At 41.5% G+C, this 262,462-nt stretch overlaps 4 protein-coding genes and 1 pseudogene across 12 annotated transcripts; 1 reads left to right on the plus strand and 4 right to left on the minus strand.

The window, feature by feature from the left end:
* Window positions 1-2,136: 2,136 nt before the first annotated feature.
* Window positions 2,137-3,966, minus strand: Lrrc15 (leucine rich repeat containing 15). Its single transcript, XM_027935902.3, has 2 exons — window positions 2,508-3,966; window positions 2,137-2,426 (listed from the first exon to the last, which is right to left on the minus strand). Exons 1-2 carry the CDS (start codon window positions 3,964-3,966, stop codon window positions 2,137-2,139), a joined length of 1,749 nt encoding a protein of 582 aa, XP_027791703.2.
* Window positions 3,967-40,660: 36,694 nt separating this feature from the next.
* On the minus strand, window positions 40,661-43,979 carry Gp5 (glycoprotein V platelet). Its single transcript, XM_027935995.2, has 2 exons — window positions 43,817-43,979; window positions 40,661-42,741 (listed from the first exon to the last, which is right to left on the minus strand). Exons 1-2 carry the CDS (start codon window positions 43,869-43,871, stop codon window positions 41,039-41,041), a joined length of 1,758 nt encoding a protein of 585 aa, XP_027791796.1. The 5' UTR covers window positions 43,872-43,979; the 3' UTR covers window positions 40,661-41,038.
* Window positions 43,980-46,228: 2,249 nt separating this feature from the next.
* Window positions 46,229-124,020, minus strand: Atp13a3 (ATPase 13A3). 3 transcript variants are annotated; one of them, XM_027936045.2, is made up of 34 exons: window positions 123,890-124,019; window positions 123,085-123,128; window positions 101,675-101,771; window positions 99,806-99,979; window positions 98,597-98,779; window positions 98,286-98,356; window positions 94,986-95,066; window positions 93,746-93,815; window positions 92,164-92,298; window positions 91,464-91,536; window positions 89,304-89,435; window positions 87,949-88,128; window positions 87,637-87,794; window positions 86,566-86,754; window positions 83,138-83,199; window positions 80,434-80,584; window positions 78,106-78,222; window positions 77,548-77,565; window positions 77,303-77,456; window positions 77,088-77,208; window positions 74,262-74,386; window positions 72,413-72,588; window positions 71,979-72,101; window positions 71,822-71,901; window positions 70,959-71,001; window positions 70,759-70,868; window positions 70,375-70,471; window positions 69,344-69,416; window positions 67,396-67,573; window positions 65,456-65,643; window positions 60,838-60,926; window positions 57,714-57,794; window positions 56,241-56,330; window positions 46,229-49,654 (listed from the first exon to the last, which is right to left on the minus strand). In XM_027936045.2, the coding sequence occupies exons 3-34, from the start codon at window positions 101,723-101,725 to the stop codon at window positions 49,457-49,459; spliced, it is 3,771 nt and encodes a 1,256-aa protein (XP_027791846.1). In that variant the 5' UTR covers window positions 101,726-101,771; window positions 123,085-123,128; window positions 123,890-124,019; the 3' UTR covers window positions 46,229-49,456. The 3 variants fall into 3 exon arrangements, with proteins under 3 accessions (XP_027791846.1, XP_071471299.1, XP_071471298.1); XM_071615198.1 differs by lacking the exon at window positions 56,241-56,330 and having other exon boundaries at window positions 123,890-124,020; XM_071615197.1 differs by lacking the exon at window positions 123,085-123,128.
* Window positions 124,021-142,979: 18,959 nt separating this feature from the next.
* Window positions 142,980-152,629, plus strand: LOC114093231 (keratin, type I cytoskeletal 18 pseudogene; annotated as a pseudogene).
* A 59,295-nt stretch (window positions 152,630-211,924) lies between these two features.
* Window positions 211,925-259,711, minus strand: Tmem44 (transmembrane protein 44). Of its 7 annotated transcripts, none has more exons than XR_011708334.1 (12): window positions 250,397-250,749; window positions 247,555-247,681; window positions 246,043-246,136; window positions 244,924-245,090; window positions 244,604-244,690; window positions 241,838-242,008; window positions 240,472-240,618; window positions 238,215-238,319; window positions 232,276-232,434; window positions 220,885-220,917; window positions 216,723-217,459; window positions 211,925-212,803 (listed from the first exon to the last, which is right to left on the minus strand). XR_011708334.1 is itself a non-coding variant. In XM_071615199.1 (11 exons), the coding sequence occupies exons 1-11, from the start codon at window positions 250,537-250,539 to the stop codon at window positions 217,349-217,351; spliced, it is 1,341 nt and encodes a 446-aa protein (XP_071471300.1). In that variant the 5' UTR covers window positions 250,540-250,751; the 3' UTR covers window positions 214,146-217,348. The 7 variants fall into 7 exon arrangements, 5 of the variants coding, with proteins under 5 accessions (XP_071471300.1, XP_027791864.2, XP_071471303.1 ...); XR_011708333.1 differs by lacking the exon at window positions 211,925-212,803 and adding an exon at window positions 212,826-214,138; XM_071615199.1 differs by lacking the exon at window positions 211,925-212,803 and having other exon boundaries at window positions 214,146-217,459; window positions 220,885-220,914; window positions 250,397-250,751.
* Between the last annotated feature and the right edge of the window lie 2,751 nt (window positions 259,712-262,462).

Raw genomic sequence — 262,462 nt, forward strand, 5'->3', positions numbered from 1 at the left:
CCAAGCTTGGGGCTCCCTTCCTTTTGGGTCCTGGTGAGCCTTACTTAATACACATGCACTCATTCTGTTAATATTTTGAAAACATTTGTAGACCCAGATTTGCCTTGGGGAAATAATATCTTTTGCCTGGATATCAGATTCTTGGGGACAGTTAAAAGCTACGACATGCACTAGACATTCCTTCTGAGACATTTTGTGTTGGGGGGCCTGGCCATCCTGTCATCATGATGCTGCGGAGGCTTCTTACTCATCTTGAGAGGTAGAGGGACCTAATAAAAGCCAATCAGGATTGGTGGTAGATCCCTGAGACCTACATCCCTGAGATCAACTGAAGTTCTTTCTTGGGCAGATATGGAGACCTGAAATTCTTCAATTTTACTGCTTTTATTTCTGAACTGGTGGATCAGATGTCCAGAAAAAGACATGTGTTGCCTTGAACATAATTTCTTTAACATCTGTGAATATGTGTGTAGCAGGAAAGGCATGAAAGCAAGAATTCAACTATAACTCAAGGAAGAGAAAACCCTGGATCAAATGACTTAACTCATAACCAGATGATAAGTAGGAGGAGCTTCAGAGAGCCACTCCAACCACTGGGACCTGTCAGTGTATCTTGATATCTGCTGTCTGTGAAAATCCTGAAGCCTTGCTGCTAGCTGACTAATGTTGACGAAGAATTTTTCCACAACATTAGAGGGATCCCTGGTTCCCATTACACTTGAATGTTCAATTAAAAGATCTCATCTCAGAGCTATTTCATTTCCCCCAAATGGAAAGTGAATTAAAAACAGATATAGGCATATCATGCCCATAAAAGGGCCCAGACAAGGAACCTCCAATGACCTGCAGCTTATCAGCAGGGAAGACACTGTGGTTGCATGGGCCACTGTAGTTAGGACACTTCTGACCTGGCCAGCCTGGGTCCCTCCAGATCTCAGGGTTTATTAAGATTCCTCTCCAGGCCAGTCTCCTGTGCTGTCCATATCACATCTTTGTCATCCTGGCAGCTGGGCCTTTGCAACAGCTGGCCATGGAGCGGGGGGGCAGCGAGGCCCCTGGTAAGAATCCAGGTAAGTCCGTGTCATCTTCAGATGTCCCAGTCCTTCAGTAAAAGCTTGGGTTTGGGGATACTGGTGATGCTCTGTTCTTGATTTGACACTGATCACATGGATGTACATTATCACGCTCCCACTTTTCTGTACGTATATTATACTTCAATTTTAAAAAATCGAAAAGAAAACCCCTAGGGGTGACTGAAAGGACCCCCAGACACCAGGTTTCTTTCTCCATTCAGTACCAATAAGCTGATTTTACAAATTAAATGGTTTTAGAAGTCAAAAATTCTTCACGATTTTATTCCACAAAGGACTAAAAATTGCCAAGCAAACTTTGTAGTTTGGAATTATCATCCTCTACAAGGCTGAGTTTGTTGCACGTGTGTCTTTCTTTTCTAGACAAAAATCACAAGAGAGATCCGATGGTAAATGTATGTCCAGGAATTGAGCAGTATGGGATTCGTTCTTTCTTTCACAACATCCTCCAAGCCGGGGGGTCTGCAGGTCTTAAGAAACCAGCTAAATGATTTGAAGCCTTCTTTGAGGAGAGAACTCACCCTGCCTTCAGGAGCAGAAAATTAAGGGGAGAACTTCCATCTGAGGGGACAGGGTTAAGCCATGGCACAAACAAGAGAAGCAAAAGAAGGGAAATCAACTTACATAATACTCTGAGGAGAGGGGCTGTCCTGGTGGAGAACTGTTCCCCCAAAGTGAGCAGGTTTTCTCACCACTGAGTCTACAGAGGCCAGGAGGGGGCCTGGGTGCAGGGAAAGTTGTTCTTGAAGGAAAGGTGGTGAGGATTTGGGGGAAGGCCCCTCTGAGCGAAACCCAAGCATATGAATAGGAAATTTTCCAGGGGCTTTTCTACAGCCATGTGATCTCCCTGGTGGTAAGAATGTCCTGTGAGACCTGCTTCTCCACAGAAGAATCAGGCAGGTCAGGACAAGGTGGGGCAACTCTCTCTAAGGCCTGGAAAGAGCCCTGAGAGCCTGGCTCTGTGGACCCAAGGGTAGAGGCAGAATGCTCACATTCCTAGATGCTCCCGTCTCTCCTTTCCTGAGCCCTGCTCCAGCCTGCCTTCCTAACACTCATTGGGTGCCTTCATCTGCATCAGGACTGCTTGGCTTCTTTTCTTGCAGCAGCAGCAGCAGATGCAGGCAGCCAGGGAACAGGCCAGGGCAATAATGCCAATTACAATGGCAGCAATGGCCAACCCACTTTGGGGCTGGGTCATGCCCCAAGTATTGCGGTCATCTGTGGCCCCAATAGTGGTCAGATCAGTGTAGTCATCTACAGAGCTAGTGATCTCAGTTGTAGAGGAGATGGATGTGGTGTCAGGATAGCTGGGTGTGTCAGGATAGCTGGGTGCGTCTGGGTACCGCGGAGCATCTGGGTACGGGGGTGCATCTGGGTACCGTGGTGTGTCTGGGTAACGTGGTGTTTCTGGGTAGCTGGGGTAGCTGGGAACCTCAGGGATGGCTGGGGCCGGAACACTGGGGCCAGGGACATTGATGATGATGATGGATTGTCCTCGAACATTGGCTGGGCTGGAACACACTGGGAGAGTGTCTGTCCCTAACCTACCCTTGTTGATCAGGAGCCAATTGCGGAGCGGAAGGATGCTTGAGTCGCACCTCCAGGGGTTGTCATACAGCCGAAGCTCACACAGGTTCCCCAAGTGATCAAAGATGCCCATGGGCAGGTTCTCCAGCTGGTTGTTCTGCAACTGAATGGTCATGAGACCGTTGACATTGGCGAAGATATTCCCTGGGAGCTGTCGGAGGCGGTTGTTCTGCAGAGAGATGTTCTGCAGGTTGGCCAACATGCGGAAGACATTCCCATCCAGGTCCTGCAGGGCATTGGTGTGGAGGGACAGCTCTCGCAGGTCTGTCAGTCCATTGAAGGCACCCGGGGAGATGAAGCTAATCTGGTTGCGACTAAGGATCAAGACCTGCAACTGGTGGAGGTTGCTGAAGATGTTGTCGGGTAGAGAAGTGATGTGGTTGTCATAGAGCCAGAGCTCCTTCAGGTTGTGCATGGGCCCAAAAATCCCTGGGGAGAGCTCCTTCAGGGAGTTCCCAAAGAGTGTAAGTCGGTTGAGCTGGGGCAGGTGCATGAAGATGCCGGGAGGCAGCTGGGAGATGTGGTTGTTGGACAGATAGAGCCTCTGCAGGTTCCGGTTGTTGTGGAAGAGGCCAGGTGAGAGCATGCCGATCTGGTTCTGCTGGAGGGCCAGCTCCTGGAGGTTGCTAAGCCCATCAAAAGTGCCCATGGGGATGTCCGAGAGCCTATTCTCATATAGCCGGAGCACCTGGAGGTTGCCCAGGTGCTGGAAGACCCTGGGTGAGAGGTGGGTGAGGCTGTTCTTGCCCAGATTGAGCTTGGTGAGTCCCACCAGGTGGTCAAAGACGCCATCGGGGACGTATTCCAGGTGATTGCCATGCAGCTGCAATTCCTTGAGGTTGCTGCACTGGGAGAAATGGGCGGGCTGGATCTGCACCAGCTGGTTACTAGACAGAAGGAGAGACTCCAGGTTGTCCAGTCCCTGGAAGAGGCCTACGGGCAGAACCTGAAGCTTGTTGTTGGCGAGGCTGAGGTAGCGCAGCGAGCCCAGGTTGCGGAAGGCACCAGGCATGATGTGGGACAGCTCATTCTTCTCGATCCTCAGGGCGATGAGGGCCGAGATGTTGAGGAATGGGGACTCACTGAGTTCGGTGATGTGTGTGTTGAGAATCTGCAGGCTCATGGCGTTCCAGGGCAGAGGCGTGGGCACTGCCACGATGCGTGCCCCCGTGCACTCCACCTGAGAGGCCCTGGAGCAGGTGCACTCACTCGGGCAGCCATAGTAGGCCAAGCCTACAGTCCAGGCTTGGCAGCCCACCAGCAAGAGGAGGTAATGTTTCAGCAGCATGGCCTCTGCAAGGAGACAGCACGTGTTAGTCAGGGTCACCTCACTGACACTGTGACTAGTTCTTTTCTTTGTGGGGGGTACTGGGGATTGAACTCATGGGCACTTGACCACTGAGCCACGTCTCCAGCCCTATTTTGTATTTTATTTGGAGACAGGGTCTCACTGAGTTGCTTTGTGCCTGGCCATTGATGAGGCTGGCTTTGAACTTGAGATCCTCCTGCTTCAGCCTCCCAAGCTGCTAGGATTACAGTTATGCACCACCTACCAGGCTTACTACGGCTTGTTTTAAGCCAACACCAACCTTGATATCAGCAGTGGCTTGGCCTCAAGTGCTATCTATCATCATGGACCCAGTTCAGTGCTCCCCTCTGCTCTGGTCAGCAAGCCTCTTGGCCTTCCCCCTGCCTCCCCACTTCCAAGCCTTTGCCCAGGAAGTGCCCCCCACTCAGAGTGCTCTTCATCCTCATCAAATCTCCCCCATGCTTCTAGGTGTAGCTCAAATGCCATCACTTCGAGGAAGCTTTCCCTGTACCATGAATCAGGATTCATTTCCCGCCCATGCAGGTGGTCTTCCCAACCTCCCCATGGTCATTCCACAGCCGGACATTCACTGTGTTTCCAACTATCTCCTTCCCTCATTAATATGCTTTTCAAGGACAAGGGCCACATCTTTCATTCCTACACATTCCTTAAGGTGGGAACTATATCTTATCCAGCTCTGTAGCCCTCATAGCAGCTAAAAGGATATTGGAACATGGCCTTGTCAGGAGGAACAGAGAAGAGATAGGAACAAATAAATAGGTCCTGAACCTGGGAAGATGCCCAGCCTATAAATGTGGTGGCCTGCCTGGAGGAGCAGTAGCAGCCAGCAGAGGGAGGACCACACTGCTGGTGTGCAGAAAGATGGAGGGAGAGCCGAGCTTTTCCCCCCGCTCTGCCTTGCCCCACCCAGCCCATCGCCACCACCAGCAACCTGTCCACATGTGTTTCATGGAGGTTTAATTCAAACCACCTTCCAGTGCAGAGCAACTGTCTGCAGCTGGGGAGGCTGCTGGACCCCAGCCGATGCCTGGGACCTGCCTCCTGGAACTTGAGTCCCAGTTCCCAGATGGCCTGAAGTAGGTTCCAGAAAACTTAGACACACTCAGAGAGGCCATCTGTGACCTCCGCCCAAGGTTTAAAGGGCCCTGTAACTCCTGAAGGGTCGAGGAGTGACTGCTGCTCTTCATTTTATGGGGAAGCAGGGAAACTGAGGATCAAGTATTAAATCCTAGGTGCCCCAACTCCTAGGTGAGTCCTTTGTTTATGCAGTCTCTCTCTCTCTCTCTCTCTCTCTTAATGAGCAAACATCAGCATCAGAGGAAGGAATTGGAAAAGATGGCATATAAGGCATACACGGGCTGCGTGGAGAAGGCCCTTGTCTGGCTTCTCCCTGTGCCCCTGAACTCATGGGGGCCTGAGCCTGGAGCATAACTCAAAATAATGCAGGCTTCCCGCCCTGGCCTCTGCCCCACATGCTGCTTCCCGACCCTCAACAAGGCGTCTGAGGAAAACCCCAAGCTCATCCCCACCTATACAGGCTGAACTCTTCACTTATTCCCAGCCTGTCCAAGCCCTGACCTGTTACGATTTCATTAAGGATTTAGCTAAGTATGCAGCACAATGGTACAAATAAAGGAAAAAGAATAACTTGGCTGACGGAATCTAGACGTGAAAGAATGGGACCAGATGAAGCTGTGGACAGATCTAAAATCATGAACTTGTATAGAAAAAGCCCAAATCCCGAAATTGAAAGCAGAAAACTAACTGCTTAAGCAGGGACCACAGAAAAAGCGGCTCAACCACCACCCTGAGAGAAGCACTTTATATATAAACATGCACATAGAAAGAGGCTGCCCACAGCAACTACCATGACCAGAGACTGCATCAATAGACGTATCAAGCGTGGAACAAAGGAGATGATAGATAGTCTCAACTCCACAGTCCCTGATCAGGCCACACCTGTACTGCCATGCTCAGTTCCACTCTGAATTTCAAAAAGGCCAATGACAAACTGGCTTCTTGAAGAACTTCTCTAGTTGATAGTGAGAAGACCCAGAAACCAGAACATCTGTGCATCCATTGAAGGAGGGGCGGAGGAATGGCCAGAAACAGAGAAGGCGCGGGGAGCCCAGGAGCACTCTCCCCAGTATACGGAAAGGGCCGCCCTGGGATAAAGAAAGCAACCAAACTCAGCAGTTCCAGAGGTCACAGCTAGTGCACAAAAGTTTCAAAGTGCTGGGTTTCAGCTCACCACCAAAGAGAGTCTGTAAAGCCCATGGCTGCAGCATAGAGGCAGTCAGCTCCCCGCTCCTGGAAGTGCTGAAGCAGAGCTGAGCCACCTCCCGATGAGGAAGCTGCAGAGAAGCCTCCACACCTAGTGAGGTATTGGGCAGCCAATGTCCTGTCCATCCCTAAGATTTCAGGATTCTAGGGCCGAGTCCCAGAGGGTGATATAAGATCCATTTATAGGATGACTGTGCCTGTGTCAGGGCTCTGTGCAGAGGTGTGGGTGTCTGTCCTTTCCCTGGGTATGTGTGTGTGACAGCTGACCCCCAGATGGATTTACAAAAGGTGAGGCTCTGATGGTGCCTGGTGTGGGGCTACCCAGTGCTCATGAATTGTCACCACACATTCCTATGCCCAGCACACTCCGAAAACAGTGTCACAGCCCAAATACCCAGATGAATTAAGAGCCCATCACCTGAAAAACATGTGTTGTTTCTTCACAGGTAAATGAGCACGTAGGTGGAGGCTCCTCTGAGGACCCACCTCTCTGAGTCTGCACCCCTTAGCTGGGAGGGGGTGTCAAGTCAGGCCTGTGGAGGGTCCCTCAAGGGCCAGGAGGAGGAATGGAGAGATAATTCCCTGTGGGAAGAGGGCCATTCCCTGTTGTCTAAAATGGACCACACTCAGTGTGACAAAGATTACAAGAATTTGCAGACTGTCTTTTTATAAACCCTCCCGTCTGCAGAGCCCACCCGGCACCACGAGCAGCCAGACGTTTCCTGTTTTCCAGCACTTGTGATTGTCACCGCTCCAACCACCCCCAAAGGGCCCACCTCAGCCCAACGGCAGGGCCCTCAGGGGCACAGGAGCAGGCCAGGGCTGGGCCCCTGGATCCTCAGCCAGTGTGCAGACGTGTGTGGCCCTTGGCCCTCAGGAGCCCAGCACACAGCAGACTAATAGCCCACGCTGTCCAGTGCCGCTTGGCAGCCGAGGGATGGCAGTTAAAGGCCCACGAAGCGCCCTAATTACACCTTTCTCCCTCAGGCGCCGTGCGCGTCCTCAATCACTGTAGAGACTCGGTCCAGCCTCTGTCCAGCCCCTGGAGAAGGGGTCCACCTGGCGTCTGCCGCTGACCCATGAAGTCAGCGAGCCAGGCAGAGAGACAGAAGGACACCCAGACAGCTCACCTGGACACTGACGCGGCCCCTCCCCAGGAGGAGAAGTGATGAAACCAGGCACGCTGGCGGTGGATCTCCAACAGAAACACCCTGTGACTCATGAGTGAACACATAATTAGCCGTGAAGCCTTGGGCTTTGTTGGTTGGTGAGTTGGGACTTTTGGGGTTTAATACCATCATTCACATTCCCTAAACACAAAGCTCCCTGGGAGGACACACCTTCTTATTTCAATGCCACAAAGTAAAACATTCGGAAGGAGCTCGGAAGACCCACGTTCTGCTCTGTTCTGAACACTAAGGTACAGTGTGAGCGGAGGTCAGTGCTCCAGGTCTGTTTCCCCTTCCTTCTGTGAGGACTCTTAAGGCCCGAGCAGCTCTAACACCTTCTGACTGGAGGCAGGAAGGAGACGTGACTGGGACTCGCCTTTCTCCTCTCCTTTCTTTCCACAGGTCACACTGAATCACCAGTAGTGCCACTTGGCCTGGCCTCATCTGCATGCTGAGGCTGAAGGATCCTGTACTCATCTTGTCAGACCCACCTCGTGTTAGAAGTTTCCAAGCAAGCCAACCCACTAGCCAATCTCACGTCTTCACATAAACATGGTCATTTCATGGGACCCAGGGCCTGAGAGGGATCCTGCACTCTCCCAGGCCACCTGGGGAAACCGAGGCCCCGAAAGAGGCTTCCCCAGGTCTGGGCCCTCTCTTTTCAGAGGGCTTCTTAATAGTGGCCTTTTCTGCAATGAGATGGTCCCCAAGCAGCCTGAGGTCTCCCAAGGGAGATGCCAGGCCTGGAGCTGTGCCCCGCTCCCAGCAGCCAGGCTTGTCCTCAGGACAACACTCTTGCTCTTGCTCTTGCTCTTTGGTGCTCAGTGCATTGGGTCCAAAGTCACTGAAAGACTCAGCCTGGGTGTGTGCAGACCTCCCTGTCTCACTGACCTCACCCCAGAGCACCACGTTCAAATGGCCAAGAAAGCTTGTTTAAGAACTGAACTCACAGGTCTTCCACTGGAGTCTTAAATTGAGTTAATACATGGAAAACACCTAGACTCATTCTTGGCATAAAGTGAGTACACAACAAATGTGAGTGATGACTGATGCTATTTCATTGGAGAGTAAAATCAGATCTCTGGAAGCTCCACCCACAGAGATCCTGATTTCTGGATCTCTGGATCTCCACCCACAGAGATCCACAATTAACAAACCCCCAAGCAGCTCCAACACAAGGGTCCACAGACCACACTCAGATACACCTAGTGTGGCCTAGTCGAGCTGGGAACCCACTCCCACCACCTGTACCTCTTACTACCAAGAGCACAGACAGAGAACCAGGATAGGGAGCCGGAAGGTCATGCCACAGGCTGGTCCAGCTCCCGCTGTCAGCTTTTCCTTCAGCGGCCCATTCTGCACCCCGTCAGGAATCCACAGTTTGCCTTAAGTTGAGCCCAAACATAGAAATTGCTTCCAGATACAGCATTTAGAGCACAGGGGGTCAGAGATACAAAGGCCTGTTGAGATGATCTGGTCAAACCATCTGGCTGTTTTGTCGATGAGAAACCTGAGGGGTCTACAGGGTAGAGGGGACTTGCCTAAGGTCATGCAGTCTGTTGAAGAGTCCTGACACCCTGTCAGGGTCCCTAACCTCAGAGCTGGGCAAACCCCTAAACCTTATTACCAGGCATCAGGACCTTGCTTACTACCTGTCTGGTAGGGGCAAAGAGGTGGCTTTACTTCTCCATTTTAAAATCATCTACAGCTGGGGCTGGAGTAGTGGCTCAGTGGTAGAGCACTTGCTTGGCATGTGTGAGGCCCTGGGTTCGATTCTTAGCACCACATATAAATAAATAAAATAAAGGTCCATTGACAATTAAAAAATATTTTAAAAAATTATCTACAGCTCATACACAATTCACTGTCCACCTGTCTGGCATTATCAGCCAAGTTCAAGTGCCTCTTCCTGTTGGGCATGGTGGTGCAGGCCTATAATCCCAGTGGTTTTGGAGGCTGAGACAGGAGGATCACAAATTCAAAGCTAGCCTTAACAAAAGCCAGGTGCCAAGCGACTCAGTGAGACCCTTTCTCAAAATAAAATAAAAAGGGCTGGGGATGTGGAGCAGTGAACTCAAGTGCTCCTGAGTTCAATCCCCAGTACCAAGAAAAAAGCATCTCTCCCAACTCCTGGGCTGCGTGGTTCCAGGGCTTTCTTCTTTAAGGCTACTCTGATGTTTCTGTTTGTTCAGTTTCACCTACGTATCCTGGAGCAGGGGAGCGACGGAACAGAAAGGAGTTGACCCCAGTAATCCAACACCCACAGCCCCATTGGCAGGTCCCTGACTTAGGAATTCTCTGCCCTAAGCATTCTTGAAACTCTAAGGCAAGACTGACTCATCCTCCAACTGTTCCATTGTTGACCCCCATCTCTCACAGCCCCTCAAAACAAAATAATGTTCATTGTTTAAAAAAAAAAACTAATAAAACATTTTTTAAAAGCAATTCCTTTTACAACCCCTCTGTGGGGATCCTCCCAGGGCTGGGGGAGGTTGGCTTCCTATGGAGGCCAGAGCAGGGCTGTAATTAGCTTGGCAAGAGTGGCAGGAACTACTGACACGCTGCCCAGCACAACAGGGAGAACTTCCCAAACAGGACTCTTCCCCAAGAAGCCAGGGTCTATGAACATGTCCTTTCTCAGGGTAGCACCTAGGGGGCCCAAGCAGCTAGAAATGGATCAGTCCCTGATCCAAACACCTTGGAAGTTGTTTCCAACTGCTGTGTCCCAAAGCCGAGAGAGGCAATGAACCCCTGAAGCTGCAGTTGCTCTTTCGTGGTCAGGATTTAGGGAAGCTAATTACCATCTCTAATCACAGCCTACAAGTGTTTCCTGGCAGCACGAAGTTGGGGCAGCTTCTCTCCCATCTCTTATTTCTCCACATCTGGATCTAATTCTACCAGTGCCTCACCACTCTCTCCATTTATGAACAAAACAAGGTAATATCCCCCAACCCTGGGAGAACCTTCCTGCTCTTTCTAGGGTTCTATTCAGAGTTCTCCTCTGACCCTGAACCCTCTCACAGGCCTGCCTCACTGTTGACACTGCTGAGCCTGCCCGGCTGACTCAAGACCACAGGCAAATTGGACTGTCTGGCCCTGAATTTACCCCAGATGGTCACTGGATGCAGAACAAAAGTGGCAGCCGTCAGGAAATTTCTAAGTTAGGGAGCAAGTGGCTTCAACTCATCTGAGTGCTGCCTGTGATTAGGTGATAATCCCAGATAGCCCTGGAGTAGAAGGTGGAGCCTGACACGCAGGCACCCAGCTCCTTCCATCGCATCCTGTGTGTCATCGCAGCGAGGTGCAGCCTGCCCTGAGGTAACACATTTGATCCTGGAGGTAGAAGGGCTCTCCCAAATTTTGGCACAGGTGGGAAGGTCCCAAAAAAGATCTGGTTTTCTACAGTTGGTTCCTCTACATTGGAGCAGATATGCAGGTAAAGGTCCAGCAGGCCAGTTTTATGTTCACAGTACCCTTCCTGCAGGTCCACCTCCAGCCCCGCCTCCCTGTTCAAAGCCTTGGGCTCCCAGGCACTTCTTGACTAGTAAGAAGAGGGGGAAGCTGCCAGAATAGGGTCACCTAAACCACACACACACACACACACAGTTAGGATCCAAACTATGCCTGAGTCCACAGCTGTCTTCCAAATAGGAACTCCCAACCAGGCACCCGCACATCTGCTGAAGTCACATTTGTAGCAATTATCAGTCTGAAAATCAGAGGACAGATATCCCCCCTGGGAAACAAGGTGAAGGAAGCCTAATGTCCTGGAGAGACACAAATTCAGGGAAGGCAACAAGTAGCATATGGAAGAAGGACAACGATTCAAATAACCCTAACTTTAAATAAATAAATAAATAAGCAAGCAACACTTACCCCAATGGCTCTAGTATCCAGAAAGTGGTAGACTGGGTGGGAAAGTGACGCCATGGGATAAAGGAGTCAACTCTCAACCCATCACCAGTCTAAAGCGCCTCTCAGCACCTTCAACAACCCCTGCCCACATCAAAGATGCTAAGGACAAGAGGAACAAGAGGCTGACCAGAATCCCCAGGCGCTGGGGCAGTGGGGGCACAGATTGGCACCCACCCGGAACCCCAGCCCTAGCTCCACTTGGCACTGTCTTGAGCGCATTCCCAGGCACCACGCCAGCCCTGCCCTTTTTGAGGTCGCTCCAGGGGGAGCCCAAGCGGGCTTTTTCCCGCAGAAAAGGGAAGAGGATGGCTGCGGAGGGGTGGGAGGGCGGCTCGCCCACTTACCAGCAGCTCTCGCCCGCCCGCCTCCAAAGTCGACCAGAGGGAGCTCGAGAGGGGGACGCGGGACGGCTCAAGGCTGCAGCATGAGTGCCGCTGGCCGTGCCCTCCCGACATTTAAACGATCCGGGGCGTGAGTCACTGCAGGGGGCAGTGTCTGCGCCGGGCGGGGGCGGGGGCGGGGGTACCGAGGGCCGCGGCACTGCCCCGACGTCCTGGAGTGGCACCGGCAGACGCACGACCTGCGTTCAAGTTTAAGGGGTGTTATTGGAGCGCATTTTAAAACCGGTTTCTTCTTTTCTCCCCCTGGGTTCCTCTTGGGTTCTTTTGCTGCATTGGCGTTGGTTGCTCAGGAGAAGGTAGTTTCCCCCAGCCCCAGCCCCCTGGCCAAGTGACCGCGGACCCTGCTGCCTCTCATCGGCCCAAGGAGCCAGCCCTGCTTTGCTCCTAAGAGCTGTCCCCAGTGCCGCTCGCTGTGGCCCTAGAAAATGTGTTCATTTTTTTTTCTTTTTTAAACTTTTATATAAAAATAGCTTCAAACTTACAGAAAAATTGCAAGAATAATACAAGGAACACTGGTATGCTTAACCCAATTCGCCTGGTGAGAGGATTTGGAGAACATTTATTTTAAATTACAAGGAAAGGCAAAAGTACCCCCACTGAGTCTCTCCTTAAAACAGCCGTTCGGTTTTCTTCCGATGCCACCCTCTGTGCCCGTTCTGCCTGCTCCCAGAGCTGGGTTAGGAACAGCAATCAACGGGGCATGTCTAAGAATGAAACGTGCGTTCTCCTTTGCCCTTTACCTGTGCATTACAGCCCATGACCTGTCTACCCTCTGTCCCTTCCTGGTAGGGGACCAAGACATCACTTCTTTTGGGGGGACTGAGGAAATCACAGTTGGAGAGGCAGGAGGCTGGTAGTCCCCAGGTTCTCCTCCAGGACTAATCCTCAACATGCTATGAGCTGCTTTGGGCTGAAGCCACCCTGCCCTTCCCTGGCTCAGTTTACCCTCTCTACCAAGCAGGGAGAGTGATATTACACTCAGTGCCTCACAGAATGCCAAGAGCCTTAATTAATGTTTGCACAGTGCTTTGAGATCTGCGATGAAAGGCTGACATAAAAGTGCATAGTGTTATTACTGAAATAGTCGTTTGGGTGGCTTGCCATGGTCATGCTCTGCAGCCTGAATCATACTACATTCCTCCTCACCTGGGCACTGTGATTCAGAGCCAGAATCAAAAAGTACTCTGACCATTCAATGACAGGAGCACAAGCAGGATAGACACTGTTAGGAGTGAATCCTACTACCACCCCGTCTACCCCCAGTCTAATCTCTTCAATCCTTAACCTCCCTTGGAAATCACATTCCACATGAAGAACCCATTCTTTCACTGCTGAGGCTGCCACATCCCAAACCAGGGGTAATAACTTCCTGTCCACTGAACCTGTGAGAATAAGAATGACTCCCATTTCTCTTCTTTTCTGAATCCTAACTGCAGCCATTCTGTGCTAGGCCCATGCTGGGAGAGTTATGGACCACACAGGCATGGACTGGATACACTCTAGGATGGACATTCAGCAAGCACTGCTGTGAGACAGAGACCATGAGGGACTTTTTAACATCTATATGTCACTTCATATTTTATGACATTAGGGGCCAGGTGATTGATGTGAGGAAACTTCCCTGTCATAAGAGCTTAGCAACCCACTAGGTACCAGTAACATCCCCTACCCCAAGCTGTGAGAGCCAAAAATGTACTGGACATTTTGCATACACGTGCGCATGCACACATACACACACACACACACACACACTGACTGGAGAATTACTGATCTATTTGAAATTTCTGTGAGCGGAATAACCACTTCCATTTTACAGATAAGGAAACTGAGACTTGGGCCAGTTAACAAATTTCCCTGGGGTCATATGCTGAGAGTCGGAACCAGGATTTAAGACCCAGCTTGCAGATTGTGTGCTAAATTTGCACCACCATTGGATTGAATTCTGGGATACACAACCTACTAGAGATAGAACCATGGTCTGGCTTCAACTGTGCAGAGCAGGGACTGTGAAAGGATGAGGGGAGTGAGGTCATGGCAGAACCTTCCTCATGGTAAGGCTGGGAATGTGCATGCATTTGAGGGGATGGCGCTGGAGTTTCATGTAGAAGGCCACCCTAAAAAATGAACAGGACCCAGACACGTGGGGAAGTGGAAAAGCATCATGTCAGAGAAGGAGAGAGAGCACTTGACCAAATATCACATTTGGCTGGAGCCCAGGTTTGTGGGGGTCCTCTCTGAGGGCTGGGATGCCTCCCTGAAGGGCATGACGACCCTCTGCAGGCAGAAAGGGGCCACCATGGATGTTGCAGGGAAGAACAAGCACACTCAGAGGCAAGTGCAGGAAGTGTAGTATGGCTGGGCTTCAAGGTCTCATGGCAGACCCTCAAAGCACTCAGGGCCAACCTCTCTGGCCCTTATGACAAGACATGGGCTTCAATATAGAAACCAGGCCATGCAGAGGGACCATTTCTCCAGATTGGTGATGCCACAGAGATCCAGCTGCAAGAGCTCTCAGTTTCAGTCCACTGAGACCCCTTCTTCCAGGGGGAGGCCACCCTCTTCTCAGAGAAAAACAAAATGGCACCCAGTTGGCCCCCACAGTTGAGATGGATTAGCCTTATTGACATCACCACAGGAGGTGTAACCTCAGGGCACACTTTGTAGGAGGTGGGGGCTGAGAGCCAAGGTTGCCTCAGGGCTCCAGAAAACTCTGATCTTTCCCACCTTTGTGTCTCTACTCTGGGTAAGAAGCGTAGAATCCAGGGGATTGCAGGTCACAGGTCTGAGCTCCCCTCTGTGGAGGAAATCCTGCACAGGGACTGGATAGGGGCAGTTACCATCCTACTTAGTCCACCTCAGGGTGAGGGGCATTGCCTCACCATGAAGCCCCTGGTAGACTGGCAAAATAAAAAAGGTGGAAAATATGCAAGGATGTGGGTGGTCTCACACGGCTGATGCTGATGGGAATATAGATGGGTAGAGCAATAGCTATGAAAATTCAAGGTATGTAAATGCACTCACCAGTGTCAGGTGTACTTAGGAAGACATGGTGGTGCGTGTTCACAAAGCTGTACTTTCCAGGATGTGCAGTGCAGCACTAAATATAAAATGGATCATTTTAAACAACGTGTCCGTCCATGAGACTGGCCACATATGTCAAGAAAATCCACAACAAATAGACACTTTAAAAAGATAAGATATAGCCAAGCGTAATGGTACATGCCTGTAATCCCAGCAGCTTGGGAGGCTGAGACAGGAGGATTGTGAGTTCAAAGCCAGCCTCAGCAAAAGCAAGGTGCTAAGCAACTCAGTGAGACCCTGTCTCTAAATAAAATACAAAATAGGGCTGGGGATGTGGCTCAGTGGTCGAGTGTTCCTGAGTTCAATCCCCAGTACCAAAAAAAAAAAAAAGTGAGATACGTCTTTATTTGCTGAAAAGAAAAATTTATCAGCAAAAGAAGCAAATCATAGATTATGTAATACGGTTGCATATATTGACTTTAGAAAAAAGACATAAATGTTTTATTATACCTCCACATATAGGAAACAGTAAGGAAAGCCATCTAACTATCTGTTGATCATAATCACACAAAAGGTTAAAAGTTGGGGCAGAACCTATGTCCTCACTGAGTGGCCCTCAGTGCCCACAGAGGCTGCATCAGAGGGCTCTTCAGGGCTCCCATCTCTGCAGGGTCCCTCCCACCTATTTCCTCTCCACAGCCCCTCCATCTACTCCGTTCTGCTCTCCTTGCAGTGGCCCCTCTGTTTTGGAGGCAGAGAAGGCCATGGACCCTCAAGGTCCCAGGGAGTGGCCTGTGGCTCCAGGTTAGCTCCTACGGTCCTGGCTGTTCTGTGAATATTAGATTGTTCCTCAGAGCAGTGAATCCCAGAGACAAACAGGCATCCCCTTTGCTCAGTGGACGCCTTTTTATAAAAGAACTTTAATGGAGTGTTCTGCCACTTCAGTCTTTGTTGATTTACTCAGTTTAATAAGAACTTTTCAATACAAATGAGGAGGAACAAGAAAGAACAGTACAGTGAAGGAAAATGTTATCTACCTCTATGGTATGTATGTGTACACTTATATACACATGTGTGTATAAGTATGTCTTTATCCACTTCTGTACAATTGGGCCTCTGTGTCCATGGGTTCTATAGATACAACCAACCAAGGATTAGAAATATAAGTAGGCCCAGGATGATTGTGTCTGTACCAAACATGTACAGATTTTTCTTCTCATTATTCCCTTAAAAATGCAGTGTAAATATGTGGACAAATGCATTCTACTTTCATGTATAACTAATTGAAACAAATACAAAAAAAAATTTTAAATACAGTGTAACAACTATTTACATAGTATTTATATTAGGTACTGCAAGTAACCTAGAGATTATTTAAAGTGTATAAGAGGCAAGACACAGCGGCACACGCCTAGGATCCCAGTGATTCAGGAAGCTGAGGCAGGAGGATTGCAAATTTGAGGCAGCCTGGGCAATTTATAGAGACTCTGTCTCAAAATAAAAAGAGCTGTGGATATACCTCCATGATAGAGTACCTCTGGGTTCAACCCCCAGGACAACACAGAGGAAGAAATAATGAAATAAAGAAGGAAGGGAGAGAGAGAGAGAGAGAGTAAGGAGAAAAGAAGATAAAGGATGGAAGGAAGGGAGAGAGAAAGAGAAAGGAAGAAAGAAAGAGGAAGGAAGGAAGAGGAGAGGGAAGGAGGGAGATGGGGAAAGGAAAGAAAGGAGGAAGGAAAAAGAAAGAGGCTGTGTGTACGGTAATACTACAGCATTTTATCTAAGGACTGGAGCATCCAAGGATTTGGATACAGGTAGGGGATCCTGGAAGCAGTGCCCCATGGATACAGAGAGACAACCATATACAAATGCACAGGAAAAGATGTACAGGGCTAGGTGCAGCACTACTGCTGCAGTGTGGGCAGGGAGCAGTGGTGAATGACATTTTTAACTCTACATAGTTTTGCATTTCATTGAAATAAATGTGCATTATTGAATAGCATCTAGTAGGTAATTAGGACAACTATTTTTTTTTAAATCTTTAAACTTTGTTTGCAGACTGACAAAATACCTTTATTTATTTATGTGGATTGAACCCAGTGCCTCACACATGCCAGGCAAGCGCTCTGCCACTGAGCCACAACCCCAGCCTCTAGGACAACTATTTTTAAATACAAAAATAAAGTCCTATTTCTAAGAACTCTTGCTTTCTATTAAACTAAATCCTTTCTGGAAGCTCCACCAATGGGTTCTGTTCCACTTTGGGGCCCCCTAGTGCCTGCTCTTGCCCATAAGCCAGCCCTTGGGACCCATGAGCAGTCTCACCATCCTAAAGCCTTCCCCTCTGCTGTGGGCACACGACACCCAGGCCCCCTCCCTCAATCACCCGACTGGCCCTCGTGGCATTCGTTAAGTGGCCCTGGGTTAGGTGCTGGGGTGCAGGAGTGAATCCATTCTGATCACCGGCAGTCAAGTTCAAGTATAAGGCCTGTGTGAGGAGGGGCGACGCAGGGAGCTGCTGAGCCTACCTCAGGAAGGCTTTGCCAGGGAGGTGACAGTTGGGCTTTGGCTGGCGGGAGGAGGAGGAGGAAGAGGAGGCATCTGTGCATTTACACAGAGGATGAAAAGAGCTTTTGCCAAAGCACAAAGGCATGAGGGACCACTGCTTATCAGTGTGTGGGAAACAGCGCAGATCTCACAGAGCAGGGTCACGTGCAGAACAAACAGAAACGTCATCTTGGAAGGCGACGAGAGCCGACAAATGAAGAGTCCACCCACAGGGACTCATTCTGAAGTTCACAGAAGGCCACAGAAGCATTTCTCAGGGGAGACAGATGATGGCTCAGTGTAAGGCAGTGGTTTTCAACCAAGCTGCTGTTGCCCTCTTCCCAGGGATATGCAGCGGGGTCTGGAGACATTTTTGCTGTCACCACTTGGAGAATGTAACTGGCCTCTAGTAGGAAGAGGCCAGAGATACTACAGTCCCACAATGCACAGGACAATCCCCACAACAAAGACTCATCTGGTCCAAGATAATCCAAGATGCCAAGGTCAAGAAATGCTGAGCTAGAGGATGGGAGCTTGGGCAGCAGTATGGGGCATGGATTGCTAGGAAAGGTGGGAGCAGGAATATCTGATGAAAAATGATAGCATAAGCTCTATTGGGAGATGATGAAGGCCCAAACTAAGACAGGCCCATGAGGATGGGACGAGAAGTCGCAACCAGTAAGTTAAACAAGGAGTAAAGCATGGTAAGGCTTGGGGATAGATCCATTATGGTGGCAGGGGGGTGACACAGTGGGCCTGTTAGGATATGGGTTAGGACACCAAAACCAAACAAGCCCAAAGCAACAAGAACATAAAAGGTGTTCATTTCCCATCTAGAGCTGGAATGGTGGCCTAATCGTACTGGGAACAGAGATACCATCTAATTGCTTTGCCATCCTCAATCCATGGTTACCATCTTATCCAAAATGGCTGCTCCAGATCTTGCCTTCTCATTTCATATTCCAGCCAAAGAGAGGAAGAAGAAGCAAAAAGTTTAGTCCTTCCCTCTAAGGGTATGGTGTAGAAACCACACTCATCACTCCTGCTCACATTCCATCGCCCTGATCTTAGTCACATGGTTGCTCCTATCTGCAAGAGAAATGTTGTCTTGAGCTAAACACCAGAAATTTAAACTCTTATAACTGTAGAAGTCAGGGTGAGCAGCTTTTGGGGGGCATCAGCAGTCCAAGTCATAAGTGATAAAAGAGAAAAAATCATGAAGTCCAATTGCCGGGTGACTGCGTGGATGGTTGGTACCATATGAGGGCTGGGGAACACAGGAGGAGGGACAGGTGTGGAGCCACGCTGGGTCTGAGGCTCCGAGGGACCCCAACGTGGCCCATCCAGCAAAATCTGAAACCCAGGCTTGAGCTCAGGGGAAGGCCTGGGTCTGGGACAGAGCTCAGAAGCCACGGAAAGGTAGGAGGTTGCCTCCTTAGTCTGGACCCCGCCAACCCCACCCCTTGACCCACTCTCAGCTGCAGGACTGAGGGCTGCAGTCTAGGAGTTCCTGGACATGTGCGTGCACTTTTCTAGGGAGGCAGCCCAACTCTCTCAGCAGTTTCTTAAGGGGTCTGGGTGCAGAGCGAGGTAAGAAAAGCAACCGAAGACAGAGGGAGAGGAGTCAACCAAAGGAACCAAGAAGCAGCGTTGAGGGAGGGAGTAGGAGCAGCAGGCAGAGCAGGGATCCTGTACTCCCAGGTAGCCCCCAAGATCAGGGTACCAGGAACCCTCGGCTAGACATGTCAGTGTGAGGGAAGCAGAGGGACAGGTGCAGGAGACAGGATCTAGCAGGAGGAACTGGACAGAAAGCCAGCCAGTCTTGGAGGGGACATGGGGCTATAGGGCTTTTTGTCTTTTTTTTTTTTTTCTCTCTCTCTCTCTCTCTTTTTTTTTTTTTTTTTTTACTGAGATTGAACCCAGTGGCATTTTACCACTGAGCTACATCCCAAGCCTTTTTTATTTTTATTTTTTTTTTATTTTGAGACAGGGCTCACTAAGTTGTTGAGGCTGGCCTCAAACTTGCAATCTTCCTGCCTCAGCCTCCCAAGTCTCTGGGATTGTAGGCATATACCACGGAGCCCAGCTTGTCTTTTTTTCTTTTTTAAAAGACTTTATTTTATTTTTTGGTACTGGGGATTAAACTCAGGGATGCTTAACCACTGAGCCCCATTCCCAAGTCATATATATATATATATATATATATATAGTTTGTTTTGTTTTGAGACAGGGTCTTGATAAGTTGCTTAGGGCCTTGCTAGATCGCTGAGGCTAGCCTTCAACTTGCAATCCTCCTGCTTAGCCTCCTGAGTTGCTGGCATGACAGCATGCACCACTGCACCTGGCTAGACTTAATTTTTTAGGGCATTTTTAGGTTCCCACAAGATTAAGTGAAAGATTCAGAGATTTCCCATATCCCTCTGCCCCTGCACCCTCTGCCACACACAGCCCCTGTTATCAACACCCCCCACTAGAGTGGCAGTCTTGTTAGGACCAATGACTCTGCACTGACACATCGTCATCGCCCAGTGTCCATTGTTTCCACCAGGGTTCACCTGTGTTGGACATTCTGTGGGTTTGGACAAACATGTAAGGACATGTGTCCACCATTATAGTCTCCTACAGAGCACAGCACACAGGGATTGTTTTCAAATGACAGAGAATTAAGCACATCCACAGACTGAGTAGAAATGTCTGGTGGAGAGGGAAGGATTGAGAAGAGATGGAGTGAAGGATATTTTCTTCTTGAAACAGGCTGCAAATGCCACTCTAGTGTTCCCTGTCACAGAAAGGGCCCAGGCTCCCAGTGGCTTCCAATTGCAACCCTGCCCAGTTCTGACCTGCCTCTTTGGGCCTTCTTGTCCCCACGTGTGAACTCCATTGACAACCTGCCTCATTGACTGATGCAGAGATTAGAAGAAAAGTCACGTGTGAAATGGCAAGCTCGTGGCCCCCTCTCAGCAGAGGCTATGTGGGTGGGAGTGGCCCCTGGGTGGGAGCAGCCCCTGCCCTCTGCAGCCCTGTCCCATAGAGTCAATGCTATGAGCAACCAGGAACAAAGGAAATGTTCCTTCATCATGGAAAAGGAAATGGCTTTATCATCTCCATTCTCATCCCAAAGGGGCAGAAACAGGTCTCTACAAGGAACAGTCATGCATCTCTTACGACAGGGGTGCCTTCCGAGAGAGGTAGCATCAGGCGATTTCATCATTGTGCGAGCATCACAGAGGCACCTTACACATCCCGGAAGACACTGGGAGATATCATCTTATGGAACCACTGTTGCATATGCGGCCACTTGTGGATCGCAGCATCATTAGATGGCACATGACTATATTAGGCACCATCCTCATGTGGGAAGAATGAAGCCAGAAACACTGAAAATATATAGAATAATAACAACGGGACAAACAAGCAGACAGTCACCTTTTTAAAATCCCTAGTGGCAACTCCCAGACTCATCTCCATCCCTACCCAGTTATTAGTGGTGTTTCTCCAAAGACGAGTTTCATAAGATTGCCCTGGGTCCCCAGCATCTGTTCCTGGTGATGATGATGACTTTTAGAGTCACGAGTGTTTGGTTGGAGTGTCGCGCCTGGAGCAGTGGGTGGAGGAGAGAGTATCCACACGTGAGAAAGCAATACTCAAACACCTCGATGAAACAAATGGGCAAAGGATCTAGATAGACCTCTCTCCAAAGAAGATACACCAATGGCCAACAAGCCCATGGAAAGATGCTCAATGTCAATGTTGTTAGGGAAGTGCAGGCCAAAGCCACAGAGGGATACCACCTCCTACCCTTAGGATGATAGCTGCTATCAAAACAAAACGAAACAAAAACAAAAAACAGAAAATAACGCGTCAGCATGGATGTGGAGAAATTGGAACCCTTGTGCACTGCCTGTAGGGATGTATGACACAGTCACTGCGGAACAGCACGACAATTCCTCCGAAAATTAAAAATAAACCAGGCGTGGTGATGCACACCTGTAATCCCAGCAGCTCAGGAGGCTGAGGCAGGAGAATTGCGAGTTCAAAGCCAGCTTCAGCAAAAGCAAGGCACTAAGCCATTCAGTGAGACCCTGTCTCTAAATAAAATATAAAATAGGACTGGGGATATAGCTCAGTAGTCAGGGACCCCTGAATTCAATACTGGTACCCCTCCAAAAAATTAAACATAAAATCACCATGTGATGCAGGATTCTACCTCTACGCAGAGGAACTGAAAGCAGAACCTGTACACTCGTGCTCACAGCAGCAGCAGTCACAGCAACCACACAAACCATGGAAGCAGCCCCAGTCCATGGACAGATGATAGAATGAGCAAAATGTGGCGCATGCGGGCAAAGGAATACTGTTTAACTTCAGGAAAGGGATTCCTGAAGACACTATGCTAAGTGATACAAGCCAATCTTTAAAGGGCGAATACCAAGTGATTTCACTGATATAAAGTACAGAAAGTAGTCGAGTTCATAGAGACAGAAAGTGGAATGGAGGTTGCCAAGGGGCTGGGAAGCGTGGAATGGAGGTCAATGCTTAATGCATACAGAGCTTCCATTTGGGAAGATAAAAGAGTTCTGGAGATGGATGGTGGCCATCCACTTGATGCCAAAGAACTATACACTTAAAAATGGTTAAGATATGGGGCTGGGGTTGTAGCTCAGTGGTAGAGCACTTACCTAGCATGTGTGAGGTACTGGGTTCGATCCTTAGCATCGAATATAAATAAATAAAGTAAGTAAAAAATAAAGATCCATTGACAACTAAAAAAACTTTTTCAAAAAATGGTAAAGAGGCTGGGTTGTGGCTCAGTGATAGAGCCCTCACCTAGCACATGCAAGGCCCTGGGTTTGATCCTCAGCACCTCATAAAAATATTGTGTCCAACTAAAACTAAAAAATAATTTTTAAAAAATGGTTAAGATAGGCTTGGACTGGTAGTGCATACCTGTAATCCCATCAGCATGGGAGGCTGAGGCAGGAGAATCCTAAGTTCCAAGCCAGCCTCAGAGATTTAGGGAGGCCCTAAGAAACTTACCAAGACTCTGTCTCAAAATAAAAAATGAAAACATGGTGGGGATGTGACTCAGTGGTTAAGCGTCTCTGGGTTCAATACCCTGTGCTAAAAAAAAAAAAAAAGAAGAAGAAGAAAAAATCAGGAGAGTAAATTTGTATGTCTTTTGCCAAAATTAAAATTGGAGAAAATTATAAATGTTATGTTATATATATTTCTAACACACACACAAAGCAAACTTCAGGTGAAATTGTGCTGGATTGAGGATCATTGTTTTACTGGTGAAATGTCATTCTATGAAATTAAAGTTTAGTCCCTTCTTAAAATATTATTTAAAAAATAAAGGCCATGGAAACCCACTCTGGACAAGCTGGTGCCCAGTTCCACAGGGAGAGCAACTGGTCACGAACCCACCCCTCTGCCCTGGCCTGAACCTGCTGCCCTCAGCCTGCAGGTGTGGCGTAGGCCTTCGGGGAAGGCTGGCCTGGCTAGGGGTGACGGGATATGAGCCATCTTTCCTGGCCCTATAATTTTGCCTTTTATATTTTTTCACATTTTTCTGCCATTGACTGATGATTTTTATAATGGAGGAAACATTCCTTGAATTCTCTCTATTTTAAAAACCCCATCCTCCGCGCGTCCCCAGCAATGTTTCTCAAGCGGGCCTGGAAATAGCTCCGGAGTGACTGGTGACATGCTACTTCCGTGGGTGAGTCATGCGGGCAGGCTGGTAAGAACGGGCTAGACTCTGTCTAGATGAACAAAAGTCCTGCACAACTTTGTGGCCATCTGCTGGACCCCAGGCAGGCACAATGCGAGGGGTCCGCAGGGTCCAGCTGAAATAAGCTTGGGGACTGAGATACACACACAAGGAATATGAAGCACCCCAAACTCAAGCCAGTCCTGACCTCCTGTAAGCAATGTTCCCTGATCTGACGGAGGAGGGAGAGATGTGTCCAGCTTGGAGGAATCCAGGAAGGCACAGAGAAGAGGAAAGGTGGCTGCAGGACTGTGGGGAGGGACAGGACTAAGGAGAAGCCATCTAGACAAGAAGCAAAGGCCCTGTGGTAGGGGGAGTGAGCTTTTAGAGCCATTGCATCGGGAGGCCCTATATGCCTGGAGGGAGAAGCAACTTGAACTTTTTCCCCAGGTACCTGGGCATCAGCCCCTGACACTCATGACTGTGGTTTCATTTTTTATGGAGACCTCAGTCCACCTGGACCCACAGACCCGAGGCTGCCTCCTGTCAGCCTCAAGGACCATCTGAACCCAGCCAGGAAGCTTGCCAGATAGATGGCTTGAAAAACTTTGATTTCCAAAGAACCTTCCCATTCCTTTCCCTCAAAAGGATTCAGAGTTTGAAGACAGACAGTTAACAGGTGGGGGCGGGAAGGGGAAGGGAAGGGACGGGGCTGGTCCCAGGGAGAAGAAGGGAAAAGTTCTCTCTGGCCTCAAGCAATTCAAGTTGCATTTAATGGTCCATTTTAATGTGAGACGTCCAAATTTTATGCCACAATAAAACAGAGCAGCCTTTGAAATGATTAAGTGAACAACTCACAGCCCTCACGGCGGGAGCAGTCTCCAGCGTCACCACACCTAATTAAAGGTCAGGGACGGAGCCACAAGGGTGTTTTCCTTCATCGCTGCGTGAATGAACAGGTTCTGCTGAGGGCCCCGCCAGCCCTGTGCCCGCACAGGAGCGGAGCCCCACTCTTCCACTGAGGCTTCCATGGGTGCCTGCTCTTCTCCTGCCCCTGCCACCAATTCCTCTTGGAGAGCGGCCCTCAAAGGAACAGAGGGAAATGCCTTTAGCCAGATAAACAGGCTAATGAATGTGTTCAAGAAGACAGGGGGCGGTTAGGAACCCAGACACGGACATTAGCCAGTCATTTCCCTCTTTGGGTCTCAGTCTTCTCATCTATAAAGTGGGGACGCTATACCAGATAACCATATATGTCAGCCTACTTGTATATGAATAAAATCATCTTTTCACCTAGTCTCGTTTGGTAAAGAAGGAGAAGGGAGGCAGGAACAAGGGAGAGAAAGAGGAGGGGAATTTGTTCACAGTCCACATTTGCATCTTTCTTGGTTCCAGACCCTTTGATGCTTGGTGCTGACCACTACATGTGTGTCAACATGGTCTTCAGCATTTCCAGCCCAAGTGCTAGTTAATACATGCTAAGACAGGACTGAGCCTAGGTTCCACTGTGAGAGCCATCACCTGGAATTTTTTTTTTTTTAAGTTGTTTGTTTTTTGTACCAGGGATGGAAGCCGGGGGCCCTTCACCACTGAGCCACATCCCCTTCTTATTTTTTTACTTTGAGACAGCGTCTTTGCTAAGTTGCTTAAGGCCTCTACGTTGCTGAGGCTGGCTTTGAACTTGGAATCCTCCTGACTCAGCCTCCCGAGCTGTGGAATTACAGGCATGTGCTACCATACCAATCCACAGACTTGGTCCTGGGCTATTTCCTTCCTAGAAAACTAAGGGAAAGGACTTCACCTTGCTTCTTCTAGCACAGAACTCTGAAGACAGGAAAGTCCTGATTGCTTCAGGAACACAGTAACCACGGGTGGACAGTGTGATGGAGACCCGGTTAAGAAGTGATGTGTGGAGACTTTTGGTGTTGGGGCTGACGGTGGATGATCCCTGGGATCTGCCTGGCTCCCCATTGCTCCTAGGAGGCCTCAAGGGCAGAGCCGTGGTTCAGGGTGGGTTCTGGCTGGAGCAGCTTCTGGGTCGTGTCAGAGAACTAGAGACCTCCCCATCTACAGGTTCACCTGCTGTGTCTTCATGGAAGCCCTGGCTCCAGAGAGGATTTAGCATTTACGTAAAATGTGCCAGGATAGGACAAGTTAAAGGTGGGAAAACAGAAGTGAACGGCCAACAGGGAGGGAGGAAAGGGGCTAAGTGAACACCTCAAAATTAAACTTGGGATTGTCCATCCAGCCACATGCATGCGACTTACGTGCTTTTCTGTCTGGATATTAAAAATTTATTTTTCAGTGGATAGACCTGGCTGACATTCAGTTTTGTCCTTATCCTTTCTCCTGCCTGGGATAGAAACACAGGCTGGAGGTGCTGCGGCCATAGACCACAGGTGATGGACAGGTTGCATTGCCCCGGATGTCTGGTCAGCAGGCACAGGAGGACTGCCCTCCCCCACTCAGCAAGGCCAGTGTTTTCCGTGGGTCTGACACATGCAGCCCCAGTGCCATTCGGAAGAGCGCGAATGAAGCCAAGGATGTCACAGAGCAGGGGTTGGGGTGAGAGGAGGGAGTGGCAAATGTCTCCAGGGCTCTCAGCAGGGGAGAGCAGTGAGAGAGGCTGCACCTTCAGGGAACCAGGGGACACTGCCAGAGCAGCAGGACAGAGGGATCACAGAGCAGACATACACTTCCCCCTCAACTTCCAGGCAGACAATAAGGAAAAGGAAACCAAACCCATCCATATGTCCAGACAAGAGGAGTGGCCCAAGAGGAGAGTGACCCTGTGACATCAGCCAAAGGAGCATTTCTCCTAAGGGTCTTTGCAGTGAACACTTTGTCACTTGATCTGAACATTCCGGGAAAGCATTCTAACAACTGAGAGCCATGAGCCCCACGGGGTCTTTTCTTATAATGTCCCTCCACAAAAGCAGATGGCATTGCCTCAGAATAGGAGGGCACCCTACTGAGGACCAGGACCCCTGCTCTCTGCACCTGGAGCTTGTCTAAGGGATGTATTTGTAAACTAGCAGGAGGAGCAGCTGAGCCCGCGTCTCTTCCCAGCAGCTCTTGTAAATATCACTGCTCTCATCTGAACTTTTTTTTTTTGTCTTTATGATATTTATTTTAGGTAGATGATGAAAACACAATTAACGTGGCTCTTTAAATATGTGCCTCAGATGACCATGAGGCTGATCCTGCCCTTCTGGCCAAGTGTCAGACAAAGTATGAGGCTTCCCGTGTCCAGACCTGCCGTACTGGAGTTGACCCCTTTTTTGTGGTGGTGTGTGTGGGGGGGTTCTAGGGATTGATCTCAGGGGCACTCAACCACTGAGCCACACCCCCAGCCCTATTTTGTGTTTTATTTAGAGACAGGGTCTCCCTGAGTTGCTTAATGCCTTGCTTTGCTGAGGTTGGCTTTGAACTCTCAATCCTCCTGCCTCAGTCTCCTGAGCTGCTGGGATTACAGGCGTACACCACCGCACCTAGCTAGAGTTGACCTCTTTTGATGAAGTCAGTTGTATAAAAAGAAAGGGTCCTTAAGTGCCTGACAAAGGAACCACTAGGTCAATCCAAGCACAGGCAGGAATTCCTCAAGAGGAAAAAGAAATATAGGGCTGGATCCAGCAGGCACTGAAGTGACACCCATGGTCATCTATTAGCCAAGTCCAAAGGCCTGGGCCCTATTTGAGAGGGTGACACTGCATTCCATCAGGAGAATGGAATTGTGTCAGGAAATGTGTCAGACCCACACTTGGGAGGCCATGTGGCCCCTGGTGGGGATGGGTCCCTGGCCACCACCCCACCTCCCTAAGCTCTCTATGGTAAGGAGGCCCAAGCAGCAGCCGAACAGGGCCTCACTGCAGGTGGGTTCCCACAGGCAATCTCGGCCTCTCAGCCTGCTCTGCTTTCCCTGATTCCTCAGCCTCAGTGGAGACCAGGAGCTGAGTGACCCAGGGCTCTCAGGGAAGCAGAAAAGGCCCTCGGGTCCACAGGGGCACTCCACTGTGGGATCATGTCGATGACTATGGTGGGGAGATGGACCTTCTTACTCTCCAGGCCAGGGATGGAGTCCAGAGAAGAAGGCCCTCACTCAGCTCGTGCATTGAGGGGACAGCCCAGTCAGGAGGCCACAGTGCCCTCCACTCCCCTCTCTAGCAAGCACCTGAGCTTAAGGCCTCTGCCCCAGTGCAGTGGCACCTGCTGACCTAAAGTGCCCCCCAAATGCCACTGGGGGTGTCCTTGGACCTTCTGAGTGTGGCCATTCTTTACGCAGAGATCTCAGGTCACAAAGTCCCTTCCCAGTCATGTCCTCACTAGGACTGTCCCAAGAATGCCTGTCCCAGACATGGCGGAGTCACAGCGGGGCCAGGGAACTTTGTGTTCTTGTGCTGTGAGGTTCCTGAGAATGCGCTCTCTTACCGACAGAGGTGGGACAGGGAACCACCTGGGAGCCACAGACAGAGCTCCAGGTAGCAGCCATCCTTGGGCTTGGCCACAGCACAGCAGGACCAGGGACCCTCCAGCCAAGAGCCGCCAGGACTACCATCCCAGCACAATTCTGCTGGGTGTGGGAAGGACTGTGGGGATGCACAGGGGACAGAGACACCAAGGTGGACACTTGTACTGATTTTCCAACTGTTCTGAGAATGTGAGGGGATGTGAGCAGGGCCACCATTCAAGTGCAACATGGGGGTGGGGTAGGAACAGGTGACAGGGATGCATCAAGGAAGGGAGGGAGGTAGATTTGCAAGGGAAGGGAGGAGAGGAGTGAGGACACTTAGATTCAGGAGCCGGACTCTGGGTTCCAGAGCGTAGAGTGGGAAGACCTGCTGATCCAGACTCCCATTTTACAGAATGGGGACATTAAAGCCCAGAGAGGAGAAGGGATTCACTCAAAGTCACACGGCCAGTCAGAGTGACCACTTGAATCTCGCTAACATATATGACAGGACTCGTATCTAGAAACCCCTCACATTTTTCTGTCTTCTCTAATTTCATTATCTGAAGTGTGAAGATTGGTATGATCTGCTGGGTCCCCTCCTCCACTGATGAAGGACCACTGACCCACCACTGCATGATCAAGCCTCACCTCACTACAGAGATCACCACACAGACTCCTCCAATAGGACACTTAGCAGGGAAGGAAGAAGATACAGGAAAGTCGAGTTGGGATAAAGGGAGGGAGGAAGGACCGAGGCCTAGCTAGGATGCACCAGGGCGAAGACACAGGAAGGGGGTAGAAAGCCAGACCCACACCTTGGTGCCTGGCAAGGACTCTGTGGGACACTACAATTGAGCTTTTTCAAAAGCAGCTGGGAAGATAAAACCACGCCCCCTCCCCTGGAAAGAGCAAGCTACAAGAAGCCTAGCTTCAGAGCAGCTGGCTTTATGTGCTTGTCTGAGGTTGGACTGTCCCCAGGGCATTAAGCGCCGAAGCCAAAACAACCCCTGAAAATTGTTCTTCCACTCAGCACAGGTCAGCTTAACGAGGTCAAGGCCAGTGTCTCAAGTGACCAGTGTCTGGACAGCAGGTTACACCCATATCCACCCAGTTCAGCCCAGGGCAGGGGTGGCTAATCATGCACTGGGTGAGGTAGAAGGGACCTTAAGGAGCAGTTTGCAGCCCCACACCTGTCTCCGTCCAATGCCCGCATTCCTTCAGGCCTGTGGTTGCTGGGTCTCAGAGGCTGGCGTCTGGGTGTGCATGTTGGGCCCCTGCAACCTGAGAGGATGCTCAAGTCTCTCCTCATTTCAGAGAATACTTTGCGCCCCCCCTTTTTTTTTCCCGCCCATCCACCTCCAATCTGTTCTTGAAACCACAGGGAACAAGTCCCCTCCCTCTGCCTTGTATCCACCCTTTACTGGTGTGACCAGTGCTCTCCGAATCCTCACTTGCAGGCTGAGTGCTCCGGCTCTGCAGTTCCAGCCCGTCGGCGCCTCTCTCCCTCCCCGACACCCCTCCGATTTTCTTCTAAATTCTCTCCACTTGGCTGTGACCTCAGCATGGACCAGAACAGTTAAGTTACAGGCCAGGATTACGAGTCATGCTCCCTTTAGAGTCCTGAGGAGGTGGCTAACACACAAGCCCCTTGTCCTCCCTGCCATCTCGTGTCCCCACACTCTGATCCAAGACAGGAAAGCCACACTTGCTCAGAGACAAAAACTATGGGCCTCTGGGGCTCATAATCATCCACTGGAAAATCAGTGGCAAAAACTGATTTTCCAAAATCTTAGTAAGAACGATTTACCTCTCTGCAGGGTTGTGGGTCCCATGAGGCCTGCCCCTAAGAGCACAGCATGTGTCATCACCGGCCTCTGTCAGGCCCAGGCTGGCTTGTTGCCCATGCGCATCCATTCAGAAGAGCACCCACCATAAATGCCTACTATATGCCAAACCCTGCCCCAGCCCCATGGGAGGAAAATTAGTAAGCAGTTTTTTTTTTTTTTTAAATGCACTTATTTGTTTATTTATTGATTGATTTTTATGTGGTGCTGAGGATCGAACCCAGGGCCTTGCATGTGCTAGGTGAGCGCTCTACCACTGAGCCACAACCCCAGGCTTAGTTAGCAGTTTTTATCACCAGGATCCCAGGGAAGAAAATCCGTCTGTATAGAGTTGTAGTAAGATGTGCCAGTGGCCATGCTTGAGAAAATGGAAAAAGTGGGTTTCCTGTCACCTCTGCGATGAACTATCACAAACCCCAAATGGACCTCATGGGGCTAAACTCAGGGTGTCAGCAGGCCTGCGCTCCTGCCAGAGGCCTAGGGGAGAATGTTATCCTTCCTCTTTCCAACTTCTAGAGGCTGCCGGCGTTCCTGGATTGGTGGCCTCTTTGTCACATCTTCAGTTCTCTACTCCAGCCCCAGCCTCCTTCTATCATTGAGGAGGACTCTAGTGATGGCCTTGGGCTCCGGGAAGAATCTTCCATCTCTGTTTCTGCACCTAATCGTGCGTAAGAAGCTTATTTATTTGCCATTTAAAGTAATATCCACAAAATTCCAGGATTAGGAAGAGGACATTTAGGGGACCATCATTCTGCCTCTCATATTTGAGAAATGGCAAACTCTGACGGTGGGAATGATTTCATCTGGGGGGGATTCTTTAAGGCTGTGCAGGAGATGTATGCAGCAGTCACTGGCATAAATAGGAAAAGAGATTTACAAGGAAGAAGAATGGCCTTTCATAAAGCATGAAGTCACAAGCCACCAGGGCTAGCTTTTGTCCTTTTTTGGATTGGTTGCTTTACTGTTTCAGAAAGGGCCAGCATCTTCCTGATGACCCTCTGGTGTTGAGAGCCTCACTGCCTCATACCTCCGGAGCCCTCTTCTGTGCAGTCCCATGGACAACTCTGAACAGAGAAGAACCTTCCTTAATTAAGCCCTGATATTTTCATCATCTCTGGAAATAGAAAGGCCTCTTGGTACCTAGGAGTAACTGTAGTGGGACCACAAAAGGGTGCTGTGCAGTGGGAGGGTCATGGTGCAATGAAGCGGGGACCTGGCATATCCAAGAGGTTCTCTGGGTCTTGTCCTTGGATAGGCTGTGTTCTCCCTAAATACCTCTGGCCAGGTTTCTAGGCCAATGATTCAGTAGAGCAATGCCATTCTCAAAGCTGGGTGCTCAGCAGAGTTTCACTGACACCATCTTCTCTACTCCTCTACAATCACCTGAAAGGAATTTGAACTGAGGATGAATTTGTACTTGAGCTTGAAAGGGACAGAAACAGAAACACTGGTATTTTCCTCCTCTCTTCAGAGTGAAGAAGGAGGCCCAACTCATTGCCTTCTGCTGAGAGGAGGCTGGGGTTGTAGAGGCCTCCAGTGGTGGCGGTCTCTGTAGTGGAGGTCAGCAGGAGAGGGTGGCAGGGTTGGACTGGGAGTCTGTGGAGAGAGGACAGGCCATGGGAGAGACTTGTCTAGAAGGCCTCCCCCCACACCTGTTCCCCTCTGTAGCTCTGTTGACACCTTGTTCCAGGTCTCCTTTGTGCCAGTGTCGCTGTTCAGGGTCACACTAGGGGTGTGGAGGAATGAGCAGATACCACATTCTCCCACCCGCCAGCCCCCCCCCTCCCTCGTGAGCCAGCAGGGAACCCTCAAGCCCAACAGACCCCCACTTATTGTGCACCTACCTTCCATTACCTTCTTTGACTCAGAAAACCCTGGTGAGGGGAAACTCAATCAATGGCAGAGCTGAGACCAACTCTCTGAATTCCTGCCATACAGGATGCCTCCGGTGGACCCTGAGTGGCTCCTGCCTGGGAAGGGCCGAGCCGTCACCACTGTCAGCAGTGTCTGCGCTCAGGATCCCGCCTCCTTTCTCTCATTTCTTCTCCTCCCATCCACTCTCCCCACACAGCTTTCCTTCTCTATTCCTCTCCTTCCCTCCTCTTTCTCCTTCTCATCAGTGAAGGTCCCCACAAACAATGCTCAGCTCCCAGGGGGTCCCTGATAGACTTGAAGGACTAGAGCTGCTCGGTCAAGAGGTCTATGACCATGAACACGAGTGGTGTCCCCTGGCACTTACCCCTGGCTTGGCAGCTGACCCAGTCCATACCAGGAGATGGGGCTGGGGTGGGGGCCTTAGAATCCCTCCAGGAGCCTAGAGACTTGAGCTCCTGTAACAGCTCTCCCCGTCATAACCTTAGGTATTTCCCACCTCACGGTGGACCTCAGTTTTTCCATCTGTAAAGTGGGACAGTAACACCCACTTCTCAGGGCAGTTAGGAGGGCTAGGCAAACTAACTCCATGGTACCAGATACATATTAGATGTTTTATAAAGGTTATACTGAACATGGGCCCTGAAACACAGAACCCTCCCAGAGGCTGGATTTGGAAATATCAGTGTCTGTGCTGGGGTTATAAAATCCAGGAAGCAGCTCCTGGAAGAGAGGTGGAAGGGGTGGGGTTGTTTTCTCCCCCTGGGCATCTCATCCTCCCCGTACTCTGGGCTCAGCCCGGGAACTCAATGAGTGTTTGTGTTTTTATGATGTTGATAGGATCATCTTGTAACATTCCAGGTGCCTAATGAGGGGGTGCACAGCTCCTGGCAGTGAGTCCTGGCATCTCCCTGACTTTGGCACGCCCTGGGAGTAATGGTGAGTTTTAAAAGCTGGGAAGCCCAGAGTGACTTCTCCCAAAACAGCCTCGGTCAGTTCCAATGTCCACAGAGGTCCAGAGCCCAACCTGCAGAGGCTCTAGGAAGATAAAAGTCCAGTACAACATATAGCAGGGGGGCGGGGTGCAGAGTGCAGGAGGAACCCTGGAGGAGGAAGACCCAAGAGAAGTCAAGGAAACTTCCAGAGCTAGAAACTTAGAGAATAGAAAAGCTCAATTTAGTTCAAATATCAATGTGTGGCCTCTCCTTCAGGGGACCCCACTTGGATGGCAGAACAGGAACTGAAAAAGTTATCAATTCACAATGTCACGGGGAGCAGGAGATAATCATCAATGGATGGAGGTTCAAGCAAGTTTATGAAACAGAACAGTTGAAAGAGTGGAAGGCAAGAAGGAGCATGGCTGGGTGGGTGGCGGATCCCTTCCGAGCAGAACTCAAGAGAAATTCATGGCACCAGGTACAACACAGGCCAGGTAGGTAATGGGGGAATAAAGCCAGGAGTTCATGTAGGTACAGTGTGTCAAAACACACTCTATTGTCATGTGTATCTAAAAAGAACAAATAAAAAAAAAAAGAAGAGAAAGAAAAAAACTAAAAATATGTAAACTATCAAAATAAAAAATATTTTTTAAAAATGTGGAGTTATTTGAAAGCTAGTACGTAACAGTTGCATCTGCTCCCATCCCTAGAAAACAAACCAACAAAAGCTACAAGAGATTACTAGGTCCCGGAGAAGCAACCCTCCACAAGCACTGTGGTTTGTGGAGATTGCCAAGACAGCCCTCAGCTTGACACCCCAGTACCCTAAAGTGAAACTGGCAGTCACCTGTGCGTACAAAGTCACTTACAGTTACCTGTGCGTACAAAGCTCCCAATGTCAGTCATTTTTGTTGCTTCATTTCTAACATATGAGACCACAAGCAGGAGGTTGAGAGGAACAAGCAACAAACAACAAGAAATCCTGGAGAAAAAAAAGACGTAGTTAAGGAAATGTTAAAACTCAACAATGTACCGGGTGCAGTAGTGCACACCGGTAATCCCAGCGCAGCGACTCGGGAGGCTGAGGCAGGAGGATCACAAGTTCAAAGCCAGTCTCAGCAAGGCACTAAGCAACCCAATGAGACCCTGTCTCTAAATAAAATACAAAATAGGGCTGAGGATGTGGCTTTTTAGTGGTTGAGTGCCCCTATGTTTAATCCCTGGTACCCCCACCAAAAAAAAAAAAAAAAAAGCCTCAAAAACACTAACTTCTGTATCCTAAGAAAAATTTTAAAAGAATCTGTGTTTATAAAACAAGAGTAAGAGTCTATTTAAAACAAACAAACACTGTTCTCAATTTAAAAGGTAATTTCAGAAATTAAAATTTCAATTGGGAGACAGAGCTGAGGACTCTTCCAGAAGAGAGAGATTTAAAAAATGAGAGAAAAGTAAGAAGGAAGGAGATTAAAAGAGAAAAAAAAAAAAAACAGAGAATTTCACAAAATGCAAGGACAAAAGTCTCCAGAGGACCCTGGAAGTTCTCATTGTCATCAGTGAAATGAAAGAGCTGTGCCTGGTGAGATCAGAACACAAAGGACTGCAAAGAGCCCGGTGCACGCTTGTAATCCCAGTGGCTCGGGAGGCTGAAGCATGCGGATCACAAGTTCAAAGCCAGCCTCAGCAACATAGTGAGGCCTTCAAGCAACTTAGCAAGATCCTGTCTCAAAATAAAAAAGAGATGTGGCTTAGTGGTTAAGCACCCCTGGGTTCAATGGTACAAAAAAAAAAGTGAAAGAAAAAGAAAGAATAAAGGATCACCTATCCATAATTACAACAAATTCTTACCAGCAATCTTGGTGCAAGATGATTTGAATGTAGAATTCCCAGTTAAAATAGCAGTCAAGTATAGAGATGCCCTCTGTCTCCCGCTTCCCAGGCAGTTATAAAATAAGGAGTAAACAAGGAGGAAGGGGACATGGAATTCAGGAAACTGTGGAAGCAACTAAGGAAGGCTGTAGAGAGAAGCTCCAGGAATCAGCTGGCACAAGGCCCAGAATTTCTAGAAACAGGAAGGAAGTGATAGAACAGACATGGAATGATATTATACTCCTGACACCGAAGTAAACGAGGGTTACACAGAAATAATGGCATTTGCTCCTTTTTATTCATTTTCAAGTTTCTCAACAATTATCAAAATTGATATAAAAGGGATCCAAATTGCCAGAAGGGGGATAGACAATAAAATCCATGCCACGTTTGAGAAAAGAGAAATTTAATACTTTTGAGTTTGTTGGAAATTTTTATCATTAAGTATGTTTTTTAAAAAGATAACCATTAAAAAGAACCTTTAAAAATATGAGGAAAATAATAATCAAACTTTATCAACCTACCAGAGGACATGAAAGGGGGTGGGAGAAGAAGAAAGAAAAAAATGGAAAATAGGAAACACACAGTGACTTTCTAATAATAATACATCAGCAAGCAGGTAACTAAATGTAAACAGATCAATTTCAATTGTTGGCAGAAAGATATTATCTAAATAAAGTTTAGAAAAACACAAACGATGCTGCTTACAAAAGATACACCTAAAGTCAAACCAAAGAGGAAAGGTGAAAATAAGGAATGAAAAACAAAAGTACTATAAAGATGCCGGCCAAAAGAAAACAGGTGACCTACAAAAAAGGGAAAATCAGACAAAACAGATTAAAAAAAAAAATATGGGGATAAACAGTGATACCACATAACTATAAAAGGTTAAATTCATTAGAAATTAAGCTTTTATGTGATTTTAAATTAAAATCAAACCTCTTATGACATCTCAGAATTAAGCCTTTTGGGGACTTACAATAAAATATATGCTAAATTTATAGAATTACCATGGAAAATCAATGAATTCACAATCAACTTTTTCTCAAAAATTAGTTAACAAGAAAACCAAAACTTAGTGACTTTACAGAAGCCTTAAGCACAAAATTAACAAGATTTATCTAATGGATATATAATATCTTGAACCCAATGGGGAAGAGATTATGTATTATTTTTCTCAAGCACATAGAGAACAATTTCAAAAACTGACTATGTACTAAGCCTTAAAACAAGTCCTAAGAATTGGAATCATAGAGACCACAACTGATTTTAAAATCAATAAGAGAAAGATTTTTTTAAAAAATGCATTTAGGCTGGGTGTGGTCAATCACACCTGTAATCCTAGCAACTCTGGGGTCTAGGCAGGAGGATCCCAGATTCAAGGTTAGCCTCAGCAATTTATCGAGGCCCTAAGCAACTTAGTGTCCTAAGCAACTTAGTGAGACCCTGTCTCAAAATAAAAAATAAAAAGGGCTGGAGATGTGGCTCAGTGGCAAAGTGCCCCTGGGTTCATTTCCCAGTTTAAAAAAAAAAAAATAGGAAAGAAAAAAACAAAAATTGACAATGAATGATATAGAAAACAAAACAATGATACAATACAGTGGGTCACCAAAGCTCAAAGTCTTACCTTACTAAAGATCTAATAAAATGAGGGAAAAAATGTTGTAAAAGTGAACAAGATAAAAATGGATATAAATAATAATAGGGATTTTTAAAAAGGAACAACTGAAGATCTGGTGGAGATTTTTAAAGCTAAATAAAAATGCTAGGACAAAATGGACACTTTCAAAATAAAGACTGTAATAAAAGTGAGGGTGTAGAGAATGAATAAATCTGTAACCACTGGGAAAAAAAACTCAATCAGTATTTAAGATAAATTGCACACACACAAGTCATGTATACTGTGGCAATCCGACTCCAATGTGACCGCAGTGATTCTGGCCTCCTGGCGTTCACCTGGTGAGTAAGGCCCTCCCACACTGCACAGACCTGCCTGTGCAAACCAGGAGGCTACTGTGGAAATGATTGTGATCGTCAAAGCTATGCCATAAAACAGCACTGTGGGCTTCTGCCTTGATATCTTGCTCTTAAATCACTTGCTCTGGGGAAGTCAGCTGCCCTCTCATGAAGACATTCAAGCAGCCCCAAAAGAAGTTGCTACAGTTTGGACATGGTTTGTCCCCTAAAGGCTCATGTGCTTGGAAATGCATCTCTAGTGTGGCCGTGCTGGGGGATGATCATACCACCCAGGCCCCACCTTTGGAAGGAATGGATGCCTCTCTCCTTCTCTCACAGGGACATTCCTTCTCTGTAGGTCATTTTTTACAATGAATATTTTCTTGATCCTATTTGCTTTCCTTGAATTTACTTTGTAAATTTGATATATATTCACATATAAGAAAATTTGTTATTTTAAAGTATACAGTTCAGTATTTTTTTTTTCAAATTTTATTTTATTTTTAAAATTTTGTTACCTTTTTAAAAATTTGTTCCTTTTGGTTATACGTGACATCAGATTTTATTTTAAGTTGACCTGATAATAGAATCATGGTTACTGTGGGGGCAAGGGGATGGCAGGAGGGTTGTTGGATATGATCCATGCCTATTGTATAGAGCATGGAAATATCTCATCCAATCCCATTAATATGTACTATAAGTATGGTTAGTTTAAAAAGAACAAAAAGATTTATTGCTTTCTCATGAGGGTCCATTCTTGCTTTCTTGGGAAGTCCTGTGAGAACAGGTCATCAGATCATGAGGATGCTTCATGGGCTTTTCTGCATGTTTCTTCTGCATGTTGCATTTCCAGCTTCTCTACCGTGTTGTGAGTCCGTCAAAGGAGCTCTCACCAGGACACCAGCACCATGCTCTTGGAACTCCAGTACTGTGAGTAAATACACTTTTTTTTTTTTTTTTCAGTACTGGAGATTAAACCCAGGATCTCTCTACCACTGAGCTACATCCCCATATCACCAACCCTTTTTATTTTTTGAGACAGGGTCTTGTTAAGTTGCCCAGGCTGGCCTTGAACTTGGGATCCTCCTGCCTTAGCCCCCAGGGTCACTGAGATTACAGGCATGTGCCACCACATCTGGATACATTTATTTTCTTTATAAAATACCCCAGTCTCCATACCCAGCCTCAGGTATTTTGTCAGAGTAACACAAAACAAACTACTACAGGCGTACATGTGGCAAGGGTCTGAGGCCTCCTGCCATGAACCAGCAAGGAACTACCAACTGTGTGAGAGACTCTGGGAGCAGACTGTCCACCCCTGTTCAGATGATAGCCTCAGCAAAGATTTCGATGAAAAGTCCTTGAGAGACCCTGAGCCAGAACCACCCAATGAAGTTACTGCCAAATTACTGACCTTCAGAAACTGTGAGACAATAAATCATATTGTTTGAAGTCACTAAGATTTGGAGCATTTGTTCTGTAGCAATAGATATGTCACACATATACACATACAACTAGGCCAAGAAGGGTTTTCAGAGGAGCATTACAACAAGATCAAGGAAAAGATGACCCCAGTTTTACAAAGTAGAGTGAGAGAAAAAAATCCCAGTTTGCCGCGTCCGGCCAAGGGAGCAGAGTCTGGTGAGGGACGGCGAGGTTCTTCATCCAGGAGTCAATAATAATCTTTATTGCTAACACACCTTTTTTTATACCCCAAGCAGCAGAAGTGGAAAACTACCCAAAAGCAGGAGGGAGGGGGGAGAAATTTAGTTTCAACATCTATTATTGTCAGGTACCGAAACCTCCCTTAACAATAAGTCCATCAGACCAGAAAAGGTCAAGGCATTCCCGTGGGATACATATGTCTCAGACGGACAAGCAGGAACAGAAAAACCGCAAGTTCGCCATGGCCTTGTGAGCTGGCCACACTGGCATGCAGAACAAACTAGTGGAGGTAGGGCTCCAGGGGCCAGGGTGGACCTGCTGCCAACACCAGTTTATAATCTGGACATCAAAACTACTCAAAGATATTATTTTAAAAAATTCATAAGCAAATCTAACGAATACATATTGAAGTTCAAAACAAAACATTAGCCAACTGAGTCTATTAATATATTTTAAGAATGCATGGCCAGGCTGGGTTTACCTCAGGAAGGCGGATATGAATTTGCTTTTCAAAATCTGTAAATTTATTTACCATTTCAACACCTTGAAGGAGGAAAAAAAAAAAACTGAGCATCTTAATACATGAGGTAAAAATAGCTATGCGCAGTAGGGCGCGCCAGTAATCTCAGCAGCTTGGGACGCTGACGCAGGAGGATCCCAAGTTCACAGCCAGCCTTAGCAATTTATTGAGGCCCTAAGCAACTTAACACACCCTGTCTCAAAATAAATAAATAAAAATAAGGGCTGGGGATGTGGCTGAAGATGCATCAAACCAAAACAAACCACAATGACAACAACAAAATACTCTACCAAAACAGAAGTAGAAATCTAAAAGCATGCACAGGGATGGATGCAAAACACCAAATTTGTTAAGTAGGTGATCTCTCAGGAGAGAAGGAAAGGAATGAAATCAGGGAAGAGATATCTACAGGAGCCTTCAACTTTATCTGTTGTATTTTACTCTGTTAAAAAAATTGTGAAGGGCTAGTGTTATGGCTCAGTGGTACAGCGCTTGCCTAGCACATGTGAGGCCCTGGGTTCAATCTCAGCACCACATAAAAATAAATAAATAAAATAAAGGTATTGTGTCCAACTATAACTAAAAAACAAAAAATTTAATTGTGAAGCAAGCATAGCCAAGTATAAACATTTTATAGTAGCCAATGTGCTCAAAATTGTCCCCCATACTTTTCTGAATATTGGAAGATGGCCAAGAGTTTTGGATCAAAGTTACAGTGGGAAGGGACAGTAGAATGCAAACCCCATGTAAGTGTGCACATTGTTTTATCCATAGCTCTGTCCTTCCATTTAGAAGGGGTACAAAGTAGGTGCTCAAAAAATATCTGCCAAATGAATGAACACATGCTAAGGCCTTGAGAAATGCCTAGAATACAGAGGGGTTCCAGAAATAGCTAATCAGAATTGTTAACTTATTTTGAGCCCCAGGGCACCAGCCACTGACTTTATCTCAAGTGGATTATCTCATTTTATCCTTGCAACAGTAATAGGAATTGTTATCATCTTCATTTGCAGGTGAAGAGACAGAGGCTTGAGAGCTAGGGAGCTTGCCTGAGAGTATAGTGGTTAGAAAGCAGTCAGTATTCCATCAAAAAAAAAAAAAAATCTGGATTTTTAGCTGTAAGTAATTTCAAAATTTGAAAATAAGACTACATCCAGCTAAGAAGTTTACAGTGCAAGAGTCGCATTAAACAGATACCCTAAATCGAAACCCTGAAGTAAAGGGTGTCCAGGACCTAGTGGGAGGGGTGCCCAGTGCCAGATAGAAAGCACCATGGGAACACATGAGTCTACCATGCAAGCAGACATTTGTACTTGTCCTTGAAAGAGAAGTACATCAACAAATGCCAGGATCCAGGTCTTCCTGCTCCACATCCAGTTGGGAGGATCCACAGCTCTGCTGTGAGCACAGAGCCTCACCACACAGCCCTGAGACCACCCACAGGTAAGGATGACGGGTTTGAATAGAACTTCCAGTTTGAGAAAGTTTGCTCTTTCTTTTATATCCAAAGAAAAACACAACTCAAAACTCTTCTTTAGAAATCATGATGCAGCAATCATTGCTCACCCTTGAGTTATAATAACTGCCATTCATTGAGCATTTACTGTATGCAGGGCACTGGGTTAAGTCTTTATATGCTTTATCACCTTTAATCCTCACAGCCGCTCTGTGAGGCAGGTATTATTTTATCCCCTTTCAGGGATGAGGAAACCAAGGCTTAGACAATGTGTGTAGGTGTCTTGCCCAAGGTGCTATGCAGTAAGTTGAGGAGCCAGGACGGAACCCACAGCTGTCAATTTAGCAGCCCTGTGTCAACCAATGCCTCTCACAAGCACAGCCATTCAATTAAAGCAACAAGGGCTTAACTGCTTTCAATTGGAAGAATAAATGAGAATGTGATACAAGCATAATAAACCAGGAACCAAGCTTATCATTACATTCATGAACACCTGTCATATGTTTGCTGCTCCATAAATGCTTATGAAATGATGTGGTGTTTAGTTCCAGGAAATGAAAACCAAATGACATATTTCACTGATGCAAAGCAAGTGGAAACTCCGGGGAGGTGACTAAGCATGCTGAGCAGTTTCCCAGCCTTCACAGTCACGTGCTGGCTCTCTGAATCCACTTAGGGGACCCTCCTCAGTCCACACTGTGGCCTGGTGAGCTCCTATATTCTCGGTCATGGCAGGCTCGATGGCTGCTCTCACTGGGCACTGCACCCCTGAAGGGAAGGTTCAATGTTTTCCTTCTTTCTCAACCTGTCTCAACCTGGCCTACCCTGAAACTATTTGCTGAATGAATGGAGTCCAGTGCTTTCAGAGATATATGAAGGGAGAAGTAAAAGGCAAGGGAAAGAACTGGAAGCTGGGGATATAGTTCAGTCCCAGCACCCACCAAAAACACAAAAACAAAGAACTGGAAGAGTTCTGCTTTTCAAATACAAGTAGATAAGGAGAACAACCCATCCTTTCTCTCAGGAAAAGCCATCATCACTCAGATTTTATTTTATTCGTTCATTTCACAAACATTTACAGGAGGCTTGTCATGTGCGGGAGTCAGGCCCTGGCAGAAAGTGTAGTCTCAAACATTTCAAAACCCTCCCTCTCCCCCAGACACCAAGCAGGGCTAGTGGGACAGTGTGGGCCAATCACAGTCCATGGAGTGTATTAAAGAGGGGAGACAAGAGGCCTGCACAGTGATAGTAACTCACAAATGGAAAGGTTAGTTCTGAGGAGAGGGAAAGAGAAGGGCTGAGGAGGAGAGGGGAGAAAAGGGAGAGGGAAAAGTGGCAGAGAGGAGGAAAGGGAGAACAGCAGCCCCGTCTGGATTCTCCCCAGAGCCACATCTGACAATACCCTGGTCAGGTTTTAATGACGAGGTTTTCCAGTTGACTCACGAGCCCTCTCTCTGATTAATTTTCGAAAGAGCCCGCCTATTTTAATCATAGCAAACACAATGATGCCGGTTATGACGGCCTGAGCAGCTAGAAGCAAAAAATACAGACTCCAGAAGAGGCTGTGATCTTGACGTTCGCTGGTAGCCACCAGCTGGGTGGGGGCCCCAGGTTCTGCGCTGTTAGGAAGCAAGGAGGGGATGGGGGCTTCCAGGGCGTTCCCTGCTAGAGGGCGGGGAGGCGCGCCCCGAGGGCTCGGGCACCAGGGGTCACCCTCCAGGAGGGCCCAGAGCAACATGCCAGCGCGCTCCACGGGGCCGTGGCAGCTCGGGGGCTCTTCTCGACCCACTAGACCCGGGTGCTGCCGCAGCCACTCAAGGAATGGCCACAGGCCACAGTCGCAGAGCCAGGGATTATGCCCCAGCAGGATTTCCGTCAGCTGAGGCAGAGCCCCAAATAGATCGCCAGGCAGAGTCTCCAACTCGTTGTGGTCCAGTTGGACCTTCTCCAGGCTGCTGAGGTTGCGGAAGAGCGCACGGGGCAGGGCCTGCAACCGGTTGTGATGCAGCGACACCTGGCGCAGCCTGCCGAGGCCGCGCAGCAAGGCGTCGGGGAGCGAGGCGAGGCCATTGGAGTGCAGGGCCAGCACGCGGAGCTCAGCCAGACCCTGGAAAGTGCCCTGCGGGAGCGCGCTCAGGCGCGGGCTCACTGTCACCCCTAGGGTGTGCAGGCCGCTCAGGTTGCGGAAGGCGGAGGCGGGCAGAGTGCGTAGCTGGGTGGCGTTCAGCCACAGCTCTTGCAGGCCGGCCATCTCCCCGAAGAGCACGTCGGGGAGCTCTTCCAGCGGGTTCTCGAACAGGGTCAACAGAGTCAAGCTGTGAGAATGAAGAAAGAGTGCGGGGGGCAGAAACCCGAGGTGGTTTCTCGAAAGAGACAAGATCCTCAGGTTCCGGAGACGGTCAAAGGCACCAGCCGCGATGGCACGGAGGTGATTTTTGTCGAGCTGCAGCTCGATCAGGGCGTCCAGGTTGTCCAGCAGCCCCGAATCCAGAGAGACGAGCTGGTTGGAGTGGAGCAGAAGTGTCTCAAGCTTAGCCTGTGTTCCAAACAGTCCCTTGGGCAGGTGGGTCAAATTGTTTCCCGATAAATCCAGCAGTTTCAGGTTCCCCAGATTTGTGAAAAGGTTAGCAGAAAGAAAAGTGAGTTCATTCTGATTCAAAAGGAGCTCCTTCAGGTTAGCCAATTGGTGAAACATGTTTTGGTCAATGTCCCTTAGTGCATTGTGGTCCAAGAACAACTGTTCCAGGAGCACCATCTTATCCAGGAGAGCTTCTGGAAGATGGGTGATTTTGTTGCGCGACAGCCTGAGGGTTTTTAGTTTTATCAAGTCATTGAAGGTACCGGGGGCAATATCAGAGATGTGGCTGTCCCATAGCATCAAGCGCTGCAGGACCGTCATGCCACTGAAGCTATGATTTTGCAAGGCTCCGTGGCCCATTCGGAAGAGCAGGACGTGCGTGAGGTTGGTGGGCAGACCCAGGTCCGCGATGCGCACCACGTTGATGTCGGAGCACCGCGCGGCGTCGCGGAAGACACATTTGCAGGCTTGAGGGCAGGAGAAAGGCTGGGCGCGCAGGAGCCGGAGCAATGCGCACAACAGGATGCTCCTTAGCATATCTGAATAGGCAACAAACATAACCGGCGTTTTTGCTCCTGGCGCCTTTTGTAATCCTACGCAGTTTGCATGGGCACAACCCTTTCACCAAGATTCCCATTGCCTTTCAATTTTGCTTAGATTTAACTAAGTCGTTTCCTTTTCTTAGGAGTGCAGGTGTGCTTGAGTGGTGAAAGACATTCATTCTACACTACCTGGTCTCGCTTTTATTGATTTTCACTGTTTTAAAACATTGAAATGAAAGCGTTTTCAAGCTATAGAATAGCGAATGTTTTAAAATCTTCACATGAAGAGAACTAATTAATCATTCTCATATTCAGGTTCACGGATCTAACAAAGCCAAGCCCATTATGAAAATGGCTGTGTTGTTGACTTCATTATTTAACCAAGGCTGGCTGTAATGTACCCGGGACAGGACTGGCAATGACTACAAGGACAGGAAGTAGGACAGTCTGTGCCCACCCCCATCCGACTTGTTTTCTGTCATTTATTTTCAAAGTACAATTTACTCCACTAAAAAAAAAAAAGGAACAGGGAATACCGTGTTTACAGCCAAGCTAAGAACACAGACTAATACCCATCACTTTATGCCATGCAATTTATGTTCATTTAATCCTTACAATATTTATCATAGGTACTATAATTATCCTCTAGGATTATTAAGACACTGAGGCACCGAAAGGTCAAGTAACTTAACTAGGATAGCACAGTTAAATTTTGTCTACAGTATTTCTGACATAGCCATAAATAAGGGGCTACTATTTCTATGATTTTTAATAAAAATTAACAGTTGAAGAATGAGAAGTTACACTCCTTTTATGTATGATGTAGCAAAATGCATTCTATTGTCATGTATAATTAATCAGGACGAATAAGAAATTTTTTAAAAATAAAAATTAACAGGAAATTGAATTATCTGAAATACAATACCAATCTGAAAAACAATGTTTCCCAAGCAAAATTTTACATAAATTGTTTCTTGTACCAAATTTTATTTCTTATGCATACATTGAGTGAGCCCTGTACTTGCCTATACTAATTAAAAAAAAATATATATATATATATATTTGACCTTACCTGAAATGGATCTGCACCCCAAAGCAACCGAAAGGCTTAGAGCTGTGCATGTCATTCTGTACTTTGCAGAGGAAGAGGGAACATCCTTGCATCCTGAGGATAAAGACTTCCCCAGAATATGGTCAGGGAAAGGACCCTATCACAGAGGGCATATTCTGGTTTTAAATGATAAATATCTTCAGAGACCATATGTAACTTGAATTCTACTGTCTAAATTGAGTGATAGGAGGGAAAGTTTTTCCATAAATGGCACAAGATGACTGTGATGCTAGAAAAGTTTCACTGGATCATCGCAGCAGCCACACCCCTAAACGGGTCACACTTCCTTTGCGTGCCACATTGGGCAATACGGTGCTCCATTTCCCCCTTCTTTTAGGGATGAAGCTAAGGACATTCTAAAATGCTCCACTTTTTTGGGGGGGGAGGGGAAGAAAAACACTGTCAAACTTGTTCAGTGATGGCATTGCTGGTTTGAAGGGAGTTCACATGTTCATTTTAACTCGTCAAGCTGCTTTCCACTTTAAAGTGGTTATGCTGATAAACAATCTGAAAGGATTCCCGAGCGTCACATCTTTGTTCAGTTTTTTTAGAAATTTCATCATTTACAATGATCATGGCTTTCATTTTGTACTTTCCTGTTTAATGATTGACTTTTAACTTTGTATAATATTAAGGGCCCCCTTTTGTTTCATCTTCTGAGAAATTTAATTATTTTTGCCCATTTTTCTATATGCAGCTGTACTGTAGGCATTCTTTATATATATCCTTTGTCAGTTAATGTTACAAATGTCTCCAACTAGTGTGGGGTTTGTCTTTTGGTTGAAATGATACAAGTAAGGTTATTAATCTTTCCTTTCATGACTTGCCTCTGTTAAAGTCCTCCTCCCAAGTCAGAAAATATTCCCCTATATTCCCTTACATTTTAGTTTTGGATCTCTAATCCACCCAGGATTGATTCAATTTTTTGTCTAGCTGCTTACTAACCTAAATATGGAAATCCCTTCTTCCCCCACAGTTGCAATGTTAGCACTGTCAAAATCAGTATCTCATGAATGGTTGTCTCTGGATTCTTTTGTTTTAAATTCTATTTTTGGTAGTACTAGAGTTGGAACCCAGGGCCTCACTCATGCTAGGTAAGTGGCTCAGTGGTTGAGTGTCCCTGAGTTCAATCCCCGGCACCACCCCCCACAAAAGGTGGATGCACAAAAACATTTATTGCAGGTTAAAAAAAAAAAAAACCTAAAATGACATAGTTGTTGAAATTATGGAATATGCATACAATGGGAAGCCTTGCAAACTTAAAAAGTTGAGGTGTTAAGTGTGGACTTATCTAAGATTTACTGAATGACAAAACATGTTTACATGGAATCCTATTTATATAATTTTTAAAAACATACTACATATACAATTTTTTTCCTGTAATGATACAACAAAGATATGTCCAGGAAACAAGTAGACTTCTTTGTATATACCTAAAAGATTGAATAATAATTATATATAATTATTATTTTGTACCAGGGATTGCACTCAGGAGCATTCGACCACTGACCCACATTCCCAGCCCTATTTTGTATTTTATTTAGAAACAGGGTCTGAGTTGCTTAGTGCTTTGCTTTTTGCTGAGGCTGGCTTTGAACTCCTGATCCTCCTGCTCCACCTCCAGAGCCACTGGGATTACAGGCATGCACCCTGCAACATTAATTTTTTTTAAATCCTGTGCTTATATCACTGATTTTAAAGAATTTAACACAAAAATAAAGTGAAGGTCAGTGTTTGAATTGATAAAGAATAAACATTCTTCTCTGGAATTACAGAATGGAGTGGTCAAGCACTTACTTCCTAACTTACTTCATCCAGGTTAGGGAAGAAGTCTCCCAATCAAAGACGTCTGTAGGTGTCATAGAAAAAATACTGGAATTCAATCACTCTTTGACGTAGCCAAGTGCAGGCAGCCAAGAAAATGCTGACCTGACTGAAATCACCTTCTAAGTCACACAGTTGTAAACCACAGAGGAAAGCCACTACCTTCTCTGTTATTTCTGCAATCTATTTAGCTCCAGTTTCTCTTGTCTGTCTTTCCCTGAGTGTTCTTTCTGCACCCAATGGATGCCACTACAGGTTTACCAAGTCTTACATGGCTAGCTTTTGGCTTGACCTTTCTAACTACCAAAGGACTATGGGTCCTTCAGTCTTATATGTTAAGACCCCCTGACACTTAACATTTGACTCTACATTGCATCTGACAGATGAGCTTCTCCAGGATGGGCATAGGCCTGATGTGACATGTGGAATATTGTACTTGTACTTACTGTTTTAAGAATACCCAAAAATTTCAAATAGGGAAATATTAACCACCAAAATTAATCCAGAGAGAGCTCCAATGTAAACAAATGTATAGTGACACAAAAAGAATTATGAAAATATTATTCATTTAAATTTTTATTTTGAATAGCTTCAATCAAAAAGGATTTCATAAGGTTATTTACAATGCTGAATGTACAATTATGAATGTACGTCTTTTTGACAACAGGGTACCATTCTTGAGCAGCAATACAATTTTAAAAATATAAAGATGCAGTATCATTTCCGATATAAAGTTATTTTAAAAAAACCAAGGTCTTAGGGAATTCACAAATCATAACAGAAAGTAACTATTTAATTAATTTCATGTGCACATAATTACCAAATCTTAATACATTAAAAATATGTGTAAATGCCCATAGACTGTACAAAAATTAACATCCCACTTTGTTGAAAGTTCCCAACCACCTCCCACCATAAATATACAAAAACCTATTTCAGATATGTCAAAATTACATGCATGAATTATTAGAATTTTTTCTAAAGCCTGCATTTTGCTCTTCACTGGATGTTGTTATCTATAGCTGCACTTTGGGGACAAACTACATGAACACTGATATATTATTTGCCATGCCTTTGAAACTGTGCAGTACTTTCATCAACATGGGAAACAAAATAAATGAGTAAAAGCTGCAACAGTTGTGTTTAAATGCAAGTGCAATTTGGAAAGCTTTCGAATTTAAGGATTATAAAACTACTATAAAAAGTATTTATTTTTTTGTTGGCTTAGCCACTTTTATTCAAGCATTATTTGCAGCATTGCTTTACAGCAGTTGGTGCTAGAAGATAGAAAACATAGTTACCACTATTTATATTTGAGGGAGAAAGAAAAAAAATTTCAACAACCCTGAGGGAGACACACATTAAAAATCTTGTTATTTATTTAAAAAGTTAAAAAGTTACATATCATTATTTAACAATTACTTTCCTGGACATTTCTGTCCTTTATGTGCATAAATAAAATTTAAATCAGCAATATTTATCAATCTTAATACATCAAAATAATATATGTACAGATTTTTAAATTTAGTTCTGTATACACTCAAATAATTTAATGTAAAATTCAGAACCAAAATTACTATGTAACGGTGACCTACAGAGAGGGCTCAGTCTACCTATGGCACTGAGGAGGACCCACACCTGGATTCAGACATTCTGCAAATACATTCTGAACTTGAATAACCTACCCTGTTTATGTTCACTCTAACTTCCTACAAATGCTTTTCCACCTATCTAAAACCTCATTCCCTGGAAAACAGTATGAACAGATGAGATATAAAACCCTTACTAACTCTAAATATTAAAAGGGGTGTGCGTGGTCAAAAATAGTTCTTTATGATCATGCTCTTAAAGATGTTAAATACAATCTGATAACTGGATTTTTAATCTCCTACTTAGCAATTACTTTGTTTATATGCTTCAGTCTTTAAACCAAAGAATAAAATTTACAATTCTAGAAATCACCAAAGAATAACACTTGAGTATATTTAAAATGAATATGGAAATTATAAAACAATCAAGAGATTTAAGTAACTATAGAAAACAGTGCTAATTCACAGCTCAAGAGGTCTAAGATGCATAGCTTCATAGAATCATTCATGGAACAATTGTTCTTATCATCTAATGTGTATTAATATCTTATTATACATTTTGATGGAAAACTTCGATTATATTTTTTGTAAGAATCATCAGTGGCAACAGCAATAACAGTGATCCTGAGTGTAACTTGCATTTTTCTACAGTTACCAAACACCATTCAGGTCTTTGCAGCATAAAGAATGAGAACCATTTGGTTCTACAGTTCCAGATAACATTTGGTAAATTGGTAAAAATGTACTGGGAAAACAATGATCAGCTAAAAAATGATCAGTGGAAAGCACAAGTATGTGATTAGTTAAGAAAGCACATAGAATATTATATTGTTTTAATAGAGTAGGGTGTGTTTTACAGTTTCCTGTGTCTGTCATAACTGTGGGCATTGCCAAACTGCTGAATCCTACCTATAGATCCATTTTAAAGTTTACTTTAAATTCCTGAAAAATTTGAACATTAATCAAGCAAAACAGAAAGGTGAAAAGTAATTTCCTACATTTCTTACGGCTCAATGAATGTCTATTCTTTATTTCCTCATTTTTTTTCCTCCCAGAAATTGCTACACCAGGTATGTTTATTTACAGCAAAGTAGGTATGCTTTGACCTCTGGCGCCACCTAATGGCATAACAAGCTCTCACCAAGTTTACATCACTTTGGAAAAAAAAAAATAGCAGTCTCTCAAATCCAATACTCATTATTTTTTAAGCCTTATTACTGATAAGAGATACACCTAATCTTAAAAAAAAATCTTTCAAGGTAAAATTCAAACACAAAAAACAAAATTCATTATTATCCTATGTCTTTAGATAATTAAAAAATTGGAGAAAAATTTTTAAAAAATTAAATAATACAGATCCTGAAGGGGGGGAAAAATGTATGTTGAGATGTTAGACAGATCTACATTTACTTCCAAAAGAAATCATCTTTTTCTAGTAAAAAAGGTTTCACAACATTTAAATGAAGCAAAACAATTAGACCACTGACACTAGACAGAGAAAAACATCCACTTAACAGTTTTGAGGGACATCTTAAGAAGGCAGTGAAGCACCTTGCCGATTAGAAAAATAAAACCCAGGCAGTTTGTACAGAAAATATAACACCATACAGAGGAATTACCTGAGTTGTTCTATAAGCAACACTATAAAAACCCACTACTAATTCTAAACTATCAAAGAGAACTGGTGTAGGTTTACACAGAATTCTTTGGGAGAAATATTGGAATAAAATGAAAACAGGCTTTCAACCTGTTTTCACTGGAGGCTAATTAACACCCATTTTATTTTTAATGATCACAAACTTAGGGCCTGTATATAAACATAAACTTTTTCTAATAAGAGGGTTGTGAAAATAAAGAGGCAAACTAGTTCCAAAAGCTAATGTCTAAGTATTTACCAAACGCCAAATTTCTCTTGTACCTAATATAAAGAGTATGACTAAGGGTAACAACCAAAATTCTGGAAATGTATATATTTGGTTACAGAATAAAGATATAGATGGACTGACAGTTAATTTCAACAATGAGGCCAATACCCTTTTTTGTTTTGTTTTAAATAAGGCTCTTGAATCAGATACTTATCAGAAGGGACATAAATTGAAAGAGTGCCACACTAACATACAGGACCAGAAAATCCTAAAACCATTCCTTCAAATACTGCTATTAGCATACCACTGAGACTAAGTCACTGCTATGTTATGGTGATAATCTGACATGATCCATTCTCCTTCACTAAAGCTTTAGCTTCTGTTGTCGTCTGAGGTTTTGGTGGCCATTCTGGATCAAACAATAGCTCCTGTGCCAGATACATGTACTTTGCCTTTGGCATCTTCTTTCTACATCCCTGGGCCCAGGACAAGCAGCATTTTCCCCATCGATCCACTGACTCCTAGGAAAACAAGGGGAGGAAAAAAAGAACACCCTAGTTGATTAAGGGCTTCTTGTTTTGAACAGGCTTGTTAAAGCATACACTGGCACACAAACATAAGAGGACATGACTTCTGGGAACAATAAACAAATTCTAAAAGTCCATGTTAAAAAAAAAAAAGTCAGCTTTCAATTATTTAGGAGCAGATGTTTTATAAGAGTAAATTTTCTGGTTATCAATGTCATTTACTTCACTTTACTTAGTTTCATGTATTATTCTTCTACATACTGATCCAATTTTTAAAATAACTTGGAGATGTGGATTCTGTAACAAAATTTCTAATATATTAAGAACAACTTCAAACTATTCAGAAAAAGAAAATGTTTTTAATACTTAATTTGGAAATCCTTGCATGCTATCCCAAACTATCTGTTGGTACCGATACTCTCAACAACTTAGCTATCTCATCATTTTGGGAAGAAAGCAGTAGAAAATATCACTGTTATTGTTAATATCAGTTTTCAAAACATGAAGCACAAAGGAAATATTGTTAGGTCAAAATTAGGACTTGGAGGACATGTTTAACATCAGTCACCATCTTTTAAAACTACATTTCTCACTAATACAAAAATATTCTCATTTTAAAGGTTTCAACTTGAAGAGATACATGGAAAGGTATAAAGCAAGTACTTGTCTTAGTATTATAAAATCCTACAGATCAATCCTGGTGTTATTAATGAATATGACCTTAGATAAATAACCTTTGCCAATCAACTTATAACCCAGCCAATATATATTAGGCTCTAATCTCCAATTCAAGCAATCCTACACACTCAAAAAAGAAGCACAGCATAACTGAGACACATATTCTAATGTGAATATCCAAAACCTTACGACAAAGAAAGGCAGATCTTCTATAATGTAGATGTGGAACACACTTATAAATTGGCCAGGGAGAGCAGAAAAAAATACTCTTAATTGTAAGCTCTTAAAAATGTTTCATACATTCACTTGAGAGGTCTTTCTCATCTTATTGAGTTGACTACCAGGAACTACAACTCTTTCCCTCTTCTCGAGGATACTACTATGAGCAAGATAAACAAAAACTCAGTGCTCTCACTTTAAAGGTCTTCTAGCTTAATTTGTCAACAAAGTACCCTAAGCTGCACGTCTACCTGTGGTCACAGGTAAGCTATCTAATATTCCTGGGGAAAAAAGATTTAGGAATATTCATCTAGTAGTCTCTTAATTATCATCATAATACAAAGTCATTATGCTACCATTCCCCCCCCCAAAAAAAAAAACGGAAGGAAAATATACAGCATTAGGATAGAGAAGTTACTATGTGTAGGATTCTTCAGGTGATCCAAGTAACAGATGACAGCTCTTTTCCAGTGAAGGAACATAAACACAAACAAACTTGGTGTTTAATCTGAAAGATGTTTCATTACTTGATTTTATTCTTTCCTGAAGTGTTTAAACTCTTCAATCCAAATGTGGAAAAGATCACTGTTCCTAAATCAATGTGAAAGCTGTCATTTTTTATTTTATAACAAGTAGGACTGTTAAAGGGATCACTGAAGAAGGCTCATATTGACTGCTGACTTAAAAAGAAAAAAAAAGATTTTGTCTATCCAGATGAGTTGTTGAAGGGCAATGCACAGATGGCTGAGTTAAAGAAAGCCAAAGCAAAGAGTAATCTAATTTAATATACACCGACAAACACACTAAGTTCATTGTTCCTATCTGTGGAAAGTAAGGCAAGCAATAAAATTAAAACTAATTTAATTGCAAATAATCACAACTGGATAGTATTCTTTTTACATTAAAGTTTTTTTTTTTAATCCTTATTAAAAATAATGTCCAGGGGCTGGGGATATAGCTCAGTTGGTAGAGTGCTTGCCTAGCATGCACAAGGCCCTGGTTCAATCCCCAGTACTACCAAAACACAATGTACATTTGTATTTCTTTCTTTCTTTTTTTTTTTAAGATCAAGTCAAGGAACACTAAGGATTCCCCACCACCACCATAATTAGAAACATTATTTCTGTACCCTTATTGTCCCCCAAATATCATACACAAAAAACACAATATATACAAGCATAGGTTTGTTAGTCTACAAACACGAACATACCACATACATCCTCAAACACTGGAAGAGAAAAATAAAAGGTGCTGCGGGCATGCTGGAATATGAAATCAATCAGGGAAGAAAGGCTGGTGTTAAGGAGGAAGGCAAGTGCTGTACAACATAAAGGTAATGAGGCACAATACTGCAAAAGCTCAGAATCAACACTTAGGTCTCTCCAAAATATCCAAGACCCAAATCCCTGAAGCAGGAGAACACAGTAGCTACACCAGCTAGATTTTTGTTATTTCTGAAAGGAATGTTAAGTGACCAAATTTATCCCCTCACAGAAAAAAGAGGGTTTGGCAGAGAAACCATAAAGAACTTTCCACAGATTTGTAGCTATAATTCTCTTGCTTCTTAGACCATCCCAAGCTGTTCATTCTAGAACTCAAGTTTACTCTTGCCAGTCTTTTAGGAAATGTTTTTATGAGTAGCACATAAAATATAAAGCCATGCTTGAAGAGGGGAAAATGGTCTCATGGTACTGTGGTTTTCATAAAAATCTTCTTCTATACCAATTTTCAATATAAAACAGACCATCAGAATTAGCATCCTATCTAAATAAGTTCAAATAATATCCTAAGTGGCTTAAAGACTATAGTTAGCACTTAGATTTTTCACCAAAAAAAAAAAAAAAAAAAAAGAAGTCAGGCACTTGTCCTTAGCCTCAGTGGGATCAAATTACATGACAAGATGGTCCTAATTCTGTATCTACTTTTAAGTAGCCTCAGTTTTATTAGCCAGACATAGGCACAAATGCTTCTAAAGTGAACAGACTGCACAGGAGTAAAACCTTAAGGCACTTCTGATTAATACCCTTACTTGAAAATCACTGATACAGAAAGAATCTTTTTCTGGAAGAAAGTAAGTATGAATATCTGGAACTGCTAAATAACATTATAGGAAAAATATGTAGCTACATAATAGTGTTAGATTTAATTATTTGCAAATGACTTAACTTAGTTTTCAATTTGATTCAATAGATAGAGTCAAGTGAGCATCAGTAAAAACCACTACAGGAAACAAATTACTATGTAAAAATCTTACTTCCTATAACTAAATGAGGCTAGCTGCATGAGTAATCAGTGAGCGAGGTGGAAGCCTCCAGTAAAATAACACCTCTAAGTTTATCTGGTCTTTAAAGAATAGATGGGGGCTTTGTGGAAAGAAATGTGATGGTCCTGGGTCAAGATTAATCTGAATTTGAATTCCAGTTCTGACACCGTTTCTTCATCTGGGAAAAGTGGAAGACAGGCACTATCCTAAAGATATTCTTGTCTCTTTAAGATTGCTATAACAATTAGTGTTTACAAAATGCTCCACCATAAAGGTACGGTAGTATACCACAGAGAAGGTATACTTAATAATAGTAGCTATTGTTTGTCTCTATTTTGTCATTTGAGTCTTAGATGTCTGCACCTCTACGGCTCTGTAACTGGTGTATTAGAGGCAGCTTGGCAAAATGTTGAAAAATCACTCCTCTTAAAATCAGAAATCCTGGTTTCAACCTCTACCATTCATTGATGCATAACCCTGGCAAGCTGACTGTAGTTTCTTTATGTATGAAATGTAGTTAGATATAAATCTGGGAGGATCTTGGAGGTGTTATATATGGAGCCTTGCAGATCACCAGGTTATTTCAAACTCAGTTATTAGAGATTTCCAGGTGAGTTTCTTTACTTCCCAGTTCAACTACCTGAGGCCTGAAGCCTAGTTTGTGGTTTCTGACTTTGCAAACTTTCAACCCACCTCACTGGTCCCCCAACTATATAAGAAGAATTGCAGCCTCAAAGAAGTCTTTCGGGTGGCTAGTCATTCTCATCTTGACTTCGCTTTTCACCTTATGGCATGGTTTTTCAACCTCAGCTCTACTGACATCTTAGATAGGGTTGTCTTGGGAACTATGCTATTTATTAAGCAGCATCCTGGCTTCTATTCCCTTGATATGCCAGTAGCAACCTCCCTCCCTCAACTGTGAACAACCAAAAATGTCCCCAAACACTGCTGAATGTTCCCCAGGGGGGACAAACACCCCTGACTGAGAACCATAAACTAATATAATTAACTAATTAGCTCTTGCTGGACCACAAATGTAAACAGTGAAACCACATTACCCACAGAACTGTCCAAACATAAAAGTATATCATTCTGTGCTAAGATATTATAAGAATTCTCTTTTCTAAAACCATTTAAAAAGTAATGTCTTAATCATGACCACAGAACTGAAAGGCCAAATCTTGTTTACTTTTGAGTACCCTAAGCATTTTAGAGGGTTCACATAAGACACAAACTCTTAAAAATAAGGAGAGCAGTTGAGTACTGGTGATACATGCCTATAATCCCTGTGACTCAGGAGGATCACAAGTTTAAAACCAGCCTCAGTAGTTTAGCAAGATCCTGTCTCAAAATAAAAAAATAAAATAAATAAAAGCTTAGGGATGTGGTTCAGTGTTGTATAACTCTTCTTTAGAACATGCATCTCTTGTTTAGATTAATGGTCAAAGATCTCTTTGGAGAAGCTGAAAACAACTGAAATGTTTCCCTAGATCCAAGTTTTGCCACAATAAATTTTTCACATTGGAACTGGTGATATGAGCCAAACTTAAATCTCTAAAATAATACAAAATGAAAACATACAGGCACAGAGATTTAGCCCCTATACTCGAGCCCCTATACAGCTCTGGACACATCTACTACTAGGGACAAATGGGTATTATGCTGCTTTGAAGCTAACTACAGACTCATGCCATCACTTAAGAACCATCACTCTTCATCATATAGCACTAGAAAATGAAAATGGCATTCTATAGGATCTCTTATACAGCAATGCTGTGGTACTCTACCTGGGCATCAGGCTTGCTTGATTGCCAAAATACAGCTTAAGTAAGTTAAGTTGCCACCTAAGTAAAAGGTGGTTAAAAACAAGTGAGTAACCAAAGTTAGAACTGGAAGACTAAAATTCTTGTCCGGGAGACCCCTGAACCCTGCAAGGGAGTTCTCATGAGCTCTGCAAACTTCCCTGTGGCTCAAGGATGAGTGAAGATACAACTCACATTTGTAAAGTACACTACCCAAGATAACAGGGGTGAAATTTTATACTTTCAAGTTCTCTATACTCAAAAGGTTGGCTCACAAAGCTTTCATTCAATGATGGCAGTTTGAAAAGTAAGTCTAATCTGTATTTTCTATCAAGAACTATACTTTTAACATTTTGACACTAGGAAATAGGTTTTATTTATCCGGTTCTCTTTATTTGTTGCCACAAAGTTTGTGATACCTTTCAAATAACAAGCCATTTCACTGACCTCAAAAGCCCTAACCATGGCTTGCATAAAAATGAACACATGTTTTCTAAATGATGAGGCACATATGTTGGGGAAAGCCAAAAAGCCAGCCAAAATTAAGGCATTAATAAGATATCAGAAATAGTCCCTTAAAAATTTGGCCTTTGGACTCTGATCCAAGTAGAAACCATTACTATTTCAAACCTTTGTAGCCAGATATGGTGGTACGCACCTATAATCCCAGAGGCTTCGGAGGCTGAGGTAGGAGGCTTGCAAGTTCAAAGCCAGCCTCAGCAAAAGTGAGGCACTAAGCGACTCAGTGAGACCCTGTCTCTAAATAAAATATAAAAATAGGGATCGGGGTGTGGCTCAATGGGCGAGTACCCGAGTTCAATCCCTGGTACCTGCCCCCACAAAAAAACTTTGTTTACATGAATCTCTTTTAGCTTCAAATGGGATTCATATAATCATAAAGTATAGACAGAAATGGAAAAATTAACTCATATTTCCGAGGACAAGACCTTCACGCACAGAAGATTAGGACTGGAATGGAAGAGACATCTTTATCTCTAAAGCCCTGAAAAGCCTATAACAAATGTTTGCCATTAGTTTTCTGCAATGTCCAACAATTTACAATATCCAAGTTATAAAAATGGCATAGGTGCCTATCAATGACAAGTGAATGGACAAAGAAAATGTGATACATACATGTGTGTGTGCACACATGACACATATATGTATAATATTCCACTGATTACATATTTCATATGTATGTGTATGTATATATGTACATATATATATACATACATGCACACGCATGCAACAGAGTATCATTCAGCCACAGAGAAGAATGTGGAATCACATCATTTGCAGGAAAATGGATGCAACTGGAGATCTTAATGTTAAGTGAAACAAGCCAGACACAGAAAGAAAAGAGTCATGCTTTTTCCTAAAATGTTGAATTGGGATGATGGGAATATGACCCAAGTGTTATTTGAATGTTTGAAAAATGCCACAATGTAACCCATTATTCTATATAAGTAAAATGAGAGAGGAGAGAGAAATAAAATGAAATGCCAGGCAAGGGGAAAAGACTGAAGCAGTACACACAGAATACCCTTGAGAACACAGAGTATACACTGGAAGAGCCAAGATATACGTGAAGAATTGATAGTAACTGCTGATTTCCAACCTGTGGTGGCTGTGTGGTGGTGAAGCGATATTCTCCTTGTCTGTCTCGATTGAACACAACTTTCCAAAGGACCATGTCAAGGAAGAAGCTCTGAGAGATATTCCAGTGAGTTAAGAATTAAAAATGACTAAGTCATTCTTTTTTAACATGCACATTTAAAAAACATTCACACAATGCTGCATCATTAGTAAAAACATGATTTGGTTTTCATATAGCAAAATTTAGTTAATACTACAAAATGATAAAGAATAACAGGACTTCTGTAACATACAAACCATAAAATTCTTAATAAAATGGAACTTACAAATTTTCCACAAAGAGTGGTTTTTATGTAACTCCTCAGTGCTTATCCATATTAAAACAATGCTTATTAATTTGAAGCCTTTTTCTTAACAATGCATTTTTACTGAATATCTACTATTATTGTCTATACCTATACACAAGTATGATTTCACTAGCATCCAACACAAATAATATATTAGATATTAATAATAATAAATGAGTGAAAAAATGAAATTATATTCTACAGACAAAGGTACATTTTTAGATACTCTCTCTTAAATGTGCTTTCTAGCATCCTCAGTGGAAAAATGCATTCCACCAGGCAAGCTTAAAAAGATCTACCAGAATATCTATTCTACAAATCATATCTCAAATTCAATACCAACTCATCTTTTGGTGTAATGACTGAAATTGAGCATAATTTCTAAGTCTAGAACTATGATCTCTAAAACACACATTTCCCCACAAAGTATCTTAATTTTCATTCAAAAGCCTATTCCTTAAACTTAAAGATCACAACTTAATTTCCCTCATCTGTTTCTTATATTGCTGTGGTAGGAGTGAATTCTGATCATAGTTCTGAGGGCAGAGCAAAGTTGATTAATAAGCAGCAAGTGAGAACTTGCTAATTCCTTTTAGAGATGCTGACCTAAAGGCAATCATAATAGGAAATAAAATATATACAATGAATCAGAGAGTACTTAAGACTTCTAGAGGTCGCTTAAAAGTAAATATCAAGGAGGAAGTGCCAGTAACCAATGGCAAAATTAGTTAAGTCCACAATGGTCATTATTTTATACTTTCAATAAACTCAGCATAATAGTCACTACATTTCCCAAAGAACCTCCCCACCGACTTAAATCCTTAAATCAGGCATTCTACTTTTCAAGGCCTGCCTGGCCAACAAACTTTTCTCCTTTCTACTCAACATTCACTTTTGCTACCTCACTCTTTACAGTTTCTCATGCACTATCTGCAAGAGTGCAGCTAAGTCAAATCTCTTAATATTATTATTATCATATTTTTCAAGGAAAAAGTCAGGGAAAAAAAAGAAGGCTAAATTAATTTGCCTAAAATGAAACTCACGACTATGGGCTTCTAATGTTACCTGTACTCTTTCACCCATTCACCATTTAATCACCCAAGAACGCAAAACAACAAGATTGCCATTTGACTATCAAAAGTGCTTACCTCCACCATGATAGACACAAGGGCATTGACAAGAACAATGATGAGCATAGTTACACGCCACTGATATGGTACACACACTATCTGTAAGACAAAAAATTTTAAAGTTGTTTTATCTAGTTGACATTATATCATAATTTCTGCATTTACTGAATTTCTATTATGTACCAAACACCTACAAACACATTATCCACTTAACCCTCAACAATGGCACAAAGTTTTTATTGTATCTTTTCAGATGATAATATTTTAAGTAATTCAAAGTTAAAAATAATACCAAGTGGATGAACTTGGCATCAAATCCTATTCACTCAGACTAGAAAGCCCAGATGACAAATTTCTAACAAGTCATTATTTTTAAAAATAAAAACCTGTCTTCTAACACTGAGGCAGACACTAATCTAATATTGAAATAATGGTCAAATCTCACGTTACTATGAAGAAAACTCATAAGGAATGCTACAGATCAATTTAAGAAATACAATAAAGTTCTCACTTTAAAATACAATTCATTTCTATTTCTGGTTTCCTTTTACAGGGGACAGGGTGTGTGTGTTGCTATATAGCTCAGGCTGCTCTTGACTCCTAGGCTGAAGTGATCCTCTTGCCTGAGCCTCCTGAGTAACTGGGAATACAAATGCACACTATTGAACCAGACTAAAACCTGATTAATTTCTAAGATCTAAAAAATAAAAGCAAAAAAAATCCTTCTAATACATCTACCTTTTAGTCAACAAAATTATATTATTGAATACCAAAGATATTATGCTATATGCTAAGTGGCATGATCCAATACACTTAGAAAAATATTGCTCCATTAAGAAGGGCCCGAGGTGAGGAGACTGGTAAAATGACCCAGGTGAGAGACAATTAGAGTTCCGACTAGAGGGGTGGCAAATGGGATTGGAGTAAAGACAGAACTACATTCAGAATAAGGAAACTGAAACTAACAATTGACTGGCTATGAAAACAAGAAAAGACAAGTACAGACAGATAGATACACACAAACTTACTTCCAACTTGGATAAATGGTGATATCAAGAAAAAGGGAAGAAGCAGCGTGGAAGGAGAAGAACATAGTAAGCTTAGTTTTAAAAATGCTGAATTTGGGGAACTGTTGGTTGAAGCATGTAAGTAATAATCGATATATAAATGGCTATGTCTAAAGTTCAATAGTGAGGGATAAGCCCGGGGTATAAAGGTAGGAAGTCTTGCCAGGTGTGGTGGAGGACATCTATAGTCCCAGCAATTCAGGAGGCTGAGGCAGGGGAATCTCAGGCTAAAGGCTAATTCAGCAACTTAGCAAGACCCTGCCTCAAAATAAAAAAACTGCCTCAGATAAAAAGTAAAAAGGCCTGGAAGATGTGACTCAGTGGCAGCGCACACCTGGGTCTAATCTCAAAAAAAAAAAAAAAAACAGGGAGTCTATAACATATGTATGGCAACTGTGGGTAAAGCTATGACTATAAGTGAGATTGAGAGAATTTAGAGTGAAAAGAAGCATAAGATCACCCAGATGAAGACCATTAATGTTTAAGGAATAAATGAAGGGGGTAGAACTAGAACCAAAATGGAAAATCAGAAAAAGGAGTCACAGACGCATGAAAGGGCTTGAAGGGAACACAGTATCACAAAATCCAAGGGGGCAAATGGCTCAAGAATAATGACATGGGTACATAGGTCAACACTGCTGGGGAGGTCAGTGACAGCAGAGGGAAAATGTTAAGGACACAAGTCCATTGGACTTCATCAGTAAGAAGGCTGTTAATAACCTTGGTAAGGGAAAATTCTGTAGACTGGCAGGGGTGGAAGACAGATTAGTTGGCAATGGTGTGAACAACAGGATTTCATACAGCATGGAAGTATAAATTGATCCAATCATTTTGGAAAGCAACTTAGCATACTTTAGAAGGTGGAAGAGTAGGAACTCAAAATTATACCAGAATTCACCAGAGAAACTCTTTTATCTCTAGTGACACTGTAGGAATAGGATACGTAGCAGTAGAAAAAGTATGTATCACTGACACTGTTTGGAATCAACAGTACATGGTAAGATTTAAAAGCAGATAGACTTTTGGTGGGTTTTATTACTGTCTTGAATTCTCTACAAGTACTGTACCATTCCCTTGTTGCTTGTAGCAGCTCTTTGGTACATCATTACTTACCCTAACACAATAAGAGACATAGCAGTACTATTAAATAAGAAAAGACTAAAACAACCCAACTATTTGCCTATAAAGAATGGAAAAGTCAATTACAGTATCCTACAATGGAATACTATATAGTGAAAATAAAATAAACTAATAAATAGGGACAATCTTAGAAACAGTATTTATGATGAAAAGTCACAAAAATACAAAGAGCAAAATATTTTCATAAAGTTGAAAGCAAGTAAAGTTGTTTTTTATGACCTCATACATATATAGTAAATACAAAATAAAAAACAGAATAAGGAGAAAAAAGTAGAATACAGGTTCCCTCACAGTATTTGAAGAAAGATACACAAACACCTTTGATTGGTGATGTTATCTATTTTTAGGCTGAATGATGGTTTTAATTTATTACTAACTTTTTATGATGCTTTACATCTTAAATATGTGTATTTTCTTTTCTATAAAGATATATTTTCATGTCATCATTCATAATTTTAATTAAAAGAAACAACTACATGACCAGCAAGTAAACAAGAGAGAACACATGTAGATCACTCAAGAAATAGTATCAAGGATGAAAAAGTAAGGAAATATTGGGATCAAGGCTTTTTAAAAAGTCTTTAAAGTTCAAGGAACACTTGCTTGACAAAGGGAATGGAACCAGAAACAGACTGAACATGTATAGTCAATAAAAGCTGTTATTTCAGTTATGTTCTGTATTTGTTTCACAGTGTCTTTAGGTTACTCTATTTTAGAAAAAAGGAAAAGAAGAGATCTTGGGAAAATGAAATGGATGCAGTTTAGTCTCTTTTTTAGTAACATAAAAAAAGCAAAGGAGTGGGACACATCTTAAGCCCTTCCATCAAACATCCAAAACTTTCATTTAGTCATTTAGATTCCATGTAATATTTCAGTGTCACTTTCAATTACTATCAACCATGAGACTAGTCACAAATGATGTGCTTAAACCTTACCTGAAGAACCTGGTCAATAGAGGCAACTGGATGCAACATGATGAATAATATGAAAACATACAAAATAATCACAGATACAACAAAAAGATCTGGAAAAGAAAGTAAAACAAATTAGGAAGTTCATAAAAAGGGATCCAACAGTGGCATACTGTCATTTCTAAATTCATTTGAATTTAGCTGATGAAATATATAAAGCATGTGCTGCTGTTATTTCCTACAACAGGAGAGATTGTTCTAGGTCCCCAATAAATTCATGTATGTGATGAGATATACATATTTTAAAGCCATTAACTTAAACTTTAATGATATTTCAGAAAATAATCAATACTTTAAGAATAAAATTCAGATTACTGACATTTATGTCTCCCAGAGAGATAGCTAAACAACAATATTAAAAAAAAACAAACATAATTTACAAATAAGAGACCAGTCAATGTATGGCAAAACAGGATTATCATTTAAAACTAGTATTCAGGGGCTGGGGATGTGGCTCAAGCGGTAGCACGCTCGCCTGGCATGCGTGCAGCCAAGGTTCAATCCTCAGCACCACATACAAACAAAGATGTTGTGTCTGCCAAAAACTAAAAAAAATAAATAAATATTTAAAAAAAAAAAAAAAATAAAACTAGTATTCAATGACAACTACTGATTTTAAAAATGATGAATGACATTTTCAGTATTAGGTATGCCACAATCCTAATCTCTGGCAAGTGAACCCCATTTTCACTAACTTACTCATGAAAAATTCCTTCAGAAGGTGTTAGCCAAAAAGGTGAGAATGAGTTGATCTACTGTTTTTTAAATGAAGGCTAACCTTATGGCTTTCCTATGGAAGCTAGGAATGGCAAAGACCTCCAGTAATACTTGATGTCCATTTCTTAACTCAAAAGTAAAACATACACATATGCACGGTCATTTTGTTCAGCATGTGCATACATATTTGTATGTATGTGTGTATGTATGTATGTGTGTGTGTGTGTATACACACACACACACACACATCCCCGTTTATAGCCATGAAAGGCTCAGAAATGTCCCAATTGTATTTGCAACCCCAAACATTTTCCCTCCTTTTTCTTTGATCTGCATTTTATTTACAAGTTGCTATTTGAAGTCAACTTCAATGTCAAATTTTAACTAAGGCCACATATTACCAAGACCTTATCACAAAGCCTTCAGATAGGGTTAAGGAAGTTAGTGTCCTTCTTAGTGACAGTAAATGAAGGCTCTCAATGCTATTTTTAAATGTAGGAGTAATCTGTGAATAAAAACTTTGTTGATGTCAGTTTAAATCCATAGGCCAATTCTTATTGTTCTATAGAAACTGTTGTACAGAAACTACACTCTGTGAGCATGTGTGTGATATATACAGTAGATATATTATAACAGCTTTGGCTGAAAGTTATACTGACAGTCATTATATATATCTAACAGCTTTGGCTGAAAGTTAAACTGACAGTCATGCCAAAAAGTGGGAAAGCATTGTACTATGAGATATTTTAAAAATTGGGGACCTGTGCTGGATAAAAAGCACTTTTTCTAGATTTGTAATTTTTAAAAAAATTCTACGAAATTGCAATCAGGACATGTCATGTTCCATTCCAAAAATGCAGAAACTAAAGTAATATGTAAGTTAGTCATTGAAGCTTGTACAGTCGATGAAAGTATTTTGAAAGTGCAGGTTGGAAGCACAAACAAAAAAGGATAAAATGAGAAAAGAACTGAAAGACATGATAAGAAAACAAATGCCAGAAAAACATGCAGAGAGTTTCAAATAAAGAATGACCCACACCAAATATTTTTCAAATTTACTGCATTTTGAAAACAATAGAAAAACTAGATCTCTCATCTGACTCCTGACACATGAGTGTTAATTGGAAAGAGAAAATTACTCAGCCTTAGAAATTCTTTACATCTACCTAAAGAGTGCTTCTCAAAAATTCCTCTCTACTCCCAGAGCCAGTCCTTGATTCTGCTCCTAAAAATTTGCCAAGCCTTCTATGTGAAGGGGAAAATAAATAATTGAGTCTATTTTTGTTTAGCCTAGAGAAAAAGAACAGGCACTGCTCAAAAAAGCTATTATGTAATAGGAGAGGCAGATTGTTGGCAGTTTTATATAAATAAACATATAATATTGAACCCTGATATACACCTTTCTACCTTTTAATCTTTCCCATTCCTTCTTCAACAATAACTTGGCCCTTCTGACCTATAACCAGACATCAAGTCTTTTTACTGCTATCCTCTCTTCCTTTACTCAGTTACTTGTCTTTGAAAAACCACCTTATTCTGTAGAGTATATAAAGTATTTGAACTGTTCCCACCAATTAAGACATTGTCAAATGAACAGGAAAACGATACATAAGTCCTGAACAGGAGAGAAATTAGCATTTTAGCAAAAACATCTTTATGACAGAGAAAGGGACTGAATTCAACAAGCAGTAAACTATAAAGACCAAGCAAAACTAGCTGAGTCCTCAGAAATTACACCTGGTTGGAGTAGAAGAATTAAGTGTATATAACTGTAACTGTTGCAATAAAAGCATAGGCAAACATACTACAAAATGTAACTGCATAAGCTAAAATTGAAAACAAATTTCAACTACAGGCTGAAATTAAGTTTTATCTAAAATGAAACTGAAACAGAAAAGGATTAAGAGCTTAGGAAAGAATGCCTTAAACACCTAAGATGGAGATTAATTTTTTAAAAAAAATTCAAAATAAATGTAATGTATTATAATAACTAGATATAACAAGAACCAACATATCCTAGCAAAGAATTGTTACAATGAACTCCAATAACAATGCACTTCAATGACAAAGAGGCTAGAGGTGAAAATTAACAAAAATATACAGTACACTGTACAGTTCCATTTGTAACTTCCAGACACCATTTTTTATACTAGGATGTAGTTATCCTTATTCATTGTCAGAAGTGCACAGCTTCCTATAGTAAGGACAATGGTTTTGTGATTATATTTCCTAAAATTGAATTTTTAATACTCTTCAAAATTAGTCCAGTGGTCAATAATAAAGTATTATCTATGCAATTTGAAATTATACAGGAGTACAAAACTCCTTTGAACTTTTCCAAATCACATAAAAGACACATTTTAAAAATAGGCAACTTGGGACTGGAGGTATGGCTCTGCAGCTCAGTGGTTGAGTACCCAAGGCCCTGGGTTGCACTGTAAAGGGTGGGGAGTGCCACAGGAGTGGGGCCAGGGAGATGGGGAGAGGGAGAGGAAGGGAGGGGAAAAATGACTAATATTCACCTCTAGCTCTTTTCCCAATAACAGATGTATGGATAGAGTACAATTATTTAGATTCCTACAATTAATATTCCTGATAGGGCCACCTTACTTATAAAGTAGTCTGAGTATCAGTTTTCTTCATATTAAAGGGAAAAAAGGCATTGTTGTTTTGTAGATGTTTACAGCTGCCTTTGAACATGCTTAATATTTCCTTGAAATTTAAAAATATTGAACTAAAAATAAGATATGTATATGAGCTTTGATTTTAAGATCATCTTAAAATAACAAATTATCTTTAGTTATAAAGTCCTATTAGAAATAGTGATAAGTCTTTCTTTGATATGGCTTTTATATGACTCTCAGTAACATAGTTACTAGTAATATACGTAACAAATACAATAATATAATAATATAGTTACTTGTTAAATAAGAAACATCAGTTCCAAAAAGAAAAGTCACCCTTAAAAACAAATTTCAATCTTACCCTTCCAAAATAAACTTGCCCTACAAACCACACAGGGTGGAAGATAAATAAATAAATAAATTAATTAATTAAATAAAATAAAATAATATAATATAATATAATATAATATATGTGAAAATGCTTTGTCAACTCTAACTGAAGAGATTCTGATAGTTATTATTCCCATGACATGTGAAAATCTATGAGCTGGCATTTTGCCAAGCAGAACACTGATGTCTCTCCACAACTAGAGCAAAAAATAAATAAATAAAGCATATTATTCACTCTGACATACTGCAAAAGTCTAATGTTGTTCCATACATTAATAATATGTTCTCAATTTTTAAAGACTTCAATTACATAATCAGTGATTTTGTCCATTAATACTAACTTTGATCATTTAAAATTGTATGGGCTATTGCCACAGGCAGATATGTCCAAACAGGCACAAACCTTCATTGTAATGACCCCTTCTGCAGCAGCATGTAAAGGTGACAGAAATGAAGAATTCTAGAGGTGAACACTGGCCATACCAGTGTCAGAGAAAATAAAAAGTTAGTTGGTGCTTAGCAGACCACCCAGAAGGAAGTATAACACCCACTGTCTCCCTTGAGGACATCTGATCCTCCTTGCAATCCTAACTCCCTCTGTAATGGGTTGCCAAAATAAAAGAGCGAAAGGTAACAGAATATGAATACCAGAAATATTTAATATTGGTGGATTCAATTTTAAATTTAGGGTGGCAACTCTCATGAAAGTAAAACAAGACAGTAAGCATTTAAATCATTAAGTTATTTCCATCTGTGATCTATTTTAACTTTGGGGAAGACAATAAAAACTCTTCACCAGTATTTTTAAAGGAGAGGTGCAGGGTGGAAATCACAATAAAAGTCAAACTTACAATTCTTGTAGCAAGGTTGCCTGAAAGGTTTTCCTTTTGAAAAGGCAATTGCTACTATGAGGTACTGAAAACTGGAGATAAAAAACACCGTGGTATTTTCATAATTTTGTATATTGTGTGAATCAGGTTCAGTTTCATTATACATGTGTGAAGAATTCCAATGTGGGTTTCTTGTTGTATTACAAGCACTAGAACACACACACAAAAAAAATCTGTGTTAGTAAACACAACACCCATTTCCCACAAAGAAATAAATTTTACCCTAGATGCCTCGAATCATTACTATAACAAATAGAAATAAGGTTCTGTTAATAGCAAAAGGTGCAACTATATCAATGTAAGATACACAACAGGTAGGACAATAATGAGGAATTTAATGAGGGTTTTCTCAGTAGCCAGACATTACAATGAGTTAAAAATTTGATATCAAATTTGAAAAAATGTTCAATCAACAACAAGGACTTGACTTTAGTTCTGCCCTTTTTTTGTGGGGGTGAGGTACCAGGGATTGAACTCAGGGGTACCCAACCACAAAGCCACGTCCCCAGCCCTATTTTGTATTTTATTTAGAGACACAGTCTGAGTTGCTTAGCACCTCACTTTTTGCTGAGGCTGACTTTCAACTCTTGATCCTCCTGATTCCACATCTAGAGCCACTGGGATTATAGGTGCGCGCCACCGTGCCCAGTTGGTTCTGCCATTATTTAGCAATCTGGGAGTCAACAGCCTCACCTGTGGTTACTACCTGTTCTACGAGAGTTACTGTGAGGACTGAACTAAGAAGACTTTATAAGTGGCTAACAAAAACTGGGGGCCTTCAATATTCTCTACTGATAGCTCACTCTCAATTCTATTTCCAGGTGGGCAGCACTATCAGGCATGCGCGAAATAACTATCAGAAGTCTCGACCCATGATTAAAACATTACCTAAATGTACACAGGTAAGTGGTAACAAAATATTAATCAAGTTTACAAATTAATTCTGGAGAGAGTCTCAAGATGATTCAACAGTGGACAGTGTTAGTATGGACATATAAAAAAATTAAATTTTTAAATTTTTCTGATTTTTTTAATGACAATCTCCCTTATTCAAGGAAACTAAAAAATATTTACATCCAAAAATTTAATCTGATAGTTAATCATGTGTAATGAAAAAAATCATGTTTTCATAATTTGTGAAATGTAGAGTACTCCAAAAAATACATAGAAATACCTAATATCATTTTTTAAGAATGTTCTAAAATGCCATTTCCTAAAAAAGTTTATAAAAGTTAGAAGCACAAACATTCTGGTTTTAGAAGAAACACTAGAGATCAATTTCAACTTTTTCACTGTACAGATAAGAAACTCAAAAGCTAAGTAGCAAATTAAGCAACATTTTTATCTAAGATCTCAGGATTTTGCCTGAATATACTGTTATGGTTTGAATATGGCTTGTCCCCTCAAAGCTCATGCTGAAATTTAATCCCCATTATGAGATATTAGGAACTTCAAGAAGTGATTAGGACCCTATGAATAGATTAATCCACTATGTGATTAATGAATCAATGGGCTATTGAGAGTGGCCTGTTAGAAAAGTCAGTTTGGCTATGTCTCTCTTGAGCTCTTTGTATTTTATCATGTGATGTCCCTCACTGCCTAGGGATACTACTAGCAAGGACCCATCACCAGATATAGCTCCTCCAACCTGGATCAAAAACCATACCCCAAAATCTCTTTTCTTTACAACTTAGTCTGTGGTACTGTGTTATTAGCAACAAAAAGGAGACTAAGACACATCCCTACAGATAGGAGTTACTGTGACAAGAAGGCAAATATAGGCCAAATTACATGTTTGAATCAAGCCACAAGAAAACTTTTATATACATTTCTGGACTCATTTTTATATGCACACATATTGCACATATTACAAAGATTTTTACAGGAAGAAACCAACTTACTCTGAATATGGATGCCATACTTCATACCAAGGCTGCTGCTTAACCCAAAAAAACCCCAGAGATTGAAATCCAATGCAGATGATTATCTGAGATAAAACAGAGAAGAGTAGGGCCCCAGATATAAGGCCTGAAGGTGGTCTTTGTGCCACAAGTTCCTTCCAGGCAGAATTTAAACTCACTATATTGAAAAGAAAAAGAAGAGGTTTGTATCTCAATTAGTCACAATAAAAGATATAATAAAAAACATCTGGAAATTTTGGTACTGGTAATTGAACCAGAAGTGCTTCACCACTGAGCTACATCCCCAGCCCTTTTTTATTCTTCAGTTTGAGATAGGGTCTCCAAAAGCTGCAGAGGATGGCCTTGAACTTGTGATCCTCCTGCCTCAGCCTCCAGAGTCACTGGGATTGCAGGCATATATCACCATGCATGTTTTCATTTGGAAACCTTTGAATTTGTTTTAGTCTAAATTTCTTTAATAAGAAAAATTTCCAAACACCAAGCCAGATATTATACATATTTAAATAATCTCTCAAAGTAAACAATCTAAGTTTTGCAAAAATGCTTGAGGAGCAGTTTTTATATTTCTACTGAAATTCAGAAAAAAAACACTAGTTTCAAAAAAAAAAAAAAACTAAAAGTACAAAAATTATAAAATTAATCACCACCTTTATATAACTAAGAAAGAGTTCATTATTTTCTGAATACTCAATTGCAAAACTACAACTACTCTGGAGAAAAATTAACAAAGATGCGGTGACAAGTGCCTGTAATCCCAGCAACTCTGCAGGCTGAGGGAATAGGATAGGCAAAATTTAGTCTAACTTGGTAGTTCTCAAAGGTGATTTTACACCTCCAGTGAAGATCTGGTAATGCCTGGAGATATTCTGGTTGGCATACTTGGAAAGGGTTACTAGCAGGTAGTGGAGAGAGGAACAAAGATTATATTATACATCCTACAGTGCACAGAAAGCTCCCCATAATGAGCTATCTGCTTAAAATATCAATAAGAACAGGGTCTCACTATGGTCCAAGTCAAACATTTCTTCTATTAGCATTTTCCTTAAACAAGAGCTTTCTCTTATCTCCCAAATATTTATTTGCTTATAGCATAAATGGAACTGTGAATTTTTATTTGATTCAATTGGCCATACTCCATTATCACCATTATTTATTTGGATGTTTGCATCACCCATACTATAACATACTAATACCTTGTGTCTCCTTATGTGATGCAAATAAGACATAGCATCACTTCTTACATTCCCTCCAAAAATTTATAGCTTCCATAAATCAGACAAACCCATATTCATAAATGTCAAAAAAAAAAAAAAAAAAAAAAAAAAACCTGAGGGACTATTCCGGAATAAAAAAACAAGATTAAAAAGATGTAATAACTAAATGAAATCTGGGGGCCTGGATTATATCTGGGTTCTAATCTAAGTGAGAAAATAAGTATAAAGGAAATTACTGGAACAAGTGACAAAACTAAATGTGGAGTTTGGACTAGGTACTCTTACTATCAATGTTAAATTTCTGATCTTTGTAACTACACCTGCTTTTGGAAAATAATCACTAAATACAACCAGAGATATGAAAAATTGTGCTCTATATGTGTAATAAGAATTGTAATGAATTCCACTGTCATATATAAAAAAAAGAATAAGTAAAATAAAAAACAAACAAAAAGGAAAGAATCACTAAAACATTCAGTGGTAAAGGGGCATGCATGATGACTCAAAACTTACAAATATTTTGGAGGGAAAAATGGGAGAACAATAAAACAAATGAGACAAGATATAAACAATTAGCAATAAAAGAGCACATTTACAGGGATTCTGGGAGAGATGAACTATGTTACAGTTGCTGATGTAAATTTACCAAAGATTAATGAATCACATCAGAATTTCATAATACTTTCAAACCAGTAACAAAGCAAGATACTCACTTGTAAATACCACTACCAAAATGATTGCCAGATCAATGAAGAGAAACTGGAAGTCTCCTAGGTTACTTAAGATCTATAGAAGTAATTTTAAAACAGTTACTTTCCAAGAAGTACTTTTACAGCATTGTTCCCAAGTCATAGATTATTTTCCCCCATTATGACAACTTCAAAAGGACCTGCTTAAAAACTCAAATATATTTGCCTTGAAGTTAATCCACATTAACACATTTATAAAAATTTGATTTAAGATATTACTATAAAAGGCATCTCTTAAAATTATTTCAGTAAAAAACCTTAAAAGTTTTTTGGATTTTTTTTTGTGGGTGGAGGGCTGGGGGTGCAAAAACCAAACTTTAAATTATTCAATATACTTGGAAATTAGTATCTTGAAACTTTCTTAATATGCAACACCATCTTTTATGAGACTTTCTACAAATGGTTTGAAGAGGATAGCTCACACAAATTCCTTGGGATATTAACATTCATTAGGAGAAAAATCTACACTAAAATCACTTCAATTATAAACTCTGATACCTAGACATCATTGTTTACTCTCTTTCCTGCAAACGCACAGATCTACAAACTTTTTTTTGTGTGTGTGTGTTTGTGTGTGGCGGCAGTGGCAGGGGGTGGGGCTGGGGAGGGAGTACTGGGGATTGAACTCAGGGGCACTCAACCACTGAGTCATATCCCCAGTCCTATTTTGTATTTTATTTAGAGACAGGGTCTCACTGAGTTGCTTAGCACCTCACTGCTGCTGAGGCTAGCTTTGAACTCTAGATCTTTCTGTCTCAGCATCCCAACCTGCTGGAGTTAACAGGCATGTGCCACTGTGCCTGGCCTCTGCAAACTATTGCTAAAACATCTTTCCTTACTCTGGCCTTTCCTGTGAACATATAATGAACTGTAAAAATATGCCATGGAATTACATTTTGAAGAGTGAAACAAAGCTGTCCAATCTGCATTAATAGCTAATATCTTAAAGTGTCTTAACATAAAGCCCCAACTCTGTGCACACTGTTAGTACTCACAGAATACAGAAGAGTAACACTGAAGTACTGTATGATGCTGTACAATGCCATAAATTTAAACACACAGAAGGAAGTCATTAAAGCAGCACGGCCTTCCCTGTGAAGAGAAACGTCAGCATGTGAATAAGTGCATTTTAAGCTCCTCCTCCAAAACACAAGTGTATCTTGACAGATGAACAACATTTGACAGTTACAACAAAGCACCTGTCTACCAAAAAACCTAATCAAAAGGAGAATTGGAACAAATGAGTAGTAGCAATCTATTAAATAATAAATTACACATCATATGTGCTACTATTTTTAAAAAATTGGCATTACTTTTAATCATAATCTGCCCTTTTTAATCAGTAGTACAAAATAAAAAAAAATTTCAGTTTTTATTACCTTATAAGGTTTGGCACACAGGAAATACTAGGAGTTTTAGAGGTAAACGGAGATGCCACCGAAGCCTCAAGCTCTGATAAGGAAATGCCTCCATGTGCCCTCTTCAAAGCCTAATGGTTTTAAGAAAACTGGTAAGTTTTATGAATGTAATTTAGGCTACAGCAAGAACTACAAAAGTAAGTCAGAAAATCTATACTTACACCACAATCATTTGCACCATCACCACACATCCCAACAAAGTAACTAAGAAGGAAAATAATTTTATAATTTTAATTTCTTAAAATAGAGTGTTTAACTTAATAAGATTTCTCTAATACAGAATTATGAAAAGCTAACAGAAGAAGAGATTTCTGGGATGAAACTAATGAATCTTTTCATTACAGTGAACATGGGCACAATGCTTTGCCAGTAGAATTGGCCTGAAAGTGAAAGGACCTGAGATACAGATTTGTTTGTCATAAAATGGGCTAATATCTCAATTTGCTCATCTTTAGAGCAAAATACTTGTGCCCATATATTCTTTAACAAACTTATTATTAAGGCTACCATTTTTCCTTAAAAAATTAAAACAATTGTTCCCTAAAATTAAAAAGATAGAGCACCTGAATGAATGAATGAACTCTACCTAGATATTACCCAGAGAGGAAGGGTAGATACTATACTTTTAGTGAAACAAATGAGCATGAGTCTTCCTTTAAAAGAGGCACTTAAAGTTCTTACCACCTGTATTACAGGTGACATTTATTTATTTGCATGTAAGTACATACACATACAAAGGTTGAATATACCTTATCTGAAATGCTTGGGATAAGAAGTGTTTCAGATTTCAAGGTTTTTCAGATTTTGGCATATCTGCTTAGATTATTTTAACAGTTGAGCATCCCTCATCTGAAAACACAAAATCTGAGATGTTCCAAATTTTACTGAACCCTCAAAAAGCATTTCAGTTTTGAAGTTTTGGATTCAAAATGCTCAACCTGTTATGTAATAAACATTATTGAAAAAAAAAAATCCACAAGTATCATTTTAAAAATTCCAAAACATAAAATCCACCAATACTTACTCTACATTTTGCAATGCTTCTACCAATTGTGTCTTCTGATCAGGTGCCATACGTGCAAACACAGTGCCATGCAACATCAACTGGAAAAAATTAAAATTTATTAAAAATATTGTTCACATATAATCATGAACATGTCCATAAACTCCTTATCACTTACCTTAGGAACAAGGTCTTGAAAATGCTCCAATATCACTGAAAATGATTTTCCATTCATTGCAAAATGATAACGAGTCAATTGAAGATCTTCTAAGCTATCATGAACCAACTTAATTGGGATAGCCTGTATATGAAACATGCAGAACAATACTTAGACAGCCAAACCAAAAAACATAATCTTATCTTAAATGTATTTCCTCCAAAACTAAATTATTCCATATATTTCATATAAGACACTAAGACTTTAACATTTATTCAAAGAAAAGAAAAATGGGATTCCTCAGTCCTAATGAATCTTTGGGGAGTTAGTTGAGGTTTCTGTTTTTATTTAGATTTTGTTTGTTGTTGTTGTTCTGTTTTGTTTTAATACACCATTTTTCTTTTTTCCAGACTAAATTCAAATAAGCAAGCTTCAAAAGAGAATTTTGACATTACCTCAGAGTCAATTGCTGATGAATTACCGCACTGTGTTAGTGAGTCCGCATAATGCCAATTTATCTTGGCAACTTTCCCATCCTTTGGAGGTAATGCTTCAGCAATAATAACTTTATCTTGAGGTAGAATCATTCCACAGTCTCTGGCCACAGAGACAGCAGTCAACATGTTGTCACCTATTTTTCGAAATATTTTCAATGTATTAAGATTAAAATTACAACATGAATGTGTATCAAACAAGTATTTTCTGAGAATCAAATCGAGTCACTATGACTGGGCTGGGAAGAATGAGGATTACATCCTTGATCCTTGGGAGTCTTTTATTTATTTATTTTTAATTTTGACACAGGTCTGGCTAAATTGCTGAGGGACTCATTAATTTTCTGAGGCTGGCCTTTAATTTGCAATCCTTCTGTTTTAGCCTCTAGAGTCCTTGGGATTATAGACATGTGCCACTGTGCCCAGCTATCCTTGGAAGTTTTAAAATAAGCAAATCAATAGGCACACTTATTAAGGAAGCCTCAAATGATGCAAAGTACATATATGCTAAAATCTTGCTCACAACTTCTAAATACAAATACAATCTTTTCCAGACACTATTTGTGTCCCATAACAAACAACACAATGCAAAATATACAGCAGATGCACAATAAACACTGAAATATCCTAGGAGAAAGAATACTAGTGTGGTATCACAGAAAAAGATTAGATAGAAAATCAAGATTACACAAAACAAAAAGTTAAGACAGGTAATAGGAATAGATGTAATAAGAAGTAAAAAAGAACTTCTCAGTCATGAGAAGGAAAGAACTGAAGAGAAGCAAGGACAGGAGAAGTAGGCAAAGGTTTGGGGATCCCACTGCTACCAGAACTGAAGAGTTAAATATCTTTCTCCATTTCCTATAGACTACTTCCTAGAGTATCTTCCTGTGGCCCTTGAGAAATAGTCACATTCTGTCATGGCGAAGGAGAAGGAGACACAGATGTAAAGTGCCTTGAAGGAGACATTATAATTAAGAATTTTCAGAACACCGATAGATTTAGTTATCTTAAGCCATGCAGTAAGAAGTATGCTATTAGATCTTGGGAGTTAAAGACATAAAAATGTCCTCAGGTTTTTTCTCAAAAAGTCTTACTGATCACACAAATGCCAAAAAGTAAGGTAATTTAAACCTGATTATTTACTATGAAAAGTGCTGGCACAATTTCACACAGCTAAAGAACAGAAATTATGTAACATTTTCAACAGTATAAAAACACCAAAGAAAATCAAATATTGTGTCAAAAAAGCAAAATGAACCTCGAAAGTCATTATGAATTCAAGTAAGGATAATATTTTATATATGTGCACACACACCTATGTATATAAATCTAATTCTAACAAGTATCTATTAATAATTTTCTATATACCTGGCAGGTCTGAAAATTGTAAAGGAGCTCAAAATAGATAAAACGTGCTCTTAACTCAATAATTTTATATTCTAGAGAAAGTAACTAATTAACAAACTAATTTACAAGTAACTAATATACAGCAAGGTATGTTAAGTGCTATACAAATATATGATTTAAAGAAATAATAAAAAGGAAAGTTCGAAATTTTATAGTGTTCATTATTTTATCATACTTTTTTTAATCATACTTTTTATAAACAGAATTTGCAAGACCTCAAGAAGAGTACTCCAAGATTATCTTAAACCTCGGAAAGATATTCAGAGCTGAAGCAGGACAATGTACGATGGAGCCACTACATAATATACTTTAATAACTAACTTATCATTCCTCAGTATTACATAACTTGGACTTTATAGCCACATTCAATTTTCTTCTGTGTTCTTTTACAAAGTCTAACCTGTGACCATGACAGTGCGAATGTTGGCTTTATGCAAATCTTCAAGTACTGCAGGGGTTTCTTGCTTTAATTTGTTCTGCATTATAATTAATCCCATAAAATCCATGTTGTTTTCAATGGCATCTCTGCAGGAAAAAAAAGTGTTAACACATAATGGTTTAGTCACGAGAACAATGTTGTTCTCTTTATGTTAATAAAACATTTTGAAATCTATAAATTATAAAGTAAAACATTTTATATGCTGAATAAATCATGTGTGCATCTAAGTTCAATATTTCAAAAAAATTTAAACCTGGAAAACAATTTCCAAGAACTATACTTTTGAAATATTGAAATAAAATTCCACACTTTGAAACATGAAAAACAAGGAACATTTGGAAATCTATATCTTTGTGAAACAATATCTATTCTAGCACTAGGAATACTAGTCTAGGAATGTTCATTTTATATCCTATCCAAATATAAGCATAAATATATTCTTTACTGTCCTTCATACAATATAACCTAATTTAAATGTCAAGAGAAAAGGGAAAAAAACTGTACCACAAGCACATTTGCTATTATTTTCATTATTATGTCTCAATACTATAAAATTTCTAAGAAATAGAATTCTTAATCCTAGAAAATTTAAGAACCATTAGAAGTACAACAATGAGATCTATTCAAGATCCAGAGATGAGCCTTTGAGAATACAGATAATCAATATAGTTATCAAGATGCTAGTCTTCATATAGCTGAATGCACCAGCACTATGCTAGTCACCACTATGCCAATCACTGGGAGGTGAAAGACAAAAAGGCATAAATGACCACTACTTTTAAGATACTTAGTGAGGGAAATGACATGTAACTAGGGAAATATGCAAAAATAATGTGTACTTCAGCGTTATAATGAAGATGAAGTCTGTTCAATGACAGTCACATTCTCAAGAAATTTCATGCTACCAAAATCATACCATAGAAATGTTTTTCAATAGGGAAAGAGGACTTTCCCTATTTATCAAGTTAGCAACTAGAATTTTAGACTTGCAATTAGCTAAGTAATTTGTCTACATAAAAATTCAATAGTAAAGGAGCTGAGTATACACTTATGCAACCTAAATGTCTTTGAAATATATAATCTATATCAATAAATAGTAAAGATATTAAAGAACAGATAGAAAACAAAGTGAAAGACACTCTGTAGTAAAGGAAGGAGAAAAAGCTTTGAAGCCTGATATTGTCTTAAGTATGAAGTTGTACCAATGTGAAACTATTGGGTCAACAGTACCAGGTTTCCTATAAGGTTCTATTTCCTGGCTTCAGTTGGTTTCCTAACTCACCTGTGAATAATACAAGTTAAGGAAATCATGTCCTCTAATAAACTGTAGTGTTCAAGATATAAAAGATTAAGCTATAAGAGAAAGGCTTATTTCTGTAAGGCAGAATGCAAAAACAGAGGTCTTGGTCACTAAAGGATGAAGAATAAAGGAAATAGAAAGAGACGGTTGATAGGGAGGGATAGAACATTCTGGGCAAAAGAAACAACCTATTGACAGGCTTGGAAGGCTCTGTGAAACATGAAAGGCTAGAGAACTACAGCTAATTCACCAATTAATCTTTAAGAGGAAAACAGCAAAAGGTGAAGTAATAAAGAGAAAAAAGAGACAAATGTGCCCTTTGCAGGAATTAGGAGGTATTATTATACATCTGTGGTTCCTGCCCATGCATGTGCATCAGATCACTAGGTAGAAGTTGTTTTAAACAAAACACATGCTTAGAATACCCCCAAATACATGGAATTACCAGGAAAACCAACATATGCTTAGAATACCCTCAAATATACAGATTACCAGGACAACCAATGGACATTTCTTTCTGTTTGCAAAATATTAGGCACATCATAAGGTTCCTAAACAAAAACTCTATCTTCAAGGGGTAAGACTTAACCAGTTATAATAAAAGTAACAATTCTTTTTTGGGGGGCAGGTATTGAACATTGAACCCAGGGGTGCTTACCCACTGAGCCACATTCCCAGCCCTTTTTATTTATTGAGACAGAGTCACTAAGTTGCTTAGGGCCTCCCTAAGTTGCTGGGGCTGGCTTTGAACTTGCAATCCTCCTGCCTCAGCCTCCTAAGTCACTAGGATTAGAGGCATGTGACACTGCTCATGGGCAAAAAGTAGCAATTCTTGAATGTGAAACCCATATTTATATATAGAAAGAAATGTGATGTTGGTAAAGCCATTTGACCAGAGGCAGAGATAAATGGAGTGGAGGAACGGTATTGGGTACTGTGACTCATGACATTTTTTACCAAATTAGTGTTTAGATCCAAACACTAGGCAAAACAAGATTATCTGGGAAGAAGAAACTTCTGTAGAATTGCTCAATGTTTCAAGAACATGCCTGACACACAGTAAACACTTGATACTTAACAAATTTAAAGTAGTTTCAATCATTTTTAAGGAAAAGCATACAATGTTATAATAGTATAGGCAAAAAGTCAATATAAAATAAAAAGAAAATTAGAGGCTGGGATTGTGGCTCAGCATTAGAGCACCTGGCTAGCATGTATGAGGTACTGGGTTCGATCCTCAGCACCACATAAAAATACAGAAAGAAAAAAAAGAAAGTTTATTAAAAATAAATAAATAAATAAATAATTTGAAAAATAAAAGGAAATTAGATATCGGAAAAAAATGTACTTTTACCTCAGTTGTCTAAAACCATATTGCATTATAAATGGACATGTGCTATATATACTTGCATACATTCAATAAAGATGTGTATTTACTGACATATAAACATATATGATGCATTACTGAGAAAATTGTAGGACCTTACCTACTAATATTCTGTACTTTATGCCATGTCAGTTTTGACTCCAATTTTCGATGTGCAAGAGCAATCACACGGAAGCCTTGTTTAGTATAATCTTCTAAAACTTCCTCAAAATCAATAGGAACTTTTAAAAGAAAAAGTAAATTTCACTGTTAACACTACTAATACAAGCTTACAGAAATACCAGAATTTTATCCAAATCCTAGTTATTTCCTTACCGGTTTCTGGTTTACAAAGACTGGCAATGACCTCAGGGGCTCCTTTCATGTACGCATCCATTTTCTTATCCCCTAGCACCCTTGCAACCACACTCATACGTTGCAAAGCAGAAGAAAATGGGAACTGGCGAACAATTCCTATCTCATAAATAGCCTATATAATTTCAAAAGATGCACAAGCATTTATTATTCTTTAACAATAAAAACAAATGCATTTAGGTAACAAATAAATGTTCTTCACTTACTGGAAGTTCAAACAGCTCCTAAAACCAAAAGAAAAGAGTACAGATTAAGCCAATCAATGTAGTCAAGTTAGAAAAAACTTTAAGCATCCACAGACATTGGGAGAGTATCAAGGATCCCTCATTATTTGAAAGTCAAGACTTGATATTCCTTCTCTACCATTATGTTCTTGAAAATTTTCAAATATTCTAGAATCCTAGAAATATTAAAACATTAAAAGCTACAAGGGAAAATTTTTAAAAATCACTTAAATATTCTTTTCATGAAATTCTAGGTATACAGATGTAATTTTAAAGGATTAATGATCATGTATGTAAGTCATAAGACACTAAAAGCTGCTCACTATACAGGAAAGAAAAGTAATGGCATGAGAATTAAATCTCAACATTTTATAAAGAATGCACATAGCACACCAAAGGTATAGTTTGATAAATCAACTAAAACATAGATGTCTGCATAGGAGAAAGACATCTGACTCCCTCTTCTAGCAATATTTCAAAATGACAATTAAACGTTAAGGATGCATCAACAGTACTATCCAGCATTAAGCAATTTCACACCATTTCTTGGTTTCCTGCAGGTGTAGATTCAGGAAGCAGCTGTTTAGGAGGACGAACCACAGTGGGCATAATTCGATTATGAAGTGCTGTTTCTTCTTCCGTTGCTTCTTCCAGAATCTGGAAGGAAAATATTCACTGTATCACTTCATAAAATTCAGTTCATTGAATTCATTTTTAAATGGAATATAATGGCCATTTTCAGTCAATTAAAAAAAAAAAAAAAAACCCTGCTATCTCACATAAGTAAAACAAAATACAAAGGGAAATAGTTAGATACCTAGCAACACATGATATAAGGGAGACACGAGGTTTGAAGTTGAGAAAAGAAATGAGACAAACATCTCTCATTTTGCTCCTACAACCCTCTGGGTTTAGATAATAGCTCTGTGAAAACAGAGTTCTTGTGGCTCCTAAGGACTCCTTTCCTCCAACAGAAGATTCCACAGTATATGGAGCTCACAGATATAGTTAATAGAACAGGTAGAGAACAGACTAAGGCACCAAAATATGAGTTTAGAGTTTTAGTATGAACATTTCTTGTTAGGCTAGTACTACCTTAATCCCTTGAAATTTACTTTAAAAACATTTTCCTTGGTTAAAAAAAAAAAAATTCAAATGGGGGTATATAGTTCAATGGTAGAATATGTGCTACTATGCTCAAGGCCCTGGATTTGATCCCCGACATCAAATAAATAAATTAACTCAAACAAAACCCTATATTAAACTTGTTTTCAAGAGAAACAACACACTAATTTGACTATAACTGAAGTGATTTATCAGTGAAAAAATGAGGAAAATTGTGACCAATTAACCAATCTTATATAATTCTATATATTTCTCTCTACATGTTAAAGTCTCTGGAATTGGGATGTAACTTTTATGACATTAATTACAAGGATCATTCATGCCTAGTTATATGAAACCATCAACTGATATATAAGATCTTATCAAGTCAAGTATCAAAACATCTCAGGGTCTGCAAAAATGCTATTATGCAAATTTACTTATTTATACAATTTTTTTAAAAGAACAAACATTGAACACTAAATCTACTGAAAACACATTTACTGGAGAAAAGCATTAAAGAACAAAAAAGATAAATCAACCCATTTTGCTTCTCTCTCTATAAATAAAGTGAGGCGCCTCTTCAGGAATTAAATTTGAAGAGTACTTACTGTGAACTTTCAATGATGGCAGACAGAGTATGTATCATCCACCTCCCTCCCTTTCAAAATGTTAACAAAATACAAAAACAACAACAACAAGAAAACAAAGAAGGGGCTAGAGCAGATTTCAAATAGTAAACAAAAGGCAAACTCAAATACTGATTAATAAAAACTGATTTAAAAGAGACATATGGGCAAAAATAAAAATCTGACTGCAACTACCCAGAATTATCAAATCAGACCTTCAAACTTGAATAGCAAAGTAACATCCAGTTGAATAATAAAAACCAAAAACAAACAAGTGGGGAACAGGGGAAATATTCCCAGACAAATTGAATAACTCAGAAGCTAGAAAGGATCTTTAAAAACCTATTATTGCACCTATAAAAGAAGTAGATGCTGTAGCTGAATGCAGTGGTACACGACTATAATCCCAGCAACTTGGAGGCTTCAAAGCCAGCCTCAGCAACTTAGCAAGACCCTTACTTAGCACCTTAGCAAGACTGTGGTTAATTAAACACCCCTGGGTTCAATCCACAGTCCCGCCCCCCTAAAAAAAAAAAAAACAAGAAGTGAATGCTGTCAAAGTGTAACAACCATAAGTACTTATAAATTAAAATTACCAGTGACAAAACAGAAGGAAACTGAAAAATGCCAAGAAATTGAGGTCTGAAGTCATCCTACTGACTCATTTAAGGTCCTCCTTATTGACTTCTAACATATTTGCACCAGCTACAGATACCTGAATTACTTTATAAACATTAAACACAGCCTAAGTGATTAGCATTTTTTAAAGGTATTTAAATGTGTAAATTCAGCTGAAACAGATACTTTTCATTCAATTAGAAATATTTCTCCATCATTAGAAATTTCATAGTTGATTCTTTTTTTTTTTTAAATTTTTTTAATATTTATTTTTTAGTTTTCGGCGGACACAACATCTTTGTTGGTATGTGGTGCTGAGGATTGAACCCGGGCCGCACGCATGCCAGACGAGCGCACTACCGCTTGAGCCACATCTCCAGCCCCATAGTTGATTCTTTTTTACAGTTCTAAGATAGACTGTTATCAAAACTACCAACAGAAATAATCCTACTGTAGAGTAATTTAATTTTAATATAATTTTTTTGAAGTTACTTATATTTTAAAATGTTGAACTTACCCATCCAATGGCTTCAAACATTTTTAAATCAAGTGGATCACCAGAAAGCATTCCTTCAATTTTTGTAAGTGAATGACAGGTAGCCATACAAGCAACAAACTGAGACTTTACCAACATCTCATTGCAAACATTTTCTTCTGGTAAAAGAAATCTAAACAGAAAATACACTGAATTAGGTTCATAAATCCCTAGACTCAAGACAATATTCTAACAGGCAATTTCAGTTTAGTATTACTTTCAAGCCAGGTTAAGGTGGCACATGCCTATAATCTCAGCTACTTGAGAAGCTCAGGCAGGAGGATCACAAATCTGAAATCAGCCTGGTCAACACAGCAAGACTTTATTTAAAAAAACAAAAATAAAAACAAAACCCTTTTAAATCCAAGCTGGGCACAGTGGAACACATCTGTAATCCCAGTGACTCAGGAGGCTGAGGCAGGACAACTGCAAGTTCAAAGCCAGCCTAAGCAACTTAGTGAGACCCTGACTCAAAATTAAAAAAAAAAATATATAAAGGGTTGGGGATACATGAGTTTGAGCCCCAGTGCAGGGGCTGGAGAAACAAAGACAAACTTTTAAATCCAAAACTGATCTCCTAAGAAAGGGAAGCGTTCCAAGTGCCAGAAAAAGAGGGAAAAGAAAAGTGGAAGGTTGTGCACATGAGCTGATGCTGTGGCCAATGAGGGAGGAAGCCATCTCTATACCCCAAGGACTTGGATTTTAATATAATACAGGAATAGGAAACAAAGCTATAGCCACATACAAAACAAAAGTGTCAGGAGAAATGAAGTAACACCTTCAAAATGATGAGAAAACAGAAATGACAACCTAGATACCTGTATAGTTACACCATCATTCATGAGTGACAATGAAATAAAATCCATGAATGTAGTTGCATAAAATGATAACTTAATCCAGAGGAATGGAACTTTTTAAAATGGCAAATCTAAACATGCAGACTTTATAAAATCAAAATCATGAAACACTATTAATAAATATATTTAAGAAAGGAGAGGAATAAGCAGGGTAAAAGTAATCTATAGTCTGGGTTTTCAGAAGGCAGAAATGAAAAAAGAAATTAAGAACCAGCAGTAAAGATAAGGATGCATAAATTCCGAGAAAATGAGAGAGACAGTGAAATAGGAGAAAATAAAAAAATATGCATATAATTTGGGATGAAGGATAGTAGAAATAATTTCAAATATATCTAAATATATTTATATGTAAATCTATAACAATAAGTACATCAAACACAATGACTGAAAAGCGAACAGATGGAGAATGATATACTAGGCAAGTGTTAGGCAAAAGAAAGCTGTGTGTAGCTACATAAATATTAAACAAAATAGAATTTAAGGCAATATGTATTACTGAGATAAACAAGCAAGAAGATACAACTCTTAAAATTACATAACCAAATAATACAGTCTGTCAAAATATATAAACCCAAATCTGGAAGATTTCTAAGGGGATTAAAAAATGATATAAGCACAACTATAGTACTAGAACTTCTAAGCTTCAAAAAAAAGTAAATAGATGAGCCTAAGGGAATGTGCAATGCACAATACTAAAAAAATTTAATATAAAACCCAAAAAATACAAATGACTTCTAACAATAAGGAAAATAACCACACAAAAAGTTATAAATAGGTAACAGAGAGAACGACAAATGACTCTCCTCCCCAAAAATATGAAGATGCTTAACTTTGTAAGTAATGAGAAGAATGTAAATAAAGTAATAATAAATGTCCATTTCATATCTGTTCATTCAGCTAAAATTACAAGTCCAATAAAACTAAATTTAGCAAGGATATGCAGCAATGGGGAGACTGTAATCTTCTTTATTGAGGGAGAGTGTAAATAAGAACTACCATCCACCAGGCAGCAAACAGGCAATATCTGGTAGCACAGCTGAAGCCAAATCCAGGCTATCACTTACAAGGATCTGGCTTATGTAGACTCAGTCACATTTCACAAGCTGTGTCCAAGAATTTTAATTGTAGCATTATGGTTAAAGTGCAAGGAGAAAAAATGATATTGTCTTAGTAGAACAGACATTATGTTTAATTATATATCAGAATAATTTTATTCAAATTAATAAATTAGATCTACATATCAACATGAATAAATATTAAAAACAATCTGAAAGGCAGAAAAAGCTGCAAAAACACATACAGCATTCCACTCATGTATGTTTACTCAGATTATGTAGGTAATAAAAATATAAAATATACAAAAATAAAAATAATTTAAGAATGGTAGTAGCACCAGGGAAAGGGAGAGTGGGACTCTAATTTCTACACAATTTCTGTAATATTTTAATCTTTTAAATGTAAATATAGCCAGGCACACGTGGTGCATGCCTGTAGTCCCCATTGGCTAAGGAGGCTGAGGCAGGAGGATCACAAGTTTAAAGACAGCCTCAGCAAGTTAGCAAGGCCCTTAGCAACTCAGCTAGACCCTTTCTCTAAATAAAACAGGCTAGGATTATGGCTCACTGATTGAGTACCCCTGGGTTCAATCCCTTATACCCACCCCCCCCACAATAAAAGTAAAGATCTAAAGTAAATATGGCAAAATGATTACTGTTCAGTTTGGCAGTAGTTATGCAGTTGTCTCATTTTATTTGTTATATAACTGAATGCTGCATGTGCTAAAATATGAAAAGTTAACTAATAAACTATCAAATCCAGCTAATATTTACCGGGCATTTTCTACTCGTTGAATCCCCCAGAGATCTAAACCATCTTCAGTAAGCGTTCCAGTCTAAAATAAAAAGAGCACATATGCACAAAGTAAGGATTATATCTCAAGAAATAACAAAATGCACACATATATCATTAAAAACTATGCTACATATACACAATGGAGTACTATAAAGAATCTGAAAGAAAGAAAAGAACAGGAAAGATCACCAAGTACTAACAGAGAATGTCTCTAGGACAAAGGGTTAAAATAGGAAGCAAGGTTCAGAACAGTAGTCAGTATATGGCCCTACCATGTAGGAGCAAAGTGGACATATCTGAACAATCGTATGTTTATGTGCTTATATTATAAAAAGAATGCACCAATCAACGTATTAGTCAGTAAACAATACCTATAATGCTGAGATGGCTTAGGGTATAGGGAGTCCAGAGAAGTAAGTTAAATGGTATTGGGGGAAGAAGTTAAGTCCAGATGTAATGACCTGGTTTCTTCAACAAAATGATTAAGGTTGAGGGAGAAAGAAAGGCAAAGATTAGTTATGTAACCAACACAATACAAAAATCCCACCTTTAAATATGAGACATTTTTGAGATAGGCAATGAAATCTGAATATGAATGGATATTAGACAAAACTTAAGAACTGTTAAACTTTAAAAGTGTGATAGAGGTGATGTGGTAGTGATTTTTTCTTTTTAAGTATCTTATTTTCCAGAGACATTCGTAGGTAATTACTGGTGTAGATGTTATGTTACAATGTCTGATGCTGCCTCCTTCACAAGGAGAGAATAGCTGAGGTAAGAGACAAAATGCTGATAACTCTTAATAAGTAGATGAGAGCTTATTATACCTGTATCTTTTCTCCACTTTTGCATCTATTAACTAACTTCTTTAATACAAAAGATTCCAAGAGCTGGGGTACAGCTCAATGGTAGAGCATGTACTTAAACATGCTTGTGAGGGCCTAGGTTTTAATCCCCAGTACTCTTACACACACACACACAGCATAAACAAATTTTTTGAAGAGATAATAAAAGTGATGGGAGTATATAACCTTTTAATTTTTTTCAAAACATACTTTTTTTAATTTTTAAAATTTGTTCTAGTTATACATGACAAACATAGAAAACATGTATGCACTTTTACATAACATACGTAAATGGAGCATAATTTCTCATTATTCTGATTGAACATGTTGTAGAATAACATTAGTCATACAGTACATTATTTGTTCTTATTATAGATGACAGTAGAATATATTTGGCTTATCATACACATAAGGAGTTTAACTTCCCATTCTTCTGGTTATACATGATGTGGAATTACATTCACTGTTATGTATTTATATGAGCACATAGGAAAGTAATGTCTGATTTCTTTCTACTTCCTATTCCCATTCCTTCTTCCTTCCCTTCATTCCCCTTTGTCTAATCCAAAGTAGTTCTATTCTTCCCTACCCTCCCCCACCTTAATGTGATTAGTGTCCACATATCAGAGAAAACATTCAGCCTTTGGTTCTTTGGGATTGATTTATTTCACTTAGCATGATAGTCTCTGTTCCATCTATTTACCAGTAAATGCCATAACTTAATTTTTTTATGGCTGAATAGCATTTGATTATGTAAATGTACCACATTTTCTTTATCCATTCATCTGTTGAAGGGCACCTAGGCTGATTCCATAGTTCAGCTATTGTGAATTGAGCTACTATAAACACGATGTGGCAGCATCACTGTAGTGTGCTGATTTTAAGTCCTTTGGGTATAAAGTGAGGATTGGGATAACTGAGTCAAATAGTGGTTTCATTCAAAGTTTTCTGAGGACTGTCCATACTGCTTTCCAGAGTGGTTGCACCAATCTGCAGTCCCACCAACAATGTATGAATGTACCTTTTTCCCCACATCCTTGCCAGCATTTATTGTTAGTTGCATTCTTCATAATTGCCTGACTGGAATGAGATAGAATCCCAATGTAGTTTAAATTTGCATTTCTCTGTTAGAGATATTAGATATTTTTTCATATATTTGTTGACTAATCACGTTTCTTCTTTCTGTGAAGTGCCTGCTCAGTTCCTTTGCCCATTTATTGATTGGGTTATTTGGTTTTTTGGTGTTAAGCAAAACATGCATTTCTCATGTTTGAAAATAAAGTGCTCAAAAAATCAAATTATTTTATCAGTTACCTAGAACAGTTTGAAGAAAGGTTTTCTAGTTTAATCTTTCAGCAATACCTAACTTCCCTTCAAGAGTGGAGAAATAGGGCAGGCATGGTGGCACACACCTGTAATCCTAGCAGCTAGGTAGGCTGAGGCGGGAGGATTGGGATCGCAAGTTCAAAGCTAGCCTCAGAAACTTACTGAGGCCTGTCTCCAAATATAATATAATACATGTACACGTATAAGTAAATAAGGGCTAGGAATGTGGTTCAGTAGTTAAGCGCCACTGGGTTCAATCCCCAGTACCAAAAAAAAAAAAAAATAGAGAAAACATATATCTCACAAAAGTACACAATTTGTTATTTGCACATAAAATTTCTGACCTTCATAATTTTGAAACATGTACTCAAAATTAGAGCAACATTAAACACATATACTTATAAGCAAATAAAAAAAATCACAGCAAATGTGTCTATAGAGCCTATTCTGTTAAATTAAGACTACCTAAAAATACAAAAGTACACATAATTTTTACACTTATTGCTACTATATTTGAACCTCTTTTGTTATTATTTTTGTTTGAGACAGGTTCTTGCTATGTTGCCAAAGCTGACCTCAAACCTGTGGACTTAAGAGAGCCCTGTCTCAGATGTTGTCCCAAGCACTGGAACTAAAAGTGCATGCCACTGTGGCCAGCTTACTTATTACCACAGAACAAGGCATAATACTGGATGCACTTAATCAATTGCAGATTTGAGCAAATAAGTAACATCCCAAAGCTTTAAAAATTGAGAAAATAAAAAAATATTTAAAAAAATGTATAGGGCTGGAGGTTGTGGCTCATGGAATAGCGCGCTCGCCTGGCATGCGCGGGGTGCTGGGTTCGATCCTCAACACTACATAAAAAATAAGAAAGACAGAAAGGAAGAAAGACAGAAAGGAGGAAAGGAAGGAAGGAAGGAAAGGAGGGAGGGAGGGAGGGAAGGAAGGAAGGAAGGAAAGGAGGGAGGGAGGGAGGGAGGGAGGGAAGGAAGGAAGGAAGGAAGGAAGGAAGGAAGGAAGGAAGGAAGGAAGGAAGGAAGGAATTGTGTCCACCTAAAAACTAAAAAATATTTTTAAAAAAAGATATATAAGTAAACAAACTGAGAAAGAGGAAAATTAGAGAAACATTAAAAAAAATGACTGTAAATTAGCTGACAAAGAAAAATGAAAGCAATCTAAATATTTAAAAGCTACCCAGTAACCTTTGAGAACAATTATGAAACTGAACCAACCTTGTCAAAACAAACAAGATTCAGCTGTCCACATATATTTATCCGTTGGGGACTGATACAGAAAATACCAACTTTTTTCAGTCTTCTCTGAGCATACACAATACCAGCAGTCATTGCAGCAGGAAGTGCAGGTGGCACAGTAATTGTAATGATATCAAGAGACTCTATAATTATTACCCCAACTTCTTCCTACAAATGAAACAAAAACTAAATGTCAAACCATATTAAATATTTACTAAATTAATGTGGGTATTTATTCAATAAGTCTATAAACATTTTTAATTTGATATATAAGCATGTGTATAGCTACATGTGTATATATGTATACTTATACATACATATACACATCTATTATGATATCTAATTTTTCTTCCTTCAGAGATTCTACAAAATAGAAAACTCAATGAATGGTCAAGAGAACTGTAAAATCCCAGCTACAGGAAACTTCTAACAATTATATTTTTATATTCCTACATTTTTCACAAGGCACACTTCTAAAACAAGTTCAACAAACTCTGCCAGATATAGTTCATCTGGTAAGTGCCATACTGTCCCAGTCTCTACCGGGGAAAGAAAAGAGATCTTACAAGGTCCTTTCAATTAAATGTTCAAAAAATAAATTTATTCTGTATATTCTATCCCAAAGATAAAAAATAAAGTTTCTGGTTTGTGTGTTTTTTTCTTTTTTCTTTTTTAAAGTCACAAATAGGCAAGAGGGACTGGGGATATAGTTCATTTGGTAGAGTGCTTGCTTTACATGCACAAAGCTCTGCATTCAATCCCTAGCGCCTCCCCTCCTCCAAAAAAAAAAAAAAAAATGGCAAGTAAAAGCCTATCTAACCCAGAGTCATCAAAAAAAAAAAGAAGGAAAAAAACAAAAACCCCTGAATGCTATGACAGAAATATCCTATATTTGTTCTTTGTAATACAATAATTATTAGTTCATATGTCTTCTTTAAATTAGCTTAAAAATTTAGTTCCTCAGTCTTACTAGTCACATTTCAAAATTCTCAATAATCACATGTGGTAAAATAGTTAAGGATCAACCCTAGTAAGAGCCCTCATACATACCTCATTTAAAATGCTATTGATAATCGTGTAGATGAACCCAATGCCAGCCACTGCCACAAGACACAGCAGAAACAAGTAGGCATCTCTGTAGAGTTTAAAATCAGTTGGTTTGGGATACAATATGGAACGAACAAGCTGTCCTTTGGAAGTACTAAATCCTTTCCCCCACAAAAAAAAAAAAAAAGAAAGAAAGAAATTAAAATTACTTATATTTTTTATACAGAAATAACAATTATCTCCCAGACAGACAATCTTTTTAAACATTCAACAGGTATCAAACGTGCTAAAATATACAAGAGATGTATTTTCTACCTGTTCGAACTACTATGGCTTTGACGAGCTCTCCAGTGTAGAAACGAGTCTGAATAACAGTCGTTCCACAAAACAAAGTGTGTCGTTTATGTGTTTCTGGACTATATATTTCCTCACCCATTCCTTTTATATCCACTGAAGGATTTGGCAAATTAGTCTTTGTCACTGGAACACTTTCTCCTATTTAAAAAATATCATAGATTATATTAAATTAAATGAAAGCACTCACAGAATTAGTACCAAACATAAAAACCTTAAATTGTGAAATACTATAAATACTAGAGTACTGCTTACAATAGTTGTTAAGAATTACAGCTGAATTAATTAGCCTTTTTTCTCTGAACTGTGTCACCTAGAAATAAAGTTTTGTCTCCCATACAAATTCCAGAAAGAGATCTGTGACTAAAAGGTAGTATTCGTCCATATTTGGAAATGATAGTGCTATTGAGTTTCAAATAATTTTGAAAATGACCAGGGTAGTTGCAATACCCCAGCACCTGTTCTTATACCCCTAACAATTGAACTAGAAAGCACTGTTACCTCAAATACCCTATAATATGAATATCCACGGCTAGCCAACCCCTACGCGCACGCGCGCCACACACACGTAAGGAAAAGGCATCTGGGCAAGGGAGATAGAAATGAGGAGTTTGGGGTTTATCCCAAGCCATCACTAACAGCCAAATTCTTTTCAAAATTTAGTTCTCTGTACCATTTATATATTTGGTTCAAAGGAGGCACTGTATATTAAAGCGTATTAAAGGTTATACAGAAACATCTTCTTGTCAAACTGACTACATTCACATATTTAAAAAGATATAAATATCTACCTCCAGATTATGGTCTGGAGGTAGTCTACTTTTACTTTTCCCCAGTTTAGCAAAAATATAAATCATTATGTATTCCCATTTTTTACACAACAAACAGGGAGGCAAATATGTTATGTTTTCTGTAGGCAAAGGACTTTTCTTCTTTCCTTACTATAAACCATTTTCTTATGTCAAAAAATAGCAAGAGATGGGGCTGGGATGTGGCTCAGTGGTACAGTGCTTGCCTAGCATGCATGAGGCACTGGGTTTGATCCTCAGCACCACACAAATGTAAAATAAAGTGTGCACCTAAAACTAAAAAATAAATATTTTAAAAAAATAGCAAGAGACAGGCCAAGACACATAGCCAATACCAGCATGGTTATTTACGATCACAGTTAAGTATTTTGCAGAATTTGGTCTACGCACATTTATGAGTAAAAGATATACATGACAGTTAATTTTAAAAGTTTAAACAGTTAACTATTTAATGTTAGTATCAGTTATAAACAATTGATACAATTTTATTGGTTTAGTTTAACTCACCTGTTAACATGCTTTCATTTACAATGCAAGTGCCATTAATAAGTACTGCATCACAAGGCATGACTGTTCCATTTAAAGGAATGACCATCACATCTCCTGGCACAAGGTCTGTAGAAAATATCTCTTCTATTTCTGAATTTTAAGAAAGAAAAATCTGAAAAGAATATCCTTCAACTTGAAATAAAAGCAGGGCAAACAAATCAATGATCCATTCAAAGGTCTCCTGATCTTAGTGTTAACACAAAAATACTCATAAATCCAATGTTTTGAGAAATAGGATTAAACCAACAAAGCATGGGTGTGTCAGTTTGTCTCCTGACAGGATAAACTGTGTACAGGTGATGACAAGTGCCTGTACACTTTAATATTCACGACACCTGTGAATGATCAATTTTAGCTATAACCTATCCATCCATCCATCTCAGAAAATAAACACAATGCATCTATACAGAAGAGTCACTGAAACAGGTCAAACTCGAATTTCTATTGACATGAAAACATTAAAAATTCAGCATATTTTAAAGAGTATTTTTATAATATTCTTCTATGTGTGGTATGTGTGTGTAAAATATACAGCATTTGAAAATTTGCACATGAAAGATATATCCATAGACTATTTCTGAATACCAGTTCCAGTATTCTTTTTATACTATTTATAACCCTAATGTCTCACAGCCTTCAATATTCTTTAGTCTTTTTACATATTATTTTAAATATGACTAAATTTATTAAATAAATTAAGCATTATAACATTTTACCTAGTGTATTATTTCCTTGAAAACCTAAATTAGCTAAACACTTTTTAAAAAGATCTTCCAAAGGACAAGAGGTTTCTCTTGAGTCACCTAATATTTAAGCATTCTCTCTTCCTCTTATTTCTTCATTTCCCAGCCCCCCAGATTTAATATTGTTTGCAGGAGAGTCACATTAGTTCGAATACAAAGATGGGTGAGGAAAAACACTATTGTTTTGCAATATTAGTCTATATGACAAATACTTCTCTAAAAAAGGATGTAAGTTTAAATTTTGATTAAACAACTTTTAAAGAATGATATTTAATTCATTTTTTATAATAAAAGCCTTATTTTAAAACCATGACCTTTGGCAGGTATGATGGTGCACGCCTGTAATCCCAGCAGCTCAGGAGGCTGAGGAAGGAAAGACTGCAAGTTCAAAGCCAGCCTCAGCAATTTAGAGGCCCTAAGCAACTCAGGGAGACCCTGTCTCCAAATAAAAAAGCAAATGGATTGTGACTCAGTGGTTAACAGTTCGATCCCTGGTACAAAAAAATAAAAATAAGACTTTATTTTTCTTAAAGCTTTAGCACTACTTAAAATTCCGTTCTTTTCAGTGTACCACAAAACATCAGGACCACACAAAGGAGTCTTTCAATGGCTTACTGTTGGATTGAGTTCAAATTCCTTAACATGCCTTGCCCATCATCCACTTACTATATGTGCCACACTGATTTTCTTTCAGCTCTTATAATGACCACACAATTTGCAATTTCTGGCCTTTAGGCACTTAGAATCTTCTTCTCTCCCTCTCTGTCCTTCACTTTACCAATTTCTCATCTTATTTGGCCAATTCAAATAGTCACCACTTAAAATCACTTCCTCAAAGAAGCTATCCCTGATACCTGCAGTATCTAGGTATCATGGCATTTATCACACTGTGTGTTACTTGTGTGTGTATGTTGCTAGGGATCAAACAAAGGGCCTAACACATGCTAGGCAAGCACTCTACATCTGATCTATGCCCCCACTCTTTTTGTTTTGAAACAAGTTCTCACTAAGTTGCCCAAGCTGTCCTCAAACTTGTAATTCTCCTGCCTCAGCCCGAGTCCCTGGGATTACAAGTGTGCACCATTACACCTGGCACACTTATCACAACTTACTGTTACTGTTTAACATCTGTCTTTCCAAGAAGACTAAATCCCTAGAGCGCATAGTGCCTACACTACACTACCTTTTTGTATTGTAGAAAAAGAAAATTTAAATTTTACATAAATGAAGGAATTAGATACAAACTCAGGAATCCAAACACGTATTTTTACCTCTTTTAAAAAACGAATGTATATGTATAATTTGGATTTATTTTATACTTTAGCACTTAATGGTCATTTTAAAAAAATTCTTAATAGTCACCTGAAATACCTACCTTCATTTACTCTACAAACTGAAACTCTCACAGTGCTGTGAGCTGCCACCATGTCATGCAACATAACATATTGCTGAAAGAGGAAAAGAAATTTAAAACAGCCAATATAAATCAACTTGTAAAGACACTAGAAAGAATGCTAAAATATAAGGCACATTAATATGATAAATACGTAGTACTCCACCTTTATAAAAATGTCAAGAATCAGTGATTGAAGGATCATTCACTGTTTTATCTCAAACAAAAAAAAGAAGTACTCTGCAATAGTTCTGAAAATAGTGGTGGGACTGGGGTTGTGGCTCAGTGGTAGAACACTTACCTTACCTTGCACATATGAGGCACTGAGTTCAATCCTCAGCACCACATAAAAATAAAATAAAATAAAGGTATTGTGCTCATCTACAACTATTAAAAAAAAGAAAAAAGAAAGAAAATAGTGGAACCAGCCTTTCAGTATTCCACTCTGTGACAAGCAACTAGATTTCCAATAGTCAAGTGGTAGATAATCTAATTCTAAAACAAATCTAGCTTCCCTAACCTTAAAAAAAAAAAAAAAAAAAAAAAAGCACAAGGGCTTATAAATCCATTAAACTAAAATAATGACTATTGAGTATTCATTTTGTATCAAATACTATTCCATACCTTTATCGGGTTATCATAAAATACAAATATAGTTCTAAAACCATAAATTTTGACTTACCTTTCTAATGGAATATAGGGAGCTGACAATTGATACTATGGACATAATCACAATGGCTAGAGCATAGTAATAGTATTCATCAGTGCTCCACAGTATAACACTGAACAACTGGAAAATGTAAAATGGATTGAGAACCTAAAAAAAAAATTTTTTTGAAAGGTAAATTGAATGACATATTTACAATCATGTAGATTCTCAACCTTAACCAGATATGGGATAAACTCTGTAGTAGCCTAGGACAACATGTATTACTCTAAAGAGTAGGGCAGTATATTAGTATGTTCTTTCTTTCTTTCTGTACAGGGAATTAAACCAACCCAGAGACTCTTTGTACCAGAGATATATTTACAGCCCTTTTTGATTTTCAGATAGGATCTTGCTAAGTTGCCCAGGCTGACTTTGAACTTGCAATTCTCCTGCCTCAGCCTCCTGAGTTGTTGGGATTATAGGTATGCTTATTTACCAAGAAATTACTAGAATTTGGCCTGATTTAAATGATTTGCATAGAAAAAGCTAAAGTATATGAATAGTTGTTCTGCATTCTGCTTCAGTAATAAAATACATTTGTTTTCAATAATTAATATGCTCTGGACTAATAAAAGATAAATAAAGGTATTGTGCCCATCTACAAGTAAAAAACTATTTTTTAAAAAAGAAAATTGTGGAACCAGCCTTTCAGTACTTGTAAAGATACAAAACTTTTATCAAATGTAACAAATCTGCTTATGTCAAAAGGTCAAAGTTCAAAGGGAAAACAAATAGGAGATACTGGTTAAACTATTCTTATTTCTTAAAGGAAATTAAGGATTAAATCCTGAATAAAAATAAGGGAGCCCTGACAATAAAATTCATCTAACCAAATTTCATGGTATTTTATCAATTTCATTAATAACCTCTCTGATGTCTTAACACTGATTCTATACTTTTCAAAGCACTTTCATATATACAGTTCCACTTTACTCAAAACCATGAGATATTTAGAAAGAACTTATTCTAATTTTGTAGATAAAAAAACAGCAGAAAAAATGCTTTCAAAACAAAAAAGCCAGAAAAAAATAGGGCAGGCAAGTCTTCCTCTGCTGGTTAGTCTGTATCCCCGGCCTTGACATGCCCATTATCTTTTATTCATGCTTCTAATGGCACAAACAAACCCTCATCACAATAACCACTAACATGGTTCTTCCCAGAATACAGTGCAAGTTCCTCAAGATCAAGAATCATACATGTCATGTGCTGATTTTCAAAGTTCTGGTACAATGCTTAGTCTCCAATAATGTACCATGAAATACCATGTGAAGAAAACAGACAATTTTTTCTTAAAAAGGAAGAAAGGTATTACATCTGTAACACAGGAAAAGATTTACATGTGCAACTTTTTAAAAATTTAAAAAAACTCAATAAAAACAAAATTAAACAAAATAAAAAATTCATACCCCAAATTCTTCTCTGCCAAGTTTTTTCCATTGTAAAATGGCAAGCAAAGTTAGCAAACAGAAACCAAGAATATTCTATTGCTTAATTGTGACCCTTTCTTAATAGACAAATTCACTGATCACAAATGTTGAGTTCTATACGGTCTTACCTCTTTAATTAGAAGCTTGAAAACAGAAGGCACTTTCACAGTAATTTCATTTACACCATAAAGCAATTTTCTGTAACAGGAAAATAGAATTAATAGTATTACACTGTATCATGAAATAACAGTATAATTTAGGAAAGATTGCATTAGATAAGATTCAAACCACAGACTGTTCTTAAATTTATGTTTTTAAAAAACATGCTTCAATTAAAATTCTCTATGAAAAAAATTCTCTACCTACTGTATTTAAATCAAAGATGTCAATCCTGAATAACTATAGTGTTTCATTTCATTATTCACATCTTACATGTGAGTTGATAATAATCCCACTAGTCAATAATCAATAAGCAAAAGGATCTCTTCTCCATCCTTGAAGGCAACAGATCTTAACAAAGTTTGAATTACAATTAAGTTTTACAAGAGATTAAATAAATTTAAGGAATCCTATATTATTCCTCTAATAAGAATACTGTACTGAGTATATATTTCAAAAGATTGTACATTTGACTTATAAGGAAAAAATATTTTTAAAATGTTCCTTAAATCCTTCTAGATAATTCCTTATAGTACCTTCTATATAATAATTTTGCATTTTATAGGAAAGTGTAAGTCTGATTTTTTTGTTCCAACTCTTTGAAAAAAAAAGCTACACAAATACAATAAAATTTTTATTATAATCTGAAAATGGCATTTATCTAAAATAAGCAATATGCATACTTCACAAATAAGTATAAAATATACAATATGTATATTTCCTGCTTTATCAGAATAACATGAAAGAGTAGGACTCTCATTTTACAAATTTTCCTTGTGTGAATCTGAAAATATATTTCAGAAAATCTAAGATGTTATCCTTTTACAAGATACACCACTATTTTATATATGATCAAGAAAGATAAATCTTCTGTCAAGCAAAGGATGACATTCAAACAGCTAGACGGAATGGCTCAATTTTAGAGATATTAAAATGGGAAAAAATGTGCACCTTAGAATTGAGGAAATACTGTGGAACTTTGGGTACATCAACTTCAACATCAGCTTTAACATTTTTATAATTATTAAAACTGAGACAGTTTTACTCAAATGAAATGTAAGTTCTCAACAACTAGTCTGTAGTATTTAAACACCTGTTAATATGTACCACAAGGCAAAGGACCGAGTGTGTGTATACATACACATACATATATATTTCTAAGTTTAAAAATTTTGAGAACAGATCTAACTTTAGTTGGATAAAAATTACCTGCTGGCATGCATCTCTTTTGTCAGTCCCACACCATGTTTTTCATAAACTGATGTACAAGAAACACCTTCATCCAGCCCCCTAAATAAATCCAAAGTTTTCACTGTAAACAAAGTTTAAAATATCCAAATTTCTTAATGTCTCATTTTTCTACATGGCTGATTTTAAAAGTGTAACTTCCTTATAATCTTCTTAGAAATGCTTAGCATAAATTTAAAAACAAAAATTAAAAATCTCAAAATCTTAACATAAATAATTATGAATGGTCTAAAACATAACAAATAAGTTAATCAATGCATTTCTCACATAAATTCTTGTTTATGTAACACCATTATCCTTTTAAGGCTGTGCAAAAGCTATAAGAGTCAATAATAAAAGTTAAGATTAAGCATAACTGACTTGAGAATTCCAAACTAAAGATTAAATTATTTTTACTTTCTATTTGTAGTTTCTCCTTTATACCTTTAGCATCAAACTAAGAAATCCTATTCATAGACTACCATCTTCAGAAAGGAATCAATTCAAATCCTTCCCTGAGCTAAATAATGCATAGGTTAGAAGTACACAATTTATGAGTCATAGATAATGTCTAAAATCTGTAAAAATCTTAAATGGGACCCAACTAACATTTAATTTTCCCCAAAATGTCTTATTTATCTTTATTTTAACTAAGATATAAGCACAGTACTCCACAGCAAACAGAATCTTACATATATTCAATTTCGATCCATTTCCACTTTCTTAAAAGTTATATGTGCATTTGAGTATGCACACACATATGCTCACTCACATGCTGGGGATGAAACCCAAGGTCTTATACATGCTAGGCAAGTGCTCTATCACTGAACTATACCTATAGTCCCTCCATCATTTCTCAGGAGGTTAAGACAGGAGGATCATTTGAGCTCAAGAATTTGGGGCCAGCCTGGGCAAAAATAAATTTTAAGGTATTACTCCAATGTATGCTACCCAAAGATAACACATCTGACAACATTTCATTCTTTATCCAAATAGTAAAATTAAATTTCTATTTCTGTATATTAGTATGGTCCTCAAGTACAACTGGATGGGACTGTCAACAAATCAGAAATTAATAATTCAGATCCTCTAATTAAATCATAGTGGGCTACATATGCTGCTCAGAGGTAGAATGCCTGCTTAGCAGGTTCAAGACCCTAGGTTCAATTCCCAGCACCACCTACATGAATAAATCTATTTAAAACAAGTTTTAGACATAATTTTTTAAAAAAATCACTTTGAGGAGTAAAGATTTGTTCCCAGGATGTAGGCTCCCTATTTACCTCTCTTATTGTTTCTTTTGCTGAGAAAAAACTTTTTAGTTTGAGTAAGTCCCATTTGTTGATTCTAGTTATTAACTTTTGTGCTATGGGTGTCCTATTGAGGAATTTGGAGCCCGACCCCACAGTATGTAGATCGTAGCCAACTTTTTCTTCTATCAGACGCCGTGTCTCTGATTTGATATCAAGCTCCTTGATCCATTTTGAATTAACTTTTGTGCATGGCGAGAGAAAGGGATTCAGTTTCATTTTGTTGCATATGGATTTCCAGTTTTCCCAGCACCATTTGTTGAAGATGCTATCCTTCCTCCATTGGAGCCTACATCCTGGGAACAAATCTTTACTCCTCACACTTCAGATAGAGCCCTAATATCTAGAGTATACAAAGAACTAAAAAAATTAGACAATAAGATAACAAATAACCCAATCAACAAATGGGCCAAGGACCTGAACAGACACTTCTCAGAGGAGGACATAAAATCAATCAACAAGTACATGAAAAAATGCTCACCATCTCTAGCAGTCAGAGAAATGCAAATCAAAACCACCCTAAGATACCATCTCACTCCAGTAAGATTGGCAGCCATTATGAAGTCAAACAACAACAAGTGCTGGCGAGGATGTGGGGAAAAGGGTACACTTGTACATTGCTTGTGGGACTGCAGATTGGTGCAGCCAATTTGGAAAGCAGTATGGAGATTTCTTGGAAAGCTGGGAATGGAACCACCATTTGACCCAGCTATTCCCCTTCTCGGTCTATTCCCTAAAGACCTAAAAAGAGCATGCTACAGGGACACTGCTACATCGATGTTCATTGCAGCACAATTCACAATAGCAAGACTGTGGAACCAACCTAGATGTCCTTCAATAGACGAATGGATAAAAAAAAATGTGGCATTTATACACAATGGAGTATTACTCTGCATTAAAAAATGACAAAATCACAGAATTTGCAGGGAAATGGATGGCATTAGAGCAGATTATGCTAAGTGAAGCTAGCCAATCCCTAAAAAACAAATGCCAAATGTCTTCTTTGATATAAGGAGAGTAGCTAAGAACAGAGTAGGGACGAAGAGCATGAGAAGAAGATTAACATTAAACAGGGATGAGAGGTGGGAGGGAAAGGGAGAGAGAAGGGAAATTGCATGGAAATGGAAGGAGACCCTCAGGGTTATACAAAATTTCATACAAGAGGAAGTGAGGGGAAAGGGGAAAATAATACAAGGGGGAGAAATGAATGACAGTAGAGGGGGTAGAGAGAGAAGAGGGTAGGGGAGGGGAGGGGGGATAGTAGAGGATAGGAAAGGCAGCAGAATACAACAGACACTAGTATGGCAATATGTAAATCAATGGATGTGTAACTGATGTGATTCTGCAATTTGTATACGGGGTAAAAATGGGAGTTCATAACCCATTGAATCAAAGTGTGAAATATGATATATCAAGAACTATGTAATGTTTTGAACAACCAACAATAAAAAAATTTTTTAAAAAATCACTTTGAGGTGAAAATCAAAAGACCTCAGACTTGGGAATACTTTGGTATCATACTGCTTCTAACTTTTATGTAAATTTTACCCAATACAAGTTACAGGTAGGGATGAAAAAAAAAAATTACTGAGTCTTCAAAAACACTGGGAGGAACTGGGAATGGTGGTGTATGCCCATAATCCCAGTGGCTTAGAAGGCTGAGAAAGGAGGATCTCAAGTTCAAAGCCAGCCTCTGCAACCCAAATGAGGCACTGAGTAACTATGTGAAACCCTGTCTCAAAATAAAATATAAAAGGGCTGGGGATGTGGCTAAGTAGTTAAGCACCCTGGGTTCAATCACTGGTTAAAAAAAAAAAAAAAGAAGAAACTACAGAAGTTGTTAATGAACAAATGAATAAAAGTTATGCAATAAAAATCCCTTCAATTCTATGTAAAATTACAATAGATTCTTTTCTACTTAGAACATTTTCAGAAAATTCTTAATATAGTCCAAAAAAAGAAAGATACTTACTTTAAGAAATCAAAATTGCGAATGGTATCATTCCAGAAATATCTTACACTATGGTGGGTGAAATAACGAATCTGTAGAACATACATAAATGTTACATCAAAGCATATCATCGTTTGTTGTAACATGTAATTTTTTTTAAAGGAACACCTAAACTGTTACATTTAGTGATAGAGATTTTATTTTATATGCATATAAATTTATCTCAAGCAATAACAGTAAACCCAAAATATGTATCCTATAAGTTACATATGATAGCACAAAATATTCACAATTCTAGTTTATAAAGAAATTTGGACACTAGATCACAGTACCTGTTGTGTCTGAGTCTGTGAATATTTACTCATCTCATGACTATTCTCTTCAACAGGATTCTCAGTTAAATGAACTGCATGGCCATTTGAAATCTTATCAGTTACAGATTTTGGATTTGAAAATGGATGATTTTCCAGAGAAAGAAAACGAATTTTTGCACAAAACCACATTCTGAATTCATCCTTAAAAAAAAAGGGGAAAAAGAGTCAATTATGTATATTGTATGACTGCCTGTGTTTTTAATTTCCATTTTGTACATACTTACTCACCTCTAATTAAGAAAGCATAATTTCTCCTCCTGCTTCCCCAACCCAAATGGTCCCAACCCCATGCTGGGGATTGAACCCAGAGCTGTTTCAACATTGAGCAATATCCCCAGGCTTTTTTTTAATCTGTCTGTCTGTTTCTTTCTTTCATTACTTATTATTTATTGGTACTAGGGATAGAACCCAGGGATGTTTTGCTGAGCTATATCCCCAGTTCTTTTTATTTGAGATGGGGGTCTTACTAAGTTTCTGAAAGTCTAACTAAATTCCTGAGGCTGCCCTGAAACTTGCAATCCTCCTGCCTCAGCCTCCCAAGTTGCCAGGATTATGTGTATGCACCATGGTACCTGGCAAAAAAAACATAATTTCCTGTTCACTAAATGTTAAACTACAAGAAGATGAATAAATTCAAACATGAAGTATATTTCATTGCTCACAAATTTTATGACACATTTCACCAGTACAAACATCAATATACTCCATGAAAGATCACAACTAATTCCTTAATCTACTCACGCATCTGTACATGAGCATTAGAAACTAAAACCTTTTTTAAAATGCTTCAAATTAAGATAAAAACAAACAAACCAACCAAAATAGTCTGAGATAAAGCAGCATCACACAGTAGATAAGCAGCTGGCCTACTAAATGAGAAACAGCCCAGAGAGTCCTAAAGGGTCAGACTAGTTTCTAATCTCTTGGGGCATCAAGAGCTATAAAAGAAGGGGAGAAACCTGACCATTTTAAAGATTCCTTTAAATTCTAATCACTCTAATAATATTCACTTTAAACACAGATACTTTAGAAATACCATACTCAAAATTCATTATATTCTGGCACCTCCCCCTAATGTTCCATTCGTGCATGGTTTTGAACAAAGTAAATACAAAACCATTATTTTATTCCTCAAATAAGCAGCTATCAGTCAATATATGGACTTACAGTAGTCCTCAGCAGCACCACTTCACATTCTTTAACTGCAGCTCTTTTACAAGTTGCTTTCACCCGCCACTCAGGCATCCAGTATAGGAGGAGGAGAAGAAACCCACCAGTACAAATCACTCCTAAAGAAACTATGGCAAGCTTCCAGCGACACAAATTATAACCATAAATCTCCTGTATGGACACAATGATCAGATGATTAATTATCAAATTATACAGCAGACAAATGAATTAAAAAATGCTTTTTCATCCCAAGCACATATTTTGTCACATAAATAGTAAATATTTTCTCAATCAATAATTTATATTTTGTTCTTGACAAGTTTATGAATAAAATTAACTAATTTTAAAGTTAAATTGGCTATTTATAATTTATGGTATGGTATTTGATGTTTAATAAGTTCTTTTCCACTGACACAGTATATTCATAGTAAGTATATTTTATTATAATTTTTTTTTCTTTAATTTTTATTGTTGGTTGTTCAAAACATTACATAGTTTTTGACATATCATATTTCACACTTTGATTCAAGTGGGTTATGAACTCCCATTTTTATTATAATTTTTACAAGTCTTAATAATTCTTCAAGAATTCACAGTTATGAGGTAGTTTATTTACAGAAAAGTTACAAAAATGAGAGTTTCTGTGTCAACTTCACCCTAATGTTAACATCTTGATACATTTGTCAAAACCAAAAGATTAACACTGCTACATTACTATTAACTAAACTCAATATTAGAATTTCAAGTTTTTCCACTAACATCTTATTCCTATTCCAGGACATAATCCAGAATATCACACTGCATCTAGATAATGTAGGTTTTAATTTTTTCCCAAGTAATTTGATGTCTCAGTAACACTGTAATTGGATAAACTAGACCCCTGACTAAAATTATTTTAAATATTACCGTTAAAACAGAAACACAAATGCACACATACACAGAGGTTGCCAGGCATAGCAAATTAAAATGCTGAGGACCTATTTACACTTAAAATTTCAAATAAGCAACAAATAACTTTGCTGGTCCCATGCAACATTCTGGGTATATGTAATACTAAAGGTTTATTTCTTGATTATCTGAAATTTACACATAATAGAAAAACTTATATCTTATCTGGCATATTTCCACTTGCACTTCACCAAAGAGTTGAGAAGTTCATTTTTTGTTCTGTTTTGTTTGTGGTGCCGGGATTGAACTTGGGGATAACAGCTCAATTGTAGAGCGCTTGCACATTAAGCAAGAGCTCTACAATTGAGCTGTTATGTCTCCAGCATGAAAAGTTGTTTTGTTTTGGTTTGGGTTTTTTGTTTGTTTGTTTTGGGGTATCAGGGACTGAACCCAAGGGCGCTTAACCACTAAGCCACATTCCCAGACCTTTTTATTTTTTATTTTGAGACAGGGTCTCACTAAGTTACTCAAGGCCTCACTAAATTGCTGAGGCTAGTTTTGAACTCTCGATCCTCCCAAGCCACTGGGATTTTAGGCGTGCACCACCACATGCAGCTAAAGTTGGGTTTTTCTGTTTGTTTTGTTTTTATGAAGTTGATTTTTAAATTTTAAAATCAAAATTACAAATCTTCATTTGGAGTCATATTTAAACATTAGTTAATGTACCAAATCAAATCACCAAATGTAAAAGCATACTTCTTTTCCCAAGTTTGAGCAGCTCACAGGTTAAAAAAAAAAAAGGAATTATACTGAAAACAACAAATATAGATATTACATAATACCAACTGAAGAACATCATGAGGAGAGAAACTCACTGATTTAGATTTGTTTCATAACTGTACTTTTCTACTCCTTAGAATAATAAATGGAAGAGATTACTTCTTCATATTTCACAAGTAAATTATGAAAGGTGGTTACCATTTCATCTTCTTGACCCTGGTTGATAGTCTTCCTTTCTTCTTTGTCCATATCTACAGTGGTTTGAAAGGTCTTATGCTTCACAACAACTGAAGAACTGATGGAAAGAAAGAAAAGAATGTCAGTGAACTATTTTTAATCTTAGTAGACTTTATCAAGTTTCTACTATACCATCAAAGCATTCTATAAAAGCCAGGCACAGTGTGCATGCTTATAATCTGAGTGGCTCAGGCGGCACTGCAAGTTCAAGGCTAGCCGCAGCAATTTATCAAGGCCTTAAGGAAATTAGTGAGACCCTGTCTAAAAATTAAAAAAAAAAAAAAATAATAAGAAAGCGCTAGGGATGTGGCTCAGTGATTAAGCACCCCTGGGTTCAATTTCTGGTACACCTCCCCCCACCCCCCCAAAAAAAAAGTTCTAAAATACTTTGAAAGAATTTAAATACCTCCAAAGCAATGATGAACACCTGCTGATGGGAGATTTCTTGTAATACATGCATTAAAGTTCATCTGATCTCCTAGTCATTAAAATGCTAGCTGGTTCTAATGACAGTTCCAATGGTATTTCAGTTTGTGAACCTGCCTTATTTAACATCATCAAATTCAGTATGTCATTAGTTAATTTATGCTCATGGTACAGAACTAAAATTCAGAGAGCAATTACACAGAATCTTCTTTGTGCAATCCCCAGAAACAGGACTAGGGATGTAGCTCCGTGACAGAGTAAAGTTACCTAGCATGCATTAAACGTTGGATTTAATCCCCAGTAGTGCAAGAAATAAATAAGGAAATAAGTAAATAAATAAAAGCAAAAGTTCATCCCCTAGATTCAGGAAAGTAGCCTACTTTAACCACCTTGAGCTAAAATACTTCACAGAACTAAATTTTATTTCTTAAACTATTGTGAAGTAATGTACCAATTTTAAAACCTACCCAAAACTTTTCACAGGTTATTAATCACCTAACAAATATTTGCTGGGCATCTATTACACAAATGGGAATCACTGGCCAAGAGTCAACTGCTAGGGTAGCCATATTCCTACTGGAAAGCACTCAGTTGACTCCCCTGTCAGAATCCAAGTCTACTAAGCAAACTTGTGATTATTTCTGACTATCCATGAAACTTGTCAGGCAAGAAAACTCACTGAGCCTACTGATACATTTTTCCGTTTATTTACAAATCAAATGTTAGATATACAGCTACACGTTTTCTGTATCCCATGGTTACAAAACCCTCTAGCTATTATTAACATGGCTTACCTATCATTGCTAAAATTACCATTGCTAATTACAACAATAGCATCAAAAATACTTGAGAAAAAAATTGGATCTGTACTGAACATGTACAGACTTTGAATCATTATTCATTAAACAATACAGCATAACAACTATTTATATAACATTTGTACTGTGTTAGCTATTATAAGTGATCTAGACATGATATGAGGTATACAAGAGAATATGCATGGGTTAAATGCAGATACTTTTCCCATTTAATTGATAAAACACTATTTGATATAAGGATTTGAGCATTCTCATATTTTGGTATCTGACAGGAATCCTGGAAGCAAACCCCCACAGAGATCAGTTATATTTAAATATAAGTTTTAACTCATAATATGGTACAAACTGATAAACAGAAACAAAAGCTCTTTAGCATCCAGGCTCATCTTTACAGAACACAGTGGGACTATTTCCCACCCCCACATTTCAGATTCTATATTTGACTACTACTCTATTCATTATAAAGCAGGTTTGACACATGTCAGGAACTCAAAAGCACCTGTCTGAATAAAAGACCTGAGGAAGACATTTGTACTAAGATAACAGAAGTTATTTGTTTCTTATAACAAATTGCCAAATAAAAGCCAAATGCAGAATTTTAAAATAATCCCCTAATACAACTGTTGAAACCTCATTAACCAAATAATAAAAATATCAGACCTGGTGCCACACTAGAAAAGGAGACATTGAAAAAGTCCAACTTCTCCAATAGTAAGTCACATAATTACACAAAACTCTTTTGGCAATTCAGTTAAGAATTTCTTCTCAATCTAGGACACTGTGTGGCCCCTAAAACATACTACTAAAGGTGTTCCACTATGGTAACAGTGACCCATCAAATCAATATGACCTGAAGTGGCAGTTATTCTCAAAGTCTATGCCTGCTGCTGTAGACCATGGAAAGATTAAGTGAGCCCAACTTCTTTTCCCTGTGAAAAAGATCAATAGTCACTATCTAAATGTGTAGGGTATAGTCCAATATCACACATGTCAACCTTCAAAGGATAAGGCAAAAGCCCTCTCTTCCAACACTGTTCTCACTAAAGGATACTGTACTAGGACGGGGTCCTCTTGGGGTCATTTTTGATAGCCAATTTTGATCCTCATTTCCCACTTCCACCACCTTTATATGTTTCCTGAGGAAAGGAATTGAATTTTTTTACATAGAGAGACTTTGGTTTTCAACCAAGATGGAAAGCAAGGATCAGATTTGCCCAGCTGCCTAAAACAGCAACAAGAAAATGGACAAACTATATAATGGTTTTCAATGAACTGGGCACTGGACAATGAAGGGAAATGATAAACAAGGTGAGCTCTACGATTGTTCCAGTTTATTAACTGAGAAGAGTTTATCCACAAAAAGGGAGGACAAGGAAACCAAAGAGAGCAGTGAGATAAAGCTGGGAGTCTGGGGAGGCATCAAAGGAACTCAATTTATAGGTCACATCTCTAAAAAAAGACAGATCTGTACAAAGAAAGAACTCCAAAGGTCGGCAAGATGGTTGATTCCCCCAACTCTAGTCTTCAGCTAAGGACTGTTCAGAGCTTATAAGGAAAACTAACAAAGGCCAGAACAAGAACAACTCAAAGTGACTAAGGGGGGGAAACCACTGCTCATTCAGGGATGGGAATAGTACCCATTCCCACCAACCAGAAAGGAAAACCTCACTGGTCAAAAAGTAAATAAGGGGGCTGCAGTTGTAGCTCAGTGGTAGAGCGCATGCCTAGCATTTGTGAGGCACTGGGTTCAATTCTCAGCACCACATATAAATAAATAACATTAAAGTTCTATCAACAGCTTAAAAAAAAAAAAAAAACAAGTAAATGAGGACAAGTGGTTGTGCCTGCCTGTAATCCCAGAGGCTGGGGAGGCTGAGGCAAGAAGATGTCAAGTTCAAAGCCAGCCTCAACGACTTAGTGAGGCCCTAAGAAACTCAGTGAGACCCTGTCTCTAAATAAAATACAAAAAGAACTGGGGATATGCCTCAGTGGTTAAGTGCCCCTGAGTTCCATCCTCAATAAAAAGAAAAAGTAACCGAGGGAAGAGTATTCAAAGATTTTTGCTACAATACTGGGATAAAATTAGCCCTGAACAAAAACTGCTCTATTCCTGCCTAATAAAGCTTAAAAATAAGACCTGAAATGAAATTTTAAAAAAGAAAATAATAAGCATGAAAGAATAAAACTGTTTCCAAGTTAAACTAACAGAACAAAGTTCAGTAATATTTGCATCATTAATTCATAATGTTTGGCACTGAACTGAAACGCAACTTAAAAGTCATTAGAAAAAAAAAAAGTCAACCAATAATGAGAAATTCAATGACCAAAAAAGGACCCAAAACTGACAAAGTTAGAATCTAAACAAGAATATTAAAACAACTATTGTCACTGTATTCTATATATTCAGAGAAGCAAGGCAGAACATGTAAAGTAGACATCAAAGACATAAAATAAGAACCAAGCAGGTATGGTGATGCGCACCTGTAATTCAGCTACTTGTGAGGTTACAAGAGGGATACAAATTTGAGGCCAGCATACACAACTTAGGAAAACCCTGTTTCAAATTTTAAAATGGCTAGCAATGTAGCTCAGTGGTTAGAGCATTTGCCTATCATGTGCTGGGTTTGATCCCCAGTACTGCCCCCAAAGAATAAAGAAAGAACAAAATTAAACTGCAAATAAAAAAGTTCAATGTTCAAGATGGAAAATGCACTACATGAGATCAACAGCAGATTAGATTACTGCAAAAGGAAAAAAAGAATTAATGAGCTTGAAGACATTATAGTGGAAACTATTCAAAAATAAAAATGAAGAGAAAGAAGATGAGAGGGGAAAATAAACCCCACAGCATTACTAAGCTGTGGGGCAGAAGCATGCTAATATACATGTAAGAAGAGGGGTGGACCCAAAAATGTATAATGTAATGGTCAAATTTTTTCACATTAGATGAAAACTACAAACCAACAGAGCCAAGAAGTTCAACTAATAAAGTACTAAAGAAACATTAAGAAGTAATGTCAAACTTCTCCCAAAAGAGTCATGGGGAAAAAAAATCATCTAATTATAGGAAAATAGACATGTTAATAACAAGACAAATAAGATGTTATCCTTCTTGTCCAAAACAATGCAAATGAAAATTACCACAACAAGACTGTTTTTTTTAAATTGGTACATTATAGTCCTATATAAGATAGAATCTGTCAAAGCAGTAGCTTCCAAATAGTGAAACCACTAAGAGAATGCTATGCCCAGAAAAAATATCTTTCAAAACTGAAGATGAAATAAAGATTTTTCAGACATAAAACTTGGGAGGGGGTGATCATAAGTCACAGACCTACATTAAATAAAGTGTTAAGTCCTTCGAGCAGGAAGGGAAGAAAAGGACAACAAATGAAAACACAGACGACAAAGGAATGAAGAGCATCAGAAACAGGTAACTATGTAGGTAAATAGACATTACAACAGCACAAAGAAGAAGGGGAGAAACAACTATACTATTATAAAATGCTCACAGAATATACCAAAAAGTTTATTATCACTTGAAAGTAGATTGTGGTAAATTAAAAATGTATACTATAAACTCTAAGCTGGGCACTAAAATAAAACAAAGACTCATAGCCAAAAAACCAACAAAGATGATCAAATGGAACCATAAAAAGAAACATGCAATTGAAAGCCAGGGCTCAGAAAATCACGGAAAGAAGGTGTGGCTGAGGGGGGTTGGGGACTGAATACCTTAACGATACAGGGAAGATTGGTAGAGAAGAATGAGAATGAGGGAGGAGCAAAGAAAAAAGGGAAGAAAAATGAAATGAATTTAACAAAATCATGTTATATTCACATATATTTAGAAATTTAGAAGAGAGTAGGATGGGGAAGAGGAAAAGGGGGAAGAATGGGGACTGCAATAAAATTGCTTGCAAGTATGATTTTGTCAAAATAAACCCAAATACTACATATAATCAAAATGTTCAAAAAAAAAAAAACCTCACTTGACCAAACAGCCTTAACCTAACCATATTCTGCCTATAAGAAACCTGGTTTTTTTAATAATAAAATCATGGCATTTGCAGGCAAATGGATGGCATTAGAGCAGATTATGCTAAGTGAAGTTAGCCAATCCCTAAAAAAACAAATGCCAAATGTCTTCTCTGATATAAGGGGGGTGACTCAAAACGGGATAGGGAGGAAGAGCATGAGAAGAAGACTACTACTAAATAGGGAAGAGAGGTAGGTGGGAGGGGAAAAGAGGGAGAAGGGGAGTTGCACAGAAGATGGAAGGAGAACCTCATTGCTATACAGATTACATACATGATGTTGTAATGAGAAAAAGAAAAAAAGTGTCACATTAGATTGGATAGAGAGAAAGGATAGAAGAGGAGGGGAGGAGTAGGGCAGCAGAATAGAATAGACAATATGATTGATGTATGTACATTCCATGTATGAATTATATATCAAAATGCATTCTACTGTCATGTATGACTAAAAAAATAAATAAATAAAAATTAAAATAAACATAGAAGAAAAAAAAAAAAAAAGAAACCTGGTTTTTTTTGTTGTTGTTGTTGGTGGTGGTGGTGGTGGTGGTGCAGTGTTAGATTGAACCCAGGGTCTCACACTTATTAGGCAAATGCCACATCCCCAGTCCTAGAAATGCATTTTAAATATAAAGGCACAAGAAGGTTAAAAGTAAAAGAAAGTAAGATACAATATGCCAATACATTTAAAAACAAATCTGGTGCTGGAGTTGTGGCTCAGTGGTAGAGCACTCACCTAGCACATGTGAGGCACAGGGTTCAATTCTCAGCACCACATAAAATATAAATAAATAAAATAAAAGGTATTCCAGTCATCTACAACTAATTTTTTTTTTAAATCTGGAGTGATTATTGTAGTCTTTTGAAATGAAAAAGGGGTCAATTCATGGAGATAAAATAATGATCCTAAAAATGTATGCACTTAAGACCTTCAAAATATCTGAAGCAAGACCAGATAAAACTGTAAGAAAAGATTCAGAATTATTGTAGATTTTCCTAATACTCCTCTCAATAACTGATAGTAAATTACAAAAACAGAACATATAAGATTTAAACAACAATCAAGTGGACCTGACATTTACATAAAACTCTACACAACTACAGCACAATACACATTCTTTTAACATACACAAAGCATTTACAGAGAAAGGCCACATTCTAGAACATAAAAAAGATTCAAGTCATACAAAGCATGTACTTAACATGATGTAATTAAATTAGAAACCATAACAGGAAAAGACAATTTGAAAATTCTAAAAACCCACAGGCCAAAGAAATTAAAGTAGAAAATACAAAGTATGTTGAACTGAATTAAAATGAAGGTGTAACATGCCAAAATCTGCGGAATGCCACTAAAAGAGTACTTAGAGGAAATTTATAACAACAAATTCCAATGTCTGAAGAAAGGTCATGATCTCGGCCAACAACTACCACCATAATAAACAGTAGAGGAAAGAGAGTAAGTAAGCATTAAAAGGGAAGGATGGTTCAGAGAAGAAATCAATAAAATAAAAACCAAAAATAGAGAAAAGGTGATGAAGTCCAAAGATGATCTTTTTAGATTCATTAAAATTAATAATTTCTAGAAAGACACATCTAAAAGACAAAGAGCTGGGGAAGATCCAAATTTACCCAGGAATATGAAGAGAGACAAATTCTCTAACAGAATCTGCAGATATGAGAAGGCTAATCAAGGAGCTTTGTGAACAACTTTACATTAAATACACCACCTTTTCTGTTGCTTCCAAATAAAAAAAAATTTAAATAAATAAACTCATCTTTAGAGATTAAAGTTGTCATAAAATGACAACTGCTAAATTTGAGTTAAAAACTGAATAGGTACATGAGAGTTCATTATACCAATCTTTCTACATTTTAGCATGTAGAATTTGCCCATAACAAAAGTGCTTTTTTTTTTTTTTTTAATAAGTAAAACAAAAGCTACCTAGTGAAGTTTTCAGGTAGAAAACAAAATTTTTTGAAGACATTTATTCCTGGCATAAGGGGACATAAATCTTGAGAAATCTGCCTATGGAGTCCCAAATCTACTGCTCAATCTGCTACATTCCAGGCATTATCTGTCTTAATTCATTACAATAACCTCCTCACCAGTAGATAAATAAACATGGTTTTCACCATTTTAGAAAATGAAATGCCACTAAAATTCAATGTTTTCATTAAGCTTATGTATTTATATTTTAAAACTTTCTCTAAATATGTTGAATGAGTTCACCTTAGTGCAGCATAACTGTATTCTCATCTTCAATAGTTAAAAAAAAAACCTACCAAGAAATACAATTATTTTAAATGAGCTACCACAATTTACAGCCTTAGCAATCTTATTTTAATACTTTTCTAAATACAATTACTGACCATATTATAATTATCACTCATTTCACGAGTATTATTTCTCCAGAATTCAGTTGCTTTTTAAGACAAAATTCTTAAGTCTTATCAAATTTCGCCAAAGTAAAAGTGCTAAAAAGAATTTAAATATTAAATTTGCTCTAAGAACCAATTATTCACTTTAAGCATATTATACATACCTGATAGGAAATTGTCAAGAATTCACGTTTTACATAATCTTTTAGAAAACTTCAATGAGACAACTGTACCACTACTTATTTAAAACATAGGTATATTATAAATGCATATTAAGATTTTAAAAACATGTACATGTACATAAAAATTATCAATGACTCCATAAAAATAAAGAATTACATAAAATATCCTAAAATATTTTAAACAGTGCTTATCAGGATACACATTAAATACCATTCTATCATATATCTAATTAGATTCTTACTTGAAGAATAGCAAACTTTTAAAATATACTAAACAAAGTATAACTATGGTAGTTTGCTGGTGTATTTTCTAAACAATTCAATTTTTAAATCACAGAAAATAAAGAAATTTTTCTTACCAATAGCATTATATCATCATTTCTCAACTGTTGATATTAATAGGGCTTTCAAAATCTGACTCTTACTGAAAATAAAACTAAGCATAAAAATTCATTCAAATGAGAATTCTACTCCAAATATTTATTTTAATTGTTTTAACTGCTTTCAAAATGATTAAGGCTTTAAAATTTAGAATTAATTTAGAATTAATTCACCAATTTTAAATGGGTTTCAAAAGATCTGTCACTGGTAGAGATCCTATTATTTGAATAAATACTATCTTGCTAGCTCTCTGAAGTTCCAATTCCACAGTGCATGCCTGAGTCTTGATGTTAATAGCAAGGAGCTTATAGGCTATTGTGCTTAACCAAACCCTTCCTTGAATTTATAATGAACTTGACTTGCTGTGTTTAAAAAAAAAAAAAAAAAGGCAATACAGGACAAAGTGAAACTATCAGAATTAATTCTCACGAAATTTAACATAATGATTATGTTTGAAAGTTTATTTATCTTTTCACATTATAAAATTTTTATTAAGGACCATTCAAAAGAATGGTGTTTAATTTAAATTAAAAGGTGGTCAGATCTCATTTCCTATAACAAGATAAGCTGGCTTCAACAGGTTCCAAACCTCCAACCCACCTTTGCTTCAAACCTGAACTTTTCAGAAGTTATATAACAATAATACTGTAATTAGTTAACTGAGTAGTAAGGTTTGAGTTTTTCTAAAAAAGGATAATCTATGTGTGTGCCTAAAACTAAGAAGTAGGTTATTTCACAAGGTGATTTAGAGAATGATCTGTTACCCAAGTAAAACATCAAACAAACAAGTCTAAATAATACATTCAATTTTTAGTAATTCAAAAAAAATTAATTGGTTCATTATGATCATTCACAATAGTATGTTTCATTGTTACATATTTGTACATGCAAAAACTATATCAATATAATTTGGTCAATTTTGTTTTGAATAATGTTGTCATTGTTATTGTTGTTGCTGTTTTGGTAATTTGGTCAATTTTGTTTTCAATAATGTTGTTGTTAATGATATTGTTTTTTTGGTACCAGGGATTGAACCCAGGGGCACTTTACCACTGAACTAATCCCCAGCCCTTATTATATTTTATTTTGAGACAGTCTTGCCAAGTTGCTGAGACTGACCTCAAACTTCTGATCCTCCTGCCTCAGCCTCCCCAGTCCCTGGTATTAAAGGCATGTACCACAGTGCCCAGCTGAATACATTTTTAATTTAATTATTTACTTCATTCTATTTGTCACTTTTAGCAGGATCCAATTAAAAAGCTGAAATTAAAGTATCATTCAGAATTCACAAAAACTAAATAAGAATAGAAGAAATTGAAGCAACTGAACTTTCAATGGTGCTTTCAAACATTTGTAACATATATAACTCTTGAGTTAAAAAACTACACTAAGTCTTCTGGGACACCTCTACTAGAATGAGAGAAGGAACGGTCCCTTTTGTTTCATAGCTATAGTTTTTTTGTTGATAATTAACCAATACTTACCGATGCTAAATAAAGAGACTGATAAACCCATCTTAAGGGCTATAGTGTGCTTCAAAGGCTGTGAAACAGGAACAGAAGAGCTAGCATTCTGAACATTATTTTGTAGCATCCACAACAAAAAGAATGACCTGTGACTCAAAAGCAGTTCTACCTTTTGCAATGAAAATAAAATGTACCCTAATATACATAAAATCCTGACTCTACACACTGAACCACCTCAATTTAATATCCACATAAATATTTACACAAAAAAAAGAATAAAAATATCTAAATCTTTCAACTGCAGTAACCAGAATGTGACAACTCTTTGAATGCAAAACTTAAAACTTCAAGTCAGCTCCTAACAATAAGCATGACATAATATAATTTAATGAATACATGGAAATTTTACAAGGATACCAGCTAAATTTTAACAAAGCTCTACTCAATACCCATTTTATCACTTCCCATCTTAGACTTTCTCTTATAATACATGCTTTTGTTTCTGTGTTTAGGCTTAAGGAAGACCATTGTATCCAATATACACCAAACCAAAACTGTATTTACATTTGTAAAGTGAGGCCTTTGTATAATTACACTTTTTTGTATGTTATAAAACAATGTGATAGCTATAACAAAATAAGTTATAATTAGAAACGATAATAAAAATTACCTGTATTTGGATTAATATGAAGAATTAATGTTGCCTGTACTACACCATTCTTGCATACATCTTTATCACTTTTATTACATACATGACTTTTATTCACAAATACCCTACGTACATGGTAAGATTGTCATCATGAGACAAAATAGTAGCTTTTTGTCTAATTGTATAGTACTTAGCAAAAAATGAATAAAAGATTTGTGAATAAAAGATTTTTCTATTTCAATTAACACTTTCCCTAAGTTGAAGATATATGGACCTTAAAAACATCTCTGCCAGGATCTCACAAGTCATTTTACTTCAGGCAAGAGAAAGTCATTTTAAAGGTTTCTTTAACAAGCCATTTCTATGAAGCTACAGTTGATCAGATTTATTTATCTCCTCTACATTTTGAAAAAGTACTATCTAATAATACAGCATAAGTAGCGGGAAATTCTTACTTTATAAAAATAATTCACTTGTAAGGATTAAGTGAGCATATATGCCATGTTCATTATTATATTAGAAACAGAAAGATATAACTTTGTCCCCACTCCAAAAGAAACAAACAAAAAGATGAAATGAACACAGAAATCGGGTAACAGCTTTAACTCATTCATAAATGACAATTCAATATGAACTATTGTACAAATTATTATACCTCTCTTGGTCTCAATTCCTCCACTCCCATGAAGCAAGAGGGATACGGGTCTATGACAGATTTCAATCATGAATGTTTTGGCCTACAGGACCACTGCCTTTGTGTATAGCCTGATGATGCACTTTTTAATCCCTAGATGGCGATACAACATTGGTAAGGAAAAGGGTTTGACAGTTTTAATAAGCCTTAATAAATGGAGTAGCTGCAATTATTCCAAGTAATCAAAGGAGTAATTAAAGATGAAAAAAATTATATATAAGACTTTTTAGTACCACTGGAGATCATAAGGAAAGAATAAGTTGCCTTTTTAAAAGAGCCACTGTATTCATGTGTCTCCACAGAAAAATAAAGTATGCAATAATCACAAAACAAACGATAATGGGAGAGGAAGACAGGTATATTATTACTCCCTTTATATAGATTACTCCCAAATTTACAATTGTCTGAAACTACAATTCAAGCATCTTACAATGTTATGGAGCAAAGGAGGGAAAACCATAACAATTAGAGAACACAGAAATCTACTGGAGGACAAGATGATATTTAAAGTATAATATGAGCCAGGTGCCATAGCACACACCTATAATACCAACAACTGGAGAAGCTGAGGCAGGAAGATCACAAGTCTGAGGCCAGCCTCATCAACTTAACAACAACTAAAAACTATCTCAACTATCTCAAAACTAAAAATAAAAAAGGCTGGAGATGTAATGCTCAGTGGTAGCATGCCTGCCCAGGTTCAATCCCCAGTACCCCAAAAAATAAAAGTAAATAAATAAAGCATAATAGTATGTGGTAAAACATTACCTTTCCATTAAACAGGCAAAGAAAAAGAAAACAGACAAGAGGCACCCTTATAACACTGCTGTTAAGAGTAACAGTCTTTTCAGAAGATCAATTTATAATATATTTAAATTTAAAATCTATATATACTTTGATCCAACAATTGCAATTTTAAAAATCCATAACACATTACTTATTTATGAGTATGTACGTACAAAATATGTATCTGGCTATCTTTTTTATAATAAAGGAAAACAAAAAAAATCAAAACTAGAACACCTGACTGTCCATTAACAGAATGGATGAATAACTCATGAAATTAAGGAAAATGAGATTTATGAGTAGAATCCAAGACAGTTCCACACAACATATAAAAATGGGGAAAAATTACAAATATACTATTTTTTTAACAACCAAAAAACTGTATAGATTTTTTTTAAAGCAGAGAAAGGTATAAAATACACATAATATTATTAACATTATCTCAAAGGGTATGTGTGTTGTAGGACATAGGTTACCAGTAACAGGTACTTCAAATACCTCTGCACTGTTACACTTATGAAATAGACTTAACAGTTTTGTGCTTTTATTTTTCTTTAGAGGTGAGAGTGGGTACCTGGAGGCAAAATCACCTAGTTGACCAAATGAGAATATTTTTAAATGAGCAAAAGAAATTTGATGATATGGGTAATTAACACAATAAGAATTGACAAATCAAGAGTTCCAGTAACAAAAAAAAAAAAAAAAAAGTTCCAGTAACAGCTTGTGTAAACAAACCAAATTGATAAGTAAGCCTAATTTCCACAAACTAAAAACTACAAAGTTCAGCAATATATAAAAGGAGTTTCTTCCATTTTAACACAAATTATTGACTATTTGAAACTGTAATGACCCAGGATATGGTGGAACACGCGTGTAACTCCAGCAACCTAGCAGGTTGAGGTACTAGGATAGAAATTCCAGTCCAGTCTAAGTGATTTAGCAAAAGCCTGTCATAAATTAAATTAAATTAAATGGCTCAGTTTGTGGCTTCCATGGTAGAGGGCCTGAGATCAATCCTCAGTACCACACACCATGCACACATACATACACACAAAACCTGTAAGGCAATGCTATTAATACCCTAATAACACTTAACATTTCAATTCACAATTTAAAGATGGTCTTTGAAATTTAAATTCTCAGATGAATATTTTTCAGATGCAACTCATTCTAAACCTTACTGTTATGGTCAGCAAGTGACTGCTTGTGACGCAAGGGTCATTGCACATACTTGCGCAAAGTTGGTGTCTCCATTCTTCTTATTGCCATTTAAGTAATGTGCATTGTTGGTAGTACAATGTTGAGTTTAAATTGTTAACTAAAATATTTAAAAGATTACACTACAACTACATCCTGAAACAAAAAATAAGTGTGCGGAGAAGGGGGGGAGGAGGAGAAGGGAGGAGGAAGAGGAAGAGGAGGAGGAGGGAGCAGCAGCAGTGGAGGAGGAAGAGGAAGAGAAAGTAACCTGTTCTAAAGCTAGAGGAAAAACTGGGCAGGGTGTGGTGGCACACACCTATAATCCCTACAACTCAGGAGGCTTAGGCAGGAGGATCATGAGTTCAAAGCCATCCCAGTCACTTAGCAAGGCCCTAAGCAACTCAGTGAGACCCTGTCCCAAAATAAAATATAAAATAAGGGTGGGGATGTGATTCAGTGGTTAAGTGCCCCAGGGTTCAATCTCTGGTACCAAAAAAAAACAAACAAAAAAACTGGCTGCTGGATTTGATGGACCGTGAGCTTCCAACCAACTGTCAACTAGTTAAAAAAAAAAAAAATTTTTTTTGGTACCAGACAGAGGGTCTCACTAAGTTGATAAGGCTGGCCTCAAACTTGTGATACTCTTGTATCAGCCTCCTAAGTTGCTGAGATTCAAACTAGTGACTTTTTACATGACTGTTTTAAAGGGTAATTTTTACTACATAGAATTTTTATCTAAAATGAGAATTTAAGCTCAAAGGCCCCACATAAAAACATGACTTCACTTTATTTAGCTGTTTAGATCAATCACAAATAATTGGGAGCCAAAGCATTTTCATTTTATATTCAAATAAATTAATTACTAAAGTATTTTTCATCCAATTTCATAAATGGGAAAAAACAAAGCATCAGAGATGCTGTAAAAAAAGCCACCTAAGACACATATAGGGGAGCAATTCCATGACTCATTTTAAAACAAACTAAAAATAGTTTAAGAAGTTTGTCAAGCAACCAAACCTTAAAAGTTGGTTCTCAGGCCAGGAACAGTGACACACACCTGTAATCCCAACAACTAGGGAGGCTGAGACAGGAGGATTCCAAGTTCAAAGCTAGCCTCGGCAACTTAGAAAGCCTTTAAGCAACTTAGTGAGACCCTGTCTCAAAATAAAATATAAAAAGGGCTGGGGATGTGGCTAAGTGGCTAAATTCCCTGTATTCAGTCCCCAGTACCAAAAAACAAAATTTAAAAACTTGGTTCTCCCTAAAAAAACATTTTTTGAGTTTTGAGGTGTGCCATCACTACAGAGTACAAAATAAAGGCAAAGGTGAAAAGAATACCCAACTAAGAGAAAGATAGGAATTCTAACCTCGGATTCCTTACTAACATGGTGGCACCTCTCCAGTTTCCTCTTTTATAAGAAGTGGTTAGTCTAAATTATTAGTATTATTATTTTTCTAGCCTTCCCTCTTCATTTCAATGTTCAAGAAAATAAGAAAAACTAAATACAATAGTCAATTAATACAGCTTGCTATTACTTAGGCAGAAATCATCTTTTACCTGACTATCCAACAATATTATATAAGTATTTGTACTTAAAGTTTCTGAGATTCTATAAACATCAGCAAATTCCATAATATGTAATCAAGAAATTCTACTTTATGTAGTAACTCACTTCTCCTAGAAATTTAGTTTCTTTTCTGACTAGTCTCTGAGTGTCACCTGATGATTTCCAATCAAGATCCACAGAGCTAAGTGTAAGAGACAAAATTCTGATTAACAGATTAATTTGGCAATCTTAAAAGTTTGCTATTAGAGTTAATGTTTTACCATCTTTAATCCTAGCAAAAGTCCCAATATGACCTGTGAGTCTAAGATGTTTACAGATCTAGTGTTGGGGTATTTTTCTTAGAGAACTGCTCTATGATACTCTCCAGCAATCTCAATCCTAATATAACTTCTCTCAGTCTCAGACATTTGATTATTTGGATAGCTCTCTCTTTCCTTCATTCTATTTTTCTCCCTTCTTATTTGGTACCATAAAAATATTTTTTAAACTACTGTAACACTGATCATTTTTTTCCAGATACCATTCATTAATGACATTTTATATTACCTTTCCCCCCCACACTTTGTTTTGGTTTTTTGTTATTGCTGTTGGCACTCTTCCACTGAGTTACAAAATGCTACCTGCCCTTTAAATTTTTATTTTGAGACAGGGTCTTACTATGTTGCCCAGGCTGGCCTTGAACCCCAGGAATCAAATGATCCTCCCTCTTCCAGAGTAGTGGGGATAAAAGATACCACTTTTCCTATGCCACATACAACAACATTACCTCTATTTTTAATCATAGTAATGCAAATGATATTAATTCATAACTTACCCTACCACTAGTTATCATTAACTTCAGGACATTCTACCTTACAAAATACCTACTTTTCTCAAGATTAAATAATCTCAGAACACTTTTTTTCAATAAATCTTAACTAAAATGTGCCCCAATTCTCAACTTCTCTTATTTCTTACTCTCAAAATATGAAAATAAATTCAAGTAAGTATCTAAGAATTATTTCCTGGCTTCTTGCACGTTATCTGAACTATCTAGTTAACGCAGGTTAGCTAGAACGGTTTTGATGACTACAGATTTGTTCTCTCTATAAACCAGTTAACTTTAACTCATAAAATTCCAAAATCAAAAGGTAAATCCTGTCAGCTACCTCTAGGTTCAGATTTATTCAGATAAGATGGCATAAAGTTGCTCCTTTACAGCAAGAGACACAGTATAACACCCCCAGTGGATATCTGAAGCAGTTGATATTACTAACCATATATATATACACACACACTGTGTTTTGCTCTCTAAATATGTGTACACACACACGTATACACACACAACTATGATTAAGTGTGAGTTATAAATTAGGCACAGTTAAGATTAACAATAAAATATTATAGCAATATATTGTAATAACATTTATGTAAATTTGGTGTCTCCATTTTTCTGTCTCAAAATACCTTATTGTACTTTCACCTTTTCACTTAAAGGAAGCACTTTTTGGCTTCTCTTTTGATATATGTGAATTGCCAACATCACTATTCTAATGCCCTAGGTCCATTACTAAGTAAAATGTGTCACCTGACCATAAGCACTGACATACCATGATGGTCCATCTCAATAGAGATGGCTACTAAGCAACTAATAGGCAGGTAGCATACACAGTGTGGAAATGAAGAATAAAGGCATGATTCACATCCTGGACAAGGATTAGACAGTTCAAGATTTCATCACACTACTCAGAACAGCAGGAAACTTAAAACATATGAATTATTTCTGAAATTTTCCATTTAATACTTTCAAACCAATACTCTTCATAAACCATAGTTGACTGAAGAATAATTAAAACTGCAAAAAGTGAAATCACGAACAAGTAAGCACAGACTACTGTCAGGTTTGTCACCTTCAGAAATGTCAAGACATTAGATTAACTACCCTACTCCACCCCAGTACTTGGGATTGAACTCAGGGGTGCCTTCTACTAAGCTACATTCCCAGCCTCCCACCCTTTTAAATTTTGAGACAGAGTGGGGAGGGGGGAGGGTGGAGGATGGGAAAGGCAGCGGAGCACAACAGACACTAGTATGGCAATATGTAAATCAATGGATGTGTAACTGATGTGATTCTGCAATCTGTGTATGGGGTGAAGGTGGGAGTTCATAACCCACTTGAATCAAAGTGTGGAATATGATATGTCAAGAAATTTGTAATGTTTTGAACAACCAACAATAAAAAATTTTTAAAAAAAAGTACAAAATTAATAACTATGAGATAAATCTATGTAAAAAAAAAAAAAAAAAATTTTGAGACAGAGTCCCTCTCAGTTGCTTAAGTTTTGTTAAATTGCTAACGCTGGCCTCAAACTTGCAATTCTCCTGCCTCAGCCTTCCAGAGTTGCTGGGATTACAAGCATGTATCCCTAGGCTAGGCTTAGATTATCATCTTTCAGCATACCTCTATAATTAGAGTTTTAAGAGTGTTCTCTTTAAGATGTCATGGTGGCCCACACCTGTAATCCCAGCAGCTTGGAAGGCTGAAGCAGGAGGATGGAGAGTTCGGAGCCAGCCTCAGCAAACTTAGTGAGGCCCTAAGCAACTCAGTGAGACCCTGTGTCAAAAAAATATATAAAAAAGGGCTGGGGATATGGCTCAGTGGTTGAGCGCCCCTAGGTTCAATCCCTAGTACCAAAAAAAAAAGTGTTCTCTTTAATAATGTTCTCCTTAATAAGTGATAAGCTGCTGCTAACTCCTGTTCCATTTATGGTCCATTTATTTATTTAGTTATTTGAGGTCACCACATATACCAGCAGACAGAACCTATTTTAGATAAATCAAGTTTATCAAGATCATTTTGAAATTCTATTTTTGTCTTCCATGTTTTCAGAAATTACAATCATTTTGTTATCATTCACAAGCATAAAGTTCTTATTTCACCAACACCCAGAGTACTAAGAAAAAATAAATTAAAACAAAGTTCTACAGGGTACTTTCATATCACTGTTCATTTTCACTGTTTGACTGCTGAGTAGGTTATAAGTCTATAGTAACATCATCTAGGATATATCTCCTAGGATTACTATTCATTTTAGGAATAAAGCATGTTCACATTTTAAAGTCTCATATTAACAGTGATCACAAAACCACCATGCCACAAAAGCATATGCTGATTCAATATATGAAATGGAAAGGAGAAAGGAACTACTTACTAAGTGCCAATAATAAATAGTACTCAGAACCTATATTATGAGCTAATTCTAAAACCTCTCTGAAGTATATTAATATTCTTTGTGAAAAAAAAAGAAAAAATCTGAGACATTAAGCAACTAATACACATCTGATGTTTCTTAAGAAATGAAATCTGTGTTAAAAGGTTTGAGTATCTGAATTAATATTTTGTTACATTTCTTTCTGTAACATATACATCTGATAACCACTTTAGTTCCATGTGCTTACCATAATCTCACTAGCATTGAATCATTATTTTTGCCTTCATTTTCAGCCATATAAATTTTTCTCAATTGCATTTCTTGACTACATATATGGCTATATTGAACTTGTTATTCGTGGGTACTGACTTCTTATAATCATGCTATTTTATTTTTATCTAGTTTTTGGTAAGTCATTTTATTTCCTGGCTATTACTCAGGATGTCACTTATTTTCAAATACTTATTGAATGTCTATCCTATGTCAGGCATTTTGCCAGATGCTAAGGATCATATTGTTGAACAAAAGTTTCAATTCATGCTTTATCAAATTTACAAGCCAGTGGAGATAACAGACACTGAACAGATGAGTGGAATGAGAAGAGCAGTTGGCCTTAGTGGTGTATAAAAAGACCCATTAAAATCTAGAAGTTTGGCTAGATTTAATCCCAGCCACTTGGGAGGATGAGGCAGGAGGATCACAAATTAAGAGGCCAGCCTCAACAACTTCGGAAGACTCTGTCTCAAAAAAACATAAACACACAGGGACTAAGGGTACAGTATTGATCAGTGGTACAGCACCCCTAGGATCAATCCCAAGTACTGCATCAAAAAAAGAAAAGAAAAATCCAGGTGCCATGATGCACAACTGTAATCCTAATAGCTCAAGAGACTGAGGCAGGAGGATTTCAAGTTCAAAGTCAGCTTCAGCAATTTAGCAAGGCCCTAAGCAACTCAGTTAGACCTTGTCTTAAAAAAAAAAAAAAAAAATTTTTTTTTTTTTAAACAAATGTTCAGGGGGGCACACTGAAAATGTGACTCAGTTGTTAAGTGCCTATGGGTTCAATCCCTCGAACATAAAAGTAAAATTAAAAAAAAAAAGATAAAGAAAAAAAATCTGCAAGTTCAAGAAGGATTTCCCTGAGGAAGAGACTATCATCAAAAAAGATGAATAAAAATCAGTTAGATAGGAGGAAGGCTGGTAACAACACATGAAAGAGCATTAAAGAGAAAATGCCATCTACTGGTTTTAAAAGCTTTTTAGGGTTGTTGTTTTTGTTTTGTTTTGTTTTGCTGCAGTGTTGGGGATTGAATCCAGGGCCTTACACATGCTAGGTAAAGCTCTACCACTGAGCCACATTCCCAGCCCTATGGTTCATTTTCCTTAATAGATATATTAGAATTCATCTTTAATGTCACTTATTATATAAACATCATTTCTCTTTTACATGGTATCTTCACTTGGACAGTCTTCTGCTTTCAAGCAAATTATAATAACAGGCTCTTTTTACATGAACTTTAAAAAAAGAAATAAGCAACTTATGGTCTAAGGGATTCAAAGACAGCCAGAATCTAAGTTCTATATTACTGTCTATGTCCTAGAAGTTTTTATTTCTAGGTTTAATCAAGTTAGCTGTACATAATTGGGTAACAACATTGCTGAGCCTCCGTTTCCTCATCTGGATAATAGGATTTATTAAGTGAGAAAATTCATGTTAAGTGATTTTTTTTTTCAGAACCTATGCACAATAACCTCACTCAATAACTATTAGCACTAGTCAAAGTTAGACTTAAAAAAAATAAGAAATCAAAGTCAGGTCTGATTCACAAGTCCATGCTCTTTCTACTAAAATCTGCTACAGATTATGTGGATAGTTATTAGCCACATAAGAATCAATACATTAAAAAAACGACAGGAAAGGGACAATATCTAAATCTATTAAGAGCTAACTAAACCAACTTAAGTATTTTAGCTCTAATATCTGAAAAGCAAGATCATATAGCTCATTAGAAAATACTGTTTAGACATTCAGAAATACATAATTTGTTCTAATCACTATTACTATTTTCCTACCCATACAGGAATTTACTCTATTTAAAACCACTTGTAGGGGCTGGGGTTGTGGCTCAGTGAGTAGAGCGCTTGTCTAGCATTGTGAGGCATTAGATTCGATCCTTAGCACCACATATAAATAAATAAAAATAAAAAGCCATCAACAACTTAAAAAAAAAAAAAAAAACTTGTAAATTAAAATTTTAATTACCAGGGCTGGGGATGTGGCTCAAGCGGTAGCACGCTCGCCTGGCATGCGTGCGGCCCAGGTTCGATCCTCAGCACCACATACAAACAAAGATGTTGTGTCCACCGAAAACTATGAAATAAATATTAAAAAATTTTCTCCCTCTCTCTCTCTCTCTCTTAAAAAAAAATTAATTACCATAAGTTATCTAAATAAAGCTTACTGGCTGGTCTGGACAAAGAAATCAGTCCTCCTACAACAAAGCACTGCATCAACTTGAAGCCTGATGTTATTTTCAAAATAAACTATTTAATTTTTTATTATACTACTTAACTGAAGCAATCAAATAGTATCACTTCCTGCCCATTCCCCTGACCAAAAACAGGCAGTACTGTTCTAAGAATGTTTAAAAACCTCGCTTAACTATTTAATTTTCTCTCTGCCTGACCTAATGGTATATAATGCCAAAAAAAAAAAAGTTTAAAGTTACATTCTGACACCTTATCTTTCAACATATTACATGACACATGTGCCACCTCAGGACTCCCCCAACAAAACTAGATACAGCCCCTTAACCTTAGAACAGAACCATGAGCCAAAATAAACCTCTTTTCTTTATAACTCAAAAAGGAGAAAAAAAAGTATCTTCTACAACAATCATTAATAATAGGTTTACTGTTTCAAAGAACTTCCAGGAACTATGTGCCTTTAAAAAGAGGTTGTTGAAGCTAGGTTTGGTGTCACATGCCTGTAATCCCAGGGACTCTGGAGGCTGAGGCGAAAGAATCACAAGTTCAAGACATACAGAGTGAGACCCTGCTTCAAAATAAGATTTTTAAAAGGGCTAAGGCTGTAGCTTAGTAACAAAGCATTTGAAACATGATGCCCTGGGTTCAGGTGTGGGATTAAACCAATATGGTATACCCACACACGTATTCTAGCAACTGTAGCCTATTCAGCAAAGCAACATATAAGCCACCAGAACAAAATTAATGCATGTGCCTTAACAAAGAACCTGAGTTTTAACCAAGGGAGAAAGCACAGCACTTTTAATTATGTACTCGCCCTTCAAAAGAATTACAGAACACCTTAATTTTAGCAAAAAACTCTTTTGAAGACAGTGCATTTCTTAAATTTCTTAAATTCTAACTTCCTGCCTCATAGATCTAAAATAGCCATTACATACTCAAGTATGCTCTACTCATTTAGTTCAGAATCATGTGTAGAGGAACACAGGTTTCCGTTTCTAGGTTTACAACTCCATACCCATTCATTTTGCACTAATATAACCACTAAATATAGCTCTAAGACACTGATGATTAGAAGTGGTTAATTACAAGAATGATTCATACCTCCTATGTCCAGACACCAAGATCCTAGGATGTTTCTGACAGATCTATGGGAAGAGGAAACAATAAACACCTGTCACCAGAGCTTTCCAAACTGGGAAGCCCCGAACTGAGTTACTGTCAATTCCCAATCCCATTCCCCGACTCTAAAATCACCCCCAGTCCGCCCCCCAAAACCCAGAGGCATGCTTCCACCAGAATCTGACCCTTTGAAGAAAATGGGAAAGAAATGCCACAGAATGGCCAGGAAAGTACTAAAGTAAATGGCTCTGGGTTTTTCTAGTCCATACTACCAGAGTAGGAAAGGGAGGCCTTAACAAAGTAGTCGTTTTTCCTCTCTGGGGATTAGTTTATACAATGCGGTATAAGGAAGAGACTCTACTAATCCGCGGGTGAAGACGAACTTGGATTCCTATAGTCAGCACCCGCACAAACCCATCAAGAGCCCTGCCAACACTCCATCTTCGACCACGCCATCTCCCGGACTTTCTAGAGGCCCTGGATCACCATCCCGCGCCCCGGCGTCCTCGCACACTTGCCCTCCTCGCAAGCGGCGGGTCCACACCAGGCCATCGCACCCACCACGTGGACCCTTCTTCCTCGCCTCACCTGTCCTAGATTCCGGAGTCTTAGCGCCCCCTCCCCATCACACACACCTTCCCTGACAAGTGATGCCCAATTCCGGCTCGAGGAGACAGCCTGTAAACTCACCTGGCACCCGCCACCCCGACAATATCATTGGCCTGCTCCAGCCTTCCCCATCGCCACCACCCACCCGGCCCGCTCCCCGCTCGCTGGGGACACTCACTCGCCACGCTGCCGCACCGTCTCCTCTGCGGCCTCCCGGCCCGAGCAAACAAGAGGCCGCGGGGGGCCGGGCCACCGCTGTCGCCGCCGCCACCGCCTCGCCTCAGCCCAGTCCCATCGCTCTCGGCCGGCGCCGGCGGCCGCGGGTCGCTCGGGCTCGAGGCACCGCCGCCGCCGCCGCCGCCGCCGCCGCCGCCGAGCGCTGCGGCTCAGACTGAGGAGAGGGAGGCGCCGCGGCGGAGCCCGGGCCGGGCCGGGCGCAGGGGCGTCCGCGCTGTGCTCCTCGGCGCCCGCGGCGGCAGCGTGCAGGCGGACAGGACGAGAACAAGGGAGGGCGGCAGGGGAGGCGCGCAGGGGAGGGGGGCGGTCTGCACTCCGAAACGGCCTCCCGCCGCCGGCGACGTAGCGAACCCCCCTCCCCTCGGCCGCGGCGCCCCGATCACGCTGCGGGGAGAGCCGGCAGGCAAGCGGGGGAACGCGCGCCGCTAGCTCGGGAATCCCGCGCCGGATGTGAAGTCACGTGATTGCCTCTTCCAGCGCCGTGGGCGGAGGGGCGCGGAGGGGACGTCAGGGGGCGGGGCGGGGGCGGGGCGATGGCTCTACCCCGCCCACCACATCATCTTCGGCCGCAAACCTACCTAGGGGAGAACGGCTTAGAAAAAGGTAGTCGCAAAAAGTTGGGTTTCGGGTGAGGATGGATAAAGCAGGGCGGCTCCTTCTGGCGGAATGGAGTGGAAATTCGCCATCCCGGCCGTGCAGAGGCAAGATCACAGGCCAAATCCCCATTTACGAACAGAGAAACTGAGGCCCAGTGACTAGTGCAGACTTGCCCTGAGTCAAGGTCAAAGGAGGAAGCTTGAGCTAGAAGTGGTGAAGAGGAAACCAGGTGCTAGCTCCAAATCCAGGTCTCTCATTCCTTTAGGTCTCCTCCTCTCAAATAAACCAACCAAATACTATAATTAGAATTGGATCAGGGCTCTGCGTCCTTGCCTCGGGCAGAACAGGAGGAGCACGAGAAATCTCCTGCACCTACCCTCTTCCTCCGAGGGGAAGGAATCTTAACGCTGAATGAAAATTGAATGCTTCCCTCCGCAGAAGATTTATCTCTTGGTAGGGCCCAGGCCGGATGTTCAAATCGCGGGTTTGGTTTTCGCCACGGGGAAAGGAGCAGGGAGCGCGCTAAGCCACCTGCTGCCTATAGCTCCCGCCATCTTCCTGCCCTGTGTTTATCTAGCCCGCGCCCTTGACGCCTGGTCATCACAGTTCTTATTCCACCTTGCGGCTAACAGAACTCTTAGATGATTGAGCATCTTAGAAGAAGGAACCGCCTGCGTGCAGCCTCTATTTTCCACACTTGGGAACACCTCACCAGGTGCAAGGAGCTTTCAGCCTGAACACTTATTGGGTCCACAGCTCAGGGTGACATCTCATTTGAGACAATCACTGTGTCAAGTCCATGATGACACCTAATAGAAGGCAAGAAACACAGCGCCCCTTGTCCCCCTCGGTGGGCCTGGAGAATTTTGTGGCATTTCCTCTCAATGGTGGTATAGACTGCCACTGAGCCGAAATGATCCACAGCTGTGCATTATCAACTCCTCAGCTCACAGTTTGTTTCAAACCTCAAGGTGTAGAAATGATTACATGAGATAAGGGGTGTGGATGTGTTAGGCAAACGGTAAAAAAGAAAGCAGTCTGGGTAGGGTGGGGCCAGAAAAACCTCCTCTGAACCTTCCCCAATTCCTTTAGCTCTAAGTTGTTTCCGCCTCATATCTTTCCCAGTCCTAAAAGCAAAACTATCAAGCCAACCGGCCAATCAGAATACCCTCTCTGATTAAATGCCAAGCGCTTCTCTCCCTTTCATGTGGTCTCCCCTGCTGGCCTCCACTTCCTCGCTTCTCAGCACTTAGCAATCTGACTTCTCCCCTCCCCATTCACATCCTTCTTCATCCTGCTCAAGCAAGAGTAACCCAGGGCTTCAGGTTCTCAAACTTGTCAGGCATTCCTCAGTCCCCTCTGCATCTCTGCTATGTGGGACACCTTGGATGCTCTCACCTTCTGGAATATTTGTACTACCTTCATTTCCAGAAGATTGCATACTCCCAATTGTCACATCTCAATAACTAAGCTCACTGCTTCCTTCAGTGGCATCCTAAGTGCCACCAATTGCAAATCTTAAATGCAGGTCTCTGCTCTAAACCCATAGCTCTTCTCACTCCACTCATTTCTGAGGGCTCAACTCCACCCTCGTGCTTTCAACTGCCAAATCAGCAATCTCTAACCCAGACCTCTTCCACAAAATTTAGAATCAAATATCCAACTGCCTGACAAGCAGCTCTATCTAAACTCACAGGGACACCCCAAACATGGTGTGTCCAGAGCAGAACTCATCCTCTTCCTTCATTCCGGCTCCTCCCTCAACTGTTGGCACCAGCATCACACAGTCATCAGACTTAGAAAGTCAGGAATGCGTGAGTCATCCCTGATTAATCATCAAGTCCTATCTATTTCACCTCCTTTATAAGCCTCAAATTCCTTCCTCCCTTCTCACTGGTAGTCATCATTTTTACGTTGCACAGTTGTAGCAGCTTCCTAAGAATTTCTTTCAGGCCAGGGGCAGTGGTGCAAGCCTGTAATCTCAGCAACTCCGGAGGCTCAGGCAGGAGGATCACAAGTTGGAGGCTAGCTTCAGCAGCTTAGTGAGGCCCTAAGCAACTTAGTGAAATCCCATCTTAAATAAAAAATAAAAAAGGCCAAGCGTGTAATTCAATGTAAAGCAAATCTGGGTTCAATCTCCAGTACCCCAAATATAAAAAATAAAAAGGACTGGAGATATAATTCAGTGGTAAAATGCCCTTGGGTTCAATCCCTGGAACACACAAAAAAGAGTCTCCTTTGGAAGAAGTCATCTTCCATCTGGCCTCCAGAGTGAGCTACCTAGAGGTTCCCTGAGTTTCTGAATGCAGTGTGTACATCCAACCTGCCCAGCACAAATCTGGCAATGCATTTAGGCTTTTAAAAGACTAGGAAGAGCCAGGAGAGTGGCACATGCCTGTAATCTCAGCTACTGTGGAGGCTTAGAAAGGAATATCTCAAGTTTGAGACAGCCTGGGCAACTCAGCAAGGTCCTGGGTCAAAGGGGGGAGGAGGCAGGGATGTAGCTCAGTGTTAAAGTGCTTACCTAGCATGTGCACAGCCCTGGGTTTAATCCTCAGTACTGCAAATGACAAACAAACAAATAAAACACCATGAAGAGCCCAACTTCAAGGTGTAGCCAAACTTTCCAAAGTGAGGCAATGCATACAAGGACAAGGAAATAAGAAAAAGAGCAGTTAAGCCTCTAAAGCTTAGCAAGACTCTATCTCAAAAATACAAAATAAGAGCCAGGCAACGTGGCACACGCCTGTAATCCCAGCAGCTTGGGAGGCTGAGGCAGGAAGATTGAGCGTTCAAAGTCAGCCTCAGCAATGGCAAGGCACTAAGCAATTCAGTGACACCCTGTCTCTAAATAAAATAAAATAAAAAATAGGGGATGTGGTTTAGTGGTAGAATGCCCCTGAGTTGGAAGGAAGGAAGGAAGGAAGGAAGGAGAGAGAAAAGAGCTGTTGAATATTTTAAAGTATCCTGCTGTAGATATTTTGGGTATGGAGTAAAAAGTACCTGGCCACTGACTTTGAAGGAGATACTGAAAGACTTGAGCATATTTATAAGCAAACGAAAAAGGATCAACAAAAAGGGAGTGTGGGGCGGCGGAGGGGGCGGGGGAGTCCAAAACAGGAGGAAGGGAAGAGGTGGAGAAGTCTTGAAAGTTATGAAAGGTGTACTGATACTCAAACCCATCAGGATTCTGGACCCTGGATGTGAGGGCTATCTGGCTGCGACATCTGTCACCCCATTGATCGCCAGTGTTGATTCTACTGATCTGGATGGCTATGCGAGTGTCCTCTTCCTCCCTCACCGCTCCTTGTGCGTCCCTCCCGAAGCTGCTCGCTCAGTGGAAGAGGACGACCTTCCCCGATAGAGGAGGACCGTTCTTCAGTCAAGGGTATACGAGTAGCTGCGCTCCCCTGCTAGAACCTCCAAACAACCTCTCAAGGATTCTGGACCCTGCACCCTGATCATGCTGGGCGCAGCCCTTCTGTCTTCTGATGCTCTCTTCAAGACCTAGCCCAGGCTGAGTGAGATGATATGTGCCTATAGTCCCAGCTATTGGAGAGATTGAAACAGGAGGACCCCCTGACCCAGGAGCTGAAGACCAGACTGGACAACATAAAGAGATTCATCTAATAACTACAATCCCAAATAGGTAACAGTCCTACTGGTAAGGATAGAAGTTTTGAGGATGAAGAAATACTTTTTGTGTAAAGTCAGAGCTTTCTGAATTTACACAAAAAGTATTTCTCCATCCTCAAAACTTCTATCCTTATTTAGCCCTTCACCCCCATCTCTTTACCTCTTATTTCACTAGGAAAATGCTAACCCTCCCACAAATTTACACATCATTCCACATCAGTATCCAATGTCCTCTCTTCTTGCTCTTGAGGAGCAAAGCTCCCTCCTGCAGAGTTGACCCTCCACAAATACACTACTTGGCCTTCCAGTGATTACCACCATGGCCAACTCCAGTGGGCACTTTGTGGACCTTGGTTTTCTATCTTTCTGGAAGAATTTTTTTTTTTTTTTTTTTTTTTGTAGCAGGGATTGAACCCAGGGGCACTTTACCACTGAGCCACATCCCCAGCCCTTTTTTTATATTTTATTTAGAGACAGAGTCTCACTGAGTTGCTAAATGTCTGAATCTGCTGAGGCTGGCTTTGAAGCAACCCTTCTGCCTCAGCCTCCCGAGTTGCTGGGATTACAGGCATGTGCCACCGCACCCAGCTATATTCCCTTCTTGAAACACTTTTTCTTCCATTTGATGATGGACTCTTTTTTGTAATTCTTACCTCTTCTCTTTCTTTGTCCACCCCTCAACCTGTTGTGGATGCTTCTTCTATCCTGCCTCTAAAAGTTGCTATTGCCCAGAGCTTGATCCACCATCCATTCTTCTCTCCACAGAAGTTTTTGTTTTTTTTGCTGGAGATGGAACCCGGACTCTGGCACATGCTAAGAATGCATTTTGCCACTGAAATACACCATAACCCTGTTTTGTTGTTGTTGTTGTTTGTTTGTTTTTTGTTTTGTTTTGTTTTGTTAGCAGGGATTGAATCCAGGGGCCCTTAACCACTGAGCCACATCCTCAGCTCTCTTTATTTTTTTATTTTGAGACAGGATCTTCCTAAGTTGCTTAAGGTGTCACTAAATTGCTGAGGCTGGCTTCAAACTTGTGATCCTTCTTCCTCAGCCTTCTGAACCACTGGGATTATAGGCAGGTGCCCCTTCACCAGTCTGCTTTATGTTTTATTTTTTAATTTGACATCTACAGGCTTTTTTAAAGTTGTGGATGGGTAGCAGGGGGTTTATAAATTCCTTAAACTTGAAAGTAAATATTTTAAAAAGGAAGAGTAGGAGCTTTTGTCCCCTTCTCAAAGATAACTGGGAGGGCTGGAGATGTAGTTCAGTGGTAGAGTACTTGCCAGGAATGCATGAGGCCCTGAGTTCTGTCCCTCACACCAGACACACACATACACACACACACACACACACACACAAGCATACACACATGCACACACAGAGTATCAAGGGCCCCCCAAAAAGATAAGAGTTCTGATTCACATGTTCTCCCCCAAGTGACATCACAGTTATAGCTATCATCTGCCCGAACATTAGGAACTGAACTAAGTTGCTTCAGGCCCAGGCATCTTTTCAGACTCGCTGGGTCATACATGCCTACCATTTCCACAGGGGATCTCATAGCATCTCTTAAAGGCACTTATGCCAAAATCACCTCTTCCCTTCTTCCCCAACCAGCTCCTCTCCCAGGCTTCCTGACCTTAGCAAGGATATTTTCAGCCATCCAACTGCTCAGTACTCAAACCCAAAACCTGGGAGGCATTCTTTTTTTTTTTTTAAGGTTACTTAAAGGCTACTTTATTTTTTTATTTTCTACATATCGATAGGGTACAGTACAATAATTCAATATATGTATAATGTCTCCTCAGATACCTACCATGTCACTGTGCTGGCAAACTTTGGACTCTTTTGGTTATTTTGAAATATATCATAAATTGTTATAGACTATAGCCAACCTACTGTGCCACAGAACACTAGAACTAATTCCCCAGATAACCTTATTTTGGTACTTCTTATCTAATCCTCTTTCTTCCTTCCCTTCCTAGTTTCTAGTGACCCTATTTTAATTTCCTCTTCTATGAGATTGACTTTTTAGTTTCTATAAATAAGAATATACAGTATTTGTCTTCCTGTGCCTGGCTTATTTCACTTAAAATGATGGCCTTTTGTTCCATTCATGTTGCTACAAATTATAGGATTTCATCCTTTTTATGGTTGAATAATATTCTATTATATACCCCATTATCTTTATCCTTTTCTCCATTGATGGACACATTGACTGATTCCATATATTGGCTATTGTGAATTGTGCTGCAATAACATGGGAGTGCAGGTGTCTCTTTTACAGGATTCTACTTCCTTCAGAAGTCATTCTTCATACCTTCCTCTCCTTCGTCACCCACATCCAATTCAATACCAAGTCCATTTCAAATCCTTACATATCTCTTCATCTCCATTACCTCCAAAATAATGCAAGCCACGTCCATAACATCTGGGACTATACTGCATTTACCCCAAGTGATTCCCCTACCTTTGTCCCTTCCATCCATTCTCACAAAACAGCACAGTATTGCTGTGCATGACTTGCAGCGTAGCTCCTGATGGCAGCTTTCAACCACTTCCCACTTCACTGAGAATAAAATGTGAACTTCTTTGGCCTAAAGGCCCAGTGTAGGATGCGGCCTGCCTGCCAGTCCCCTTTGCTGGAACTCCTCCACCTCACCATCCTCTCACTGCAGATCCCCTCCCCACCTTACCTCATCCCAACCACAAGGCTTTCTCTCAGTTCCTCCAACACAACAAGCTGTCCCCTGCCTCAAAATTTTTGCACAACCTGTTCTTTCTCTTCCTTCCCTTTTCTCCTGGCCTGGCTAACTCGTATAAACTCAGCTCTTGACTCCAATACATAAGCATAAGTTCTTGAAAAAGGCCTTGCCTGACCACTCATTTTCCCTTTATTTTCTTATGACTTCCTTTTTTCTTTATAACCATTATCACAATTTGAGTTATCTATGTGCTTATGCATATACTCTTTTTAAACCCGTCTCTCTCAAGCTGGGCACAGTGGCCTGCACCTGTAATCCTAGAGACTAGGGAGGCTGAGGCAGGAGGATCTCAAGTTCAAAGCCAGCCTCAGCAACCTAGTGAAGCCCTAAGCAACTCAGTGAGACTCTGTCTCTAAGTAAAGGGGTGGGGGCAGTCTGGTGATGTGGCTCATTGGCTAAGTGCCTTTTTTTATAGTGTTTGAATTAAAAAAAAAAAAAAAAACTGTCTCTCTCATGATACTGGAAACTCTGAAGATGGGAACCAATTGCAGCTCTAGCATTTTTCTAGAAGGGCTTAAGACTGTGTTTTCCTGTAGGATTGAAAAAGTATCAGTTGTCCACTTCATGTAGGATTGAAAAAGTATCAGTTGTCCACCGGGCACGGCAATACACACCTGTAATCCCAGCAGCTGGAAGATCACAAGTTTGAGGTCAACTTTGGCAACTTAGTGAGACTCTGTCTCAAAATAAAATAAAAACAGCAAGGGATGTAACTCAGTGGTAGAGTGCTTGCCTAACGTGTATGAAGCTCTGGGTTTAATTCCCAATACCTCAAGGAAAAGAAAAATATATTGGTTATCCATTTTTGTATACGAGAGAAGGACTTTCGGAATTATGGGAAAGGGCACATAAAACTTCCCCCCTTCCCAAATCATTTCTTGGTGCTCTACTAAAAAGACTAAGTCAGTCAGTGTGGCTTACTGCTGTATGCCCAGCACGAGATAAAGCAATGTTTGTTGTCTGATATGAACTAGCACATAAGTGAGTGAATTTGTAATCTCAAGCATCATCTCCTCCAAATGCCCCCCGCTGACTCCTAGGTTAAAATTAAGAAGCACTTCTCTGAATATCTTTTTTGCTGCATTTACAGCCTTGCCTAAGTATCTAGTTCGAATTTGTGTCTCCATTAGTCTATATCTTATTCTTTTTTGTTGTTTGTTTTGTTTCTAAGGCTCTAGATACTTTCACATATTATCTCATTTAATCTTTATGACAATCCAAAGAAATAGATACTATTATTAACTCTTTTTATGGAAAAAAAACTGAAGAAAGCTTAAAATCCCATTTGATAGAATAGGAAGATAGGCTAAATAACCCATTCGAGGTCACAGAGCTAGTGAACAGCATAGCCAGGATTTAAACCCAAGCAGCTCATGTCTAGAGCCAAACTGTTGACTATCATGACCAAATGAAGTCATAACAATCATCCTCTGGCATCCAAATTTTTTGAATTGTTTGTTTAAGTACCCAGACTCTAACTTCCTCCTGAACAAGAACTTTCCTCACCCACCTCTGGACCTCCACCCCTTCAGAAAACTCAGTACATCACACTCAACACCAAGTCTGCCGAGTTAATGAATAACAAATTGTCTTTGAGCTTCACTTCCAATATGGCAGACAAGTGATAGAATGATTCTCATTTAATAAAGAAGAAAATTGAGTTTTACAAGAGGAACTGATTTTCCCGAGTCTTCTGAGTCTTTTATATTCCACCTGCTGCTTCCACAAAAACTCAGAAGACACACATTTAGATGAGGAAGACTTCACCTTAATAAGGGAGAAAAACAAGCCAGGCACAGTGCCAGCTACTCCGGAGTTTGAGGTAAGAGGACCACAAGTTAAATGCCAGCCTTGCAATTTAGTGAGACTCTGCCTCAAAATACAAAAAAAAAAAAAAAAAAATGGCAGAGGGATGTAGCTCAGTGGTAGTGCATCCCTCGGTTTAACCCCTAGTACTGCAAAAGAAAACAACCACAGCATTCACTGCTTTTCCTAGAAAAGAAGTGGCCATTAAAATTACTTTGAGGGCTGGGGACGCAACTCAGTGATAGAGCGTTTGTCTAGCATGCACAAGGCTCTGGGTTTGATTCAAACACTATAAAAAAAAAAGTACTTTGATTATGATGTTTGTCCAACAAACTCTGTCTCTCTTTTAGTGCCTCCTAAGCCATTCTGTGCCTATTTAGCTTGAACTCCACAGGTCATTATTTGAGCATATCTGTGAGTGTGTTTGTGTGCATGTGCATATGTATGAGTGTGTGTGTGTGTGTGTGTGTGTGCTGGAACAGGTTACAGGGCTAAAAGTCAGATGTCTAGAACTTGGAATCCACTGGCACATTTCTGTGGCTAAACAAAGCATTTTTTGTTTGTTTGCCTCCGACATGAAGCAAAACCCACGGGCCTGATCTGCCTCTGAGGCCATTATGTCCTAGGGCCTGGTGGGTCACATGCCACTGAATATTATTTATGAACTTGTTATTTTAGGATATAGTGCCCTACTGGAGGAGTGCAACACTGTTCACAACTGTGTACTGGAAAACTGGCTCTCCAATAGATAAAAAGCCCTGATTCATAGCACCTGCCAATTTCATAATGTAAATAGTCCCACCACACACAATTTCAAGCCACCAACAGTTTGACTAGTGGTTCATACATTCCCTGAAAATTGAGTGATCAGCTCCAGTGAGCACATACAATCTGCTCCAGCACACTGCTGCTCATAGTAACTCTTCTTCGTGTGGATGGGGACAAGAGAAATACAAGCAGTTCTTTAAATTATGTTTTTTGGATCCAATGCCTGGCACTTCAGCTGTTATAGAGAATGTCTTTGTGTTTCAATGTAGTGATTTGACTTCTGATAAGAAAAGAGCAGTTGTGCTAAAAATGGGGAAACTGAGTCCAAGTCTTCTACTTCTTTTTTCCCCAGGTATTTATTTCTTAATTTAGTCAGAATAGTATCATGCAGTTCGTAGGATGTTTAATTACCTATTACAGTATTTAGTATCTGTTAGGCATTCAGTACTTACACAAATGTAACTCATTTTACATTTTTTATCAACACTGTGGGATGAGTACTAGTATCAGTTTACAGGTGAAAAGACTAAAATCATAGAAAAGATAACCAAGTTCACACAGTTAGCAAGTAAATAGAGTCAGGATTTGAACCTGGCTCTAGAGCCCATGTTAAAAACCTCTGTGGCCCCAAGTCAAAGCTAGGTGCATAGTTTTTCTTTTTATTGTTTTCTGGTGCTGTGGATCAATTCTGGGCCTCACACATGCCTGGTTAGTACTTGGCATACCACTGAGGCACCCCACAAATGCACTAGTTTTCTAAACCGAGTTCTACTGGAACACAGCCTGGCTCATGCATTTACATATTGTCAATGTTACAATGGCAGAGTTGAGGAGTCACAAGAGGACAAATAGCCCAGATAGCCAAAACATTTACTGTCTGGCCCCTTACAGAGAAAGTTCACTCTCCTCTGTTCTATGGCAGCCTGACTTTGTACAGGGGGAGACATTGATTATTATTTGGAGCTTCATAGTCCCCAGGATAAAGCTGGTTTGGAAATTGTGTTGCTGGCCAATAAGACAAGAAAAAATGTTAAGATTGTGACTATGCCCTAACTTTTTGTACTATGACAATTCTGTCCGTGACATTCTTGAGCATAAGGTATGGACTTCAGTAACAATGATCCATAAAAATGTGTATCAATAGAAACATGTCTGACTTCTCATAGGATCCCAACATCTCCCTGTTAGAGTTAATTCAAAGTTTGTTCATCCCTATCCTGACTCTCCTCTTAGGATCACTACACTGAGTTTCGTTTATTTTCTTTGGTACCCCAGGATTAAACCCAGGAATTTTAACCACTGAGTCACATCTCCAGCCCTTTTTATTTTTTATTTAGAGAAAGGGTTTCACTAAGTTGCTTAGGACCTCACTCAATTGCTGAGGCTGACTTTGAACTTGCAATCCTCCTGCCTCAGCCTCCTGAGTTGCTGGGATTACAGGCATGCACCGTTGTGCCTGGCACTACACTGGGTTTCTAAAGTTAATGCTTCATGATCATCCCTTGAGTCCTGCAAGATGATTCCCCATAGGGAGATGGGCTTCTTGCACAGCAGAGCACAGGCAGCTCTTCATGGAGCTGAGATATCAGGCTCATATCTGCACCCCTGTTCTTCTATCTATGAGGCAGATTCTTCAAGTGTCTGTTTCAGATGCCAAGCAGAGAAGCAACTCAAAAACCTGTCATTCACTGGCCTCCTGAATAGTCATTAAAAACTTCCCCTGACCTTTGTACTACTTCCTGTGAGCCGCTCAGGGACTGCCAGTCACTCGTGACCTATTTTCAGAGCTGGCAGCTTTGACTTCTAGAGCAAATGCAGAGCAAGCCCAGGCTACAGGTGGTCTACTGAGTTTCTTTGGGCTCCTGGCCACACAAACAGAATTGCTCAGTGAAAGGATGGTAGGTCAGACTGGCACCTGATTGCCACGTAGATAGTCTCCTGCACTAGAAACCTTGAGTCAGTATCTCAAGAGAGCCAGGAGCTGTTATCTTCTATTTGCTAAAAAGACTGTTGCTTCCTTATGATCATAAAAACAAAGAGCCATTAGCTCTTCTTCAGTTTTTTTTTTTTTTCTGAAAGCAAAGATGCCTTATTAGAATTGGTAAATTAAGGCAACACTGATGTCCAGGTGCAGTGTGGGAGTGCAAAAGTGAATTTCAAAAGTGAGTCAATCCAAAACACGCCTCCACCTGTAACTTAATCCAGTCTAGGAAGCAGAGTCCAAACAGCTCGAGGTTCTGCAAATGGCACAACAGCTGCCACTACAAAATGAAAGTGAACATGGCTTTAGGGTGGAGAAAACCAAAAACATCTTGCTATTTCCACATGCTCATTGTCACTATGCTCCCTGAATACACTTACATGGCTCCTATTACCAGCAAAGATGATCAAAGTGAAACCTCTTTGGATGTTACTAAAATTCTTTGTATAATTTAGGTAAATGTGATTTCTTTAGGGTACCTTTAAATAAAATTATAACCTTAATTTCAGTTTTCAAATACAGATGTTTCTTGACCTAAGTGATGTCTCCATAAATCCATTGTTAATTGAAAATATCATAAATTGAAAATGCATTTAATGTACCTAACATGCTGAAACAACAGCTTAGCAATAGTAGCCTTAGAGCAATGGTTGTTTCCATTGTGATCACCTGGCTGTCTAGGGGCTGTGGTTCACTGCCTCTGCCCAGCTTCATGAAAGAATGTCATACTGCATACTGCTAGCCCAGGAAAATCCATATTCAAAATTCAGAAAATTAAAGTTTCTGCTGAATGTATATCATTTTTGCACTGTTTTAAAAATCACATCAAATCATCTTAGGTCAAGGCTGTGTGTATACCTGCATTTTAAAAAGACTCAAGACCCTAAGATTATTCCTTCAAGAGATGCTGAATAGCTTTTTGGGGTTTCCAAAGTACCTTACTAGCTGGGCACAGTGGCGCATGCCTGTAATCCCAGCGGCTCTGGAGGCTGGGACAGAAGAATCGCAAATTCAAAGTCAACCTCAGCAAAAGCGAGGTGTCTCTAAATGAATAGGGCTGGGGATGTGGCTCAGTGGTCGAGTGCCCCTGAGTTCAATCCCTGGTACAAAAAAAAAAAAAAAAAGGAAGGGAAAAAAAAAAGTACCAGAATATTTGTATATAGTAGTAAGTGGTCAGTACACATTACTGTTGACATGTAACCTCTATGAAGGCAAAAGCTTTGTTTGGCCACTTCTATACCCCAGCAACTAGGACAGTAACCAGCAGGTAGTGACCACTAAAAAAGATTGAATAGGTTAGCCATATCCTTAATAAATGTCAAAGAAGGGGGTTTTAAAATTTTAACTTTCTAGTTAATGTAGTCCTCCTTTTAAGAGTAAGCAGAATTGGTCTGGGCTAAATATTAAGAGATTTACTGCAAGGAATTGGTCTGCAAGATTATGGGGGCTGGCTTGGCAACTCTGAAATTTGTAGGACAAGTTCCAAGGAAAAGCAGACTAAAATTTCTTCTTCTTCTTCTTCTCCTTCTTTTTTCTTTTTCCCCGCTTTGGTAATGGGGATTGACCCCAAAGGTGCTTAACCAATGAGCGGCATCCCCAGGTCTTTTTTATATTTTATTCAGAGACAGGGTCTTGCTGAATTGTTTAGGGCCTCACTAAGTTGCTGAGCCTGGCTTTGAACTTGGCGATCCTCCTGCCTCAGCCTCCTGAGCCACTGAGATTACATGAGTACGGCACTGTACTTAGCTGCAATTTCTTCTTCAAGGAATCCTGGACTCTGCTCCTAAGCCCTTTCAAATGATTCAATCAGGCCCATCCAGATTATCTAGCATAATCTCCCCTATTTTAAAAATAAATTATATAATTGAATCACATATACAAAATGTTTTCATAGCAAAACCTAGTTTAGTGTTTGATTGAATAACTAAGGACATAACCTAGTGAAGTTGAGATATAAAAAATAACCAAACCATCAAGTTCCTCAAAAACCTATGCTAGAGCTTCAGAAATAAATACTTCCATATATAATTTTTCCTTTTCCTTAGACAAATGGTTAGTAGAAAATATTGTTTTGCGTGTCAAATGTTCTTAGAATGTTCACATGCTCTGCCCCAAGTATCTCAATGATACAAAACAATCCCAATAATAACATAACCTGGGTACATAGGAAAGGATTATCATTTCCCCCATCACAGATAAAGAAACCCAAATATGAAAGCTTGTCCAAGGTCACAGCTGGGTAAAGTGAAGGAGCAGGGTGGCATTCCAAAGCCATTTCTTCTAACTACTACCCAATACAGAAACTGAAACAGAAAATGTTGGTCATTTCAACATCATTTATAAAGGGAAAAAAAGGAAGGGAGGAATCTAAAGTTCCAAAGCTATTCAGCAAAATTAGAATGGGATAGATAATAATATAGCCACATCATGGGATATTGTACAAAGTTTTACTAATATATGTATAAAGGAAGGGAATAATATATAATTATAAAGATTAATACTATAAATAATTATATGACAACAAATTAGATAACTCAATAAAATAAGTACCTTACTAGAAAGACAAACTATAAAAACTGACGAAAATACAGCTGGGCATGGTAGTGCATGCCTGTAATCCCAGCTACTTGGAAGGTTGAGACTGGTAATGGCAAGTTGGAGCTCACCCAGGGCAATAAAATGAGATTCTATTAAAAAGAAGGAGGAGGAAGAAGAAGAAGGAAAAGAAAATTTTAAACAGATTTATAAAAGGAATCAATTTAGTTATCAAAATTTTCCAAAGAGAAATCCTTGCCAAATGACTTCCCTGATCAATTGTACAAACTTTATGAAGAATTAATACCAATTCTTTACAAATTTTTCCTCAAAATAGGAGCCTGAATACTCCTCAACTTCTTTCTATGAAGCAATATTAACCTGATAACAAAATCATACAAAAATACCCCAAGAATATAGAACTAGCTAGTCATTGTGATGCATGCCTGCAATCCTGGAAACTCAGGAAGCTGAGGCAAGAGGGTCACGATTTCAACACTCAGCCATTTAGCAAGAGCCTGTCTCAAAATAAAAAGTGAAAATGGCTGGGGATGTAGGTCAGTGGAAGAGTGCTCCTGAAATCAATCCCCAGTACCACTGTGGTGGGAAAAAAACAATGAAAGACCAGCGTTTATGAGGCACTGAGTTCAATTTCTAGCATATAAAAATTAATTACTTAATACAGAAAATTTGAATGTATATTTCTCTCAATAAAATATACCAATAGACAAAAAGCACATGAAAAGCCAAGTGTGGTAGCGCACACCTGTGATCCTCATGCCTTAGCCTCCTGAGATGCATGCTGGGAAAGCACTCTACCACTGAGCAACATTAGCCCTGTCCATTTCTAAATTGAATAATTTTCTTTTTATTGTCCAAAAAAATAGGAATTCTTATAGCTCAACAATAAAAAGAGTACTTACATAGAATGTATCAGCCCCTGGGTTTGATACCCAGAACTACAAATGAAAGGGAGGGAGGGAAGAGAGGAAGGAGGGAGGGAAGGAAGGAAGGAAGGAAGGAAGGAAGGAAAGAAAGAAAGAAAGAAAAGACAGAACAGATTGACAAGGGTGGGGAAAACTGGAATCCTTGTACTTTGCTATTAGAATTATAAATTGTGCAGCCACTTTGGAAAAATCTAGCAATTACAAAAATGCTAGCTGGAGTAACCCTACAGCCCAGTAATTCCACTTCAAGGTATTTATATTCAAGGAAATTAAAGCCGATGTGGTGGTGCATGCCTGTAATCCCTGTAGCTCATGAGGCTGAGACAGGAGAATTGTGATTTCAAAGTTAACCTCAGCAATTTAGTGAAACTGTAAGCAACTTAGCAAGACCCTGTCTCAAAAGAAAAAAAAAAGTGCTGGGGATGTGGCTCAGTGGTTAAGCATCCCTAGATTCGATCTTTTGTACCAAAAAAATTAATTAAAACCTAGGACTACACAAAAATCTGTACACGAATGGTCATTCTGGCACTATTCATAATAACCAAAAAGTGGGAAAACTTCAAATGTCCATCAACTGATGACTAAATAAACAAAATATGGCAAATTCACACAATGAAATATTATTTGGTAATAAAAAGAATGAGGTAGGGTACATGTTACAACATAGACATATGCTGAAAATATGCTAAGTAAAATAAGTCAGTCACAATAAAGATCATATCTTGTTTGATTCCAAATATATGAAATGTCCAGAATAGATAAATCCAGAGACAGAAAGTAGATTAATGCTTGCCAGGGACCTGAAGGGGGTTGAGATAGGGATTGCCTGCTAATGGATTCAGGGTTTCTTTAGGGGTGATGAAAATATTCTGAAACTAGATAGTGATTATGGTTTAACTATTCTGAAGATATTATAAATTCACTGACTTTGTATATGCCAAAAGGGAAATTTTATGGTAGGTGAATATTTCAATAATGCTGTTATTTGTAAAAACAGTATATTTACAGAGTGTTTAAAGTAACATAATAAAGGCTCCCGGCCATGGGTCTGTTGTGATTTTGCTTAAATCTTATGTCCACCTGGGTAATATAATTCAATTATTTGTTCAAATGACACTATCTGAAGTCTCTGTATGCAATCATGTTAATACAATGCCTCACAGAATCACCTTAACAGAGCTTCATCTTAATATTTTCCCTATAGCTTTTATCAAAGTTGCTAAAATAGCCATGAGGAACTTCCTTCTGCATTTTTGCACAAATATTGATGACATCCGTCCACACTATCACCACATCACTCATTGTCTTCATGAAAACTTTGTTACAATTTATCTTAGGAAAAGCAATGCACATTCTGAATCATCTTTTCTAATAATCAAACTGTACACTTGATTCTGGTGTTTTTTGAGCCTTGGAGGAAGTTGAGTTGAACCATAGCAATTCTGTGGGTTGAAATGATTAACATATTTGTACCTCCATTTTTTTCTTTCTGTCTTTCTACTTCTATTCATATTTTACAATTTTATTGCATGGATTTTGGGTGTAAATCACCTCAAATTTTAATATTTGAGTTTATTTGAGTCACTGGTCTAGAATTCTGGTCTAAGAGTCAATATTTAACTGTTTTTTTATGATCATAAATCTTTGCTTAGTTACATATTATATCCCCTCTTTATTTTGAGATCACAGTAATCTTTACAACAAAATTTGATCTTTTAAACACAAAACCAAATGAGCTCAAGTCTAGCCTATTTTGGAGCCATTTTAACATGGAGTAAGGGGAGAAGCAGAGCCTTACCTCAGGTAAGGCAGAGCTCTTCCCAAATAACACAATACAACATTACATCTAAAACATGAATCAAACAAAGGCTAAGAGAGCTTTTAACTTCTTTCTGTGGAATAAGTGGCAAAATGCTTTTATGTTTTACAATGTCACATTTAAACAGATCAGGGTCTCCTTATTACCTTCCAAAAATACATTTAAATTGGGGGCCTGGGGTTGTGGCTCAGCGCTCGCCTAGCACATGCGAGGCCCTGGGTTCAATCCTCAGCACCACATAAAAATAAATGAATAAATAAAAGGTATTGTGTCCAACTAAAACTAAAAAAAAAATGGATGGAGGTTGTCAACCTCTTCCTCTAAAAAAAAAAAAAAAAAAATACATTTAAATTCTAATTCCATTGTGAAGAATAACACAAAATTGTATATATAACTTATTGGCAACAGGATACTTTATCCAGCTATAAAGTATCAAATGATGTGAAAAAATACCAATCAAATATTTTATTTCTATGCTGTCGCAGTCTGGCTGGGCACAATTCACCAGCTACTTATCAAGCAGAAACGAACTTTATTTTTAGAACACACACACACACACACACACACACACACACACACGACCACACAGCTCTTCAGGAATTCCCTTAGAGCCCAACTGCCACCACCGGCTTCCCACAAGCCTATCAACCCCGCCCCCAACTCCTCCTGCTCTTGAGGCCGATTGGCTGGGTCTCGTGGGCGGAGCCCAAAGAGTCCCCCAATGAGCAGCTCCACAGTCTGAAAGGGCGGGGAAACAGCCCAATGAGCATCTCGGCAGAGGAGCCAATCAGCTGGCAGCTGGAAGTTTGCTGGGGCCCCTTTGGCTGTGACTCTCAACATCATACATATCTGAGACTATTGCTACAGATAATTTTAGTTTGAAGAATAGCAGCTTGACAAAGTGCTCTCCTAAGCTTTATATTTAACTAAGTTTAACTTTAAAAGTACAGGTTAGAATCCATAATGTACGATAACAATAATCACAGGTCTGCATGGGTTAGCAAAAATCAAAAGATAGCCTTAAATCTCTTATACATTTAGGAAACAATGCTAATGATCAGAAATTGACTTACTTAAAGCAAACAGATATAAGGCATGTCTTTAAATGACAGTGTGGCCTTTCTATGTCAGATCCAATATATAAAAAACAGCACTTATTGGTTATCTTGCATGTAAACTTACTTAAACTTTTATAAACTTTTACATAATACTTAGACAAGGCTTAGACAGATATAGTTCTCAGATGCATCCATATACCTAGTCACATATATTCAAGATATAACATTTAACTGTATTGTTATACCCTAAATAACAGAGGTTTGTTTAACCAGTTTAATCATTTAGGCCAGATTGTGTTATAGAAAATTGTCTTTCTCTTAGACAGGTTTATACCTATAGGTGGCCCATGCAGCCAAGATCTCTTTACTCAAGAGACTACCATGCAGAATGGCCCATATCTTAAAGGGCCCAAAACAGACAAAACAAAACAAAAAACCAGACAGATAAGAGATGATCACCAAAATGAGAACTGACAGACACAAACCTTTAAAACAGACCCGCACCTACAAATTTCTTCCACTTACTTTACCTTTGACAGCCCAACTCCATCTGCAAGATTACACAATAATCCAGAAAGCTATTTAAAAGCCAGATCATTACAGTAAAACATTATCTTAGACATATATAGGTGGCCTTTTCTTCAACTTACTTTATCTCTGACAGACCAACTCCAATTGAAAGATTGTACAGAAAGGAACACAGGGAGAGACAACCAGAGAAGCCCCAAAACCATGGCCGACAAAGGAGAACCTTTAAATTGACCAGCCAAGATCTTTCCCAAAAGACTATCTATAGGATCACTGCAGTATTGCCCATGTCTTAAAAGGGGGCAGTAACAGATACAAACAAAACAAAAACACAGAGAATCAGAGGGAATTCCCAAACCCAATGCCAACAAACAGATGAGGACCTAGAACAGACCAAAAGAGAGTAATTATCCCTATGTTCTTGAGTCCCGCTTAACCATAACTCCTACACCAGTGGCAACACAGACGTCATAATGAGGGACCAGATGTTCTCATGAAGAGGAACCAGATGTGCAGACTCAAGGGTCTCAGATGGCCAAGGGTGTCGAGACTTTACTGAGTTCAGTTTCCTTTTTCTCAAAGTGGACCACAATGGAGCAACCTGTACAGTTCAAGGAGGAAGGTGGGAGTCCCCCGAAGCAAAAGGAGCTTCAGCAGCTGCGGGGATGGTCCCTCAGTCCCTCCCTTTACTCACAGGAATAGCTCCAGGGTTCCACCTGAGTCAAACTCACCCCATCTCCTAACTCTCAAGCAGTTGGCTCTCAATAAGTTCTTCAGCCACCTTGCCTCCTCAGCATGGAAGTGGGGTTCCTTGGAAAAGAAGAAAGCTGGAGTGGGGGCTGCTCTTGGGTCCCACCTGAAGTGCCAAATTTGTTGTTGACAGCTCAGTCCTTGTCCCTGATGCCAATACAATAACAAGGACATGGTTTTGAGAAAAAGGGAAAGGTTTATGGCTTTGCTAGCAAAGGAGAAATACAGGGGACTCCTGTTTCAAACGCTGTGATTCTCTCAATATTTGAGAGAATCATGCCTTACATGAAATCAAGGTTTCTCTGCCTAGTAACACTTTAAGCTATATAATTCATTGTTGGGTGGGAACCTTTGTCTTGGTCACTGTAGGATGCTTAGCAGGGTCCCTGACTTCTACCCACTAGATGCCAGCGGCATCTCCTCAGTTGTAACAACTGAAAATGTACTCAGACATTGCCAAATATCCCCTGGAGGGCAAAGCTGGGCTGGGCTGAGAACCACTGTAACAAATCATCATTGAAAAACTGACACCTACCATTTCCAGTAACCCTTAAGAAGAATCAGAAATGCATCCCTAAGATCAATAGAATGATTGACAAATTCACACTTTGCTCACTTATGCAGGAAATGGATTGAGACATGTCATCATAGCTGCTTGCATATTAGTTTACATAAAAAACAATTTTGATCTATTATCTCATTTGAACCTAACAAGCCATTAATGAGAAAATTATTACTACTCACAATTTTAGATGAGGAAACTGAGTAAAGTGATAATGATGGATTTCAGAACTAAATTCCAAATGCAGTGCTGTTTCTCTCACGGATAGGTGGAACATGCCCCCCGCCTCCACCCTGGTGTCTCTATATAATCACATGTCCCTCCCTAGTGCTCCTCCCTAGGGATGGAGCCTATATAGCTCAAGATACTCTTCCACAAACTGTCTGTGGTGGTGCATGTCTGTAATCCCAGTGACTCTGGAAGGCTGAGACAGGAGGATGGAAAGCTTAAGACCATGCTCAGCAACTTAGTGAGGCCCTAAGCAAGTTAGCAAGATTCTGTGTCAAAATTTGAAAGGGAAAAATACTGAGGAAGTGACTCAGTGGTTAAGTGCCTCTGGTCTCAATCTCCACAGATAAATAAATAATAGATTAAATTTAAAAAATAAAGTGCTAGGACTGGTGTTGTGCTTAAGTGGTAGAGCACTTGCCTTGCATGTGTGAGACACTGGTTTTGATTCTCAGCACCACATATAAATAAATGAATAAAATAAAGGTCCATCAACATTTTTTAAAAATTAAAAAAAGTGTTAATGATACAAAATTATGTCTAATCCAGTCAATACCTAGAAAATGAATTGCCCCTTCCTGGATTATGTTTACATTAATATGATTAAAATAAAAATTTTATTTAAATCTAATGTCTAGTTTATAAGGGAGGCAGGATATAGAGGAATGAGTTGAAGGACATTAATGAGGAACAATCAGTCAAATCCAGAAGTAGAGACATTTTATAAGACAACTAGTCTGAACTCTGGAGGGTTAGTTCAGAATAAAACAGAGCAGGAAAACATAACAATCAAATGCAGATGTGAACCTTGATTGGCTCCTGTGGCATGTAAAAGGAATTCTTAGAAATGAAGGGAATTAGAATGTAACTAGATGTAAGATTGTAGAGCCAGTTGCAGTTTTCTTAGATGTGATAATGGTTTTGTAGTATAATAGATTGTTCTTATTTTTATATAATAGATATTACTGGAATTATTTTTTGTCAAAGTGTCATGATATCTATAACTTCCAAAAGGAGCAATAACAACAAATCAGAGGATAAATAGAGTAAATATAGTCATAGAATATTAACATTTTAAAAAATTAAAATGTAAGATGTTTAGGATCTCGTTTTACTAGCCTTTCAATTTCTTTGAATGTAGAAAATATTTGATTATAGAAAGTTGGGGGCACAAGTTGGGGGTATAGCTCAGAGGTGGGGGGTAGCTCAGTGGTAGAGTGTTCCCTAGAGTGGGCAAGACCCCAGGTTTGATCCTAGACACACACACACACACACACACACACACACACACACACACTTGGGAGGATTTGGGATTCTGATTACTCCAAGTAGTCCCTGAATCACCTGGAAAGTGGTTCATGTGGTTGTGCTTCAAGGACTCCATGACTCCACTACCTTCTTCCTTACAACTATTAGAGACGTTCAGACATTTCTTTTTTTATGATGAGTCTCACTCTATTGCCCAGGTTGGTCTCCAACTCCTGGGCTCAAACCACCCTCCGACGTCAGCCTCCTGAGAAGCTGAGACTCCAGGCAAGGCACACACCACTGCATGTGACTCAGGTTTTTTCAAAAAGGTCCCATGACTCCAGAAAGGCTGAGGCCTTGGGGCTTTCCTGGACAATGTATGTCTGGTGGCTAGAGCTGTCTGAGACATTTGGACTGCAGGACAATATTTCTCCACTGTTCAAATTACATGTTGGAGATAGCTGCTTGAAGTCAGTATCTTAAAACTGAAGGGAGCCTGAGGTATAGGCCTTATCTAAAAGAAAAGATGAGATATGCTTCAATTAGTGTCAGAAGGAGAAAAAAAAAAGTCCAGGTGTTCTGATTCCCAGGTCTTCATTCATTCATTCATTCATTCATTCATTCATTCATTCAAATAAGCAGCAGAAGGGCTGGGAATTTAGCTCAGTGGTAGGGCTCTTGCCTAGCATGCTCAGAGGCCCTGGATTTGATCTCAACATCACAAAAGCAAAAAGCAAATGAAAATCCTCAACCAGCTTTGTCCATCACATTACAGTTTCTATATAAACTAAGTCAACAAGCACCCTTCTGCAGAAGGGCTACCTGATCTGTTTCTCCTCCTGTTTTCTTCTCTGACATGCACACAAAAGTCCTTCCCAGACTCACTCAGTTTCCTTAGGATTCTGACACAAACTGCCCTGGGGCTTTTGCTCTGGCTGGTCCCTGTCTTCCCTATCTTTCTTTTCAGGATTCTTCCTCCAAATATTTGCTTGGTTAACTTCCCACACCTCCCCCCGTAAACCCCACCTCCCCCGCCACCCCGTACTGGGGATTGAATCCAGGGGCACTTTACCACTGAGCCACATCCCCATCCCGTTTTAGGGTCTCACTAAATTGCTTAGGGCCTTGCTAAATGGCTGAGGCTAGCCTTGAACTTGTGATCCTCCTGCCTCAGCCTCCCAAACCACTGGAATTACAGACATATGCCACCGTGCCTAGTTCCACCCTCCTTTTCAAATCTACTTATTTCATCTTCTCCATAGGAAGCACCCTTACCACCCTTCAGCCTGTTGCACAAATCATAACTACTACTACGGCAACTCCTTCTTCTACCTCTCCAACAATGATCCTACAGCTTATTTTTCCCGTTTCACTTGTCCAATTTTAATATCCTATACAATCTTCTTGTTTATTATACTTTATATCCCATTTGAATATAAGCTCCACAGAGATCCATTTTGGTATGCAGTGCTGGGGACTGAACCTAAGACTTTGCACATACTGGGCAAGTGCTCTACCACTGAGCTACAACCCCAGCCAGAGATCCTTGTTTTGTTTATTGATATATCGTAAGTGTTTGGAGCAGTGTCTAACATAAAGTAGGTACTCAATCCTGGAAATTTTTGCAGAATGAGTGAATATTTTCTCTGCAAATCAGGACATCATTTCAGCTTAAGTCTTGATGAGGAGACCACAAAGAGTCAAAAGAAATAGGTAGGAAAGTTTGTGAGGATGTGAGTTATTTAAAAGTGAGTTATTTAAAAGTCAGGACTTAAACCCTTGGATTGATGAAATATATAAATGAACATTTGACCAAGGAGCTCAGCCCTGCTTTGCAGAGTGTCAGCTAGCACTGCTCAGAGAAAACAGATTAGCAGCATCTCTCTCCGCCTGAGGGCTTCCATGTTGCAATTCTCTTGTAATAAGTTCCTAAATATTTAATATTTGAATGACTTCCTAATAGGGTGTTGATTTACTACATCACAAGTATAATTAAGAGGCATCAATTCAGGTCTATTGGGATTAAGTTTAAAACCCGAAAGCTAAGCTTTCAGAGCCAAGCAAATCAGAAAACAGCCAGCACATGATACAGAAGAACACACAAGCTAAAACTTGCAGCTGTATTTCTAAGATTCCCACCTTTGCTGTGGGCTAAGTGAACCTTGTTCTGAGCATGTGAGTGAAGCTAAGGTGAAGCTAGTGTGTTAAGCCTGCTGTTGGTAGGGAGGTCTATGGTTCCAAAACTCTGCAGTTTTTAAGCTTGTAAAGGAAAACACAGTGTGGTATTGAGGGAGATGGTCTGTTTTCATCTACAAGTGTGGGAATGGGTATTCACTGCTAAATATCACTAGAATTGAAGCTAGTCCTCAGTGTTAGCCTCTAGCAACTAACATTCATAGATTTTTGTTTTTGTTTTGTTTGGGTTTTGTTGTTGTTGTTGTTGTTTTGTTTTTTGGTTTTGGGGTTTTTTTGTTTTGTTTTGTTTTATACTGGGGATTGAACCCAGGGTGACACTTCTCCACTGAGCCACATCCTCAGCCCTTTTTTATATTTTATTTTGAGACAAGGTCTGGCTGAGATGCTCAGGGCCTTGCTGAGTTGCTAAGGCTGGCTTTGAACTTAGATCCTCCTGCCTCAGCCCCTTTAATTGCTGGGATTACAGGTGTGAGCCACAGCACTCAGCAATACTGGTATATTTTGCTAGTGACTTTTCACTGTAAGCATGTATGTATTGTCTCTCCATGACCTGGAGTCACACATTAACAAATAGACTGGTAGGAGATTTCAAAAAGCTCTGGCAAATTGTGGCCAAGTTTCCGAGCCCAACCTTCAGCCTGTTGCACAAATCACAAAATCCCCGTGTTCCCATCCCATCTGTTTTTTAGTGCAAAGTTACTTGAATCATCATATTGACCTTCATTCATGGTGACAAACCATTGTCTCTTTTCATATGTTGCTGGATTGCCACAGACATAAGGAAAAGAGTTTTAATGAGAGTTTTCTTCTTCCTTCTCTCTCTTTTTGGTATTGAGTATTGAACCCAAGAGCACTTTACCGCTGAGCTTCATCCCCAGTCCTTTTGATTTTTTCGTTTGAGACAGACAGTGTCTCACTAAATTGCTGAGGTTCTCATTAAGTTACTGAGGCTGACCTTAAACTTGTTATTCTCCTGCCTCAGCTTCCAGGGTTGCTGGGATTGCAGGTGTGTGTCGCCATGCTTGGCTGTTAATCATTTCTTTAGAAGTCTCACTTCCCAAAAATCATATTCTGGGGCACTTTACTGCTGAGTGCCCAGGGATGTTTTACAAACACTGAGCCACATCCCCAACCCTTTTTTATATTTTATTTAGAGACAGGCCCTCGCTGAGTTGCTTACTGTCTCACTAAATTGCTGAGACTGGCTTTGAACTCGTGATCCTCCTGCCTCAGCTTCCCAAGCTGCTGAGATTACAGGCATGTGCCACTGCGCCCAGCAGCCCTTTTATTTTATTTTTAATTTTTGAGATAGGGTCTTGCTAAGTTGCTTAGGCAGGCCTTGAACTTGTGATCCTCTTAACGCAGACCCCCAAATTGCTGGGATTACAGGTGGCACCATGATGGCCAGCTCCCCTCGAGACTCCTTATCCCCATCTCCTGGTTTGTTTCATGCCATAGCATTAATTGCCTCCTGCCATGTTATAGATAGCATTTTATTTATTGTCTATCCATTAGAATGTAATGTCTACAAGGCCATTTTGTCCATTGCCGATGGCTCTCTCACTGATATCTAGAAATGTTCTTGGCATATAGAGGATGTTTGTCATTGAATGAATGACTCTTATTCTCCCAGTTCCACCCTTACCTTTCTCACCACTGTTCATGATTGTCCCCTTGCTGACTGCTGGGTTCCATGGACTCCCATTTGCTGTATATGCCAGGATCTATGGCTTGAAACAGAATAGGAACTAACTTCATGAATGTGACAAATGAATGAGAGTCTGAATGATGGTATGCCTCAGGTGCCCTTGCACCTTGCTGAGGCTCTCTGGAAGGCCAGACATCTAATACTTTGGTCTCCTCGCATGTGCCTTCTCTGAAGACTATCCCTCATTTCAGGGTCTCCATCACTACTAATCTTCAGTAGCCCGCTCTCTGTACCCAGTCACTCTCACGCGTCTCCTCTTCTAGATTTTGCTACTGTCTTTCCAAACTTGCTGGGAAGATTTCAACTCCTGGCTCACCAGTTCACTCAGAGAGGCACCCAGACATGCTTTTCATATGAAGACAAATGAGGAACTAAACTCTGTGGGTTTAATTCTCATTGGTCTCTTTCTTGAGCAACATTATCAATTCTTGCATGTCTCTGGATAAGGGTGTGTAGCTCAGTGGTAGAAAACTTGCTGAGCATGTGCCAGGCATGGATTTGATTCCTAGTATTGTAAAACAAAACCAAAAATAAAAACAAAACCAAAACTACTTGCGTGTATCATCTCCTTGAATTATCAGAGCCTGATGCTATCATTTAAAATAAGGAAAGATAATTAAGTCTTTTGCTTCTGAGGGCCTCAGTTTCCTCTGTCTGAAAAAAGGTGGGTCATATTATTTTTGGAATCTATGAATCCAGCAAGCACATTAACATCTCTGCATGGCACTTTTGAGAAACAAAATCTTATTTAATATAAAAATGTCCAATAAGTGTGTTTGCTGACAAGAATGACAATGACAATTCCATATGAGCTGAAAGAAATCTCCTTAAGGTCAGAGTTCCCTTTCATCATTAAGTCTGACAGTCAATTAGAATTTTTAAAATGACTATCAATCACTGTATGTTAGAATTAATTTTTAAAAATATTTTTCTTTAGTTGTAGATGGACACAATTACTTTATTTATTTATTTTTATGTGGTGCTGAGGATCGAACCCAGTGCCTCACACATGCTAAGCAAGCACTCTACCACTGAGCCACAACTCCAGCCCTAGAATTAATATTTAATTGCTAAACGTTTTCACAACCTGAAGAGTCGAGGCACAGAGACCAGCTAAAAACAAAGGGGAAAGAGCATTGTCTCTTTGTAGTCCTATTCTGCTCTGTTGTGTAATTGGTACTTTATTTGGAAAAAGAAATTGTCTCCTCAGGTGTTGGTTTCTAGCTAGGCTGACTGGCATGCATTCAACATGTGTGCTCTTCAGCCTCAGTTTCATCATTCTGCTTTATTTGATGTAAACCTCTGTTTCAAAATGTAGCTCTTCTCAGAAGAGTGCCTGCTATTTTACAGGCTGTCCTGAAAGGAGGATCTCTGCAACTGCCTCGGGCTAGTTCCAGGACCCACACCTGGACAGGTGACGTTCCTGGGCACCATCCCATCCCCCCCACCCCCACCCCCACACACCAGGTGTATCCTCTGGTAAATACAAGCTCTGCTGGGCTGCAGCCACCACCAAGGTCTCTGGTTTCACTGTTGCTATGACTCTGATGTCAGTGGTAAGGATAGAGAACTTTTCAAAACAGCCTTCCCTTTCTTCTTTAATCTGGTAGAAAAACAAAGCCTGAGTTAGAAACCAATCAAATGGAGAGTGAGGCTAAGCCAAATAATATTGCGCTTGATTTTCTCTGACGCCAATTCTCAGAACCTCTGGAAAGGTGTAAGAATCTATGACTGGGGTTGCTTGGGAGCACCTGCTGCTAGGGCTATTGCAGGGCCCCAGGTACCACAGTTAAGGGAGGATGAAGAAAGGAAAGGGTTTTCTCCTCTGTATTGCTATCTCCTCCCATCACCTACCTCTGGACTCAAAAAAGATCTTAAGAAGCCTGGTGGGTGGTACACCTGTAATCCCAGCTACCAAGAGGCTAAGGCAGGATAATTGTTTAAGCCCAGGAGTGCCGGGCCAGCCTGGGTAACATAGTAAGATCCTATCTAAAAAACAAACAAACAAAAAACAAGCCAGGATCTATAGCACATGCCTGTAATCCCAGTGGCTCAGGAGGCTGAGGCAGGAGGATCGTGAGTTCAAAGGCAGCTTTAGCAAAAGTGGGTGCTAAGCAACTCAGTAAGACCCTGTCTCTAAATAAAATACAAAATAGGGCTGGGGACGTGGCTCGGTGGTTGAGCTCCTGAGTTCAATTCCTGGTTCTCCCCGCCCCCCAAAAAAGAAAAAAACCAGTGTGGCCCAAACTGAGTCCTGCTCTCTTGCTTTTCTCTCTGGACAGCATAAGCTTCACTCTACCACCTTCTCTGTCAATTACTGGTCCCTGGGGTTTGGCAATTCTCAGTCATTGGATCCAACCCACCAGCAATGCAGCCAGAATCTATGCAGATGCCAGGGGCTCAGGTTCCTGGACCTTCATGTACCATTCCACCACTTTTATGGGTGGCTGCGTGTCCCAGGGGATGGCTGGGGGTATTTGGGAATGGGTGGCATCTAGAGCAAGGAGACCATGCAAGATCTGAACAATCACCTGGCCTTCTACCTGGAAAGAATGAGGAGACTGGAGGGCAAAATTCAGGAACATCTGGAGGAGAAGGTGCCCCAGGTCAGAGACTGGGGACATTACTTCAAGACAACTGAGGAGCTGCAGGCTCAGATCTTTGTAAATTCTGTGGACAACACCTGCATCATTCTGGAGGTTGACAGGGCTCATCTTGCTGCTGATGACTTTAGAGTCAAGTCTGAGACAAAGCTGGTCATGTGCCAGTTTATGAAGAGAGACATCCATGGGCTCTGCAATGTCACTGATGACACCAATATCACTCAGCTGCAGCTAGAGATGGAAATAAAAGCTGTCAATGAGGAGCTGCTGTTCATGAAGAAGAACCATGAGGAGGAGGTCAAAGGCCTTTGAACCCAGATTGTCAGCTCTGGGTTGACCATGGAGGTGGATGCCCCCAAATCTCAGAACCTCAGAAGATCATGGAAGACATCTGGGCCTGTATGATAAGCTGACTCAGAAGATCCAAGAGGAGCTGGAAAAGTACTGGATCCAGCAGGTGGAGAAGAGCACCAGGATGGCCACTTCTCAGTTTGCAGAAATCAGAGCTGCCAAGATGACGCCCACGGGGCTGAGACACACTGCCCAGTTCTTGGAGATCCACTTGGACTCCATGAGGAATCTGAAGGCCAGCTTTAGAGAAGAGTCTGAGGGACATGGAGGCCCTGCTACATTGTGGCAATGGAGCAGATCAACAGGGTTCTGCTGCATCTGGAATCAGAACTGGCAGAGGACTAGGAGGCCCTGATGAACATCAAGGTCAAGTTGGAGGCTGAGATCATTGACACTTACTGCTACCTGCTGGAGGATAGAGGAGGACTTCAAACTCAGTGATGACCCGGACAGCAGCAACTCCATGCAAACCATCCAAAATACCACCACCCACAGGATCGTGAATGGCAAAATGGTGTCTGAAACCAATGGCACCAAAGTGCTGAGACAGCAGAGCAGGGGATCTTTGGGGAGCAGAGGACCAATAAACATTTAGAGGGCACTAAACATTTAAATTAAAAAAAAATAGGCTGGGCAGGTGTGATGACACCCTATGGTTCTGGAGGCTGAGGCAGAAGGATTATAAATTCAAGGCCACCTCAGCAATTTAGTGAGACCCTGTCTCTAAATAAAAAATAAAAGGGCTGGGGATGTGGCTCAGTGGTAAAGCACCCCTGGGTTCAATCCCCAGTACATCCCCCCCAATAAAAAGTACCAACAACTGGGCTGTCAGTATCATCCTTCTTTTGGAGAACTGTAAGGTGTCCCAGGAGACACTGGAGAATATCTGACTTGGAAGAAAATGTTGAGTTCTCAAGTGTAAAGCTTCTTTGGACTGACAGGAAACTGAGGTTCAGAGGAGGAAGGAGGCTTTACCAAGGTGACACAGAAAGCTGTGAGCAGAACTGGCAATGCAACCCAGGGTCCTTTGGACCTCTTTCCCCACCCATACCCACCCCACTTACATTTTCCTAAAGTGTAGTCTTGCCCCCTAAAACTAGCTCCTTACCCTGGTTTTCCTGTTTCCATGAAAATTTCTTTTCTTCCCAGTTAATAAAATTGGAATCCAAGGGTCATGATTAACTCATCTTTATCCCACATTTCCAGTTAATGAATCCTGTTGAATCTTACTTTAAAATAAAGTAAGAGGGCATGACAGTAGAGACCTGTAATTCCAGCTACTCAGAAGGCTGAGGCAAGAGGATCTCAAGATCCGTGCCAGCCTCAGCAACTTAGAGAGAACCTGACTCAAAATAAAAAAAATAATAAAAAGGGCTGGGGATGTAGCTCAGTGGCAGGGCATTCCTGGATTCCATCTCCAGTACCCTGTACACAGAAAGGTGGGGTGTAGTGGGAGTACTTTGAGTTACTGAGGGTGAGTCCTTAAAGAGGATGGTAGGATCCAGGTCCCTTTTGCTTTCTTGCTTCTTAGCCATGAGGTGACCAGGTTTGCTCTGCCATGCACTCCCCATGATGTGTTGCCACAGGTCCAAAGCTCCAGGGCCAATCCATCATGGACTGAAACCTCCAAAACTTCAGACCAAAATAAAATTCTTTTCTCTGTAAGTTGATTTATCTCGGGTGTTTTTATAGTAACAGAAAGCTGACTAACACATCTCATTCACTCCTCATAAAATTACTATAAGCTGGCTAGGTATGGTGGCACATATCTGTCATCCCACCTACTAGCTAGGCTGAGGCAGGAGGATGGCAAGTTTGAGGCAAGACTGTGTAACTTAGTGAGACCCTGTCCCAAAATAAAATAAAAGGGCTGGGGATGTAGGTTAGAGGTAGAACACTCCTGGGTTCTATCTTCAGTACCATAAAAAGAAGCAAAACTCCCTATAACCTGGATGTCTTTATCATTTGCATTTTATAGATGAAGCACAGAACAGTCAGAGAATATGTCTAAGATCATAAAGCGAGAAAGAAGGACTGGCATTTTGAAACACCACATAGTTCAGTGCCAAAGTCCAGACTTTACTACCTTACTCTATGGCTTTTCTCTGAAGCACCCACGTTTCCACGTCACATCTCCACTCCAGCCCACTCAGTGGTTCCTCTCGGCCTGGAGCTAAGCTAATGAACTTCCCAGTGTCTCAATTTCTCTATTAGTTGAGAATGATAATTGTGGTCACTTCATGGGGCTGTCGTGAGGATTAAACAAGATCACCCAGGCAAAGCACTTAACTCCATCCCCAGCACAGAATGACACTTGATCAGCGTTAGCTATCATGTAGTTACCTTTGGACCCTATTCTGCACTCCTTCCTTATAGGACTCCTTTGACCAGGATGTTACTGCAAATAAATCGTGCTCAGCGCTGAATCAAATGTTGATGCCAGTTTTTTCCTTCCTGGAAATTTTCTCCATGCTTGTATGCCTACATGTCCAGATTCTTCCATTCTCCAAATTCCCCTCCTTCGGTCCTCCCCACTCCCATCTAAACTCCTGAAGCACGTATTCCCACTATACTTTTTTTTTTTTTTTACACTGCCATTTGTTTAATCATTCATTAAACTTAAACTTGTTAAATCTATCAAGTGCTTCTCTATAATAATAATAACTGTATTTGACCTTTTACTTTGTACAGAGGGCATCATGCCAAACCATGTTTCTGTAAATCCTCACAAAAGGAAGGGGGCTCCTGTTTCAAGGCTGTTCCAGCTCTGCCAGCTACTCAGTGGCAGTCCTACAGTCCTATAGACCCTGGGGGAAGCTCAGGATGATGCAGGCAGGACTTCCAACATCAGGACATGTATAAAGCAAGATCAATCTCATATGCAAAGCAAGATCTTGATATGCACAGTGGCAAAGTCTGGCAGAGGCGTTAGAGATAGTGCTGTCAGCTTGTCAGTTTGCAGGCACAAGGATGTAAACTGGATGGGCAGAGCTCCACATCACTGCACAGTGCTGTGGCTGATAGGGCACACCCTTGCTGAAGGCAGACATTTGGAACCTCATGCTGCGAGGGTCATCTCCAGATGTTTGACTTCAACAAAAGCTGAAAGGTCAGCATTGAGAGAAACAGGTACTGTCATCTTTCAATTAAAGGACATGGCCTTCTTTGCCTTCTTCAATTATACTGCCCAGTTGCTTGGCACCATCTCTTACAATCTAGTGTCCTGGGGGAGAGAATTGGCTGCAACTTGACAGAATAAATTGCTACATTATTTCTCACTTTTTAGCCTATGAGACTGATTTTGGTTTAACATATCCACTGCTGTCCTTCCATCCAAGCTGGTGAGGTGGGCTGTAGCAACAGGCTTAGGGAGAAGAGAGGAAACAGTAGCCCATCTCTCTCTCTCTCTCTTTTTTTTCCAGACACTGGGGATTTAACCTAGGGGCACTCAACCACTGAGCCACATCCCTAGCCCTTTTCTTATTTTATTTAGAGGCAGGGTCTCACTGACTTGCTTAGCACCTCATTGCTGCTGAAGCTGACTTTGAACTCACAATCCTCCTGCCTCAGCCTCCTGAGCTGCTGGGATTACAGGAGTGCTCCCCCTGGCGCTGCAGCCCATCTCATCTTGGTGAGGATTTGGGAGAGCCTCTCCTGCCTGGAAGGTTGGGAAACGCCCAATTGCAGCAACACATGAACAAGCCACCTATCCAGGTGAGTCACTCCTGCAGAGGTGAAAATCGATCCTTCAGGGAGGTCTTGGTTTCCTTCCTCCACATAGTAGGCTATCAATGGGGAAGAAAATATGAACATATATATGAGAAAGAGAAGACTAGCATAGAAATAGTCTTTTCCAATGATATCTTATTTTGTAGATTTATTTTGGAAATTTGTAAATATTTTTAAATGATAAGACAAAATTCAACTTGACAAAATGAAACAAGTGAATTTGTTAAATTGGTGTCATAACTGTACAGTGAGGAACTACTACACATGACCCTAAAACTCAGGATTTGGAATCCTTAGGGAAGTATCGCTTAGTGACCAAACACAAACCAAATCAAACCCAAACACCTTACATTGTTTTTAGTAATGAAGTGTGAAGCCAGGTGCCATGGTGAACACCTATAATCCTGGAGCAGGAAGATTTTTGCAGTTGAGACCAGCCTCAGCAACATAATAAGACCTTGTCTTAAAAAAAAAAAAAAAAGGGTAATGAAATGTGGCAGTGGTGGTATTGTTGTTCTAAAACTATTTTTGCATGTATCATGGGATGTCTGATATGGGAGAAAGGAAGTATAGCCGTAAAATCAAATGTTAGGTACAAAGTCTTTAGTCCTAAATTTGAAATAGAAATATCATTAAGTACCCGGAGGCGGAGACAGGAGCATGATGAGTTCAAGGCCAGTCTGGGTAACTAGTGAGACCCTTATCAAGGAAAGAAGGTCATCAGGAATTTAAATAAGCTGATAGAGTGCGTGCCTAACATAAGGAAGGTCCTGGGTTCAATTCCAAGCCTCTGCCTTGCCCATGGGCACAAAAGAAAAAAGAACTCATGGATTGTTGTCCTATTAAAAAAAAAAGTTTCTAGAAAATAAAGTCAATTCAGGAGCAAGCAGTCCTCACACATAGAATGTAGTCTGTAAATGTCATTTTACTAAAAAGAACCAGGGTTTCTTAGAAAAATGGCTGATTCCAGATCTGGGCACCCGGTAAGGAAATATACGAGATGGGCCTACAATGTTATATTACACACCAGACAATAAAAACCCTAAAAAGGATAGTGGAGTGATATCAAAAGGACAGAAGAGTCAAAGAGGCTCCTGCTAAGCAAAACTGGGATCAAAACAATTATTATTACAATGGATTCAAATTCATCAACTATATCTTAAGCCAAAAATTCATAATATTTTAAAACTCAAGTCCAGTGGGCACCTCTGATGGGCTCTAAATAAATTGTAATGAATTCATTCTTTTTAAAATGGATAATTAAAGAGAAAGAAGAAAGGTTTTCCTACCTTTGCAATGGTAAATATATCTTAGGTAAACCACATAGGCAATCAGGAAAGACTCTATTTATGAATAAATTGTAATTATTAAATAAAGAAGGACTAGAAGAATTAAAATATAATAATTTTGCAATCCCAAATGATTATACCTGGACTTCATTTATTTTATTTTTTCTTGGTACTGGGGATTGAAACCAGGGGCATTTTAACACCGAGTTACATTCCTAGCCCTTTCTATTTTATTTTTTTAAGACAGAGTCTCAGGAAGTTGCAGAGGTTGGCAATTGAAGCTGTGATCCTCCTGCCTTAGCCCCCCAAGTAGCTGGAATTATAGGCTTGTGCCACTGTACCAGATCTGATCCAGCTTCTTTAACAAATAAATTATAGGGAGGAGGATCCTACTGAAGCCAGATTTAAAGTTAGGTAGTCAGTGTAGTTAGGTAAATCGGGTCTAATATCAAGTAAGATCCAAAATGGAGGCCATGTTGAGAATGAATTCCGGGAAAAGCAGAACAAATCTTGGAATGTTAATGAAGTCCAGGAAAAGCCCAAGGCCCAGAGCCCATCCCAAAGAAGTGTTAATGAAACAGCTCCCAGCAAACTTAAGATGCTGACTCAAAAGTCCTTCCTGCCCAGATTACTTCTTTGGCCCACCTATGCCCCACCCTTCGGGGCCTTCCCACCTACATTCCATCACTGAAGGAACTATAAAATGGGGAGACAACCGCACTTCCACAGATTCCATCTCTTGGGTCCCCTTCTTCCTCCAGGAGAAGTCTTTTCTGCTGTCCTTTAATGAAGCCCCTACTTTCCACTCTGACCTTGCCTCAGCGTGCTTCTCTGGTGTTATTCTTCAACATTGGGGAAGCAAGGACTTGTCACCAGTCAACAGCGGTAACACTACCAAGTGAAAGAAACTTGAGAGGCATAACTAAAAATCTTCATAGATGAAAGTGATCTGATGACATGATTTGTTTCAGAATAATCTAGGGAGGGATTAGTGATAAAATGATATTGGCGAGAACGCTTATTCTATTCTATGGAATGAAGTGTTGCCCAACTGTAGAACTGAAAATAAAGCCAATTAAAATCCTTTTTTAAAAAAATTAGCGATGAGTTATGGAAGCAGGGTGATAAGATCATGGGAGTTCATTAAACTAGTCTCTTTCCCTCCCCCAACTTTTTTCTTTCTTTCTTTTTTTTTTAATTTCTCTCCCTTCCTCCCTCCCTCCCTCCCTTCCTTCTTTCCTTCTTTTCTTCACTTCGTTTCCATTTTGAGGGGTTGGATCCAGGGCTTTATATTCTAAGCAAGCACTCCACTTCATCAGCCCCACTCTGTCTTTTTATATTAGAAATTTTCCATAGTCACTGGTCGTGGTGGTGCACACCTATAACCCCAGCAGCCTGGGAGCCTAAGGAAGGAGGATCATGAGTTCAAAGCCAGCCACAGCAACTTAGAGAGGCCCTAAGCAACTCAGTGAGACCCTGTCTCTAAATATAATACAAAAAAGGGCTGGGGATGTGGCTCAGTGGTAGAGTGTCCCTGAGTTCAATCCTCAGTACAAAAAAAAGAAAAGACAAATAAAGAATGGAGCCTCAGAAAAGCTGAACAACAGAACAAAACAGACATTTTCAGATGGTAGTGCCCCACTCCTGAATTGCAGCCCCAAGCACAGCCTCCACCGCTCAAAAGCTGTCCTTTCTCTTGAAGCTCAAGGGTTGCTCCCACACATTTTATCCTGGTTTGGGGTGTCCCTAGGCACCTGGAGGCTGACTGACAATATGAAATATCAAGGCAGATGAGATCATTCTGCTGGGTGCAGAGAATGGACTTTGGGGTAACTGCCCTACTGAGTGTAGTCTTTTGTTCTTTTTCTACCTCTCCATTTATTCACTAGACAAGTATTAAATTTCGGCTCTGTGTGTGTCTTTGTGAGTATGCCATGCACGATCACAAGGTGATAAAATCAACCCAAAGCAGCCATATGGAACAAAGGAAAGAAAGTGCATTTTGAAGTGAGGCTGTCTTGGCATAGTTCTGGCTTAGCCACCGTGACCATGGACAGGTTCAGCTCTGTCACCTGCAGTTCTCAGTACAATAGTAAATGGTGATAATAGTTATACTATTTTGTCATTGTCAGAATGGAGAGCACAGTTGGGCAAAGCTTGGCAGAGCTCCTCACATACAGTGACCTCTTCTGTTTATTGCCAGGGAGGAGGGGGAGTACTCTTGGCCTTTCCCTTTTGGAAACAGCTGGCAATAAGCCTGGTGGGAGAGCGTAGGTGGCCCAGGAGTTCTCTCTTCCTGTTGCTATAAGGAGAAAAGAGAAGACTTCTCCACCTGCCCCCTCTTTCCATGTTTCTGGGCTCTTGCCAAGTACTGTCTCCAAACAAAATGAGCCCTATGAGTGTGTGTGGTGGAGAGGATGAGTACCGCTGCCTTCCTCCAAAGCTTTCCACACACCTGTTTTAGCGCAGCACATGACACATTTTACTAGTGTGATTTTTTTTTTTCCTCTCCTACCCGCCTCCCCAGGCTATAAACATCACTACTATAGGGCAAAGGTCTTTCTTTCCACTCAGATGCCCAGAACAGTCCCACCCCCAAAGTCTCTCACTAGGCTGCCTGGTGCGCATGTTTGATCACTTATTTTTCATTTATTGATCTTGCAATCACCATGGAATTTGACTTCCCAACATTGTTGCATTGTGGATTAAGTTTCCTCAATAAAGTGCTGACCATCTTGGAAATCTATCCAGCCCTGTCCCAGCAGGGCCAAGTGCACGTGCAGACAGAAAGTAAAGGGATAACCTTTCTCCTCCTCCTTCAGCTCTGCACATATGACACATGAATGGACACTGAATCCCTTAAATTTATGTAACATCTTACAGTGTCTATAGACAGAACTTTTTTGGTTATTATTAACCTTCCCTTTCAAAAATCTATTCAATATATTCAATATTCAATATACAACCAGAGATATGAAAAATTGTTCCATATGTGTAATATGAATTATAATGCATTCTGCTGTCATATAAAAATAATAAAAAAGGAAGAGCAAATAGATGATTTAGTAGGAGAATGGAGATAAGAGTAGAATAAGAAGAGGTTATCAGAAGAGGAACGGAAAAGTTTAAGTGACAGAGAGAGGAAACAAATCAAAAGGCGACAAAATAAGAAAGGAAAGGAGAACAATACAAAAGAACAATGCATTAGGATAGTGAGTATGACCAGGAACAAGAAATGATCAGGGAAGAATTTAAAATGATAGAGACTTAAATTTTAGAACAGGCTAACTTGATCATGACAGTGCCCTGAGCCTCCATTGGGAAGTCTAACATAACAGCCTGAGGAAAGTTTTGGTCTGAAGGATTGTGTCCTAGGCTTGCTTGTCACTGTCTGGTTCATCACTGATGAACAGATCACTTAATGCTTCTGGCCCTTCCTAAGGTAAAGTGAAAACATTTATGGCCTCTTGTACTAAGACACTATGGCTTTAGGTGTTTTTAAAATAGATTTTCACTAAAATGATTAATCAGGAGTCCAAAAAAATCTATTCAATTTCCTCGTTGAGATTTATTTCATACTTTCTCTTCCTTTCCCCTAGTAATGTAGAGGTGATAGAATTTTGTCTCAGTTCTGCGTGGCCTTTAGACAGCTCTTGTCTACTGGACAGAGGGGCAGGGATTCTCAACCTGGAGGCTACAAATTTCAGCAGTTCATGAACCCCTAAGAATGCCTACATTCTTGGATAGAGTGATGATCCATGTTTTTAAAACATATAGTCTCTGCTAGGCATGCTGGCTCACATCTGTAATCCCAGGAACTTGGGAGGCTGAGAAAGGAGGGTCGAAAGTTCAAAGCCAGCCTCAGCAACTTAGCAAGAGCCTGTCTCAAAAATTAAAAAGGACTGGGGATGTAAAGGGTTCCCGGGTTCAATTCTGGTACCGAAAAACAAAACAAATCTCTCTCTCTCTCTCTCTCTCTCTCTCTCACACACACACACACACACACACACACACAAACACACACAGTCTCATGGGATCCTGACTTAACAGAGGAGAAGAACTACTACATTTGGTAGAAGAGGTACAAATAAAGAGAAACAATAAGAGTTCCTGAGAATTCCTTCAAAAGATGACACAGGTGGCACTTGCTCCTTATTTTCAGACAACAAGGACAATATAAATACCCCTTTACCAAAATCAACATTAAGAGAATAAAAAGAAAAAAGATGAAATATCCCTTTAATTAATTTCTACCTATCTTATCTTTGTATCAAGAATGTTTTAATACTGTCATTTCATGGTGATAACATGGTATACATATGGTTATTAAAGTAAGGGAAAACATCAAGAAAGGGGGGGGAGGGGGGGAGGGGGAGGGAGAGGGAGTGTTTTTGGAGAAATTGAATGTACATTGCTAAAAGACACCATACCAGGGCTGGGCATATAGCTCCTCCATTGGTAGGGGCCTTGCTTTGCATCCACAAGGCCAAGGGTTCAATCCCCAGCACCAAAAACAACAACAACAAACCACCATACTGTCGCATAGATTCCACCAGCAAGGAAGAAAGCAGCCTTCCTGCCCAGTGGCTTTCATATCAGGCACACTCATCCCCCCTCCAGGCCTCATTTCTTCCTTTTTGCAACCAATCTGGTCTAGAACTTCCACTGATCTCTTGTCTCCCAGACTTGCTTCTCTTTTGTGCAGGATTAATCATCAAACACAATTCCTTAATCCAGGTGTCTCATGCTGAGAAAGGGAGAGTGATCCTTTGCTCTCAGGAGATTCAACTCAAACTCTCTGGCACTGTGCATGGGACCTTGAGCAATCTGACCTTACACAACTGCTATGGTCTGAATGTGTCCCTCCAAATTCATGCTGGAAACTTTATCCCCAAAAGTGATACTATTGGGAGGTGGGACCTAATGGGAGGGATTGGAGAGGATGGAGGGAATTAATGCTACTATTAAAAAGGTTCACAGGAATGGGTTTGCTCTTTTCTGTTGTTTTGCCATGTGAGGATATGACATTTGTCCTCTCTTGCCTCTTACTTTATACTGTGTGAAGACATTGCCACAGGGAGCCATCCTGGAACCAGAGACCAACCTGCTGACATCTTGATCTTAGACTTCCAATAATCCAGAACTTTGAGCTGGGAACACCTGTAATCCCAGCAGCTCAGGAAGCTGAGGCAGGAGGATAGTGAGTTCAAAGGCAGCCTCTGCAAAAGTGAGTGCCAAGCAACTCAGTGAGACCCTGTCCCTAAATAAAATACAAAATAGGGCTGGGATGTGACTCAGCAGTCAAGTGCCCCTGAGATCCCTAGTATCCCCTCCCCCTGCAAATAAAGAACCCAGAACTTTGAAAGATAAAGTTTTGTTCTTTATAAATTGCCCAGTGTCTTGGTCCATTTTGTGCTGCCATAACAAAATACCTGAGACTGGATAATTTGTGTTCATGTGTGGTGCTGGGGTCAAATCCAGAACCTCATATCTGCTAGGCATGTATCTCTACCACTGAGCTACAGCCCCAGTGCCAAATCATTTCTTTTTCATTTATTGATTTTTGAAATCACCTTGAAGTTTGAATTTTTTTTTCTTGTACTGGGGATTGAACCTAGAGGTGCTTTACCACCAAATCACATGCCCAATGCTTTTTATATTTTTATTTTGAGACAGAGTATCATTAAGTTGCTGAAGCTGGCCTTGAACTTGCAATCTTCCTGCCTCAGCCCACTAAATCTCTGAAATTACAGGCAAGTGCCTCCACTCCCAATCATCTTGTTGACTCTTAACCTTTGGATCTCAAGTCAGGTATCACTGCCTAATGAGGAGTCTTCCCCTGACTGGGAAGACTGAGCCAGCAAAATTTAGGTAGATATTTAGATAGATAGATAGATAGAATGTGTGTGTGTGTGTGTTTAGCAAGAGGATATGAGAAACATCCACATTCACCCACTCATGAGCTCCCTCCGACTTCTTTCCCTTGACTATGGTCCCCCTGGGTGCCTGCTAACTGAAGTTATAGAACTACTGAATGCACTTTACTTTCTTATAGCTTGGTGCTGTATGTCTACTTTCTACGTTCCTGGGATTCCATCGAATTCACACTCTTTCTTCACCTAGTTAACACCCACTCATTCTTCAGTGCCCAGCCAGGCATCTATGTAAGAGGACAACTGTAGTAATTTCTGCCAAAGAGAGTTGTGAAAATGAGATGAGTTAATGTGTAGTTAGTTCTTAAATGACCTCTTGGTATATGATTATTATTATCCTCATCAACATCACCTTCTTTCATCATAATCATCAGTATGTATAATATGTCTTGTCGTTTTTTAACGCTTTGTAGTATTGCTTTTGATGTGTGTCTCCTCACCAACCCATAGGCTCCTGGTTAATTGAATGATCATCAAATAACTAGGTCATTCTACAAGCCCTACCAGAGCATTAACAGTCAAAGCTTGGAGCTACAGATCCTACAGAGTTGTGATTAAGGAAACATCAACTGGATGAAAATGCTGTGGGAAAAGGAATAAGTCAATAATCTTACAAAGAATGCTTTAAAAATAACCACAGGACTCTTATTCACCATTGGGGACAATGCAAGTTGACACAACCTTACTCTGTAGGGCAATTGGTGCTCCAGATTAAAATTATAAATGGAAATAGATTTTAAGTGATGAAGCACTATGAAGAATTCACTTAATAGAAATGCTCAAGTGTACAAAGGCATATGAAAAGGTTGACCGTTACAACATTATTTGTAAGAATAAAAAATTGGAAATAGCTCAGAATGTTCATCAAAGGAGCACTAATTAAATCAATTGTGGAATTGCAATATAACCATATAATGAAAATCTATGCAACTATTAAAAAGAAGGCAAAGCTATATGTCCAAAGCCAGAAATTCAAAATACACACTTAAAAGAAAATAGCAATTGGCAAAATAGTCTAAAAGTATTAGTCTCATTTCATGGTCAAAATGAGACTAATGGTTCTGGGAATCAAACACAGGGCCTCACGCAAGATAGGCAAGCACTTTACCATTGAGTTACACCTACAGCCTCTTAGTTATAATTTAAATGCAATAAAATTTACCTATATTAAGTGCACAATTAGGTGAGTTGTAACAAATCTATACTGTCATGTAACCCTAACCATAATCAAGTATTGATAGAACATTTCTATTACCCAAAAAGTGACTTTGAACATTTTGCAATCATTCATATCTCTATCCTTTGGCCTCTGGCATCCACTGATCTGATTTTTTAAGGTATTTGACTTGTTTTAGAATTTCATATAAATGGAATTATAAGATATCTGGACTGGAGCCTGGCTCCTCTCACTTAGCACAGTGCTTTGGTGATTCACTTGTTTTTACATATTGATGGTTCATTCCTTTTCATTGCTGAGTACTACCACATATGTTGAGGATGTCCTTCATTTACCAACTGATGGACATTGGGGTTGTTCCCAGTTTTTGAAGATCAGGAATAAATTCATAAACATTCATGTAAATGTTATTTAAACTTTTAATTTTGAGAAATTATAGATTCATACACAGTTGTAAGAAATAATACAAAAAAGAAAAAGGGTCCATTTATCCAAGTTCCCCCAGTGGTCACAACTTGTAGGAGTACAGAATACTACTGAAATGAAGACTTGTGTGTGTGTGTGTATGCACTTACATGTGTATGCGTGCTCATAGAACCCAGGGCCTCGCACTTGCTTTACCACTGTGCCACACTCCAGCTCCAAATCCAGGACAGTGACATTAATACAGTCAAGACTCAACATTGTTCCTTCCTCATAGCAATCCCTGTGTTGTCCTTTATAGCTACATTCATTTCCCTTTCCTCCTCCCCAGTCCCTGGCAATCTCTAATTTCACCGCCATTTTTATAATTTTGTCATCTCAAGAATGAAATGTAAGTGTAACCAAATAATATGTAATTTGGGGGGTTGGCTTTTTTCACTCAGCATAATTCCCTGGAAATTCATCTGAGTTTTCGCATGTACTATTAGATTGTTCCTTTTTATTGCTTGGTAGTGTTTCATGGCGTGGATGTTCCAGAGTCCGCTTGACCATTCCTCTATGGAAAGACATTGAGTTTCACTTCAGTATTTAAATAATATAAACAAAGTTGATATGAATGTTTGTGTTCAGGTTTTCATGTGAACATGCGTTTTCTTTTCTCTGAGATAAAGGAGAGCAGTTGCTGGATTGCGTGGGAGTCACATGTTTCATTTTATAAGAAACTGCCAGGGCTAGGGATGTAGCTTGGTGGCAGAGGGCTTGTCTAGAATGGGTGAAGCCCTGGGTCCTAACAGAGATTTTTGTCATGCCCTGTACATTGCTTTTTTGTCCTTTCAGCAGAGTCTTTCACAGAAAAAAATTTAATGAAGTCTGATTCATCAATTTTCCCTTTTATATATTAGCACAGATTTTTAAAATGTAGACATATGTTTTCATTTATCTGAAATAAAAACCTGGTAGTGAAATTGCTGGGACATATGGTAAATATGTATTTAATGTTATTTTTTTTTAAACTACAGAACTGTTTTCCAAACTGTACCATTTTGCATTCCTATAAGCAATGTATGAGAGTATACTTGCTCCACATCCTTGCCAACACTGCTTATGACTCATATTTTAAAATTCAGCCATTCCTCGTATGCAGCTCAGTGGTACAGCACTTGCCTAGCATGTGTGAGGCCCTAGGTTTGGTGCCCAGAACCACAGAAAGGAGGGGGGACTCCAATTTTTTATGAAAAGAGGGCCAAATTATCCTTTTACAAGGAACCCACTCCCACAATAAGAAATCCGCTCTCATAATCTCAGCATTAATGTATTCCTGAGGGCTCTCATGGTTTACTCATCTCTTAAAGGTCTCCTATCCCAACACCATCACACTGGAGATCAAAGTTCTAACACCTGAAGTTTGGGAGACAGTTTTGAAATATAGCCATTATCAATTCACATCTTTAGCTTGTTATAAAAAATAAGTTTGTTTTCAACTGGTTGCCATAGAATTCCTTATATAGTCTGAATACAAGTCCCTTGACAGGAACGTGTTTTGCCAATTACTTCTACCTTTTCATGTGTGTGCATGTGGTGCTTGGGATTGAACCCAAGGCCTTGTGCACGCTAGGCAAGTGCTCTACTATTGAGCTACAGCCCCAGCTCACCATTTCATTAACAGCATCTTTTTTTTAAACATTTATTCTTTAGTTGTGGGTGGACACAATACCTTTATTTTATTTTTACATGGTACTGAGGATGGAACCCAATGCTTCACACATGCTAGGTAAGCGCTCTACCTCTGGGCCACAACCCCAGTCCCCTTAACAGATCTTTTAAAAAGTGAAGTTTTTTTTAAAAAAATTATGAAGTTGAACTCAGCATTTCCCCCTGCTTTTTGTGGTCTGTTTAATATGTTAAGATTACCCAAGTCACAAAGATTTTCTCCAATTTTTTATTCTAGGAATGTTATACCTCTAGTCCTTACATTTAGGCCTCTGATTCAGTTGAAGTGAACTTTTGCATATAATAGGAGGTGCATTTGTTGACATGTGAATATCAATCTTTGCTGCCCTCCTTGTGAGAAAAGAGTGCCCCGTTCTCATTAAACTTCCTTTGCATTTGTAAGAAGTTTATGAAACTGCATAGTCAGAGGGAACAGTCAAGACACCAACTGCAAGTTTGGGAGTTTCTCAAAACCCCCAAATACTTTGTTAGAAAGACTCACAGCACTCAGGAAAGTGCTATTCTTACTATTACAGTTTAGCAAAAGGATACCGATGAGTACCAGCCAAAGGAATAGATACATAGGTTGAAATCTGGGATGGTTCCAAACACAAAATTTCTACTGTCCTCAGGAATTTTTTTCCTACCTGCATTAACCAGGGACAGTTACTTGAGCTTTGGTGTCCAGAGATTTTATTGAGGTTTCATTACATGTGGTTGAACTCAATTTCCAGGCCCTCCTTTCTGGAAGTAGGGCTGATATCATATGTACCAAAACCCCAATCGTCTAACACGTTTGGTCTTTTTGCCATGACTAGATGCTATCCTGAGGAACTTCATTAGCCTAAAATGTCATGTGTACTTCTAAAGGCCCATCATGAATAGCAAAGACAACTTTATCAGTCAGGAAATTCCAAGAGTGTTAGAGGTATCCTCCAGAAATTTTCGAAAAGACCAGACTCCTTTTTGGAGTCTGGATTCCTTACTACATGGCATCTTTGTCAAAAATATAAATACAATGTGGTTTATATACAAAGATTTGGGCCATATATATGTGAATCTATTTTTAGACTCTAATCTATTTCATCGTCTACTTGATGGAATTTTCTGCAGAATTTTGCAATACTTCATTTGTTTGCTTGTTTATTTGCAATACTTCATTTCTAACTAATGTGCATCCAATGCTTTGTGGTAAGGAAAAAATGACAAGGATATATGCAAAGAAAAATTATCACTTAGGTGGAAAAAAACTGCTCAACACAGCAATTGAACTATAACACCTGGGATATTTCCCAGAAAATGAGCCCAAAATACAGATAGAAGGTAAGAGAGAAAAGTGAGATGTGAAGTAATTCACCTGAAGTGCTAGTTACCTGAAGGCTGAGGCAGGAGAACCACTGGAGCCTAGGAGTTTGGGACAGTCTGGGCAACATACTGAGACCCAAAATATAACAAAGAAAAGAAAATATGAGAGAAAAGATTAAAGTATTAGATTAACAGTCCAGGAGATCTTACATCTGGGTATCAGTGCTTCCAGAAAGAGAAAGAGCAAACAAGGGAAGAAATCAAGCAATGGCATAATTTACAAACAGAATGAAATGCCAGATTGAGAGGCCCATTAAAGGCCAGTACTATTTTTAAGGACCAAAAGAAGATGTTACTGCCTTTAGAGAGTGGTTCATATATGGAGTTTGTGAATTAGAACGACTTTGAACTTCTCATCAGTAACACTAGAAGCCAAAATACAATAAAGCAATGCCTTTAAAATGCAAAAAAAAAAAAAGATAATTTCCAGTTTATAATCTATACCCAGCCATTCTATCAATTAAGTGCATGAGTAGAAATGATTATTTTCAAATGTGAAAGGTCTTAAAAATTTTACCTATCATGCAACCTTTCTCAATAAACTAATGAAGAATATACTCCACCCAAAGATGGAACAAATCAAGAAGGAGGAGCTAAAGAGCACAGAGGCAAAGAGATTCCCCAAGAAGATTATAAAGGGAAATCCTGTGGTTACAGTTGTGTCTAATATGTAGAGGGCAACCATTTCCATTCAAAGTGTAACTCAAGAAATAGATGGTGCTGGAGCCCAGAACCCAGAGAAAGTGCTTACCTAATATGTGTAAGGCGTTGGTTCAGTCGTCAGCACTGCAAAAACCAAACAAACAAAAAGAAACAAACAAACCACAACAAGAACAAAAATAAATAAATAAAAATAGATACGTTGAGAACTGTCATCATTAAAATCTCCACTGATATTACACCCTTGTTCAAACTTGAGGACAGGTTTACCTACATTTGTCATAGCTTCACCATATAATATGGAAATTCCTGCTCACCTCTCTATGCCCTGCTGCTAGAATTAGCTAAGGATATGCATTTCACAAAAAATATCCCCATTTCTGAAGTGTTCTTCTTTGACATGCTCTTGAGAGTGGGCCACAGGTTGCGGTGAGCTTAGAAGCAGAAAGTATAAAATATCCCTCTTGCACTAACCCTATTTCTATAGGGTATTCCGGGCTTGGCCACACTGCAGACCTGCCAGATGCTCAGCCACAGGTGGGCACTCATGGCTAGAGACATTACTAATGAAACTTATGTCCCTTCCTCAGTAATGCCCCCTCCCTGTACCCTGTATATAATTTAGCATATGTCATTTTAATTTATAATCTTCTTAATGGGTCCTCCAAATTGTATGATTTTAGGCTCTGCAAATCCTGAATCTGCTTTGCTTATGACTTTGCCCTTTGCCTTCCCTCAGAATATATTCTTAAAATATATTTATTTATACATGGTGCTGAGAATCGAACCCAGTGCCTCACACATGCTAAGCAAGCACTCTGCCACTGAGCCACAACCCCATCCCCCCCCTTTTTTTTGAGGCAGGGTCTCACTAAGTTGCTTAGGGCCTCACTAAAATGCTGAGGCTGACTTTGACTTCGAGCTTGCAATCCTCCTGCCTCAGCCTCCTGAGCTACAGGGATTACAGGCATGCGCCACCATGCCCATCTTAGAAGAGGCTTTTTTGAAAGCTCAGGAAATTGAATGCTACACTATAACTCAGCCATTCAATTTTGCTTGTTTTTCTGGAAAATCTCACTGAAAACTGGAAATAGTGCTCTTTCCTTTCACAGTTAAGTTTATGCTAGCCACTCAATTATTCAAGTTCAAGTAATGCATTATTTAGGGATATGTTGCATAGGGAGTAAACCATAAAGAAAACTGGAATGGTTAATAAAAAAGGCAGCCGAGTGTTTACCTGGGGGTGGGGAAAGTTGAGGGAAGCAAAGACTAGAAAGGTATACCCAGGCAGGCTGCCAGGCCCTAAGGTACTAGTGAGTAGAGTTTGTTCTATTACTTATCTTTGAACTGTGCATATAATCTTCTGTAAATATGATACATGTTACAATTTTAAAAGCTGGAGTCGGGCATGCTAGTGCATGCCTGTAATCCCAGCAATTTGAGAGGTTAAAGCTGTTGGAGCACAAGTTTGAAACCAGCCTGGGTAACTTAGTGAGACCCTGTATTATGGTTTAGATATTAAGTGTCCCCCACAAAACTCATGTGTAAGACAGAGCAAGAAACTTTAGAGGTGAAATGATTGCATTATGAGAGCCTTAACCTAATTAGTGCATTAATCCTCTGATAGGGATTAAATGGGAGGTAACTGTAGGCAGGTTAGGTGTGGTTGGAGAAGGTGGGTCACTGGGGCATGCCTTCGGGGTATATATTTTTCCCCTGGTGAGCAGGGTTCTCTCTCTCTCTGCTTCCTGATTGTCATGTTCTGAGCTGGTACACCAAATAAACTTTCTTCCTCTAAAATTGTTCTTGTCAGATCTTTTGGTAACAACAACAAAAAAGCTGACTAAAACATCCTGGTTCAAATACAAAATAAAAAGGGCTGGGGGTGTGGCTTTATGGTAAAGTGCCCCTGGGTTCAATCTCTAGTATTGCTAAAATAATAATAATAATAGTTAATAATAATGAAGATACACAAAGAACACTGCTTCCTCTCTTGGTTTTCAGCTGTGGATGGTTAGAATATGAGCAGACGCATTGCCAATTGCAAGTTAAATATAAAAGGAAACTGTGATATTCTAACATACTAATAAACCTGTGCCTGGTTAGAGAGGGAAGTGGTTACTGCCATCCAGTCTGCTAATTGGGCAGGGAAGGGAGAAAGTCCAGCTGGCTTTTCAGCTCTTTGGCACGCAACTTCATGCTGGGTTTAAAGAGTATTAAGAGTCTGGTCTTCAGTTCTGCATGTCCAGTGGTGTTAGCCACTTCTGGAACTTCTCAGGCTTGGAAGTAATACCTCTTTATGACTGGCCACCTGTGAACTTCTTGAGGACAGGGATCCTGTCCTGTGCATCTCTAAATTCCTGGTGCCCAGCAAAGCGCCTGCCTACAACACGGTTAACTGGTTTCAGGCAGCCTGCATACCCTGATCCAGCCAGAGGACCCTCTTCTGCTCCACAGGGGTAGCACCCTTCCCAGGGCCTGGTGGCCTGACCCCGAGGCTTAACCAGAGGCTGGAGCCCCTCAGCTGAAGGCAGAGCCCACCCACCTGCCTGAGGGCCTCCTCCTGCTTTTATGAACCCCAGCCTAAGTTTGCACAATGCTCATAGTAAGGATTCAGGAAGTGGAAGCAGAAAATAGAGAAGTGCAGGCCACAGGCAGACTTTTTCCCAGGCAGGCTACTTTAAGGTCTTTGCTTATCTTCCTGTGTGTAATTCCTTAGGCCAGACTGTAGATAGGGGCAGGTCCTGCTTAGTTAGCAGGTGATAGAGAAAGCTAATGCCACCAAGCTACACACACTTGCCAGTTTACCCTGTATTAGAGTGTGGCAGAGTTTTAGAAACCAGGATGTGCACTGAGGAGCAAGCCCAGAGCCTATGTGGGTCACAGGGGAGTCATTTGACCATTTAGAAGCAGCTGCTCAGTGTTCACGTGAATGTGCCGACTGCCTTCAGGACCAGCAGGCGGCTTCTGTGCCCTCAACACCCAAGAAACTGTGGAAGGCCTTTCCACAGCCAGAAATGGTTTTGATTCTAAAAGTTCAGTGTTGGAGTTGCAAGAATGCTTCAGTTTATCTACTCCATCAAGAACTAGACCCAGAAGAGAACTGGTTTAGAAAGATAGTGAAAGAAAAAAAGCCCAGAATAGAGGGCGCCTAGCAACCCCATGTTTATTGATCTGTCACATTCTCTACAGCCCTAGATTGAGCTCTACTCAGGTCTCTCATGGGCAAGAGCCTGTTTCCTTCCACAGCAAGGTAGCAAAGTCTCCTCTTTGACTCACATCCATGTAGCTGCAGAGACACCTTATGAGCTCAGCTAGTCTGTTGAGGAGATAAATGGTGATTACTCCTATCTTTCCAATGTGACAAGCTTTAGTGGTAGGAATTCTAATTTGCAATTTATTTTGCATTCATGTACATAATGAGCTCTGATGCCCTTTGGAAACACCGTGATTTAATTAGCAGCATCCATAATGGCTAAACTCAGTTATGTGGAGCATCTGGACACTCACAATAAACAGGACTTATATATGTTTTTTTTTAGCAACTGATAGATCCTGAGGCTAGAAATCCTTCCCAGAATAAGGTAGGGTGTCTATAAATGAACATGTTATCTATGTCCCAATTTAGGGAAGGCAATTTTCTAAGAATCTAAGTTTGTTTCCCCAAGTCCTAAGGTGTGAGAAACAGAAATTCTGGTGGTCATTTTCAAAATCTAGTATTTGCTTAATTGGATCCAACTGTAGCCTTTCCCTTTGCCCTCCCTAATTCTAAAATTAGCCAATCATGTAGACTGTAATCCGGAACTCCTCCAATTAGAGTGAAGGGCCGCAGTGCGTTAGGTTCGATATCTGAGCAAGACGTGCCAGCCCAGGTGAGCTTTGCTTGCTGGGTTCCCTAGCAGTCTGTGTGGTAATCCCAGCTGCTCAGGGAAGTTGGATCTCAAGTGGCCAGGTTCAGCAACTCAGCCAGACCCTATCTCAAAATGGGAAAAAAAAAATTATTAAAGGACTGGAGTTGTAGCTCAGTGGTAGGGTGCTTGCTTGGCATGAGAGAGGCCCTGGGTTCGATCCCTGGCAGCACAGGCGTGCCCACGCTCTCACACACACACACACACACACAAGCACATAAGTGCACATACACAGTGTGATAAATACTATGATAGAGAGAGGTCATTTTCTTTTCTTTTTTTTAAAGAGAGAGAGAGAGAGAGAGAGAGAGAGAGAACTTTTTAATATTTATTTTTTAGTTTTTGGCGGACACATCTTTGTATGTGGTGCTGAGGATCGAACCCGGACCGCACGCATGCCAGGCAAGCGCACTACCGCTTGAGCCACATCCCCAGCCCCGAGGTCATTTTCTTCAGGTATCAGGGATAGCTTCTTTGATTAAGTAATTTTAAGTGATGGCTTTTTTTTTTTTTTTTGATTTTCACATTTCTTATTTATAAGAAAAATGTGTTTATTTTATTGTCCCTAATATTGATTGTTTTATTTATTTATTATTTATTTATTTTTTTATTGATTGTTCAAAACATTACAAAGCTCTTGACATATCATATATCATACATTTGATTCAAGTCGGTTATGAACTCCCATTTTTACCCCAAATACAGATTGCAGAATCACATCGGTTATACATCCACGTTTTTACATATTGCCATACTAGTGACTGTTGTATTCTGCTACCTTTCCTATCCTCTACTATCCCTCGTCCCCTCCCCTCCCATCTTCTCTCTCTACCCCATCTACTGTAATTCATTTCCCTCCCTTGTTTTTTTATTTTTTTCCCTTTCCCCTCACATCCTCTTATATGTATTTTTGTATAACAATGAGGGTCTCCTTCCATTTCCATGCAATTTCCCTTCTCTCTCCCTTTCCCTCCCACCTCTGGTCCCTGTTTAATGTTAATCTTTTTCTCATGCTCTTCCTCCCTGCTCTATTCTTAGTTGCTCTCCTTATATCAAAGAAGACATTTGGCATTTGTTTTTTAGGGATTGGCTAGCTTCACTTAGCATAGTCTGCTCTAATGCCATCCATTTCCCTGCAAATGCCATGATTTTTGTCATTTTTTAGTGCTGAGTAATACTCCATTGTGTATAAATGCCACATTTTTTTTTATCCATTCATCTATTGAAGGGCATCTAGGTTGGTTCCACAGTCTAGCTATTGTGAATTGTGCTGCTACGAACATCGATGTAGCAGTATCCCTATAGTATGCTCTTTTAAGGTCTTCAGGGAATAGTCCGAGAAGGGCAATAGCTGGGTCAAATGGTGGTTCCATTCCCAGCTTTCCCAGGAATCTCCATACTGCTTTCCAAATTGGCCGCAATAATTTGCAGTCCCACCAGAAATGAACAAGTGTACCCTTTTCCCCACATCCTCGCCAGCACTTGTTGTTGTTTGACTTCATAATGGCTGCCAATCTTACTGGAGTGAGATGGTATCTTAGGGTGGTTTTGATTTGCATTTCTCTGACTGCTAGAGATGGTGAGCATTTTTTCATGTACTTGTTGATTGATTGTATGTCCTCCTCTGAGAAGTGTCTGTTCAGGTCCTTGGCCCATTTGTTGATTGGGTTATTTGTTTTCTTATTGTTTAATTTTTTGAGTTCTTTGTATACTCTGGATATTAGGGCTCTATCTGAAGTGTGAGGAGTAAAGATTTGTTCCCAGGATGTAGGCTCCATATTTACCTCTCTTATTGTTTCTCTTGCTGAGAAAAAACTTTTTAGTTTGAGTAAGTCCCATTTGTTGATTCTTGTTTTTAACTCTTGTGCTATGGGTGTCCTATTAAGGAATTTGGAGCCCGACCCCACAAAATGTAGATCGGAGCCAACTTTTTCTTCTATTAGGCGCAGAGTCTCTGATTTGATATCAAGCTCTTTGATCCATTTTGAGTTAACTTTTGTGCATGGCGAGAGAAAGGGATTCAGTTTCATTTTGTTGCATATGGATTTCCAGTTTTCCCAGCACCATTTGTTGAAGATGCTATCCTTCCTCCATTGCATGCTTTTAGCCCCTTTATTGAATATAAGATAGTTGTAATTTTGTGGATTGGTCTCTGTGTCCTCTATTCTGTACCATTGGTCCACCTGCCTGTTTTGGTACCAGTACCATGCTGTTTTTGTTACTATTGCTCTGTAGTACAGTTTGAAATCTGGTATCGCTATACCTCCTGATTCACACTTCCTGCTTAGAATTGCTTTTGCTATTCTGGGTCTTTTATTTTTCCATATGAATTTCATGATTGCTTTTATCTATTTCTATAAGAAATGCCATCAGGATTTTGATTGGCATTGCATTGAACCTATAGAAAACTTTTGGTAATATCGCCATTTTGATGATGTTAGTTCTGCCTATCCATGAACAGGGTATATTTTTCCATCTTCTAAGATCTTCTTCTATTTCTCTCTTCAGGGTTCTGTAGTTTTCATTGTATAAATCTTTCACCTCTTTTTTTAGGTTGATTCCCAAGTATTTTATTTTATTTTTTTGAGGATATTGTGAATAGGGTGGTTTTCCTCATTTCCAGTTCAGAAGATTTGTTGTTGATATACAGGAATGCCTTTGATTTATGCGTGTTGATTTTATACCCTGCCACTTTGCCACTCTGAATTAATTTATTAGCTCTAGTAGTTTCTTTGTAGACCCTTTTGGGTCTTCTAGGTATAGGATCATATCATCAGCAAATAGTGATAATTTAAGTTCTTCTTTTCCTATCTTAATGCCTTTAATTTCTTTTGTCTGTCTAATTGCTCTGGCCAGTATTTCGAGAACTATATTGAATAGAAGTGGTGAGAGAGGGCATCCCTGTCTTGTTCCAGATTTTAGAGGGAATGCCTTCAGTTTTTCTCCATTTAGAATGATGCTAGCCTGAGGCTTAGCATAGATAGCTTTTACAATGTTGAGGTAAGTTCCTGTTATCCCTAGTTTTTCTAGTGTTTTGAACATAAAGGGATGCTGTACTTTGTTGAATGCTTTTTCTGCATCTATTGAGATGATCATATGGTTCTTATCTTTCTTTAAGTCTATTGATGTGGTGAATAACGTTTATTGATTTCCATATATTGAACCAGACTTGCATCCCAGGGATGAATCCTACTTGGTCATGGTGCACAATCTTTTTGATATGTTTTTGTATCCGATTTGCCAGAATTTTATTGAGGGTTTTTGCATCTAAATTCATTAGGGATATTGGTCTGTAGTTTTCTTTCTTTGAGGTGTCTTTATCTGGTTTGGGAATTAGGGTGATATTGGCCTCATAGAATGAATTTGGAAGTTCTCCCTCTTTTTCTATCTCCTGAAATAGATTGTAGAGTATTGGTATTAGTTCTTCTTCAAAGTTCTTGTAAAACTCTGCTGTATATCCATCCGGTCCTGGGCTTTTCTTGGTTGGTAGTCTTTTGATGGCTTCTTCTATTTCCTCACTTGATATTGGTCTGTTTAGGTTGTTTATATCATCCTGACTCAATCTGGGTAGTTCATATGTCTTAAGGAATTTATTGATGCCTTCACTATCTTCTATTTTATTAGAGTATAGGGTTTCAAAATAATTTCTAATTATCTTCTGTATTTCTGAATTGTCTGTTGTGATGTTGCCTTTTTCATCCTGTAAGCTAGTAATTTGGGTTCTCTCTCTTCTTCTCTTTGTTAGTGTGGCTAGTGGTCTATCAATCTTTTTAATTTTTTCAAAGAACCGACTTTTAGTTTTGTCAATTTTTTCGATTGTTTCGATTTCATTGATTTCAGCTCTGATTTTAATTATTTCTTGCCTTCTACTGTATTTGCTGCTGATTTGTTCTTCTTTTTCTAAGGCTTCGAGGTGTAGTGTGAGGTCATTTATTTGTTGGCTTTTCCTTCTTTTAAGGAATGAACTCCATGAAATGAATTTTCTTCTTAGTACTGCTTTCATAGTGTCCCAGAGATTTTGATATGTTGTGTCTGAGTTTTCATTTACCTCTAAGAAAAGTGATGGCTTTTTTAATTAGGCATGGGGTTGTTAGGCGCTCTCTAGTCTTGGCTTTTTTCTTTCACTATCTTTCTAAAAGGTAGATGAGAGATTAGTAGAGTGAGGGTTAGAGAGGAAGAGAAGAGGGTTTGAAGTGCCCAAAGGCCAGAAATTAGGATCCTGTGGTCATTATAAGAACTGAAAGAAATTGTGTTCATACCTCCTCTTCTCTTTTTTTTTTTTTTTTTTTTTTGGTACTGGGGATTAACTCAGAGGTACTCGACCATTGAGCTACATCCCCAGTCCTATTTTGTATTTTATTTAGAGACACGGTCTCACTGAGTTGCTTAGCGCCTCGCAGTTGCTGAGGCTGGCTTTGAACTTTCGATCCTCCTGTCTCAGCCTTCCAAGCTGCTGGAATTACAGGCGTGTGCCCCTGTGCCTTCCATAACTCCTCTTTCTTTGGCCGTTCAACAGAGCACCAGGCACCGCTGACAGCTTCCTCCTTTCCTTTTCTTGACTTGGAGACACTGTACTCTCCTGTTTCCTCTCTGGCCAGTTTTCTGGGTTTTTTTTGTCCCCCCACCCCACCCCCATTTCTCTATCTCTATCTGATTATTTCATTTGGAGGAACTTAAGACTCAGTCCTGGGCTCTTCTCTCACAACGCTTTATCCCTGACCTATCTCATTCATCCTTGGTTTTAAACTGGGATGGAACCACTGCCCACCAGCTGACAAGGATTCATGGAACACTTTCAATGTGCCAGAGTCTGTGGCCTTGAGTAGGAAACACCTGGGCTTTTCCAGCCAGATAAGGATTCTGCTTTCATTTGTATTAAAAAATTGTCTTCTCCTTTATGTGTATGTGCTGTTGTTCACTGAATTTTAGTTAAAATGTGTTAGGTGCTGTGCTAGGAGCTATTCTAAAAGCTCTACAAGAATAAAGTCATTTTATGGTCATTACTACCCAATGAGGTAGATACTTTTAAAAAAATGCAATGGTGTTTTTGTTATTGTTGTTGTTTGTCTGTTACAGCAGTTTTAGCTTCGCAGCAAAATGGAGTGAAAAGCACTGAGAAGTCACATGTCCCCCATTTCCCCATACATAACCTCCCCCATTATCAACATCCCACAACACAGTGGTACAGTTATCATAATTAATGAACCCACACTGACACATCATCATCACCCAAAGCCCATAGGTTTTATTCCAGCTGGTTCTTGGTTTTGGACATTCTATAGTTGACATTCAAAATAGGCACAACCACTTGTATCCACCATGATGGTATCATACAGAAGAGTCTCACTGCCTATAAATACTCTGTGCTCCACCTATTTCTTCCTCCCTCCCTCCTCACTGATCCCTGGAAAACACCAATCTTTTTATTGTCTCCACAGTTTTGCTTTTTCCAGAATGTCATAAAGTCAGATTATTTAATGCCTAACCTTTTCAACTAGGCTTCTTTCACTTAGTAACATGCATTTAGGGTTCCTTTATGCTTTTTCATGGCTTGATAGCTCTTTTCCTTTTGGCACAATAATATTCCATTTCTGGATGTACTGCAACTTATTTATTCACTCACCTACTGAAGGGCACCTTGTTTTCTTCAATGTTTTGGCAGTTATGAATAAAACATCCATATACAGATGTTTTTTCCTATACTGGGGGGATGGAACCCACTGGCACTTTACCCCTGAGCTACATCTCCAGGGTATATTTTTTATTTTGAGACAGGTTTTTTTTATTAAGCTGCTGAGGCTGCAAACTTGAGGGTCTTCTGCTTCAGCCTTCCATGTGGCTGGGATTACAGGTTTGTGCCACCGTGCCAGCGTCCACATGTAGATTTTTGTGTAGATGTAAATTTTCAATTCATTTGGATAAACACGAAGGGACACAATTGCCGGATTAAATGGTGTTATGGACTAAATGTTTGTGTCTCCCCCAGATTCATATGTTGATTCTATAACCCTGGAATGGTTTTATTTGGAGCTGGACCCTGTAAGGAAGTAAAGGAAAACTAATTCTCTACTCACAACACGTCTGATAACTAAACATGTATGTTTTTTCCACACCAACCACCAATTCTCCAGACTCTAACTGAATGTCAGTTTAATTCTGAGACAAACCACCTGAAGTTACCATCAGACACCAAGTTAAAGAGCTCAGTACCAAAAGACTTCTACTTTAAAACCTAGTCACAACTAAATGAGTCCACACATGGCGATAAAGTACCCTTCAGCCTTGGTGATTTGCTAGAATGACTTATAAAAACTCAGGAAAGCAATTTATTAATATTTGCCAATTGATTGTAGGATAGGATAACAAATGGGATAATGACAACCCATTTGGGTTGCCATAAGAAAATATCAATGATTTAGGGTTTATCAACATAAGACATGTATTTCCCACAATCTGGAGGCTGAAAGTCCAAAATCAAGGTTCCTGCAGATCTGGTGTCTGGTGAGGACCTATTTCCTCATGAATAGCCAACTTCTCACTGTGTGCTCACATGGTGACACAGAGATGAACAAGCTTTTGGGGGGTCTCTCTTTATATATATATTTTCATATATATATATATGAAAAAAATATATAAATATATAAATATAAATATATATATATATATATATATATTTTTTAAGTTGTGGATGAACCTTTATTTTTATTTATTTATTTTTATGTGGTGCTGAGAATTGAACCCAGCGCCTCACACATGCCAGGCAAGTGCACCACCACTGAGCCACAACCCCAGCCTTGGGATCTCTTTTTAAAGGTTATTAATCCCATTCATGGGGGTCTATCCAGTGACTTAATCACTTTCTAAAGTCCCCACTTCTTAAAACCTTCACCTGGGGAGTAAGGATTTAAACATACAAGTTCTGAGAGAACACAAATATTCAGACCATAGCATATATAGATACACAGCTAGATGAAAAGGTACACAGGATAAGGTCCAAAGGGTCTTAAACACAGGGGCTTCTTTTCCCTTGGAGTCGGATGTACCATGTGAATGCATTTATCAACTCTAAAGCTCTTTCAACCTCACAGTTTAAGGATTTTTTTGTGGAACCTTCATTTTGTAGGCATGGTTTATTACTAATAGTTCCCAGTCCTCCTCCACTTCCCAGAAGATGGGGTATAAGACTGAAAGCTTCCAGTCATGGCTTAGTCTTTCTGGTGACCAGCCCTGTATTCTGAAGATATCCAAGAGCTCACCAGGAGTTACCTCATTAGGACAATAGATGTGCCTACCACCCAGGAAATTCCAAAGGATTTAGGAGTTCTGTGTCAGGAACTAAGGGCAGAAACCAAACATGCATTTCTTATTATGTCACAGGAAGTAGTCAAGGTTAAATGAGGTCATAGGGTGGGGCCTGATCTTGTAGGATTATTGTCCTTACAGGAAGAGACACCAGAGAGCATCCCCCACCCCCACTCTCCCTACCATCCCTCCCTCACCCTCTTTCTCTCTGTCACCTCAATGCCCATTCTCTAGAAGTGACTTTGTATATGGGGTTTAAGTCACTTTGTATATGGTATTTTATTGTGGCAACCTGAGTTAATATATTTGGTAAGAATATGTTTAGTTTCTGTAAGAAACTGACAAACTATCTTTCAAAATGGCCATTTCCTCTTGCCCTCCCTTCTGCAGTGAACAAGGGTTTCTCTTATCCACATTCTTGCCAGCATTTGATGTTGTGTTTTGGATTTGGGCCATTCTAATAGGTAGTGTTAAAAACCTTACTTTAATTTACAATTCCCTGATGATATATGATGTTAAACATCCTTTTTTATGCTTATTTTCCAACCCTACAACTTCTAAGGTGAAGTATCTGTTCAGGTATTTTGTACATTTTTTAATTGAGTTGTTTCCTCCCTTCCTTCCTTCTTCTACCAGGGATTGATTCCAGGGGTGCTTTACCACTGAGCCACATCCCAGCCCTTTGTATTTTATTTAGAGTTGCTTAGGGTTTTGCTAAATTGCTGAGGCTGACTTAGAACTCGCGATCCTCCTACCTTAGTCTCCCAGGCCACTGGGATTATAGACATACACCAGTGCACCGGAGAGTTGTCTGTTTTCTTACTCTTGTGTTTTAAGTGTTCTTTGATTGTTTGGGATAACAGTCTTTTATCAGATGGGTCTTTGGCAAATATTTTCTATGGCTTGTCTTTTCATTCTCTTGGCCTTGTTTTTCATAGAGTAGTTTTTGATCTTAATGAAGTCCAGATTATCAATTTTTTTTTTTCTTTCATGGATGGTTGCTTTTGGTGGTGTATCTAAAGTCATTACCATGCCCAAAGGTCATCTAAGTTTTTGCCTATGTTATCTTTCCAGGAATTTCATAGTTTGGGCCTCTGATTCATTAAGTTAATTTTTATGCAGGGTCTGTGTCTAGATTAATTTTTTAAATATAGATTTCCAGTTGTTTCAGCACTGTGTATTAAAACAAACATCTTTTCTTCATTGCATTGCTTTATTTTTTTTTTTTAAAGAGAGAGAGAGAGAGAGAATTTTTTAATATTTATTTATTTATTTTTTGGTTTTCGGTGGACACAACATCTTTATTTGTTTGTGGTGCTGAGGATCGAACCCAGGCCACACCTATGCCAGGCGAGTGCACTACCTCTTGAGCCACATCCCCAGCCCCCTCATTGCATTGCTTTAGATACTATGTTTATGTACCTTTTATAGAAAAAGAAAAGTTAAGAGACTTTCTCCAGAATCACCCAATAAGTAATTGGTGGATGAAATCCAACTCAGTGGTCTGCCAATGAACTTACATTTTTATTCATGTCTGTCTGCTGTCTCTCTAGTTCTTGTCCTTCCATATATTAATGATGAAGCAAAAATAATCAAAGAAAGTAACTGTGAGTCATCATTCCACTACCTAGAGACAACCACTGTTAACGTTTGGACAAACACCTTTCCAATCTTTATCCTGTGTGTGTGTGGGGGGGGGGGGGAATGTGTGTGTATGGTAGGGTTTTGTTTTTTGTTTTAATTGGATGGTCAGGCTGGGGATATAGATCAGTTGGTAGAGTGCTTACCTCACATGACAAGGCCCTGGGTTCAATCACCAGCCCCACAAAAAAAAAAAGGGGGATAATATATTCTGTTTTGTAACTAAAATTTTCCCTCAATAATAAATCACACCCATGTTTCCATATCAGTAAATATACCTTTAGTATATAATTTTTATTGGATGTGTGGTACATCCTTACATAAATATACCACAAGTTTTCCATCTGTCCTTTGTGTGGGCATGTAATATGTTTCTGTTTTTCCTTTTATGGTCAAATCTTTACCGGCATATTTAACAATATCTTATGACAAATTCCTAGAAGGGGAATTGTTGGATCAAGGAGGGGAAGGGTGCCCCTTTCCAAGCCTGTGCTCAGGTAGCTGTGTTGGTCAAGTCTCAGGCCACCATGTTCTGGGAACACAGTTAGAGGGTATTTCGCGTGCCCAAGTCCTAGGTCCCATGACAATTTTCCTTTGTTTTTGAAGATGTGAATTTTCCACCTTACCAGAGCCTTCATAAGGAAATTTAGAGGAATTGCGGTGGGTGTAAGACTGGAAGACGCTGCACCACACGACACAGATCACCAAAGAGGTTTTCCACTTTATTACAAAAGGCTGTGTGTTTATATAGGTCTAAGGAGAGGTCGCAGGGCTGAGGTAGATAACAGGTCCCCCGTTTATTGGCAAGCTCTTCCATATGTCAGTTCCGGAGCCCAAGAAGTTAATTCTAATTGGGGCTAAGGCTTCCCACCAGCAGGGTTTGAACGTTGGTGCCGGCGGGAACGTTTCTCGCCAGTGAAGGAAACAAAGAGGGGAAAGAGGGTCGTTAGACGCCATGTTGGGGTTTTTTCTTTTTTTTTTTTTTTCTGGGGTGCTGCCGCCGTTATGTTTTCCCAACAGTGGGAACTGCTAGCCTGGCATCATTTTGAACTAGAAACATCTTAAATTGGATTCTCTGAGGGTGCCCGATCCCCCTGTTGCTGGGCTATCACAGAGCCAGTTTGCCCTCAGAGAACTCAGCCTCCTATGCGCATGGGCATTGGGGGTGGGGACGGCAGGAGTGTACACAATTATCCTGAGTGCCATGCAGACAGTGGAGAGTCCTATTATAAAGTATTCTGACAGCCCAGAGGACAGGGTAATTTAGGGTTTGGGTAGGTGGATTTGAGAACCAGGAGACATGGAAAAGACTTGGACAAAGGCCCAGAAATGTGGGAAGACTTTGGGGGTAACAATTTTGTGGTTATAGTGAATGGAAGGGATTGTGTATGGTGTGTGTGTGCGTGCGTGTGTGTGTGTGTGTGCGTGCGTGCGCGCTCATGCATATGGATCTATAAAAGGATATGGTTTACTATTGTGTAAAATCTAAATGATGTGATGCTTTGAATGAGAGGCCACCAAAGTTAATTCCTGTACTACTGGCAGCAGGAAATTAGAGAAGGACTCTTAAAATTAACGCACTGCCCAAGCAGCACAAGGAGGAATCCAAAACAGAGCACTATTAGGCTGTAGACTGGTCCCATGTCATTCTCCTCCTTTTCCCTCTTTCCGACTGGAGATTAGAGAGCAGAACTGGGGAGATGCCCCAGAGGTCTTGAGAATGGTCAACAACTCTCCTTTTCATTTTTTGTTTTTCTTTATTTGGGACCCTGGATTGAACCCAGGGATGCTTAACTACTGAGCCACATCCCCAACCCTTTTTATGTTTTATTTTGAGACAGGGTCTCACTAAGTTGCTTAAGGCCTTGGTTGCTGAGGCTGGCTTTGAACTCGCTAACCTCCTGCCTAGCCACAGAGATTATAGGCATGTGCCACGCTCGGCTTTATTTACTTCTCATTCAGACAATACCCAAACCTACGCCGAGCCATGCTTCTAAAATCTGTTCAACAGGTCCCAGAAGCTAGTAGCTGTCATTTCTCAATGTAGTCCCCAAGGACAAGGTGGTGAAGAGAGGGAGGTTGAAGGTCCAGGGTATAGTTCCTGGAATGCCCAGTGTCCTGACTTTTGTGCCCACAGAATTCACAATAGAATGAGTGACTCTGTTGCTAGGGAGAGGAATGAGGACCAACTCGCGGGAGAGAATGGTGGTGGGGCCGTTTAGGAAGTTTTCCTGGGGTTCCAAAATTGCTGGTTCCTTTTGTGGCTGCTCCTAATATAGAAGCCTAGTGCTGTCCCCTCTAATCTCACTGTGGCCATTACCACCTTCGACCAGTCTGTTGCTACATCACAACAGTGGCCTTGACTGCAGTGGAAATCCAGCATCAGCTGAAAGGCCCACCCTGCAATTCCACACATTTCACTAACCCTTGCTGTTTAGAATCCTATCTCAAAGGGACAAGCTTTAATAAGCCAAGGCTTACAATCAACACTTATTGGAGAGTTATTCCCAAAGCCCGAGAAAAGCTGGGCATGGTGGCACATACCTGTAATCCCAGGGGCTTGGGAGGCTGAGGCAAGAGGATCTCAAGTTTAAAGCTAGCCTCAGCAATTTAAGGAGACCCTGTCTCTAAATAAAATATAAAATGTGCTGGGGATGTGGTTCTGTGGTTAAGCACCCCTGGGTTCCATTTCTGGATATATATATATATATATATATATATATATATATATATATATATCCCCTGAGAAAGCACTGGAAAGGTATTAAAACAAGGTCACCTCTTTTGCCTTCACTGAAAGGAAAAAGTTCTGGGAGAGCCTGTGCTCCTGAGATAGCACTAGAATTATACTTTGACATGCAGATGACAGTGAGGACAGCAGAGTTGGAAAACCCAATCTGAAGTCTCCTGCAGGCTTGAGAGGTGCTGGGGAAACCCAGGAGATCAATCTCCTCCAGCCTGAATAGGCTGCTTAAAGCAAATAAATTCCCCCAAGTTTATCATAACATCAACAAAAGAAGAAACACTGAGTCAGTCAATACACAATTGCCATTTAACTTATCAACTATCTGCTACCTAGCTGCGTGTAAAACACTACTATGGTCATTAGCAACAATTGGTAAGCCATGTTAATCCTTTCAAAATATAAACTGTATTTTCTGGATTTTCCTCTTCTTGTTTAAGTAACTTCTTCTGAAGAGTCACAGTCAAATAATGTTTGTCAGTTCCTTCTCCTTTGTGGGGGGGCCTCAGGATCAGTTCTAGGGCCTCTTCCGATCTCTGTCTACCACAGCCTGGGTCACCTGGTCCACCCCGTGGCTTTCAGTACCATCACAAACTGACTAAGGCAAAGCCTCTCTGGATTCAGATTTCCAAGTGCCATCAACACAAACCCCTGGACGGTGGATGCTGCAGCCTCAGCCTGTTCTTGGACGGCCTGGACGGCGTAGCTGAATTTTTACCCTGTCCTACTCCCGCTTGTCTTTGAGGACTGGATGCCTGAAGGCCAGTTCTTCTGAGGAGGACGACAGAAACCAGTTGGATCGAAGATGGCTGCCAGAGTGACCCAGAGAGCCTCTGACGTCATCATAATAAAGTGCGTGACTCTTCCTTCCCCTTATTAGCCAAGGATAAAAGTCACCATCATTGCTCAATTGGTCTTGTCACGGGTTTCACAATTCCCAGATGGAAACAGAGCCCAGGCTTTGGACTAAAAAATCTGTAAAAATCGAGGCCCTGAGTTCAATCAGCAGCACTGAAAAAATAAAATAAAAATAAAACAAGTCAGTAACAAATAAGCATCTCTGACTTCACATTTTACTTACACATAGACCCCCCAAAGCCTCTCTCCCATACAGTCTTCATTTTCTCTATAAATTGAAGCCTCTATTTCCAGCTGGGAAGGCCTCAGACCTTGAGGTCACTCTACATTCCTCTCACTTCGTATATGTCATCAGCAAATTCTACTTGCTCCCACTTCAAAATGTACTGAGAATCTCTCTCACCTCCTCTCTTTTTACCATTTTCTGTTGCTATAACAGAACAACTGAGATTGGGTAGTTATAAATCTAAGAAGTTTATTCAGCTCCTTGCTCCGAAGGCCGGAAGTCCAAGATCAAGTGGCTGCCTCTGGCGTGGGCCTCCTGCTGCATCATACCACACTGGAAAAGCAGAGGGGAAGTGGCACATGTGGAGGAGGGAGGAAGCAAGAGGGCCTGGGCTGGGTTTATTACACCCTGTTCCACTTGTGTGAGAACAACCCAATTCTTACTCACCTCCCAATAACACCAAATTGCAATCAAATTTCAATTTGAGGCGACAAACCATATTTAAGCACCATCCTAGAGTGAGATGTCATTAACTCACTTTGGGTGTATCCTAGGAGCCTCCTAAGGGGGCTCCCTACAGTCCACAGGGGTCTTCTCTGAAGCACTTTAGATCAAACCACTTTACTACTCAAAACTCCTACCTGGTTCTTTTTCACGGTCTCTGTCTCCTCTCTGAGCTGTTCCCTCACTCTCTACGGCAGCCACTCTGGCCCTTCCCTACAGCACCACCCCTTTTTCCAAGCCTCTGTCGAGACATTACTCACCAGAGAGACCTTCCCTGGCCGCTCTGTGGAATGGCCTCTCCCCTTCCATGCACACCAGCCCCCTCGGCCTGCTTTCTTCATTGCACATGTCACCACTCAGTACGTTGTCTGTTCATTTACTTGTCTGTCATCCCCCTACTAGAATCAAACCTCAGGGAGAAAAAGGTCTTCATTTTGTTTGCTGCCAGGTCCCCAATGTCCAATATCTAGTAAGTAGGTGCTCAAAAAATACGTGTTAAATGGGGTGACTGAAAACTTCTTAGGGTTTATTTGGTGCAAATGTGTCACCTTATACGTGATGCGGAGGCCAGAGAGGACAACTGTCTGAAGAGGCCACTTAGAAGACTAATAGCTGTGCTGGGACAAGAGCCAAGTGCCCTGACACCCAGCCAGCTCTACTACACTGAGGCCCACAGTGTAGGTCCACACCAAGTGAGTGTGTGTGTGTGTGTGTGTGTGTTGAATACAATACTAAACTTTCTATGTGCAACATAATCTGATGTTTAATTCAACTCTATTTTATTTTTTGAAAAATACTGACCACACACTATTAAATTCATGAGCTATTAATGAATTGTGACCCACAGTTTGAAAATAATACATTATACAACAGAGTAAAAAAAAAAATCTTTCTGCATCTTTTATTTTCCTTTCCTTTTTTTTTTAATGTTTTTATTTATTTATTTTTTTTAGTTTTCGGTGGACACAACATCTTTGTTTGTATGTGGTGCTGAGGATCGAACCCGGGCCGCACGCATGCCAGGCGAGCACGCTACCACTTGAGCCACATCCCCAGCCCTATTTTCCTTTCTTAATAGTACTAAAAAAGCATGACTGATGCACAAACACATTTCTTTACTTTTTAGAGTATCAGAGTAAAACCAGGTGTGGTGGTGTGTGCCTGTTATCCTGAGTTACTACTCAGGAGACTGAGGCAGGAGGATTGTAAATTGGAGGCCAGCCTCAGCAACTTAGTAAAATCCTGTGCCAAAATGAAAAAGGGCTAGGGATATAGCTCAGTAATAAAGTGTTTGAGAGCATGTGCAAGGCCCTGTATTCAATTCCAGAACTGGGCAGGGTGGGGAGCAAAAATGTAGGGGAAAAAAGATAAATAAAATAAAAAGTGTCAGAGTAAAATAATCTATTGGCAGTAATTCTATAGTGAATGCAAGCATGCAAAGAAAGAAAGAAAGAAAGAAAGAAAGAAAGAAAGAAAGAAAGGAACTAGCTAAGGTCTGGTTTCTTGGCTCTTGCATCTCAGGTGTATTAATCTTGAATGTCATCTTATTTCTGATTGCAGCCCTATCTCCCTGTTTACAGTTCTGGATTTCATGCTATGCCATGTCATATTCATTTTCTTGGTTTCGCGTCTTATTTTCTGCCCCAACTCATGCTTGTAAATTGCTGCTTTGTTCTTGCAGTCAGAACAGTGCATTCCAAGAGGAGGCAGGAGGCATGGTGGGGGCTCTCACATAGCCGATTTTGTTTTGACAGTGATGGTATCTGGCAGAGTGGGAACCGATTATAGCCCAACACCCAGTCCCATTGTGTACACCGACTATTCATAGCTTGTGGGGGCGGGGAGACACACAGGAGTGTGGGGGTGAGAGACTGAGAAGCTGGTCAAACTGAGGACAGGAAAAATGCAGTTATGCAAGGCATGGAGGTCAAGGTCATGCTAAAAATCAAGTATTTAAAATATTGGCTCCTGCACAATAACTCTGGTCTAAATTTATCCCACTCTTTGAACTCTCAGAGGACTGAGAGCAGCTAGTGTTACCATTCAGGAAAAAGGCAAGACAGGATCCAAATCTGTATCTAAAAGAAGTCTCAAGGGCAAGATGCAAAGAATGTGACCCGGCTCCTTCAGATGCTTGGGAAAGAAGCTCCAGGTAACCAGATATTGTTGTGGTTGTATGAATCTAAGATGATGTTACCATCTTCCTTGTCACTGCTGTCATCAACCTGGTTGGGAATTTCACCGGGAGTGTTCCACCCGGTTCAGGCCATTCAAACTTCTCCCATGGAGAAAGGGGAAAAGATGGAATGGGACCCCAGGCTCTTGTGCTGGTTATTCTCCAGGAAACTGCTCCCCTGTTGACTGCCTCTCCTGCTCTGGGCCCTCTGTCTTTCCACACTGTTATCAATCACCAGGCTCCCAGTTCTTCTGGCTTCCCATTGGCTTCAGCCACTGGCAAGAGATTGGAGGTCCACACATTTAGTCTTCACTCTCTCCCACCCCATGTGCACTGGGGTTTACTGCCTTTACCTTCGTCTACGACTCTGGCTTCTGTGGGGAGGCCCCTCTCCCATGGCCACAGCTCTCCCAGACGCCCATCATACCATTTCTTCCCTCACTTCTTCAGGCCTGCTCCCATTCCCGAGGACCTCACTCTTCATGGTTGGTTTCTTATCTCTGGCCACATCTTTATAAATGGTTCCTTCCTCTAGCTTTTATGCACCTTTATCAAACACATTTGGGCATCGAACTGCTGCCTGCTGGGATCCCCGACTGGTATAACTTGGTCTCCCATCTATGGATGCTCAGGCCTTGCTCACATTGGATCTTGCAGAGGACCAGGCAGACAAAATATTTTGCTGCTGTGAATCTGACCGCTGTGCCTGAAACAGGTCCTTGGCTCTCTCCCTCTGCCCGTTCAGGATCTGCTTTTTCTGGACAGTTGCCAGCCAGAGAATGCTTGCTGCTGGCCAGCTAAAGTAATCTCTTGGGTTGTTGATGCCATTTTGGGTAGGATCAGAGGAGGCCAAAGCTCACAGCAGTGGTCCCAAGTTTTCCAGGCCTAACTCTCTCCCAAGATCTTAGGAGGAGAGGTGGAAATGGGGTGGTTCCCACTTGTCTCTAAGGGGAAACAGACTCTCAGTCCTGGAGAGAGCGGTAAAGGTCATCCAGGCCAACCCACTCAGCTCCTTTTGCACCTAGCAAAATTGCAGCCCAGGGAGAAGGCTCCTGGAGGTCAGAGGTAAGTTAATGGCAGAGAATAGGGCAATCCAAAGCTCCTGGATGTTCCTTAACAAGTCTCCGTGTCAGAAAGAGCCTTAAAGGTCAAACAGCAGGATGCCAGTGAACAATGAAAGAACGTGTAGTACAGGGCTTTGCACAACCAGAGGCACAGTGGTCTTGGTGTCCTCCAAACCCTTACTGTAACCTGGGGCTGTCCAGACAAGACAGTTCTGCTCAGTGTAACTCAGAATGAGTCAGCACACAGGGAAACTCCTTTCCACTCAGTCACCAAGAACTCCCCACTCCTACATGGCACGCTTCCTGGTGACAGGTCACCTGAGCAGCTGCACAAAGCCTTGGCAGTATCTGATTAAATCCAGTGGCAGAGACTTGGCTGTGTCCAGAGTCCTACTTGGTTCTTGGGCAGGCAGCTGGATGGGTGGGGTGACCAATCCTCACAGAAGCCAGCAGGAGCTATGGGTCACTCTGGTTTCTGGTGCTAAAGAAACAGCTTTGCCTTCTTGTTTGTCCATCTAGCCAGAAACAAAGGATTCCAGGAGTGCCACCCCCCAGCGGCACCCGCACCATATATTGGAAGGAGTGAGCAATCAACAAGTCTTTGTGAAGTGAGGGAGTGTGGGCGACTGCTTGTGCTAACAACCATGGTTTCTAGGTGAGACACAGTTCCCACCCATCACTCATGTTTGAAGGCAGAGACATCTTCAAGCCCGCTCTCTTGCTCACCTTTCCCAGCCAGCTGCCCTGCCATAGAGTCTAGCTCCAAGGTGTCTCCCATCGACCCTCTCCTTTCTGCCCATCACTTCCCTCTTCACATCTGTCACCCGAACTGCTCAAATGGCCTCCAGAGAGAGGCATTCTCCCCCTGAAAAATCCCTTACCACCCTGCCAGAATCGTGCCTTTAAAGAATCCTCTGATCCTTTTCAGTTCTCAACAGCACACCTGGCCCTGGCCCTACAATGACCTGGATCCCACCAGACATCGCTGGGACACTTTTCTCAGCAAAGCTGCTGGTGAACATCAACATTCTCCGTGGGTTTGCAAATGCACAAAGAAGTCTGTTATCACCTATATTGTTTTAAAGGGACAATAATTTAAGAGCACTATTTACATGTTTTTGATAACAACAACAATAATAGCAATGACAGAGATGATAACCCAGCCTTTTTTCTATTGTAGGAAACTTCCAGCCATTCACCCTATCAATCCCTGAAAACAGTCCTTCCTCTCTTGACTCTTCCCTTCTGGGACACGACCTAGGTTTCTATGTCTAATCTCCAAGATCCTGGGGTGGTACACCGCACACAGATTTTTTTTTTTTTAATTGCTTTAGGCCATAGGGGATTTTTCTGCCAAGACAATGACATTTGTGTTCTTTCCCACCCTCCTGGAGGAAGAAACATTTCAGGGGGCACCACACCTAAACATCCTGGAAGTGTCCAGCAAATCTCAGTCAGTGAGGAGATGCAGGGGGAAAAATATTGAAGTTGAGGCCTCTGTTACTAAAGGTTTTGAGTTATATTAACCTATATTGACTCCTCTTGGCTCCTTTTTTGAACCCAGGGGCTTGTGCTTGCTAGACGAGCACTTTGCCAGGTAACTATATCCCCAGCAATATTGCTCTTAAAGTTCTTAAAGGGTAAAAAATTTTAGTGATATGATTATATGGCATTGGGGGATGGTGCCTTAGTGACCAGTGAGTGAGAGAATATGAAGCAGGAGTTTAAGGACATCAAGATGGCAGAAGCAAGATAGAAGAAAAATGCCCACTGGAGTACAAGACAGGGTGATGAGTTGTCATGTCCCAGTTTAACATACATCCCATTACCATGACAACTCCCACCACTGAGGGCTTATCACCATGGCAACTCCCACCACAGGTTCTGTATTCTAATCAGGTGAAAATCAAGTAACAAATGGAAACTGTTTTATTTTATTTATTTATTTATTTGGTATCTGGGATTGAACACAGGGGTGCTTAACCACTGAGCCACATCCCCAGCCCTTTTCATTTTTTATTTTGAGACAGGGTCTTGCTAAGTTGTTTAGAACTTCACTAAGTGGCTGAAACTGTTTCAACCAACCTTGTGATCCTCCTGCCTCAGCCTTGGAAACTGTATTCTAATTACGTAAAAATAAAGTAACCAATGGGAACAAAGTTACTTACTCCATGGGATAAGGTCTTCAATCAGGTGGGTGCAGGGAGGGGACCAAGACACAGCTCATACAGTATGTCAGACAATACTCACCCATACACAGGGCATTGAGTCAACTCTCTCCAGCTGCCCACTCTGCTCTACTTTATGGAGTTACTTTCAATAAATCTATGCTCTGTTACCTCTGCGTGTCTTGCTCAGTTCTTTGGGATGCCAAGAACCTGGACCGCAACTGGACACCCACCAGTATCAAATGAGTTATTTACCAATTGACTGAATAAATATAAATAGTAATTTATTGGCTTTATCACCATGTGAGGTAATGTGGTGCAATGAAAAGTGGGCCCACCTGAATTAGGAGCCCAGGGCTCCAGGTTTAGTCCTGTTATGAACTTAACATGTGATCATAGCGAGATCCTGTCTCAAAATAAAAAAAAAAAAATTTAAAAGAAGCTGGAGATGTGACTCAGGGGCAAAGTACCTCTGGGTTAAATCCCTGGTACACACATACACACACACACACACACACACACACACACACACAGGTTACAGGTGTCTTTATCTGGTTTCGTTGCTATAAGAAACTACTTGAAACTAGGAAATTTATAAAGAATAGAGATTTATTTAGCTTAAGGTTCTGAAGACTTGGAAATCTAAGACCGTAGTGCCAGCATCTGATGAGGGCCTTCTTGCTGTATCATAACATGGTGGAGGGCATCCCACCTAGTTTGAATCTCTCTGCCTCTTCTTTAAAAAGCCTCTAATGCCATCATGGGGCCCCCACTTTCATGACTTCCTCTAATCCTAATTACCTCCCACAGGTCCCATTTCCAAATACCATTAATATGAATTTGTGGATTAAGTTTCCAATATGTGAACCTTTGGGGGAAACATTTAAATCAGCAAAGGGGTTGGGCTTGGGCCAGTGCTTTTCATACTTTCTTATGGACATAAGTCATCTAGGGGTACCGTTCAATGCATTGGTTCAGGAGGTCTGGGGTGGAGTCTGAGAGTCTTCAGGTCTAAAAAGCTACGCATGATGACAATTCTCTGGTCCATGGGCCACACTCTGATTAGTAGGAGTCTCAATGATCTCCAAGTTTCTTTTCCTAGTGTTTAATGGCTCAATAACCTAGGACAATCAGTTTACTTACCACTTAGCAGGAGATCCTGTATAAAAAGCAAAGTTCAATCCTTTGGTGGCTTCCCAAAGGATTGGGAATAAAATCCAATCTTGACAATGTAGTCTTGCAAAGCTCCACCTGATCTGATTTTCCCACCTTATCATTTCTCTGACCCCATCTCCTACTACTTCTTCCCCTTGCTTATCTTTAGCCACCTTGACCTTTTGCTGTCCCAGGTTATGCACAACCCTCACTGTCTTTGCCTTTGCTTTTCTCTCTACCTGGCATACTCCCTAGCCCCATATTTACACAGTTTGATCTTTGTTAAAATGTCACCTTATCAAAAGACCTTCTCTGGTCACCATATAAAAGTTGTTCCCTACTTCCATTTTATCACTCTTTAACTCCTTCCCCTCTTTAATTTTTTTAAGACAGAGTAGCACTATGTTGCCTATGTTGGCCTTGAATTCTTGGGCTCAAGCAATCTTCCTGCCTCAACCTCCCCACTAGCTAGGACTATATCCCTACACCATTTACGCTGCTCCACGCTCAAGCGCATAAGAACTCAGGGCTTCACACATGCTAGGCAAGCACTCTACTACTGAACCGCACCTCCAGTCCTTTTTATTTTTTACTGCAGTACAGGGCCTTGTTAAGTTCAAGGCTGGCCTTGAACTTGGAATCCTCTTACCTCAGCCAAGTTGCTGGGGTTACAGGTGTACACCACTATGTCTGGCCTCCTCCTAAATTTTTTATAGCAAATATCATCATCTGAAATCTTTCATGTAGATTTTTTATACTTAGCAATTGTCCTATTTAATTGATAGTGTACTCATGTGAAAGTAAATGGAAAATTACATGGAAAACATCATTGAAAGAACCTTTCCAAATGGAACCAGGAGGCCACTAGGAACAGTTTGTGTACAGTTCCAGTTGCTGCTTGGATAGGAATTTTGATTAGCTCCACTGTGACTGCAGGCACCTGGACTGATCTAAATGATCCACAGAACCAGACGGTCACATTGTGCCCAGGGACTCAAGATGCGTATAAAGAGGTTATCTGACTCTGGTTTTATGAGCATTTAGTTCTTTTTATACATTCTTTTCTTTATCTTCTATTAGTCACCCAGCCCTGCTCCTTCTCAACAGTAAGCTCCCATTTTTTCTGCCTTCCTCAGAACACTGATTCAAAGCCATCTGAACCCTGGTCTTCAGAATTGCAATTCTGAAGACCCCAAACAAAACCCTTTTCACTTTTGTAGTTTCTGAGTTTGGATCAATCAACACTTGTTTCAATTATTGAGTATTGATTTGAGTATATGCCCATTGTCTTTCTCTCTCCATTAGAAATGTGAAGTCCATGATAGCAAACAATTTATCTGTTTTACTCACTGCCATCTCCCCAGAACCTCAACAGTGTTCTGCCACATTTGTTGGAAGAGTGAATAAATGAATGGATGAATAGAAGAAGTAAGATGTGGACAGACATTAAAAAAGCAACAAGAGGGCTTTATGGTGGGATTTGACGTATTTGCACCCTCTCCATCTGCAAGAAAAGCTGTGTGTCCCTAATTGCCCAGAGACTGCCAGATAGAAGAAGGGCTCTGCCAGAGAATGGCTAGGGATTCGTCTTAGCCACAGAGGAGGTTCTGTATTCACCATTTACCTGGCTTTCCTTTGCAGCGACTGTCACCTGAGAGGTGCATATCACCTGATAAGAAGATGAATGTATTCGGATTACCAAACTAACTCCCCTTCTTGACTCCCAGTGCTGCCTTCTGAATGTGATTTGGCTCCCTGTGCCCATTTCCTATAGCAAGAGAGAACAAACTGACCCAAGTGCCTGCTTCACCTGGCATTCATGAATCTCACCATAAAGTTATCATTAGGTGCTCTGTCTCATCCCCTCTGGGCTCTCTGTGTGAGCCCAGAAGGTGTACTCATGTGAAGGTTTTCAGAGTCCTGATAACTTTGGGGCAAGGATGAGTTTCTACGTCTGAGTTTTCAAGTCTGGATCCTGAACACAGGCTACTTCTGTACTAACTTGCTGTCCTGCAGAGGCTCTCAGCAGCTGCTCAGCTGGTACTTTCCAGATACCACTCAGCGTTACTACAAGATTTAATATTTTCCTGCTGACAGCAATGCCACTTAAAGGAATTTATATTAGCACCTTAATATCCCAGGCTGTCCCCAGAGTTTGGGTAGGTGCCAGAGCTTCTCAGTCTCCAACCCATATAATACCCATTGGAATTTGCTGCTGATGGTGTCTCTCACTATAATGGCCAAGGGAAGGGTTGGTGACAGAATGGCAGTGGTTTGGTAATCTGCCAAAGCCCAGAAATGGATGAATCTGTGGCCTCATTTATTGACTACGCTGTTAGGTAGCCACATCTCTTGTTGGAGTCACAAAAGCTACAACTGGTTTGGGTGTGCTGAATCCTGGACCAAGGGCTGGGCTTGTCCTCAGGTCTGTTTCTCACCTGAGGCAGGTTGACAGGGCATGTTTGTAAGATGACTTGGATGTCAGCCAGGGTCAGGTGGGGCTCCAGGCTCTGATATATCCTTAAGGCCTTCCCCTGGAGTATAGTTCCAGAGGCCTCAGGGGAGACAAGAGAACTTCTCACCATCTGCTCTCCTCAGCCCCATTGTTACCCTGTACTGCACTGGAGAAACAAGCTACTTACAGTGTTCCAGGATGATTAACCCTACCAAGAGGACCAAGGGACTGCTCTCCTTAAAACAGGAAATAACCCCCCAAATTAGTGAAAAACGACGAATAACCTAATCTCCATCAATCTAGTATTTTTAATTAAAGTTTATTTATTCAGTGGACTACTATGCACTGTTCAAAATGAAAATGTAGATCTTTACAAATCATTGAGTGAAAAGAAGACTATGACAAAACTGCATTTATACTCTTTCCCGAATTTTGCAAAACTGTGGATATGTGAGTATAAATAAATGTGCATGGAAAAATAATTCAATGATAATCATTAAAATGTTAGCAACAATTATCTCTAGATGGTGAGATTTTCTGGTCTTTTATTATTATTATTTTTCATACCAGGGATTAAACCCAGGAGTGCTTAACCACTGAGCCACATCCCCTGCACTTTTTTAAAATTTTATTTAGATACAGGGTCTTGCTGAGTTGCTTAGGGCATTGCTAAATTCCTGAGGCTGGCTCCTGCCTCAGCCTCCTGAGCCCCTAGGATTACAGGTGTGAGCCACTGCTCCCAGCGAGGATCTGTTTTTCAAGTATCTGATGATGAGCTTCTGTACCACAGTGGTTAAGGAAAAAAATACACCAATAGCATGGATTCTGCTCCTTGAAATTGAGGATCACCCCAACCCTCATCTCACCTTTGTTATTGAAGGTTAAGTCTGGTGCTTATTGCAAGAGAGTCCAACTGGGCATTCACCGAGCCCCACCAGACTCGGAAGAAACCCCCTTTCCACTTGCTCATTCTCTTGGATTCTCCTTATTGCTGACCTCTTTTTCCTCCTCCCCTGGACCATTAACTCCAGCTTTCACTCAGTATTTACTTAAAGTTGTCTCTCCTCCACTTACCCTTCCATTCCTCTGGTAACTCATTTTCAAACTTCTCTGTATTATTTGAAGTTTTACAATGACCATGTTTATTGTTTCATCAGGAAAAAATGATTTTTATTTTTATTTTTTATTTCCCATCAAATTTAGTAAAATTTAATGTGCAAAAATGCTGCAGTAGCCTCCAGGATGAAGTTCCCAGGAAACAGATTCGAGAGTGGCATTGACTCTGCCTGATAGTAGCTGGGTGAGTGTGCTCTGGATCGAATGGCTTATGTGGTAGGTCTGCCTATTTCCAGAGTCTATGATTTTTAAGACGCCAAACAGTATCTCCAGATCAAACTATTTATAAGAATCATTTCCTTCATGATGAGTTGGAACTTCCACTAACTACTTGTATGTTTAGATGACATCATCCCTGAGATTTATGTGAAATGACTCCTTTTCCTTGATGTTATCGAAGAGTTTCAGCAGTTGAGTTCCTTATAGTTCTTTGTGTTTAGATCACATCTGATGAAGCTGTCATTTGTCAAGGTTTAATTGTTTCCATTTTCCCCTCCTGGGACAGTTCCAGAAATTGTTAGGCAGACTTGCTAAAGAGAGCTGCAAAGAAGATAGAGCATGCCTACAGGTTGCAGATTTGACCTGAAACTTTCCTTGTATTAAGCTGCATCTCTTTGATTTAGTTAGTCATTTGTTTTCTGGGCCTTAATTTTCTCATTTATATAAAACTGGGGCAGAGGGAAGAAGGAGGTCAAACAAGACCTTCCCTCCATAAACACATGGGTCAATTATTTTTAATAAATCCTCTGTATGTGTGTGTGTGTGTGTGTGTGTGTGTGTGTGTGTGTGTGATGGGGGTATTAAAGAGAAAGAATGGACAAGTGTTAGACTCTGATCAAATGTAGATTAGGAGGTCAGGGGGAAGAGACAAGAATGGTTCTAAGGGGATTTGCTGAGAGGGCTGTAGACTTAAATGAGGTGAGGAAGTCAGGAGGAGGAATAGGTTTGAGGGAGAAGAAAGGGAGTTTGAGAGGGATGAGACCCATCTGGGGACAGATGCACAAAATTCATATGTTGACATCTGACCTGTAGGGTAATGACATTAGGAGGGTAGGAACTTTGGGAGTGATTATGTCTGAGGGTTTAGTTCCCTTATAGAGAGGCCCTGAGAGCTAGCTAGCTCTCTTCTGTCATGTGATAATACAGCAAGAAGGCAATGAACCAGGAAATGGGCCCTCACCAGACCCTGAGTCTGCTGGTATCTTGGATAGTTTGATCTTGAACTTGCCAGCCTCCAGAACTGTGAGCAATAAATCTGTTGTTAATAAGCCACCAATGTATGGTGTTTTGTTATAGCAGGCTGAATGGAACAGACATGGCAGGGACTTGAGACTGGTTCCTGGAAAACAGGTCCAGTCAGGAGAAAATGATGGGAATCATCTCTACAGGAGGAGTTAAAATTTTAAGAGTAGACAAGACCACATAGCTGATTTCAAAGATCCTTTCCATCTTTGGCTCTCTTATGATGCATTTCAATTCTGGGATTATGATTGACCTATCCCATAGTCAATATAACTGGTCTTAAATACTCTTAAAGTTATCTTGGGATGTAAATCTTTCAATAATTACAGAATTATATTTTTGAATAGCACTTCAGAGGCCACTGAGTCCTTCTCATGCTGCCCTTCTAGGTGGCCACTTTGTTTTTCCTAACCAGCAGGGACAGGAAGCTTACTGCCTTCCAAGGTAGTTCAGTTCTCTTCAGTCACAAAGAGAAAATGGCTGACTTTTGCAGGAAGTCTAGGATGGAAAGAATTGGAAGGGGCTTTGCCAGTAAAATAGAGGAAGTAGCAGAGGAACAAAGGAGGTTGGTATTAGGGAAGTCAAAGAAAAGGCAAACCAAGTGGGTCCAGGAGAGTTTAAAGTCAGGTTCCTGTAGTTAGAGATGAGGATTAAAGAGAAGATATTTTCAAAGGTGTGGTAAAGACCAAAGTCAGATTTCACGGGCTAAGAAATGTTTGGTGGGAAGAAGTGGAAAGTACCAACTGCTTTGTTTGTTCAAGAAGGGCCTCTTTAATTGACTCCATGGCTTCTTCCAAGAGCAAAGTGCATTTGAGTCTTCCTTGGAACTTGAGTCAGAAGACGTCTCTTAGGAATTCTCAGAATAAATGAATGCAGTTTAAAATGTAGGTCTAGAAGAATCCATCTTTGAATGATTATTTTAGAAAGGGGGGTGGCTCATATCCATATGTAACTAGGCTGGAGTCATCTACTGCTGCCCCACAACTTGGTGACATAAAACAATGGTTTATTATCCCATTATTCATATGGGTTGGGAACTCAGATGGAGCATAGTAGGAAAACTTGTCTGTCTTCCATGATATCTGAGAACTCAGCTAAGTTCCAAAAGCTGAAGGACTAGAATCATCTGAAGGCTTAACTGGCTGGAGGACTCACTTCCGGACGTGGCTCCCTCATCTGCCTCGCAAGTTCAAGCTGGTAAATTGGTTCCTCTCTATATCATGGTCTCTCCATATTGTTGCTTGAGTTTCCTTACAACATGGCAGCTGGTTTCCCCTAAAGGGAACAATTCAAAGGCTCAAGATGGAAGCTGCAATTAAAAAAAAAAATCTCATCTAGGAAGTCACACTATCAGGTCTGCAATATCCTATTGGCTACATGGATCAGTGCTCCCCATGAGGCAAGGAAACCAAGATGTATGGATTATTAGGGCTCATCTTGGAGACTGGTCGCCACTCTTGGCATGACAGCAGTTAGTTAAAGCCAGATCAGAGCAGTACTGACAAAATGTTAAAGGACTGACAGCTGGCAAAGGCCCAGGCCTTACTGAGGTGGTTCATTGTACTCGCTGTTCCAGACAACAGACCTATAAATGATGTCCCTGCACTATCAGATTTCCCATCAGCCCAAATAACCTTCCACATGGTGGAGAGTTCATAGTTTTCCAAGAGGAAAGCACCAGCTGCACCTTCAAAAAATAATCACACAAAGGGCCATCACTGGGCAGAGTGTACTTTCTGCTGGCTGCACAACCATTAGATGCCCAGTTTCTGGACCTACATTGTCTGTGGCCACTCATGGATTTAGAGCAGATCAGGAAGGGGAAATGAAACCACGCAAGCTTCAGAAATGATTCTGCACTGGGCAAAGCTCAAAGCAAATGTACATGACAGAAAATTTAGATGACAAAAGTCTTCTTCTCCTTTGTAATCAGAAGGTCCTGAGTGTGAATGGATGGTAATACACCTGCTCTGCACGAGCCCACTGGGGCTTTCGCTTTGGCACATCATGGCTAAACACTGGAGCACCTCTGCAGCTGTTCCACTGACCCACAGGACAACTTGGAAACCAAATATTTTTCCTTCTCATCACCTCTTCCACCCCCTGGGTGGGAGCTTTCCTGCCATTTTGGCTTTCCGGATAGAATGGTGCAGCCAGGGATGCCCAAGATAGCTTAAGCCAGGACACAAAGGCAGGGAACAACATGTGAAAAAGCTTAGTAAACACAAGAGAGGTACGAGTTGCCGAAAACAGAGCACAGCTGCCTGTTAGGAAGTGTTCTAGAATGCATTCTCTCTTCTTCCTGGCATGGTAGGAGAGCAGAAGTCACCTCAGACAGGTATGACTCTGTGACGAATGGAGCTCACTGCAGCTAAGACCAGCTGCTGCAGAACAACTAAGGGTGAAAAGGAAGGGATTTTCCTCTAGGAAAACAAGGGCCCGTTTCCATTACACAGCCTCTGCTGTTATCGCACTGTGACCTGGACAAGTCTCAACTTTCCACCTGTAGTTTTACATCTGTAGGTAATAATGCTACCTCTCTAGGGAATGGACATGTAGTGATTAAATTGAAGAAGGAATGAGGTAGTATCTCCAAACTCCAAAGCACTATTAGATGAGAGGCTTATGGGAACTCGGGACCAAAGTGAACTATTCCACTCACCTGTAACTCCCCTGACAGCCTCCAGTGCCCAGGGCATCATGACAGGGACGATGGCTTGAGTGCAGGGAGGCTGGACACCCCTTGCTCTGCCTTAGAACATATTGCTTCCCTGGAGGTCTGCTGCTATAAAATAAGGGACTTGACCAGTGAATACTGCAGTTCTGTTTGCTCTAATCTTTCCCCAGCCTTGAGTCTAGAGGCTGGGAAAAAAGAGCAAGATGGTGTCTGAGAAAATAAATAATAAGTTAAAACCTGGAAAGACCACATGGTGGGTTGTGAAAAGCAGGCCAGCTGAAAATCTAGGTTCTGGATTTTCCATCTCCTTATAAGAGTTCAGAGATTGCCCTACCCTGCCAGTTTTCCACCCTGACTATACTATAGATCACCTGGGCGAGTTTGTAAAAACTTCCCTGCCTCACCCAGAACAACTGAAGAAGAAACTGAGGGTGGGGCTCTTCTCTGAGTATATATATATATACACTCTTCTCTGAGTTTTTATAAAGCTCCCCAGGTGATTCAAACGTGCATTCAGAACTGAGAATCTTTTAACCTTTCAGGATATACAGCTCTTGTCAGAGAGGCTGAGGTATAGGTCTTGAACCAAAGTCACTGTTATTTGGTAGCAGGGCAGGGACTATGACCCCCAATCCTTGAAAGGTACCTAAGAGTGATTTTGAGAAATCACTACCTCTTCCAGGTTTTCTCAATAAAATCCATCCTCAATCCTAAAAGTAGCAAAGGAGGGCCATCTCCACACTGGAAGAGAGAGTTGGATCATGTGCTGACTCCGATTTCCTGAGAATCCCCTTCTCTTTCGCAATCCCAATAACACAGAGGCTATCAACAACTTAGTGAGACTCTCAGCACCTTAGTGAAATCCTGTCTCAAAATAATGAATAAAAAGGACTGGGGGGTGTGGCTCAGTGATAAAGTGCCCCGGTTCAATCCTCAGTATCCACATATCCCACTGATAGTTTTTTTTTTTTTCCTAAATCAGTACCAAATAACACACAGGCTAATACCAAACAAAGGGTCCCTAACTCCCAACTAAATACAGCTCCACAAAATATTGAGGGACAACTGATGAAAAATGGCTACAGAAAGGTACACCTACCAAGAAAACCTACTCCTACCTTGGCTCACTTGTCTTCCAAGAAGGATACCTGTGTCTGCCTCAGTGCCTGAGTTCATGTGGCAGAGACCATTTTCTTTCCCCAGTCAACTAGAAATCTTCATTAGGCCTGACTGCAGACTTTGGAGTTCAGAGCAAGGGACAAAACTGGAAGATAGTCTAAGGACCATTTTAAAGACACAAGAGCCACCCTCCCTTCTACCTGTGCCTTCCACGGCTGCAGGACCTCACCTCATCCCTACATTTCCTTTCGAAAACCCACCAAGAACAAGCATAGGGTTTGGGGGCCTTTCTTCTTCTTTTTTTCTGCTCTTTTTCTAGCTGTGATTCAAGATCCTGTAACAGCAGAAAGGTTTCATAGATCAGTAGTAAGTATGTCTGTATTCTGGTTTTAAGTGTCTGACCTTAGATAAATCCCTTAATTCCTATGATCCCATTAACTTGAGAGGCTGAGGCAAGAGGATTCAAGGCCAAATTCAAGGCCAGCCTGGGCAACTTAGGGAGGCCCTATATCAAAATAAAAAGGTCTGGGGATATGACTCAGTGGTAAAGCACCCCTGATCCAATTCTCAGTACCAAACAACAATAAAAAAAAAAAGATGTGGAGGGGGGGCGGGGATCTGGAGCCCTGTCGACCTGTCAGGGTTATGATGATGCTGATTCTTATTAATTTGTGTGAAAGATCTTCATAAGCTGTACAGACTGCCTGAGTGAGGGTATTTATTTGTTTATTTATTTATTTTGCAGGATTGAACCTAGGGCCTTGCTTGTGTTAGGTAAGTGTTCTACCACTGAGCTAAATCACCAGTCCTTTTATTTTTATTTATTTTCATTTAATTTTACATATTTATTTTTGAGACAGGGTCTCACTACGTGGCCCAGGCTGACCTTGAGCTTACAATCCTTTTACTTGAACCTCCCAAGTACTTGGGATTAAAGGCATGCTCCAGTCACTGTGCCTGGTGAGAGAGGGTCTTTATTATTATTTGGATGGGAACACAAATAGCCACAATGATTAATTTTCAGGGAACTGAAATATTCTGCCCAAAGCACCCAGGAGTTGAGAAACAGAGCCAGGGATTCTTTGCCTAAGTCAACAACTGCTGTGGAGCTTTGGAGAAAGTCAGAATCTCCCTTATCATTTCAGAGTGATGCCTCTTGGTATTTGTGGGCTCTCTGAAGGCATAGAATGGCATACAGAGGAAGGTTATGGCATGAATTTGTCCCCTCCTGGGTGGCAGAAACTATCTTGGAGCCAAGGAAGGCCACTTGCACCTGTGTTGTTGCAAAACAAATGGATGATCTTCACAGTTCTCATCTATTGTATCCAGTACCTGCATGATGCCCACAAACATTTATTGAGTGAATTGATTCCTGTATAAAGTAGTGCCCATGCTGAACTACTTATTCTCTTGAGATCTGCAACCTAATAGACAATAGAAGTAATAGACAATACTGAAGACTAAATTAATTTAGGAAAAAAGAAATCACCAAACTAATCTCTTCAATTATAGGTTGATACACATTCATGGTCTATGCTACTGTAACAAAATACCTGAGACTGGATAATTTATAAACAATAGGACTTTATTTCTTACAGTTCTGGAGGCTGGGATGTCCAAGATGGAGATGCTGGCAGGTTTGGTTTCCGTTAAAGGCTCTTCCTCATAGATGGTGCTAGGTGTCCACATGTGATAGAAGGGATGGAAGGGCAAAAGGGATGGATACCACCTTCTCCTGTGGCAGAGGAAATGGAAGGGCAGAATGAGGACTTAGCTAGTTCCCTCCAATCCTTTTTTAAGGACACTGATCCCATTCATGTGGACAACACCCTCAAAGCCTAATCACCCCCTAAATGCCCACCTCTTCCTTCCTTCCTTCCTTCCTTCCTTCCTTCCTTCCTTCCTTCCTTCCTTCCTTCCTTCCTTCCTTCCTTCCTTCCACTGAGTATCTAACCCAGGACTTGGTGCATGCTAGGCAAATGTTCTACCACTGAACTACATTCCTACCCCATAATTACTGATCATTTAGGCTTTTAAAGTTCTTATTTATTTTTTACAGTGCTTGGGATCAAATCCAGGGCCTCAGGTGTGCTAGGTGGACACTCTATCATCGAGTTACACCCATAGCCCAGATTAACACTGTTGCTGCTAAATTTCAACATAAATTTTAGAGAAGACACAAATATACCAGCATATATATTCACTGTAGCTAAGGCATAGTTGTTATAGGTATGTTATATACACACACAACAAAAAGAAATAGAAGTCATTCAGTTTCTTTAACTTTACTAGCGAATATTATTAATATGTGCTCCAAAGTATGGGCATTATTGCAGTCAGAGAATATAAATGAATCACCCACAGTATTATAATTAAGGCGAAAGAATAAATGGTGATGAAGGGTCCAGGGAGGGTTTGAGGCATCAGAGAAAGGGTCCTGGGAGAAGAGTCTAACCAGGGAATTGTAAGCAAATGGAAATTCTAGGGCATGTCATGGTTAAGTCACATTCCTGTTCATTGAACTTTACTATGTGAAAGCTAAATGCTTTACATCCACTATTTCATTTGGTCCTCCTAGTAGGTATTCTTATTCCCATTTTACATCTAAAGAAAATGGAGTTCAGATGGTCACAAAGTTAGTAAACAGCAGAAGCAGGATTCAGACACTGATTTGACTCCCAAGTCCTGATGCTTATGTAGTCTGGCATGATGGAATTCATTGCTCAGGAGTGATACAATGGAGAACAAGCTCAAGGAAGACCTTGATATCCCTTTGGAGGCAATAAGGAGGTGCCTTGAGGTCCCTCTGGTGGCAATAAGGAGGGTGGACTTACTATATAGGATAGTATAGGATCAGGGTGAGCAGATCTGCTTGCCTTCAAGCCTTGCTACTCAAAGTGCCATCTGCATATAAGCAGTCTCTGAGTCACCATCAGTTAGTCAGAAATGCAGACTTGTGAGTGTTGGATATGAATGAAAAACTCCAAAATACTGCAGCCTGGGAAAACAGAGTAAAAAAGAAAGCCATACATTGATAGCATTGATCCTTTCCAATGCATTCTTTCCTAGTGACAAGACAAGCCCTGGGGAGGAAATATCCATCCAAGCCTAGACTAGTTTTCTCTGGGAAGAAGCTGAAGTACTGATCCTTCCCAAAATAAGTTCTTTCTCAGTAATAGTACAATGAGATCCTGGAAGGACTCAAGACCATCCATCTGGTCCACTGACTGCTGACCCTGGACCCTCCACTAGACACGCTCTGGCAATAATTAGGTTACCTCAGAGTATAACCTATATAAGCCCAAACTTCCCTTTTGGCCAGTGGCTCAATTTTCTACCAGGAGAGTGGGTCCATCAGAGGTGTGTCACCCCATTCCTGCATACCCTGTTCCTGCATGAAACTTTGTTCCTGAATAAGGAGTTGAGCTGACCCGTGACGTTTGCATCTGGCCTGATCTTTTTTGTGCTAACAGTGAGCCTCATCCAGACCTACTGAATCCGAATCTACACTTCAACCTTATATTCAGATGACTCTAAAGTACACTGACATTTGACTGGCATCAACCGAAAGGACAAGAGCTCTGCCGGGGATGGGGGTCTCTCTTCCCAGAGACACATACATTTTTTTGATCACAGATCCCTTTGAAATAACCAGAAATACCCCAGAAAAAAAAATTCTGATGTATGCCAACTTTACCCCAAAACTCTAGGGGATTCACAAAGCTCTGAAGAGCATCAGGACCCTGGGTGGGTGTAAGGAATCCCCAACTCTTAATTCATTAATAATTTAGTTGGTGGAGGGATGATAAGGAGTTGGCAATTAAAGAAAAATGTAAGTCTGAAGCCTTGGGCTGTCATTTCAGAGATCTCTCCAAAGCAGCCAGGGCCAAGGCTCAGTTCCCATCCTCCCCTCCTATCCCCTGGCATTGTTCTCATTCCCCTGGGATCCCAGCAGATACCCTTGAGGGAGAAAGGAGGCCCACCCCGGCTTCCTCCAGCAGGACAGGGCCTGCCTGTGAGCTTTTCTTTAGTCTCAGAAAAGCCAAAATTAGCCTCACTGTTGTTTCTTTTCTCAGGAGCCTCTAAATTGTATCTCAGGAAAGGATTATTGTGCTCTGGGGACCCTATCTTATCATGGGGTGTGGGAGAGGCGATGAGTGAAAGGAAAATGGTCTTTGACAAATTGGTCCAATTCGGACAATCACATGACCTTCCAGTAACTGCCCACCACTGCTTTAGTGAAGCTATTGTTTCAGTTCCCAAATATTTAGCCAAGTAGGAGGCCCGAGAGGGCAGGCAAGTGGCAGAGGTTCCAGAGCATGATGACATGGGGGGAAGGACTTTTTTGGGTGACCTCTGCATTTGGCTGGGACTGGTGAGCAGGCCTGGCTTTGCCATTTGAGCTGTCACTAACTCTGAAGGAGTAGGGTAGGGAGACACCTCAGGGTCACTCACCACCTTAATGCTAAGATACAGTGGAGGTTCCACCAGAGCCGTGGGTTCTGCAGGTGGAAGCACTTGAGCCTCCTTGGCCTCAGCTCTTCCCTGCTTCACAGCTGGCCAGGCAGCCTTTCTGACCCCTCTGAGGAGATGTGGGACTATTCTCATGGTGAAAATGCCTCAGAAAAACAAAATCACACCCAGTCATTCAGGGGATAGATGTGACCCAAGCTGTCCAGGTAAAGGTTTCATGGGAGGAATTCAAGGCATGATCAGGTATTTGCCCTTATGCAACTTGTCAAAAATGCCTGAATCTGGTGCATACATGTAATCCAGCTGCTCTGTCTGAGGCAGAACTGCAAGTTCTAGGCCAGTCTGGGCAATTTAACAAAAACCTGTCTCAAAATAAAAATTTTAAAAGGGCTGTGAGTATATGTCAGTGGTAGAGTGCCCCTGGGTTTTTGATCCCTAGTATGAGGGGTTGGAAAAAATCCTGGATCTCCAGGGAAAGAGAGCATGAGCTCTGGGTGACCTTGCTTGCTTCCTCTTGCTCTGTCTGCCATCACGAGCTATTCGAGCTATTCGGGAGACGAGGCTGGGGGTGGGGGCAGCAGCACATGAGAAAACGTGTTATCGATGGGGAACACTTTTCCCCTGCACTCATGTGGTCATCTGTCTGATATGCCTGTGGGTGGAGGTGGGCAGAGGGGAAGGGAGTGTCCAGTCACCGGCGACAGAAAAGAGCCATGAGGTCATTGGAGCACAAGGCTTTCCTCATGACCACTGGCAGCAATTGTCTTCCCAGCGCATTCCCAGGGGCTTACCTCCGCTCCCACAGAGGGTTCTGATATTGGGATCCTGCTTTGGACATACTTTTTCTTCCATCTGAAAATATACCCTGATAGCTAGACGGGAACACTTTATTATTTGGCAAGAGATTTGTGATTTAACTTTGAGAACTGCATTTGTTTCCAGATTCTGATGACAACTCTCACATCTGATTCTGTCTGAGATGCTACTGCTGCCTCTCCTGACTCCCTGCCTAGGCAGGACTGCAGGGGCAGCCCTCCACCCACCTAGCCCATGCCTTCCCCACTCAGCGTCCCTCACCATGGCACCTCAATAGGATATGGGCTTTCTCCCCACTCCTCCACCCTCAAAATCTACTGAACCAGTGTCACTGATGGGAAGCTGAGCTAAAACTTGGGAATCCATATTATAAACACAACACTCTGGGGATTCTACTGCCCGAGTTTGAGAATCATTGAGCAGCTAATCCCAAAGAATCAATGTCGCTCCAATATTTGAGGATTGCAATATTCTAAGGGATGAAGCCTCAAATGATACGTGCACCGCCACTTGTGTTTTAATAACCATGAAGTCTCAATCTTCCTACCTAGTGATTCTCTATCTTGGTGGAATATGAGAATCATGCTTGGGGTTTTTGAAAATTATACATACTATGGTTTCTAAGCAGGGGATAGACAAGTGGGATTTTCTCCTTTCTCTATGGAAGCAAAAACTTGCCTTGGAATCTCAGACAGTGGCTCCATCAGAAGTGTAGGTGTTAGCACCTGGCAATTGCTTGAGGAATCTCCTTTATGAGAATCATCACCAGGAGCCATGGGGAACAATCTTCTGAACAGAATGGGGTGAGGGGATCCCACCACCTACCATGGTCATCTCCTTTAAAACAATGGATGCATTATCTAGGGGAAGGAATGTCCTTGGACCCTACAGATTCCAGGATGGCCAAGAAAAGCTGCAGCCCCTAGGATGGATCTCTGGGAAGGAGAAGGCTAGACAGGTTTTGGTTCCATGAGCTGGTGGGGCTGGAATCACGTCTGACCTAGCATTCCAGGGCCAGCTGGGAGGAGGCTGTGCAGGTGAACTGCATATTAGGAGTCTAAGCAGGGGTTCCCTTAGCCAAGGTTAGTAAAGGAGGAGGGGTGATCTCTCCAAGGGTCACAGTTGTCCTGATAGGCTGCTTGAGCAGCCAGAGGGTGCCAGCTGAAGACAGAATAGGACCAGTATGTGATAGTGATACCATGAGGTAATGAGGAGTCACAGCAAAGGTGATCATAACTGCCCAGATTTCTTTGGTGTCACTTGCCCAGCATTGATCTATGTGTGTCATGCATTCATTTAATAACATGGAATAACTGTTCTGTGATGGAATCATTATCACCCTCGTTGTATAAAAGGAAACATAGGCATGCAGATTACAGAATTAGAGAGCAGTTTCTAGATTATGGACTCAAGCAGCCGTGTGCCAGAGCCCACTCCTGGGCCTTGCTATCTTCATAGTAATAGACATTATTTATTTATTTCTATGGCACTAACAATTGAACCTAGGGGCACTCTACTCTAATCTACATCATCAGCCCTTTTTATTTGATTTGAGAAGGGTCTCGAAAAGTTGCTCAGGCTGACCTCAAATTTGCAATCCTTCTGTTTTAGCCTCCTGAGTCACTGAGATTGCAGGCATGTGCCACTGTGCCCAGCATAGCCATCATTTATCCAGCACTTACTATCTGCTATTATATTTTCTGTGCACTTTTATTTTATTATTCATATTTTGTTATTAATATATCTTATTTGTGGGTATTTATAAATAGATACATTTTCATATGGTTTATTTACTAGAAATATTTCTTTTTCTATTTGTGTATTTAGACATGTATATTAAATATGTATCTTATTCTAGGAATATGGTGAGACCATCAAGTCAGGCAGATAAAGCCACATATGTATATGAACAAATTTCCATGTTTTATACACAAACATATTTATATGGCTACATACATATTTCTAGTCATTTCCATAATATACATATTTACATATGTCTATAGAACAATAGGCCATATAGATCTCAGTCCAGCATGAAGGATCTAAGAGACACGTGGAAGCCCCCTAGCAGGGTTGCTGGTCTTGTATTTCTCATCTTTCTCTGAACTTTCAGTCTTCACCATGAGCCTATGAGATGGGAAGTATTTTTATTCCCATTTTGCAGATGAGGACATTAAAGCAAGGGGAAAAAGTAGTGGAGTGTGCTGGGCCTACTACAATAAAACACATGTGCTTGCTTGCTTGCTTGCTTCCTTCCTTTCTACCCTCAGTGCTGGAGATCAAACCCAAGACCTTGATATATAGGGCAAGTGCTCTACCACTGAGCTACAGACCCAGCCCTGTCCATTCTTTGCTCTTGATCTTCCCTTTGCTTTTTCTACTTGGAAAATCGTGTGTGTGTGTGTGTGTGTGTGTGTGTGTGTTGCTGGGTGCTGGGGATGGAACCCACAGAGCCTTGAGCATGCTAAGCTTGTGATCTCCCATTGAGCTATACCCAAGCCCCATGATCTGTTTTTCAAAGCCAGGTTCAAGTGTCTTATTCTTGGTGAATACTACCGGTCTCCAGTCTCCTTCTCTCCCAACCTCCACCTTGGGCATTTTGCTCCCCCGACCAGCCAAGACACACTTGAAGTCAAACACTTGATGGTGTTTACACTCTCTCCCTCCAGACCCAGCAGGCTGCCCTGAAAATAGCAGCCTCTCAGAAAGTGTTAGTTAAATGAATACGAGGAAAAGAAAGATGGGAGGAGTAAAGACAGAGAGATAGGGAAGACAAAAAAGGTAAAAGGTAATCCTGTTTGGAGGATGGTTACTGAAATTGAGTAACCGTGACCTTTTCCCTGACCTATGGGACAGCCAATCAGTGAACTCACCTGTCACCCTGGAACTGTGGCCCTTACTTAGAAAGTAAGTTGAAAGAGCCCTGATATGTCATCTGGCCCAACATTCTGGGCAATGGTGCACCTTCCCCTTACAGAGGAAGGGTGAGGGACTGTGTTGGAAGGACTCTAGTAATGGGGGCACCAGATGAAAGTGCTCCCTTATGCTGAGTTAAAATCCTCTGTGTCACCTGCCCGTCAGTTCAGTCCCCTCCTCCTAAAGACCCATCCAAAGGCATCAGCTCCCTTTCCACTCCATGGGCTCTGCTCTGCCACCCCTGATCCATCATGGGGACTGAGTCTAGGCCCTGCTTACTCCCTTGCAGCAGAGGATGCCAGCGCTCACTCCCCTAGGACACTACTGACTCACTGAGACTAGGGGGGTGGCGTGAGTCACTGCTTGCCCGCGGGAATCTGTTTCCTGGTTAGGGTGCTATCAAAAACATCCTCTGCTACTCTGCTCACGCAAGAGACGACCCAGCTTTTCAGTGTCTCAATCCTGCCTCCTCAGAAGTTCATCCATCTGTACACACAACTTTATACCAACAATGCACTTGGCCTTAACAGACATCCAGGTGACTTTCAAGGAAATCTGGAACTGGACTTTTAAATGGGGATATCTACGAAATAATTGCCTCATGCTGAGTAAGTAATGATAATAACTGATATTTTTGTGACCCTTAGGAGTTGACAAAGTCCTTTCATGATTTATTATCACTTTTTGCAACCATTCAGTAAGGTATAAGAGGGGTATATATACATATATAGAGACACACACATGTAGTCTTTTTTTTTTTTTAAAGAATAAAGGGACTCGGGCACTGGTGGTGTGGCTGGTGACTGGAGTATAGAATGTGTTTAGCCTGCACAAGGCACTGGGTTCCATCCCCAGCACCATAACTAAGAAAAAGAAGAAAAAAAAAAAAAGAATAATGGGAATCAGAGTTCCACAGCTGGTGAGTGTTGGGAGTCATGACTTGCCTCAGGATCTAAGGTCAATGGTTCTATCCCGTGGGTAGCAGGCCAGCTTCAGCCCCCTGGAGGCTACGTGCCTCCTCCACTGGGCCTGTGCAAAGGCTGCTCGCTGTGGGTGGTGGCAGCACTTCTCTGTAGCCCCATGCTTTATTGTGCATTATCTTATCTCAATAGGAAAAGGCAATTCAGGGGAAGAATTTCCTTGTCGCGGTGCTCCAGGCTTTCCGTTGTCCAGACTTCTTAGGCCCGTCCATCCCCTGGGTCTGACCATTACTCATATCCATGGAGGCACCTTATCACGGCTGTCTAAGATATAGGGCATATTTTTTTCTCAACACCAGACAAACTGGAACCTGTCCACCCTTGAATGCCTGCCATCGTCATCAGCCAGCTCAGAATCTCGTACACTTGGAATCTGCTTGAAAAGCAGCCCCTACTAGTCCAGCTCCTTCCTTCACAAAGTCCCAGGAAGTCTGTTGCTAGTAACACAAAATCAAACAATAGCCCTTGAATGTCGGGGTCCTTTGCTGGCAAATGTGACTGTAGTCCCTGGAAAGCCACCTCAACAAGGAGGCCAATTGTGAGTCTGTTCACTGCTATACTTTCTCCAATGCCTTGTTTTGAAGCACTTCAAACCCACAGGAATGATGAAAGAATAACACCATGAACATGTTTAGACTTTTCACCTAGGTTCACTAATTGTCCCCTTTGGACACATGTGCTTTTAATAGCTCTCACTCCACATAAACCTGAAAAAATTATATATTTATATATTTTTTATATATACTTACACACACACACACACACACACTTAAGGACAGGGTTTGACTGAGCTTGTTTCAAACTCCTGGGCTCAAGTGATCCTTCTGTGTCAGTCCTTCCAGTAGCTGGGACCATGAATCTGCACCATCGTGCCTGGCTATTTTTCTTTTTAATTTTGGTGCCAGGGATTGGACCCAGGGCCTTGTACATGATTGGCAAGCCCTCTGCCACTTAAATCTATCTCCAACACTGTCTCCCATCCCTACCCCAGCTGTTTTTCAAATGCCCTTTTTCTTATTCAGAATAAGAACTCTGGAAAAATTCTGCCCCCTTCCTTAATTTTTTTGGGGGGGCGGGGGTACTGGGGATTGAACACAGGGCTGTTTAACCACTGAGCCACATTCTTACCCCTTTTAAAAATATTTTATTTAGAGACAGGGTCTCACAAAGTTGCTTAGGGCCTCCTTAAATTGCTGAGGCTATCTTTGAACTTGTGGTCCTTCTGCTTCAGCCTCCCAAGTCACTGAGATCACAGGTGTGTGCCACTATACCAACTTCCACATAATCTATCATGGAATCTAATGATTTCTGATACTAATAAATTTTCTCTTGTAATTACTAATAATGGCACATGCTCTCTTGTGTTCTATCTTTTATAGGGGGAGTGGGTACTGGGGATTGAACCCAGGGGTGCTTAACCATTGAGCAACATTCCCAATCCTTTTGATTTATTTTTTATTTTGAGACAGGGTCTTGCTAAGTTGCTTTAGGGCGTCCAAAAATTGCTGACTCTGGCTTTGAACTTGAGATTCTCCTACCTCAGCCTCCAAGCTGCTGGGATTATAGGCATGCTCCACTGCCCTGGCTTGCCCTCTCTCTTTCTCTCTTTTTTAACTTGCTTTATTCTGTAGTTTTTTTTTTTAACCTGACCCATTCAAAGGATTCAGCTCCCTTTCCACTCCTTGGGATCTGTTCTGTCACCCCTGATCTGTCACACTGATATCCTGGACTAAGTCTAGGCCCTGCTTACATCCCTTGCAGCAGAAGGCTGCCAGCCCTGGCTCCCTTAGGACACTGTTGACTCACTGAGACTTGGGGGTGAGTCACTGCTTGCCCACAGGAATCTGTTTCCTGGTTAGGGGTGCTATCAAAAACATCCTCTGCCACTCTGCTCACGCGGAGTTGGTTCAGCCTTTCAGTGTCTCAATCCTGCCTCCTCAGAAGCTCAAACATACATACAACTTTATAACCACCACCACAATAAATTTTTTTTTAAAAGGATTTTTTTTCACCATGTGAGAACTAGAAATTCATTATCAGAATAACTTGCACTCTGGCATCGCACCAAATAATTTCAAGGCAATTCAGGTATGTGCCTCAGTTTATTGTCCCACAATCTTTTAGACTTCAAGGCAAAATGTAATTTCATTAAATTATACTATTTAGTTGAACATGATATCTCACATATGTAATCTCAACCACTTGGGAAGCAAGAGGATTACAAGTTTGAGGTCAGCCAGGCCACTTATAGAGAACTTGTCTCAAAAAATTAAAGGGCTAGGGATGTAACTTAGCCCAGAGAGCCCCTGGGTTCAATCCTGGGTTCAATACTGCACACACAAAAAAATAAAGGTGTAATGTTTAATGTTTCCCAATCATGGGGTACTTATCACTCCCCCCCCCCCCTATTTTAAGTAGTTTCATGGGAACATCTTCTTACACAAATAGATCAGTTTTAAATTGATTTCCTAAGGACAGTGTTTCTCAAAGAGTGGTCCTCTATCCTCTGTGACTGAATCACTTGAGGAGCTTAAGATTCCCAGGCCCTGTCCAGACCTAGGCTGGAGCTTAAGAACCTATATTTGAATATCAGAGCTTTAGGGTACACATTTCACAAAGTGTGATGGTTAAAACATTAGGCCTATGAAATGGCTCTCTTCACACGTGGCCAGGCTGTCCTTGGGAAAGACTGTGGTGGTGAAAGTGTATACAGTCCTTTGTTCTGGTGGTGGGGTTAGAAAACCCTGTTTTCCACAGGAGATTCCAAGGGCTAAGATATCTGCAGGAGAAGAGGTAGAGGGATAGAGGGAAAGGTCAAATCCAGAGTAGATAGGTAGAACTTGCCAGGCTGTCCTGAAGGCAGATGTCAGTTGGAGTGGGCTCAGATCCAGTAACCTGGGACTCAGAAACTGGGTTCTAGTGGTACAGAGGACTCCGCAGTAACCTGCAGATGTGTAGACAGTTCTTAACACCATTCTCAACATGCCAGTATCCCTGTCCCACCTACTGCACCTCATTAGCCTGTAGTTAATGGAAGTTAGAGATAATTTAGCTAAAAAACTATAATCTTAGAACTTTGTTGACAGCAGCTGGGTTCCAATTCAAAACTAATAGAGCCCTATGTGCTTGTGTGAGGCCCAGGGTTTCACACCAGCAAAACAAACAAAACAAAAAATCAATGGAGAAGACAGTTGGACAAAACACTTTGGGAACATGAGCAAGTGTGATTGCGAGGAAGGAAAGAAGTAAGCAGGTTGGGAACGGAGGGCCAGGGAATTGTTGTTCTTCATAAACTTGGTCGGATCTGATTTTCTTTTTTAAACCACGCACCTGTATTATATTTATTTCAAAAATTTTTTAGTGTACTTAAAGAATGGTTTACAGTGCAGGCTAAGTCTGTTGATTGGTCCTAACTACACTAGGAACCAAAAAATAACTATGTGACTAACTCCCTAAAAACTCAGAGGAGACAGACTGACAGCAGCTACCAGCCGCTGGTGGTCTCCCGGGCCGCGGCTGCGCTGGCCGGAGCCCGAAAGCCGCGGACTCCGCGGGGGCGGGACTCGCACTCCCCTCGGGAGACGGTGGCTGCGGAGTGCGCACGCGCAGGGCTGCGCCTCTTCCCCTCTTCCCGGAAGTACGAGGTGAGTGGTTTGAATGGGCTACCTGCTGTCTGCCGGTGGCCGGTTCTCCCAAGAGGTAGGCGTGGGGAGACGTGGTTCAGTTCCCACTCATATGGACAATGGGCCACCACCCTTCTTTTGGGGGAGGCCATCGACTGGCCCTCAGGCGGTTGTGAACGATCCCCCTGGGGACTGACGAGAGAAGGCGCTCTGCAGGAGACAGACCCCTCAGCCGTCACAGCTGCAGACCCTGAGTGAGGACTAGCAAGAGGAGACCTGAGCCTCCTGCCAGTACCCAGCGCTGATGGAAAATGCCCTAGGGAATTGGGAGGGCGTGCCGAATTCTCCAGGCAATCAATCAACGGAGGTTCTTGAAACTTAACGCTGGTTAATGACTTGCCCTGCTGGAAAGGAGCAGTCCCGAATGTCCCATGGTTTGTTTGGCTTTAAGGTTAGGTATCAAGAAAAAGCAGATTAGACTTCTAAGTAATTTTATCTAGTATCGTTCTTGAACTTCTTAAGATCGTCCCTCTCACATGATGACTCTTGAATACTAGGAGAGGCATATGTAAACTTCTTGAAGAGTTCTTCCTGGGCACTGCAGTATAGCTTGGGTTCATTCAAAACAGCCACCTCTGCCAGGGCATTGACCTTAACTTCAGAAAAAACAAAGTCGAAGAGAATAGGTCAGTGCCTGCATAGTTGGAAAATTTGAAGGAGAATGGTAAAGGGCAGAAAAAGGAGTGCAGAGAATTTGGGAAGTATGGTAATGGAGTGTGTGTGTATGTATGTGTGTGTGTGTGTGTGTGTGTGTGTGTGTGTGTTTTGAGGGTGGAACCCAGGGCCTTGCACATGCCAGTCACATACCCCAGCACCAGTATTCATCTTAAATGGATATCTTCAAGGCATATCTGAAATTTGTCTTTAAAATTATGTTTCTTTTCTGAGCGTTTATAAAAATGTCCGTTTGTCTGTGGGAAACATACTAACTGGCATATTCACAAAAAAAGAAAAAAGGAAATAAATCTAACCTAGCTTTCATTTTATAAATGAGGAGACTGACCCAGAAAGGGAAATGACAAATATTACACTGAATCAGACCTGGGAAATGGAGCCTCATCATACTCCTTGGCCCAATGCCTCTCCTTAAACTATAGCTCATGTCTACTGTAACAAACATGATGTGAATATATCATCAGATGATGCATTTACTGAATTATCAGAGGGACATAAGAAAACTAGTTCTTCAGGCTCTATACAGGCTCTTTAGAAAATTAGAGTCATCAGAACTCTCCCTAAGTTATACAAACTTCTTTGGCAGATGAAATCTCTGTTTTTGTTTTCTTTAGATGAGTTTAAGCAGGGGCTGGATAATCACTTATTGTGGTTATTCTTAAGGAGATCCAAATCTCTGAAATCCCTTCCATCTGTGGATCTGATTCTTTGGTTTCACTGTCTTTCAGCACATGTGTCCAAAAATATAGGGAGGAGGGAAACTAATCACTCTTCAAAATCTGCTGTTAGTCAGGTATAATGCACTTCATTTATGTTAATTCACTTAGTCATTACCGTAAGCTTTCTAGGGAGGTTTCCTAGTCTGCCTTAAGAGTTCACAAAGGTTAGGTAACATGCTTTGGGCCATGTAGATAATAGGTAAGACAATTAAGACATATTACACCATCTCTTCTCTGGATAGGATGGTTGCATGGTTTGTTCCCAGCCCTTCCAATGGAGGTAATTCTTTGCACTGCTTAGTGGGTCCTCAGGGCAAGGACCTTCCATAGTCTTTGTGGCCAGAGTAATAGCTAAAAATGAAGCTGCTCTCCTACTAGGAGAAAGTCGTTTTGGTTGGTACCTCTTTACAAAGGTCCTGGGGTTCTAGAGCTTTGCATACAGGCAGGTTCTCACTAAACAGTAAAGCCAAACTTTACTTCCTAAACTCCCAGGGTGGTTTACTGTGGATGAAGAGACTTGAGACAATCTGGGACCATAATGATAGTAACTGGTTTGTGAAGAGAAAAGACTGGGATGATAGGATATAGGGAGATAAATAACATCTGGAGCTGAAATAGTTTGTGCTACTCCAAGGCAGCAAGATCATTTAGTGTTCTTGAGAATGGCCATTCCTATGAGGACTCAAGGGATTCTGATACCCCAGGGAGCATGATCCAATCTCCCTTTGAGAAAATGTTTGTGAGTGTGTGTGCACATGCTAAACATGAACTTCAGAAATGTCATCCTATCCCTATGCCTTCTGCTTTTCTAAAGCTGATCCCTCCTCCTGCTTGCGGTTACCACTCAATAGTCTTTAAATGAAACACGTTCCCCATGTTCACTCCATACATGACTATACATTTCTGTTTCCTGAAAAGCTGTGGCAATAGAAGTAAAAGACTCACTGAGTATCTGAGCCCCTGAGCAAGTCAGTCACCCTTTGGTATCTTCCATGGCTAGCATCAGCCACAGACTGAAGCACCCACTCCCTAGCCTCCATGCTCCAGTTCCTTTCCAGTGTCTTCTACCCTCTACAATCCACACTGCACCATCAACTAGATTCCACCCTTCCCTGCCCCCAGGCTTCTACCATTTCACTTACTGGCATGTTCCCTTCAACTTCCTTTGCTTTGGGCCTCTATTCACCTCTTCCTCCTCCTTCAAAGTATAGCTACATTGGCTAAGACCCCACAAAACAAAGTTGCCTTTAGCAATCGTTCTTTGATAAGACAACCAGGAACCCAAAGCAGATAAATGGAATAAATAAAGTAGCTTTGAGTTTTCTGCTAGTTCAGAGGTCACCCAGGGGATTAGGATCTATGCAGAGACCTGTGGAACCAACCCACTTTCCCAGCACCCCCTTCCTCCTGCTGCTGGGACTTGCACATGCCCTTAGGAGAAACTGGGCAGCTGCAGCTGAGTCACAGGTCACTGTGAGCCAGCCATCAGCAGAGCTGTGTTTCTTGGCATTTATCCCAGACCCCCTCATGGCAGACTTCTGTGGCTCTGCTGGGATTCTGACTTACCACTATATTCCAGTGTGAGATGCTTTGATTCACTCAGTTAAATTTTATTCACTCTAGTGGTTCCGACCTTAGCCCCATTCCCTTCACCTTTCCCCTTACATGTGATCACACTACCAATCTTCTTCAAATGGGGTTACTGTGCTTGAATTAACATGTCCCAGCATACCTATTACCCTCTGTATGCTCTCAGTGACCTCCTAAAGCACACAGTGCCCCTCACCTGTAAACCCTGCCTCCGCACACGCGTTGCCAGGCTGGAGGAAGTTCTCTTGCTTTTCATTCTTCGAAAAGACCAATAAAAACCCATTCTTTTGTTTTTTTGCTTGTGCTTGCCATACCACTGATCTCACAGATACTTGGTTGACCAAGCAGTCCTATGGATAACTTCCAGCAGATACTGGAGGGCAGAAGCCAGGGCTTGCAGGACAGGCTCTGCTGAGGTCCAAACACATGAGCTATTTGTTAGGTGAACTCATTCCTGGCATCCAGCAGATACTGAGTTTACAGTTGCATTTCATGGGAATAGAGGGAAAGGAAAGACAGGAAAAGAGGGCCCATTGTCCTTTGGATGAAGGCTTATCTTTACAAAGCAGGAGCCATCTGTGAGCTTCTAATCTTCAGAACAAATGGCATATCCAGGTCTGTCCATAGAACCCACAATCTTAGATTTATTCTGAGCCAGGTAGACCAGCCACGCTCAGCTCCAGGTTCCTCACTTCCCTGGGCAGCTTCTTCAGTGGCTTAAATCCCTGCTATGGGTGTCACTGTAGGTCCGATCTCTGCTCAGTTTTACTGATGAATGCCTCATCCTGGTCTTTGAGCTGATGGACTGGTTTTTAGAAGATACTAATCAGCAGAGCTCAAGTCTACTGTCGTCGAAGAGCCCCTCGGCACCTGGAATCTGAAGGTCTCCATGTTGTCATTGTTCCTTTCAAAATTGACATCTTCAGGATCCCACTGTGAAGAAAAGACACAAAGATATTTTGGTGGGACAGGTCCTTTCAATCTATTACTATCCCGCACCCTAAACAACAACTCAATCTTAGTTCTGACACAGGCAAAGATAAGGACAACTGGGCGAGGTCAAGTTAACCAGGCCTCTGTTTCCTGCACCTAAAGGGAGCAAGTACACCTTTAAATCAAGGAATTAATGAACCATTACCCTGAACAGACCAGCCCCATTTCCCTTGCCACCTCCTTTCTACTGTCCCCCATATTCAGCAAATTCTTATCTAGTGAGTCTGAGACACGATCCCTTTATCTTGAAAATGTCTACCTCCATGCCTAATTCATTCTTGGAAAAGACCAATAAAAACCCATTCTTTGGTTTTTTGGTGATGCTAAGAATTGAACCTAGGGCCTCATGTGTACTAGGCAAGCATTCTGCTGGTGACCTATAGCCCCTCTTTTTATTTTATGTATTTTATTTTGAGACAAGGTCTTGCTAAGTTGCCTGGGATGGCCTAGAACTTTTCATCCTCCCACCCCAGCCTCCTGAGTAGCTGGGATTGAGGCAAGTGCCACCATACCTGGCCTCAACCCACTCTTGAGAGGAAATACCTCCTCTGGCAGGAAGCCTGCCTTGGCTGTGTTAGCCCAGTGAGCTTGCACCTGCTCCTTTCTTAGTATTACATCTGCTACTCATCCGTACCTGCACATGGATGGCCTCAGTCTTTCTTTGGACATCTGCCTTGTTCTCTTAGGGAGATGATGAACTCCTGAAGAGCAGGGCTCTCACTTGGTGTTTCCTCTCAGTTTGAGGTCCAGAAGATTTGTTAAAAATAAACACTTCAGCCACTGTGCCTGGTATAAGTGCATGTCTGCAATCCCAGCAGCTTGGGAGGCTGAGGCAAGAGGATTATGAGTTCAAACCCAGCCTCAGCAACTTAGCAAGGCCCTAAGAGACTTAGCAAGACCCTGTCTCAAAAAATAAAAGGGTTGGGGATGTGGCTCAGTGGTTTAAGTGCCCCCAGGTTCAATCCCTGGCACTGAAAAAATAAACATTTAAAACCCAATTCAGAATGGTGGGCACTGCCAGTTAATATTTCATAATCTGACTCAGATAAGTATGGAAAATTGAAATTTTCAAGGGTAAGGGTAAAAAGTTAAAAAAAAAGCTGGAACATAGCCTTTATGAAGGTATTTGCAGATGATGGATTAGAGAGAGAACTTTGCACATGGTCAAGACCCAAGGGATTCTTAGTGCTACCCTTGATGTTCTAGCTCCAGAGGCAAGTGGGGACTGGGCCAAGTCTTCCTTCTGTCACAAACTTGCTTGCTCTTCTTTGGGCCTCAGTTTCTCTGTACATAAGCTGAGGGTTGGATCAACAATTAGATAATAAGACCTCTTCCATTTCTGAGCCTCTATGACTGATGATTTTGAGCCATGAGGTCACATTTGACAGTACTGGGAAACACAGAAACAAGCAACAGTGATGGAAAATGTGGCAGACTAGGCTGGATTATGTATTTGGACAGAGGTCATAGACCCCAGATTTATGTCTGACAAAGACACTCTGCCAGATGTTCAAACTTGAGCTGAATCAAACAGTCTAGTTCTTAGAGGTCCCAAATAAGGTCTCCCAAATAACATCCATGTCATGCCAGTTAAAAAACACACATTATGTCTCTGTTTTGAAAAGAAAAGCTGGTTCAATTAGAAATTCACTGATAATAATTGAACCAACTTCTATTACTTGATGATTTAAAAACCCATCATGTTAAAAAGACCCCAGTGACCCTATAGGCCTGGGGATGAGCTGGATTAGTTGATGCAGTTCTGCCCGCTGTAACAGCCACTCCTGGTGTGAACTCCTTATTTACTTGTGGTTATAGACTTGGCTGGACACCTTTAAGTAAATTCTTCCCTGATGTTATCAAAGATTCCAAGTAAAAGAGCTGGCTGGCCAGCCTCTGTGACCCACTTGCCCAGTGGCACAAGTATGGGCCCATTCCATTCTCAGAGGATGGAAGTGTGCTCTCTGATGAAGGCTGTTTTGGAGCTGAAGCCTGGGTCCTACATCAGAGTTCTCAGAAGGTACTCTGGACCAACCCCACCAGAAGGACCTGGGCTACTGTTCAAACAGACTGATGCTGAGGACTCACCTCAGCTCCTACCTGCGGTTTGGCATTTTAACAAGTTCCTATGATATTTCTTAGATGCTCTGATGTTTGAGAACTATGGCTCCAACTGCTGAAATGACTTCTTAAAAGTTATTCTTGCTAATCCTGACCAAATCAGCTGCTCGCAAACAGAAACAACCTGCCACTTTGATCAAGTGAACTCTTTGAAATGAACTAGGTATTAGACAATATTTTAAATCCCTTTCTTTTGAATAATATGTTTTAAGACTTCATTTATTGCCACAACTGTAATCTCAGGGGCTTGGAGGCTGAAGTAGGAAAATCACAAGTTCAAAGCCACACTCAGCAATTTGACAAGACCCTCTCTCAAAATAAAAAATAAAATGGGCTGGGGATGTGGCTCAGTGGTTGAATGCCCCTGGGTTCAATCTCTGGTACAAAAAAAAAAAAAAAAAAAGAAAAAAAGAAAAGAAAAGAAGGAAGGAAACACAAACAAACAAAAAACCAACTTCATTTTCTCCCGCATGGTACTCGGGATTGAATCCAGGGCCTCATACATGCTAGGCAAATGTTCTACCATTGGGCTATATCCCCAGCCCTATTTATTTATTTTTTTATTTTGAGACAGGGTCTTGCTAAATTGCTGAGATTGGACTTGAACTTGTGAGCCTCCTGCTTCAGACTTCCAAGTAACTGCGATTAAAGGTAGTGCCACTGTGCCCAGTTAAAACTTCACTTTAAGTAATAAAAATATTGTGGGAAACCAGTCATAAAAATAATTTGAACAAAAGATAATGCATTTATTCTCCTCTCAGAAACCATCCTGGGAGATGACAGGCACAGGCAGTTGTCATAAAACACGTGCTCATCTGCTACTGCGAGGCAAAGATGGCATGGTGACAGCAACCAGGTGCCCCAGGTCTCAGAAAGACAAATGTGTGGAACTGTTTATCCTATCAGCTGCTGCAGCCATGTCACACCAGCACTACCATTGGTGACCTACGGCGACTCTCGCTTGCTCATAGGCCCTGTTCCAATCCATGGATCTTCACTGGGTTATGCCTGTTTTCTGAGTCCCTAGTGGATAGTATGGGCTTATGTGAATACCCCCAAAGCAAAAGACTCTGAACTAAGAGAGCCCGGCTAGTCCTCAAACTTGTCTCTTGCTTTTTACATCTTTTTTTTTTTTAATGGATTTTGTCATGTGCCATCATCCGAGAGCCTCTAACAAAAACAAAAGCTGAAATCAAGCCATAGAAGTCCCTCCTGGAAGAGAGAGACAGCATGATTGTCCATACCTGCTCCGAGTTTAGGGCCTCCCAATACTTCTGCTGCAGGATAAAAAGAGAGACAGAAAAATGTTGGACTGATTTTGCTATCATCACACAGCACAGCAGAGCAGAGCTCAGTGCCAGCCCATCTGCTCAGGGAGCCAGGAGACAGACCCTCAGATGGTTTAGAGGCAAAGGGACAGCCAATTTCAGCAAGCAGAAAAGCAGCAGTTATTAGCAGTGACAGGTTAGTTAAATGATCAAAAGAATAATCACGATTACTAAAAAGGGTTGCAGGCCCTGGGAAAAATGACTGTAGAGATTTTTAAATTAATATTACTATAAATTAGTGTTATTAGGGACAGTAATAATAATAATAAAGCTAACCACATGGCTGAGATGATTCAACACAAACCCATAAAACTAAGAAAGAGAGATGCAAATAAAATCCCCACCTTGAAATACGGGGTGTTTGCTACCAGCCAAGATTCAGTTTTAATCAGCATTTACTGCAGGGTTGGTTCTACTCCAAGCCTCAAGTATGTCTGACTCAAGTTCCTGGAGCACGGGCACCAAGGTCAGCGCTCCCTCTTCCAGCGCGCCTGCGCAGCCTGGGAGCCCTGTATTTCTGACACAGAGCTGGGGACTGCAGACGTGTTAGGCTGATCTGTGAAATATCTGTTAACCTTACTAGCTGCCAATATGAACTGTGCACAAGATCTGGGGTCACTGTCACATGAAAACAAAGACTCTGCTGTTCAACTCCTTCAAATTTTCATTTCAAACAGCTTCTTTCAATCACACAGAAAAGTAAAAGAGTAATCTAATGAACACTAATGGATAAATCCATTTTATTTGATCTAGTGCCCAAATCTTTTCATTTGCTAAAGTATTTTAAAGTAAATAATTTCATTTGTAACTACTCTAGAATGTATCTCATAGATAAAGACTCATTTTTAAAAGTTCTAAGCATAATGCTGTGATTATATCTAGCAAAACCAGTGGCAATTCCTTAGCATTCACTTTTTTTTTAAATTTATTTTTTAGTTGTAGTTGGACACAGTATCTTTATTTTATTTATTTATTTTATGTGGTGCTGAGGATGGAATCCAGGGCCTTGCAGGTGCTAGGTGAGCGCTCTACCGCTGAGCCACAACCCGAGCCCCAGCATTCACCTTTTTTGAGGGGTGGGATGTTGTGGATGAAACTAGGGTCTCATAGATGTTAATAAGCACATGCTTATTACCACTGAGCTACACCCCCAGCTAGCATTACTCTTTTGCCGACATCTGCTGCAGGAACATAAACTGAACATAAATGGTGTTTCCACAGCACCACAAAAAAACAGAAATGCGGATGATGTAAAGTAGGGGTTGAAAAAGTTCAATAACTTACAAAGGTCATGGAAATAGAGAAATGATTTATTTATCCACTGGGGGTTGAACTCAGGGGTGCTTTACCACTGAACTACATCCCCAGTCTTTTTTATTTTTTAATTTTGAGACAGAGTCTTATTACATTAGTGAGGGTCTCACTAAGTTGCTGAGGCTAGCCTCCTCATCCTTCTGAGTTGTGGAGATCACAGGTGTGCACCACTGCACCTGGTGGCTAATAAGAGAAATTAAATAAAAATACTAACCTTCACCTTTCTGGGAAAATACAGGTATTCATGCAAAATGTAAATGGTAATTTATGATTATTACAGTTAGTGTATATTTGTTTATTTAAAAAAATTACTAAATACAATATGGTGTCCTGGATTGTAGCCTAGAATAGAAAAAAGAACATTGGTGGAAAAACTGGTGAAATCCAAACAAAACCTGTGGTTTAGTTAAAAGTAATGTACCAGCGCTAATTTCTTAATTTTGATAAATGTAGGAAGGTTATGTAAGCGAATATTAGGGAAATTTGGCAAAGGGCATAAAGGAATTCTGTACTAATTTTTGAAACTTTTCTGTACACCTAAAATTATTCCAAAATAAAAAGTTTATTTAAAGCCAAACAAATAAGAAAGCAAACATAAATAGGTTTTGAGTTCCCCAAGTGGATTGAAATAAAACTTTAGAACTGCCTTTAAAAATCTCCATCATGGGGGCTGGGGTTGTAACTCAGTGGTAGAGCACTTGCCTTGCATGTGAGGCACTGGGTTTGATCCTCAGCACCACATTAAAAAAAGGAACCAAACCAAACAAAATGAAGGTATTGTGTCCATTCACACCTAAAAATAAATAAATAAATAAACCCCCAGCAATTGGAGAAGAGTGCCCTCTAGTGGAGATAGTAGTCAGGATTTTTTTTTTTTTTTTAATGTTAAACTGTTTCAAATGAATTATGATAATATCTGAAGGGACAGTTACCCCAAGTCTTTTTAAGTGAGGTCTCTTCATCTCCCCAAAACTGTATAAATAACATTTTATAGTCTTTTACATGCTTGAATAACAAAATGTAAGCCAGGCACAGTGATGTGCTCCTGTAATCCCTGCTACTTGGAAGATTGGGGCAAGAGGATCACAAGTTTGAGGCCAGCCTCAGTAACTCTGCAAGGCCACATCTCAAAATAAAAACTAAAAAGGCTGGGGATGTTATTCAGCGGTTCAGTGCTCCCTCCGCCACATCTCAAGTTCACTCCCAGAACCGAAAAAAAAAAAAAAAAGCAAAAATGTGTTTATCATAGATAAATTTTCAAAAAACACAAGTTCCATAATTCTATCCCTAAAACAGCACTTCTATGAACTGTTACTAAACAGACCTCTGAAACATATATAATAATATATATTTCTAATGAAATATAATTAAATTATTCACATAGTTTTTCTCCCGCTATATATAACAAGCATTTCCACATTTTCTCTCTCTCTCTCTCTCTCTCCTTTTTTCCTGAGCTGGGTCCTTGCTGTGTTGCCCAGGATGGCCTCCAGCTTCTGGGCTTTAAGTTGTCTTCCTGCCTCCAGAGTAGCTGGGACTGCTCCAGCTGGCTCCACATATTCTTAACTTGTGTCCAGGACCATCGTCTCTGTGAGCTACAGCATGTGGCATTTCAATTCACTTCTTTCTTTTTTGTGTGTGCTCTGGGGATTGAACCCAGGGGAACTTAATCATGGAGCCACATCCCCAGCTAAGCTTTTAAAATATTTTATTTAAAAACAGGGTCTTTCTAAGTTGCTAAGGGCCTTGCTAAGTTGCTGAGGCTGGCTTTGAACTTGTGATCTTCCTGCCTCAGCCTCCTGAGCCACTAGGATTCCAGGCATGGGCCAGCACCCAGGGCAACTCACTTCATCTCTACAAGCTCACTTTCCCATGCTTGTGGAAGCAGCACCCTGCAGCTCTGGTCTACACAGCGTGTGGCAACATTTCTTTCATTCCTGAGGAATCGGAGGTGTGGCTAAGTCACTGAGGAAATAAGAGTCACTGTCTTAAATTCAAGCTGGTGGATCCTCAGAGACCATCTGTCCAGCTCCTTCCTCCTGCATCTGCGGAGAAATGACCTTCCCCAAGGCTGGGAGGGGAGATGGTGCTAGACTTGGCAGAGGTCATAATGTTTTCATGGCCAACTACACACCAGCTTCAGCTCTCCCAGATTCCATTAAACCAACTGCCTTTTGACCAAGTCCCTTTAAAACATTACAGAAAAAAAAAAACCTCATCTCTCTATTTTTATTATTTATTTATTTATATTGGGGGGTGGGCTGGAGGTTGAACTCAGGGCCATGACCAACGGGGTGAGTGTTCTGCCACTGAACTACACGCCAGTCCTACTTTTAAAGTATATATAAATATACAGCGCTGGGGCTGGGGCTCAGTGGTAGAGCACTTGTCTCACATGTGTGAGGCACTGGGTTCGATGCTCAGCAATGTATATAAATAAACAAATAAGACAAAGGTTCATCAACCACTAAAAGAAATTAAAAATATATATATACAACCCAAATTATTAAATATATACAAATTATACAATATACATAAACACAAATTATTAAATATATAAAACCCAATTATAAATATTGTCTAATTAGCCAACACCATGGACGTACTCTGCATCACCCAGGGCTTCACCCCCCAACGGGCTGTATCTCCTCCTCCCTACCTGCTCTATTTCTTGCTCACTCTTCCTTCCTGGGATGTTGTAGAGGGAAAGAACTGGGATGTAAGAAGGGAAATGTTCCAGAGGCCCTGAAGTGCTCTGTGCAAGGGCAAAACATGAACCCATGGCTGGTTGGTTTGACCATGCAAATCCCTCTCCATTCAGGTCTGCACAGGTCTTTCCTGAGCAGGATCAGTGACAGTGAAGTTCTGACCCCTGTGGACAGACCTCCTTTATTGAGAGGACACAGTGTCCTTGGAAATACCCCAGGGTTGGAAGGAAAGGCCTACCAGGTCAGTGGAATTGGAAATACTCTAGAGACCACAGAGGCGGGGAGGGTTCTGAGTGGAGCTAGGCAGACTCAGCAACCAGGTTAGCAAGGACACTGGCAGAGTATGCTTTTGAGTTGCCCATTTGTTTTCCTGAGAGAAGCCTGTCCAAGAACTGACCCACATAATCACCCTCTGCCTGCCTCTTCCAACATACACCTTCCACTTAGGGTTCTGTTGCGAGGTGGGCCCTGAAGATGGCCCAGTCCAAAGCTGGAGTTTCACCATGGCCTCTGGGTGGACAGCGCTCTGTTGCATTTCAAAGCTCCTTCACATCTGACTTTGGCCAAGCCTCCTTTACCCTCTGGGGCTCATCATCTCCACTCCAGACCAGGTTGTGAAAAATGAATGGGTGGTGCCCAGTTCTTCAGCCATACAGGCCAGAGCCAGTATCTGAGCTCAGACCCTCCACTTTCTGCATTTTCCATGGCAACAAGTGTGGTGCCTTGGTAATCTTGCAAAGAGCTGGCAGCACTCCCATTGGACCCATCCAGTCCCTCTGTCATATGGGAGCCGGGTCTCATGATTCCCATTTACAGAGGGAGAAACTACAACTTGAGAAGTCCTGTGCAGGCCCAAGCCCCAGACAAGCCCCTGCATGCACCCCACTCCTGGGCCACTGTTCTTTCCCTTACATAGCCAAGGTTCCCCTTGGGGCCAGTGAAGTCTTTTCCCTACCCAAGGGGAACCGGCTGCCCCACACGTTTCAGGATAGACTATGTTGTGCTGGTTCTGAGGGCAGGTGCCCTCACCTCCCCAAGGAGGAAAAAGACCTGTGGAGGGCAGAAGCCACATCTTTAACTTGATTCCTGACCTTTGCTGCCTCTTGGCATGTTCTAATTTCCTTCTTCATGCTTACATAAATTTTCTTCTAAAATTGGCAACCTGCCCTGGTACTGGGGATTGAACCCAGGGGTACTCTACCACTGAGATACACCCCCAGTTCTTTTTGTTTTTTATTTTGAGACAGAGTCTTGCTAAGTTGCTGAAGCTGGCCTCGAACTTGGGATCTTCCTGTCAGCCTCCTGAATCAGATCACACCTGTGTGCCGCCACTCTCGGCTTAAACTTAGCACTTTCATAGTCATTTCTCTGTCTTTTTCTCCTAAAAGAATGATTTGGCTTTAAGAATGGCACATGTCCAAGGGAATCTGTCCTGGTCAGCTGGTTCTGAATGTGGTTTGGAGACAGAATAAGCAGTCTTGGTTACCAAGAGCCTGAGGCACAGAATTAGTGAGGACACTTGACCCTCTTCCGACACAGCAGTCTGGCGTTCAGCCCTGTTCTCATGCCACACACACACAATGCTGCATGCATTCGATGTGCACCCTTGTGCACACACACACACACACACACACACACATGGCTGCAGAAGCTCCTGTCCTGGACATCTTTGCTGTGCACACTTTGTGCCAGTGACAGAAACAGCTCCTTACAGAATTCCTACACAGCTTACAGCAGGCCTGTGCCATTGCTGGGAACCCAGAAGGAACAGATTAACTCACTGCCATAAACACTCTTTGGTCACAAGGCTGGACTCTGTGTGTTCTAGAATCCCACAGTCTAAAAGACAGAAGAAAAGAATAAGAAGCCGTCGAAAGCCACACCACAGGAGCAGCAGTGCTGGGTCCTCTGCAGTTTCCCAAGTCTCTACACTCACACCCTCACCGTGCTTTAGGTCAGCACAGGGGGACACAACACACACATCTTTAGCAGTTCCGGTGCTGGGGAAGGTCGGCCCTGCACTCAGATGGCTTCCTGGAAAGTGACAGGCCACTCCTGTAAGCCCTGCTACTATTTTCTTTGACCTCCCACTTGTGGACTCAGACTCCATGAGCTCAGTGACCCTTTCTTTTTTTTGGCGGGGGGTACCAGGGATTGAACTGAGGGGCACTCACCCACTGAGCCACATCTCCTGCCCTATTTGGTATTTTATTTAGAGACAGGTTTTCACTGAGTCACTCAGTGCCTTGCTTTTATTGAGGCTGGCTTTGAACTCCTGACCACTGGGGTTACAATGACCCTTTGTCAGCAGCTGTTCAGTGCACCCTTTGGACAGCTATGCCAGGACCGAGGCGGCCCTTGTGCTGGACGGGTGGGTGATGGTTGAGTGAGTGGATCTACGGTCTGCGGAGGGTGTACCTCCTGGAAGGTATCTGGAAACTACAGGGCCCAAGAAAATGGCCTCTCTACATGGCTGTTGGTCTCACTGGGGCTCTTAAACCATTCATCTGGTACCCTGGTCGATCCAGCCCGTGGGATCTTGACAAAAACAATCCAAGCTGTCCCTCCATGGTCCTGTCTCATTCCTCCCTGGATTTATTTGTAAATCCCAATGTTTTACCCTCTGTTATTTAGGACATTCAATGGGAATAATGGATAACAGACATGGCCTGCAAAGCCCCCTGGGTACTAGTCCCTTCAAGGCATTGGAGTGCAGTGGGCAACGTGGGAAGTTTCAGAGTGGATGACACTGGGTTCAAACCCCAGATCTGCCTTCTCTTCTCCTTTCTTTCCTTATTCTCCTCATTTTCGTGTGGCTAATTAAACTCCTCTACTCCTAGTCTCCTGCTTCAGGGCTGCTTATACAAAGTCCTGGTGAGTCTTCACTGTACCACCCCGTGCCCAGCACTTTGGCAAGCACCTTACTTCCTTGCGAATGGATTTGGAGACGCTTTGTGAACTGAGTGTGTGGAGACGCTGTGCTGCTGAGACCCGCCTGTCCCCCACTCCCCCTGCGCACCACAGGATGTGGTGCTCAGGACAGGGGCACACGGCCGAGAACAGGACATCAAAACCTGGCCTCAGAGGTCAGTTATGAGATGATCAAGGACCTTAGGGGATGGACACATCACCTCTGAGTCCAGAATAGCTCCCAGGCCCCTGGGCCTGGACAGTGGGAGTCGGGAAGCATTCACTTGTCAACCCAAAGGGTCAAGGAGAAACCCAGGAGGTCAGTAAGAGGCAGACCACGGAAGCCAACCTCAGTGGAGTCCAGGGCAGAGGGCAGAGGCATGGGTAGGCAAGAGTGGGGAGAGATGCCCTAGGTTACCTGAGTCCAACACCATGAAATATGTGAATTCTGCAAGAGAAGTCACAAACCACAGAAGTAATACCTAAGCCCTGACATTGATTTCTACAGTTTCATCTTGTCACACTCCTAAAAGGAGTGTGCGTGAGGCAGAGGATCAGATTGTGGCCAATTTACCAAGCAGGCTGGGCAGGCTGGGGCCTATGTGTCCTCAGGTATTCTCCCTTTCAATTTGGGCCTTCAGAACACATCTGCTGAATGAGCCACCAGATGGCCAGCTGAGGGGGACTTGTTAACCATCTGCTGAGCCCCTCCTCTCCACAAGCCAACCAGGATCTCCAAAAATACTACTTCCAAAACCCAGGTGGCATATCCATCATGCCCAGTCCCACATTGGTTGAGTGGGCTTAATTTTCTTCTTTACTTTTTTTTGTTTTCCAAATTTTATACCAAAAACATATATTACGTTTATTTCTTTATTTAGAGACAGGGTCTCACTCGGTTGCTCAGGCTCAAACTGAAGAGCTCAGGCGACCCTCTCGCCTCAGCCTCCTGAACAGGTGAGCGGTGTTACTTTAAAAACAGAAGCCCTGATGGATCACACACCCAGCCTCCTGCTCGCACACTAAACAATCAATACTGGGAGCGTCACAATTCCATTTGATCCGCTAGTGTGTGTGTGGTTAAGGTGAGGTTATCTCTTTATAGGAAGGGCCCTGGTGGCCTGTCTACAGTGCATTTATGTTTTAGGGTGTGAAGCAGAAAGACTGCAGGGGAGAGGCCGGGGGGACTGGGCTTCTGATTGTTCCTTTTACCATGGACAAAAGCATCATTTCCACTTGCTTAATTTAAGAGTGTGACCCTGTATCCTAGGAACTGACATATTTTAAACAACAGATTTATAAAAATGGAGAGAAAATAGAGTAAAACAACAAGGACTGCAAAACAGAGAAATGGCCAAACCAGCCACAAGGACAGATGTCGGAATTTTCAGTTTCCCTATTCAGTTCTCGCCTCAGCCGAAGGTGGGCAGCAAGACACAGAGCGAATGCTGTTTCCACAGAGCGAATGCTGCCCGCCTCTCCCCCGAGCCTGCCCTCAGCAGCCTTCCTGTCCCTTCTCCTTAATGAATTCAGTGTCCAGATTATTCCTTCTCCCTTAGCCTTAGGCCTTGGCAGACACCGCTGTGGACCCTGGGTGTCCCACGTGTTCTGAGACTGGATCCAAGAAATACATGACATGGACTCAAAGTGGATCAGGGACTTAAGATTTAAACCAGAAACCCTGTGCCTAATAGAAGAAAAAGTAGGCCCAAATCCTCATCATGTCAGATTGGGCCCTGACTTCCTTAACAAGACTCCTCTAGCACAAGAAATAAAGTCAGGAATCAACAAATAGGATGGATGCAAACTAAAAAGCTTCTCAGCAAAAGAAACAGTCAGTGAGGTGAATATAGAGCCTACTAATTGGGAACAAGTTCTTACCACATACACATCAGATAGAGCACTAATCTCTAGGATATATAAAGAACTCAAAAATCTTAACACCAGAAAAACAAATAACCCAATCAATAAATGGGCCAAGGACCTGAACAGACACTTCTGAGAAGATGATATACAATCAATCAACAAATATATGAAAAAATGTTCAACATCTCTAGCAATTAGAGAAATGCAAATCAAAACTAAGTCAGAATGGCAGCTATTATGAAGACAAACAACAATAAGTGTTGGAGAGGATGTGGGTGAGAAGGACTGCAAATGGGTGCAACCAATAGGGAGAGCAGTATGGAGATTCCTTGGAAAACTTCAAATGGAACCACCATTGGACCCAGGTATCCCACTCCTTGGTTTATACCCAAAGGACTTAAAAACAGCATCTACAGGGACACAGCTACATCAATGTTTATAGCAGCACAATTCATAACAGCTAAACTGTGGAACCAACTTAGATGCCTTCAGTAGATGAATGTATAAAGAAACTGCGGTATATATACACAATGGAACATTACTCAGCATGAAAAGTGAATAAAATCATGGCATTTGCAGGTAAATGGATGGAGTTGGAGAATATTATGCTAAGTGAAGCAAGCCAATCCCCAAAAGCCAAATGCTGAATGTTTTCTCTGATATGAGGATGCTGATCCATAATGAGGATGGGGTGGGGGGGGACCTGGAAGGAAAACTTTAGATAGGGCAAGGGGAGGGAGGGGAAGGGAGGGGTAGGAAAGACTGTGGAATGAGAAGGACATTGTTACCCTAAGTACATGTATGAAGACATGAATGGTGTGATTCTACTTTGCGTACAACCAGAGACATGAAAAATTGTGCTCTATATGTGTAATATGAATTGTAATGCATCCTACTGTCATATATAACAAATTAGAATAAAAAACAAAAAAAAGAAATATATGACATGAACTGACACAGAAATATGACCCAAAGGGTACAGAAGTCCTAACACCAACCTAGTTCTTCATGCCCACTGTGTTCCAGAATTGAGGAATAGAGAAAGATGACAGTCACTCCACAGCTCACCAGACCACGCACACTCCAAAGTACAGGTGTGTAAGGGACTGTGTGTTCTGGGCACTCAGTGGAAGAGGCCACAGATGGGGTGGTTTCTCCCAGGAGGTGGCATCTGGATAGGATTATGAACCGTGGAAATGGGGCTAGAAAGATGAGGCCCAAAGGCCTGGGGACAAAGAAGAGTCCACGGTCAGGTCAGAGAGCTGGGTGAGGGCAGGGAAGAACAGGAGGCTGGGCAAATGGAGAAGGGCTAGAACATCACACCAAGGAACTGGACTTCATCCCAAATCAGTGGCTCTGAGTTTTGGATGTCAGGGTCCAGTATAAGTTTGATAAATCTGAGAACTTAGAATAGATAATGATTGTTTTGCCAAATGAGGCCATTAAAAACCAAACCAAATAGGTGTAGCACCACTCATCTGTAATCTCCAGAACTCTGGAGGCAGGAGGAAAGCAAGTTCAATGCCATTTTAAGCAATTTAGGAAGACCCTGTCCCAAAATAGAAAGGGCTGGGGATGCAACTCAGTGGCAGAGCACCCCTGGGTTTGGTCCCCAGTACTGGGGGTGGGGTGAGGTAGGGTAGGAACCAAACCCGAACCAAAACTCAACCCTAACTACCACCTATTATTACCATCATTTCAAAAAGGGCACTTAACACCAAAAAAGATGGAAGAACACAAAATCAGAAAGAAAGACAGTCCTTTCCTCACCAAAAAGAGACAGCTGGCCCCCTTCTGCCAACATGCCCATGGCCACCACATCGACCTCATTCTCTTTTTTTCCTCAGACAAATGGAAACTTCCTCGTTGAATGGGGCCAGAAACCATAGCTATGGGACAACTCAGACATGAGACTTGTGCATCCAAGATGGGACATGAGTTTTGCTCACAGATACAAAATGAAGCAAAGGTACTAAATAAAGTGTGCAGCCTGTGTGCTGGCACGGCAGGAGGAGCTGACATTCCCTGGGACAAAGAAAAGCTTCCATGGTCAAATGGGCTGGGGAAGCACAAAGGCTTTCTTCTTTTTTTTTTTTTGCAATGGCTGGAACAGGGCCTGGTGCATCTGGTGTACACTAGACAAGTGCGCTACCACCAAGCCACACCCCTAGCTTTTAAGACTTTTTGAGACTTTAAAAACTAGTTTATTATTTGTGCATTTGCTTCTGTAGACTCAAATGTGCAAGCGATCCCTGATGACTAGACTCCAAAACCCAGTGTTCCCCTGACCAGATTGACCATGGGGCCTTCTTCTTAGTCCCAAGATGGTTTGGGAAGCTCCTCAGGCAGACTGGCAGCAGGCAGACTGGCAGCTGTGCAGAGGCGCATTCTTTAACAGCAGGGTGAGGTTCACTGGCAAGATCAGAGAAGAGCACAGCAAGCCGGAGGAGGCAGGGTGAGTGTGGGTGAGCGACACACCCCTGCACCCGCCCGCAGGCAGACCCTGTACCTCCAGGTCTGAGTTGATGGAGGACACCTCAGAGGAGCTGCTGGAAGACACTCGGGCCCGGATGACCTGAACGGGAGGGTATGAGGGGGGCTCTTGCAGTGACGCGTCTCCTGTGCTGGTCTGTCCATCACCAGGCAGTCTCATGGCACCACAGCTTGCCTGCAAGGTGTGTGGGAAAGGGCAGGTGGGGACACTTATTTTAGTTCATTTTTGAATTGTTGAAGCATCCACACACTTCAGTTTTAAAAGATCCAAAGGGTGTGCAGTGGTCACCTGGCACCATCATCCCTTGACCACCCCGAGGCAGCCAGTGCCCAAGCTCCTGCGTCCTTCCAGATCTTACACACTCTCACACACACACAGACACACACATTTCCCATCTGCACAAATTCTAGCACAATTCATATTCTCTTACACACTTAAATTTTTTTTACTTAACAATATGCCTTGAGATAGTTCTATCTTAGAAGCCTTGGAGCTTGGGGGTACCATTGTGGGTGTTCATCATCTGTTCATCAATCCCCTAGTGGTGAAGGTTTAGGGTGCCTCTTATCCCTTGCATTTACAATCAGTGCTGACTGCAGCAAATTCCACCAGACATCCAAGATTTCAGGGTATTCAGAAGATAAATTCCTAGAGGGAAAATTAGTGGATCGAAGGGTGTGTGCATGTGTGACTTAGTCAGCTCTTGCCAAAAATGCTCTCCATCTAGGCTTTACCTTACCTATTCATGCTGTGGCAGCATACGAGAGAGCATTTGGGAGAGTTTGGAGGTAAGGGAAGAGGTAACCTGAAAGATATCTATTTATTCTCTGGCAGGGCTCACAGGGGGCTTCCTCAGAGTTCAGAGAAACTCCATCACTGGGCTTTCAGAGTCACATGGGAGTCCAGACATTCCAGGCCAAGACACAGAAGCAGCTCACCTGCTTTCTGGGCCTCAGAAGGAAATCAGCCCTAAGTCTCAGGTTCCTGATCTCTCAAAGTAGGAGGTGATCCCTGCCTGGCCTCTGTTGAAGGAGTGTCACGGGGCCCTGTGTAAATGCTCTGGACATAGGAAAAGAATGCCTGGGAGTGTTTGTCCCCAAATCAAGCAGGGCTTGGCCCTCAATGGGCTAAATGCACAGTGTCATGTGAGTCATTGGAACAGGCAGAGAAAATAAACAAAGAAATACACTCAGTGTTCAGCCCAAGAACATGGGTGAGGTGCCAGCCCTGCGGCTCTCCTCACCCGCAAAGGTGCTGAAACAGGAACCTGTGGGCAGAGGTGGGGAAGCAGGTGGCTCCCTGGCAACACGGATAAATCTTATAATCTGCTAGGGCGTGCCACATCCGAGTCAACAAAGAGGCGGAGTTTTCAAATGCTCCAAGCAAGAATGTGGCAGTTGATCTATGAAGCTCTATGCCCCTCTCTAAGCCTGGCCTGAAGGATGAGTAGCACCCCTGGCACCTCCTCAAAGTCTCCCCTTAGGATCAGCTCTTTGTTAGCAAAGAGCTGGGAAAACAAGGAGCATCCCTGTGGCCCTTATTACCCATTTCTAGATGACTGTCCAAACAGGATCCGTGTCAGTGCATATGACCAACTGGGCACCTGTCTCACCACAACCTAGCCCACTGGGGTCATCTCATTGAAAAAAGGTAAAACCAGAAAATCACTGAGCAGGTACAATATGGCAGCAGAGGAAGTGTGTTCTCTTTATAAAAGCTCAGGCCCCCAACTCAGATAGGCTTAGTCTGAAACCTGTTTCTGTGATTTCCTAACTGTGGAATCTTAGGTAAGTTACTTAAGTTCTTTGTGCCTCAAGTTTTTTGTTATTATTGTTGTTTTGGTTTTGTGCTGGGATAGAACCCAGGGGTGCTTTCTCACTGAGCTATATCCCCAGCCCTTTGGATGCTTTATTTTGAGACAGGATCCTACTAAGTTGCTGAGGCTGGCCTTGAACTTGCCATGATTGTCTTGCCTCAGTCTCCCAAGTTGCTGGGATTGTAGACTTGCGCCACTGCACCTGGATTTTTTTTGGAGACTGGGTCTAGCTATGTTGCCCAGGTTGGCACTGAACTCCCAGCTCAAATGATCCTTCTGCCTCAGCCTCTGTATAGATGGGAGTACAGGTGTGCACCACCATGCTTGGCTCTGTGACTCAACATAATTATTATTAGTTAAGATTAAAAAATAGATTAATAATAGTATCTACTTCTGGGGATGTTGTGATAATTTGTATTAATATTAACAACTGTTTATAAAGCACTTACTTGGAGTCAGCCATGGTGCTCACTTAGAGGATGGGCAGCATAGTGGGGCAGGGCACAAGCTCAGGTAGAAGCAGGTCTCAATCCTGGATCTACCACCATTAAGCTGTGTGATCTAAGCAAATTGCATACTCTTTCTGTACCCCAGTTTCCTTGTGTGTAAAATGAGAATAATATCTCAAGGGTTGACAATGAGGGTAAAAAAGCCAATCTTTGTAAAGGATTTAGGTCAGCACTCTATTCTATAAGACACACCAGGTAGTGTTCATGGTTACTGTTTGCTCAGAGCCTGGCAAGTAGCCCTCACTCAGTAAGCAGGCTGCAGTGCCATCCCAGGAGCCCCGGGAAGGGCTTTCTGCTGGTGCTGGATGGACTGTGAGGCTCTGGGCTTCCCCCCGTGGTCTCGCCCTCTGGTGGACACAGACGGAAGAGGCGGGCAGAAGCTCAAACCAGCTGGGGGCTTCAATTGCTCCCCATGAAAGAGGAACCTGCGCCCCTAGCAGGGACCCAGGCAACCCTGACTTACAGAATCAGTTATAGTGAACATACCTTTTGCCCTTTCTTTTCTGCGGTGCTAGGGATGGAACCCAGGGCCTTGTGTGTGCCAGGCATGTTCTCTACCACACAGTACATGCCCGCCTCGCACACTGCTTCTTTTTCAGAAGTTAGTTCCATAATTTAAAATCGTCTAGTGCAAAGCTTTGGCCAAATGCCACCAGAGTTCCCTGTGTCCTCCTGAGGGCTTCCCACAACCCACTCACCCTCCTCCCTATAGTCAGAAGGATGGTTTTGTGGCTGAAGTGGACTCTTTAATTGTGACAGCATGCTCTAACTCTGACCTTCGCTTATCACACAGGGGTGGCTGCATCCAACATCTGAGGAACAACAATGGCCAGGAGTAAAGCTTATCGGTCAGGCCAAACTCACTCCCAGCACTAGTGTCCTCTGGGCAGCTGGGCAGGGACCACATTGCTGAGCATGCGCTCAAAACATCCCTTTACCCAGGGGCCATGATTCCCAGGTTACAGGCACTGGGAGCCATCAAGACAGGAGACAAAGTTCCCTCCCAGCAGGAGATAGCCAGCTAACAAAGGTAAGAGGCAGGGGGAAGAGCATTGCAGAGAACTTCCAGAGATAGCAAAGTGACAGGACAGAGCAGTGGAGGCTACTTCTGTCTGGGGATTGGGGAAGGCCTGTGGGGAAGGTGACAAAGATTAGCAAGAAGCAGCCACGGTGGGCTGGTGTGTGCTCTGTGGTGGGGCACCCCATGAAGCACTGCTGGAGAGGAGTGAAGCAGGGAGAGAACAGGGGGAGCAAAGGGGGCGTGGCCTGGGCCTGGGGAGCCTGGGAGTCTCTGAAAGGAGTTTAGATTTTTGTCTGGCACAGTGGCGCACGCCTATAATCCCAGAGGCTCAGGAGGCTGAGGCAGGAGGATTGCAAGTTCAAAGCCAGCCTCTTAGCAAGGCTCTAAGCAACTCAGTGAGACCCTGTCTTTAAATAAAATATAAAAAAGGACTGGGGATGTGGCTCAGTGGTTAAGTGCCCCTGGGGGTTCAATCCCTGGTACCAAAAAAAAAAAAAAAAAAAGGAGTTTAGATTCTATTCTGCATGAAAAAGGAAAGCCAGAGGAGTGTATTAATCAAGGACAAGACAGTAATAGGTTTGTATAAGATCCTCTGGCTGCTGGTGCAGGTGGAGTAGTGATGCAGACCAGCTAGGAAGCTGCTGACCTATTTTATTATTTCATTTCATCTCATTTTATTTTGTTTGTGTTGGGGATGGGACTCAGGGCCTTGCACAGGCTAGGCAAGCACTCTGCCTCAGAACTATACCCTGAGCCCTCAAGATTTATTTTAAAGGAAGCATTTACAGGAGCCATAAATGGACTGCGGACATGGGGGTGTAGCAAGGCCAAAGAAGGAACTTCTGGTTTGAGCCACTGCATGGACAAGGGTGTCATTTACCATGATGAGGAAAATGGGATTAAAGCCAGGATAGGCAGGAAATCCAGGATTCTGTGTTGGAGGCAAACGTGTGAGATGCTGTGTGGTGCCACCAAACAGGCATCTGGGCAGCTGGGACTGGAACTGAGTGGAGAGGAAAAGGACATAGATGCAAACCAGGGAAGCCAGCAAGAGCTGGGACTGTGGTCCTCAAGAGCACACCCACAGAAGGGGGGCCCCCCACTCTAAAGCCAAGCTTGATGGGAGGAGCCAGCAGAAGCCATGGGGAAGGATTAGCTTATGAGCGTGGTGGGAAAGCCAGGAACACGGGGACCACAGAAATCACAAGAGAAATGACTGGATTTAGCAACAGGAAGGTCACTAGTGACCTTGACAAGAATAGTCTGATTGGAATAGTAGGACGATGGGGTGAACTTCTCCCCTCTTCCTCAACCCTCTTCCACCTGAGGACCTGGAGTGTGGGCCAGGATCCTGAGAGTCACCCAGAGCCCTCCTTCCCCTTGACCCCACATCCTTGGCCCCTCACACACTCTGCTTCCCAGCTCTCGATTCCACCTCTGCTTCTCCTGCTGCAGCCTTGGTGTAAGTCAATCCCCTCTTCCCAGGACTTACCACTGTCCTGGCTGATGGCCCTGCTTTTAGGAGGCTGAGGCACTCTCTCCTGCTTACCCAACAAGGCCCAGTGAGGCTCTGAAATGCACAACTGACCTAAGTCCAGCACTGAAGCCTCCCAGGTGGGGCTCCCACCACCCTCAGGGTGATCGTTAGCCTCCCTGGGTAGGGATCTGTACCTTTTTATCTCCTTTATTCTGGGAGGATAATCGAGTAGGGAACCTCAAATATGCCTCGTTGGCATATGGATTACTTTGAGTTAAACACAAATGAAAACCAGCACAAGTGGAGAAGATATGCACCTAACTGCCTACAAGTAAAGAAGAGTTGTCCCTTGGCGTCGATGGGGAAGTCGTTCAGGACCCCTCAGATGCTCAACTCCTTTGGCTAAATGGTGTGGTATTTGCATATAACCCTTGCACCTCCTCCATATGCTCTACATCATCTCTTAGATACGCCTAATATCTAATTCAATGTAAATGCCATGGAAATGGTTGCTATAGTATGTTCTCTAGGAGACAATGACAACTAAAAAAGACTACATCTTCAGTATGGAAATACTTTTTTTTTTTCAAATATCTTTGATCTATAGTGAATTGATCAAGGATGTAGAACCCATGGATATAAATGTTCCTTGTAAAGGAAATTTATTTTTACAAAGGAAACTTAACATCTGTTCCCTGGGAAAAGAGCCACTTCCAGAGACAACTCTCACCACTAGAGACTTGTTGCATTAACAAGACAACCCTTAATCACCATACACTTCCTCCCTTGTCTTTCTTAACTTGCTCCCCAGCGCCAGAAGCCCCAAACCCCTTTTCCTGCCATAGTTTTTTTTCGTGAACTTCCGCATACAAGTAGCTAAAATGTGCTCTCTCTTACTCATTTCTGTCTTTTGTTGGTTTGATTCATAATCCTCAGCCATTATACCTAAGAGGGTAGAGGAAAAGCCTTTTTCCTCCACTCTGCTCCCCTCCAGCTGTCCCACCTGCAACCTTGGAGAGATCCTTTTTCACATGGTTCCTATCAGCTAAAGTATCATCTCCTCCAGGAAGCCTTCCAGGACTAATTCCCACCCTTATGGACACTTAGCCATGGCCCAGGCTGGCCACTCACCTGCTGTATAGGTTCGACGGTCAGCTCCATGTAATGACTGATTGCTGCCATCGTCTTCAGTGACTTGCAGTGTGACAGGGTGGTGAGTGGCACCCAATCTGAAGTCTTTCAAGTGGAGACAGGGAGAAAGAAATTTTAAAGTCAGAAGGGATTTTTCTAGAAATGAGGTCCCCATTTTATTTAAAGGAACGCCTAGGGCATTTTGTTTGTTTTTAAGGTACAATTTCACTTTTTGGCTTCCTGTAAGATGTGCTCTCTACTGAGGTCACCCCTGGGCCAGTGGTTCCTAAATTTTGCAGTGCAATGAAATCAGTTAGGGATCTTAAAAAGCAACACACTGGTGCTTAGTTGCCACCCAAGGACATTCTGATTTAATTGGCATGGGATGGAACCTGGGGCTGGGTAGCTTCCTAGGTGGTTCTAATGGGCTGCAGAATTTGGGATTCACTGCAGTGGTGTTAAATAATGCAGTGGTGCGTGCCTATGATCCCAGCTACTTGGGAAGCTGAGGCAGGAGGATCACAAGTTCCAGGTCAGCATCAATGACCTAGCAAGAGATGATATCAACATAAAAAGTTAAAAGGGCTGGAACACAGCTCAATGATAGAGTATTCCCAGGTTCAATCCCCAGTACTGGAAATAAAAAAAAATGCTTTTGTAAAGCAGGGGTTCTCAATCTTTAGCATGAGCTTGTTAAAATACAGATTGCTGGACTCCACCAGAGCCCTAGAATTTTCATTCCTAACAGGTTAGCAGGTGAGACTGGTCCAGGGACCACACTTTGAGAATCACTGCTGCCAAGGATTGCTGCGAGATTCCAAAGGTTTCTACTTCTCTATTCAGAATACTCAGACATGCAGAACTTTACATCCTTGGCTTTCCTTTTGGGGTATGATTTCATACCCCATGCTGGAATAGAATGAAAGTAACTTCCGCTTAGGAGCTTCGTAAAGCCTAAAGAAAAGGCTTTTACCTTTGTCATATACACCATTGTCTTCTAGCTATTAACTCAGATCACAATGGTAAGCCTGAAATACTCCAAGGAGCAGCTTTACTTTTTACCTGTTCAAATACACCCACTGTCCACCTCCCTCTTCCTTCTTCCTGGCCACAAAGGATATTGGCTCACAGTCTCATTCCCACTCTCTCTGAGAAGAACCTAAGGTAGCTCAGGTAACAGGCAAAAATATTTCCCCCCCAAAAAAATTAGTAAAGAGGGAGCTGACTTATATTTAAGTCCTTACAAGTTTTCCTGTATTATGGGTTACTGTCTCGACTCTTTAGAATCAAGTTCTTTTGATGAAGACAAATTGCCTTAATTAGAATAAGTTCTGGCTACTTGTAGAGGTTACATGATTGAATTATTAAAAATGGAGGCAAAAGTCTGGGGCACAGCTCAGTGGTGGAGCTCCTGCCTTGAATGTGTGAAGTCCTGGATTCAATCCTCAGCACCACCACCAAAAAAAAAAGGCAGAAGGATCACAAGTTCAAGGCCAGCCAGAGCAACTTAGCAAGACCTTGTCTCAAAAAAGGCTGGGGATGTGGCTCAGTGGTAGAGTGTTATTCCCTAGTAACAAACACATGTGAAGGAAACAAACATTTGTTTCAGACATAATAAGTTACTAGTGGTATAACAAAATCATAAATGGTGGTCATTATTGTAAATGAAACTTCTGAAGATCAGTTTTTTAGTAATATCAACTAAAGTGTAGTGTGGTTACAGTGCAGTGATCACAAATAGCACATGGTCATTATGGCTTAAGACAAATTTCTAGAGTCAGCACTGCACACAGATTCTCACAAAGTCCAGACCAAACGGCTTGGTATGGTGATGGGCTCTGGAACACTGTGTCTTGTGGGGGTGATGATATGGATCTCAAAGAGCCATATGAAAGTGGGCAGACATATTTTTATAAAATATGAATGGAAATCAAATTGTGAAACTAATACATGGATTGGCGCCGTAGTTGTGAGTTCATTTGTTACCAAATAATGGAAGTGGATATTTGACTATTACACCTACATTGTTAAAAGTATATCACTAAATAAACTTGATACACTTTTTAAACTGGGAAGATAAAGGATTCCATTGCATTTGGGGTCACTTAGCTTTGGACAGAAACAGCAGCTTTTTAAGTGACCAGGTGGCCAATGGTGGAAGGACTTCCAGAGTTCCCAAGCCCAGCCCTCTGCGAGGCTCTCAGACTCTCCAGCTAGTAAACACTTCTGTGGGGCCAGAGGTTTTCCCAGGAGAGACCTTGTCCTTGGTCCCAGCCTCCTGGTTCTCTCCCTCCTCCTCTGCACAGGTCAGAAGGGCCTGGGTGTCGGGGCTCTCTCTGGCTTCTGTGGAGAATCCTAAGGCTTGCCTCATCTTGCTCTTCATCACACACGAAAGGAAGATGATCTGAGATTTGGAAGTTAAGGGACAAGGAAGTGGAAAGCTTCCAGCTGCCCGGCACTGCCCCTCACACCACATGCACCCTCCCCAGCAGCCCCTTCTCCATCCTGCTCACCCTGGGCTCCTGTCCCTTCCTTTCCCAGAATTATCCTGCCTGTCTGTCCCCAGATGAGTGCTCATCTGGGTCAGGTCTCTCTCTGCACTCCTGCCCCTGGCAAACACTCATTAAACAAAAACATTTTGAAAAACATCTTTCCTGACTGGCTCTCAGTGACAGAACATAAAGTGGGTTGCAAGTGTCTCTTGAAAATTCATATCCATCTAGAGCTTAGAATATGACCTTAATTTGCAAGTAGGGTCTTTGCTGATGAAATCATTTAAGAGGAAGCCGCAGTGGATTGGGGTGGGTCTTAACATCTAATGACCACAGTCCTTATAAGAAGAGAGGACACCAGAGATGCATGAAGAAATGAAGGCTATATGAAGATACAGGCAGAAACCAAGATGATGAGGCCACAAGCCAAGGGGCTACAGAAGCTGGGAGAGGCAAGGGAAGAGTCTCCCCAGAGCCTTCAACCTCAGGGACCACCCTGCTGGGTTATTCGCACTCCGTCACCACTGCCCTCGACCCCAGCAAACCTGCAGTCCACTGCCCGAGTTTAGCTTGCCCTTGAAGCGCTCATGTCAAGGTCACCTGGGTACCAGCACATCAGGCACACCTGGAGAACCAGAAAGGAGCTCTGCAGTCACCAACAGATGCAGCATTTGTCAGCTTTGATCCTTGCTCCTGCACCACAGACTCCAGCTCCAGAGAGCAGAGCAGAAAGGGAGCAACTCCCTGAGAAGGGCCTGCAGGGCTGGGAGAAAGGCTGGGATCAGGGCTCATGGGAGTGGCGAGAGTGGCACCAATCCGAGGAGATACTCCCTGGGGAGCTGAACTGAGCCTAGCACCTGGGGCTTCTGACCTCAGGGCCAGGAGCCTGCCACTCCTCTTTGCTGTTATAGAGAGCCCCAACCAGGAGATAAATTCTTCTTGTTTTAAAAAGGGGAAGCACCAAACCACAAATAATCGCATTTGTGCCTGCCTGTCCCAGGCTTCAAACCACCCCATCTCTCAAGAGTTCTACCGACAAGAGGGAAGGAGGGAGTATGGGGGTGAGACACAGGCCTCCTCTGGCTGCAATCAGCTCCCCCCTCCCCCACCCATGGGGCCTAGGGTGGATACAGCAAGGTCCAGAGCAGCTCGGCCAAGGGAGGTCAGGAACCAGGGTGTAGCCCGAAGCAGGTACTCAGGCTGCCGGTCATGGGCCACAATGGCTGAGGCGTAGAGGAGGCCCGCCAGGGCGGACAGCAGCCGTGTCCACAGGTGGATGTAGGAGAATGACTTCCCCCGGCACTGGGCAGAGAGAGAGAGGAGGGGAGTGGCAGGGGAACCCCAGATCCTGAGGCCCAGGACCCTTGGTGGCACAGCAGGTGGCCCGGGGCAAGCCCTCCACCCCAGCCACTCTCCAGGGGCCATGCTGCCTCTGTTTGGCTTTCAGCTTTTGCTCAAGCTGCTTCCTTTGCCTCACAAACTCCTACGCATCCCTCAAAACCTGGCTTAAACTAAACTCTAGGAAACCTTCCCTGGGCCCTTCCACCAGAGGGGGAGCAAGGAACCCTTTCTTCTGGGCCCTGTCACACTAGACCCATCCCCTGGCAGAGTGCCTTTGCTGAGCATGACTTCACTCTTTACACATTCACAGAGCTCCGTGCTAGGTCCTTGCCATCTCAGTGCCCCTGCTCCTGAGGCTGGACTGCAGGACTTCGTGACTGCCAGCTAGGGGAGGGGTGAGACTGAGTTATAAAACACCACACCCACCCTTCTCCTGCTGGGACCCCCAACTTTGAACCAGGACAAATGGAAAAGGTCAGGAAAATGAGAGGTAGTAGCCAAGGGGACATTTCTGCAGAACTAGTAATGGAAACATATTGGTTCAAAAACAAGAAACATGCAATATTTACATGTAAGTAGCCTTTACAGGTACTGAGCCACCATATATCTATCTATATCTATCTATCTATCTAGATAATATATATGCATGTCCACAAAACTATTAATTGGATACAATTACATATTTTAAATTACTTCTATTTATGTATAGTATTTTTACTAGATGACCATATTTAGAGGCATTGTGACTTGGCTAAGGAATGGGAAAAAATGCAGGGAAGAGCATGTTTGGGCCAATTTCCTCCCATTTTAGTTCTCAAAAAGAATCCTCATGAATGTGTCTGCATTTCATCTACTTTTGCTCCAGGGCCTGTTTCTGGCCACAATCCACTGGAGACTGGTGAATCAAGACAGCACAGTCAGGTACAGAGTACCTGGCCAGGAGGGGTGGGCTTGGCCCCTGCCCCAGAGGCTGAGGCCCTTTCCCATGGGCCTTCCCACCTCAGACAGGCAGCAGGGCAGCTGGAACTGGAGGCCTTGGGGTTCCCCATCCTGAAGGCCCCACTGTGGCCCTAGGGAACACCACAGGCAGTCAGGGTGCTGTCCTGGCTCCGTCAAAGGTCTTCTGCAGTGGGGCTCCCCAGTCCCCCCTCTTAAGTCTGAAGCCGGGACACCTGCTGGTGAGGTCATACCCTGGGGTGTTTCTGGCCTTTAGCAAGGGACTAAACCTTCAGGCAAATGAGCACCAGTCCCCAGTCCCCACCTCCATCCTTGAATCCTGTTCCCTTCTGTTATTAAAACATGGTGCTTGGGCTGGGGTTGTGGCTCAGTGGTAGAGCACTTGTCTAGCATGTTTGAGGCTCTGAGTTTGATTCTCAGCACCACATATAAATAAATAAAGTCCATTAACAACAAAGAATATATTAACAAAACATGGTGCTTCTGGGCTTTGATCCTTTTTAGGCCCCATGATGGGCCTCCTACATTTCATGGAGTTAGCATTGGCGCTGTTCTTGAGACAGGAACACCTGTGTCAGAGCCTGCCAAGAACACCTGGCAGAGCAGTTTTCACACCAGCTCTGGAGCTTGCCCTTCTCAGGCTCTGTGAATGGTGACGTTCCTGTACCTCTTCCTCTGCCCAACTGTCCTTCCCTCACCTCTGCTGCCTCATATCCCACTCTCCCCTCTGAGCCCCCATGAGAGCTCTCTACTGTTCACAGCCTGGCAGCGGGGATGGTTTCCTCTTTGCTTGCTAGAACTGCTTAGGAGCCTTCTCCCTCGTCTTCCAAAATACCAAACCTTCCTTTCTACCTTTCTTAGAGCACTAAAATATCTTGTTGCACATTCTGTCCCTGATGAGACTATGAGCTCTTCAAGGACACCTCACATCTGTACTCCCAACAGGACTGGCCAGCAGGGCTTCCTTCACCCCAGATACTTGCAAAACATCTGCTAATAAGATGCTCTGGGACTACAGAGCCCTAGGAGCTGAATGCACCTGACCTCTAGGCCCTTTGCACTTGAGAGGGACCCTTGTTTGTTCCAGCCCAGTGGCTTTTCCCTCGTCTGCTTTTCCTTGGCTATAAGAAATGGGAAACAGGCTGGTGTGATAGCACACGTCTATAATCCCAGTGACTCGAGAGCCTGCAGCAGGAGGCCTGAAGTTCAAGGCCAGCCTGGGCAACTTAGACTCCTACTCAAAATAAAAAGGACTGTGGATGTCGCTCAGTAGTAAAGTACCTGCCTAGCTTGCCTAGCATGAATGAAGCCTCAGGACCATTAAAAAAAAAGAAGAAAGGGAAAGAAATGGGAAAGAACACAGTGGGCCTTCCATCAGAGCCCCCAGATGGCCTCAGGACGCCCTGGCTCAGCTGCCCACTCCCTGTATACACACCCTCACTTCTGTCATTTGTTGTAGCTCTTCAGAGAAATGTAAGTGCATGTATGTCACATGCACAGTGACACCACAGCTCCAGGATGACCTGGAGCCTCCAGGATGCTCCCTGTGTCCTGGAACCTGCCACATGACCTATAGCCCCAGCCCCACCCCAGCCTCACGATTCTGGAGAGTGGGGGTATCCGAGAGGCCCAGGCGCCCAAGGCAGCAATGACACCCAGCAGGTAGCCGAGGACTTCGGTATTTTCCTGCAAGAATAGATGACATTCTCAGCATTCTATGGGATCATCCATGTGTCCCAAGAAGCAGAAGAACCTGATGGGCACTTTTCTGCTTTTAGAAGTTTCCTTCCCAAAATGGCAAGGGCTCACTGGCCCCCAGCCCCACTCCCAACGCACCCAGGGCATTCAGCAAGCAGGGACCCCAAGGAGTGAGGCAACCTTCCCTACCCTGTGTGCTCACTGAGGGGGCTCAGCCTCACCTGCAGCAGGCTTCCCAGCAGCCTCCGCTGGGGCCCCCGGACCAGAGCTGAAGCCTTTGGAACAGCAGCCCAGAGAGCCCAGCCTGGGCCCAGGCTCAGTGGCAGAGCCAGGGCAAATACGCCAGCTCTGAACCGCTTCCTCCTCTTCCTCTTTCTGGTGTGTCGGCCTGCAAGAGACACCAAAATCCCATGTGTCTTCTGGAACCTAGAACTTGCCAGGTGGCTGCATGGGAAGAGCTGGCATGTTGTGCTGCAGCCAGGTCCTTCCCACCTCAAGCCCCTGGGGTTAGGCCACCTCTTTGAGATGCCTTCCCTCTTCCCCTAACAATTGGTGCCCTTCACTTCAAGGATGGACACCATGCCCTGGTCATTTCCATAATCTGCACAGAGCAGAACTGGGCCAAGTTTCATGAATGCACCCATGAATGAACAGTCTATACCAGGCTCGTGCATGATAAGCAGGGCAAACAGCAACAAGAAAAGTCTTTGACAGTTTACTTGAGATCTAAGACACACACTCCTCTGAGCATCTAAGAACACTTCTCCTCTAGGCAGCATGGAGCAGCTGGGGGCACGGTATATCCCTCACTGGGACAAGCAAACCCTCATTTGAACAGGGACTCCAGCACATGGATATCCCTTCTCAGGAACCATCAGTCTCACATATTCAGGGCTCCTTGTCCATCTCAGTCATTCCAGACCCTGTTCTGCTAGGGCTGGTCCAAACTTTTTCTGGTATCCATTTACAGAAGTTTGGGGGCTTTGCTTGGCTACCCAGACTTATGTGCTGTTCATCCCTGCTCCTAGCCCTGGCCCAGGCTGTTCTGCTCACCTGACTGCCCCTTCCTGGGCTCCCAGTTCCATATTGAGTGCTTCCCTGATACCTGCAGCCAGTTCCCTCCCTCTGGTTGCCCACAGTGTGCACACATCTCCAAGCTGACACTAGTGATTAGAGACTAGCTTAGGGCCCTGGCTGTCTCATCTGGCAGATGTCAAGGACCTCGTTCATTTGTCTGTGCCTGCCTGGGGCCCAGTTCAGGGTGTGACAAGCAGCAGGCACCAAGCCAACTGATGAATGAATGTTTGAATGAAGACAGGAGCACACGGCCACATGCTCACCCGAATGAGACTTGAATTTGGATCCACAGACTGGGAAGAGGATGAACATGAAGTTGGCTAAGTCAATAGTGGCTAGGTAGGCACCACTGAAAACCTGGGGGCAGACGGAAACAGTCTTGGCATTCGAGCGTCTTTTCCCAGCAATTATGGTGGCTATCAGCCCAAGACCCCCTGCCCCAGTATAATCAGTCCAGTGATCCCTCCCACCCATGTTTGAGCACATGGAGCGTCCTCCAACAACTGACCCCAAGTTACACAGATGCCCACAGGTGGAAATAGGACAAGAACCCAGCCCTTTGCTTCGCTCCGCACACGTTCCATGGCTGTCTAACTATGGCCCAACCACTGATCTCCCTGAACCTCAGTTTTCCCACCTGTGAAACAGGCATAACAGAGCCTCCCCAAAACCTGTTGAGAAGATTTCTTGAGATAATTGGTGGAAAGTGCTTAGAACAGTGCCTGGAGAGAGTAAAGGACCTACGAAGGTGCCAGTGACTACGACAGTACACTTAGGTTAGGAGCCCGCGTGGTGGAGTTGGAATCCTGACACTACTTATTGGCTGGTGACCTTTCAGAAATTATTTAATGTCTTGATGCCTCCGTTTCCACCTATATAGAAGGGGGGAGATGAGCACATGCCAGAGGAGAGTCTGAGGATTAAATAGGTAATACATGAAAGGATATAGTTAAGTATCTAGTAAACATTAGTTATTATCTTTGGACTTGAATGGGGCCTCATTCTATGGAATGAGCACCCATAAAAAAAGGGGTTTACTTCTGAGAGAACACTGCTCAAAGCAGGGCCTAGAAGTCTCGCAACCTGTGTCCTGACCACTAGGTCACCTCCTTTACTTCCACCTTGGTGGGCACAAGGCCCATGAGGTCCCTGCAGTGGGACCCAGCAAGTCTTCCTTAGGAGATGTTTGCAGATAGGACGTTTCTACAGAGGTTTGTGTGAGGGCCTGACTTTCGGGAAACTAGAGATGGCTTCTCACTTGCTCCAAAGCCCGCATAAGCAGCTGGGAAAGGATTCAGCTGCCCTTGAGTCAGCTGGGGCTGGGCTCAGAGCTTTAAAAACCGTAACAACCATAATAACTATTTATTGAGCATCTACTATAAGCTTTCTGAAGTGGTGGGTAAGATGGTAAAGAACTCCTTGCCTTGTGAAGCTGATTTTCTGGTGGGGCTAATGGACAATGAGCAATAAGGGTAAGTATGTGGTGAATGAGGGGTTAAGCTGTGGAAAAAATAGCGCAGGATGAGGGGCCCTGGACTGCTGGAGGAGGAGGTGGGTTATGATTCTACACGGGGGGTTGGGGGACTTATTTTGAAGATGACTTTCAGCAGACACTTGAAGGAAGTCAGTGGTGAGCCACATGGACATCAGGGAGAAGAGCATTTGATGGGCGCTAGAAGGATCAGAAGGACACAGGCCCTGAGGGGGAACTGCCTTGCGGTGGAAGGAAGAAAACAGAAGCCACTGTGGCTGCCCCCACGTGGGGCCCAACATACCTGGATCGTGAGCTGTCTGGCCAGAATCGCCCCAACGGTGTCGCACAGGCTGGTCAGGAGGCAGCAGGCGGCGCACAGTGGGGACTGACCCTGCCCATGTTTCTTTGTACATCTCAGGTAGAGAAGCCTGGAGTGACGGGGTGTGCACAGAACACAGGAGCAGTGAGTCTCAGTAGATGTCTAAAAAGGGCAACGTGACTCTGCGTCTCTATGAAGCACTTTCTCCCCTAGGTACGCAGTAGGCGTTTCAGGACTGACTTTACAGATGGGGAAGAAAAGATCAGAAGAACACTGAGCCTCTGGTCAAGAAGCCCAGGCCAGGGCTGGGGAGCAGCTCCGTGGCAGAGCACTTGCCTCGCATGCTCGAGGGCCTGGGTTTGATCCCTGGTACCAGAGCTCACCCACGTGGAGACACCACCGCCTTCTAATGAAGAGGGTGACTTTCCTCCTCCAAATCAGGTCAAATCCATGTAATGAGCCACCTCTCCACCCTGACAAGCTGGCTCTTGGGTTTTACTTTCTAAAAGGGAAGCAAGAAGTCACCTAAGCACTGCTCTAACTGCAGAGCTAACTGCATAAATTAAAAAGATAACTTGGCCAGATGCAGGGGTGCAAACTTGTAATCCCAACAATTCGAGAGGCAGAGGCAGGAGGATCACAAGTTCGGGGTCAACCTCAGCAATTTAGCAAGGTTCTGTCTCAAAATAATACTTAAAACAGGCTGGGGAGGTAGAGGTAGCTAGGTGCCTAACCTATGCAAAGACCTGGTTCAATACTCAGTATGTGCCCAACATTTGCAGATACCTGGATTCAATATCGCCAAGAAAAAAAAAAAAAAGAAAAAGAAAAAGAAAAGACACTTGTTTCTTTGGAATCGAAATGAAATTCCGATCCATCCCTGCCACTGGGTGGCTGGCCTCGGCTGGCCTGTGTCCAACCTGAGCATGTTCTTTACCCAGCACTTTGGGCTGCCTTCCCTCCACCTAGATCCTCAGCTACTACCAGCTTCTCTGCCTAGGGCTCTTTCAGTCCCCCACATGCCCAGGAACACAACCAGAAGGGCAGGACAGGATGGAAGGGCCCAGTGGTCTCTCTGGCAGGATCACTGACTGGGTCTCTGACATGATTTGTTCTAGATGTTTCCTTGTTACATTTCTGGGGAAAACTGAGGCTTGACAACAGCTCTGGTTTCATTTCCTTTAACCAGAAGTTAGTACCCATTCCCTACTGTGAGGTTCTGAGCTTCAGTCCTTGGGAATGATGGATGGGGATGGAAGGCTGTTGGGTTCCTAAATGTTTCCTGACCCACCAGCCCAAACCCAAAGCTCACAGTGGGAACATCCACCTTTAACCTGGGCTCTGGATCCTGAAACCAATTCAAGGCCAAGGAGTTAGGACTTTCAAATTAGGGACTCTCAGAGTTGGAGCCAAATGAGAAATAATTTACTTCAACCCTCCCATTTGAGAGAGGAGCAAAGTGAGGCCTATGCTGACAAGGCAGGCTGACGGCAGGCCTTCAGGCTTCCTGTGTAAAGGCCTTGCTCTGTACCCTTTTGCTCTCAGCCATTCTCCAGCTTCAGGGGCCAGAGATCCTTGACCAGGCCACACACCGCATGGCCACACACATTACCCTAAGACAGCTGGAGGTTCGGGTTGGCGGGGTCCCGAGAACAGACAGGTTCAGCTCCAGGCAGGGTGAGAATGCAGAGGCCCTACTCTCAGACTGGCCAGCTGGACATTCTCAAGGGAGTTCCTTAACCTCTCCAAGCCTTGGCCTCCATGTGGGTAAAATGCCTAACAGCACTGACCTCAGAGGGTGACTGCGAGGAGCAAAGGTAATCATGAAGCAGGGTCTCCTGAGTTCCCATTCTCTGATCCACAGTTCAGTCCTCACAAGTCTGCCCTTTGTAATAGGAGCTGGTGCTTTGTTCTCTCAGAAACTCCTCCTCTGTAAGTGCAGTTACAGTGCCTACCTCATGGGGTGTGGCAGGGATAGGGTGAGTGAATGGTACAGCATTAAGCCCACAGTCTTTTATTTTGTTCCAGTCACTGGGAGCATTATCAAGTGTCTGAGAGCAGTTCTAGGGTGAGCTGGTTCCATTCACTCTTGGAGATTGCTGGTCCATTCCCCCCTACCAGGGAATACTTGGCAGCTCTATCCTGGCATTGCCTCTGGATTTCTTTGCCCAGGACAGAGTGGCTAAAGATTTGGAGGCTTCACCCATAGAACCCAGGCTACCCTGACCACTGGCCAAAACACTAAAGGTGCTACACAGACAAAGGCAAAAGCTGTAGCCAGAGTCTGGTCATCACCATCCCCACTGCACAGCAGCTAGGAGAGCTCTGGGTAAACTGTGGCCAGAAACATCAAAGAACCTGGCAAGGCCCCCAGGGATTGATGGCAGAGCTGGAGTGATAATGGTGTTTAATGAGCACTTACTAAGTGCTTTCCCTGTACTGCCTCATTTCATCCTCCCATCCATCTTATGATGAATTATTGCCATTCACAAGAGGCCCAAAGTCTTTATAACTCCTTCAGCTCACGCTGTGAGTCAGTTTTAAGAGCTGACAATAGAACCCAGTCGGGGCCCCAGTCACTGCACTACCCAGCCTCCTCCTGCTGGCTCACAGCCGAGGTTCCTTGTGCGTGGAATCCGGAAAGAAGTATCCGACTTCAGTTCGTAGAGAAATGATAGATTTGATCCCGGATTTGTGCTGCCTCCTCCGCCCGCCCCCCTTTAATACTCCTTCCTGTGGGTTTCCAAGAGGGACTAGCAGGAAGGTAACGCCAATCCCCCCACTACAGACCGCCACCCCCTCGCGCGGGTCCCGGCCCCATTACAGCGCGTGGGCGGCGATCCAGCAGGAGGAGGCGCAGATCCACAGGCCAAAGGAGATGCAGACGCGGTGGCGGGCGAAGCAGTGGTCCAGGTAGTCCCAGTCCCAGAGCGCAGGCGAGGGCGCGGAGCTGGGCGCCTCCCCCATGGCACCGCTCGGCGCGCACCGCCCGGCCGGAGCTCCAGCCTCCTCCGCTGCGGGCAGCCGGGGCGCCGCCTGCGCACCCTTCTCCAGGCTCCCCTCGGCCGCCGCGGCAGAGGTGGGCGCGCCCCGCTCCGCGCTCCCGGGCGCGCGCGGCCACGGCGACACCCGGGGAAAGTTTCCGGGACCGCACGGCTCCCCACCCTCGCGCTATTGTCGGGGGTCGGCGGGGTGCAGGCCGCCCCCCAGCGGCGGGAGCCGGAGAAGCCTCCGCACAAAGGCTGTGGTCCCCGCCCCCGCCACTCCGCCGTGGCGCCCGAGCCCCGCAGACTCTTCGCAGCCACCCAGCCCGAGTCCCGCAGCCGGACGGGACCGGCAGGCGGGCTGAGGGCGGGCCGAGCTTCGGCGGGGTGTTTTAACGCACCTCGTCCCTTCACTAATTCACATTTTCTGAACCAAACAATACACACCCTTGTCCTGGAGAAGCGCTTGGGAGCTGGCAACCCGAGGTGAGCGGGCCTTGGTCCCCGTTGTTAAAAGGGTGCAATACAAAGAGTGGGTGGGAAACGGGAAGAAAGAGCAAACGCACCGGGATTCAACCGCCCCGACATCCTCCTCTCAGCTCTTTCCACAGCTGTCAACTTCACCTTTGCCCACTTCCAGTCGCCCGCCCCAAGGGACATCATCCAGACCACAGCCTAGGAGCGGAGTCTCTTTGGAATCTGCCCCTTCCCATAGTCACACTGCTGCACGAAAAACAAAGGCTGTTTTTCTTGAAAACACATTGCTATAATTTTTAAATTTCCTTATTGATTTTAGTAAGTTTGCTTAAAGCAGGACGTGACTATCATTTCATTTTAAAAAATGACAGCTTTATATGCGCCATAGTTCATATATCATAAACTTTACTTTTTAAAAGTGTACTTACTATTCATTGGTTTTTAGTATATCCAGAGTCGGGCAATCAACACCACTAACTAGTTTTAGAACATTTTCATTACTCCTTCCTAACACCTACCTAGAAGTACTCTACATTTCTCCTCAACTCTCCTACTTTAGGGATCATAAACCTGTTTCTTAACAATTCTGGACATTCCATATGACTGCAGTCATTCAGTGTTGACCTATTTGGGACCAGCTTCTTTCACTTAGCATGTTTCTGAGTTTTATCAATGTTGTAATATGTATTAGCCACATTCCTTGTTGTGGACTGAATAGTAATACATTGTATAGATATATCACATTTTATTTATCCATGCATCAGTTGATGGGCTTTTTTTTCTGGAAATTATGGAGATTATGAACAATGCTGCTATGAACTTTTGTGTAGGATTTTTTTTGTGGGACATGTTTTCATTTCTACTTGGGTATATATCTAGGAGTGCAATTACTGGATCATATGGTAAGTTTATGTTGAATGTTTTGAGAAACAGAATGTTTTCCAAAGTGGCTACACTACTTTGTTGGTCCATTCATTTTTTAAAAGTTATGATCACTCATAGGAGAAATGAAACACTATGTGGTGTCTTAGGCATTGCTGGGGTCTGAATATTTGCATCTCCTTAAATTCCATATATTGAAACCTAATCATCAATTGGATAGGAGGTGGCACCCTTAGGAGGTGATTGGATCATGAGAGCAGACACAGCTAGAAGTCACCATTTATGATCCAGAAAGCATGCTCTTATTGGATAGCAACCCTGCTGGTGCCTTGATCTTGAACTTTCTAGTCTCAACAACTGTGAGAATTAAATTTATGCTGTTTATAAACCATACAGCCTAGGGTATTGTGCTATAGCAGCCAGAATGGACTAAAACAGGTATTGTGCTAGGAGCTCGGGACATATTGTTGAGAAAAACAGTGGTTCCCTACCTTCATGAAGCTTACAGTCCAGCAGCAGAGAGATGTTCAACATGTGAAATATGTTATTAACCAAATGGGACCAAAATGATAATAATAAAATGATTAAAAGGAAGTTATATAAAATGAATACCAGTGGAGGCATGATGAAGTTAAATTAATAGGAAGAAAATGCATAACTCAAGTTTCTCACAGTCTGGGCAAAACTTTAAAATTGCTTTATTTTTGTCCCTGCCAGCCTGGACCAGGTTTATACACCTAGGCAGTGTGGTGACTCCTTTGAGAATCTGAAGAAAACCTCATCCTTGAAAAATTTCTCAATCTTTAGCAATGTGGGGACCCCTCTGAAATTCAACTCTGGGTTCTATGGAGGAAAGAAGTCCAGCCTAAGTTCCTCTAGTTGAAGGGTTTAAGTTCTTCCCTATGAGTCTCTGCCTGGGCAGTTGGGCGGTGTGGTGCATAGGTTGTCTATCAGAATCACTCTGCCTGCCTGTCAACAAAGCAGACCTATTATCCAACTTTCTGGGTGTGTATCCTTGGAATAAGCATGGCTTCCTGAGGCTTCTGTAATAAATTACCAGAAATAATGTGGTTTCAAGAAACGGAAATGGATTCTTTCCCAGAATGGAGGCCAGAAATGGGAAATCAGTTTCATTGTCCTAAAGTCAAGATGTGGGCAGAGCTGCACTCCCTCTAGGGGGACAGGGGGAGAATCTCTTCCTTTCTTCTTTTCTGCAGCTTCTGGTGACTGCCTGGCCTCGACTGCATCCCTCTGATCCTTCTCTGCCTTTGTGGTCACATTGACTTCTCCTTTGTGTCTGTCAAATCTCCCTCTGTTGTGATACTTGTAATTGCATTTATGTCTACTCAAGTAATCCACAGTAATCTCTCCATCTTGAGTTCCCTAACTTGATCACAATTGCAAAGATCCTTTTGCCAGCTTTATATGCGCCATAGTTCATATACCATAAACTTTACTTTTTAAAAGTGTACTATTCATTGGTTTTTAGTATATGCTCCCTTTACATACATTTAGTAAATGCTCCCTTTACAGGTTGTAGGGATTAGGATCTGAGCCTCCTACTCTGTTTCTCCACTGTGTTTCCTGGGAGTCTTGTGGGAAACACTGGTTTATGGAGATGGCCGTCAGAGGGAAGCTGCTTATAGTCATTGGCCCTGGTGGCTCACAGAAAAACTTATGGGAAGAGTGTGGGCTGTTGGGGCCTGCACAAGGTAGACTGCAATACCGCACCCCCCGCCCCGCCTCCTTGCAGCTGTGACTTAGGGCAGAGCATTGGACCTCTCTACACTTGTGTGTGTTCCTACCTAGAAAAGGAAGGTGATGGGACCCACCTTAGTGTTGCAGTGATTCTTAGAAATCCTGTAGGTCAAGAAAGGCACATGTCAATAGCAGAAGTTACGACTGTCATTCTCTTGCCTAGGAGGTGCCTCAGGTCCACAAAAAACAAAAGTAAATAAGAAAGAAAAAGTCCAAAGAGTGTGAAGGTGTGAAGAGGAAGCTCAGCCAATGATGGGGAGACACATGGCTCAGCTCTTGCTTCTCTTTCCTACCTGCCCCCTGGGAGGTCTCCTGGGTCTTCTGGCTATACATACTCGGCCTGTGCCTCCCAAATGCATTTCTCCAGTCAGACCTCTTTCCCCAGTTTTTTTTTTTTTTAATTAAGGTACATATATAGGAAAATGATTACTATAGAGAAACACAGTCGTCTCACATAGTCACCTACTCTCCCCATCCCACCCCCAATAAGAGCAGCTATAATCCACTCTTTTAGTCAAAGTCCTAAATACATTAGGTCTCCCCCTTGTTCATCCCACATATTCGCTACTTTGTAGTGTCTGATTTACATCTTTCCATTTCCTTCTCTCACCTCAACTCTGGTGACCACTGTTTTATTCTTAATATTTTGAACTCATTTTTAAACACAATTCATGTATTAGAGCATGCAATGTTTTTCTTTCTGTGGCTGGCTTATTTCCACTTGGTACAACATCCTCTAAGTCCATCCATGTTGTGGCAAACAGCAGAACCTCCTCCTTTTAAAAGGCTGAATACTATTCCATTGTGTATGCAGTGCACATGCTCCACAGTTTCTTTAGCCATTCGTCCACTGCTGGGCACTTAGGTTGTCTCCACATCTTAGCGATTGTGAATACTGTTGCAGTGAACATGGGATGGGAGAGGACTTCATGAGTGGTTCCATTTCCTTTGGGTGTATGTCCAGAAGAGGGATTGCTGGACAAAATGGTAGTTCTAGTTTTAATTTAGGAATTTCCATAATGGCTGTGCCAGTTCATTCCACAGCATATAGTCAGTTCTTGTTTTTTTCACATTTATGCTAAAACTTGTTATCCCAGGGCTGGGAATGCGGCTCAGTGGTTAAGTACCCCTGGGTTAAATTCCCAGTACCAAAAATCAAACCAAACCAAAACAGCTTTTTTTTTTTTTTTAAATAAAACACCCCTACTCCCAGAGTCTGGCTAAATGACCCACACTGGCCTCCAATCCAACTCACGGACTTCTTGCTTCAGCATCCCAAGTAGCTAGAATTACAGGTGTGTGCTACCATACACAGCTTTAATCTCTTGTCTTTTTGATAATAGCTGTCCTAACAGGTGGGAGGTGGTATTTCATAGGAGTTTTGATTTGCATTTCTCTAATTCTTAGTAATTTTGAGCACCTTTTCATGTACATTTGTCCCCCCCCCCCTTTTTTTTTTTTTTTGGTGCTGGGAATTGAACCCAGGGCCTTGTGCATTCGAGACAAGCACTCTACGGACTGAGCTATATCAGCCCTACATTTGGCCATTTTTATGTCCTCTTTGGAGAGAAAAATCTATTCAAACCCTTTGCCCATTTATTTTTAGTAAGGCTGTGTGTGTGTGTGTGTGTGTGTGTGTATGTGTATACACACATATTTTTTTTTTACTGTTGAGTCATGTGAGTTTTTGTATATCTTGAATATTAACCACAATCTGATAGTCATGTGTTACTTAATGATGGGGACATGTTCTGAGAGCTGCATCATTAAGTGATTTCAGCATTGTGTGAACATCACAATGAATTTACATGAACTAGATAGTACAGCCTACTACACTTGGTCTATATGGTATGAGTATTGCAAAAAAAAATTCCCTAAACTCTAGTTATCTTTTCATTTTGTTGATTGTTTCCTTTGCTATGCAGAAGATTTTTAATTTGATGTAGTCCTATTTATTTAATTCTGCTTTTGTTGCTTAAGCTTTTGGTGTGATATCCAAGAAATCACTGTCAAGGCTAATGTCAAGTAGCTTTTCCCCTGTGTTTTCTTCTAGGACCTTTATGTTTTCAGATTTTATGTCTTTTCTCCATATTGATTTTTGTGTATGGGATTAGAGAAAGGTTCAATTTCATTCTTTTGACTATGGAAATCCTGTTTCTTTTTAGCACTATTATTTGATCCTTTCTCCACTACGGCTTTTGGTGCCTTTGCTGAAAATTAGTTGACCATATATGTTTGGATTTATTCTGAGCTTTCTATTTCATTGGTCTCTGTGTCTGTGTGTGCATGCACATGCCGTGTTTGTGATACTTGGGATTGAACCCAGGGCCTCATGCAAACTAGCCAAGTGCTCTACTGCTGCACTACATCCTCCACCCTTACAAATTTTATTTTGAGCCAGGGTCTTGCTAATCTTCCCAGGTTCAAACTGGCTATCCTCCTGCCTCATTCTCCCAAGTAGCTGGGATTATAGGCATGCACCACTGCACCCCATTTATGTGTCTCTTTTTATGCCAGCACCATACTATTTTAGATACTGTCGTTTTGTGGTATAATTTAAATAATTTAAAATCAGCAAATGCGCTCTCTCAGCCTTACCACCATCTTCTTGGAAACTTCTGTGCCATGAGAGCCAAGCAGCAAATGCACAGGCTGAAGTGCAAAAGAAGAAAGATGAGGCAGAAGGTCCAAGTAAACCAACCTGTGCACCGTGGAGGCCAAGGAAGCAGAAATAAGGAAAGCTGGAGACTGGGGACATGGGTACAACTTGTTGGACTGCCTACTACTGTCCAGAATTTGTGTTGGAGGATCTAGAGCTTCTATGGCCATCCCATCATCAACACCATCCCATCATCAACACTACCTCCGAGAGAAGACCCACCTTGCTCATAACAGCACCTGTTGGTCCTTTGCCCGGGACCTTTGGCATCCTGGACTAGTTTGTTTCTCAGTTGCAGCTGAGTGTGCTGTTTTAGCTGAAGAATAAAAAATAACTATATAAAATCAGCAAATGTGGGCTGGGGCTGGGGCTCAGTGGTAGAGCACTAGCATGCCTAGCATGTGTGAGGCCCTGAGCTCAATTCTTAGCACTGCATATAAATAAATAAAATAAAGGTCCATTGACAACTAAAAAACTATTTAAAAAAAAATCAGCAAATGTGCAACCTCCACCTTTTTCCCCTCTTAGAATTGCTTTCCTTTGTCTATTCAGATAAAGGTCTCTTGTGGTTCCATACAGATTTAAATATTTTTTTCATTTCTGTGAAGGGATTTTGGTAGAGATTGAGTTTAATCTGCATTTTGCTTTAGTTAATATGTATATTTTAATTATATTAATTCTTCCTAATAAGAATGAACTGTATTTTCATTTGTGTTTTCTTCAGTTTCTTTCATTAACGTTTCACAGTTGTCAGTATACATATCTCTTACCTTCTTGATAAATTTATTTCTAAGTATTATAATTTTTTCGATGTTATTGTGAGATTTTGATTTCCCCCCCTAGGCCATTATTTGTGCATAGAAATGCCATGGATTTTGTGGGGTACAGTGGCCCATGCCTCTAATCCCACCTTCTTAGGGGGCTGTGGCAGGAGGATTGCAAATTTGAGGCTGGCCTCAGCAACTTAGTGAGATCCTGTCTTGAAATAAATGAAAACTTTAACAAAAGAGCTGGTGATTAACTCAGTGGTTGAGCACTCCTGGGTTCAATCCCTATGTGATGGCAAAACCAGTCCTGGTTGTGAAATGAAATTACAAAAACATATGGTAAGAGACCAGTGCCTGGGGAAGGGGTCAGTTCTGCTCCCCTCTCTCAACCTGTCTCCAAGAAGCCTAATTAACCCCGGGGTCCCTACCTTTTGGATTGTAAATTACTGTCCTAGGACTCTGAAATGTAATAGATGCCTGTGAAAAGCGCCTTTCTTCTTATCTGTTACTGTGAGCATGCTTTATGTTAGAGACCCTGCACAAAGCCTTCAGCCACACAGATTAGGAAATTTTAAAAAGAGGAAAAAGCCCCAGTGATAGGATGGGTCTAAGATGATGTCAGATAACTATAAATATTGTGAGAAACTGTGGATCAGGGCACAGAATTTGGAGTTTTTGTTTTCCTCTGGGCCCAACGGTATAAAGTAAAATAGTTTGGAGTTCTCTTCTCTGAGTGCTGCTTGCTGCTTCTCAACCAGTCTGTTTCCCACAACACCTAGAATTCCCCCATGAGAAAAAAAAGAGAGATATCACAGAGTTTTATATGTTGATTTTATGTCTTGTGACCTTACCACTTATTAGATCTCACCGATTTTTGGAGAAAAGTCTTTGGAGTTTTCTGTGTGTAGAGTCATGCCATCTGCAAATGATAATCTTCTTCGTTTTTGATTTGTATGCATTTTACTCATTTTTTCTAACTTTTCAAAAACAATTTTTTTTTCTGGTACATGGATTAAACCCAGGGGTCCTCTACCATTGAACTATATCTCCAGCCTATTTTAATTTCTTTTTTTGGGGTAAGATATTGCTGAATTGCTTAGGCTGGTCTTGAACATTCAATTCCCCTGCTTCAGCCTCCTGAGTAGCTGGGATTACAAGTGAGCGCTACCACAAGGGGCCAATCTAACTAGTACTTTTGGTTCCTCAGGGAATAGAAGTGGTGAGTGTGACCATCCTTGTACCAGATCTTAAGAGGAAGAGCTTGGTTTCTCTCCACTTGTTTTGATGTTTGCAATGGGTTTTTCATAAATGGCCTCTATTATATTTAGGCCTCTATCATATTTGATACCTAAACTTTTCAGAATTTTTTCTTTTAATCAAGAAAGGATATTGAACTTTGTTGAATGATTTTCCTGCATCAATTGATGTGATCATGTGGTTTTTGTCTTGCAGCCTGTTAATGTGATGTATCACACTGATTGATTTGCATATGCCAAACCAGCTTTGCATGCCAGGGATATATCCCACTTGATCATGATGTGCCATCTTTTTGATGTGTTGTATTTGATTTGCTAATATTTTATCAAGGAGTTTTGCCTCCATGTTCATCAGAATTATTGGCCTGTAGTTTCATTTTCTTGTGTTGTCTTTGTCTGGCACAGGTATCAAGCTGATGCTGGCCTTGTAAAATGTGTTAGGAAGTATTATGGCTTTTGGAAGAATTTAGGAAATATTGGTATTAATTCCTCCTTGACATTGTCAAGTTCAGCTATAAAAGCTGTTTGGTTCTGGGCTGCTTTTCATTGTTGAGAGAGTCTGCTTTTTTTTTTTTTTTTTTCCATAGGGATTGAACCCAGGTGCTTTACCATTGAGTTACATCCCCAGTCCTTTTTTACTTTTAGTTTTTGAGATAGGGTCTCTCTAAGTTGCTGAGGCTGGCCTCAAACTTGCAATCCTTCTGCCTCAGCCTCCCACACTGCTGGGATTATAGGCCTGTGTCACTGCACCCAGCTGTTGGGAGGTTTTAAATTATGACCTCAATCTCTTTATTGTTTATTGGTCTGTTTAGGTTTTCTGTTTCTTTCTGATTCAACCTTGATATAGAAGTTGTACTTTTTTTCAGAATTTCTCTCTTTCCTTTAGGTTACCAATCTCCCAAGTTTTACAGCCAGATGTAGCTTCCCGCTGGAGAGTTCCACAGGCATGTCTAATTGAATTTGTTGAAAACCAAGCTTTTGATTTTTCCCTCCCAAACCTTCAGGACACTGAATTAGCCTAGGTCTCACAGATTTCGAGTGGAGGAGTTTGGGCAGCCCAGCTCATGCTTTCTGGCACCACCCTGCCAAGGCCTCCTGGTGACCAAAAGAGGATGGCCTAGAGAAAGGCAAACAGCTGGGGTACCACAGCAAGGACAGGACCCGAGCAGGGAGTCACTGGCTCCCAGCCATGGGGAATCGGTGCTCCATCCTATGGAGGGCACTTGGGATTATATATATTAGAACCCTTCCCTCCCACCCTTTAAGACCCCTCCCGGAGTCACCCGGTACCTGCCATAGGGCTCTGCACACAGTCAACCCTCAGAGGTGAATCTGTTCCTTTTCCAGGCTCCTCAGAGGTTCCACAGCTGCCCAGGAGATAAAGACATGTTTTTTGGCCACTGTTCAAAGTTTGCTGAGAAGAAAAACTAACAAGAGGACTGTAGCACTTGTCCCCTTGGGCTGCGGGCCACGTCACTGCTCATTGGCATTTCCTGTTGGCAGCAGCAGCTCGGTCTCAGGCATTGTTCTTGTGAAGAAGGAAGGGTGCAGGAACCTGGGCAGCCTGCAGGAGCTTTCCCTTCTGTGAGGGCTGTTTCCTGCCAGTGTTCTTACCAAACACGTTATTTAGAGGAAGGGCCTGTGGCTACTAGACAAACAGTAGTGACAAAAAACAAAAATAAAACATCAGTCTGGTTTCGTTGTAATAAAGAAAACAATTTTATTATTATTATTATTATTTGGTACTGGGAATTGAGATCGGGGGTGCTTTACCACTGAATTAAATCCCCAGTTCCTTTTTATTTTAAAGGTCTTGCTTTAGCTGCTGAGGCTGGCCTTGAACTTATAATCCTCCTGCCTCAGCCTTCTTAGTGCGCTATGGTGCCTAGTAGGAAACCCAATTCTAAAGAAAATATATTAAAAATAATTTTTTAAAGAATGCATTTTGAAATAATGGCATTTTTACATCTCTATCAATCCCATTGTGGACATGTTGGGGTGTCATGATTAAAACAGGTGGTAGGATTGTTGGGGTCCTACACTTTTTGGAATTCTGTGACCAACTCACTGTATGATCTCCAGAAGGTTGTTTTACATCCCCCCCCACAATGAGCCTCATTTATAACAGGCAACTGCTGAAATTCATTGACCTTATGATGCTCAAGAAGCTCAGAAAGGGCTAATGGAACTGATAGATGTTGAAATACCACGTCAAAGAAAGCCCTATAGTTTTAAAGAGGCATATATCAATGAATGCTGTTTAATAGCAAGGCAATTTAGTTTTTAGAGAGTCAATTAAATAGAATTCAGCACTTGAATATTTATATCCAAGTAATTATTTTAAAGAAATAGAAATTTTCACTGTAGCTTATAATTCAGAAAGAAACCAGCTTCATACCAAGTTCATTATGCCAACATAAGTCAGATGAACATACTTCCCCAAACCTGGACACAGGTGAAGGCAGAGAGGGAAGATAGGAACTCCATTTGTTTGTTGTGATAACTACTTGGTTCAACTTTATCCATTCTTCTCCTAAGGGCTCCCGAGCCCTTAGAGCATTTCACTGTCTCCTTTTACGTCCCTTCATTTTTTTTTTTTTTTGTAACAGGGATTGAACCCAGGGGGACTTAACTACTGAGCCACATCCCCAACCTTTTTTTGCATTTTATTTAGAGACAAGGTCTCGCTTAGGGCCTCTCTAAATTACTGAGGCTGGCTTTGAACTTTCCATTCTTCTGCCTCAGCCTCCTGAGGTATGAGCCACTGCACCTGGCCTGTCCCTTCAATTTATTGAAAAAATGTTTTGAAAAATTTCAAGCTAGTGGCTGGGGCTGTAGTTCAGTGGCAGAGTGCTTGCCTAGCATGTGTGAGGCACTGGGTTTGATCCCTAGCACCACATATAAATGAACAAATAAAATAAAGGCATTCTGTCCATTTACAACTACAATTTTTTTTTTAATTTCAAGCCTATAGCAAAGGTGAAAGAATACCCATCTAGCATCATCATTTGTTAACTTTTTGCCACATTTGTTCTCCGTTTCTTGCTCCAAACTATTTGAAATTAGGTATCATGACACTTTACTTCAAATGCATCAGCTTATATTTCCAAGGGCATTTTCTAACACACTATACTTCTAATACATTGATATAGCAATGTTATCTGATATGTAACTCATATTAAAATTGGCTCAGGTGTTCTGAGTATGGTGTTTATTTCCCAGTTTGGGATTTCATAATTAATTTGTTATGTCTCCTTAGTCCAGGCCTCTTATAGAATGTCCCAGATCTCTAATTACCTACTTGTTTCTTTGTGATTTGTTGAGTTTCTGTGTTTTTACGAAGACAGTAGAAGGAGGTGATGTGTACTTCTATGGCACCGGTTAGAGGCACAGCATGCCAGGTGGGGGGCACTATCTGTGGTGCCAGTTTCCTCACTTATTTGATGTCTGATCTCTGCACAGTACAAAGCACTTTCCTTGATGATATTTGTCTGAATCACTGATTTCTTTAGTGATTTCAAAGTGGTGATTGAATCATTCCTTCTACAGTTACTGACAGGTTCTTGTATTTAAAAGAAAAAAACAAAAAAGAGCTTCCTTTCCCCTGCTCTCCATCTTTCTAAATACTACGGTGGGTACAAGAATTATTTTTAAAAAATTCAACATTTTATTAATTCATATACAATATTATAAGTGTTTTAATATTGTTAGTTGCCTATTTATTCATTTATTTATATGGGGATTGAACCCAGGGGTGCTTAAATACTGAGCTATATCCCTATCCCTTTTGAGACAGGGTCTTGCTAAGTTGCTTAGGGCCTCGCTAAGTTGCTTTGAACTTGGAATCTTCCTGCCTCAGCTTCCCAAGCCACTGGGATTACAGGCATGCACCACTGTATCTGGCAATTGCCTAATTTTAGAAGTGGACAAGATAAATTATAAATGTGAAACCTACTCTAGCATCCCCCCAAATCTCATCATCTGCCTTTGATTGCTGGGTCAGGCAGGAGTTCCAGGCTCTCATTGTCTTTAGCTGTGGGCTTCTGAAGATGTCTAAAAGCTTGCTACCAAAATGTGACTCCTAGACCAGCAGAATCTGCATGCTCT

Source organism: Marmota flaviventris, chromosome 8 (assembly GCF_047511675.1).
Source record: "Marmota flaviventris isolate mMarFla1 chromosome 8, mMarFla1.hap1, whole genome shotgun sequence".
Classification (NCBI taxonomy): Eukaryota; Metazoa; Chordata; class Mammalia; order Rodentia; family Sciuridae; genus Marmota; species Marmota flaviventris.

What these genes read in the sequence shown, in the direction of transcription:
- Lrrc15 (XM_027935902.3), bottom strand. Translation starts at nt 3,966, where the DNA reads ATGCTGCTGAAACATTACCTCCTCTTGCTGGTGGGCTGCCAAGCCTGG. An exon ending in TGAGGTTCCCAGCTACCCCA is followed by an intron (nt 2,427 to 2,507) that starts GCTACCCAGAAA and finishes CGCGGTACCCAG; the next exon opens with ACGCACCCAGCTATCCTGAC.
- Gp5 (XM_027935995.2), bottom strand. Translation starts at nt 43,871, where the DNA reads ATGACATGCACAGCTCTAAGCCTTTCGGTTGCTTTGGGGTGCAGATCC. An exon ending in GGGGTGCAGATCCATTTCAG is followed by an intron (nt 42,742 to 43,816) that starts GTAAGGTCAAAT and finishes TTGCCTATTCAG; the next exon opens with ATATGCTAAGGAGCATCCTG.
- Atp13a3 (XM_071615197.1), bottom strand. Translation starts at nt 101,725, where the DNA reads ATGGACAAAGAAGAAAGGAAGACTATCAACCAGGGTCAAGAAGATGAA. An exon ending in AAAGAGATGCATGCCAGCAG is followed by an intron (nt 93,816 to 94,985) that starts GTAATTTTTATC and finishes TTCCTGTTACAG; the next exon opens with AAAATTGCTTTATGGTGTAA. An exon ending in TGTGTGCCAAACCTTATAAG is followed by an intron (nt 70,472 to 70,758) that starts GTAATAAAAACT and finishes TTCTCTTCACAG; the next exon opens with GGAAGGCCGTGCTGCTTTAA.
- Tmem44 (XM_027936063.2), bottom strand. Translation starts at nt 250,539, where the DNA reads ATGGGGGAGGCGCCCAGCTCCGCGCCCTCGCCTGCGCTCTGGGACTGG. An exon ending in TGCTGGGAAGCCTGCTGCAG is followed by an intron (nt 244,691 to 244,923) that starts GTGAGGCTGAGC and finishes CTATTCTTGCAG; the next exon opens with GAAAATACCGAAGTCCTCGG. An exon ending in AGGCCCTAAACTCGGAGCAG is followed by an intron (nt 217,460 to 220,884) that starts GTATGGACAATC and finishes TTTTCTTCACAG; the next exon opens with TGGGATCCTGAAGATGTCAA.